General features: G+C 51.2%; 83 protein-coding genes and 5 non-coding genes across 88 annotated transcripts; 40 read left to right on the plus strand and 48 right to left on the minus strand.

The window, feature by feature from the left end:
* Positions 1-6749: 6749 nt before the first annotated feature.
* AKAW2_21353S (uncharacterized protein) lies at positions 6750-7070 on the plus strand (the record flags this gene model as incomplete). The annotated part of the gene is made up of 1 exon (XM_041686167.1): positions 6750-7070. One exon carries the CDS (start codon positions 6750-6752, stop codon positions 7068-7070), a length of 321 nt encoding a protein of 106 aa, XP_041540179.1.
* Positions 7071-9189: 2119 nt separating this feature from the next.
* AKAW2_21354A (origin recognition complex subunit 4) lies at positions 9190-11474 on the minus strand (the record flags this gene model as incomplete). The annotated part of the gene is made up of 2 exons (XM_041686169.1): positions 9190-9831; positions 9903-11474. 2 exons carry the CDS (start codon positions 11472-11474, stop codon positions 9190-9192), a joined length of 2214 nt encoding a protein of 737 aa, XP_041540180.1.
* Positions 11475-12518: 1044 nt separating this feature from the next.
* On the plus strand, positions 12519-13120 carry AKAW2_21355S (PaaI family thioesterase; the record flags this gene model as incomplete). The annotated part of the gene is made up of 2 exons (XM_041686170.1): positions 12519-12653; positions 12713-13120. 2 exons carry the CDS (start codon positions 12519-12521, stop codon positions 13118-13120), a joined length of 543 nt encoding a protein of 180 aa, XP_041540181.1.
* A 290-nt stretch (positions 13121-13410) lies between these two features.
* On the minus strand, positions 13411-15247 carry GDI1 (secretory pathway gdp dissociation inhibitor; the record flags this gene model as incomplete). The annotated part of the gene is made up of 8 exons (XM_041686171.1): positions 13411-13499; positions 13552-13809; positions 13863-14417; positions 14469-14814; positions 14911-14938; positions 15001-15060; positions 15122-15146; positions 15202-15247. 8 exons carry the CDS (start codon positions 15245-15247, stop codon positions 13411-13413), a joined length of 1407 nt encoding a protein of 468 aa, XP_041540182.1.
* An 837-nt stretch (positions 15248-16084) lies between these two features.
* Positions 16085-16932, minus strand: mrpl4 (mitochondrial 54S ribosomal protein uL29m; the record flags this gene model as incomplete). Its single annotated transcript, XM_041686172.1, has 3 exons — positions 16085-16201; positions 16339-16505; positions 16566-16932. The coding sequence occupies 3 exons, from the start codon at positions 16930-16932 to the stop codon at positions 16085-16087; spliced, it is 651 nt and encodes a 216-aa protein (XP_041540183.1).
* Positions 16933-17656: 724 nt separating this feature from the next.
* On the plus strand, positions 17657-19966 carry AKAW2_21358S (uncharacterized protein; the record flags this gene model as incomplete). The annotated part of the gene is made up of 9 exons (XM_041686173.1): positions 17657-17669; positions 18009-18116; positions 18188-18329; positions 18432-18766; positions 18824-18958; positions 19012-19076; positions 19129-19391; positions 19446-19800; positions 19877-19966. The coding sequence occupies 9 exons, from the start codon at positions 17657-17659 to the stop codon at positions 19964-19966; spliced, it is 1506 nt and encodes a 501-aa protein (XP_041540184.1).
* Positions 19967-20261: 295 nt separating this feature from the next.
* On the minus strand, positions 20262-21401 carry gtmA (gliotoxin thiomethyltransferase; the record flags this gene model as incomplete). Its single annotated transcript, XM_041686174.1, has 4 exons — positions 20262-20647; positions 20729-20785; positions 20889-20927; positions 21023-21401. The coding sequence occupies 4 exons, from the start codon at positions 21399-21401 to the stop codon at positions 20262-20264; spliced, it is 861 nt and encodes a 286-aa protein (XP_041540185.1).
* Positions 21402-21964: 563 nt separating this feature from the next.
* Positions 21965-22038, minus strand: AKAW2_t20028A. The gene has a single exon. It is a non-coding gene; the product is annotated as a tRNA-Asn (tRNA).
* Positions 22039-22942: 904 nt separating this feature from the next.
* AKAW2_t20029A lies at positions 22943-23073 on the minus strand. The gene has a single exon. It is a non-coding gene; the product is annotated as a tRNA-Asn (tRNA).
* A 1433-nt stretch (positions 23074-24506) lies between these two features.
* On the plus strand, positions 24507-24580 carry AKAW2_t20030S. The gene has a single exon. It is a non-coding gene; the product is annotated as a tRNA-Asn (tRNA).
* Positions 24581-26846: 2266 nt separating this feature from the next.
* On the plus strand, positions 26847-28064 carry AKAW2_21360S (alpha/beta hydrolase; the record flags this gene model as incomplete). Its single annotated transcript, XM_041686175.1, has 1 exon — positions 26847-28064. The coding sequence occupies one exon, from the start codon at positions 26847-26849 to the stop codon at positions 28062-28064; it is 1218 nt and encodes a 405-aa protein (XP_041540186.1).
* Positions 28065-28975: 911 nt separating this feature from the next.
* On the minus strand, positions 28976-29049 carry AKAW2_t20031A. The gene has a single exon. It is a non-coding gene; the product is annotated as a tRNA-Asn (tRNA).
* Positions 29050-29331: 282 nt separating this feature from the next.
* SMC2 (condensin subunit SMC2) lies at positions 29332-33152 on the plus strand (the record flags this gene model as incomplete). Its single annotated transcript, XM_041686176.1, has 6 exons — positions 29332-29358; positions 29417-29457; positions 29530-31687; positions 31735-32109; positions 32158-32831; positions 32888-33152. 6 exons carry the CDS (start codon positions 29332-29334, stop codon positions 33150-33152), a joined length of 3540 nt encoding a protein of 1179 aa, XP_041540187.1.
* A 757-nt stretch (positions 33153-33909) lies between these two features.
* AKAW2_21362S (CUE domain-containing protein) lies at positions 33910-34633 on the plus strand (the record flags this gene model as incomplete). The annotated part of the gene is made up of 2 exons (XM_041686177.1): positions 33910-34191; positions 34337-34633. The coding sequence occupies 2 exons, from the start codon at positions 33910-33912 to the stop codon at positions 34631-34633; spliced, it is 579 nt and encodes a 192-aa protein (XP_041540188.1).
* Positions 34634-35463: 830 nt separating this feature from the next.
* psf2 (DNA replication protein PSF2) lies at positions 35464-36226 on the minus strand (the record flags this gene model as incomplete). Its single annotated transcript, XM_041686178.1, has 2 exons — positions 35464-36054; positions 36113-36226. The coding sequence occupies 2 exons, from the start codon at positions 36224-36226 to the stop codon at positions 35464-35466; spliced, it is 705 nt and encodes a 234-aa protein (XP_041540189.1).
* A 309-nt stretch (positions 36227-36535) lies between these two features.
* On the plus strand, positions 36536-38455 carry alg10 (dolichyl-P-Glc:Glc(2)Man(9)GlcNAc(2)-PP-dolichol alpha-1,2- glucosyltransferase; the record flags this gene model as incomplete). The annotated part of the gene is made up of 3 exons (XM_041686180.1): positions 36536-37292; positions 37341-37478; positions 37524-38455. 3 exons carry the CDS (start codon positions 36536-36538, stop codon positions 38453-38455), a joined length of 1827 nt encoding a protein of 608 aa, XP_041540190.1.
* A 189-nt stretch (positions 38456-38644) lies between these two features.
* On the plus strand, positions 38645-40602 carry AKAW2_21365S (tyrosyl-DNA phosphodiesterase 1; the record flags this gene model as incomplete). The annotated part of the gene is made up of 4 exons (XM_041686181.1): positions 38645-39178; positions 39269-39381; positions 39437-39821; positions 39877-40602. The coding sequence occupies 4 exons, from the start codon at positions 38645-38647 to the stop codon at positions 40600-40602; spliced, it is 1758 nt and encodes a 585-aa protein (XP_041540191.1).
* Positions 40603-40807: 205 nt separating this feature from the next.
* AKAW2_21366A (uncharacterized protein) lies at positions 40808-41441 on the minus strand (the record flags this gene model as incomplete). The annotated part of the gene is made up of 3 exons (XM_041686182.1): positions 40808-40924; positions 41000-41065; positions 41190-41441. 3 exons carry the CDS (start codon positions 41439-41441, stop codon positions 40808-40810), a joined length of 435 nt encoding a protein of 144 aa, XP_041540192.1.
* Positions 41442-42293: 852 nt separating this feature from the next.
* On the plus strand, positions 42294-44033 carry AKAW2_21367S (uncharacterized protein; the record flags this gene model as incomplete). Its single annotated transcript, XM_041686183.1, has 5 exons — positions 42294-42338; positions 42390-42545; positions 42596-43497; positions 43574-43740; positions 43798-44033. 5 exons carry the CDS (start codon positions 42294-42296, stop codon positions 44031-44033), a joined length of 1506 nt encoding a protein of 501 aa, XP_041540193.1.
* Positions 44034-44387: 354 nt separating this feature from the next.
* On the minus strand, positions 44388-45411 carry AKAW2_21368A (putative U-box domain protein; the record flags this gene model as incomplete). Its single annotated transcript, XM_041686184.1, has 3 exons — positions 44388-44621; positions 44685-45222; positions 45329-45411. The coding sequence occupies 3 exons, from the start codon at positions 45409-45411 to the stop codon at positions 44388-44390; spliced, it is 855 nt and encodes a 284-aa protein (XP_041540194.1).
* A 1086-nt stretch (positions 45412-46497) lies between these two features.
* AKAW2_21369A (RpiB/LacA/LacB family sugar-phosphate isomerase) lies at positions 46498-46986 on the minus strand (the record flags this gene model as incomplete). Its single annotated transcript, XM_041686185.1, has 1 exon — positions 46498-46986. One exon carries the CDS (start codon positions 46984-46986, stop codon positions 46498-46500), a length of 489 nt encoding a protein of 162 aa, XP_041540195.1.
* Positions 46987-49831: 2845 nt separating this feature from the next.
* Positions 49832-50680, plus strand: AKAW2_21370S (triose-phosphate isomerase; the record flags this gene model as incomplete). The annotated part of the gene is made up of 1 exon (XM_041686186.1): positions 49832-50680. One exon carries the CDS (start codon positions 49832-49834, stop codon positions 50678-50680), a length of 849 nt encoding a protein of 282 aa, XP_041540196.1.
* A 273-nt stretch (positions 50681-50953) lies between these two features.
* AKAW2_21371S (uncharacterized protein) lies at positions 50954-51268 on the plus strand (the record flags this gene model as incomplete). The annotated part of the gene is made up of 1 exon (XM_041686187.1): positions 50954-51268. The coding sequence occupies one exon, from the start codon at positions 50954-50956 to the stop codon at positions 51266-51268; it is 315 nt and encodes a 104-aa protein (XP_041540197.1).
* Positions 51269-51955: 687 nt separating this feature from the next.
* On the minus strand, positions 51956-53595 carry URA9 (dihydroorotate dehydrogenase 2; the record flags this gene model as incomplete). The annotated part of the gene is made up of 2 exons (XM_041686188.1): positions 51956-53068; positions 53128-53595. 2 exons carry the CDS (start codon positions 53593-53595, stop codon positions 51956-51958), a joined length of 1581 nt encoding a protein of 526 aa, XP_041540198.1.
* Positions 53596-54440: 845 nt separating this feature from the next.
* On the minus strand, positions 54441-56019 carry AKAW2_21373A (uncharacterized protein; the record flags this gene model as incomplete). Its single annotated transcript, XM_041686189.1, has 2 exons — positions 54441-55687; positions 55755-56019. 2 exons carry the CDS (start codon positions 56017-56019, stop codon positions 54441-54443), a joined length of 1512 nt encoding a protein of 503 aa, XP_041540199.1.
* A 648-nt stretch (positions 56020-56667) lies between these two features.
* On the minus strand, positions 56668-59038 carry ARP8 (putative chromatin remodeling complex subunit (Arp8); the record flags this gene model as incomplete). Its single annotated transcript, XM_041686191.1, has 4 exons — positions 56668-58299; positions 58352-58757; positions 58859-58937; positions 58996-59038. 4 exons carry the CDS (start codon positions 59036-59038, stop codon positions 56668-56670), a joined length of 2160 nt encoding a protein of 719 aa, XP_041540200.1.
* Positions 59039-59712: 674 nt separating this feature from the next.
* Positions 59713-60549, plus strand: ARL1 (ADP-ribosylation factor family protein; the record flags this gene model as incomplete). The annotated part of the gene is made up of 5 exons (XM_041686192.1): positions 59713-59787; positions 59864-59902; positions 59969-60052; positions 60137-60460; positions 60523-60549. 5 exons carry the CDS (start codon positions 59713-59715, stop codon positions 60547-60549), a joined length of 549 nt encoding a protein of 182 aa, XP_041540201.1.
* Positions 60550-61480: 931 nt separating this feature from the next.
* Positions 61481-62985, plus strand: AKAW2_21376S (zinc-dependent alcohol dehydrogenase; the record flags this gene model as incomplete). Its single annotated transcript, XM_041686193.1, has 9 exons — positions 61481-61712; positions 61775-61826; positions 61880-61961; positions 62014-62035; positions 62095-62175; positions 62231-62324; positions 62379-62429; positions 62477-62733; positions 62801-62985. 9 exons carry the CDS (start codon positions 61481-61483, stop codon positions 62983-62985), a joined length of 1056 nt encoding a protein of 351 aa, XP_041540202.1.
* Positions 62986-63495: 510 nt separating this feature from the next.
* AKAW2_21377S (uncharacterized protein) lies at positions 63496-64906 on the plus strand (the record flags this gene model as incomplete). Its single annotated transcript, XM_041686194.1, has 4 exons — positions 63496-63785; positions 63837-64092; positions 64143-64712; positions 64757-64906. The coding sequence occupies 4 exons, from the start codon at positions 63496-63498 to the stop codon at positions 64904-64906; spliced, it is 1266 nt and encodes a 421-aa protein (XP_041540203.1).
* Positions 64907-65674: 768 nt separating this feature from the next.
* AKAW2_21378A (uncharacterized protein) lies at positions 65675-67192 on the minus strand (the record flags this gene model as incomplete). Its single annotated transcript, XM_041686195.1, has 1 exon — positions 65675-67192. One exon carries the CDS (start codon positions 67190-67192, stop codon positions 65675-65677), a length of 1518 nt encoding a protein of 505 aa, XP_041540204.1.
* Positions 67193-67626: 434 nt separating this feature from the next.
* On the minus strand, positions 67627-68502 carry AKAW2_21379A (uncharacterized protein; the record flags this gene model as incomplete). The annotated part of the gene is made up of 1 exon (XM_041686196.1): positions 67627-68502. The coding sequence occupies one exon, from the start codon at positions 68500-68502 to the stop codon at positions 67627-67629; it is 876 nt and encodes a 291-aa protein (XP_041540205.1).
* Positions 68503-71452: 2950 nt separating this feature from the next.
* AKAW2_21380S (class I SAM-dependent methyltransferase) lies at positions 71453-74364 on the plus strand (the record flags this gene model as incomplete). Its single annotated transcript, XM_041686197.1, has 9 exons — positions 71453-71704; positions 71765-71896; positions 71951-71967; positions 72018-72274; positions 72323-72397; positions 72445-73723; positions 73773-73911; positions 73965-74167; positions 74226-74364. 9 exons carry the CDS (start codon positions 71453-71455, stop codon positions 74362-74364), a joined length of 2493 nt encoding a protein of 830 aa, XP_041540206.1.
* Positions 74365-75544: 1180 nt separating this feature from the next.
* AKAW2_21381A (Rer1 family protein) lies at positions 75545-76343 on the minus strand (the record flags this gene model as incomplete). The annotated part of the gene is made up of 3 exons (XM_041686198.1): positions 75545-75624; positions 75702-76122; positions 76275-76343. The coding sequence occupies 3 exons, from the start codon at positions 76341-76343 to the stop codon at positions 75545-75547; spliced, it is 570 nt and encodes a 189-aa protein (XP_041540207.1).
* Positions 76344-76860: 517 nt separating this feature from the next.
* On the plus strand, positions 76861-77960 carry echA (enoyl-CoA hydratase echA; the record flags this gene model as incomplete). Its single annotated transcript, XM_041686199.1, has 4 exons — positions 76861-77011; positions 77107-77244; positions 77312-77857; positions 77911-77960. 4 exons carry the CDS (start codon positions 76861-76863, stop codon positions 77958-77960), a joined length of 885 nt encoding a protein of 294 aa, XP_041540208.1.
* Positions 77961-78151: 191 nt separating this feature from the next.
* AKAW2_21383A (putative MFS alpha-glucoside transporter) lies at positions 78152-80007 on the minus strand (the record flags this gene model as incomplete). Its single annotated transcript, XM_041686200.1, has 2 exons — positions 78152-79570; positions 79687-80007. 2 exons carry the CDS (start codon positions 80005-80007, stop codon positions 78152-78154), a joined length of 1740 nt encoding a protein of 579 aa, XP_041540209.1.
* Positions 80008-82736: 2729 nt separating this feature from the next.
* On the plus strand, positions 82737-85344 carry CAP2_2 (glycosyltransferase family 90 protein; the record flags this gene model as incomplete). The annotated part of the gene is made up of 3 exons (XM_041686202.1): positions 82737-83051; positions 83102-83524; positions 83575-85344. 3 exons carry the CDS (start codon positions 82737-82739, stop codon positions 85342-85344), a joined length of 2508 nt encoding a protein of 835 aa, XP_041540210.1.
* Positions 85345-85393: 49 nt separating this feature from the next.
* Positions 85394-86878, minus strand: AKAW2_21385A (MDR family MFS transporter; the record flags this gene model as incomplete). The annotated part of the gene is made up of 1 exon (XM_041686203.1): positions 85394-86878. One exon carries the CDS (start codon positions 86876-86878, stop codon positions 85394-85396), a length of 1485 nt encoding a protein of 494 aa, XP_041540211.1.
* A 1399-nt stretch (positions 86879-88277) lies between these two features.
* On the plus strand, positions 88278-88754 carry AKAW2_21386S (uncharacterized protein; the record flags this gene model as incomplete). Its single annotated transcript, XM_041686204.1, has 2 exons — positions 88278-88308; positions 88477-88754. The coding sequence occupies 2 exons, from the start codon at positions 88278-88280 to the stop codon at positions 88752-88754; spliced, it is 309 nt and encodes a 102-aa protein (XP_041540212.1).
* A 1932-nt stretch (positions 88755-90686) lies between these two features.
* On the plus strand, positions 90687-92322 carry fgaCat (catalase easC; the record flags this gene model as incomplete). The annotated part of the gene is made up of 3 exons (XM_041686205.1): positions 90687-90708; positions 90782-90834; positions 90892-92322. 3 exons carry the CDS (start codon positions 90687-90689, stop codon positions 92320-92322), a joined length of 1506 nt encoding a protein of 501 aa, XP_041540213.1.
* A 695-nt stretch (positions 92323-93017) lies between these two features.
* Positions 93018-95282, plus strand: AKAW2_21388S (VPS9 domain-containing protein; the record flags this gene model as incomplete). Its single annotated transcript, XM_041686206.1, has 2 exons — positions 93018-93364; positions 93425-95282. The coding sequence occupies 2 exons, from the start codon at positions 93018-93020 to the stop codon at positions 95280-95282; spliced, it is 2205 nt and encodes a 734-aa protein (XP_041540214.1).
* A 659-nt stretch (positions 95283-95941) lies between these two features.
* Positions 95942-97567, minus strand: AKAW2_21389A (uncharacterized protein; the record flags this gene model as incomplete). The annotated part of the gene is made up of 1 exon (XM_041686207.1): positions 95942-97567. The coding sequence occupies one exon, from the start codon at positions 97565-97567 to the stop codon at positions 95942-95944; it is 1626 nt and encodes a 541-aa protein (XP_041540215.1).
* Positions 97568-97984: 417 nt separating this feature from the next.
* Positions 97985-99319, minus strand: AKAW2_21390A (uncharacterized protein; the record flags this gene model as incomplete). The annotated part of the gene is made up of 1 exon (XM_041686208.1): positions 97985-99319. One exon carries the CDS (start codon positions 99317-99319, stop codon positions 97985-97987), a length of 1335 nt encoding a protein of 444 aa, XP_041540216.1.
* A 1517-nt stretch (positions 99320-100836) lies between these two features.
* AKAW2_21391S (RING-H2 finger protein) lies at positions 100837-103512 on the plus strand (the record flags this gene model as incomplete). Its single annotated transcript, XM_041686209.1, has 3 exons — positions 100837-102993; positions 103076-103351; positions 103405-103512. 3 exons carry the CDS (start codon positions 100837-100839, stop codon positions 103510-103512), a joined length of 2541 nt encoding a protein of 846 aa, XP_041540217.1.
* Positions 103513-104505: 993 nt separating this feature from the next.
* AKAW2_21392S (phosphoribosylglycinamide formyltransferase) lies at positions 104506-105291 on the plus strand (the record flags this gene model as incomplete). The annotated part of the gene is made up of 2 exons (XM_041686210.1): positions 104506-104925; positions 105049-105291. The coding sequence occupies 2 exons, from the start codon at positions 104506-104508 to the stop codon at positions 105289-105291; spliced, it is 663 nt and encodes a 220-aa protein (XP_041540218.1).
* A 5261-nt stretch (positions 105292-110552) lies between these two features.
* On the plus strand, positions 110553-112827 carry AKAW2_21394S (Zn(II)2Cys6 transcription factor; the record flags this gene model as incomplete). Its single annotated transcript, XM_041686211.1, has 3 exons — positions 110553-111659; positions 111712-112508; positions 112563-112827. 3 exons carry the CDS (start codon positions 110553-110555, stop codon positions 112825-112827), a joined length of 2169 nt encoding a protein of 722 aa, XP_041540219.1.
* Positions 112828-113253: 426 nt separating this feature from the next.
* AKAW2_21393A (ATP-dependent 3'-5' DNA helicase) lies at positions 113254-116865 on the minus strand (the record flags this gene model as incomplete). The annotated part of the gene is made up of 1 exon (XM_041686214.1): positions 113254-116865. One exon carries the CDS (start codon positions 116863-116865, stop codon positions 113254-113256), a length of 3612 nt encoding a protein of 1203 aa, XP_041540220.1.
* A 185-nt stretch (positions 116866-117050) lies between these two features.
* Positions 117051-117122, plus strand: AKAW2_t20032S. Its single transcript has one exon. It is a non-coding gene; the product is annotated as a tRNA-Arg (tRNA).
* Positions 117123-117922: 800 nt separating this feature from the next.
* On the plus strand, positions 117923-119521 carry AKAW2_21395S (glycoside hydrolase family 76 protein; the record flags this gene model as incomplete). The annotated part of the gene is made up of 4 exons (XM_041686215.1): positions 117923-118013; positions 118073-118320; positions 118403-118858; positions 118928-119521. 4 exons carry the CDS (start codon positions 117923-117925, stop codon positions 119519-119521), a joined length of 1389 nt encoding a protein of 462 aa, XP_041540221.1.
* A 1150-nt stretch (positions 119522-120671) lies between these two features.
* On the minus strand, positions 120672-122467 carry AKAW2_21396A (uncharacterized protein; the record flags this gene model as incomplete). The annotated part of the gene is made up of 6 exons (XM_041686216.1): positions 120672-120737; positions 120798-121105; positions 121157-121667; positions 121730-122238; positions 122303-122338; positions 122431-122467. The coding sequence occupies 6 exons, from the start codon at positions 122465-122467 to the stop codon at positions 120672-120674; spliced, it is 1467 nt and encodes a 488-aa protein (XP_041540222.1).
* A 1041-nt stretch (positions 122468-123508) lies between these two features.
* Positions 123509-124695, minus strand: AKAW2_21397A (Yip1 domain protein; the record flags this gene model as incomplete). Its single annotated transcript, XM_041686217.1, has 4 exons — positions 123509-123758; positions 123835-123987; positions 124058-124481; positions 124608-124695. The coding sequence occupies 4 exons, from the start codon at positions 124693-124695 to the stop codon at positions 123509-123511; spliced, it is 915 nt and encodes a 304-aa protein (XP_041540223.1).
* A 632-nt stretch (positions 124696-125327) lies between these two features.
* Positions 125328-127759, minus strand: AKAW2_21398A (pentatricopeptide repeat-containing protein; the record flags this gene model as incomplete). The annotated part of the gene is made up of 2 exons (XM_041686218.1): positions 125328-127040; positions 127124-127759. 2 exons carry the CDS (start codon positions 127757-127759, stop codon positions 125328-125330), a joined length of 2349 nt encoding a protein of 782 aa, XP_041540224.1.
* A 2401-nt stretch (positions 127760-130160) lies between these two features.
* Positions 130161-132183, minus strand: AKAW2_21399A (putative C2H2 transcription factor (Con7); the record flags this gene model as incomplete). The annotated part of the gene is made up of 5 exons (XM_041686219.1): positions 130161-130189; positions 130415-130762; positions 131124-131304; positions 131503-131744; positions 131832-132183. The coding sequence occupies 5 exons, from the start codon at positions 132181-132183 to the stop codon at positions 130161-130163; spliced, it is 1152 nt and encodes a 383-aa protein (XP_041540225.1).
* Positions 132184-142389: 10206 nt separating this feature from the next.
* On the plus strand, positions 142390-143619 carry AKAW2_21400S (SGNH/GDSL hydrolase family protein; the record flags this gene model as incomplete). Its single annotated transcript, XM_041686220.1, has 4 exons — positions 142390-142499; positions 142573-142705; positions 142785-142924; positions 142983-143619. The coding sequence occupies 4 exons, from the start codon at positions 142390-142392 to the stop codon at positions 143617-143619; spliced, it is 1020 nt and encodes a 339-aa protein (XP_041540226.1).
* A 1554-nt stretch (positions 143620-145173) lies between these two features.
* Positions 145174-147782, minus strand: DBP2 (DEAD-box ATP-dependent RNA helicase DBP2; the record flags this gene model as incomplete). Its single annotated transcript, XM_041686221.1, has 6 exons — position 145174; positions 145239-145446; positions 145513-145641; positions 146150-146257; positions 146312-147492; positions 147736-147782. Coding segments are annotated over 6 exons (1674 nt in total).
* A 616-nt stretch (positions 147783-148398) lies between these two features.
* Positions 148399-150428, minus strand: AKAW2_21402A (putative thiamine biosynthesis protein (Thi-4); the record flags this gene model as incomplete). Its single annotated transcript, XM_041686222.1, has 9 exons — positions 148399-148526; positions 148591-148806; positions 148882-148990; positions 149055-149120; positions 149174-149324; positions 149378-149922; positions 149992-150074; positions 150128-150309; positions 150376-150428. 9 exons carry the CDS (start codon positions 150426-150428, stop codon positions 148399-148401), a joined length of 1533 nt encoding a protein of 510 aa, XP_041540228.1.
* A 352-nt stretch (positions 150429-150780) lies between these two features.
* Positions 150781-155394, minus strand: POL1 (DNA-directed DNA polymerase alpha catalytic subunit POL1; the record flags this gene model as incomplete). The annotated part of the gene is made up of 5 exons (XM_041686223.1): positions 150781-151764; positions 151817-152557; positions 152609-153166; positions 153225-154949; positions 155005-155394. 5 exons carry the CDS (start codon positions 155392-155394, stop codon positions 150781-150783), a joined length of 4398 nt encoding a protein of 1465 aa, XP_041540229.1.
* Positions 155395-155843: 449 nt separating this feature from the next.
* AKAW2_21404A (uncharacterized protein) lies at positions 155844-157866 on the minus strand (the record flags this gene model as incomplete). The annotated part of the gene is made up of 7 exons (XM_041686225.1): positions 155844-155884; positions 155936-156864; positions 156914-157061; positions 157126-157170; positions 157244-157368; positions 157418-157672; positions 157730-157866. 7 exons carry the CDS (start codon positions 157864-157866, stop codon positions 155844-155846), a joined length of 1680 nt encoding a protein of 559 aa, XP_041540230.1.
* A 348-nt stretch (positions 157867-158214) lies between these two features.
* On the plus strand, positions 158215-159853 carry AKAW2_21405S (putative DNA repair protein rad9; the record flags this gene model as incomplete). The annotated part of the gene is made up of 7 exons (XM_041686226.1): positions 158215-158328; positions 158383-158541; positions 158592-158727; positions 158788-159003; positions 159057-159625; positions 159678-159779; positions 159827-159853. 7 exons carry the CDS (start codon positions 158215-158217, stop codon positions 159851-159853), a joined length of 1323 nt encoding a protein of 440 aa, XP_041540231.1.
* A 1986-nt stretch (positions 159854-161839) lies between these two features.
* Positions 161840-163952, minus strand: AKAW2_21406A (putative MFS phosphate transporter; the record flags this gene model as incomplete). Its single annotated transcript, XM_041686227.1, has 3 exons — positions 161840-163352; positions 163408-163575; positions 163636-163952. The coding sequence occupies 3 exons, from the start codon at positions 163950-163952 to the stop codon at positions 161840-161842; spliced, it is 1998 nt and encodes a 665-aa protein (XP_041540232.1).
* A 3570-nt stretch (positions 163953-167522) lies between these two features.
* AKAW2_21407A (uncharacterized protein) lies at positions 167523-168440 on the minus strand (the record flags this gene model as incomplete). The annotated part of the gene is made up of 1 exon (XM_041686228.1): positions 167523-168440. The coding sequence occupies one exon, from the start codon at positions 168438-168440 to the stop codon at positions 167523-167525; it is 918 nt and encodes a 305-aa protein (XP_041540233.1).
* Positions 168441-170972: 2532 nt separating this feature from the next.
* AKAW2_21408A (uncharacterized protein) lies at positions 170973-171131 on the minus strand (the record flags this gene model as incomplete). Its single annotated transcript, XM_041686229.1, has 1 exon — positions 170973-171131. The coding sequence occupies one exon, from the start codon at positions 171129-171131 to the stop codon at positions 170973-170975; it is 159 nt and encodes a 52-aa protein (XP_041540234.1).
* Positions 171132-173693: 2562 nt separating this feature from the next.
* Positions 173694-173894, plus strand: AKAW2_21409S (uncharacterized protein; the record flags this gene model as incomplete). The annotated part of the gene is made up of 1 exon (XM_041686230.1): positions 173694-173894. The coding sequence occupies one exon, from the start codon at positions 173694-173696 to the stop codon at positions 173892-173894; it is 201 nt and encodes a 66-aa protein (XP_041540235.1).
* Positions 173895-174037: 143 nt separating this feature from the next.
* On the plus strand, positions 174038-174496 carry AKAW2_21410S (uncharacterized protein; the record flags this gene model as incomplete). Its single annotated transcript, XM_041686231.1, has 2 exons — positions 174038-174366; positions 174430-174496. The coding sequence occupies 2 exons, from the start codon at positions 174038-174040 to the stop codon at positions 174494-174496; spliced, it is 396 nt and encodes a 131-aa protein (XP_041540236.1).
* A 4068-nt stretch (positions 174497-178564) lies between these two features.
* Positions 178565-181905, minus strand: AKAW2_21411A (KH domain protein; the record flags this gene model as incomplete). The annotated part of the gene is made up of 7 exons (XM_041686232.1): positions 178565-179425; positions 179473-179670; positions 179716-180080; positions 180128-180452; positions 180508-180969; positions 181023-181304; positions 181378-181905. The coding sequence occupies 7 exons, from the start codon at positions 181903-181905 to the stop codon at positions 178565-178567; spliced, it is 3021 nt and encodes a 1006-aa protein (XP_041540237.1).
* Positions 181906-184025: 2120 nt separating this feature from the next.
* Positions 184026-184412, minus strand: AKAW2_21412A (uncharacterized protein; the record flags this gene model as incomplete). Its single annotated transcript, XM_041686233.1, has 1 exon — positions 184026-184412. One exon carries the CDS (start codon positions 184410-184412, stop codon positions 184026-184028), a length of 387 nt encoding a protein of 128 aa, XP_041540238.1.
* Positions 184413-187026: 2614 nt separating this feature from the next.
* On the minus strand, positions 187027-189543 carry AKAW2_21413A (uncharacterized protein; the record flags this gene model as incomplete). Its single annotated transcript, XM_041686234.1, has 1 exon — positions 187027-189543. The coding sequence occupies one exon, from the start codon at positions 189541-189543 to the stop codon at positions 187027-187029; it is 2517 nt and encodes an 838-aa protein (XP_041540239.1).
* Positions 189544-189691: 148 nt separating this feature from the next.
* On the minus strand, positions 189692-189994 carry AKAW2_21414A (uncharacterized protein; the record flags this gene model as incomplete). Its single annotated transcript, XM_041686236.1, has 1 exon — positions 189692-189994. The coding sequence occupies one exon, from the start codon at positions 189992-189994 to the stop codon at positions 189692-189694; it is 303 nt and encodes a 100-aa protein (XP_041540240.1).
* Positions 189995-190373: 379 nt separating this feature from the next.
* Positions 190374-191516, plus strand: AKAW2_21415S (putative pyrimidine 5'-nucleotidase; the record flags this gene model as incomplete). The annotated part of the gene is made up of 5 exons (XM_041686237.1): positions 190374-190610; positions 190674-190686; positions 190749-190784; positions 190849-191274; positions 191344-191516. 5 exons carry the CDS (start codon positions 190374-190376, stop codon positions 191514-191516), a joined length of 885 nt encoding a protein of 294 aa, XP_041540241.1.
* A 458-nt stretch (positions 191517-191974) lies between these two features.
* Positions 191975-196233, plus strand: AKAW2_21416S (putative dynactin; the record flags this gene model as incomplete). Its single annotated transcript, XM_041686238.1, has 2 exons — positions 191975-192412; positions 192478-196233. The coding sequence occupies 2 exons, from the start codon at positions 191975-191977 to the stop codon at positions 196231-196233; spliced, it is 4194 nt and encodes a 1397-aa protein (XP_041540242.1).
* A 928-nt stretch (positions 196234-197161) lies between these two features.
* chsE (chitin synthase class Va) lies at positions 197162-202833 on the minus strand (the record flags this gene model as incomplete). The annotated part of the gene is made up of 3 exons (XM_041686239.1): positions 197162-202421; positions 202474-202662; positions 202721-202833. 3 exons carry the CDS (start codon positions 202831-202833, stop codon positions 197162-197164), a joined length of 5562 nt encoding a protein of 1853 aa, XP_041540243.1.
* Positions 202834-206960: 4127 nt separating this feature from the next.
* Positions 206961-212389, plus strand: csmB (putative chitin synthase; the record flags this gene model as incomplete). The annotated part of the gene is made up of 4 exons (XM_041686240.1): positions 206961-207253; positions 207303-210926; positions 210974-212238; positions 212292-212389. 4 exons carry the CDS (start codon positions 206961-206963, stop codon positions 212387-212389), a joined length of 5280 nt encoding a protein of 1759 aa, XP_041540244.1.
* A 509-nt stretch (positions 212390-212898) lies between these two features.
* Positions 212899-213447, plus strand: AKAW2_21419S (uncharacterized protein; the record flags this gene model as incomplete). The annotated part of the gene is made up of 1 exon (XM_041686241.1): positions 212899-213447. The coding sequence occupies one exon, from the start codon at positions 212899-212901 to the stop codon at positions 213445-213447; it is 549 nt and encodes a 182-aa protein (XP_041540245.1).
* Positions 213448-214311: 864 nt separating this feature from the next.
* On the minus strand, positions 214312-217308 carry AKAW2_21420A (non-ribosomal peptide synthetase; the record flags this gene model as incomplete). The annotated part of the gene is made up of 1 exon (XM_041686242.1): positions 214312-217308. The coding sequence occupies one exon, from the start codon at positions 217306-217308 to the stop codon at positions 214312-214314; it is 2997 nt and encodes a 998-aa protein (XP_041540246.1).
* A 15832-nt stretch (positions 217309-233140) lies between these two features.
* AKAW2_21421A (L-glutamate gamma-semialdehyde dehydrogenase) lies at positions 233141-234946 on the minus strand (the record flags this gene model as incomplete). Its single annotated transcript, XM_041686243.1, has 3 exons — positions 233141-234625; positions 234672-234779; positions 234824-234946. The coding sequence occupies 3 exons, from the start codon at positions 234944-234946 to the stop codon at positions 233141-233143; spliced, it is 1716 nt and encodes a 571-aa protein (XP_041540247.1).
* Positions 234947-235522: 576 nt separating this feature from the next.
* On the minus strand, positions 235523-237835 carry AKAW2_21422A (ATP-binding mismatch repair protein PMS1; the record flags this gene model as incomplete). Its single annotated transcript, XM_041686244.1, has 1 exon — positions 235523-237835. The coding sequence occupies one exon, from the start codon at positions 237833-237835 to the stop codon at positions 235523-235525; it is 2313 nt and encodes a 770-aa protein (XP_041540248.1).
* A 1339-nt stretch (positions 237836-239174) lies between these two features.
* AKAW2_21423A (serine incorporator domain-containing protein) lies at positions 239175-240809 on the minus strand (the record flags this gene model as incomplete). The annotated part of the gene is made up of 4 exons (XM_041686245.1): positions 239175-239891; positions 239961-240549; positions 240627-240706; positions 240759-240809. 4 exons carry the CDS (start codon positions 240807-240809, stop codon positions 239175-239177), a joined length of 1437 nt encoding a protein of 478 aa, XP_041540249.1.
* Positions 240810-241875: 1066 nt separating this feature from the next.
* AKAW2_21424S (putative MFS transporter) lies at positions 241876-243910 on the plus strand (the record flags this gene model as incomplete). The annotated part of the gene is made up of 9 exons (XM_041686247.1): positions 241876-241959; positions 242029-242100; positions 242159-242291; positions 242349-242453; positions 242511-242822; positions 242952-243135; positions 243189-243204; positions 243257-243374; positions 243423-243910. 9 exons carry the CDS (start codon positions 241876-241878, stop codon positions 243908-243910), a joined length of 1512 nt encoding a protein of 503 aa, XP_041540250.1.
* Positions 243911-244319: 409 nt separating this feature from the next.
* AKAW2_21425A (uncharacterized protein) lies at positions 244320-246005 on the minus strand (the record flags this gene model as incomplete). Its single annotated transcript, XM_041686248.1, has 5 exons — positions 244320-244507; positions 244593-244761; positions 244837-245150; positions 245225-245565; positions 245674-246005. 5 exons carry the CDS (start codon positions 246003-246005, stop codon positions 244320-244322), a joined length of 1344 nt encoding a protein of 447 aa, XP_041540251.1.
* A 1422-nt stretch (positions 246006-247427) lies between these two features.
* Positions 247428-248470, minus strand: AKAW2_21426A (putative GATA transcription factor (AreB); the record flags this gene model as incomplete). Its single annotated transcript, XM_041686249.1, has 2 exons — positions 247428-248144; positions 248240-248470. The coding sequence occupies 2 exons, from the start codon at positions 248468-248470 to the stop codon at positions 247428-247430; spliced, it is 948 nt and encodes a 315-aa protein (XP_041540252.1).
* A 3009-nt stretch (positions 248471-251479) lies between these two features.
* LSB6 (1-phosphatidylinositol 4-kinase LSB6) lies at positions 251480-253900 on the plus strand (the record flags this gene model as incomplete). The annotated part of the gene is made up of 2 exons (XM_041686250.1): positions 251480-252976; positions 253034-253900. The coding sequence occupies 2 exons, from the start codon at positions 251480-251482 to the stop codon at positions 253898-253900; spliced, it is 2364 nt and encodes a 787-aa protein (XP_041540253.1).
* A 953-nt stretch (positions 253901-254853) lies between these two features.
* Positions 254854-258463, plus strand: AKAW2_21428S (uncharacterized protein; the record flags this gene model as incomplete). Its single annotated transcript, XM_041686251.1, has 3 exons — positions 254854-254932; positions 255113-255637; positions 255687-258463. The coding sequence occupies 3 exons, from the start codon at positions 254854-254856 to the stop codon at positions 258461-258463; spliced, it is 3381 nt and encodes a 1126-aa protein (XP_041540254.1).
* Positions 258464-258874: 411 nt separating this feature from the next.
* SRB7 (med21 domain-containing protein) lies at positions 258875-259539 on the minus strand (the record flags this gene model as incomplete). Its single annotated transcript, XM_041686252.1, has 2 exons — positions 258875-259432; positions 259498-259539. The coding sequence occupies 2 exons, from the start codon at positions 259537-259539 to the stop codon at positions 258875-258877; spliced, it is 600 nt and encodes a 199-aa protein (XP_041540255.1).
* Positions 259540-259886: 347 nt separating this feature from the next.
* AKAW2_21430S (uncharacterized protein) lies at positions 259887-260744 on the plus strand (the record flags this gene model as incomplete). Its single annotated transcript, XM_041686253.1, has 1 exon — positions 259887-260744. The coding sequence occupies one exon, from the start codon at positions 259887-259889 to the stop codon at positions 260742-260744; it is 858 nt and encodes a 285-aa protein (XP_041540256.1).
* A 339-nt stretch (positions 260745-261083) lies between these two features.
* SPC24 (kinetochore Spc24 family protein) lies at positions 261084-261559 on the minus strand (the record flags this gene model as incomplete). The annotated part of the gene is made up of 2 exons (XM_041686254.1): positions 261084-261485; positions 261533-261559. The coding sequence occupies 2 exons, from the start codon at positions 261557-261559 to the stop codon at positions 261084-261086; spliced, it is 429 nt and encodes a 142-aa protein (XP_041540257.1).
* A 246-nt stretch (positions 261560-261805) lies between these two features.
* On the plus strand, positions 261806-262452 carry FIS1 (mitochondrial fission 1 protein; the record flags this gene model as incomplete). Its single annotated transcript, XM_041686255.1, has 4 exons — positions 261806-261824; positions 261886-261904; positions 261975-262068; positions 262123-262452. 4 exons carry the CDS (start codon positions 261806-261808, stop codon positions 262450-262452), a joined length of 462 nt encoding a protein of 153 aa, XP_041540258.1.
* A 573-nt stretch (positions 262453-263025) lies between these two features.
* AKAW2_21433S (putative RING finger domain protein) lies at positions 263026-264223 on the plus strand (the record flags this gene model as incomplete). The annotated part of the gene is made up of 3 exons (XM_041686256.1): positions 263026-263133; positions 263186-263727; positions 263782-264223. The coding sequence occupies 3 exons, from the start codon at positions 263026-263028 to the stop codon at positions 264221-264223; spliced, it is 1092 nt and encodes a 363-aa protein (XP_041540259.1).
* Positions 264224-265277: 1054 nt separating this feature from the next.
* Positions 265278-267580, minus strand: trpB (tryptophan synthase TRP5; the record flags this gene model as incomplete). The annotated part of the gene is made up of 3 exons (XM_041686258.1): positions 265278-267006; positions 267066-267369; positions 267445-267580. The coding sequence occupies 3 exons, from the start codon at positions 267578-267580 to the stop codon at positions 265278-265280; spliced, it is 2169 nt and encodes a 722-aa protein (XP_041540260.1).
* A 1217-nt stretch (positions 267581-268797) lies between these two features.
* On the minus strand, positions 268798-270968 carry medA (transcriptional regulator medA; the record flags this gene model as incomplete). Its single annotated transcript, XM_041686259.1, has 3 exons — positions 268798-269250; positions 269309-270792; positions 270929-270968. The coding sequence occupies 3 exons, from the start codon at positions 270966-270968 to the stop codon at positions 268798-268800; spliced, it is 1977 nt and encodes a 658-aa protein (XP_041540261.1).
* Between the last annotated feature and the right edge of the window lie 522 nt (positions 270969-271490).

The raw sequence follows: 271490 nt of genomic DNA on the forward strand, positions 1-271490 counted from the left end.
GCCTTGAAAATAGAACAGAGGGGGCCGGGTCGCCAAATCGGGAAATCTCCATACATATCAGTAGACGGATAGCTTCAAATCCTGCTGCATGACAGTATGTACGGAGTCTTCTGGAGCCTCTCTCTCTATCACCCAGGAGACAAACCGAACCAATCCACACGGCCCCAACAAGAACAACAGTCCTTAGCAACAGCGCTACTAGCCGCGACATGCGAAACTCACTATCCAGTTCACGCAGATGGATGATCCCTGTCAGCCGCGTTACTCCTCGCGTGGCGGTCAGGGATCATCCCGTCGGAACGCAAGACAAGGCTGCGTCTAGGCTACTGCTGGGGTCCTTTACTTACTCTACTGGCGAGAATCTTGGTGACATTTCTCCTGCCTACAAAGAAAAGTACCAACTTAGCGGACCTATATTTGCTGATGTTGTAGTCTCCTGCACGGCGCCAATCGTACTATCTACCACGCCATCCATCCTTGGCTTCCCGTCCATGCGTCCTTTCGCTATAATCGATCAACATTAGTGAGGCGAAATAATCCAGAAGAGTCAGTCGCATTTGGCATGTGGCTTGCGACCGAGTCAGACATCCCTAAGGGCTAGAACCTCAGCTATCGGTGCGCCTCATTCAGCCACATATCAACTTTGTTTTTCTTATCCCTTTCAAATTATACTTTTTGACCTTTTTTCATGGCGTCGTTATGGACCTGTCTAGGTTCATGGTATGTGTCTATCATAATCTCAGTATGATATAAGGGGTGGTTGGTGAATAAACCATCGTCCGTGCTATTCGAAATTAACTTTGGGTCATCCATTATATCCGTCTCTAACCTTGCCATGTATCTACTGTAGATGGGTTATTTTCCAATCAGCCCAGCCAAGCAAACAAAACAGGCAACCTGCCTAACCCGGTCGGATTTTAAATTCTATTTCCTACTGGCAGTTCTTCAGCAATCTGCCACAAACCCTTGGCGCGATATTGACATGACAGCTGAAACATACCAGTCGGTATTCGTATATCTCTCTCTTGGCACAAGATGTTCATCCAAGTATACTTGGATGGAAGTTAACTACGCTAGAATCCATACAGGCAACACCCCGATAATAGCCGAAACCAACGCACGGCAGTTGGACGATCAACCTACCTGCCTAGCTCCAGACTTCTATTCTATCTATCAGGTTATCAACAACCACACAGTACTCAGACAAATACGAGCAACGCCTCCATCATTTCCATATCTGCTGATTCGCCACTTAATCTATTCAGCCTAAATCAGCAGGCTTGTGCTCAGTCCGCTTTCTTTTTGATCCATCTCCATCCGTTCTACTGCAGAATAGGTAGCAGCTACTAACTAGCTACGGAGTATAGTTAGTTAGTGAGTTAATATGGATCTATCTAACCGTAGCTAGTACGTAAAGTCTGCAAAGCACCTACCCTCCTACCTAATAGAGTGACCTGCAGACTAGTGGAGCGATAGCTATCTTTAATATAGGTTGTAGTTAGATACTCCATAGCAGCAGAGCAGCTATCACTACTATATACAGTATGTTAATAGACAAATAACTTGCTACTTTATCATACCCCATCACTAAGCTACTTAACTACATACTGAAGTACTCCGATTGTTGAGTTGACCGGAGAACCAGATACCCGGTCTACTACTATCCTACCCGGTCTATGGATCTACAATTACATAACAAACAAGTTCTCTCTTTCTCTTTCCACTCTCTATCACTCAATATAACGAAACATAACACAAGTAACAAAACACATACCCTCAAAACCAAATCCATACACCTATCAGCCACCGAACAAACCCCCCATCTACACGAACGAAGGAAAAAGTTCCAGAATGTGACTCATACGTCATTCCCGAACATTCATACCCATACCTCGGCTGAAACTCAACACCATTACCTAGTTCTCCATCCTGAAATCACCCGAACCAAGGTACGACCTCTCCCTCAACCCTGATCCATACATAGAAAATTCCCAATACCGAAACAACCCGGAAACACAAAAACCAGAGAGAAAAGAGAAAAGCGGTCAGAGAGTTCACGCGGTTCCAGCGCGGTGGAGTAAGTAAAGTCTTGGCAGCGGGTTGAAGACAGAGAAGAAAAAAAAGGGTGGGGGTTATATTACAGTGTAATTATTTCGCTGATTCAGTTGATTTGTTGTATTTTGGTATGTTTCGGATTTCAAGGATGTGGAATCAATGGAACCAACGGGAGAATGAGCTCTTCTCTTTTTTCCCTTTCTTTTTTTCCCACTTGCTGGTGGATAGGTAGTAGGTATCCATCCCACATGGAAGAAAAGAGTAAATGGTAGGCACTCCGTACACGGTTTTATTATGGAGTATTCTCGGGCGCGGGTGTGTACGCCACGTGGGTTTTTTGTGGTGATACACATCCATACTTTAACATACTTCCAGAATTATTATTTTATTTTATTTTTTTTCCTTTTTGTTTTCTCTTTTGGTTTCCACTCTTACGAGACGAGCGGAGAGGTCATATGACGAAGATTAAGTTACAGTAGGTAGGTAACTAAGTATGGAAGGGCGCAAGTGTCGTCATTATGGGGCATGGAAAAATTTTCCCTCATATGCGGTTCTATTATTCTTCTGTTGGTGGGTTTTCGGGTTTGGAGGTTAGGGTTGGACTCTGGTCTGTCTGTCTACACAATCTATCTAATATCTATCTGCCTATTAGTTCGTTAATAGTAGTACTATCTAGTCTTGTGTTTGTGCGCCGCTTAGGAGACAGCGTTAACTTCCTTAGTGTAAGTTCAAGATAGTGTCTGGGCAATATGTAGGGGGCGGGATATTCCGCTGCCGGGGGGTTTAAAGTTCGCACTTAGAGTTCGCTTGATATGAGCATGTCTTAATTCTACGGAGTATCTAGTACAGTGATAGTCTAGCCTGGACACCTTGATGAACTGTATCTTGATGGCTGGAAGCCCCTGGAATTTCTCGACCTTGGTTTGTGGCTGAAGTTTGAAAATAGTAGCAATTGGCGACGGACCCCTGAACCAACATCAGGGTATTTCGTAAGTTTGATGTTTTATTGGATTACGGGAGTATCGGCTGAGAAAGACCTGTTTGTTTCAGCTGCTAGAGCTGAAAGTAATGGTTGGGAAGGCATCTTTTCGGCTTCCGGCATTTGTGATCCTTCTAGAATAATTTCTCCAGGGGAAGGGGGCGGTTGGGATGAACTATTTTAGGAGGATAGTTTATCTGGTGCAATGGAATGGGATGGGATGTGAATCCTGTCGGGCACAGGGAGACACGATACATTGTACTACTGTGCTGTTAGTATCGGCTGCGCCAGATATCTGGAACGATAGTAAGCGCTTGGGAGGGTTTCTAGAAGGAAGTTGTTGGAAGGGCTAAAATCCAGCAGGATTGCATGTCTAATCCAACTTACCATCACGGCGGGAAATGATATTAACTTACGTAGCAAGTACGCGCTGTTCCTGCATCGTGCAGTAGTTCGGTGGCGAAAAAAGCCCAGCTGAAGCTTCTAGAGCGGTCACTAGTCTTGTATACTACTACAGTTTACCAGGATCGGATGACGCCGATGTCCATTCAGTTCACCAAGCTTTTTTTTTCGAATTTTTTTACTTGATTTTCGACGATTTTCCCCTTTATTTCCAATCGCACCATATTACCTACCTGAGTAATTGAGATGCTTTCGCCCCTACGTCGCAATTTTTGATCGGCTGGGGATCTACAAGTCCGCAAAAACTCAAAGACCCATCCGTCAACAACGTGTTCCTTCCCAAGCAAGTATATCCTCCATCCAGGACGGGAAGCGTATGTGGTTCGCAGGCAGTCCAATTTTTCCGACTGTTGGTCCTCCGATCTGCCGATCAATGGAAACCATAGAAGGAATATGAGATCACAAGAAAATCATACGGTGTTCCCCGTTGGAGAAAGAGAAACTAGTGAGGCTGCATCCACGGTTGAGTTAATTGAGTTAATCTACTCCTGGGGCGCTATTGCTTGGTGGTTCTTTGTTTCGGGGCTGGTGGGACGCCGATGGATGCGCTAGAAGGATTCTGGAAGACTTCTGGAAAACGCTAGAAGGAGTCGGTCGGTTGGGGGTTGCTGGTCACCCCCACTCTTTACCATGTGTAAGACTTTTCCCTGTCCTTTTTTCCTTTTTTTCTTTTTCTCTTGTGTAAGTTGTTGGGTGAGGCTAGGGATTCGTACCTATCTGAGGTAAGTTAGCGACGGATCACACGGTGTACATCGGGCTTTCCGGCGTTTGTCTTGGGGGCGTGGTTGATTCACCGTATTTGTATGATGAATCCACAGGCGCCGGGAGATGATGGGGGTGACGGGCTAAGGATTTACGGGAATACGGATTGGGTAAGCTGGGCGCTGGGGGCGGCCGGGCTCAAGGTTTACCGCTTAAGTGAGGAAGGGGACGGAGATAAGTTAAACCGCATACATGTCACTTTTCTAGTTTTGTCTTGTCTTGGAACTTTGTTAGATTGTCTTCAGGCTATTCTATTCTTTTCTAAGCAGGGTCCCGGGGAAATTGTCCGACTCCGGCGTCCAGCTACTAAAGGGCGTGAATTGGGGCCATGGCGGCCGATATCGTCGCGCGAAAATTGCTTAGTCAGAAGCAAAACTCTCCGAGGGTCAACAGGCTTCTCTGCCTGAGTCGGTCAGTTCCAGGAGACGAGACGCACGTGGAGGATCTTCCGGGAGGCGGCCAATCGAACCTTGAGCGTTACATTGCGTATGGGAGGGAAACGGTATGGACTAGTCTCGTACAGACAATTACTTACCGCCTAAAGCGGCCAAGTCACTTACCGAAAACTGAAAATAAGGCGAGAAAAAGGCCCCAAAAGGATGTCGGAGTCGGAGGCGGAAAGAGCCGGAGTCGGAGCCGGAGCGGGGGGCCCTGCTTCAGGCCAACTTCAGGCCATATTCCTTCGGACCAACCTAATGCGCTGCTACTGCTGTCAGCCTGCGCGGCGATTGGCTGGCTCGTTGTTCTATCTCGTCCTGCTGCTGCTCCTCATCACCATGGCCATCATCATCGTCGCTCATGCTGTCTCCATTCCCGTGCAGGACTACTTCCAGTGCTTCTTCTGCTGAAGAATTGGGATACGCCCGATATGAAATAGGCACACTATACATACCCCTGCCTGTCCTGCCTCAAAACGCAGTTTGGCCCACCATCGGCACAAGTATGTACTATGGCTTCTGCCTCGGCCTCAACCACGCCTTCCTTTCTGCCGCTGCAGAAGCAAGGGGTTACCAGCATGCATGATAACTACACTGGTTCCTATTTGATGCTTTTCTGTGGCAGACGCTGATCCTTGCTCTCCACGCGAAAACTAAACCCAAGGCTTTTTTCCTTGTCGTGGCCCCACCTGACCAGCTTCCAGGGGGGTGTCCCTTCAGCTGTTTCTATGGGCAAATCGTGAATTATGATGCTGATTGCTGACTGGGTGATATGGGGAAGGATAGCCTGTTGTTCCCTTTTCCCACCATCCCGCAGTCGGGTCTTCTATGCTGTGCGACCTGATCGAAAATGGCTCGGATCACCGTCCATCTGCTCACGCTGCCATGCGAAGGGCCAGCCGGTTTGATTTCCCACGCGCACACACGCGAGAGACGGATCCGGTCTGCCCCGGATGCTGACTGGGTGCGGCGCGATGATGGAACTGGCGCGACAGGGATCTGTTCGGTTGATTGCATCGTCGGTGCATGGGCCAATGATGCCCATCCCCGACAATTGGGCAATCTCCAGCCGACGAAGTACGAGGCTGGCCTTTAGGTCAACTCTGAACAGTGTGTTACTCCTGTCTACGGAGCTTACGAAATAGCCTGCTAGGATGTCTACATGTGTATGTGGTTAGCGACTGGAGGTCGCTATTCGGGTCCCCTTAGTGTCCGGTTAGCCCAAGCGTGGCTTGGCTTGGACCGGATCATCATCAGCAGCATCAGCAACATACTTTGGGGCGCGGAATATCCCGTCCAGATTACGGAAGCCCATCAATGACATCTTTCTCCGGGGCGCATTACATTAATCTATCTTCTGCCCAAAACATTCAATAATCCCCAGACGAACACCTTACGACCGGCAAAACAGGCAGCCTCTCTTCCCGGCTAACCCCGCCGCCGATTCCACTTTGGTCCTGCGCCAGCTCAAGACGGTCATTTCATGCATTAGTGTGCAAGAGACGTGGCCCCGATTCGTCTTAGTTCCCCAGTCGACAGGCGATGGAGATGAGCCAGGATCGCACCAGGATTCGGTTTAGAGCTACGCAGTTGCATCGCCCATACGTACATAATCAATAACGGTGCATTTCGCCCCCATTATTAAGTCTATAGCGTGGTTATATCACAGTCATTTATGCGTGGGCATATACCAGCTATGTGATATGAACGGGGTGCAAGTGCGGAGTAGCGGTCCAGTCCTCCCTCCATAAGACCTACTGTGTCCAATATCACCACTCAAACCCAGAGTGACCAAAGGAACCTAATCTCAACCGAAAATTGCCTCTGTCACGCTGATCGACCAGACTACCGCCCATTATTGGCCGGACTTCCGTTCGAACTAGTCCGGCAGCCTCCCTTGCTCACGGCCTGGCGTGGCTAGGGTTGCACAAGGCTGGTCGAGACCACTGGGGAGGGATGATGGCTCATTTCAGCCCAGGCTGCTGGCCAATCTTTGGTCATCCGCGGAGCACTGCATGGGCAATGGTGCGTGAATCCCTCCCCTCAGCGTGTCCATGTACCTTGCCTGCCATGAGGAGACGGTGCAGCAGCAGCAGGAGCATTCCGGACGCGGGCTGGTTACCCTGCTTTACCATGAGGTGGTACGTACTAGGCAGTTTGAGCTAAGGCAGCTCTGCCGATTCCCCTCTTTTTCTGCCACACAGCCTTCAGCCCCGTCTGACACCATCGCGACAATCATTATAACCGTCCGTCACCGCGATCTCACCTACACAGACCACCACAACCCACATACACATCATCTCCATCCCGTCCAACTACCTTTCCCTCCCCCACAGTTGACCCTAGCAGTAGGTACATACCTAGACAGCGACTAGATATGCAGCGGTAGGTCCAGAGCATACTCAGCCCCATCTCATATGCGTATCCTTGGCTACCTCACCACTAAAGTTGGTCAACCTAAGTATGACCCCTGTAGACCATCTATCACATCGCAACCCCTCCCAACGGTATCACCCAACCCACCGCACCATTTAGTAGTTACCCCATTAGCACGAATCACATCTCCCATCACCGTTTAGACTGCAGAGTCTACACTAGTTACTACGCATCTTAGCAAGGTCAAGAATGTCAGGCACATCCACCCATCCACACAGCACATCCAGTCATCGAGTCATTCATTTACTGTACAAGGTCGATCACTTTTATTACTTATCCATCCACGCGACCGATCATTCTGCGAATTACAAACGTATCTCGTACAGCCAACCTACTGTATTAATCGACGATCTTATTGTTTACTAGCTATCGACTACTTGCCTAAATAGTACCTATTTTCCATTGCATAACCATATGCACATAATCAAACCATTGGTGTGGTTTTATGATAGTGGACTTATTGACTTTACAATGGTCATTACACGGTAGAATATGCAGATAATGAGGCTGCTAGCGACTTGACATAGCACTCGCAATGGTGGACTACTACGGAGTAGTAGTAACTGAAATATATGTTTTCAATTATACTCTATACTATCACATACACGCAGATTATTCCGATCTTCTATGTAAAACCTACGCTATGATACAGCTACCACGATTATCATTCATTCAGTTCATATCACTAACTATCAATGATTGCGCAACAACCCTCATACATAAATAAACAATACTAATACCCCTCAACGAACAAAAGAAAGAGGACCTTCGTAGTAAGTACTGACTTCTGTCAACTCCGTTATATCCGACCAGCTCAACCACATGTCGTCAATCATTCTACAGTACTATGTATGGATGTTTTGTCAATTCCCTCGGCCAATTCATCGTACCATATAGCACAATAACCATACGCAGTCAGACTTACCTCTTGACTTCATTCGATACTATTCGAATATGTATAGATCTTCGTACTTGTAAATTATATATTTCGTGCATATACTATCATCCACATTGTACCACTCATCCCACAACAAAAGACACAAACAAATCTAGCTTCACCTTACGTTAATACTTACTACTACTATTTAGTAGTAGTTAACACCAAACCCAGCAGGAGAAATTTATCCCACTCGCAACTTCTGATACTAACTAATAAGTAATGAGGGGTAAAAATTCTCAAATCCACTGATTATCATCACTACTGCAACTACTACTTATTTAGCCCAAACATCACTCACTAACTTACCCACCTAGTTAGTTAGTAACAACAAATCACACAGTAATTAATTAATATGTTCGTACTTAAGTTAATAAAGTAATATTATATACCAACCACCTACCTACCTACCTACTACTCAAACAAGTTAACACAGCCGCTTAATACTCACGGCTCATGCATATTACCCAGATACTACTACTACATAATCTGATTATTTCTATTGTGGGGAAAAAAATATTTTAGTTATAGTAAACTTATTCGTCTAGACTGGACTACTAGACTAGACTACACTAGACTATGTCTGTCTAGGTATTCGCTAGGCTAGGCTTTCTGCAAGGTAGATTTTCCCCCTCCTCCATCTTGTTCTTTTCTTGTTTTGGTTGTTGGTTGTTGGTTCTCTCTGCGCGCGCAAGCCTAGGCAGACGTCTATGTAACTGCTGTCTAGGCAGCTATCTTCTGTCTAAAGATAGACGGTATGGATAGGTAGCTACTGCTGCTGCTGCTGCTGCTGCTGCCTAGTATAAGGAATAGGCAGATAGAATATTTGTTACAAACGATGAGCAAAGTAAGTAAGTACCTTCGACCCGTCCGTCCCACCACCCCCTCAACCCTTTATGTGGAGTAACGGAATGTGCAACATGCAACGTGTGTGTGTGTGTGTGTGTGTGTGTGTGTGTGTGTGTGTAAGATTCCTCATCATGCAATGCAACATAGTACCAAGTAAGTTTAGTCTAGACACCCACATAATCCCGTTGTTGAACACAAGCAAGGCTGAGTTCCCCCCCTCACCTCACACGGGCAATTCCCTGCACCGTGCAGGCAACATTCCCTTTTCCTGCTCAGCCATCCCGCCACCACCGTCCTAATGATCCTCCCGTACCGGCCATCTCGACTACTTCGTCGAAGCTGATTTCCACCCGGAACATCCGTCCGTCTGCTGTGCCACTGCCCCCGCCGACGGGGCTGATCAGCCCCCAGCTGACGAGCTTCTCCCATGCCTCGCGCGCCACGTCCCGACCCCAGACCCGTCCCGGAGTGACCGCGGCTCCGGACACTGAGGCTGATGTCTTGGCCGTCGTCAGCAGTCGCACGTACTCTGCGTACGCTGCGGGGAAGGAGAGCGCCAGTGGCGCAGCGCTCTGGAGCTGCGTTGTCTCGACGCCGGGTTCGTATAGAGCTGCTAGGCGGGTCGCTGCGAGGAGGAGCGAGAGCGGGAGGGATGAGGGACTTGCGGAGGCGGTGGTCGACGCGGAGAATGGGAGAGGGGCAGGGTCCGGGCAGGATAGAAGGTGACTGGTGAAGGTGGTAGCGGTGGGTATCTCCAGGGAAGATGTTCCTTCAGGAGTAGTAGTGAGAGAGTGGGTGCTGTGGTAGAGGTCGCTCAGTCCAATCAATGCGCTCGTGAAGAATTCCTTCACGGATTTAGTTTGATGGTATATCCTTTGTAGATGGGATGCGAACGCCTCGTCGATCCATAGGCCCTGGAATTACCCACTAGGGTCAGCAAAACGTGGTCTGTGTGGTTATTTGTCGCGCAATGAGGCGCACTTACCTGCAGATAAGCTCTCCATCCTTCCAGTAAACGTCTCCAGCTGCCAGATTGGAGGATGGCTTGCTCTTCACCATCAGCCAATTCTAGCAGTTCCGAGACTTCCTCGTCTTCCAGGTTGAGTCCGGCGAAGCAGATGTCAGAAAAGGTTTCTAGGGATCGTGGCAGTGGAACGTAGACGTAGCGGTGGCTGAAGCGACTTTTGACTCGCTTCTCCAACATCTCCGTCACATCCACCTTGGTGGTGAGTCCAATCACTGCAATTGGGGCCTTGCGCGCCTGCGCGATATCAAACAAGTTGTACAGCAGTGTTTGGCGAGGGTGTGTGACGAACAAATCAAACTCGTCCAGGACAATGACGATGGACTTTGCTGCGGTCGCAGTACCTGATTCATTGGACGGACCGTAGAGATCCTCTGGGTGCGACAGAAGAGCAAGGAGTGTAGCCATGGTATCAGCGTAGCTGCTAACCTTGCCAGCTTCATCTTCAGTGTTTGTCTCACGGCCAAGCTGACGCCACATTTCGCGGAGCGCCAATCGGTCGTCCGTATGCAGGAAGCCATTAAGACGGACAACGTGGAAGTCATTCTTGTGCGACTTTCCCAACGTCGAGATGATCGTCTCAACGATCGCGGTTTTCCCGCTTCCACGAGATCCGAGAAGTAGCATCGAGTTACCTTCACCGACAGCAACAGTTTGTTCAATCAAATGGTTGACCTTGTGATACTCAGTCTCGAGCCCTTTCAGTGGCACCCGTCGTTTTCCGTTCAGCTTTTGCGTAACATATCCTGTCAGTAACCGCAGCTCCTCCGTCAGACCTTCTTGCACAAGCGCTTGGAGCTTCGCAGCATATTCTGGAAGCGGCTCCCCATTGGCGGCAACGGTCTGCTCGGTGCTGGTCAAGTCATTGTTGACAAGATCCTGCTGTAACTGCATGGACACGAGGTCTTCCAGCCCATCCTGATAATCATCCGGTGTAGGAGACATCTGCGACTTGTCTCGTTTCTTAGACGCATCATCTTTATCCGTCTCGAACCGAACCGTAGCTTTCTTCGACCGCGTCCGTGTCGGCCGTCTTTTCGGTTGCGGAGACGGTTCGTCCTCGTCGTCGTCGTCGTCATCGTCGACGACCTCTGCTTCGTCCTCTTCCTCATCGCCCTCGGTTTCCGAAACATATTTGGCCCTGCGAGCGCTCCTCGTCGTTGACCCATTCGCGCCTGGGGTAGAAGCATTTCTCCTGCGCGATGGCGTATTCACGACCTCGTCTCCGTACCTCTGCGGCGCTTTTCGCTGTCGTCCACTTGATCGTACTCCACCCCTCGTAGGTGTATCTGTAGTTTGTACTTCATCCTCCTTTCCAGTTACAGTGGCGCCCTGCGAAGATCGCCGCCGCTTTGACCTCGATGTAGCTGGCGTTTCTGGCTCTTCGGCTGCGGGAGACGCAGCTTTCGTCTGTTCGATTTCTGGCGATGCGGGTGCATCTTGAGCTCCCTCGCCCATGGTGGTATCTCCATCTTCGTCAACCACTTGTGCGTCCGACACCCTTCTCCTCTTGCTGGCGCGCGGGTCCTTCATTGTGTTGAACTGGGTATTGCGTCGTCGGGGGAGGTCTAGCTGCACCACTCGCGGGTGCAGCTTCGTAATAGTCGTCTTTTATATCCGGGTATATAACGAAGATAGGTCAATGGCGCGCATAGAAAACATCAGAGGGTGCGGCACTGGAGCGGAGGGATAGATGCGGAGAAGGAAATATTTTTGGACTGCGACAGGGAGTTTTGATGAGATTGGTGGTCGGGATGAGGGGACAGAATGTTATGATATTAATTAGACAAAAGCATATAGCTTATATAGATCTGATTATGACCACTGCCAGCTATTCTCATAGACAGGGGTGGGCTCAATGGAAGGATTGTATTGATTGTTGACGGAGAGTCTGGATGGAGTCGGGCCAGGCACGGGTGCCTTTCATGCCTGAGGCAGAAGACATGACGCCAGGTCAGGTGCATGTTCTTGACAGACAAGTTGGAAAGAACATAATGACAATACATACTAGCAACATCTTTTCAGACTCACCACAAGACTGTATAGACTGTCATCTTTACCATCTCCCAGGATATCCTATCCTTGTGAAAGTGGCTAAGAATAGGTCCATGACGAACGGAGCCCACTGGCTAGAATCACAAGCATCATGGCATAACTTGTATATATCACGGCCCGAATGCCGGGACAAATAACCACGGTTGAATGTCCCACCCAAACTATACAATGAAGTTAAAAAGGCAAGAAAGTGTTACCAAGAAGGGAACTGACAAGTCATGGACCTGAGCAGCTATCGTATACTTCCAGGGCAAGTAAGAGGTCCGTACGGACAAGCAGGTTTACGATGTGCCGGCAACCTCGGTTGTTTGGACCCTTATCCAAGGACTTCGGACTATGAAGAGATCACCCATGCAACAGAGTAAGTAGTATCCTCTTTTCTCGCTCAATGAGCTATAAAAGTAGATTTCCCCTAGCCCCTTTACATAATTCTCAATAATAACAACCTGACCAAAAAAGAAAACCACGTGCTCATAATATTAGTCACATACATATTCATCCATCACCCAGACATCCGCAGCCATGGCTCCGACAACTCCCCTCCGAACATCCAAGATGCCAGCACCGAGTGTTCGTCCGCTATCCCAACTGACCCCGTTTGAGCAGACCGTGCACAGCTACTCTACGGGGCCTCCTACATTGGATAAGAACGACGAGGCACGTGCTATATACATTTATTGTCCCATCCGCAAACAGCATCCTAACGATCCGCGCAGGCCTGGGACTTCTTCCCGCACGAATGCAACCTTCGGTTCGAGTCCGCCACGGAGGGTCCCCCGGCTCGCGTCTCGTATCTCCTGAAAGTCATCCCAAAGCAATGCAATTACCTCCAGAACCTGCATGGCGGCTGTGCGGCCACCATGGTTGATGTCCTTTCTTCGACGTTACTCATGGCACTATCCAAACCGGGCTTGTACTCTTATGGTGGTGTGAGTCGGAACTTAAAGACTACGTATATCCGGCCAGTGCCGGTGGGGATGGAGATCCGGCTGGTGTGTGAGCTGGTGCATATGGGGAAGCGCATGGCGCTGCTACGGGCCGAGATTCAGAAGTTGGATGGGAGTGTTTGTGTCGTGGCTGAACATGATAAGGCGAATACGGATCCTGCGGACACCAAGATTTGAATTGGCCTTGGCGCATAATGATAGAAAACAAGTTCTACACTGCAGATGTTTGTTAAGATAGAATTATTCACACGTCAGGTGCACCAGACACCAACTTATCAGGTCAACTGATGTATATGCAGGCCCGACTACTACTTCAAGACGCAAAACCCAAATGAGTGTGCGAGTCCAATAGTGGTATGATTCATGAGCGTAGAGAAAGTCCAAAAGAAATTAGGATGACTCGATTCAAAAGCGCCCGTAGCGTCAAGATATTACCTTACCCCAATATGCATTCCACGGAGATTTCCTTACTCCTCCGCAAGCTTCTGGCCCTCCCGGAGACCCTCAACAACCAACTCCTCGCCCGTCGCGCGACGGTAGATGTCCCGCACATCGTCTATAGAACGTCAGCTATCATCCTGCAGCAAGGCTACGCGCTGGGGGCTTACCGGTTGTGGTCTCAAAGTGGGACGAAGGGTCGTAGCTCTTGGAGATGAAGATGTTGTCCTTCTCACCGCTCTCGATAGGCTCATACAGAGGAATAGGAGCACCCATGAACTTCTCCTCAATCTTACCCAGGCGCTCGAACCCAGGCTCCAGCTCCAGGTGGTGGTTGGCATCCGTCTCGGCAATGGTGGAGACGATGGCAATGTAGTAGCCCTTGGGGCAGACGTTGTGAGCCGACGACACCATGGCGATGTAGATATCTGGCGAGAGTCAGCGCAAATTCAGTTTCGAGGCACCTCATTCAAAAGCTTACCGTGCTTTCTGCCGACCTGCGACTGGGGGATGATCAGCTGCAGCGAGTCGCTGCTGTCGGTCTTGTCGATGGGGTGGTTCAGGATGCAAATGGCCTTCAGCAGGTAGCCGGTGACTCTGGCCTTTCCGGGGAAGTATGAGGGGTCTGCGAGAATCTTCTTGGTCTTGGTGGAGAAAGTCATGGACTCGGCCTCGTTGTCACGGTCCTTCATGGTAGCCTTGATGCCGGAAACCTTGCCGCTCTCGTCGTAGAGAACGTCGTCAACAGAGGTGTTGAGCATGTAGGTACCTCCGTAGATAGCGGACAGACGAGCGAAACCCTGGGGAAGCTCGCCCAGACCGTAGAGAGGGTAGATGTAGGGGGACTTTCCGTAGCGTGCCATCGAGTTCACGTACAGACGGATGCGGTTGATGGTCTCGACAGCCATACCCGGCTTGTGGATGTACTCATCGGATGAGTACAGGGCCATGGAGTGACCAACAAAGTCACAGGTGTTGGCCTCCAGTCCGAACTTGTCGTACACTTCCTTCATTGTGCAGTTGTGGATGTTCAGACCTATATTGCATTAGCGCCGGCGCTACAACGATCAAGCGTCCTTGGACCAACCCTGGTGGGTGGAGGGGTCATCCTCCTTGAATTCACCAACCCATTCCAGGAACTTCTTAGCTCTCCGCTTCTCAAACATGCCCATGAGAGATGAGCGCAGAGCTTCACCAGCATCAGAGGGCACCTTGGCAACGGTGGCCTTGGGACCCTTGCCTTGCTGGACGTAGCTGCCAGCAATCTGCTTGAACTCGAGGTATCTCGTAACATCGGTGGAAACCAGAATGTTGGTCAACTCTCCGTTGGCCATGAGCAACTTGGGGACCAAGTCGATGTTCCAGTCGTTGACGCGACCATACTTCTTCCAGGGCTCGTCGCCGGGCTGGACGTTGCCGTACTTCTTGAACAGCTAGAGTGTTGAGAATGGGTTAGCAAGCCATATTCCGAGAGAGTAAGCTATTTTCAAGCTGAATCCAGCTTGTGGGAGTTATGTATGAGCACTTACAGTTTCAATGTTCACCGAGGCAGCCTCACTGGAGTCACGGTTAGTGGCGGGTGGGATGACGGATAGCTACCAAGAAGCTGCCCAACTCACCCTCCATAGTGATCATTGCGATCGATGTGAAGCACCTTGTTTCCCTTGACACTGAGAACACTGTAAAACAAACTGTCAGTAAACTGCTGCAGTAAAAATGCAAGCAGCAAGGAGTTCCTACCCCGAGAGGACACACTCGGTCAACCCTGTAGGAGGGGCGTCAGTACAGCTGTCGTCGAGCGGCGGCGGGGTAGCACATACCAGTGCCGAGCACCACAACATCATACTCGGGGGCAATCTCCTCCATGGTGTGTAAAGTTTGCAGGTGGGAGACTATGAAGAAAGAATATACAGAAAAGAGATCTTAGAATGGGTCAAAGAGGCACGCGGATGAGTAGTAGAGAGGATGTGCAGGAAAGAGTGAAGAGAAGGGGAAGAGAGAAGATGCGGAGACGGCAGCGGTGAAGTTGAAGGGGAGGAGGGCGAAACTGAAAGGAGGTCGCCAGGGTAGATTTGGCACCCCCCGCGGATCATCGATCAGGAAATATTGATTCGTTATTTGTCTTAACGCCCGCCAGCCTGGCTCCACCAGTCCAAATAACGTTGTCATTTCAGGGTGATTTGCTCCTTACGACCAGGCAATTAATTTGATGGAGCATTCCCATCTTCAGTTTCGCCTCCTGAGTGCTCCTCCTGCCCCTTTTTTCCCATCGGTCGTGCCGCAGTGGATCGATCATGTCTTCCGCTTTCGACGTAACGATTAGCTGGTCAGCTCCCTGACTATTGGACACACTATCTGCTCTCATCTCCCGTATGGCTCTATAATGCACTAGTTATGAGAATTGACAGTCTAGATCTGGCATCCTTTCCGCCACCACCAGATACAGTAGGTAGGGTTCTCAACGGAACTACAGAACACCGGTTCTCGATAATCAGGTCGCCAAAATCAAAACCACCTGAGATCTCGACATGGAGAAACAAAGAAAATAATGGAAAAAAGAAACCAAAGAAAAAACGTTGCCAATAATAAGAGAACATATACTACATACTACTACATACAAAAGTACAGACCAATAGTTTCTATCGGAGCTCCCAGATTCAAACCCCGGTTCCTTTTGTGATATCTCTCGTGGAGCTGATGCCCTTACTCCTGGCTATCCTCCTGGGGCCGGTAGCCCTTTCTGTAGAGACGCTGGGCCTCCTCCCAGGCGTACCATCTTTCCCGAAGTACGTGCTTGATGCCGTTTTGCGTGACGCGGATCTAGGACAGCCATTCGTTAGCACATTGAGCATCAAAGTGAGTAGCAGCCAATTGCATATCATCGACTAATTGCGATGGTGAAAGACTTATAGCTTTCGTAATTCTGAAACAGGGACCAGCAACAGAACTGGACTTACCACACGATCCCGCTCAGTGGATTCCCACTCTCCATAACCAGCCTTCAGTCTCTTCCTTTCCATATCGCTCGTAGCTATGCGATTGCGCTCCTTGACGCAGACCCACCACAGGGAATGGAGATCGTCCCATGACTTCTCACGGAGTTCCTGAATCGACCACGAGCGGCCTAAACGATCGATAGTAAGCATCACAGCGTCACCACAGCCTTATAAGTTCCAAAACTAACCGCATTCAATGTCGTATGTCGGCGTGCTCAAAGCGGTCCGGTCCGTGGGGAAGAAACCCCAGAGTCCATGGTCTGGTGTGGCATTGCGCTTCGGGAGAGCGTCTGGGGAAACTGGCTTAGGCAATGGGTATTTGGACACGCCCAATCGGTACTTGGGGCCAGTGCGGTGAATAGCGGACACGGCGCGGACTTTGTTGAGATCACCACGGCCAGCGGCGACAGCGGCGGTGGAAGAAAAGTTCGAGCACTGAACGGTCGACCGGTTCATGGAGAAATGGAGAGACGGGGCGAGGTAAGGAGGGGGCAATTCGGCCAGCGGGAAAGCCCCGGACTGGCGAGCCAGTCGTAAAACAGACTGACGATGCATTGTGACTGTGAAGCAGCCCAGTGACGGCGAAGGGACTCAGTGGAGGATGTCCTTGCGGCCTCCGGATCAAAAGCGAACGGAACGGACTTTTGGGCGCCTAGATCACGTGTGCGGCTGCGGCTGGTAACACAGTGCGACCAGCTGGGAACAACTTCCTACTTTGCACATCGTGGGGAGGACGCTCGGGGCCGGGAATGAGTATGAATGAGATATTTTACTGCCAATAAGATCGGGTGTATCGATCTTGGTCGGGTCAGATAAGACTAATGTATGTTGACAAGGTGAAAGAGGATGCCGATAATGATGCTATTGATTACATAGATAGCTGGGAAGAAGGTGATGCACATGATCTGTCATCCCCACGTCTTGAGCGCTATATATTCCCTATAATGTGTAGTAATATTGTCGTAAAGGAAAGATAACGCAGTAATCCATGACCAAACTTCCCATCACCCACCCGATCCAGTGCGTGGTCGTGTGCTCATGGTTACCAAGAAAGCGAGGATGACCGTGAATGGGCGGCTAATGGAGGTCCGTGCAGGAACCCAGAAGCGCGCGTCTGCAGCCACTCCACCTCCCAGAGCCGGCGCAACACTGTGTGGGCAGAGATCCTGGCTGCACATTGGTTTCTTATCGCTCACATGCTGTACCACTGTTTTTCTCTAAATCACACGGCAGAGTCTTATTCCTTTCATCTGTACTGCTCAAACGACTATCCTGCATTATGAATAGGCCAGGTTTGTGATTTTCACGTTCTTCCCTTTGTCCTCCCGATCGGGCTTGCTACGGCAACCCCAGCAGTCTCCGATCAATGCTTTCTCTCATGCCCATTCATTCTCTTTGAGCTTCATCGTGCCGTGTGGAGGGTGGCTGGTGCTTGGATCCGCGTCTCGCTATCCATCGGGCTTCAATTGCAAGCTCTCTACCAGATGGATCTTCCTTTGCGACCGCAATAGCCTTCCTCGTCACCATGCCAAGCCCCTCCCCCGGCTTTGGTGAAGCAGTCCAAGAGTCCACCCCCCCGAATTTGGCACGTTCACCTGGGCTATGTCGCTGATCACTGTTATGGCTTCCAGGACCCGGCCCCCAGCCCTTGCGAGGCATGTCCGGCTTCCCCGCCCAACAACAAGCACAAGCTCGAAATGCGGCATTAGCATCGGCGCGCCTGCCAAACGGTAAACTTGGTGCGACTCATTGTCTGGTCTCGACCTGGTAGATCCGCCTTGAAAGCTAACAGTGTCGGACCCCCAAACAGGTAGCGGAGCGAATTGGAACTTCAACCTACCCGTCAGCGGAACGCCGGGGATACAAGGCAACCAGCAGCGCAATATTGGAACGATGGGAACGTTTGCACAGAGCTTAAGCGGTTCTCAACCTGCTACTCCTCTTGACTTATCGTGAGTGTGGCTTGCTCTCTCTTTTTGATTGGGTCTATGGATAGGCCTCCTCCTGAAGGACACGTCGAACTTATTGCTGAGAAACCTGGCTGTTTCTTCCAGAGACTTCCCTTCGTTATCTGGAGCGCCTCCGCAATCGCAAACGCAAAATCCGAGCCATCTAGTATGGGCAAACGCCAGCCAACGTGCGATGCAGCAGACCCCTGTGCAAAGGCCGCAGCATGCTACCTCCCAAGCACCCTCACGAGCTCCGCAGACACAGACCCACCACCCGCAACAGCAATCGCAACCCTCGCATGACGACGTATTTCCCTCGGGCGCTCAGTTCGCAAACCGTTTGGACGATTTCCGGAATGGTGGACAGGGTATCAGTGGTCAGTTAGGTGCCGGGGGGCAACCTCAAACCGGCAACATTGAAGAATTCCCCCCGCTCGGACGTAATATCACCACGGACCTCGGTCAAGATCGGAGAGGATCATTGATACAAAGTACAGGGCTTGGCAACTACAACGGTGGCCTTCCGTTTACGGGCGTGAGCCAGGCTCAGTCTGCCCAGGCTCGCAACATGGTCGCTGCGTCGGTAAACGGACAGGAGCGGATAATGTCGCCTGCCACTGCAGGATCAGGGGGTAGGTGTCAGTGACTTGGTCAACCCGATCTCAAACTAATAGGGTCTATTCAGGTATCGAAACGTCCCGATCGCCGGTGAATCAGGGGTCAAGCAGGGTCCCGGGGCAAGAAAAGGAGGTCAGGGTCGCGACCAGACACGCTTATCGCTTCGATGCTGACATGGCTTTAGGAGTTAAACAACAGTGTAATATCGAACCAGAGTGCTTACACCGAGCAACACATTATGCGGCCGCCTGGGTTTCCCGCTACTGGGAAGGAAGCTTCGGGGGCTGCGCAAAGTTCTGATCAACTACCACTGGCCGAAATGAACGAGCTCGACAAGTTTGGGCTGGCAGGCCTGCTGCGCATGATTCACAGCGATAACGCTGATGTCTCCAGTCTCGCCGTAGGACAGGATCTCATGACATTAGGCCTGGACTTGAATCAACCAGAGTATGTTTTGGCAGCTTCTTGAGCTTCGAAGGCTTTTCTCTCACACCGTCCTAGACCCTTACATACGTCATTCGCCTCGCCGTTCGTTGCCTCCATGCCAGGAGTTCCTTTGGAGCAAGATTTCGCTCTCCCAGCGTGCTACAACGTCGCCAACGTCCAACCTCTCCAGACACGTATCCCGAGTTTCAGCGACGAGACCTTGTTCTACATATTCTACAGTCAGCCTAGAGATCTACTGCAGGAAGTCGTTGCGGAAGAGCTCATGGGTCGGAAATGGAGATACCACAAGATCGAACGGTGCTGGCTTACGCGCGACGAGACGTACCCCGGTCCTGTTGACGTCGATCGCGGCGTGAGTGAAAGGGGAGTCTACCTATTGTGGGATCCCGCCAGTTGGAAGAAGGTTCGGGTATGTCTACCGTCGTCTCTGCTTGATGTCGTCTCTCAATGACTCGCGTCACGCATATACTGACCAGATGCTACAGCGCGAGTTTATTCTTCGCTACGAGGATTTGGATAACCGGATGGATCCGAACCGGAGTCTTGCACGGGTCGGATTTCCGCATAGTTCATGAATGTCTGAGAGCACAGGGGGGGAAGGGGATAGGATCAAATGGCGTTAGGTTCACTACCAGTTTTCAGGTGACTGTTTCAGGTGTTGCAGTTTTGCCGAGCAACAGGTGTTTCTCTAAGCTTCAGTGGTCTATCCGGGACAAGGACATTCATGCGAATTCAATGACTTCTATGACCTCACTTTCTGGTGCTTCAAACTAGCTGATAAAGACGTAAAAGAGCATTTCCATTAGCACTAACACTACAGATGAATCAATAACATTCTCATAAGTATACCAGCACCCATCTCATTATCGACTATGGCTTCCTCCCCACCGCAAGAACAGCCACCGGATCCATTCGAACCACGCCCTCAGCTCCAAACCTCTCCTCCAAATACTCTCTAATCACCACCGGCGCCTTCGCCTCATACATTTCCCGCTGCTCGGGTGTCCAAAAGGCCCCAGTCACAATAGGGATCATCCCCTCACCGATCTCCATAAACTCGGATACAATCAACGAGGTCTCCCTCTGCACAGCAATAACTTCCACATCTTCGAACCCTTCCTCTTCGAACCGGGCTTTCACGAAAGCCTCGTCGTCCCAGCCTTCGTTATGCAAGGCCAGGAACTCTTTCATGGTGGGAAACTTGACGTTCCAGGGCGTGGCTTCGATGGCCTCTTTCATGATGACGAGCCAAGATGCTGATATACCTTGGTTAGAGATTGATCAAGACATCGATTCAACCAAAGGAGAAGGAGGGGGCAAGTAAGAAATGAACATACAGGTCCTCCACGTCGAAGTCGCCAGCACACCCCCGGACTGGAGGATACGGAAACATTCTACCATCAACAAACACACACACATTGTCAGCTTCTTCACCTCGAACCGATCACCTATCCAAACAATATCACCGAAACATCAATAAGAATACTTAGTACTCACCTCTCATCGCAGCCCTCGCATCAGGTATCATCATGAACGCTACCAACCCACATCATCATCAATCAGCCAACCATCCATGCATTCCTCCACAAATACACCACCATCCCCACCACCACCAATATGTTCGCACTCACCAAAAGCCGACACCACATGCGTATACCTATCCCCGGGCAACCCCGTACACTGAGCATCCACGACCTTCGCCTCAGCATTCACCCACCCTTCCCTCTCGCTCCGCAACTTGGTATACTCCACCATCAGCTCCGTGACATCTCCGCAGGTCAGCGTCCAGTTTCTCTTGACCTCTTCAGGCAGCGTGCTGTTCAGGTAGCTAGATACAATACCCAGTCCGCAGGCGTTGTCGAAGACGACCAGGGGCTGCTTGTTATTATCACTGGCAGTTGAGAGGATGCCGGAGAGCTGGACGAGAGGGGCCACGAACACACCGGTGAGTTTCTCGGCGAGGTGGTAGCGGGATACGAAGGCTGGGGTGAGGTATGAGGAGGGAGACATTTTGGGGGGCATTTTGAGGGATGGGTGGTGGGTGTTGGGTGTTATGTTTATAATGTGCGAAGAGATGAGTGTTGGTTTGAGTGATTGATGGGGACGGAGAGTTACTTGAGATATGGCAGCTTTTTATATCTTTTTGGCTGCTTGTTGTTGCTCGTTCTACTGCTTGGCTGGGTGGCTGACGCGCGAAGGATGGGAGGGAGTATGTCTCCGATATGTCTCCGCGAGCAACCTTGGTGACTGTTTCTCGGGGATTTGGGTTGTATGGATGTATTATCAGCTGAAACTTTATGTTCTAGACCAGTCGTAGGCAGGTATTATAGCGCAGGGAAGATACCCATTGTATGGTTAGTCTGACTAGTAGGTAGAAGTCTCCAGGGTCTGTTCGTATACTTCCATCCCATCTTTCATGGTGGCACACCACACATTTCGGAGACCAAAGATTCAAATTAGTTCCCATAGTGCACCTGGGGAATGGCAGAAAGAACAAGATTAGAATGGGAAAATCGAAAATGCAATGTCAATTTGATGGGACCAAAAAAAATAAAAAAAAAAAAAAAAAGAGACGTCCCGGGAGAGGATCGAACTCTCAACCTCACGATTAACAGTCGTACGCGCTAACCAATTGCGCCACCGAGACGATTTGTTGCACTACCAAGATTTCTTATGTTATATAAGCCATGCTATTATTCTTTGTAACCTCAAGATAACAGATATAGTTTGTGTAGAGTCGTATGTAGTACATGCCGTGAAGCCATGACTGCTCGCGGTGATTGGGTAATATTATCGAGGCCAACGGATGGAATTTATCTGCAGTCTCTAGCATGCCTAGGTCTACACAGTCCCTCGAATCAACTACACTGACAAAGAGAAATGGACTGGGTTGTACTATACTCTGAAATTGGCACTCCATCCTATGCGGCCAGCAGACTAACCTATAACGCGAGGGATGACACAAGTAGCCGTACGACTTCACTGTGTCATCAATAATTAGCTGTGTAGTTGATATTGACATTGATTCCTGCAAGCTGTCGTGGTGGGTGCCAGCAAGCGAAGTAATCATACTGATTACATATTACTCTCAGCAACCCTTTCGGGTGTGGGTGATGGTAGGCTGCGTGGGGTACAAGAGCCGGATGATAGATTGTTAGAGTCAACTACTGATAACAGCAGCATGGCAACGCAGTGAGGATGGTGTTTATTGGGTAGGGTAACCGTCTTCTGTATTTGCATCGGAGTGGGTACAACGATTTTTGTCGGCTTTCGTATACGATGGTCTGTTAATGACCTGCTATCGTCACCGCATATGCCTTTTGCAGTCGCTATCCAACGCGACCCTGGCTTCTGCCGGTGTGGCACGATACCACCTTCCGATGGCCAAATTCCTCGGGGTATCAAACGGTACTTGGTGTCATGGTTGTTGCCCCGGGCGTCTAGGGTTTTCGGGGCTTTCAATCGGTAATTAATGAGCAGACAATGCTATCCAAGAGAAGGGGGCAAAAATCAAGGCCGACGACAACACCAAATAGTATACAAAAAGTGGACGTCCCGGGAGAGGATCGAACTCTCAACCTCACGATTAACAGTCGTACGCGCTAACCTTTATATTGAATTAGTAACTGATTGATCGAATGGATTTGATGAAGGACAAGCTTACCAATTGCGCCACCGAGACGACTTGTTGGTCCCGGCGACGAGATCGGGCATTGTCAATGCTCTATTCCAAAGGGCGATGAATATTGGACTACGCACACCCATTCCCTAGAGTCCAACCCATGGTCTGAATACAATGCAAACTGCGTGTTAATGTGGTATATATATACTCAATTTTACACACAACAATTGATATGACACTATGTTATTTCTGTATCTATATGCTGTGGCCGACATTTCTCAGGACTATCAGAACTCATACATTGTGTTGATTCTATATATCCGTCGCTGCGGTGTGACAATATACTTCCCGGAAGTACGAACGCTACCTAAGCCAGTCATGTAAATGAGCTAAGAGACGCAGACAACTGCAGACTGACACACACCCCGGCACTCAAGGGACCGTGACGTATACCAGTGATATTTCAATTACCGCCGCTAAGAAGTGAAGCGCATCCGACCAAAAGAATGCCATGTCGCGCTTATCAGCACCGCAGATGAGTAAGCTATATAGAAGAACACCGAGGCTGAGAGTATCTTTCTGGCAGGATCGGACACCAAGGGTGATAAGGTGAGAATACTTAGACATATGGCACCAATATACCGTGGCTATTATGCCATTTAGCCCGTCAACACCTCCCAAACTGCAACAGACGAACTGCACAATGGCTACAGCCGAGGGACTACCAGCCCCAACGAAATTCGACGTGCACTCCTAGTTTCCAAGGATCGCCATGTTAAGCAGAGCACTGCCTCTGTGAGAGCCGCCCAGCCCGACACCAACTTACTTTAGTAAGACATCGCGAGAAAGATGGCGGCTGTTGAGCCCGGTGCCGAGTTACGCATGGTATATATACTGATGCTTGGTGATTAAGAGAATCCCGCCGTCAGGATGATACCGCCTGGTGCGCTCTAGGTAGTGATTCCTCCAGATTTAAATCGCTAACTAGATGAACTAATAGTATTCCGAGTAAACAGACTCAGTTTGCACATACCTTATAAGCTCAGTTGAATGCGAGATCAACGGGATCCTCACGCCCACACCAGATAAATTGACAGAGAATTGTCACTGGATTTCACTAAACATTGACTGCACCGGAATTACATCCAAACAAACCAGAAGGAGTGATGTTCCCATGACGCCAACTCTATTGCTCCAAAATTAATTTTTTTTTTTTTTTTTAACTTTTTTTTTTAACTTTTTTTTTCCTACGTATTGGGCCTGCTAGAGCAAAACTTTCATTGATAATGTAGTGTGAATGAACACAAATTGAGGCATTAACTGGCCAAATATGTGTGAATGGCTGATGGATCTTAGACTCCACACCTAGCAAGCCTTACAATACACATTTCGATAGATGCCTGTGCGGTGCACTGTTCGGTAGGATGAGAGAAAGCTTGTGAAATTATGCATCCCGTCACATACGCAACAAAATCGCAAATAAACAACAAGTCGTCTCGGTGGCGCAATTGGTTAGCGCGTACGACTGTTAATCGTGAGGTTGAGAGTTCGATCCTCTCCCGGGACGCATATTTTTCCTTTTCTCTTTTTGCTTGGACCATGCCCCAAAGTCCAATGGAACTATGGCTTGTCCTGCTCTTTCTTTTCGTTCTACACGTCTGGACAAAGAGTCATTACCAATTTTATAGCAAAATTGTACATGGAACTCCTCAGTATTAGTGGGCTTCTGTTTTTCTGGACATGGGCGTTGTGGTATACATCGTGATTGTAAGGCAGTTCGCCATCCGCAGATGCGGCGGAGAAATCGTATACAGTGTTTACACTGAAAGTGCGTATTTGTATTAGATGGGTGTACACCTACTGGGTATACTTTCATTAGTGGTTCTCATGGTAACACGTAGCGTACAGGGCCTGTCAATATGGCGCCCATGACAGGCTTAGTATTATGGATCTGCCTTGCACAAATTACAATCGACTAAAGGGCTCATGGTTGAATTGCAGGGCGTTCTTTATGGAATTTAACGGTGCGCTGCGACAACAGGTTCTATGAATGTCCCAAGAAGTAGTAAAGCGAGATCAAGTTGTTGGAAAACGCGATATTGAACATCAAGAAGCGATCATCACCCTCTAGGTGGATATGAGAGCGATTAAGAGCCAATTAAACATTACTCGGAAAGTCACAGGAATTACGTCGGAGGATCACCAACCAAGCCAGCAACAAAACGGACAGAATCCCTCAATCTTTGGAAATCCAGGAACTGCGAAAGGAAGTATCAGAATCACCGCGATAGGTCGCGATCCCCGCAACGACATGTCTACAACCCAGACGTCACAAGTCATCGCCTGCGCGGGAAGAACTTAGGCATCACTTGCAACATCATCGGTGGTAACTTCTTCAACGAGGGCAACCCGGGCGGATCTGGGTCTATCAGTCACAAGACTAGACACCAACCTAGCGTCCCCAAATGCTATTAAACTTCCACAATATCAAATCCAGCTCCAGCAAATTGTCGACAACTGCCTTGGGACTCCAGGGCGAGACGGAGAACATCCGATTTGAAGTAAATAAAATAGCACCGCACAACATTGTCACAGCTATTGTGGAGCGAGACCAAAATGTGAAGCTACTCCGGGAACCATCAGAATCGCTGCAGGCTCTCCCGGGAGTGAAGCTTCAGTGAGAACATCGGTATCCTATCAGATTAGATGCAGTCCAGAGAACCGACACCTTTGATGGTCTGGGAAAGGAGAAGAACCACTCCTAGAAAAACATAGCTGCAAAGAACAGAGGTCTTCAGATTATATCTAGGAGTAGTCCAGTGGCTGACAGGTCGGAGGTCTCAAGACCAGCTCTGACTAGTCCGCCGCCACGACTGCCAACAGTATGGACATCAAGAAGCCAGCATACTGCACGCAGTTCCGCTTCTCCGTACACTCCGGGCCCCTCCGGATACCGCCAACAAAGCACCCTTTTCCTTCCTGGTAACCATGATTTGTCATTTCGTGCATACTCCAGCGCTGATAATACGGATACGCGAGCAATTGGTAATATGGAGCTTCTGGAACGGCTCCAACTTACAACCTACAGTCAAACCACATAGCTAATCGAGTTAGATTAGCCCTATACAGGAATAGCGCATAAGAAGGGCTCCAATGTCTCGCTATACCTAACGCGTGCTTCCAAACCTTTGTCGATTTGGCCTCGTCGAGAGCGTCAATTCTTGTTGGTTCAATCGTGGAGTGTTCAAAGCATTACGAATTGCTGATTCCTATAGTGCCATCTTTCATGATCTATTTGAGGACCCGCTAATCAATTCGCCATAGAGATTAATCGGTTTTGATAGTCAATTCGCTCAGGAGTTCTAGGCTCATGACAAATATACGATCGATGTTCTACGACCTCGCTATCTTTTCTAATTTGGGGTTGAAAATGTGGGGAATATGCTTTTAAACAGTTGAGAGTTGAAGGCTGCCGAAACTTTCTAATGACAAAGCATCATTACACTCGTTCCAGTGGCCAGTTAGATCGATATCAGCATGCAGCTCCTGTCAGGCCGGCAAATGCCCGGACATGCGGCCCTCGGCTGCCCATGTTTTTTTGGGTATTTGGAATTGTCCCGATACTGTTCGACTCCAGAGAGCTGGACTCCCTCCAGAAATAACCAGAATTGGGAGTTCTTGCGATATTCGATGCCATAATTATTCGCTCACGACGATGTGGGTCAGGTAGTATATAAGATTGGAAAACGCATTCCTTGAAAGACAATTCAAAAGGAATCCAAATCAGCTCATATCCTCGCTCCTCGCCTTTATCGATTAGCCCAACAATAACCATGAAAGCCCTCACTTCTGCCTTGATCGGTGCTGCTGCATTGGTACAGACCGTCAATTCCTCTCCTCTTTTTGGTGCTGCTGGACTGGATTTCCCCAATGTGACCGGGTTGGCGAATCCTACCGTTCACATTTCCAACGGCGGGTCAGCCCATTGCGTCTCCGGCACCGTTAAAGTCAACGCAACAACCGACAAAAACCTCAAGTTCGCGTACAACTTGCCCTCTAATCAGTCGCAAGTAACCCAGACACTCGTCAGCCTGTGGTCGTCAGGCGGGGATGGCTACCTGAAATCACTCACGAGCGGCACCCAACGGGTCAGCGGCAGCTACGATATCGAGGCGACATATTGTCTGCCTGCAGGTAAAACCTCAAAGTCAACCAAGGTTCAAATCCTCACGCACGGTATTGGCGTGGACCGCCACTACTGGGACTTTGCCTCGGGATACAGCTACGTCGACACCGCCGCGGCCGCAGGGTATGCCACATTCCTGTATAACCGTCTCGGCGTTGGCGCATCGTCAAAGGAAGACCCATTGAATGTCGTGCAATCACCACTCGAGCTGGAGATTCTCAAGACGCTGGCAAGCAAACTTCGCCAAGGTACCCTTGGTGACCGCGCCTTTTCGACTGTCGTGGGTGTAGGCCACTCGTTTGGGAGCATCCTGACCCAGGGTGTCACTGCAGCTTACCCCAAGACCCTCGACGCCGCAGTGCTGACGGGATTTGCACTCGATTCGAACGGACTGCCTGGTTTTGGCCTGGGCCTTAATGCAGCAATTGCCTCGGAGACCCAGCCGTACCGCTTCAGTGGACTCTCTGCTGGATACCTTGTCGCTGGGACGTCCGTGTCGAATCAGATTGCGTTTTTCTACGACCCGGGTTTTGACCCCGAAATCCTATCGCTGGCAGATGCCACCAAGGGAAGCTTCACGCTGGGTGAACTTTTCACATTAACCCACGTTGTCAATGCAACAAGCGAATTCCAAGGTCCCGTTGCGGTCGTTGCTGGAAATGAAGATTTGCCTTTTTGTAACGGAAACTGCAGTTCTCCGACCAATATCTTGGCTGGTCTTGTGCCTGCGCTGTATCCGGAAGTATCAGAGGCAAAGACTGCTACCTATGTGGCTCCAGCTGTAGGTCACGCCTTGAACTTGCATTATGCCGCACCGGGTGCTTTTGATTTTATTCAGGACTTTCTCAAAAAGCACAATGTGTAAGAGTCGAAAATCGAGGTTTCATACAACTATATAGATTTTCAGGTTGCGACTTTAATTACTCATTCACCCTCCTTGTCAAACTTGATGTACATTATCGCAGTGCGGCCGACATCACACATGCATTGCATATCAAGTCACATACATGTACCAGACAATGCCATTCAATCCAATTATCACTAAACTTACTTCATACTCTATGTCTTAAAAAAGAATCATTTAGTAAACCACGATGGATTATATAGGTATAGTAGAGATGTTTGAACTAACCAATTGATCGAAGGACTTGACACGTAAATACATAGCTAACTCCACTTCTGTGAACATCTGGAACGTTGAAGCTGTGCAGCACCCACTACATGCCTTAGGCAATTGAGATATCTGGAAATCACGAGCGAATGCCACGACATAGAAACACGAAATGAGATAAATAAAAAAACTAAAATAAATTATCTGTACACAAAAGATAAATTTATTGTGAGGTGCTTATCAAACAGTCTTGCATGTATCAAGCGAAAGAACTCGGGGTGTTGTTTTAGGGTACTCAAGTTAGTTGTCTGAAGAAACACTATAACACACAGCCAATCGATAAGTAGCATCCGCTATTTGTGCAACTAAGTAGTATCATGTCAACCTTCGGCCTGTGGGGAATTGTTACTACGCACACCACCAAGATATACTGATGCAAGCCTACCAAATCCACTCATTGGGTACAAATAGTGTTCAGGTCCACAGTTTGTGTTGGATATCGCAACAGCATATAAATGAAACGACATGGGTAAATGTCTTCTCGATGCAAGACTTGTGTACTTGCCGCTGTGGGTTCTGAAAACCATTTCCTGGATTTGTTCATAAAAATGAAAAACAAATTGTGTGTGTGTGCTGGGTAGTAACGGTTACTAACAAAAAAGTGGCGTCCCGGGAGAGGATCGAACTCTCAACCTCACGATTAACAGTCGTACGCGCTAACCAATTGCGCCACCGAGACGACTTGTTGAAAAATATCCTACTATTAGAGCTACATAAGCTAAAGATATTCTTTGACAGACAACCATCCCTCTTATCACGTGCAACCCCTCTATGATTACATTATCACGATAGCGCGCACCAACCCCGAAAGAGCAAACCGTAAACAGCGCTGGGCCCCGACGGCAAAACACCGCCCGTAAAATCGCTCCCCAGACGTCAAACAATCCCGCAACTGTTCTCTCGATCCCCCCTCCCATGCACCTGATCATCTAGTTCATGGGGTTGGATCAGAGTCGCAACGATGCGGATTACGGAGATTATTATTGACGTAGGTTCATGTTTGCCGTTGCCCGGAGAATGTGCGATCGCTGACTGTCAACACACAGGGCTTCAAATCGTACGCCGTGCGTACGGTGATCTCAGGATGGTATGCGCGGATTGAGGCGCCGTTCACTGCAAAATTTGCTCGATGATGACAGACCTAACATTTCTTACATAGGGACGAATCCTTCAACTCCATCACCGGTCTCAACGGTAGTGGTAAATCAAACATTCTCGATGCCATCTGTTTCGTCCTCGGTATCACGAACATGTCCACTGTTCGCGCGCAGAACCTGCAGGATCTCATCTACAAACGTGGTCAAGCTGGTGTAACCAAGGCCAGTGTGACGATTGTCTTCGATAACCGCGACACCGCGAAATCGCCGATCGGATTTGAGGAATATGCGACCATCTCGGTGACTCGGCAGATTGTTCTTGGAGGAACGAGCAAGTACCTCATCAATGGACACCGCGCGCAGCAACAGACTGTGCAAAACCTCTTCCAGAGTGTGCAGCTGAACATCAACAATCCCAATTTCTTGATTATGCAGGGTCGGATCACGAAAGTCCTGAATATGAAACCTGTTGAAATCCTGTCCATGATCGAGGAAGCGGCCGGTACACGGATGTTTGAGGATAGGAGGGAAAAGGCTGTGAAGACAATGGGCAAAAAAGAGCTCAAGTTGCGCGAAATTGAAGAGCTTCTTAAAGAAGAAATCGAGCCCAAGCTGGAGAAGCTGCGATCCGAAAAGCGCGCTTTCCTCGACTTCCAACAGACCCAGAACGACTTGGAGCGCTTGACTCGCTTGGTGGTTGCCCACGACTACCTCAGGGGCAACGAGAGGTTACGGATTTCCGGAGAAGAATGCGAGCAAAAGAGGAACAAGGTGCAGGCGCTGGAAGACAATGCGGCCAAGCTGAAGAGCGAAATTGCTCACCTTGAGGAGGATATGAAGCGGGTCAGAGCAGCCCGCGATAAGGAACTACGGAAGGGTGGTAAATTTCAGGCTCTGGAGGATGAGGTCAAGTCCCACTCGCATGAGCTTGTTCGTTTGACCACCGTTTTCGATCTCAAGAATGCCAGCATTGCTGAAGAGAAAGATAAGAGGAAGGAAGTTCAGCGAACCGTGACGGACCTGGAGAAGGTACTCAAGGAGAAGCAGAAGGTCTACGATAAGCTTCAGGCACAGTATGATGCCGCTAAAGCAGAGCTTGACGCCCAGACAGCTGAAGTGGAGCAGAAGGAAGAATTGCTCCAGACCCTGCAGACTGGTGTCGCTTCAAAGGAAGGCCAGGAAAGTGGTTACCAGGGCCAGCTTCAGGACGCTCGTAACCGTGCAAACACGGCTGCCACTGAACAAGAGCAGGCCAAACTCAAGATCGCGAACTTGGAGAAGAGGATCAAGGAAGAGGAGCCGCGCGCGAAGAAGGCCAAGGAACAGAACTCCGGTCTCCTGAAAGAATTAGAGGGACTGAAGTCGCAAGCTAAGAAGCTTGATTCAGAACTTTCTAGGCTAGGATTTGAGCCGGGTCGCGAGGAGGAGCTTTACCAGCAGCAGACTGAACTTCAAAAAGAGATCCGTGAGCTGCGTCAGAGAGCAGACGGCCTCCAGAGGAAGGTTGCAAATGTCGATTTCAACTACAGTGACCCCCATCCTCACTTCGATCGTTCTAAAGTCAAGGGTCTGGTTGCGCAGCTCTTTAGTCTTGACAAAGAGAAGCTTCAAGCCGCTACAGCACTGGAGATCTGCGCGGGTGGCCGTCTGTACAACGTTGTTGTCGACACCGCCGAAACCGGTACCCAGCTGCTTCAGAACGGAAGACTGAAGAAGCGTGTGACCATTATCCCCCTGAATAAGATATCCTCATTTGTTGCCTCGGCAGAGAAAATTGGGGCGGCGCAGAGGATTGCTCCCGGAAAGGTTGATCTTGCCTTGTCGCTCATCGGCTACGACGAGGAAGTCACTTCGGCGATGAACTACGTCTTCGGTAACACACTGATTTGCAATGATGCCGATACAGCTAAGCGGGTCACATTTGATCCTTCCGTTCGGATCAAGAGTGTAACGCTCGAGGGTGATGTCTACGACCCATCAGGTACTCTGTCCGGAGGTAGCGCTCCTAACACGAGCGGTGTGCTTGTCACCCTGCAGAAGTTCAATGAGATTACTCGGGAGATCCGGAGCAAGGAGCGACAGCTGGCTACTGTGGAGGAAACAATGAGGAAGGAGAAGAAGAAGCTGGATGCTGCTCGTACAATCAAGCAAGAGCTGGACCTTAAGACCCACGAGATCAAGCTTACGGAGGAGCAGATCAGCAGCAACTCGTCTTCCTCGGTAAGTCCCACTTCTATGTTTTCTGGATGTATAACTGACGGAAACAGATCATTCACGCCGTAGAAGAGATGAAAGCGAACATCGAGCAGCTGAAGAAGGACATCTCTGACGCGAAGACTCGCCAGAGCGAAGCATCCAAGGATATCAAGCGCATCGAGAAGGATATGAGTGAGTTCAACGACAACAAGGACAGCAAACTTGCGGAACTGCAGTCTTCCCTGGACTCCCTGAAGAAGAGCCTGGCCAAGAACTCCAACTCGGTCAAGACCCTGCAGAAAGAGCTTCAGAACTCCCGATTAGAGCTGGAGCAAGTTGGCGGTGATCTGTCGGCGGCCGAGGAACAAAACGCCGAGGCCGAAAACACCCTCAACGCTCAGATGGAAGAAATCCAGTCGCTGAAGAGAGAACAGGCTCGGATCAAGGTAGGAATATCAAGTCACGGCTTAAGACCATCTGCTAATGATCTATAGGACGCCCATGATATTGCCCAGGCTCACCTGGAGGACGAAAGGGCTAAGCTGACCGGTTTTGATGATGAGCTGCGTGAACTCGAGCGGACGAAGCAGTCGAAGAACTCCCAAATTACGGAGGAGGGCTTGGAAGTCCAGAAGCTGGGACATCAGCTCGAGAAATTGCAGAAGGAGCAACAAGCCGCGGCGCAGACGGTGGCTCATATGGAGGAGGAGCATGAATGGATCGCTGATGAGAAGGATAACTTCGGACGGTCCAACACGGCATACGATTTCAAGAACCAGAATATCGCCGAGTGCAAGTCGACACTGCGCAACCTGACGGAGCGATTCCAGGGCATGAAGAAGAAGATCAACCCCAAGGTGATGAACATGATCGACAGCGTCGAGAAGAAGGAGGCTGCCCTGAAGAACATGATGAAGACCGTCATTCGTGACAAGAGCAAGATCGAGGAGACCATCATCAACTTGAACGAGTACAAGAAGGAGGCCCTCCACAAAACATGGACCAAGGTCACAGCCGACTTTGGACAGATCTTCAACGACCTGCTACCCGGCAGTTTTGCCAAGCTAGAACCTCCTGAGGGCAAGGATATCACTGAAGGTCTGGAAGTCAAGGTGTCTCTGGGCAAGGTCTGGAAGCAGAGTTTAACCGAGCTGAGTGGTGGACAACGGTACGTGAATTTCCGATGAGTTACTCTTTCCTGGCTACGAGCTAACATTTGTCTAGGTCTCTCATTGCGCTTTCACTCATTATGGCGCTACTACAATTCAAGCCGGCGCCAATGTACATTCTGGACGAGGTTGATGCCGCTTTGGATCTGTCGCATACCCAGAACATTGGTCGGTTGATCAAGACGCGATTCAAGGGATCGCAGTTCATCGTTGTGTCGCTGAAGGACGGCATGTTCCAGAATGCCAACCGGATCTTCCGCACAAGGTTCAGCGAGGGAACCAGTGTGGTCCAGGCCTTGACTCCTGCCGACATGAAGTAGACCTCAAGCTGGGATTGTTATTCTTCATTTGTCGATATTGCGTTGGTGCATATGGGTCTTTTGGTTTGGACATTGGACATGGCGCGTTACGTGACAGGCCAGGAGGTTGGGACGGGGTGTTTTCGGATGATGTATATGATTCTGGATGATTCTGCAGTTCTACACCGTACTCTTATGAGATATGTTAATGACGGACGCAAGGAGATCTCCGTAGAGACAGCGGTAGCATGCAATAAGTGGTTGGAGGCTGGAGTGCTGGTAACTTGCTATAAGAGGCGACCGACTGCTCGCATCATCTGCCACAGCATTAGTTGACTGCCAGCAAGACACGGCCTTACTCGGTTCTCTGCCACCCTGTCCAGTTGAGTCAATCGCCGTTCTTCTTCCCCTTTTCCTGGTGGGGGGAGTTTATTTGCTTTTTTCCTCACCTTTTTCCCCTGGCCAAATCGCCCCGAAACTCAAGCACCGCCGCAGTCGGTGGTCAACGTGCCCGCCCCGATCCGGCCGGGATCCGATTGTCCCACCGCCACCTCGCCGCTTTCCCCCCAAACGAACTGCCGCGGCATCACTCCTCCATCATCCCCAGCATTCTATTCAACGCCGCCTTGTTTTGGGCTTCGAGCTAAAACTCTCCTCCTCCGTTGACTCCAAGGCGGTCGCATACTCCAGTTTCGAGTCGCGACTCCCCATCTGACTCAATCAAGAGTCCACGTTTCGTCCTATACCCACTACCTCGTCCAGAGAGACCCTCACAACAATGCCAGAAGAAGAGCCGTCCCTGAATATCCCCTCTCTCCTCACCCTCGCCGTGGTGTCATTCTTCGTGCTTCGATGGTTCCTTAACCGCGATGGGGGAGAGGCCGGGCCAGGCAGCAGTCGCAGTCGGCCGCGAGGCACCGTCGACCCAGCCCAAGTCGAGCAAATATCCCAGATGTTCCCTCAGCTCAGCGCCCGTGAGATCATGTGGGATTTACAGCGCAACGGGGGTAGTGTTGCGGCGACGACGGAGAGAATCCTGACCGGTCGGGGGCTGGAAGTGGTGAGTCATTCCCCTCATTCCTATCTCACTTTGATGCATATAGACCCGCGCCGCTGGTCGTTCATCATCATCTCTTCTCTCCTCTCCTTTCTCGTTCCCCGCATTGAGTCAGATGCATGGCCAGCTAACCGAACCTACCATGTAGCCGCCCCCATCCTTCCAACCCCAGATTGCGATCCCCAATACAGCACCCGTGCAGTCACAACCTACCCAAACGGCAACCTCCAAGGCCGATGCCCAGGACCTGATCTCCCGATACAACCTCCGCGCGAAACTTGAGGCCGAGAACAGCGCCGCTGAGTCCGCACCGTCGCAGGCTTCTTCCACGACGGGCTGGTCGCAGAGCAAGGAGGAGCGCCAGCGCTTGCTGCAGAAGCGCAGGGACGAGATGATTCTGGCGGCGCGGAGGAAGATGATGCAGAAGGATCAGGCTGCTCAATGAAGCTAGTCATGCTATATCGTTCGTGGGGACTGGAAATGAAATTTGGAACTAACTCTCTGGGGTCCCGGTATTGCGCGTCATAGGGGCACGCAGAATGACGGCTTACTCGAACGGGGAATTTCATCTATGCCTTTCATTCTGTATTCAGTTGGATCACTTTTGTGTGCTTCTTCGATCTCCTTCGGGTTGTTATATACCTCTTGTTGCTGGCGTTGTGGATGTGTAAGATTCAATCCATTGTTATTGGCATATCTGTTGTTGTTTTCATTCGTCTTTCGGAGATTGACTTGTCATGTCTTTTTACTACTTTCTTCCCTCTCTCTCCTCTCCCATCTTAAGCTGAGCGTTGCATGCATCTGGTGTTTTTGATAGGGGTTATGATCAGGACTACTTATTACCTATCTACTACCTGCTTACTAGCATGACACCCGGCCCATCAACCAAGTAACTTCCAATCAATGATTTAGGGTATATATAACATACATGCGTCTGATGTATGTGCGATGCCAATATGATCATGTCCTGCCATGTCCCATACATATATAGACTTGACCCCGATAACTCCCATCATGAAATAAACACTGAACAATGAACCAGCCCACGCATTGCAGATATAAAAACGAGGGGAAAGAATGAGCAGAAACATCTAAAACTCCATTTCATCATCATCGTCCTGCGTCCCATCATACCCTCCATTTGCCATTTCCTCCGCCATCTCTTCTCTCCTTGCCTGTTCCTTCGATGCCCCGATGCGCCTATCAACATGACTCGTTAGCAATCCACGCACGACTCAACAACACAAGAAAAGAATGGACGAAGCACTAGGAACGTTACCTCAGTTCATCCACCACCCCCGCGATGAATCTCCTCCCCTCTCCCAACTCCATAGCTCCCACACCCGTCAACGCAACACCCCCACCACCCATAGCCGCCGCATCCAAAACATCCACACCAGCCCTAACCTTCGCCATCCGTACCTCTCTCAGCTCCTTCAGCAGTCGTCTCGTCTGATCCGGGTCCACTAGATCATCGCTCGCCGCCTCCAGCAACATCGTCCCTACCTCCAACCAATGGAACGGTAGTGCCGGCGGCTCCCCCGGCGGGATATGATCGCGTGCTGTATTTTGAGGCAAGAAAGGCGGCGCAGGGTAGTATTTCTCGCCGGAGGGGGTGTAGCGCGGTGTCGCGAGCGGAGCGCGACGGTGATCGCCTGGGGCGGGCTGGCCGGGCAGTGGAGGCGGCGGGGAGAAAGCGTGCTGGTATTCGTCGTTTTGGGTCTCGATCTCAAGGATGAGTTCGAGAGATTCGGGGTGGAGCCAGGGCGGGGGGAGGATGTTGGCGCGGCGTTGGCGTTTGAGGAGGAGGGCGAGCCAGAGTGGGAGGGAGGTGCGTCGGGGTGGGAGGAGGGGGGAGACGGGGCCCTATTTGAGGAGGAGTTATTAGTTGATTAGTAGGGTAGGATAATTGTATAAGTCATACTCCTAGTAATTCAAGCCCCTCGAGTCGCTGACGAGGCAAAATAGTGACCATCTCCATCTCCGCGAGGAAGGAGATCTCCGGGGGCGTGATGCCCCGCGGGAGGGGAAAGGCCATTGACCCTCGCGTTTGCGCGTGGATTGGCCGGGGTAAAAGGAGTTAGGGACGTGTCGGGGCAGTCGGAGGAGAGTATTCCATGCCCCGGAGTTACTTTGCAATCGAATGAAAGAAGGGGAGCTTGAAGTTGTTCATTCAAATTTAATCGCGATGGGCGTCGATTGCCCGATGCGGTGTGTTTGTTCGGTTTGCATTGCAAGCTTGCATTTCCGCTCGTGTCTTTTAGATTAATTGATCTATTCTTCTTCTCCTCTTTCACACTTTAACTGTCGAGAGCATGGTTGACCTCCTGCCTAAGCATTGACCGACATGAATGCGCAACCCAAGTCGGGCGTGGCTTTGGCCGCCCGCTACGCCATTCCTTTTGTTCTGCTGTTGATCCCCTTTTGGATGATGAGGATCAATGCCGTCGTTCCCGAACCGTATCTGGATGAGGCCTTCCATGTCCCCCAGGCTCAGGCCTACTGGGCTCATAAGTGGACGCATTGGGATCCCAAGATCACCACGCCTCCAGGCCTTTATCTCTGGTCCTATGTGCTGTGCGCGATCGCGCTCTTCCTGCGCGGTTCCCCCACACAGCTTACCCCGGAAGCTCTGCGTGCGACCAACGTGGCAGCCACCGCCGTAGCTCTGCCGTTGCGTTTGCAGACATTGTTGGATCGGCTGCGTAGGGTGCGCAACACACGTCCCTCTGGGGCATGGCTGAGCCATACGGTTTTGAACATCTGCCTCTTCCCGCCGCTGTTCTTCTTCTCCGGCCTATACTACACCGATATTCTTGCGCTGCTGGTTGTCATTGAGGCGTACAACTGGGACCTGAAACGCTCGTCGGAGGGTGGGTTTGCGCCGCTCTCGACGTTGGTGTTTGTCGTGCTGGGGCTGGTGGCGCTGGTCTTCAGACAGACGAACATCTTCTGGGTGGCGATCTTCCTCGGTGGACTGCAGGTCGTGCGGCGGTTGAGGTTATCCTCTAAGAGATGCGAGGCGTCGGGATTCGCGGATATTGCTCGGGCGGGGTGGAAGAATGAGCTGTATGATCCATTTGTTTCGGACGCTTCGATTGCAGGTTAGTATGGTCTCTGTGGTGTGTTGATGGTATTGCTGATTGGAGTAGACTACTTCAAGGCGTCTATTTCGCTGGTGGTTGTTGCCTTGAACAACCTCGGCTCGGTGATTAGCTCTGCTATTCCGTACCTGCTCATACTTGCCGGGTTTGGTGGCTTCGTGCTCTGGAATGATGGTGTCGTTCTCGGTAGGTCTATTAGTCGTGTTGTAAGTGCTAGGCTGACAGCTGCAGGACACAAGGAGTACCATACTGCTGGGCTGCATCTGCCCCAGATGCTCTACATCTGGCCCTACTTCGTCTTCTTTTCGTGGCCTCTTCTGCTCTCGCCGGTCGTCAACTTGGTTTTCCCGAAGTCGCTTCTGCCCAAGTTCATCGACTTTGGCTTCCCGAAGAAGCAAAAGGGCCTCCCTAAGCTGTTGACGGCTCTTGTTGCTATCCCCATTATGCTGGCTGTGGTCCACTTCAACACCATTGTCCATCCTTTCACCCTTGCTGACAACCGTCACTATGTCTTTTACGTCTTCCGTATTTTGCTGCGCATTCACCCTGCTATCAAGTATGCTGCTGTCGCGGTGTACTTCCTCTGTGCGTGGATGGTCATCTCCGCCTTTGGATTCACAACGATTTCTACGCCTCCCCAGTTGATGCGTGTCCCGCAGACAGCAGCCCGCCAGCCGGAGCCAGTGCCAGTACCCCAGAAAGAGCCCAGCCAGAAGAAGGCCGAACGTCGGAAGGCAGCAAAGAAGCCCGCACAGTCGCCCAAGCCGGAGCCGATATCATTCGATGCGTACGCCAAGATCCAGGAGCACATTGCGCACCGGCAGAAGCAGCATCAGGGTACGCCGCAGGTGAGCTTTGTGCTTGTCTGGCTGGCGGCCACGGCACTGTCACTCATTACGGCGCCGCTCGTCGAGCCGCGCTACTTTATCATTCCGTGGGTGATGTGGCGGCTGCATCTGCCACCGCAGCCGACGCCTCTCGTGCACCGGCAGCGGGCGCGCGATGCGACCGAGGAGCTGAATGCGAAGGTCGCCACGAATATGGCACTGTTCCTGGAGACGTATTGGTTCTTGGTGATCAACGCGGTGACGGGATACATCTTCCTGTACTGCGGGTTTGAATGGCCTCAGGAGCCGGGAAAGATCCAGCGGTTCATGTGGTAGACATGTAAAAGTGTATAGTTGTATAATAGTGTAGTAATAGTTATATATAGATCTCAATATTTTCGTGGTTGTGAAGCAAACTTTCTACGTATGATGTTTAGCGATATCCAGATGTAACCGGTATGCTATCCGCTACCACCGCATCTCCCTCACCACTCTCTCACCAGTGTACCACACCTCAACCGCAACATGGAAGAACCAGACCGGCCAGCCAAGAGGGCCAAGCTGTCCCCCAACATAGACCATGCAGACAATGACTCTACCCAAAGAACCAACAGCAGCAGCAATGACAGTAACAACCACCCCCTAGCATCCCTGCACCGCTCCATAACACCCCCAATACTCTCCCGCTCCAAGGGACCAAAACCACCGCCACAACCACAACCACAACCACAACACAATGCCACCCACCCAGCATCACCCAGCACGCAGACCACGAAAAAGGAGAATGATGCTGAATTAATAAAGGACAATATAATCCCCTCTCCCATCCAACTAACCCACATCCGGGACCTCCCCGCCTCCTCAGGCCACAACACCGACACTGTCCGACTGCGCGACATTCTCGGCGATCCATTGATCCGCGAATGCTGGCAATTCAATTACCTCTTTGATGTGGACTTTTTGATGAGCCAGTTTGATGAGGATGTGAGACGGCTTGTCAAGGTGAAGGTTGTGCATGGCTCGTGGAAGAGAGATGCCCCGAATCGTCAGAGGATTGATGTAGGTCCACTGTCTTCATTGTTTTCTTTTCATCTTGACTTATATGATCTGAATACATGTGTGATGAGACGATTCTAATAATATGGATAGGAAGCATGTACGCGCCACCCAAACGTCGAGGCAATAACCGCCTACATGCCCGAAGCGTTCGGGACGCATCATTCCAAGATGATGATCTTGTTGAGACATGATGATTTGGCTCAGTATGTATCTCCAATCTCCACCTATGAGTCTAACGAAGCTAATGCATGAGTACAGAGTGGTCATCCACACGGCAAACATGATCGCAGGCGACTGGGCAAATATGTGCCAGGCCGTGTGGCGATCTCCTCTTCTCCCATTATGTTCCAATAGCAGTGGGAGTGAGAGTATAGCTACCCCCGGGACACGATTCAAACGTGACCTTCTCTCTTATTTAAGAGAATACGGACCGAAGAAAACCGGCCCGCTTGTCGCGCAGCTAGAGAAACACGACTTCAGCACTGTCCGCGCAGCACTTGTCGCTAGTGTACCCTCGAAACAGAAGATTCGGGAGTCGACTGATTCGACACGGAAGACGCTGTGGGGATGGCTAGCTCTGAGGGATGTTTTGCGGTCGGTTCCTATCGATCGTTCAGAGGATAGACCGCATATTGTAACTCAGGTAGGTTGATTCTATCATTGGGACTGCCTATGGGATCTCTACTAACGAGGTGTAGATATCCTCCGTCGCCTCTCTCGGCCAAACAGACAAATGGCTCAAAGACGTCTTCTTCACGTCCCTATCACCCTCATCAAATACCCCCAAACCCAGGTTCTCCATCATATTCCCCACACCTGACGAAATCCGCCGCTCCCTGAACGGCTACGGCTCCGGCGGCTCCATCCACATGAAGCTGCAAAGCGCAGCGCAACAGAAACAGCTGCAGTACATGCGGTCCTATTTGTGTCATTGGGCTGGGGATGGTGCCGAGGACGAGGTGAAGGTGAAAAGAGAAGCAGGACGTCGTCGCGCAGCACCGCATATCAAGACGTATATCCGGTACTCGTCGTCGGAGATGGACCGGATTGATTGGGCGATGGTGACGTCGGCGAATCTATCGACGCAGGCGTGGGGAGCGGCGGTGAATGCTAACGGGGAGGTAAGGATATGTAGTTGGGAGATAGGGGTTGTGGTTTGGCCAGAGTTAGTCACCGGTGCTGGTGCTGAAGGGAGGAGTGTGATGGTGCCTTGCTTCCGGAGGGATGTGCCCGATGCAGATGCGGTTGCGGCTGCAGGTGCGGCTGCAAATGCAAATGTAAAGGAAATACCTACTACGACTACAGTTGGCTTTCGAATGCCCTACGACCTACCCTTGACGAGGTACAGCGAGACGGATATACCCTGGTGCGCGACGGCCAGTCATAGCGAGCCGGACTGGCTGGGTCAAACGTGGGAGGCTTAACCGATCCTATCCCCATCCTTTCCATATACCATCCATACCAATAATGAGGTGTCAAGAATCAACAATGACCATGCAAGCAGCTCAATAGCCAGTAAGTTGGTTGAGTAGTAAGTAGCTCATAACTCATCTCATCTTGCTAATAGACAATGCATCCACCACATGATACCCCTTTCATATATGATCTTGTAGGTTTAGGTGTTATAATCTACTCCCTCGTTCCAATCTTCTCAATCAGAGCGTCAACCTGCTTGATGTACTCGGCCTGGGCCTTGGCCTCGCTGATGTGCTTGATTTCATTCCATGCGTTGTACTTGTACTTGCCCTATACCATCATACCAGATATATTAGTCTCACACTTATGCAGAGGAGCGGAGAGAAAATAGAAGGAAATCCATACCTGGATATCGAACATGCCAGGAGAAGCAGGGGTCTGGTTGTTGCCGCGCTTGAAGTACTTGTAGAGCTACACACAGAACAGACACATTAGTATATATACTCTCAACTTCATCTTTCTCAGATTCATTCCCCTCCCTCCAGAGATATCGATCCATAGATGGAGGGGGAGGAGGGGGAGGGGGAATACTCACCGCCAACTTATCCTCATTACCAGGCTCCGACTTCAGCATCTTGACAACAGCAACAGCAAACTCGAAAGCGTTCTTCAGGGCAACAGCCTGCTCGCCCTCAACGGTGGCGGTGTCATCACCACCAAGGACGGCCTTGATGGCGTCGGAGAAGGCGGAGCTGTCGACCTTGGCAGCGGCGGCCTGGACCTCGGGGGTGAACTTCTCCTTCTTGATGGAGGCGTCGAGGGCGGCGGAGAAGTTGGGGACGGACATTTTGGCTGTGTGGGTTTGTTTGGTGGGAGGAGTTGATGGAGTTTGGTTTGGAGTTGGGGTTGGAGGGGTAGTAGGTAAATATGGCGGATGAAGAGGGGAAGAATGAGTTGAGTTGAGGGAAAGTGGGGGGATTTGTTGATTTGGTGGGGGAGCTGTGCTCGGCGGGTTATTGGTTAGACTATCTTTCTCAGGTGACTACTTACTACTAGTTATCCAACTTATACTGCCGAGTATTATTTGACTATTTGCTGATCATTGCAATAGTATGGGATTTTGTTTTTATGTGGTTATTGTCTGATTTGTTGTTTCATGTTTTGGTGGTTACTTGATGGGATGTTGTTGGCTCAACTGTTGAGTGCTAGGGTTTCTGGATGTTATGGATGGGAGCTTTGGTGCATATCAGCTACGTAGCTTAGCATTGAAGGTCTTTCTTGTTGTCAATAATTAATTTATGCTGATTTATAGCAGGGTCTGCAATTCTATACAATCCCTTTTGTTTATTTAGTCATTATTCTGTTCGTCTTCATGCTGAAATGCCATCTCGATGCACTCCAGCCAGATCACCAGGAGTCATGGAGCATTATGCCAACTGCGGTTTAGGTAAGAGATCCTTCATTCAATGCTTAGAGCTTTACTCATTATTAACTAGATGTACTTGTGAAGTCCCGGACAAAGCTCCTTTATCATGACCAATTGCTCAATGAATACCTCCGCGGACTCGCCTTGTCTGGATGCAACGTCACCCTGGATAACCCCCAGCAGTCTTTGGATGACTTCATGAATCAGCAAACTCAGACATATGCTCGACATAGTCAAAGAACAGCCCCCAGTGACTGAGAGAAGTACACTTCAATGTTGGCTGTCGATTCCAAGAACCAAATCACTCGTACTTACGAGGTATGCTCTCTACCATCTATAAATCATTGACTGCTTCTAACCTCGTAGCAGAATGCCCTCAGTCTCCTGGAAACGCGCAGACGTCGCGCCCGACCCAGGACCAATCCTGTACAGACAGAGCAAATTCCAGCAAATGTCACTCCAACCGTGCGAGGTATTCCATGTCTGTATGGAATGAGCGAGTGGCTACAGACTCTCGGGCATTCGGTAGGTTCTCTACTTATTACAGAGAGAATGAGTTTACTTAATAGACACAGGACACAGATATATCTCGTCTAAACATCATCCACATCACCGGAACAAAAGGTAAAGGCAGCACATGCGAGTTCACCCGTTCTATTCTCCATGCACATGGGTTGAGAACCGGCTTCCCCAGTAAGATCGGTCTCTACACATCGCCTCACATACAATGCATCCGAGAAAGAATCCAAATCAACAGCAGCCCCGTAACGGAGAACCTATTCACAAAATACTTCTTCGAAGTATGGGACACGCTTATGGAGACCAACATGGGAAAAGCAGACAAAACACAGCGACCACCTCGCTACCTGCAATTTCTCGCCCTGCTCGCTTTTCACACCTTCATCCGAGAGAACGTCGACGCTGCAATAATCGAAGTCCACCAGGGTGGTGAATTCGACGCTACGAACTTCATCCAGAACCCCGTGGTCACCGGTATCACTTCCCTAGGACTGGACCATCTTGACCAGCTCGGCCCTACCGTCGAATCCATTGCATGGCATAAATCGGGAATATTCAAACCCGGTGCACCTGCATTATCTGTTCCACAGGAAGATAGTCCTTCGGAGGTATTGCACGCTCGTGCCGCGGAGAAAAATACTTCATTGACTATCGTCCCGCTAAATCCTGATCTCCCCACTGACAGTAGTGCATTGGGGATCCCCGTCCAGCGACTAAACTGTTCCCTCGCCCTCGAACTAGCCAGGACATTCCTGAAAGCCAAAGCACCCGACCAAGCAATCAAGCCCGCGGACATATCCACTGCCCTGAGAAATATCTTCCTAATCGGAAGATTCGAGATCATCAATGACCCAGACGGACAATCACAATGGTTCGTAGACGGCGCACACAACACGCTTAGTCTTGAGAAAACGGCGGAGTGGTTCTCGGATATTACCAAGAGGTCTGCGGAGCAAACGTCAGTATATTTCCTATCCCCTAATAAAGTAAAGTAAAGTAACCAATCAACTTACCCAACTGAACTAATTATACAGACACCGAATCCTAATATTCAGCCACTTCTCCAAAGACCGAGACGGCCTAGCGCTTCTAGAATGCTTAGCAGAATCTCTCACCGAGCAAGACGCACTGCCAGATCATGTTATCTTCACTACTTACGTTGAACGAGCAGACAAGTCTCAATTTGAAAAGATGGATAAAGGTGAGGATCAGATTAACTTCTCTATCTCATTACTCACTAACTAGTAATGCAATGAAGTGAAAGATATACTCCCCACCACCCTCCCAGATCTTAGCGTGCTATCTTTATTCGCTGAGAAATGGAAAGCTACCGTTCCTCAAGGCACAACTTCAGTCTCGACTAAGGAGACCATTGAAGAAGCGATTGACACAGCAAGGGGCATTAGTGCACAGCAGGATGGTAAAGCGCAGGTCTTGATTACGGGGTGTTTCTTGTTGGTTGGCGGGGCGCTGAATATATTGCGTCGTTCGTGAGAGATATATTTCCAATGTCAATGTCAAAGTAGTTCGTTATGTGGGTGTTGATAACCTCGAGTAGTGGTTATGAGAAGTTCAAGGAAGAGGTACAAATAATAGTGACTACTGCCTGTCTGGAGTTAACACATCATGTTAGGTCTGAAAACAGATAATTTGGTAATCAAGATGGATGAATGGAAGGTGACCTTCTAAGTAGAAAGACGTACAGTAATTCATCATCTGTCAATTAAATATGGAATAACTAGTATACACTGTATTACTCTAAAACATAGTATACAAGCATATGTCCTGTTAATGGTATCAAGTAGTCTACTACCAACGCCATGCTAATCATACTATTTGTGCAAGCAATCACCAATCCACCGCCCACCCATTCTTATCCAAGAACTCCTCACACGCTGCCTTCAACGCATAATTCGGCCGAAGATCGTTCACCGTCATCGGCACCCGCGTGATAGGATCAACCTTGGCCTGCTCCACGTACTTGGTGATGCCGACCCGGTCAAAGCTGGTCCCAGAAGGTGTAATAACAGGGTCATGCATAATCTCAAACGTAATTCCATCCACCAGATAATCAGGCACAACCTACACCATATCATCAGCACAACCCACCAGCAACTCACAAAAGGAACTTTCAGATGAACTCACCCTCTCAGCCACCTTCCCCTCCGACGCAATTCCAAACACCTCCCTCACCCTCTGCACCTTCCGTTCAGCATCCTCTCTAATCTCCCTCTCATCCTCCCTAAACCCAATTTCCCCAATCTCACCCTTCTCCAACCGCGCCTTCAACTCCGACACCCCCCTCTCCACCTCCGCCTCAATCAGCCCTTCCACACTCGCCAACGTCTCATCCAACTCCCTTATCCGCGCCGTCTCCTTGGCCGCCCAAATCGCCTGCTTAGCGCGCAACACCGTCCGCGACAAATTCTCCGTCTGGATGTTCTTCGCCGCCAGACTCGCCTTATACGCCTCAATGGCTACGTCGTATGCTTCCTGAGGCCGTTGCAGGCCCAACAGCGCTTGTGCCAGGTACCAGGAGGATTTCAGACTGGTGGGGGATTTGGCGCCGTAGAGATCGATGGCGGCGCGGGCGTCGTGCTCGACTCCGGCCCAGTTTTCGAGTCGGATGCGGGTCAGGGCGCGGTTGGAGAAGAAGGTGGGTTCTTTGGGGTTCTTGAGAATTCTATTTATTGTAGATATCCAATTGGTTTTTAGTAGGAGTTCTTAGATTTATTTCAATTTGGGGGGTGGTGGATGTGTATAGCGGGGTAAGTGGGATATATGCTCACGCTTGTGAATACATCTCCTCGGCGCCATTGTAATCGCCTTCTTTAAAGAGCTGGTTGCCCTTTTCTTTTAGTTCGAGTGCCATGTTTGCTGTGCTGTGGTATAAGGTGTTGTGTGCGCTGATGTGTTGTGCACACACTGATTTGTGCTGTAAATGACAACGGGATTCTCCCCTTTTTTTGTTTCCGTGACGATTGTGTTTTGTCAGCTGGAAAGAACGAACGAAGGAACGAACGAAGAAACAACGCTTCGGATGTCGGATGTGTGGGGCTGCGCAGTGATCTCCACTGTTGTTGAGGGAAGTAGATGGTGACTGGATGTGCTAGGGATTCTATCCGTTCTGTCTAGCGGATAGTGGATGTGGAGTGGATTTCAATGCAGTGGGATGATTGATGATAGTCGCAATGGAGGATTGATGCTGCGAGAGCATGGAGATTCTGGTCAATCCACCAGTATAAGTATCCAGGTAAGTAGTACTGTTGTTCAGCTACCCCTCTTGGGACCGGAGATCCTTGTTGGAGGTTCAGTCAGGAATGAAATTGATGAACTCGGGTGAGCTTTCAGTCGTGATCCACACAGCCCTGGTGTCGGGACGGCACGTTGGGTTCTCCATCTTTATCAATTGATGTTTCGATTTTATGCCTGTTCCTGTGCAGTGGAAAAAGACGTGGGTTGAGCAATCGAAGGTGATCGATCCCCGCAGAATCCAGATGAGTCAGCAGTTGTGAGTGGGCAGCAAATGTTGGGGAGAGAGAGAGTTAGCAATTGCATTGCATTGCCATACTGGATTTGTGGTAGAGTTACTCGATTGACTACAATGATTCTTGTGATGATATAGACGATCGTCTACAAAATAGAAGACAATTCGAGCAATGTAGTATATTTTTCTACCTACTGCTCTAATGAAAGATTGGCCGGCCAAATCATTCCGTACACTCGTGGTATCGTTGACTCGTCGGATATTAGAAGGGAAAGGCCCGGATCCAGCCGTACCAGATTGCTTCGCTCAAAATAAAGTGGTGAAAGGAAGCTATAGTTTATAGTAACACGCCGGAGATTATGGCGCTGCCGCTGCCACTTCGGTGTGGCTGGTGTTCATGTCATGCCGCACGGACAAGGAACATCGTAGTACTAGATTGACTGGGTTGACTGACTGACAGACGATCCAATCTTAAGCAGTACCGGCGAGTTCCTTCTCGTAGTCGGAGATGGCCTGCACCTTGGCGGCAGAGGCACTCTTGGGGTCGAAGCGGTAGGTCACCCACTCGTTGGCGAGCTTCTTCGCAAGCTCAATGCCAATAACGCGCTGGCCAAAGCAGAGCACCTGGGCGTCGTTGCTAAGGATGGAGCGCTCGACGGAGAAGGAGTCGTGTGCTGTCACGGCGCGAATGCCGGGCACCTTGTTGGCGGAGATAGCGACACCGAGACCAGTACCGCAAATGAAGAGACCACGGTCTGCCTTGCCCTCCTTGATGAGTTTGGCACCAGCGACAGCCGGGTGAGGGTAAGCAGTCTTGTCGGAGGTGGAGTTGACGCCCACATCTTGGATGGACTCAACCAGAGGGTTCTTCTCAAGAGCAGCCTTCAGGGTCTCCTTGTAGGGCTGGCCAGCCTCATCGCAGGCCATGACGATGCGGAGGGGCTTCAGATCGGCAGACATGGTGAAAAGTGTGGAAGGAAGTAGATGGATTCAAGGAAGTATTGGTAGTAAGTGGAGCGTGAAGTCCCAGACAAGTGACTGTGGCTTGAAGTAGATAGAAATGATGATGGAATAGTGATGAAAGAGAGGGTTGAAGATGGAAGACAAGGACCTTTTTATACCTTTTTGTCCAGCTCACCTTTCTCCCTCTCCCCTCCTATTGTTCCCCTCCATTCTCCAAAGTACTTTCCGATCGAAAGGTCCGATGCAGTGGGGAGAGAAAGGCCGTGCCGTGCCTCCTGGACCCAAAGTTCGGTGGTAGACGCCAATTCGGTTTTGGAGACACGCATGTCCCAATGGCCGTTACGAACCAGCACTGATTATCCCTCATGCTTTTTTTTTTTTTCTCGTGCTTCATGCGCGACAGCAGCGATAGACACTAGTTTGCGCACCCCCCACAGCTAGAGGCGATCCAGAGAAGCCGGTTTTGGGCCGGACCATGTTTGGTTCTGGCAGATCCACTCATGGCGTCATGCATTCTTACACTTCTCAAAGGTTGTTTTGCTGCGACTGCCTGCAAGCGGAACCAATAGCATTGAGCCCGGATTGGTGAACCCTTTCGGACAGATTAGGAGGATATTCAGCCAGTGACAGCCATACTGGCATGACTGTCTACGGTACGGGACTATCATCTACTGAATACTTGTTACTGTGATATCTTCTCTTCCGACTTAATCTCTACGGTGAAGTTCACCGGGAATAGTTCCATCCCGCTCAGCCGAATGATGTCAGCCCGCCCTTTGTTCTCCTCCTTTTTCTTCTTCCCTTTCGGTTCTGTTGCATCACCATTCGGAACCGACTCCAGATTGCCCCGGGATTCTCCTCCATCCTTCTTCCCCCCTTGTTGGATGTCTTGGAAGTTTGGTAACTGGTCAGGTCCGCGGCCAAGCTAACCGGGTTGGGGGAGAGGGGGAACTGCATGCCCGCGCACTATTATCGGCCTACTTGGCCTATTCAGGAAGCCTATACAGGCATTCTTTGGCGCGGATTCAGAATTCTCTGGGCAACTGCCCAATACATAGAAGTATACCGAGATGAAGAAGAGGGGGCGGGAACGAGTGTGGGCTCATCCGGGATAGCATCGGTGTTGTATTAGTTCCGAGGCACCTTAGCTCGGAGTGAGTTGCAATCGTTTCTGTGATAGACGTGGGATTGACAGTAGACTATCTTAGACGAAGATAGGATACTAAACACACAGCAACAGCAACGGCATGCATAGTCCCGTTGTCACCAGAATAACAAGTCAAAGGATAAGTCCGTTGGTCTGATAATGGCTCATGTGGCATGCCCGTAGGAGGCTCAATCTCAGCCATTCTACCATCTTGTATACTAACCCTGCCGTTGTTGTCGCAGGATTATTCTGGGGTCGACGGGCCACGGCAGGCAGCGAACAGCAAGTGGAGGATCCAATCCGTATCAAAGCGCATGGGCTTTTAGCCCGTTACAGATAGTCTAATCCCAAACCAGTCAGTTCACGGGAAGAAAGTAGAACTAACTCCCCCCAAGTAAGTAAGTGGAATTAGGCTGGTTTACTTTCAAATGGTGGTAGTTCAGTTCACGCCATTGACGCGTTCCAACGTCCAAACTTGAGATTCACCAATATTTGGCTGTTGCTCTGCCTTGTTCTCTCACCATCCACGCACCAATCAACCCCAAAGATTGTCTCTTTTGAGCGATTAATACAGACCATACATACCTCGAGTAATGTTGTTCTTTGCAAGATACTCAAAACAGTCCAGGCTGGGCTCTCGGAATTCCAAACGAGGTTACAACTGCAAGCCCCACCACTTCCCACCATCCCCACTCGACTAGTGTTTTACTGGCTTCTGATAGGACTTTAGTTACTATTGGTGGCCCGCTGACGTCCGATCGATGGGAAGTGACAAGTCATACTGTTTCCAGGGGATCCAGAAACCCCCGGGTAACTTACTGTATCACGGAAAACCGATGAGGTCTAAGCGGACCAGTCGGAAGCTGTCTTTGGGGACAAACTTCATTTCCGGTCGATTCTGTATCTTTCCATTCTATGTCTCAATCAGGCAGGCTCTGCTGTCCTGCAAGCCGAGATTCTTGCGTGTGTTTTGGTTCCCTCGCCCGACTCGCGTTATTCCCACCTTCTCATTCAAGCCTTCTCTCTAATGTGCAGAGTGTGGCTTGTACCCCTCGTACTTTTTTCTGCTCCCCTACTGTTAATTCATCCCTTCCCGACAACATCTGATAGAGTATCAAGGTTCTTAAAATACCACACTAATCACCCACCATTTCCCCAGGTTTCCCACGGCGGTGCTGACCTCAGCGGATGGAGATGGCAGATGCACCTCGCGTGGGCCGATCATCGTGTCTCCTCTTTTTCCCTCCTAACACTAAACTGTGAAGGGGATACCGGTTGCATGCTAAACTAGGCCCCAATGAAATCGTCCGCGGCACAGCATGGCTACTAACTCCGTGGTCGACTGATTGGCACCGCCCCTCTTTACCTTCCCTTGTCTCCTCCCTGAGCTATTTCCGTTACGCTAATCCAGCCTCTCTCGATTCTAACGCTTTCGATCGAATCTCAGACCCAGCAGCCATCACACAATATCCTTCCACATCAGGTTCATCAACACACTACTCTACGCTCGAGTGGGTGCCCTCATTATCACAGTGGAGTTTTAATAGTCTCAGGTTTCAGACAACTAACCTCGTTGGCCAGTCTATACCAGTGGAGACCGGTTGATCGTGTTCTGATTGCTACGGAAATCACTTTCGAGGACCGTCATTCACCGGTCCCATCCCTTCATTACACCGGTGCCTCAAGTCGCCCAACATGGCGTCCCAGCAAGCCTATCCGGTTCTCCCAAAGAACCTGCTCATCATCTCGTTGAAGATGTACTTCACACCCACCCGTACGCTCGACTACTGCCGGGCCCTGCTCGACCCGAAAAATGATATTGTCCGCCCGGAGAACCGCTCCAAGCTGCTGCTGGCCCTCATCCCCGACTTTCTGACTGTCTACCCCTGTGCGGAAATTATCAAGGCATGGGAGTCCACTCTACCGAAGGATGACACCCCTTCACTGCCGGCTCCATTCCTGCTTGGGGCTCAGGATTGCTTCTGGGAGCCCCTCGGCGCCTACACCGGAGAAGTCTCGCCGCTGGCGCTCCGCTCGATGGGGGTGTCCATTGTCGAACTTGGCCATGCAGAACGCCGCGCCATCTTTGGTGAGACAGATGACCAGACTGGCCTCAAAGCTGCCGCCGCATGTGCACAAGGTATGGTTCCGCTGGTTTGCATTGGAGAGGTCACCGCTCCCGGCCCCGTAGCCTCGCAAGCCATTGGGCAGGCCGTCAGCGAATGCGAGGTCCAGATCCGGGCTGTCCTCCAGGCCATCCCGGCGGAGGCACCAGTCATCTTTGCATACGAACCAGTATGGGCAATTGGGAAGCCCGCTCCGGCGGGTGTAGATCACATATCGGCGGTGGTCGAGGGCATCAAGGCGGTGATTGGCACCCGCGTGGGGGACGTCCGGATCTTGTACGGGGGAAGTGCCGGACCGGGGCTGTGGGGCCCGGGCGGTCTGGGGAAGGCCGTCGACGGTATGTTCCTGGGCCGATTCGCCCACGAAGTCGACGGGGTCCGCAAGGTGGTCAGGGAGGTTGAAGAGACGTTGGCCTGATCGTCGGCCTGCTGCTCCGGCAGATGCAGACTCGGGGGTTACGCTCTCGGACGATACCAAAACACAAGACCAAACATAGTACATCATGAACCACACTACTAGTGTTTACTACTGCTAGATGTGGGGGAAGAATGGGCATCACGCGGAAGAACAGAAAATTTTAGACTGCTAGCAGCCCCTTTCCAAAGACCTTTGTGTGATATCCACCATCGTCGGGTATCCTGTTCAGGCAACCCCGAGCAGTATCCATCGTTTAAGCCTTCATTTCCTTCCATGGAGGAATGGGATCTCGAAACAGGCAATGCCGACTTGATTTATCTCCCGGGTGGGATGGATTCATGGATGACTGTGGATCACAACCGAGTCGGTGAAGAGCTTCTCGAAGCTTGCGGGATCTCCGCTCCCAGCGATCTGGGCCCAGATGGATTCCTGCCCGCTCGAGTCCGCGTGAGGTTGAAGAAACTTTCGGCGGGCTGCATGACCAGCTTGTCTTGCCCTCCATTCCGCTGCACGTGTGACATTTGCGGCCACCTGACCCGACCAGGGGGCCCACTTTATCTGATCGCTTCCTGCCAACCCGGTCGGTAGTTTAAATCTAATTTTATTTGGGAAGCTTGAATTGGCAAGCAACGTGTGCGAGCTTGGTCTAGATCCTGGAAGGGGCTAAGGTGGTCTATTTTCGGTGAGGGTTTAGGGGTCAGGGGTTTGCTGTGTTGTTCATGGCTGCTGGATTAGAATGAAGAGGAGGATGATGATGTGGCACTGATGTGCCTCAGGGTAGAGGCACTAATTGCTGCCAGATTATCGAGGCACAGGGTCGTTCACGTCATCCGCTGCATAGCTACCTGGTCAGGGAACTAGCTTGATGCAGCAGCTGCTGCTAGGTATTTGCTCAGAAACATTAACTATAGTGACTAACCCTTATCGACAGTTGAAGCTATCGTTCCTCTGGAGGATTCACCCTACCCTTACTGACTTGCAACATTGATGGACTAACAGAAACAGCTACGGCAAACCAGCTAACATCTGTCTTAGCCTTACCTATTTACAGTATACTTCGATACTCTGCCATAATTACTCAATACTATATAGGCCCCATGAAATTATATCGTGTCAATAGCAATAAAAAGATAAACAACTCTTATTCTTCTATTTACAATATCACATCCTCTCTAATCTACGTGTACCTACTAAACCACCACCCATCCCAATCAACCCGGTCGCTCCTTTTTGAAATCCACAGATCTAGTACTTAGCTATCCACTTACCTCTTCTCTACTTCTTCTCCTTCATCTCCTCCTTCACCCTCGTCACTGTCCCCAACCCCCCATACGTAATAGCCGTATACATCATCGCAACCGAAGCTCCCGCATCAAGGACCTTCCTCGCCTGCGCCCCATTCGTCACACCCCCCGACGCAAAGATAACCTTCCTAGCAGGCAATCCCTCGACAGCCTCACTCACAGTAGGAGGCACATTCTCCACATCCGGCTCCGCCGCCTCAATCGCCTTAGGCACAGCAGCAGCAGCAGGGGCACTAGCATCCAACAAACTCTTATACTTCGCCACCAGCTTCACCGTACGATCAAACAACTGCGGCCCAGAGAACCCACCCGTCTCCTTCAAGACATCCTGCTCCTTGGGCGGAAGAGTGAACCCCTTCGGCAACGGCTCCGGACGACGATTCGTGGTGTTACCCACGATCACACCATCAACGCCGGACCCCCACACCGCGTCACAAATACCGGAGACTTGCTCGTCTGCGTCCTCGTCCGGACTAACCTTGACCATGACGAAGGGCTTGGTCTTGCGATCGATGCTCTTCGCTGCGCCGACAACGGCCTTCAAGATAGCAGTGAGGGGCGCCGTGGCTTGCAAGTCGCGAAGACCAGGGGTGTTAGGGCTGGAGACGTTGACGACCAGGATATCGGCGTACTTGGCGAGACGGTCAACGCAGTAGACGTAGTCGCGCTTGATGGCTTCGATGTCGTTGTCCGGCGTGAGCTTGTTCTTGGCGACTTGCACGGCGAGCAGCTTGCCTTCGCGGAGACTTCCCGGGGGCACGCCGGCTTCGCCGTTCAGGACCCGTTGTTCGGCCAATTCGTGCTCGCCGAACCCGTGCGCGTAGGCGTAGTCGCGCACGCGCTGTTCAAGGACGGCGGCCATGTGGTCGGCGCCCTTGGAGTTGAGGCCGTAGCGGTTGATCATGGCGTTCTGGGACGGGAGGCGGAAGACTCGTGGGCGGGGATTGCCTTCTTGGGGGAGGGGAGTGGTGCCGCCGACTTCGACGATGGCGGGGCCGAGTTCGAATAGAGGGTCGGGGATGTCGGCGTGCTTGTCGAGGCCGCCGGAGATGCCGATCGGGTTGGAGAGGGTGTAGCCGAAGACCTGAGGTGGTGGGTGAGTATGGGGGTGAGGTTGGGGAGGGGAGGGGAGGAAGTGTATACCTCAGTTAGGAGAGCGCCATCGCTGTCGGGGTCGCCACGCTCGCGCGGGTTCAGACCGTACTTGTAGAGGGTCTTCAGGATGTCCACGCCGAAGTGGTGCGCATCTTCGGCGTCGGGGAAGAGCAGGCGAACAAGAGGGACCACGCCGTACCGGTGCACGCTGGCGCGGGTGTCCGTGCCGTAGACGTATCCGGCGAGGAGGGTCAGAGCCAGGGAGGTGCCCCAGACGGTGCGCTTGAGCTTGCGGCCGGTCTTCTTGGGGGCTTCCTTCACGGTTTCCGTGACCTGTGCGGTGGTCTCCTTGGCTGCTTCTTTGGTCTGGGATGCTGCGTCCGAGGAGTAGCGGACTTGACGGAGGAGAGTCTCCCGGTGGAGGATTGAGGGCCGCTGAGTAGCGCGGAGAGAGTGAAGAGCAGGTGCTCTGCGGCCTGCGGATCTCCAGGCCAGAGCCACAGCGTTGGTAGCCATTGTGGTGGGGTGGAGTCTAGTGATGGGGTGACTGTGAGGGGTAGGGCGATTGACCTAGAAAGGTGTTAGTTTAAGTGTGTTAGAAAGAATGCAAAGTATGTAGGTAGTCAATCGCAATTGGGTCTTGAAGCACTAGCATATGCTCGTCAAGACTATGTCTTGATATAATTGCTATGCCGAAGAACAGCCGATTCGATCGATCATGGCAGCGACTCACCATTCAATGTCAGTCAATTGCAGGTCAATTCCACCGAACTAGCGAATTAGCAGCCACAGATGCCGCAATTACGCCGCCAGGTCGAGCAAAGACAAAGCTGCCGGAGTGGATGGACGTTGCTGCGAGCGTCTTGAATATCCGGTTCTTTTGCGTCAACGTCCCGAGGCGGTCAAGTGTTTATCCGGCAGAACCAACAAACCGGGCGGTGTAGCGTAGAAACTTAAGACAGACAAACGGAGGGTGTTTCTTCGTGCGGGATCATAGATTGTTGACTAGTATTTACGGGATGTACATCAATCGCCGGGGCAGCCTGTTTCTGTGCATTTGCACGGCCGCAACAATGAAAAAGAACCAAACTCTCGCTACGTAACTCCAGATGATCATGCCACACAACGCCTTTTGCTGCCTCGACTCCGATACCTGCCAACCAGCCCATCAATACGACTGGCAGCGCGGACCCCTTTCGGAGACGGCCATGCAATGTGAACAAGTCCAAGGAACATTAGCATAATGACAAATGAAAGGGTATGTAAACTGTAATGCATAGCAAAAGTTACACTCAGGAAGGCATGCCTGCCGCCGTCATAGCGCCTAGAGGATGCAATATGATAGAAGTAGGCCGAGCCAGTTACTCGTCGCTATCATTGCCAGCATCGTCGTGCGCGTCTTCAGGCGAGGCCTGACGGTCGGCGTCGTGCTCACCCTCGTCTTCCTCTTGCTTGGCAGGTTCAGCATCGTTCTCCGGATTCTCGGGGGGTGGAGGCATCGACTCGGCAAACTTCGGGTCAATGGCGGCCCTGTGCAGAGAGCGCTTGTAGACTTCTGCCTCGTCGGGATCGCGCACCACCACTTGGATCTGATCGACCTGATCCTCCTTGGTCTTCGGACGGGTAGGTGCCAGACCAGCCTGAGCGATGGTGCGGGCTCTCTCAGGCTTGAGACGGGTCTTTCCGAGAATGGGGTAGTAGTACGCGGCCCTTTGCCTTGAGTCGAGACCGTCGCGCTTTCCATCCTTCACTTCCTCCGGGTCAAAGAGCGTCAATGCAATGTCCTTCTGCTTCTGGTCGTTGCCCAAAGTCTGAGCGCTCGTAGCGTAGGTGCGGACACGGTCGAAGCGGTGGAACTTAGTATTGTCGGCTCCGTCGTGAGTGTACAGCGCTTCATTATCGCGGTCCGGGTTGGTGATGCGCAGACTTGCCGAAACATTCTTGGCCGCATCCTTCTTCTCAGGCAGATAGAGATCGTAATCCCATGGGATAGGACCTGGGTCAGGGTACAGGTTGGGGTTCGTCTTATACAAGGCCGCCTTCGTGTTGTGCTCTTGGCAAACGCGTTCCTCTGGTGCCGATGGAAGCAGTATAGCCACATCCATGCGCTTGTCTCTCTTGCCTGAAACATCCTGAACAGGCGCCTTGTCAAACTTGAATTGGACAAAACCACCCGGGTCCGGGAATCCTTCCAGATCGGGGAGGAGCGGATAGAATCCGACAGGCTTCAGCTTAGGGTTATCAGGATGCACTGGGTGGGCCCATGCATCGTGTTCAAGCTTCGTAGGAGTGTGGCCTTTAATCTTGCTAGCTGTATCTTCACCGACGTGCTTGCTGTGAGGATACGCAATATCGAAACCTTTCTGGAGGTATTTCTTGATGTAGGTCGGGTCATCCTGCGACTTGGTCTTGTCCATCCCGCGCTTCGTCCGGATGGGAGCGACCTTGGGGCCATCAGGCGCCCGAAGACCGGCGGAAATATACTGCGTACGGCGAAGGAAACTGACGTTGGTATTCTTCGGTGCCGGGTTCTTCAGCTGCTCCGGCGTCATCAGAAGCGCCAAATCAGCCTGGTCAATGGGTTCCGGGTTCTCAGGGGCCATAATCGCTGGATTTCCACCAATTGTCAGCCGCCAATTTAATAAAGATCAGATCATGCAAGCCGAAATACATACCGCTCTCATCGCCCAAGTGAAGCCCGGGAATACCGACCAAGTCGATTGGCATACCACCTTCCGCGTCAACATCAATGTTAGGTTCCTCGCGACGAGCCAAATTGGAGGCAAATCCCGGGGTCAAAAAACGGTCCAAGCCCTCATGTGGGATATCGAGGAACTTCGGGGGCATATCCGGAGGCGGCAGGTCATTTCGGTAGCGGAGAGAAGCAATGTACTCCTGGTGAAAGCCCCCGGAGGAGCTGCTGTCCTTGGATTTCGACATGCTCGCTCGGAACTCGGAGAGCACCAATTCCTTTGGTTCAGCGTCGTCAGAGGAAGGTGAACTGTACACTGTAACACACTTTAGTGGAGCTCCCAACTTGCGCGCGCGGCGACAGCTCGTTGAAACTTACGTGGCTCTGGGAGGGTAAGCGGGGGAATCTCAGAGGTGGGCACAAGATAACCAGGAGTTCTCCGGGGCCGACGAGTCACTATAAACTCCCTGGGAGCTTAAGGAGGCGATAACGTAGTCAGTGAGCACCGACAAACAGTATGCACGGTTGCGAGCATCGAGATGCAGGATAAACTTACATGGGGGTGGCCGGCTCATTTCTGCAGTATTTCACCGCCTGACTAGCAAAGTTAGCGTGAGTCAACGTGAATGAAGGTTCGGAGAAAGGATGCTCCGAGCATGCAGGCAGTTATAGTTGGATTGCAGTCTAAAAGGAAGTTGGCGTGAATCTTGTATCATACTACAGAATGTTCCATTCACTTGTCATTATTCGTATTTGATGCCTGTAACTCTAGGCTGCAGGATATGTGTGGATCAAACAGAAAGCTAGCTTGAAATTCAATAGAGTTACAAAATTGTGTCAGTCAACACCACCTTTCAGATCAGGAATAGCCAGAGCCCTCTGGGAAAGGCAGAAGATCAGTAAGCCCACATGCACTTGTATGCCATGAGCCTATGCCCCAGTCGGTCGTATTCCAGCTGGCCGATCCAGCTATCATTCGTTCCGCTTAACTTGCCGAAGACACTCGCTCCCTTCCAGACAACAACTTGCGGATCAAGGTCTCGCGGCGGTGTGCCAATCATGATCTCCTTAGCGAAAGCTGGTCGCAGAGCCTGTAGACGCTCCTCTAGGAACGAGTGGAATCCATTGACCAAGCTTCCACCTCCAACCACCATGATACCGCCGAGGAAGTCTCGCATTTTACGCTCATCCGATCGAGCTGCCTGAGCGATAGAGGTCAAGATCGCATTGTCCAGAGGGTATACGGGGAGAATGTCGTCCCTCTCTTCAACAGTGGGCCCACGAGGCTGCGACGTGCTCTGGCCTTGCCCGCTCGGGGCAGGGGTAGCAGCGCCGGCCTGAGGTGTACCGACTGCTTCCGGCGCAGGGGAGCCAGCGACTGAAGACCGTGGAGTTGCTTCAAGCTCTTGCACGCGACTAAGGGCATTGAACTGCTGGGCCCGGCTGGGGGTAGCCTGAACGTCCACGTTGTTCGACTGCGCATCGCCGTTCACCTGGCCGTTAGTGGGAGGGGGAGCGATGCTGGAAAGAATAAGTGATTGGGCGGCCGATGTCGGGTCATTAGGCTGTCCGTCGTAGATATCCACCGAGCGGGCAATCAGCTTTCTGCGTCCCTTGAGCTTCTGCGAGTGATCGAAAATGGTCGGCTGGAAGTAGCCCATCGGCGCCAGATGAACCTCGTCGTAAGCCTTAAAAGAGTACTTCCGGGTATCTTGACCAGCAACGCGGAGATGGAAATCGAAAACTTGCACCGATACACTCGCTTCATTCATGGTGCAAACGTTCCTTTTCAGCTCTTCTGCCAACAGGTAGTCGTATCGGCGCCAGAGGTTGATATCTGAGTAGGGGAAGTTGTCGTAAAGCATCATTTTTATGAACACTTCAGTGATATCCAACCCGCCATACTTCAGGTTCACGCGAGAGTTCTCAACGCACATGCCTTCCTCGACACAGCATATGGATGTCTTCTGGGCGCCAATGTCGACGACGCAAGCCGATGTGAATCCGGCGCCGAACGTAGCTGCAAGACTTTCCTGGATGAAGCAGACTCGTGCAAAGGCGAACTCTCTCATGAGCAACTCGAGTACTTGGGTGACATAAGACTTTTCGTAGATATCAGGGATAACGAAGACGCAGGAGTACTGAGGCCAATCCTTCTTGCTGGTGAGTCCCAGTTGGGTCTTGAAAGCATCCTCCAAGATGAGGGAGATGTCAAGAAAGAGAAGCCGCTTATTATCATAATCTCGCTCATTGCACCAGCCATGCCTTATTGGCCAGTAAAGCTTATAGCGAGGCTTCGAATCATCGGGTATCCTCAGGGCCGCTTGTCCCACGATGTATTCGGGTGCCGGGTCAGGGATCTCGGTCCATTCCACGCGCATGGGATCGTTGTGTTCTGAAATAGTCTCTGGCACGGTCCTCCGGTTGAAGTTGACGACCATTTCCTTGGAGTTTGGCAGCGTTCGACGCTTGTTCTGTCGCATGTGGGTTTTGAGCTCCGCTGACATCGTCGTATACTGGGAAGCAAACTGTGACGGGTTAGGAGCCAAGACAATGAGCTAAAGTAGGCGAGGAACAAACCTCAGGGCCAAACATCTTCTCCGGGTCCATGGGTGAGCCATCGTCCAGTTTCAGCCGCTTGGGACAAGGTTCCTCTTGGTCTTCGGACTCGCTGGAAGCAGCCTTCCGCGCAATCACCATTGGCACAGTCTTAGGCAAAGCATCACTGGCCAATCCAATTCGCAGGTTTTGACTACCCACGTGGATAACAATAACCTTTGAGCCTACTGTTTCCGTAGCGGTGTCCTCCGCATCTTCCATGTTGGTATCGCCATCTTCCGCATCTGCTTCTGGCAGCCCTAGGTCGTTGGCCTTTGCCATGGCTAGGGCACGATCGCGGTCCTTGGCCGTTTTTGCCATCCGATTTCGATTCTCCTCATTCTGTAGTCTGAACGCCAGATACTGGTCATCGCGCTTCAGATAGTCTCTAGGAAGGAAATGATTGTCAGCGTTGAAGGTGGGGGGATAAAGGACGCAAGCAGAGTAGTCACAAAACTGCGTATCGAAGATGGAGGTATAGCGACGTACGTGTAGTAGTTCTTCTGGTTGATAGGAGGAATCTGCGGCCAGCTGGAAAGTTCCATATTGTTATCGGTCCGCTCCAGGCCTGGGCAGGTGTGTTAGCAGAGAAGGTATAATCGATAATTGGACCGCTGAACACGTACCTTCATCCCGAAGGAGAGCCTTTCCCGACTTCTTGCCGACCATGATGTTTTGCTAGACCGGCAGCCGGGTAATCTCTGAGTAGGGTGTGAGTGAGAGAAAGTTGACTGGGTCAAATCGCGAGCGGATCGCGAAGGATGTCGGAAGGAGTCGATTCGGATTCAGATCAGGTGCATCCCAACGGTGAGGTGGCGCGTGGGGGGAAGAGGTGAAGAGGGATGATGGAGCGAAAGGTGTCGTGGCTGGGAGAAGGGGAAGGAGAGGCAGGAATCCGACGACAATGTGAATGATGGGAAACCAACACCGGCGAGCGAGCGGTAGTGAACCGCATCCCCATCCAAGCCCATCCTTAGTTGATTTGAGCTTGGGCCAGGCCGATCGGCAGGAGACCGCGGGCCAATGATGGCCTCCTACCATCCCTCCATGCCATTTAGTCAGCTCTTGATCGTGGCCTTGTCTCGTGTCAAGCTGTGTTTTATTCAGTTCCGTTAAATCGACCCTTCGTTGACCTGCTACATCTCCTCACATCCCCTTGGCTGGTGCTTCTCTGCTCGGAGCGAGTCCTTTTCGTGTTCGCCGCATCCTCTCCGCCACCGCTCGACGCCCGACCCTCCCTCCGCAATATCTCTCGCTAGTCCGTCATTCTCTTGTCCAACTCCGCGGTCCCCCCCTCTGTCCAAGTGTTACTCTGCTCCTGTCGCTGTCTAAAAATTGTCAACATGGGAGGCTCCTTGTCTCGTATGTGGTCCTTCCTCTGGACGAAGAAGGAGATTCGCATCCTCATCCTCGGTTTGGTAGGTATATCCATGTTTTGGCACTAGGCATCCAGCTACTAGCGAGCTTCATACTAACCCGCGCTTCCATCTCTAGGATAACGCCGGAAAAACAACCCTTCTATACAGACTCAAGGTGCGTATAGTCTTGCAGAGCTGCTCGACTCTCAGCTAGAGGCCGTTATTGATGTGCCAGGAATAGATTGGTGAAGTTGTTACTACGATACCAACCATTGGTTTCAACGTGGAATCGGTGACGTATCGCAACCTGAATTTCAATGTCTGGGTGAGTAAACGCTGCAACTTTATTATGGACGCCCCTTGACAAATACAGAGTAACTGAGGTTACTGACGTACCGCTGTCGTCCAGGATCTCGGAGGTCAAACGTCCATTCGGCCCTACTGGCGCTGCTACTATGCGAACACCGCTGCTGTCATATTCGTCATTGATTCCACAGATATTGAACGTCTCAGTACGGCTGCCGATGAACTAGCGGCCATGCTGAATGAGGAGGAGCTTAGTGATGCGGCGCTGTTGGTATTTGCCAATAAGCAGGACCAGCCTGGCGCCAAAGGTGCCGGCGAGATATCAGAGGCTCTCAAGCTGGGAGAGCTACGGGATAGAAACTGGAGCATCGTCGCATGCTCTGCTATCGACGGTAAAGGTCTTAACGAAGGCATGGATTGGCTGGTGGTATGTGCAACCTCAAGCTCCTTTTACTTCACTTTGGATAAATGCTGACCAATTATCTACAGCAAACTCTACAGTCTGAAAATGCATGAGCGACGGTGTTATTGTACCATCTTATAGATTTCTTCGGATATATGTTCTCGCTTCCAGGTGGTAGGGATCGGCTGCTTACTGAACGCTTTCTCGTTCTTCCTTGGTGTCTTTCACTTATCCCCACTTTTACATCCTCTTTTCTCTTGCAACTCTGTTCAGGGCTCATGTCGTTTATACAGTATACCTTTTTGATATCGAACCCTTCACACTTAGTATAATATCATAATTATTTGAAATGACTGGATGTATTCTACAGCAATGATTTACGCCGCTCTTATGTTATGATTAGGTTGAAGTTGCAGGATCCCCCAACTTCAGTGCAGAGATGTGAAGACTTTAGCCAAGGATATTAAGAGATGTTCCCAGGTGTATATCGAAAGTATCATTTAAGCGGAATTCAAAACAGAAGAAGTTTAAATATATTTTGGTCTCTTTTCAATCATATGGGCACTTTGATCTGTCTCCATGATTAGCTCGTAGACATGATTTTCACGACTAGCCCGTTTGGACAGAAGGATGAGCCATCAAGAACGCTCAGCAAAGCAGAGTTTGATCATATCGCAAAGCGATTGACGGAGAGTAGATAACAACTCTCCAATCTCTAAGCTCCTTATCATCTCCGAGCCTATCACTCACAAGGCACGTATCAGTCCCGATAGTAGTTAACTATAGGTTCGGACTAGCCTCCGGATAGATAATCTTGCACGATGAGGAGATAAACATTCATACTACCTGTGAGTCCTGTCTGATTTGCACAAGAGGTAAGTCAGACTCCTCGGATGCGAACCAGCACCACCTCTTCAGTGTCTTGGTCTATAACGGTCACTTGAGGGTTAATCTTGTGTATCCAAAGCAGTATATTTACCCCGCAACATCCCACCAGCCTTGCTCCGCATCTCCGCAACCACTTCACTTACTACTACATACAACATGGCTATTCCTCAAACCCAAATCGCAGCTGTTCTCCCACCTTCTGGGGCAAATGCCACTTCCAGATTACAGATCATAAATGACCGTTCGATTCCTGTACCTACTGAGGGAGAGGTCCTAGTCAAGCTCGAGTACTCCGGAGTATGCCATTCGGATGTCCACAGCGTGCGCGGGGAAACCCCCATGTTGACGGATGTAGCGGGTCATGAAGGAGTGGGAAAGGTGGTGAGAGGTAAGTGTCTCATGCAACTGCCTTGGTAGCATTTGTCCATACCTGACCTTTTATGCGCATAGTGGGCAGTGGTCTCGACGAGCAAACGTGGATGGGACGACGAGTTGGTATACGGTTCGTACGGCGATTGATATACAGAGACGGATCTTAATTGACGCTTTATGCAGATGGCTCTATAGCTCCTGTTTGGAGTGTGAGATTTGCGCTATCAATAATACGGCGTGTCCGTATCAGAAGAATGCCGGAGCGGTAGGAAGATACTGTTAGGCCTTATTAGTGTGGTTATGCTAATTAGGTGCAGAATGTCCCAGGAACATTTCAACGTGAGTGTCCTTAATGTTTCGGTTCTGGACCTATTTACTAACCAGTGTTTGGATTTCAGAATACGTCGTCAGTCCTGCGATTCATGCAACTATAATCCCTCCTGAGCTAGCACCGGACGTAGCTGCACCACTCTTGTGCGGTGTGTACAACTGGTCGCCCGGTATCTCGAAGTATCTAAGCTAATCTCACCGCAGCGGGCATCGCCATGTACTCCTCGATCATGAAGACCAAAACTCGACCCGGAGATTGGATTGTGCTTCCTGGAGCAGGTGGAGGCCTAGGACATATGTATGTGCATCTGCAGGTGTTTCTTCCCGGCAGATAAAGCTGACGGCATATAAGGGGTGTTCAGATTGCTGCTAAGAAGGGACTCAAAGTCATTGCAATTGACAGGTATGGTGCTACTATTATCGCATTGTCTTGTAGCTTACCCAGCATAGCGGCGAGAAGAAAAAGCAGCTGTGCCTCTCCCTAGGAGCCCACGCCTTCCTAGACTACAAAACAGACGACGTAGAGCATGAGGTAAAGGCTCTGACCTCAGGGCTAGGTGCGCATGCTGTCATCTGCACAGCCAATAACGAGCCAGCATACACGCAGAGTATGAAAATGCTTCGCAGCTTGGGTGTTTTGGTATGCGTCGGTATACCAAGTGTGCCGTTTAGGCTACCGGCGACGCCATTTGGGATGATTGTGAAAGGTGGGCTATCTTCGTCACTGTCTTCTTCCAGCTCGAATAATCACGATCAGATGCTGACATGAAACAGGACTAACAATTGTTGGCAACTCTGCCGGAACCGCCAAGGAGATGGAAGAGTTGATGGAGATGGCTGTAAGAGGCGATGTGACAGCACATATTGAGTGCTTTGAATTCGACTGCATTGATGATGTCCTGCAGCGACTGGGGAGATCTGAGATCGAGGGACGGGCTGTTGTGCGCATTCCTGAGTAAACCGGAGTCTTTGCTCATTATCATCACATGCAGATAATATGATGACAAGCCACGTTCAGTACGACGTACAGTACAGTACATAGATATGCTTATATCCGAGCCATAGCAACAAACTGTCGGCCCTGACGATGATTATTAGCCGTTGATTTTGTGAGCTATTGACTCAGGTGATGTGTTGCGTGGTGATGTACGGAGGAATCAGGGCAGTTTGAGATGGGGCCAAATAGCCAACAGGGGGCGACTCATAACGTTCTAAACATTTCATTTCTGCTATTTCTGTCGGAAATCACGAGACGGTCTTTGAGCTTTTAAATAGGTGTCCAGAATTATTCTTGACAATACCATACACATATCCCCAAGAATACGAGCACAAATACGAGGCATCCTAATGCCCCTCGCTGATAAAGTCGCCACCAGCACCTACACTATTTGAAACTCACCTTCAGGAAGATAGGACTTAAGTGAAGGAACCCCTTAGCTTGTATATTTCAGATCATACTCATCGACATAATGAGTTCGATATTTTGTTGCCCCTCTATCAATCCGTACCGCCCACGGAAGCTCGATCACGAGGACAAATTCGAGGCATTCATGCAGTGGACCAAGCTTGAATCCTCCCCCACTCTGGACTTGGCCTCAGTAGGGGCTGACACCGTTCCTTATGCAGTTCAGCTTGTGAAGCAGGTCAACTTTGGGCCACAGGAGTCCATCAGATATTTCGCGCCAGCGGGGACTGGCTCCCAGTTCGTGGAAGTTGCCGAAGGAGATTTAATTGATTGGAACTTCGAAAAACTGAATTCGTACGTGATGACGATCAAAAGTTCAAACAAGATGTCGTTAAGATCATGAAGGTACAAGAACTTCAGATGTGAAAAACACAACAAGTTTTATGAAGTCAATCTTTACCAGAGGAATCCTACTATTTCGCATCATTGGCGGGTCAACCTCGCACGACCATCCCGAGATATCGATCTAGCCCTTCGAACGGAAGAGCATCAAATGAAGGAAATAAGGGTAGGGATCGAGAGCTCGGAATATAAGGCCGATTTAAGCCAAGGCGAAGCATCTGTTCGGAAACAACATGACCCTATAGCAAGATCACTTGAGGTCAGCCATCTCAGCTAACAGGGCATATCAGTTCATTGAAACAGTTTTAGGATATCCCTGCAAAGGGAACGGATTCAAAGTCTCCTGAAATGATTCCTCCAGCTGCCGATCCAGACAATTTGGCCTTGAAGAGTGTGCTGAGGTTCCTACTTCCGCCAGACCGGATATCCCTTAGGTCGAACCATCTCCTATCCCTACTATGCCTTGACTGGCTCAATCAGAAGTTTGATCTTGGGCTTAAGCTTGAACCCTCTTGGACATCTGGACTTACCAGTTCCAACATGATCGTATTCCTCTGTGGTTGTTTCGACTCTTCTGTCGACGATGAAGTCGATGTCGCGGAAGTAGAAGCCTTAGTTATACCTGCAATGAAAGAAAGTAAGCTAACTACGAGACAAAGGGTTTCAGGTCGGGACAGGTTGAAGCAGATTGTGACCAGGGTTCTTGATTATGGCATTGGGGTTGATTGGGTATCTAAGCATGGTGGTCATGTCCGGAGAGTCTTGGATTCTTTCCCCAGTGCGGACTTTCTTGAAGAATCATTGCGTGCGAATGAGAAATATGAAGGTGGCTGGAGTCATCAGGATGCTAGCGTGATCCAGAGTGCCCCTAATGAAGAGGTAGTACACCTAGATTGTTATATGACACCTGCTAACTAAGACAGCTTGACGAGGAGTCTTCGGTATGGTCAAGTCCTAGTGACAATTATTACCCGCAGCATGAGATTTACGATTATGGATATGGCTCCGAGTCCCCAAAAGACTTCACAGCTTGCGATAAAGAATGCGGGTACTGTGGCCATTGCGACTATTGAGCATGGATAGTTGCAGTAATATTCCCTTGATACAAAACATTGCCGTGAGATTGTGAGGGCGTGAGAGCAAATAGGGAGAATCTTTGGGCGTACTGAAAAAGTTCTTGTTGGAAGGAATTTGCAACCCTCAAAGTTGGTAAATGTTTAACAATCGGACAGTATGGTTGCAAGAAAAGCTTGATCATCGAGAATGCTACACCCAAAGGGCAATTATCGCTAATCTACTAATGCATTTTTCCTAGTATGTGCCTTGTCTCCTTCAAGCCCAGACCTACTTGCTTTTAGTATATGTCATTTCATTCGTCAATATCATAGCGGGTTCTCATGGTTTAGTATTTTGCTGGCTGGAAGATGTTTTGTTAAGTTTTCAACACTCTATTTTTCGACAATTGAAGCGCATCTACTGTATCTGCCACAAGGTAGTAAGTGGGAGTTAGACCAGGAAAAGTGGGTGATTGGTGTTCGTCTATACAGTCACGCAGCATCAATTCAGCCCGTTGCGATTGAGCACTATATACTGCTCATAAGTTTGGAGTCCAGTCGTGATCATCTAATAGGGAAATTCCTCGCAGGAAGATGGATATGTTGCTTTAGTGGGTGCTAGTGCATTGCGGAATTTCGGCTTGGTGACCGGTGCAGAAAATACTCTTGATACTCTATGAGCTTTTCAAGACATCGACGTCCAAATCATCAACCAGGAAGCAGACTGATCCGATCAGGATACTTGCCGTATTAGGCAGGTGTGCATTTAGCGACGATAGCTGTGGCTTAATGTCCTTTATTATGTACTTCACTCTCGTCTTCACTCTCGTCTTCGCTGTCCGACATACCTTCCATGAACCATTGCATGTCGATACCTCTAGCCTCACATTCCCGCCTCAACCTTTCTGTATCCGCATATTCTCTGTCGGCTTCTTCTTCTAGGAGAGCCATATTCAATCCCGCTGCTGCCCCACCCACTGTTGTTCCATCCGGTATCGTTTCATCATCTGATACAGGCGAATCCAGAGGATTGTCCCTGAGTTCCAAACTCTTCAAGTCAGGAAACAAACTTCGATCTTGAGCAACCATTAAGAGTTCCGCCAATAGACCACTATTATCGGGGAGAACATCGTGGACGGAAAGAGTTTGCAGGGAGCTCGGAAGCCTGTCAACAAGCCGACCAATGCTGGGTTTCTTGACAGCAGCGTGCGAAAAGATCGATACGAGGTGGGCATGCCGAACAGTCAAATGCTCAAGGGCAGAGAATTCTCGAAAGGATTCAAACGGGATGTTATCCTCACAAACCCTGATTCCCCCGTCCATGTAAAGACAAGTGCTGTATTTCTTATCATATGTCACGCTGAGAGATTTGAGGGTATCTTTGAACGGAAGAAGTGCCTGATAAAGTTTTCGAGTATCAAGGAGTTTTTCAATGTCCTCCAAGTCTGGGCGAAGTGAGGCCTCGATTGAGAAATGTTCCAATTCTTTGCATACTTTGAGCCACTTGAGCATCCCGGTGCACCCCCAGACATCGTCTAATGAGATCTGTTTAACAGGGCCAGCTGAGAGGCGAAACTCGTGAGTGCCAGAATCAATTTCCTCTTCATCACTGCTATCATCTGCACAGATTGCATAGCCTGTGATGGACTGGACACTCGGGAAATAGAGAAACGGTGTTAGGAAATGCTCGTCGACCCCGTCACCTTCATCTCGACAGTAGGCGATGACTTCTCGGAGGAAGGGAAATGGTGGGGCTTCATGAAAAGGCTGCTCCCTCTTCGCAGCTTTGTATAGAAGGTTGGTAAACAGAGGTGAGTTTCCTTGGTCAAATTCAATGCGCTCCAGGTGCGTCAAGCTGGCAAACAGGAGTCCTTTCCAAGCCTCCGTCTTGAAACCATATAGGGCGTCCTTCCACTTTCCTTGAAACTGCTCGATTGGCGTAAATATCTTGTTTAGTGCTAGATCTGCCAAGAATACAAATCTCTCAATATCCTCATGACTGGCCTCATAAATAGGGATAGGTTCGTTACTATCCCAGTAAAGTCTGAGGCTGCGAACCCAATCTGCCACCACGGGGTATCTCCAGAAGCGAATAATCAGATGGATATGAGCGCCGGTGATGGAGTGGGCGTAGCCCAGGTCGAGATGGTAATAGAGTAATGGTTCGAATATCCTGTGGAATTTCCGACAGCACCGAGTCAAAGCAAGCAAGGTCGATCTCCGTATATTTTCGCAATCCTCATCTATGTCCAAGGCAATGAACTTCCCTATCATTCCGAGAATCTCTGTTGGTAGGTTCTGCATGGTGTTTCAGTTGTTGCTGTTATCAATGCTGACTCTAGTATATAGCTTGACTTTTACAGAAGCTGAGACAGTACCCTTTTTATATCCGCGCTTTAGTTTATACAGGTGATGCTTGTGGAAAAACAGTGCACATCCCCGATGCCCAGAAACAAATCCTGGTAATAACCCTCATTGCACTGTGACTCAAGATGTGACAAGCAGCAGTGCGGTAATTTCCAAGCGCATTCACTTTGAATATCGGAATTGCTCCAAGCAACAAGTCCAAAAGTATATATTCCGTCTGCTTATTCCAGCGCCTTAACTGGTTCTTATGGCTAAGTTGGAAAGACAGGTCAAAGAATATTATCATATATCGGATAATGGACAACTAACATCCCGAACATGGCATATAACAGCAGAAAAAAAGCATTATGACGTACAGCGACTTCCCAGATCTAGGCCATGGTCTTTCCACTTTCTACCACAATCTCCGAAATGCCGTTGAGATTAATATCACCCATCTTCAACTCCATATCATCGTACTTGTCACTAGTGGGACTCAAAGTAGGGTCAAACAGAACGGGATCATCTGCTCTTGTCGAACCCACCAGCCACTCCAGTTGCGTCTTCCAGTCCGCCTTTGCCCGAATGGAGACATTGGCCTGGAACTTTCCTTCGTCTTTTCTTTTCAGCAATATGGCTGCCCTCATGGCAGCGGGAACTCCCGTCTTCGTCGCGGGATTCTCAATCAACGTCCACGAGGCACAATTGGCCTTCCCGTAATTCCGGCCTCGCAGATCAATCGACCCAACGACTGTCGCAGCATAGCTCAACTCGCGGCTAATATCATGCCCGTACTTCACCGTACTGCTTGCATCGACAAAGTTGCTGACGACAGTTCCCGCACCAAAGGTCAGTGAGCCCTCAGTAGAGGTTGTTTCAGTCTGAGTAGTGCGGGAGACACTGAGGTGCTCATTGGGAGCAATGGCATAGACTTCTGGGTCTGCTGCACCGGGCTCAGAACCAGAGAATTGAAGCTCGACATCGACTTGGGAAATGCGACGGGCACGCTTGCGTGGGTCGAACCGGAACTGCAGAACGATGAGGGTTGCATACGAACTACCGTCTGGGCTGAGTAGCCCATGGACAACGTCGACGCAGGAGCAGCGAATGTCGACTGCGGTCTTGCGCTCAATGTAGTTTTCGCGCTGATAGGGGGCGGAGGGGTCGTTCTGGGTATGGAAGGCACTGCCAGCGTCCCCGGTTGGGCTGAGGCCGATGTCGAAGGTTTCGGGGTGCGAAACCCCGGTTGTAGTGACATCTGGCTTCATTGTGGAGGTAGGGTTATGTTCTGCCTGCAGAAATATGGAAGTGTAGATGATAATTGAGAAGACGGAGGTTTGAAGCTGTGTGAGTGCCAATGGATAACCCTCGAATCGGCCGGATGGTAGCTGACTTAAATAGCCAGATTCTGAGGACGATTTGCTTTCCCTTTCATGTTGTAGCGCCGTAGGTATTGTTCAAGGCCTGCAACCTTGAGAGGGTTGGCGCTGCACCGCGTCAGCTCAGTCTTCTCCCAAGACCAATGAAGCTTAAGACAACAATAAATCCTGTAAAGCACGCCAGCACGGCGCTTCAGCCCCGAGTCCAGCTCACGATGATCTAGACATAGAAGATATATTTCGTTGGTCCACAGCAATGCTCAGTTGCCGCCATAGGGCAGCGCATAGTCTGAACGAATCAACCGACGTGCGCATCGACTGATGCATACGCGCCGAGGCTAGCCATCGCCTGACATGTTACCAGCTGAATTGACAGACCCTTCCAGAGCTTCTGCATTTTGCGACTAACGACACCTGTCTACTGGCTCGTATCGATTGCCACTATGCATCGTTGCTATACATAGTTGGGATTACCAAGAAAGGACACTACTAAGTGGGCTGGATATGTTTACCGGCTGCTTCACCAACCCAATGGCATACATGAGATTCATATCAAGCGCTTGTCTCAGCGGATTTGTATGACAAGAGTGGGAACCGGCGCTTACGGTGGCCCACTATAAATGGAGCGGATCGTCTGTAGGCGCTAACCGTGAGTCTCCCATAGCCTACCAGTACATGTTGTCGATCTCCAAGGTAGCAAGGTAAACAAGATAGTGGTTCTAAAAGTTGTTTTCGCGGCGGTAACTGACACTCAGGTTCATGCAGGTTCGGGGGAAAGCCCTACATATTAAGAACTTAGGTTGAGGTATGCAGTGCCTCAGTGCGAAGAGTATATATTGGAAGGAGTTCAGCAAGTTGGCGCCGAGGATTACGAGCAATGTTGATTCTGGCGACGGCGATTTGAATCTGTGAAACATCCTGAGCTGATAGGAGGCTAATAATAACAACAGCGTTTATTAACCGCTCTCAGTTTTAGAAGGTTCAGCCTTAATCTAGTATCCTTGAGCAGTACTATTCGAGCGGACTTTCAAAATACATTCTTTGATCAGACACTCAACGAATGGATTAGCTCTGAAAAAAGACTTTATCGTTCGTTTACAGGGAACAATACGGTGTCTTGGATAATGTTATCTCCCCTTTTAGCTTCGGTAGACCAATGCGTATTCAGAATGTACACCATAATCAATGCCTGGGCATCAAGGCCAGGACTACCTTACCTTAAGGCCATATTACATAAGTCCTTTAATTGACCTTAGTCTTCGCACTCTCATCACATGTTAGTCTCTACCCATACCATTATGGCGACCATGCAGCGAATCTGCATACTTCCTCTGCTTTCGCACTAGTATTATCAACTGCGATTCATTCTCTACTGATTGTCGATGAACCTCCACTCATGCAGCAAATAGAAGACTTGAACGGCGAATCTTCCTTTACCCAGGTATATATGGACGTTCAACGACCTTTATTGAAGTGAAGGAAGGTCTTGTGGACCACTTGCACCTCAGGCAAGCTTTCAGAGAAGAAGATGGAAAGACACTGACACAACAAGTTTGGATGAGATGAAGTCCTCTGAGATACGCGGACGGTATGAAGATCTTCACTAAGAAGCTTTATCTTCTGATGGCTGGTTGTATACATTGTTCTCGACGATGTGCTTCTTTCCTACAATTGATGATGCAATCGATGAAAGAACGACGAGTCCAGGGTTGAACACATATCCATTTATGAATCTCACTCTGCTACGACTCGAGTATATCCTGAGAGACATAAAGTTGGAACATCCTTCGCGCGAGTGACGAACTGGGTTAAGTAATCCGATACAACAGAAATAAGTCTACCTGTCTAAGCTGAACGACATAAAGCACTCGGCTATCGCGGTTACAAGGAAGTATATAATGTACAGAAGCTTCAGTGGCGAGGAGCATGCGTGCATGCATGGACCGGGTGAATACGCAGCAGTGTGGAGAGCCACAGACCGGCCAGTAGGTCCTTTGTCAGGTCGGGTAGTTTTGGAGATTTATACTTTGATGCTACACTATATTTCACCAGCTGACCGTGGGTGTCGAAGTTTATCAGACCTGTGCCTCTCCCAGAATCCGAGATCGCTCTAGTACCTGGCCAGCGACGGAAAAGAGAGATGGAGGAATGAAGGGGAGGGGGGAATTGACGGCAGTGCATCTGCATCGAGGATCTACCCCCTACAACCTCTGATTATCACAGCTATTATTGGCAAGACGATGGATGAGCATTGACCGTTGATCGGGGCCTGTACCAATAAGTTGGAAGATCAGGGTGCCTGGGGCTGGCGTGCGGGATTGATTGGCGGCGAGTGGCTCCGGGAGCCCACGGCGTGCGGGCACATGCACCCTTGATTGGCCTACCCGAACTATACGCAGATGCATCCATACATTGAAGCTCTGCAACTCTCCTCTTCATCCTTTGCTAACGAGTGTCTCCTACTGCAATTCGGTGCCAGCTGGTCTCCAAGAACCACCCGGAGATCCTTCCTCCACCTCTTCCCGCGAGCCATTCACTCTTTCACCACGGACAGCCAATGCAGCTTATCATCCCCGGACCATGTGTCCCCCTGATAGGGCATCGCGCTGCGCTCATATCTTTTTTAAATTCAACTCGGACCAGGAGGGGCTGTCGCAAGTGGGGCGTGCATCCCAAAGATGTGGCCAACTTCTCCCGCATTGCTCTGTCGGTGCTGCAGAGCAATTGATTCAAGAAGCCGCCCGTCCTCGCAATACGCGAGGCAGGAGATCTGCCTCTCATCTGTCCTTCATTCGACAGGAGGCTTCAATTCTATCCCATTACACCCTTTTGTGCCCTCATGTCTTTCAGCAGCGTGACCGGTCCCTTCTGGGGCCAATTGAACTGGCTGCATGTCTACATTGCCGGCACCGCGTTCGCGGTCTGCGCGTTCGTCGCAGTGGTTATGATGCTGTCGTCACAGAAGCGCAAGATTGACTACAATAGTGGTATCTTCACCTATCTCAAGTTCGCATACGCGACATTCCTCAAACCCCACGAGAAGCACGGAAATGGCCAACAGGATGCTCTCGAGAGCTTCTACAAGACGCAGGTATGCCAGCTGACCGCCAATTGACTGCCTAGTTCCAGTTTCTGACAGGATCGGACATAGGCTGGCGTCTACGATGCCACTCGCAAGCGTTTGTTGCGTGGTCGAGAGGATATGCTGGGTCTAGTTGCAGCCCAGCTGAAGCACAAGGTCGAGAACAAGCAGCTTCAGTCTGGCAAGGCTGTCTGGGTTGATGTAAGTATCACCTATGAAGTCTTACCGAGTGATGAGTATTGACTAACAATGTAGATTGGCGGAGGCACTGGGTGAGCAATCTCGAGGACACAACATCCAACGGACCCCTAACCACTATTAGATACAACATTGAAGCCATGTCTGCCTTCCTACCCGTCAAGGATTTCTTCTCCCGCGTTTATCTGGTTGATCTATCACCCTCACTCTGTGAGGTGGCCCGCCAGCGCTTCGAAAGGCTGGGATGGAAGAACGTCCACGTTGTCTGCCAGGATGCTCGCTCCTTCCGTTTACCGGAGGATGACAAGTTCGACCCCTGTAACGAGAGCAGCGCCGGTGCCGACTTGGCAACAATGAGCTATAGCCTGTCTATGATTCCAGGTTGGTGCACTTAGTGACATATCAGAGAGTGGTGCTTATTTGATGCAGACTACTACAGTGTCATCGACGCCCTACCTGCACTCTTGAAGCCTACTGGCGTTCTCGGAGTTTGTGACTTCTATGGTAAGTCTGGTAACATCTGTCGACGCAATTTTCCTAACCCCCGATAGTCCAAAGCATTGTTGATGTCTCATCGCGTAACTACACTGGCGGTGCCTTCAACCGACATGTGAACTGGCTCGGTCGTGTCTTCTGGCGTGCCTGGTTTGACGTGGACCGGGTCAGCTTGGAAGCAGCCCGCCGCGACTACCTGGAGTACCGATTCGGAACCGTCATCTCTGCCAGCGAGAGAAACTACCTTTTGGGTGGTATCCCATACTATATTTTTGTCGGTTGCCAGAAAGATTCGACCACCCACTCAGGTCGCGAAGCCATCGAGAAGTTGAATGCTTCGTTCACAGAGTCGCCGTACCTCTCTCCCGCCAACCATCGCAAGGAGATGGAGACTGCTGTTGTGAATAGCACTCAGGAAATCAGATCCAAGGCCTATGAGTCGGCTGTGATCAATCTGAGCGCGAACCTGCCTCTCCCTTCGTCCTTTTACCAGAATCACCACCACCGTATCTTCTATAATGACCTCCTCCCAAAGCACACTCAGTTCGGAAACGAGTATATTTATGCTTTCAACTGGGAAGACCCCCGCGTTGACCACCGCCTGCTGGACATCAAGCGAGACGATGTCATTCTGGCCATCACCAGCGCCGGTGACAACATCCTCGACTACCTTCAGAAGAGCCCGCGTCGTGTCCATGCGGTTGACTTGAACCCAAATCAGAACCACCTTCTGGAACTCAAGGTGGCTAGCTTCATGGCTCTGGGCCACCGCGATGTGTGGAAGATCTTCGGTGAAGGAAAGCATCCAGAGTTCCGCAACCTACTCATCTCCCGACTGAGCCCACACTTGTCTAGTCAAGCCTTCCAGTACTGGCTGGAGCATACCCATATCTTCACTTCCTCTTCTGGTAAGGGACTCTACGAGACGGGTGGATCGCGCCACGCTATCAAGATGGTCCGCTACCTCTTCAAGGTCTTCGGCCTGGAAAGCCAGGTACGACAGCTCTGTGAAGCCCAGACCTTGGCAGAACAGCGCAAGATCTGGCCCCGAATCCGTTCCGTCCTGATGAGCAAGCCTCTTCACTGGGCGGTGGTGGGAACGGAATGGTTCGCATGGAAGGCCGCAGGCGTGCCTCGCAACCAGCGTAACATGATTATCGATGACTACTTCAAGAGAAACGGTTTGAACAAGGACATGAAGCAGGCGAAGGATGTCAGCGGGAAGTCGATCTGGGAGTACGTGGTGGACACCTTGGATCCGGTGGTCCAGGACACTCTGATCAGCAACGACAACTACTTTTACTTCCTCTGCTTGCAGGGACAGTTTTCACGGAGGTAAGTCTTACACAGCTGACCTGCCCCGAAAGCAAGTTAACAGTAAAAGGTGCCATCCCGCATACCTCTCCCCTAAAGCCCATGTGAAGCTCTCCTCGCCTGGCGCATTCGACGGTCTCCGCATCCACACAGACGAGATCAACGAGGTAATCAAGCGGATCAAGCCGCGCAGCCTGACTATCGCTGTGGTATGTTCCTACATCAACCCTCACAAATACATTCAAACTGACGGACCAAATAGGTCATGGACTCCATGGACTGGTTCGACCCGGAAGGCGAAGAAGCCTCCATCCAAGCACAGAAGCTCAACCACGCCTTGAAGATGGGTGGCCGGATACTACTCCGTTCCGCGAGCATCGAGCCATGGTATATCCAGCATTTTGAGCAGAACGGTTTCTCCGCACGCCGCGTTGGCGCCAGATTCCCGGGCACCTGCATTGATCGGTGAGCATCCTATTATTTGAAATCATACCACATCAGCAACTATACTAACGTGGAACAGTGTGAATATGTACGCCTCCACCTGGATCTGCACCAAGACGCAAGAACTCGAACGTCCAGCACCTAGTCGCGCCATGTCTGCTCTGTCATTGGACAACATCACCCCGAAGAGAAACAGCGTAGAGCATCTTGAGATATGATTTTGCTTTTTTTCCCTCAAATATTAATGTTGCTATGTTTTCTTCCCATACCTATTTTGATTGACACTTACTGCCTTGATGGCATTGTGAACATTGCTTTCCTCCATACCTCCTATTGCCTCTATCTTTTGCCCTTTGTTTTTTTTTTTTTTTTACTCTATGCACATAGTCAAAAGTCTAGAATAGACAATGAACTCTACCTGTATGCCACAAGTAACTACTACTTACTTCTTATCACACATTATATGACTCACTAGTAAAGACTATGGCCCTTCTGCAACATGAAGGACTACTAAGAGATAAGAGACGGAAACCTCAGGTTCTGCCTCCCTCTGCTACCATATAAGTAGTACTCACTTCCCCAACCAAGCAAACCTGACCAGTTACTACCACCGCCACCACCACCACCTCAGTATCAGTCAAATTTCCTATCTGGAAACATACATACATACTTACACCCTGGGATGCTGTTATCTATCCTAGAAGATACCAAAGTAGTAAACAGTTTTATCTATTCGTCATCCACAATACTAGTAAATCGACACACAATACATGGAAGATGAGCTAAAGTTCTAATATAGCACAGGGAAGTAGAAGCAGGTAAAAAGCAAGGGAAAATATAAGGGAGGCAATAGGAAGTAATAATAAGCATAAACGGCATTGACTTAATTCTGTACACATTGAATAGTAGGAAGAATACTAGTATAACATCCCGGCAGTAAAGTTTCATAAAGTCAGTTTCACACACACAGACACACATACACACAAGGGTCACACGAGGTCACACTCAAAAGATCATCATGAAGAGAAGGAAACAGCGAAAATTAAAGGGGGTGTAAGGTAGTTATTGTGCTTGTCTTGTTCCATTGTCCTCATGTGTCTACCAACAACCTGTTCTGGCATGAAGGAGAGTACATGGGGTAAGGCATAGACAGGAAAGGGGAGAAGTATCCCGGACGGCGACATCTAATTCATCAATGATATATAGACGTACTAGGGTGAGCCGTCAGAGAAGAGCACAAAGCCAAGCATCGCATAGCATGACATGACAAGTTTCATCATCGAATCACACCACATCATCGTCTCGTCTCATCACATCTCATTGCTATCTGCCGTGACTCATTTATCCAGGCAGACGAAAAGATATATCTATTTTTCTTTTTGTGTGTTCGTGTCGCTTTTATGACCGACCGTACCGCGTCTTACCGAACGAGAACGGCACATAGCGGTACTTGATCATGTGCTGGATCTGGCGGCGCACTAGTAAGATTGATTCGGGTTAGCCTTTCCACCAATTTCGCCTCCCACCAAAGATAAGCAGAATTTGGTATACTCACTGGTCAACACAAACAGAATAATCCAGTAAACCACCAAGACAGGCCAGAACACCGGGATATCGAAGACGGCGAACCACGAGCACACGAAGCCGATAGCAATGGCGCGAGTGGCCGAGTGCCAGAACTTGAATTCGGGGAGACGGCGGATGAAAGGACGGAACTCGTCGTCTTGCTTCATGGGCAGGCTGGGAGCGGCGGCGTCGCCGTCTTCCAGACCCTCATCCTGCGTCAGGGATGGGTCGAACTTGGGTTGCAGGAAGAGGAGGAAGAGGTTGAGCAGGTAGATGCCGAGGGTGTAGGCTACGATGTACCATCCCTGGGCGAGGACGATTCTCAGGAAGAAGATGAGGAGGAGGACGACGGTGCCGGTCCAGCGGTAGGCTGTGAATGGGGTGGAGGCGTCGAGGTAGGTTTGGTATTGCTGTGTGAGGTAGTAGTTAGCTTATCATGTCATGTCATGGTCCGTGGGTAGGAGTTGTTTGTTGGGGTAGCGGATGGGCATGTCGTCTGCGCTGGATGCAGGATTGCGACAGGTATTGCGAAAACCAGATCAGAGAGAGTGTATGCACATACCCTAGCCAGCTTCGAGGTTTGCGCCGTCACGGCCGTGAAAGGCGTCTGCTCAGGCTCAGGAACGTCCATGGTGGAAATGTGGATGTGGCTATCTATCGCGTAGCAAGAAGAAGAGAGGAGAGTGGAGAGAGAGTAAGAGGAGACGAAAAAGCGAACAAGAAGGCACCCAGCAGACTCAGCGCATAGGGCACAAAGACAGCACCGAGCACGGACAGAAAGCAATGGATTAGGAATGCGAAAGTGCTTCAGCTGATGAAGGTGAAGGACAGCAGCCCAGCCAGCCAGCAGCTGCTCGCGGGAAAACTGGCCACTGCCCGGCTGCTCCCGCTAAGCCCGTTTTGGGTGACACCAGCCACTGTCATGATGACTGCGCCTCAGGGGCCGCTGACTCAGCGATAGCTATCACGTGCAAAAGCTGTCACGGCTATTGCCGGGGTTAACTCGGCGGGATTTGCGGGGAGCTGCTACTATCATCATCATATCCCCCTTCCCTTTCCCCGAATGTTTCTCTCGACCACATCTGCAATTGATCTCTTCACACATCTCTCTCCTCTCATATACTAGATAATCAGTAATTGCTCTCAATATGTTCTCCCGCCAGTGCTCCCGTCTCGTCTCCTCCCGCACCGCCATCCCTCTGACTTCCTTTCTTGCCCGCGGCCGTCCGTTCTCCGCAACTGCAACCTCGGCATACGAGCACATTCTCACCTCGACTCCCAAGCCGGGAGTAGGACTGAGTATGCCCTTTCCCCAGTCCCCTTCAAACAATAGCAATAGCAACAAGCCTGAGTTTAATTCAATGCTAATCACAACCTCAACCGAAATGCAACAGTCACCCTCAACCGCCCCAAAGCCCTCAATGCGCTCTCCAGCCCACTCTTCGAAGAACTCAACGATGCCCTAACCACCTACGACACGGACAAAGACATCGGCGCAATCGTCATCACCGGCAGTGAGAAGGCCTTCGCAGGTGCGCCACTACCCTCCCAATAACATGACCAACACACCACTAACCCATGTATGATGTGATGATACAGCCGGCGCCGACATCAAAGAAATGGCCCCCCTAACATTCTCCTCCGCATACAGCAACAATTTCATTGCCCCATGGTCGCACCTCGCCAACGCAATCCGCAAGCCCGTCATCGCTGCCGTCTCCGGCTACGCCCTGGGCGGCGGATGCGAACTCGCCCTCATGTGCGACATCATCTACTGCACGTCGACCGCGACCTTCGGACAGCCTGAGATCAAGTTGGGGGTTATCCCTGGAGCGGGCGGGTCGCAGCGGCTCACCAAGGCCGTGGGGAAGAGTAAGGCCATGGAGTTGATTCTGACGGGGAAGAACTTCAGTGGAAAGGAGGCGGGTGAGTGGGGGGTTGCGGCGAGAGTGGTGGAGGGGGGTAAGGATGAGGTGGTGAATGTTGCGGTTGAGACGGCGGAGACGATTGCGGGTTATTCGAGGGTTGCGGTGGTGGCGGGTAAGGAGGTGGTGAATAAGGGATATGAGGTTGGGTTGAGGGAGGGGGTGGAGTTTGAGAGGAGGTTGTTTCATGGGTTGTTTGGGAGTAGGGATCAGAAGATTGGTGAGTTTGCTTCTTTCTTTTCTTTGGAAGGTGGTTGATGCTGACGGCGGTAGGCATGACGGCGTTTGCGGAGAAGAAGAAGCCGGAGTGGTCGAATGAGTAAATGGATTGGACTGTATGATGGGTTGGTCTTGGAGATGTCATGAGGAACCTGTCAATTGTCAAAGTAGTAACATCAAGCCCACCTAACGACTCAGTAAGCATGAGAATGAATCATTAATCGTCTATGTTCATTATTAGCTGTCTCTATGTACATTATTATATTAATTGTTATTACAAAAGGAGCGTCATTCATCATTGCGGTGAAGCTGAAGTCGGATTCGAATTCGAGTTCGAATTCTCCTTCCCAACGGCCGCCACATCGGCCGCCACTGTCTTCTCCGTCTGATAGTGATCGACCGTCCCATGCTCCATGGTCTCGTCAAACACATCGACCTGGGTCTGGGCGAACTTGCGCGCACTGACCCCCCGCTCGAAGAGGAGGTCGAGTTCGGCGAACGACCGTCCGTTAGGCTCCGGGACCCGGAAGAACGTGTACACGATGCAAAGAAAGCAGATACCGCCCCAGAAGAAGCCGGCATAGTTGCCCCAGTTCCATGCGCCGGGGTTCAGCATGTACGGGGTCAGGACACCGCAGACAATGGCGACAATGTTGTACAGGTTGCGGCCGAGCACGACCGTCTTGATCTGAAGGCGGCGGGTGGAGAGCTCGGCGACAAGGGAGTAGGCGACCGTGCCGACGGTCAACTGGTAGAAGAGCGCCCATACAATCATCATGGAGCCGGTTGCCAGGGCGGCCTGGCTTTTGTGCTCCTTGGGTACTAGGCCAAGGAATCCCATGACAAACAACATGACGCACAGCCCGCAGAGGCCGTACAGGTAGAGTGTTCTCCGGCCCAGGCCGATGGACATGAGGAACCAGGCTCCGAAGACGCCGACCATGTTGATTCCGTACTGGCCCATGGCGAATGCATAGGCATTGTCGGTGCTCAGGCCTGCCTGTTCAAGAAAGTAGGTCGAGTAGTTGGAGAAAGAGTTGCCGCTCAGGTTTTGAATCGCCCACACCATGCAGACAATCTCGGTCCGGCGCAGGTCGGTGCCTTTGAAGCAGTCCAGGTAGCTGGCCCCGGTGGTGATCTTGTTCTCCAGGGATGTGGTATGAACCATCATCGAGATGGTCTCGTCGGCGTCGAAGTTGGTCTCTCGCTTCACGCTCGTCAATCGCAGCAGGGCTTTCTTGGCTTGTTGGATCTTGCCCTTCCGGACCAACCACCATGGGGATTCTGGTGCGAGAGAAATCCCGATGAAGAGGGGCAATGGCCACATCCACTGCAGTCCATATGGAATCCGGTACGCCCATTGGTCATCCCGATTGATCATACCCTTGATCACACCGATACCGATCAGTTGTCCCAATCCCCAGCAGAAATTGACATAGGTCGTGAGGTATCCACGCAGCGCCACCGGACACACCTCCGACGCATAAGTGACGGTCAATGTCTGAAACACTCCCCAGGGAATACCGGCCAGAATTTCCGCAGCCAGCAGCGCCTGGACGTTCGGGGCGGTGAAGAAGATGGCAGTCCACGCCGTGATCAAAACGAGACAAGCCATGATAGTATAACGATATCCGAAGCGTTCCGAGGCCCAGCCATTGATGAAGAGGCCGATAATTTCTCCGACGTAGGCACCGTTACTCAAACCCGATTGCCACTGCATAGGAGACGTTTTGTTAGCCAATTGTGTCACGCGAGCACTGCATGGCGTGCGGGATGATGGTGCAATTGCATGGATGTCCCAGGAAAACAAGAGGGTAGGGAGTCAATTACCCGTGCTGGCACCTGATATGTTCCATCCGCCGACAACTCGCCGTATTTTCGGTTGAATTGAGGGAAAGCGTAGAAGTTGTTGACAAGACTGATATCGTAGCCTTCCATGACGATGCAGGTGGAGATAAGGATACTCCAGGCAACCGCCTTGGGATAGAGCTTGACACCCTGGAGCAGGGTCATCTTCTGCTCCTTGTCCGTGGCCGCTTTGGCATTCTGGATGATCTTGGCTGCGGAAGCCATGGAATCCTGGCGATCGGTGGAGGGCGACGGCGGCTGCTCTGCCGGGGCAATGGCATCCGGAACCTTGGGGGAAGCCATGCTGGCGAGCAATTGCAGGCAATCCCGGGGGAGGGAGAAAAGGGTGAAAGGGGGAGGGGAGGGAGAGAGGAGGTGAAGAGGACAGAGGAGGAAGGGAGGAGGGAGGAGACGGACAATCAATCGCTGGAGGGCAGCAGGAAAATCAGGGACGTTCCGGACCGGAGCGCATTAGTAGCGGGACGGCCATCGTTAGATTTTTATGCTGGCGGCGGGGCCGGCGGTGGTGAGCATACTCAGCATAGTGCGCCCCCCACCGACTGCAGGAACCGGTTTGGTGTCATTTGCTTGCGTGCAATAGTGTCTGACTCGTATTCTTGATTTCGAATCGAATCATTTGGTTTGCAATAGATATAGGTGACACAAACTCCCAGGCAAAATTTAAACTCCGACTAAAGCCAAGCCAAGTCTCATTTTACGCCGGGATCCGACACGAGGGGTTTGCGGGGAAAAATAAGGGACGGCATGCCCCTCCGCCAATTATTGTCCACAAGAAGCAGAAAAATACACACAAAGTTAATAGGATATCATGGTTCAACTCAACTCAAAAAAAGGAAGTCAACGTGTAGTTGATCGCTATACAAAAGTATAACCGATCGAAGTATGCACGCTAAGATGCATCGTCTGCAGGTTCCTCGTGGCAGAAAATGCAAGCCAAAAATCTCCGATAAGCTTGATCCCGTAGGATCCGCCTCGATCTCCGATTCTTCCTGTCCATTTCCAAATCCGGCATGTGGATGAAGCTTGGCCACGCTGACTATCTTCTTAATCTATGCGTATATGCATGAAATCACGCCACGAAGGATCAACACTTCTTGGTTTAACCCTGATCTAATATTTATCTAATGGCCAACAAATCCAGCCCCGTTGAGATAATGGCGTATATGTAAATACCCGATCATGACTCTACAGGATCACATGTTACCTGTGTAGTTTGATTAGTCCTCTTCCGGTTACCTACGCGTCCAATGGTCGGGGTTAACTGGCCAATGCGATATACGCGGCTCCATCTAGGTTCATATAGGCATGGAAAGAAACCACTTACTTGCTTTACCTACTGCTTAGATCGAAATTGGTTGTGCGAAGCAAGAACACTGCATTTGTCTGATCATGATCAAAAATTTGGATTCCCACGGACTATTGATTCGTTGTGAAATAATACATATCCTTTCAGACATACTAAGCCTGTGCATAGTGCGTGTCTTCTGGGTCATCTCATATGAGTTTAGAACGATGCGAGCTAAGTGATATGATGATACACAGTAGCTCTCAAATGTTACTACTATGTTTAGTCTGACGTTGCCTCCTTTTTCTTTTTCTCATACTCATACTATACTGCAACTATGTACTAGCTGAGTGATCAAATCCAACATGTCCGGTAGACTTAGTAGTAGATCATTGGTTCACAAGACATAAGAGTATCCGCAATATATAAATGAGTTTGGATATGTCCTCGGCTACTATCAAGCGTCACAGCTTACGCTCAGATACTAAATCAAATATTAATAAATAACAGTGCCTGGCTCGCCTGGACATCATACATTCTAAGCACCAATAAGTACTTCGACTAGATATTCATTCTAATTTAATAGTGGCTGATCGCATGCCATGTCTGCCCAGGGTAGAAATTTGTCGTCACAAAAGATGTGCCTCTCCGTGATCAAATTCCCATCCAAATGAGATCCCTTATTTACGGTTCTATATACACCTTGACTGTCTTCTTGTCCGAGATAGTCGAGATAGGGGGGGGGGGGGGATGAGTAGTCTTGGGCATCGGTGACGAGAAGGAAGGTGACTTAGCAGTAAGTTTTTGAATGAATAAACCTGAAAATAGAGCCGCATATAAGGCGCTTTGACAAGATCAGGTAATAAGTAGTACAGCGAATACTGTAATTAAGTAGAATTACTTTCTGATTTGCCATTCCTTCACAGCAAAGCTCTCTCAGATGACTGGCTCATTGTTGCATTTCCTTCAATCCTGCCGAGAGGCGCGATATAGACCAAGCCGCTTTTGATCGCTAGTACTTACTGACAGACCCCTGGGACTCCCATTCTGATCGTTAAGGATTAAACACACGGAGATACCTTCCATCCTATATGATACACCTGGTACGATCTGTTCCTCCCAGCAATTCGACTGGTCATTGAAAGGTTCACAAAATTCTATTAGTAACACTACGGCTAGCTGTTCTCAGCTGTCTCACTATAATCTTACTGTGGCTGTACATCCCGGACACCTGCATAACTTTTAGTAAAATCTAATGATGATCTGCAATCCCAAGACCCTGATTAACCGGATAAAGTTTGGATGACAAGAGCTCTCAGCCTTACCCCGCGTGTTAGCAGCCTTGTCGCGCCTATGAAACAGTGAGATTCAGCACAAAGGATCGGGCCTACTCGGTGCCCTAACTAGGCCACCTACTTTATCCTCTAGCACCAACATCCCTCGCGAGGCTACACGATTCAGATTGGACATGTGGGATGATCGACATGCGTGAGCTGACAGAAGTCCGTTACCCAGTACCCTCCTTTTCGGCCAGCCTGACCAGTGCTAGACGTATGCATGTGTCGGGTTTAATATCCCAGCGCTAAACACCTCGTAGCCAGCCTTGCCCATTTTTTAACAGATTAATGCTAAAATCTCTGCAAATACACCTTGTTTTTTCATCGATAGAAGCAAACAATAAAACTCACCTGTTCGAATGGATTTACCAGCATAGCGTAATTGCGTCATGTTCACAATTAATCCGTTTGTCCAGGTGGACAAGGCAGTTGTGATGGTTTCTCTTGCCCTTCTCACGCAACTATTGTCACACCACTCATTCACACAATGCGCTGAAATAGGCTCCGAAATGGTGGCATGGGCAACATTGCCCATATTATTTAGACTGAGTTCTATATATCACCAATTTTCAATATATACCATTAACCAGGACCCTAATCAGGCGAGAGCTGGATCTTTGCTTTCAACACACCTCTGGTTAATTTCAGTCGGTGTATGCATATATTCTTGGTTCAAGTCAGAAATTGGGGTCCTACAAAGTTTCGTGCGTCAGGCAAGCACTCTCGACGAGAAACATTACTGATGTGACACCAGCCGATTTTATTTCCAGTACTGCTCATATCAGGAAAAATGTTCAAGTTCCGCACACACAGTTCGATAGGAAGGAGCTCTTTCTCCTTTCTGACGGAAACCCTCCACGGGCCCTGCATCATCTCATTGCTGGGAACATTCAGTCTCGCATCCTCAGCGAACCTTGTTGAATGGGGCCTCTCATTAATCCCCTTAGCCTGTGTCCTAGGCATTTCCATCCTTATCCTGTCACAGCATGGACTAGACCTGCCTGGTTGCATTAATGTCGAGTTGACATCATTCCACCTCACTGCCAGAATTCTACCAATGTTGGCAGCGACAGTCGTGGCGGAAATAATCATATTCGGCTATTCCTGGGGACATCCCCTTAGCATACTTGCATCAGGCGCATTTAAGGCCCTTGCTTATTTCTTCACAATTCAGACAGTAAGCCCCAACGCTTCACAGTATACAGTACTCTGCTGACGGCTTCGAAGATATACCATTCTTCTTGGAGTGCAGCTATCTTGATCGAAATCTTCAGCACTCTGTCCGCCAATAGCCCGGTCAGCCAGTCATCAGACCTCAGAGCGTTTTTGAACGTTGTCACCTCATTACTAGTACTTGCACAACTTACCCAAGTGCTTCCAGGTTATCTAAAGGGGCGATGGATTGTGTGGATATTTGGTCTCGTAGCGATTATTCCATACATCGCAAACATATGGACTATATATGCCATAAACAACACAATAGTCGAAGACCACCCCATCGCAGCATTGATGGATAAAGCCAGACTCGACTTCGAAGAGACTCTCCACAAGCAATCCCGCACATACGCAGCTGCATGCGACGAGTATCGCCTACGTTATAAGATCGAGCCACCACCTGGATTCAAGGATTGGTTCCTATATGCGTCTGCTCATCAGTCGCCGATAATTGACGATTACGATGCTATATACGACAGTATACTACCGTTATTGAAGTTAAGCGGAAAAGAGATCAACGATGACATTGTAAATGTGCGAAATCTGCCCGGTAATGAGCTTTGGACCTGTACGTTTTCCGGCAGCTCACGCAAAACAAAATGCTCGCATGATTTCCGCGTGCTTGATCGGGATATTCAACATACATTTGATACCTTACTTGAAAATATACCCGCTACTCTCCCTGACGTTACCTTCCTGGTCAATCATCTCGATGAGCCAAGGGTGATACCCCCACCACCGAACAATATCCATACCAGTCCGAGCTTAAAGGATCAGTCCAGGCAATCAACATGGGATACTATATCAGCTCCCTGCGCCTACCAACCCAACAGTACCCAGACCCAAGACCATCAACCCCCAGCCCAACCCCCAAACCTCCCATTCATCACCGATCCAAACCAAGCCAAAAACCTCTGCCTCCACCCAGAATACAGCACAAAGCACGGCATCTTCCTCAGCCCAACCTCCTTTCGCCCCATAACAGGCCTCCTCCCAATCCTCTCCACAGGCTCCCTCTCCACCATGGCCGACATCCTCTACCCCAGTCCGGCCTACCTAGCACCGGACTTCCAATACACCCCCGAAAAAGACATCCCATGGCATCAAAAACAAAACACCCTCTACTGGGCCGGTTCTACAACCGGCGCCTTCGCCACAGGCACCAACGATTGGCACAATTTCCACCGCCAACGCTTTGTTAGCCTAGTCACAAATCCAGATCACCATCACAACAGCTACAGCTACCTCCACCAAACCCCAACCTCAATCTCCACACAAAAATCCACCTTCCTCAACACCCGCCTCTACACCATCTCATTCACCCGCATCTTCAACTGCTCGCCCGCCTCCTGCCGCGCCCAACGCCGCTTCTTCCACCCGCACACTTGGGCCGATAAAGACCAGGGTCTACAATCAAAACTTGTATTTGACCTAGATGGGAACGGAATTAGCGGGAGGTTTTATAGTCTGTTAGCGTCGAATTCAGCACCCCTGAAACAGACCCTGTTTAGAGAGTGGCATGACGAGAGGCTGTGGCCGTGGGTACATTACATCCCGGTTAGTTTGGGGATGGAGGAGGTACCGGAGGTGGTGAGGTATTTTACGTCGAGTAGGGAGGGGAGGGAGAGGGCGGAGGAGATTGCGAAGAATGGGAAGGAGTGGTTTGGGAGGGCTTTTCGGGAGGTGGATTTGGGGGTTTGGGTTTGGAGGGTGTTGTTGGAGGTGGGGAGGGTGGGCGATCCGGGGAGGGCTGCATTCAATTTTCATGAGGAGGGAGTGTAAGGTTATCCTTTTATACAAAGTGTTGTGTAGGGTATTGCTGAAATGATATCTAATCGCGTCTCGATTTCACCGACCGCCACTCAATCATCAAACTCCCCACCATCGTGGCACATGCGAGTCCAATCACCAAATACCAGGTCTGTATAAGACTTCTATCAATCGCCACGAGAACATCCCTCGTCTTAGCCGGCGACATATCTGCCACAAGTTGTGATAAACCACTATTCTCGATACCCACCCCATCAATGTCAGACACAAGCCCCCTCAGATTCACCGAGAGCTGATCCACAAACAAGACCTGCGCAACAGCAATCGCCACAGCGGGGCCAAACGACTGAGCGAAAAGCATGATTGACGTACCCAGCGGCACGTCCTCCACGGGCAACACCGTCTGGACAGCGTTCTGCGGACCGGAGAAACCAATCCCGTAGGCCAAGCCAGAGAAGGCAGTGTATATGATCAATTCCGCGAAGCTAGTATTGATCTTGAAGGTGGTGATGAGGCCCGCGGCGGCGGGCATCATGAGCGACGCGAAAAGCATGAACGGGGCGTAGTAGCCGATAGCGCTGGTTCCGAAGCCGTGGATGAGTGCGCCGACGGTGCCGGCGATGATGATCGGGAGCATCATGTAGCCGCTTTTGGCGGGAGTGTATCCGCGTACGACTTGGTAGTAGGTGGGCAGGTAGTATTCGAGGACGTTGCCGGTGCTGTTGCCGCACATGATGAAGATGCAGCCGGCGATGACGCTGCGGCGTTTCATGATGCGGAGGGGGAGGGCGGAGGCGTCTCCGAGGCGTTTTTGGTTGTAGATGAAGGCGGCCATAAGGATGGTGAAGGTGATCAGAGGGGCTATTACTGGGCCGCTGGTCCAGGAGTACTTGGTGCCGGCCCAGGAAACGGCTAGGAAGATGGATGTTAGTGCTGGGATGAATAGGAGGTTGCTTGTCAGGTCGAGTTGCGTGATCTTTTGTTTGAGGCCCATCCGGGCGATGGCGCTGGGTTTTGGCGGGTCTGAGAAACAACATATGGTCAGTGCTAGGGTAGCGGCACCGAGAGGTGCGTTGATGTAGAAACACCATCGCCAGTCAATGGACTGCACGATGGCTCCGCCGAGAAGTGGTGCGGATAGTGTAGCTAGGCCTTCGACGGCGCCCATCATGCCGGTGAACATGGGTCGTTTGTGTAAGGGAGTTGATTGTACGAGGATAACGAAGCACCCGGAGAGAAGGCCTGCGGATCCTAGGCCAGCTATAGCCCGACCTACGACCAGCATGGTCGAGGTACTGGCGGCGCCGCAGAGTAGCGAACCTGCTATGGAGATGGAATTGGCAAGTAAGAAGACGGACTTGATAGAGAAGAGCTTGTACGCCTTGCCGAAAACAAACTGGAAGGAACACTGGCAGAGTCTGAATGCAGAGGAATACCATCCGACGTCTGTAACAGTGTGAAAGTAGTCTGTTATGCTAGGTACGGCTGTGGCGACGATGTTCATGTCTATGCTGCTTAAGATTAGAACGGCAGCTAGGGTGAGCATGAGGAGCCAGAACTTCGTGCCCCTGGGATACTCGGCTTATCCATGCAGGCTGGCATGATCGGTTATCGCGTCGAAGGCGGTTGCCGACCTGCTTGTAGGACCGGAAAATTCATGATTGTCTGTATTGCCTGAAACGCTTGCCGCGTGTTGTTGGTTGGTTCTGACTTCTGTCACTGTTGATGCCATGGTTGTGGGTGAGATCCCCTAGACTACTAGGATCGCGTGCCAATTCATGGGAGTTGGCAATGATAGGTTGCTACAGCCCCTGCTGACTGGACTGGCGCTTGGATTGGCCATAGATAAATCACGTGGGTAAGGGTTGAAGTACCCTCTCGAGGATATATGCACCTATACAGACCCAATCTGACATTTTCTGATCAGTTATGTAGTATTGACTATGTACAATACCGGGGGGAATCTGACAAATGCTGGATCACTCTTGAGGTTGCCCCGGTATCTTGCTTGAAGCACCATGGGCCTGGGTCCTAGTTTCCCATGTCCCAAGTCGGAACAGGCTTTGGAGGGTGGTGTTAAAGTTGGGGTGGGTGATGGATAGGAGGGATTCATTGTGAGCGGGGATACAAGAGTGTTATTTGATTCAAGTTGATATTGGGGGCAATTTTCTGTCTCGTCCCTGAGTTACAAGTGGTTGACGGCTATGTTGTGCAATGTGTTTCAGGCAGATCGTACTAGAACCTAAGCCCGTTCCTATCGATGATCTGACGGGCCATTTATGGTCATTACTGTAGTACTAGCCATCCCGACCGGGCGTGGACCAGTGGACCAGAGTGAAGGGACGAGTCCCAATACTGCAACTGCCCAAATCATTCCGCCTGGTCGATAGTTGTTGCGCAGATTAAGGCTAACAGTGCAGGTTGGTTAGGAAGATGGTTCCCATCGCTGCCTAAACCCTATATCTGGTTAGACGATATGGTCTCGTGCTGCTATAGTACCATATTTACTCGCATATTCCCTACGTATGCGGATGTTTGTGGGGACCAATGAGCACCATAACCAGCATCGCAGGTAGGGGTCGTCGCGCCACTGTCATAACGGCCAGGGCCTTATTTCATCATTTTGCGGACGAGCGTCATCAGGCGCTGCCATCAGATTTTCGATTGCCCGAATTTATTGGCTGCGGGTTGTGGTACCATCTTGGTTTCAGAACACGATGATATCATAGGGGGATGGAGCGTCCCGTGGCGACTTTCGATATTGGACACATGTGCCTATGTACCTTGGTATATAAAAAGAACAGATATCACAACATTTGGCGATGGATTCGATCTATACTGCATCATCAGTCTGGTTAAGAATCATACTTCCATTCAAGATACAAATTCCTTTCCTCCAAAAAACTTCCTCACTGAAATAGCTTTGCTGCCGCGATATCGACGTCATGTCTTCTGGCAACGATAACAACAACAACCGTAAGTGACCATCGACCCTCGCACCTACTGTTCCCATGTTATATTCTCCCTTGTTTGTGCCTTGACTTAACTAGTCGGTCGCGTTATGAAGTTCTCGCACCCCTGGGTACCAAATCCCATAATACCTCGATACCATTACACACCTGTTGCTAATGCGTAAGTATATAGCGAACCTCCTTGGAGGCGTCGGCGATACCCTAGGAAAGACCGTGGGCGGACTCGGTGACACTGTTGGAAGCACTGTGGGAGGACTCGGAGACACTGTGGGAAACACTGTGGGCGGACTCGGTCAGACTGCCGGCGGTGCGACTCAGGGTCTTGGAAAGACTGTTGGCGGTGCCACTGAAGGCCTGGGCAACACAACCCGGGGCGTCGGACAGTCGACTGGAGACATCCTTAGCAGCATCAATGGCGACAGATCCGGTGCGAATGCTGATCGGAAGTAAAGGTGACGGCGAGGTCCGATTGGATATGACATGACTTGATGAATCTGCTATGTAATGGGCTTGACGGATGTTAATTGCTTTCTCGCTCAAATGGGTATGGCTTAATAACTGATTTGATTGTATCTATATGAATTGCGTGTTTGCAGGACAAATTGACTTTCTGAGGATGAGTAAAACTCAAAGCATGAAGCGTAAACTAGAAACTCGCATGAACGCGATCGGAACCGAGCGGGCGGGTGTTCCGAGGCATCTGCTGCTCGGGTTCCTATTCCACTAGGAGGATCTCGCTCCGCTTCGGAGGGCGGAGCTTTCCGCGGGGAACTCTCCGTTGAATCTGACGTAGCTGTCGGTAGAGAAATAACTTTCGCAATAATTTCAAGGAATCGGGTGATCATTATTTTGACTTGACAAGCCGACAATCATAGCCGCAATTAGTGCTAAAGACAGACAATTGATTACCTCGGCCAATCGTATTCATGAATATCGCACAATAGCGAAAGGAAAGGTCCTGGGCGGAGAAAGTTATACAGAGATACTTGTGTTCCAAAGAATGTGGGGGGTATTTTTATCGCGATCGAGACATCATCACTTTACTCCCCTTGATCATATACCGTTCATCCAGCTAGCTATCTTTATCATGAAGATCTCATTTAATAACTATTTTAGGTAACAGCGAACGAACGAACAACAGCTCGAAGTATCACATCACCTGATTAGGAAGGTCAAAGAGGATTGCCTTCTCTTGCAGAGAATCAGCAAAGTCAGCCACTTTCCCAATGAGGCAAGAAATACGCCCGGATAGGATTTCTACGATGGAATCGCGGAAGGTCCAGGCGGCCAACCGGTAGTACTGAGTATTAGTGCCTGCAGGGCTGGCGGGCTGCAGAAAGGCAGGCAACTTCTGGCCAGGTCCATTGACTAAGATTGATTATCACTTTATCAGACCACAACAGCCAACTAAATCACTAGCGGATAAACTAACCTCGAATCTTAGCGCATTTTGTAGGCTTCCGGGATCTTTGCATGCCCACCTCGGGCCGTTTCAGTGCTCGTCTAGGTGGTTACGTGTTAGGGATCTCCGTCCACACCACACCACTTATATTAGTGAACTATCTAGAACAGAGTTATCCTCCACATCGTCCTCAATATAGTTAATATAGTCAATTTCCCTTCAGTGGAAATAGCGCGGGGAAATCTAGAATTAGTTGACATTCTGACATCGAGATGATGCTGATTGGTGGACACCCCTGACGGAATTGGCTGCAACTGTGCGGGGTAAATTAGCGTATCGGAAAGCTCCTTTTGGGTGATATTCTTTGTTTCGTGCTTCCGAGAAAAGTTAATGTGCAAATGAATCTTTGACTTTCTTTCATTGCTGCCCAGAAGCATTTGGATAGCTTCAGGCCAATAAAGAGTTCTATAAGTGAGCTCAACTATCAATTGATCTCAGGTCAATGGCATAAGTCATAGTACCTGAACCGGCGGGAAATCGGACGGGCAGCGGGACTGATCGAGGCAGGCGATTCCGTGGAACCACCGCGTTGACCTTCCCCGGCCTCATCATTGGCTGTTGCTGCACGGGGTTCCCCATCTGCCTCCCTCGGCGACGAGCCACCCGCCTTCAAATCTTTCAATGGATCGCCTGCTCTTTTCCTTATAATCTCTTCTTCCCTTGCCGCTGCTGCTTCAGTTCTTGCAAGTACTTCTTCCTTCATTGGGACCCCATTCCGTGGCCTTTTTTACTCCCCGCATTCCTCCCAAGGACTTCCTTGTCCCTATCAACGAACCACTGCTTAGCTCTCCAATCTACTTAAACCCCGCATTCAGCTATATTAGCCCGCCGGACCACATCTTCCTCTCCCCGGCTTGTCGCAATCTTCAATTCATTCCTCTTGCATTACTCTCAATTAGCTCACTTCACAAACCGTCACCATGGGCAAGGACGACCAACCCAGTAAGTTTATACTTTCCTGCCTTTTAATCCTTTTGAAGCGTAACAGAAGGACTAACTCAGGTCTGTCCTATAGAGACCTACCGCTACAATGAGAAGCCCATCTACACCACCTCCAATGGCTGTCCAGTATGCTGCGCCGACATCATATGGTCCACTTACGGATAACATACTGACACATCTCAGGTTATGGACCCCCAGGCTGCCCAGCGCGTTGGCCGCAACGGACCCCTTCTGCTTCAGGACTTCCACCTGATCGACCTCCTCGCACATTTCGACAGAGAGAGAATCCCAGAGCGTGTTGTCCACGCCAAGGGTGCTGGCGCCTTTGGTGAGTTCGAGGTCACCGATGACATCAGCGACATCACTGTCATCGACATGCTCAAGGGCATTGGCAAGAAGACCAAGCTGTTCACTCGCTTCTCAACCGTTGGTGGTGAGAAGGGCTCTGCGGACAGCGCGCGTGATCCCCGTGGCTTCGCTATCAAGTTCTATACTGAAGAGGGCAATTGGGACTGGGTCTTCAACAACACCCCTGTCTTCTTCCTCCGTGATCCCGCCAAGTTCCCCATCTTCATTCACACCCAGAAGCGCAACCCCCAGACCAACCTCAAGGATGCCACCATGTTCTGGGACTACCTTTCCACCCACCAAGAAGCTGTTCACCAGGTCATGCACCTCTTCAGTGACCGTGGCACGCCTTACTCTTACCGCCACATGAACGGCTACTCCGGCCATACTTACAAGTGGATCAAGCCCGACGGCACCTTCAACTACGTCCAGATCCACCTGAAGACCGACCAGGGCAACAAGACCTTCAACAACGAGGAGGCCACTCGCCTGGCGGCTGAAAACCCCGACTGGCACACCCAGGACCTGTTCGACGCCATCTCGCGTGGTGAGAACCCCTCATGGACTTGCTACGTCCAGGTCCTGAGCCCCGAGCAGGCCGAGAAGTTCCGCTGGAGCGTCTTTGACCTGACTAAGGTCTGGCCTCAGAGTGAGGTTCCTCTGCGCCGCTTCGGCAAGCTCACTCTGAACAAGAACCCCGAGAACTACTTCGCCGAGGTTGAGCAGGCCGCCTTCTCCCCCTCGCACATGGTGCCGGGCGTGGAGCCCTCTGCCGACCCTGTCTTGCAGTCCCGCCTCTTCTCCTACCCTGACACCCAGCGCCACCGTCTGAGCGGCAACTACGAGCAGATCCCCGTCAACTGCCCGCTCCGCTCGTTCAGCCCCTGGCACCGTGATGGGTACATGAACGTGCACGGCAACTACGGAGCCAACCCCAACTATCCCTCCACCTTCCGTCCTTACAACTACCAGCCCGTGAAGGCTAGTCAGGAGCACGAGAAGTGGGCCGGTTCCGTCGTTGTTGAGCAGCTGCCCGTCACCGATGAGGACTATGTGCAGGCCAACGGCCTTTGGCAGGTCTTGGGTCGCCAGCCCGGCCAGCAGGACAACTTTGTCCACAACGTTTCCTCTCACTTGTGCGCCGCCCACGAGCGTGTTCGCAAGGCCACCTACGGCATGTTCCATCGTGTCAACCCCGATCTGGGTGCCCGCATCGAGAAGGCTACCGAGGCCAAGGCTGACCACTCCAAGTCTTCCCGTCTGTAAATTATAGTATCTTACCCTTGTTCTGATTTAGCCTTGTTCTTTACTCCACGTGCATAGTCATCATAGAATGATGAATGTTAGATAGCTATGATACCTATTTACTCAATTGACGCTTCATTTGGTCATGCTTGTTTGATATAGCCACGAATATGAACGAATAGTAAGATAGTTGCGTAATTGACACATTTTCTCTTTGAATTGAACTCGAACTCTTTCGCATGTTCACTCGGTAGGTATGCATCAAAAACAGACTCCAAAGCTAGGCGAAGATCACTTATCGTGACAGGCCGCATCGGGAATCCCGATTGCGGAGAAAGCGTGACTGCCACACGTGATTGGCGCGTGACGTCCGCCGCTTTTGGGTTTCGCCGACGCTTACTCCGCCGCGCAATCATGAGCCACTATTGATTGTTGACTTTCCTCTCATCTTCTTGGAGGTCTGACGTCTTTTGAAACTGGCCTGCGAGGTAGTTTGCTCATGATGCGTGGTTTGGACAACTAATTCCACCCAGATCTAGTTCTTGCCCTCTCCCCCTGAACCCGTCCGTTCGGTTGGGGTTGCCAGATTAAAGTTCCAGGTGTCATCTATACGCACCGGCCCCAACTACTGCATTCGTATGAGCCGATCATATGAGCAGCTGAAAGCCCAACACTTGTCGGACTGATACCCCGTTGTCACTCTTTCAAAGATAACCATGTCTGCCAATTCTGCCGACGATGGCGCTGCAAAGCCGCGCCTACACACGGCCCGCTCGTTCCCAAGGATGGACGCTCCCGAGACGAGCCCTTTCGTTCGTTCCAGAGCCAAGACTGTTCAGTCCGTGGCAATACCAGAGTCGGTAGACGCCGAGGCGCTCCCGTTACCCTTGTCCACGGCCGAGGAGGACCGGAACAGCAGCCCAGACCTATTCGAGAAATCAGGCTCTGCCGACTTGGGCTACGGCGACGATGCACAGCAGAGTGAGGAGACCTCGGTGCTCTCTCGAGGTAGCTTGGGTCACACGGAGGAACTACCGATAGAGCTTGCAAGTATGACAGACAGGTACAGTCGGACCTCTACTATCACTACACGTTGATGTGATGCTGATGTTATTACTGGCAGATTTGTCCACTCTCTTACTGCCAAGGTACACTCCTCTCCTCCCACAATCGAGAAAGTATCGAGCCGGTTTCAAGAATTCTACGTCCGAGCCGAATCACACATAGCTACACATATCTCTGCTCTTGCTTCCCGGATAAACCGTGACCCTTCCCCGTACCGTGCCGCGCAGGGCAAGTCTAGTAATACAGGTTCAGATGGCCGCCAGATGTTGACAGCATCAGAAGTCACTGAAAGGAGGATTGCGCGAAAGCATCTTGCAACCAAGCGTGTTGCCTTGGAAGAAGCCGTGGAACGGAGAGCTTGTGAGACTATCTACGACAAGCTATGGAGACATAAAAGTACATTGGATGAAATCAGAGACGAGAAACTGCGCTCAAAAACAGCGGCTCTCTCTGTAGTTGGCATTAATCTGAAGGATCTCGGTGTCGAGATCGACGTGAGTGCTATCGATGAAGACAAGCAAAAAGAAGCGGATGAATGTCTTTCTGCTGCGCGAGACTGCTTGGCAAAGATGAACGATGACAAGTATCCTTTGGGCAAACTTCAACAACTTGCCGCCGCGCACAAGGCCATAGTTGATGCCTTGACTAAGCTCCTGCCATCATCCTCTTCTGCTGACGAGATATTACCTACCCTGATCTATTCCTTGATCACTTGCCCTCCTGAGGGGATTAACGTTATAAGCAACCTACAATTCATCCAGCGGTTTAGGTCGTCCAATAAGATAGACGGTGAAACCGCATATTGCTTGACTAACCTGGAAGCGGCCATTAGCTTTCTTGAAAATGTAGATCTGTCTGAATTGCGCGGCGAGGAGGCCTTTGAAGGCCAGACCAAGGCATCCAATGATGTTTCAACTGCGGCCGGAAAGGTCGACTCCCTCCCATCTCCTACTACCACCAAGGAAGCAGCAGTATCGTCGGTTACACCAGTGACAGCCTCACCTGAACTCTCCAAACCAGTTGGACAAGAAGCTTCGGATAGCTTGCCCAGACCTCAGTCATCGGCGAGCACCCAACAACGGCGGCTGAACAACCTTTTCCAGCCCCCTGCCAAGGTGCTCGGTGCTGCTAACGATGCTGTTCGTAACACTGCCGACCAGGGGCTCAAGAACATTGGAGCATCCTTGGACAGCAGCTTCAATTTCCTCTTTGGCCGCCTCAAAGAGTTGCAGTCCAATCAGTTCCCTGTCAAAGATGGGAACCCAGTACTGCCCAAGACCTTGGCAGATGCTCGACGTCTGGTCAACAACCCTATATCTACGGAGCATAGCCTGAACCAGGACGAAAATGCCGGAAGAGAGTCTCGTCCCGTTGACCGCCCACAATTAAGGCGCATCGGATCGAAGGCTGAGGATACATTCCTAGGGCTGGTCAGTGGCCAGAGAACACCACGTGACCGGAGTGTCGAGAGTGTTCGGACCCAGGGCAGCTCCAGAAAAGCAACCGTCTCTCAAGGCCCCCAGAAGGAAGAGCCCCAGGCTTCCCCAGCAAGCACGACCTCGCAAGCGCCTACACCGCTTGAATCTGTGCGAAACTTTGGAAACACCCTCAACCCACTCAACCACATCCCCGGTATGATCCGCAACTTTGGACGCGGTATCCCTGGAACTCCTGACACTCCTGGTTCGATGCCATCGCCCAACACACCCACTGAGAGAATCAGAGCCTCGATCCTCTCCCGAGAGACTTCCTCGTCGAGCGTGCACAGCGTCCCGCCCCGTGTAGAGCGGGTGGACCCGCCTATTCAACGTTTCCTCCAGATGCAAAACGCCAACGAGCTTACCATCGCCGATGTATCTGTTTTGCTGGATGACTACAAGCGCCTTGCAGCAGCGCTATCGAAACAGAACCACTGAACTTGACTGAATTCTTTCCTCTCCGATTTGTTTTCCTAAAGCATATGATTCCCACATGGTTGTTCATACTATCTCCCTCTTCGTTGTATCCTTTTTCTTTCTCCATGGCGATTCCGCGTTCTGTGTTTATGTGTGTGTTATATCATTGAGATTGTAGACCACTGCTGGTGTTCAGTGTTTTTAAGTGTCCAGGTTCAGTCAGGTCTTCCATTTGCAGCCATTTGGGTCGAAGGCATAGCTAGCAGTGCTAGTGTTTAATCAAATGCAGATTTTACTTTCAAGCTATGAGCTGGGGGAGTATAGGTGTGGGGTATTATGATATTGCTAAATGATGATGGTGATATAAGGATTGTTCAGCGAAAACCATACATAACAAAGCAGTAATTTGAAACATGGTATAGTAAGAAAGGTGGTCATCCTCACGTAAGCTCTATCATGAACCTTGAATATCCCGAGAAACAACAACAAGAAACAAATACAGTCTGAATCCTATAACAATAAAACGAAATCATGATCGAAATGTTGGTGATAAAGTGCCACAACCCCAATAAAAACATAGAAATAGAATCAACACAAGCGAGTACATCCTTCGCCGAGAAGACCATTAAGTATATATGCAAGTTAAACTCCTCTCACTTATATCATATATTAAAATAAAATCAAGGCGTCCTCCCCCTCAACACCTCCGCCCCCCCACTCCTCATCTCCTCCAACTTCCTCGTCAAATCAGCAGACTGCTCCTCCACCACTTCATTCCTCCTCGCAATTTCCGCCTCAAACAACGCCGCTGTTTTCCGTCTTGCATGGCGGAGATCTTTCATCTTGGAAAGTGCGTTGCTGAATTGGTCGATGAGGAGATCGCCGTAATCTTCCCATTCGTTCATCGTGAGCGTGGAGAAGAAGTCGCGGCGGTCTTTGTCTTCGGAGTTTAGTAGGAAGTCGATTTTCTCGTCTGAGGTGGCGTTGGGGCCTGGGTTGGGGGCTGGCGTGGTGGTGGTGGGGGTGGATTTGGCGGGTGCGATTGGGGTGTGGTCGAAGGGTTCGGATTGGAGGTCCTTGAAGGATTTTTGGCGCAGGATTTCCGGTGGGTAGTCGGATTCGAGGTTACGTTTCTTGTTTTTGGTACTGGTGCCGATGGTGATGGTGCTCTTGGTGGGTTGGAAGTCGGGGTCGTCTGAGACGATGCGTTGGACGGAGTTGCGGCGGGCGAATGGGTCGTTGATTGGGTCGTGGTCGTCGTCGTGGTCGACGTCTAGGTCGTCGATGTTGGTCATGTCAAAGGTGGTTAGGGGTGGTAGGCTGTCGCGGCTGGTGTCGAAGAGGTGGTTGTCGTCGGAGTTGTGGCGCTGGTGATGGTGGTGGTGGTGGTTGGTAGTGCTGGTGATACCTGGTTCTTTGCCGGGTTGGGGTCGAGGACCTGAGGTTCGACGAGTTGGGGTTATGTCCAGTTGTTCTAGGAGAGATGGCTTTGGTGGACTGAATCGTGTCCGTGGAGTTGCTGTCATACTGCGTGGCAGTGTGACTTTCCTGTTGGGTAGAGCCTGTTTCGATAATCTGGCGTCGGATGTGGATTGCCGCAGAGGAGGAGGAGCAGCAGTCTTTGATGGTTCGGGATATGCTTGTGGTTCTGGATTTTGATAAGATCTCCTGCTGGCGGTCCAAAAGCTCTGTAGTCGTTTGCTTAATGGTTCCTCGGTGGAGGATCTGTATCTGCGGGCGTAGTTCCCGTCCTCAGTTGTATCAGATCGTTCATCGTCTCCAGCCATGGAGGTCAATTGACTTGCATCATCGGCATCTTCTGAGTTGAAACCAGCTGATTTCATAGCGTTGTCTCCAAGATTCTCGTACCACTTGCCATCGTAAGCACGGCGTGGCAATCGAGACGGATGCAGTGGCCTCTCATCCGCTACTGGCGCTGCCTCCTGATATTGAGGAACTGTGGCGGGTCGTAATTGGAATTGAAGTGGAGCATCCTCTGCGCCCATAACACTCGTCGCAGCGATAGTCGATTCGTCGATGCCTTCCACATCGGTGTCAAACATGTCTCTATGCACGCCATTTTCCGCGGGCGCCTGAGGCATCTGCTCGCTAAATGCCGGTGTTGAATAATGCTCCAGGGGAATTGATTTGTTGATTGGCAGGGGCACTGGCGCCACCAGATTTGTTGGAGGGACGTCAACCCTTGCTTGTGCGGCTAGAGCCTGCCGTGACTGTTTTGAGGCTTCAGTTGTGCGTGGTCGAGGCTGGCCAGCCTCTTTTGAGTGCACATAATCGCCCACTCCCATGGTTACCCGAGTCTGAGCGGGGTGAGGAGAAGGAAGGGTAGTATTCAACAAAGAGCAAGTGGGGAAGGGGCTGATCAATATGCCGGAATGATTGTGGATGATTTGCAATTTACAATTGTTATCTAGAACGTGTGGGTCCGGTCATGGTTGTGAGGATATTGAATCGATGGCTCTGAGAGGAGGTCGAAAATGGCTAACGCGTTGATTCTTCAGGCACGCGCGAGGCATCCACACGAGGTCACGTGTGACCGATGGGCATCAATACTGCCAGTTTAATCCAGCTTCTTACAACTGAGCTGAGAGATGAGAGGGAAGTTTATAGATTATGTATACTTTGTGAATATCATTATCTGATTTTGCATTTATTTATATTTGTGTTGGTAAAATACATCCATACATATCTTTAATCATGTCTCGTTAATCCGCATACCCAAATGAAGCATCATCATCTATATGCAGATCTCCAAACGTAGAGGTGACCCCTTTGCCACGCTGTTTGGCCTTCGCAAAATAATCCTGCGACTTCTGTACCTCGTATTCCTTCCTCTCGACTGCAAGTCGGCGCTCTCGCCGCTCTTGAAGCGAGTCTTGAAGATCTTCGGCGGATGATGAACCGGTCTCATCGGAATCATAATCGTCCATATCTCCCTCTGCTCGCCCATAGGGCAGTGATGAGACAAATAGATCAGCAATCCAGAGAGAGATCATTCCGCGGAGCTCCAGTAACTCAGGAGAGTCGGAGTATGGGGGAGATCCGAGAATCTCGTCCATCCTGGCTGCAATCTTCTGAGCCTGTTCCAGCTCACTCTTCCTAACACTGGCAATCAGCGCATGCGTCTTCTGTCGGGTGTCATCATGGTGTTGCATATCGAGCGCAGAATCTTCTTCTTCCGAATCGTCAGGGGACGCACCATGGGCGTCCCAGATTTTCTGTCGAGAAACATTGCTCTCTTCTTGGGTGACATACACCCAAAGTCCAAACATGGCAGGATAGAAGTGTAGTGAGCTTATAGCATCAGGTGCCGCTTTTCGGTATGGGTGCTGAATGATGAGGGTTTCGTAATACTGCTTGGCCTTCTCAAAACCCTGCCTTGTGAATAAGAGTTTGGAAGGCGGTGCCTCAGACGGCTCTGCATCACGTTCCTGTGCATTATCAGGAGACGTGTCCGAGACCTGGCAGTCACGCCGGAGCAAAATTTCTGCACCAATGCCCCATCTCCCTTCAGTGCGGACGTCAATTGGGATGCCCCCAATTTCTTCACGGAGGATTAACCCCCACGCCCTGCCCGCTCGAACGAAGTCTTTCTGCAGGAGGCAACGGTGCAAAATGGAAGATAGCACGGCCAGATGCTGAAGACGTAGATTCCCTTGATGGGCTGCAGACTGAGGAGGATAGATTGGAGATGGCAACGAAGTCAACTCTTTCAGGACTTGGTTTCGTGTCTGCCGATGGGTAGGTTGATCTTTAACCGGGGCATGTGGGAAATTGCCCCCAGGTAATTCTTGGTCGAAAGCAAGGCCAGCAATGCGATATTGATGGGCTTCATCCGGGGAGAGGGTGAGTGATGGACCAGGAGCTGCCTCTGATGCCGCATCTGTTGTGTCGCCATCAACATCGTCATCATCGTCCCCCCAGTCGGAGAAATCCTTCTTGCGCTTCCTAGGCTCGTACTGAGCTACGCGTACACTGGCAGGTTGTTGCCATGGGGCGAGAGGCAAAGAAAAGACTGCTGCTGCAGGAACAGATGCCATAGAGACACGGATGATAATAATGCCGACGGCCTATTCCAGAAGAGGAGGGCTATTGAGGTACGGGGAGGTCCCGTGGGCCTTGACAGCAAGGATCACCGCATGAAAAGTGATGGGGACGAGTGGCTTGAGTGTATTCAATGTGTCTTGTTTATAGGATTGACATCCACAAATACCCCATCACTAGTCTGTATCACCGACGATCATCGATCGAAAAGAATGGATAGAATCGGAAGTAAAGAAGGTCCGCAGTACATGTTCAGAGAAGTCCAAAAATGGGAGCAGATGCAGAAAGACACCTGAGGCAATTGATTTCAGACTTCTTGTCCAATCAGCAGTGCCACAAATCATGCCGCCTTGAACACGTTGGGCGCTAGTCCATTAGTAGATAACACTAGATCGGATTCAGGAGGGCGAAACCGCCGAAACCGCCGGGCCACTAAACCGTTTCAGGGACAGTTGGAGTCACGGGCAAGATCGCCTTAAAGATTAAGACCAATCAGAAGCTACTATATAAGACCTCCCGCGAAGGGACTAGGCCGAGATGGGACGGACTGTAGGTCAAGTAAGCAAAACGAAGCCAAGCCGAAACCAAAACCAAAACCGCCCGACCAGCAGCCAAACCGAAACCAACTGTTATCATTCATCATCTCCTCTCCATCATCGTCATCCTCCTCATCCTCGGGGCGCTCCCTTCGTGCTCCATCATCTCTCAGAAGCCCCCAGGGCTTCTCGCACTTCTTGATCTTTCTTTCACCCTGGCATTCATGTTCACTGCTGGACAACTGTCTCGCCAACAACTCCCATACTTACCCGTCTCTAAGCTGCAACAACTACGGTAGCCTCCGGTTAAGTCGTGGGGTCGCTCCCCCCGAATGTCGTACGGCGTTTAATCCCACCACACGTCCTTCCCTTTGTGGCTCCCTTTAAAAGGAATCGGCACCTGCTGGCTGGCCTTCAGATAGTTTTCTACACCTTTTAGGATCTTCTTAGCTGGGGAACTTGCTTCTTCTTCACTCTGCCGACCTCCCAGTTTCCGCCTTTTGCCCAACGCTCGTTCGCAGCCGCCTGGACTCCGAACGGCCTACCACACGGTGCGATCAGGCACGTTCACTTCCCAACGCCCGCCTGCAGTAACACATCTGGACCTTGAATTGCAAATCGAGAACAATAATTTCGCACAAGAATTGAATTCATGTCATTTCACTGAAGACTGCCCAATGGTACGTTTTGCCTGAAACTATCAGGGCCAATTCCAGGGTCCTCAGGAGTCGGGACCCTTCTTAGTGGCGTTGTTTGAGTGTATTGTCTGCAAGAGCTGTCTTATCGGCCACCACTTCACCATCTGTTCTTGGTCGCGGTTTCCCTGCCTTCACTTGTGCCCATCGGACCGTGCCTGAAGTGAGTCACTGCTGTGTCTGCCATCTTACTAATGCTGGTTGCACCTTTAGTCATCCACCTTTCGATGGCAATAGGCGGCTTATAGACTCCCATCGCCACGTCCTTGCGTTATTGTTACTATGGGACAGTCTTCCTCTACACAACGAAATCGTCGTCACAGTACCCCTCCAGAACACTTTCCTACTTTCCACGCGATCCGTGTCCGCAGAAATAGGGATGAAGCAATGAATAACAGCTACAACACGGAGCAGACTGGGGACTACCAGCCCCGGTCGGGAACAGAGACAGACCATGACAACACTCCAACAACTTCAGGAGCCCCCGCTCATCCGGATCCTTCTGCCGAGATATGGCATCCCAACCTTTCAGGTGATGAACAACGACATATGAGAACAATACAAGAAGAGAACGACCCGCAATATGAGCCAGGCCAGCGGGAATATCGATCGGATATATTTGCCCGAATGGCTGCCAGAAGGCAGTCAACCATGTCGCGATTGGGTTCTAGGATCCTTCCTAATTCGGTGATCCGTGGATTGCTAAGCAGCGAAGAAGAAACACCCGCAGAAGGTCACGCCCATCGCCACGGTATCGTGTCAAGGACGATTCCAAGATCGGAAGCCACGCATAGCAGCGCCCGTTTTAGCCCGTTCAATTCCCTCAGCTCGAGAAGCGTCTCCAGGCGACGCTCCTTACGTGGGCCGTACTTCATCCCCCGCAATGATCCACCTCTCTCGTCAGATCCCGCTCGTTCCGGCTCATTCCTCGACCCTACCACAGAGATCACCCCAGAACCTACGCGAAGCTCATGGCGCCGCAGTGCTCGGCTGCATCGTGTCCGAAACTCACTCTCAGGACCAATTGGCCACATGTTCGGCCAATCTTTCCCGAACGCATCGGCCCAAGAATCAGGACCGATCCCACAACCACCCCTGGACCCAGTCTCTAGTGAGGACGCAGACGGATTCCTTCCTTATTCAAGGTCAATGGATAGCCAGATGGACTTTGATGAGCCCCATGAGCTTGATTCGGTAGAACCTGCTGTAGGAAGTACCCGTCCTACCTCGCCTATGTCATCGCAGTCTACACAAGGCCCACCTGGCTTACGGCAACTCCCGGGATTGCTGCGAGCAAGACCGTCTCGAGCCATGCGTCGAGAGGAACAGACTCCTTTGTCGCGTGTCCTTCAACTGGCCGCTGCCGCCATTGCCGCTCAGCTCTCTGGCACAGCTGGTCCAGTTATGCCCAACATTCAGGCTCTGGGTAATGATGGCCTTGATGGTTCGTTGGATAATTTCATACAGAGCTTACAGCACGCCACGTCCACTCAGACGGCCCCCAACGAAGGAGAGAGTGCGGCAGGCGACAACGGTCCTCCGACCCCGGTTAACTTCCTGAGAGTCTTCCGCTTTGCCAATTCAGATGGTACTCGACCCGGCGGTCCATTGAATCGTCCAACGGCAAACGCTGAGAACACCGATAACAACGGCGGCGGAATGGATGTGGACAACCCTACTGATGGACCTGAAGGACGTACTGTTACTCTCGTAGTGGTTGGTGTACGATCGGTCCCCTCTGGGAACGGGCCTAGCGGCGATCAGCCAGGTAATCCAGGAACTGGACTGGATGCCTTGCTCCGCTTGCCGTTCCTAACGCCTGGGAATCTAGCACGCAATCACGAGAACGGCTCTGGATTTCCGCCACGTCCAGATGGGCGGCCAAGGCTTCCACCTATCCGGCTCCAGGGCGAGCAGCATCCTACGGGACTTCCCACGGGCAGTGATATTTCTTCACAGGGAGGACCGACCCCACTGCGGCGGCTGTCTGACGCGGGCACCCGGGCCCCATTAGGCTCACTGTCTGCAGCCCCTTCGGTGCTTTCGGAAAGCCCTCCAGGTCCCCATCCTCCTCCTTCGACTCCAGCTGAACCGGGATTATCCGCCGTGTCATCCAGCGCGTCCACTCCTAGTCGGAGACCTTCGACTGCTTCGGCCATGTCACCAGGTACCCTGCCTCCGATTGACACCAACCGACCGATGCAACCCACGGTTGAGCCCGCTGAAGACGGTATTCCGCTGAATACGCGCCAGCGACGTCGAAGTGACTCAGAATATGCACGCCATCGTGACCTAGGGTCTGGTGCTGTCCGGCGTAATGGCGTCGTAGAACCTGACAATGCTACACCACCCACGGGAAGAAGCTGGCTGATCTACGTTGTCGGGACCAATCTTTCAGAGAATCACCCTGCTTTTGCAACGCCAAGTCTGTTTACTGACGTAAGAGATCTCAACTCTAACCCTTTTTCGCTCAACCTCTTCCTTCCCTGGTCGATGCGTTTTGTGGCTAACGCGTGTGTAGAATCCAACGTACGAAGACATGATCTTGCTCTCGTCTCTGCTTGGGCCTGTCAAGCCACCTGTTGCGACCCAGGAGGATCTCTCTACGGCCGGTGGACTGTTCCGCCTTGTGGAGTATGCCGGCTCGCTGGTTGCAGAAGGTCTGGAAGGCGCTGGCGCCATCCAACTTCCCGAAGGCGAGCGGTGCTTGATCTGTCTCAGTGACTACGAGGCGGCCGAGGAGCTTCGGCAACTGACCAAATGCAAACATCTTTTCCACCGGGATTGCATTGATCAGGTTCGTCCATTTCTTTCCTCGGAGGGTTCAAAGACTGACTGACTTTCTACCAGTGGTTGACCACGGGCCGTAATTCATGCCCACTTTGCCGAGGCCAAGGTGTAGCCGAGACGTCGAATAATCAACCCACGCCTGATGCACCTAGCGCAGCAGCAGCGTAAGTAGGAGGACATACGCTGCGTTGGTCATTTTCTTTCGATTCATCATTTCTCCACATAAACTTGACTTATTTGAAGCTTAGCATGAAGCGTCTTATCTCATACCCTAACGAATGTCTTTTACTGGTTTATTTTCCACTTCACGGAGGGCAGGCACACACTTTTCTTGATTTATTAAGCAAGTGGTCTTTTCTGGCCATGGACCGTGGGAGATGGGTTCTCAAGGAAGTGTGGCAGCTGACACGTGAGGCATGTCAGAGTGGTTGCAGTTTTGTGGCCCGCCGCAGTCTGCCATAAATACGGGACCTACTTGAGTGCATGATATCTGGCTCCTGTGACATAACTTCAGTCTTTGAGTTCTCGTTTACTGGTCTCTTCCCTTTTGTATTATTCCCCTCTCTGGTTGAGCTACGGCTCTTGGGCGATTGCGCATTGGTAGCAAGGGGTTTCTGCCCAGGGCAGTCACGGCAATAGCAGTTGACTTGGTACATATTAGTTGCATACAGCCTGTTATCTTGAGATTGAAACGCTATTCGTCGTTGTACTCTTGAGTAGAGACCAGCCATAAGCTTGGGCCAACCAGACACTTACTTGGGAGTGGCGGAGCGGAGCCCAACCCCGGCGAAAGTCCCGCATCTCCGCCCCTCGGCTGACTCAGCCCACCGCAGTTCACCACCCCGCGTCTGGCTGCCATCCACTGGCTCATTACGCAGTTGGATTGTGCCTTGGAAGTCCGACTCTCTTAGGCTTAAACTCCGCGCCATTGCTAAGACTCGCCGCGTGCCTGGTGCGCGAATATTACCCCTCACCGTGGGATCAATTGAGTGAAAGTTGCTGATCCTCTACAGCCAGGGAAAACGAAGAATAGAACCCACTCCAGAAAATTTCCGACCTACCCCGCTACGAGACCAAAACACCCCCGATCCTAGTCCCTCGATCCTTTCCCAAAACCACGTCTCCCTCTCCCAATCAACAGAAAGAACAAATATATTAGAGATGGCCAATATGGACACACCTGTGCGCCTTACCGTTCTCATATCCGGCAATGGCTCCAACCTCCAAGCAGTGATAGACAAGACACAGCAAGGACAACTCTCGACACAGATCGTGCGCGTCATCTCCAACCGCCAGAATGCGTATGGTCTCGAGCGGGCTCGACAGGCCAACATCCCCACGCAATACCACAACCTGGTGAAATACAAAAAACAGCACCCTGCTACACCAGAGGGTATTCAGGCGGCGCGGGAAGAGTACGACGCCGAATTGGCCCGATTGGTACTGGCTGACAAGCCGGAAATGGTGGCTTGTTTGGGATTCATGCATGTTCTGTCGCCGAGGTTCTTGGAGCCGTTGGAGGAAGCTAAGATTAATATCATCAATCTGCACCCGGCTCTGCCCGGGGCATTTAATGGGGCGGTATGTTTATTCTTTTTATTTGTCTCTTTTTCATTCGTCCCCCCTTATCTTGTGCACTCTAAAATTTATCCGTGGGAAGAAGAAATCATGCTGACGTAATTCTGGGATGGGTGGGTGGAATAGAACGCTATTGAGCGTGCGCATGCTGCTTGGTTGGAAGGGAAAATCGATAAGACGGGTGTTATGATCCATAGAGTCATTTCGGAGGTGGATATGGGGCAGCCCATCCTGGTCAGGGAAATTCCGTTTGTGAAGGGGGAGGATGAGGATCTGCATAAGTTTGAGCAGAAGGTGCATGAGGTTGAGTGGGGAGTGGTCATTGAGGGGGTGAAGCTTACGATCCAGGAGGTCAAGGAGAGCAGGTAGATCTTATTGCTCTTACGTGAGAGGGGTGTGGCTGGTGGATCAGTGTCTTTGGCTATGAGTGATGATTGTTACTAACTATAGGGGTCTAAGATACCATATACTACTACGAAATGGACTGAGAGGCATGTATAATGTCCGCTGGGTTAAATAAGTCGACTATTAAACGCTACTTCAGCGATGGACGCGCGCTCTTCATACGAGGGCGTTTGACATTCCTCATATGGTTGTTAGGTTGGGACGGAGTTTTAACCCTCTCTGGGAACTCCCTTGGATGGAGAGACTCACGATGAATGGCTAGAGCTTCCGGCGCCGTCTCTTCTTTTAATATAATGGCACTATAGTCACCGGATACTGGAGAGTCGTAATACGTATTGGACGCGCAGATACGAGATCAAGTGGCTCCCACATGGACCGGACTTCAGAATCTACTTTCCCCTCTTGCCAAGTGACTGCTGGCTGGTCAATCCCAGTCTAAACCGGTTGAAAGCACGGTCACAGCAATTTGCTAGGGTTATTTTAGCGTGATTTCTCCCTGGACAGTCACGTAGTACTTCTGCTGAGCCGGCATGGCTCCCTGCTAGTGCACCAAGGTTTAAGGCAGGAGCACGTTCGTACTTTCCTTACTGAAAGAGGCAGCTCAAATGGGCACTAATTACTTGCTTTCCCAAGGCACTCGGGCAGAAGGGACAGACAAGGCCTCAGGCTGCACACACACAAACAAAGCATGCGCTTGGACCCAGCAAGAAAACACACCGGCAGCTCCAATGCACTAAAACCAGAGTACTCCTGTCTGGTCATCCTCGAGATTGGCCCAACAAGTTGAAGATCGTCTGGTTGACGCCCCAGAAGAGATTAAATCCTTACTCTAAGGAAGGTCATGCCATGCCTGGTCTCCGCCTGGTTGCTCTCTCCCCACTTTCCGATCCCCTTCCCCTTCTCCTCCCTCAGGTTCCAGTGTCTACTACTGATGCTAGTTTCAGAGCTCAGTTTCTTGTTTCACAGGGATGCTTACTTGGCATGGCTGCTACTGTCCATATCTGAATGTTTTGCAGAGTTAGCCCTCTGGCCTGAACGACTCAGTAAAGCGGAGCTTAAACAGGTCCAGTAACTCTGAATGAGCCCTCTGGTCCACAGTTTCTACCCTCGACACGAATACATCACCTCCGATGGCACGTTACGACGGAGGCCTCCGACGGATGAAACCTTCCCCTCCCCTAATGCAGTTCTCAGTTAATTCAACGCATTGATAGGCCAGCGTGAGGATCCAACGGCTGATGTGCATCACGGCTTTTCCGTCCCCCCCGAAGACAAAGTGCTTTTGCTGTGGCCCTTGCTAGTTTGTACCCACGTACACTATCTATGCTAGGGTAACATCATAAGTGGGCTCAAGGAATAACGTCTAGTATCCTGCGTTGGGAAGGTATGCGCGCCGACTCCACCCGGACAACAATGATATGGTGATGGAACAACGCTGGACGGGTCGTGGCTCGGCACTTCTACTGGTGGCCACCGTACTAGCAGCACGGAACTCTTTCCCTTGCCCTTACTCGCTCCATTCGCAGCATAGCTTCACCGGAAACAAAATTAACTAGCGGTCCAATCCAGCTGGGTACTTGGTTGACTTCCGGCCTGCGGCCCGGATCATAGCACGTACTCGTATTCTTCTGTTGGCTCTTGCGTTTCTCCTTGCGCTGCCATGACTCTCGACCACTGGGAGAGCAACAATGGGGATTACGAGAAGGATAATATCAATGTGATGATCTGCAGAATCTAGATCTACCCCCCTAGCAGCAATCATCGAGTGGAAGCAACGCATTTTGAGGCCTTTCCGCCTGATCTGATATCCGCCATGCCCCATCAGAGACCCCGTTTGAAAACGTTCTCTGATCGATAAGTTGTGCGTGTGTGCTATAGTCTAGGTCCAGAAATTATTCAGCGGAAATCCCGAGGGTCATTTGTGGTGGAGCAGTCTGCTATTACAAAGTACTGGCTGATTGGGTCCCTGGGTGACTGGAGATCCCCGACTATGTTCCCCGAACACTAGTGAACCCGCGGCACATGCCATTTGCCATGCCTGGGGCTTCCTGCACACCTTTTACTCTCGATGACTCGTGCAGCCACAATGAGTGCAGGTCCAGACTGGCCAATGACTGCATATCATTCATGCATACAAGGCCGGATAAAAAGGAATACACAATAGCAAGGATGATCACTCTATTCATAGTTTATTGATCAACAAGAGCGTCCCAAATTATCCCAGGATGGAGAAAGAGCGTATTATTGCCTACTCTCCAGTTCAAAGAACTGCAAGGATCGTCCTGATGGACCAGGTGTCCCAGAAATCACCTAGTTTGCGCAGCCTATGAGCAGTCACTATATGGGCCTCATTTCCTTAATGCCAAGTTGTTGATTGACTAGCCACAAATCCCCTCCACGGACGGAGCAGTTGGTCCTCCGCATATCCGTTGTCCCAGCCGCCTGAGGCTCCGGGCTCTTCCAGAAAGGTACGGTTAATTTCCATAGTCTCCGTGATTGGTGGTGGAAGAAGAAATGTCAGGGCCAGATGCCTCATGCCGGGTCCGCATGGAAAGGGGAACCGTCCGTTTTTGGCACACTTTAAGAAGAAGCAAACATACTGTCCACATGGAGGCACCCACAGCTTCTCCGGACGCCTGCCTTCTTTGAGAGGGGTGAATTATTACCTATGGTCCACAGTTCGTGGTGGTTACCTGTTTAATCATGGATATGGTGGATAGGGACAACGTGCGACCGTCGGCACCAGTTCTCAGCAAACCTTACTTTTCTCTGCCACGTTTCCAGCGGCGAACCAAATTCAGGTGCCGACCGGCTGACAGTAGGTAAGCTCCTCTTCTCACTGTCTCTCTCTGAATATTTCATATTCTTCTTGGTCTCGTCGCAGACAAGGAATGGATGTAAAGAGTGGATTAGGGCAAATGTGGGCCGCAGCGATGCGTCGAAGTACGAGGCGATAAATTTGTTAGGGGACCTACGGCTGAGACTAGGGCCGTCAAGACTCGCCCAGTGCCGGTTAGATTGGTGGCCCCAGCTAGATCTGGGTGGACGGCGACCAGTCACCAGCGGAGGCCACTCAGCCTACTCAGCTGTCAAACCCTCAGTGTCGATCAGGAACATCCGACTGACCCGAATCCAATTTGCCTCCCTGCGAGGCCACGCCGTCGTGGTGGCCATTTCTTACGGCCGACGACGACGACGCAATGCGGCCCATCATATCACCTTGGCGCAGTTTAAATTCAATATTTCCCAGCTTGCCTGGCTGGCTGAGCGACCCCATCATGGATGTCGTCCAGTCGTCCCTGCTATAGTTCACAGCGGGTGCTATAACCCCATTTCCGGTGACAGACGGGGACCCCAGAGCTGGTTCAGAGCTTTTCCGAGTGCGTGGGCGAACGAACGTCTCGGCAAATGTTTCCCAGATCGGGTGGTGTCATTGGTTAGGGGCAGTTTCAGATTAGCCGAGGAGCATTTTGGCGGCTTCAAGTGGATCCCAGCTGGGGCTGGCGGAGTCGCCCGTGGCAATGGGACGGCGTTAGTGGTTGCTGGCCCTTCAAAGAAGGTTTGACCGCATCCACTGCAATTGCAATGACTCTTAAGGTGGAGGAGCAAGAATGCAATGTTATGAACACTAATACTTCACGAGTCCGTATAAGTCTAGGCTAGCTACAATGCCGTGGTTGTCGGCGTCTTCACGAGTCAAAACACCACAGAACATCCGGGATTTGCGCAGGGATCACCTTAGCAGCATCCGCAGGCACCGTATTCATGGATTGAACGATCAAGGCAAGCATGGCCACCCTGACTCGGAGATCGTTCACTCGGGTTTCTACAGTGTGAAGGATAGGTTTCTCGGAGCCGGGCGGATCCACCCACCCACGGCTCCGGTTGCACCCAGACTGCTGGCCTGATTCATGACGCTGTTACAGCCTCCGAGCAGAATGTCCGGACTAGCTTCTACTTTATTTGAGACAATGCCCTAGGCTTTGTGATTGAGCGGACACCCACGGAACCATGGCTTGTACTGTCGTCGGGGAGAAGCCGTGGCTGAGAATGACGCCGTCCCCGCTTGGCGGGGAGGAAACTATTCCCTTGTCTTGTGCGCAAGCCTCTTGGCAGGAGGATGAACTTTTGCTGGCTGTAATCTGATCCGTGGATGGGTCTAGATAGGAGTGATAGTTAAAGTGACGACTGCGTGACATTGTGGCGGCAGGATAGAGTGAAGTGATCTCATGGGGGAGAGGGAGGGAGGCACTCAGCTAGCCACCACCGGCCGGCGTGTACAGTTGTATACTACGGAGTGGTAGTATCCAGCTTGTCGGCACCTTCCGAAACCTCCTCCGTGATGGGGATCGTAAACCTGGGCAGGGGCAAAGAACGGATTTTCCCAACAGACGTGGATAATCCATCGACAGGTCGTGCGTGAGAGGACGATCATCGAGATCCAACGCGGCCCACTGGAGCAAGTAGCAGTAGTAGTATCCATCTAGTAGTAGGACTAGCAGCAGCAAAAAGGTTCAGGTTGATACTCCAACCGCCAGGCCACTAGGGAGGCTTGACTCCAAACTAGGGCGGGCTTAATTAATGCCGGACAGACGAATGGGATAGAATTAAGGTGAGAACCACCATGTTCTAGCGCTGGCGGGTCATCCTGATAATAGAGGAGCAACGAGACTAAGGGGAAGGATGGGAAGTTAAAGTTGTGGTGCCCTTGATTGATTGCTTGGATTGCTTTTGGATGCATTGCCTCTTCCGGTCAGCCCCATCCCCAATCCTCTCTCTCTCTTTCTCTCTCTTCCCATTTCGCTTTCTTCTTTTTTTACATCCTATTCCTCTCCCACTATTTGACTTCTTTTATCCTCTTTTTCCATTTCTCTCTTCTGATTTATTTCCTATTGTTCTGCTCGGTGGTTGGTGGCTTTCACCCTCTAACTCTTACTCTTACCTTTGCCCTCCCCTCCCTTCCGCGTTCCTTCTCTTTGTTTCCTGCAATCACCCGGACACCGAACTGTTTGCTACCAACTTTCTCATCTTCCATCAGCGTTCCTCTGACTCAACCTCCTCCTCCTGTCATCTTTCTCCTCCCATCATCTCCCTTTCAGTGCGTGCTGGCTATGCGGATCGGGCCTCCCCGCCATCGGTGCCCATCTATCCGGTGCTGAACGACTGCAGTCGATGCCGGCCATCTCGACCCTCTTCCGCTTGGGTTCTTCGATGCGAATCACACCATGGCACCTCCATACTCCAGTTCCCAGGCCGCCTTGACTGGCTATACTCCTTCATTCCTGTCGCTGCAGGACCAGAACCCTCCTCTCTCCGCCTACTCCATTCTAGGGACCGGACAATACCCCGATAGTGTCGCATATTGGCACAATCCATCCGCGCAACCCCAACCGCCGCTACCTCCCACCGCCGTCGCCGCCTCCTATCCGTCCGTGCCCCCAAAGGCCCAGTCGCTCCTTCAGCCCACCTCCGATCAGAAGAAGCATAAGCGCACTCGCAGTGGCTGTTTCACCTGTCGATCCCGTCGCATCAAGTGCGACGAAGCACGTCCCGTCTGCGACAGATGTCGGAAGGGTAACCGCGACTGCGTCTATCCGTCAGCCACAGGTGCATCCAAGTCAGGGACCCGTAGTGTGTCCAAGCTCAGAGGATCATTGTTGCGTGGAAATGAGACTTCCGGTCACCCGGGATCCGAGGACTTCCGCGTCTTGGAGCCCATCGCCGACGAGGATGAAGATGGAACTAGTGTCGGGTCAAGTACCCGACTGTCCCCAACAGCCGCACCCACATGGTCCAAACCCAACCTCCCCCGAAGACAAAGTGGTCAGTCTTTGAAGCAGCAGAGCGGAAAGCATGCTATTGCGACCGACTCGGGTGGTGCACGCATTGAGCATAGTAATTCGCCGTCCCCGTCCTCGGATACGTCATCTAGATATGACTCGCTAAGCGCTCGGTCGGCCAGCGTCGGTGTCACCCTGCCCGAACCATATGGATCCACTCTGCCCAGTATAGCACATCTGCCCGACGACCTGCGATTTTATCTCAACTACCACCAGGAATTCATCACGTACCGTCATTATTTCTTAAAACCGGTCAATGACCGGTTTGTTCATCAGAGTATCATTGAGCTGGCGTTGCAGTATGATCCCTTGCTGTATGCCGTTGTGGGGTTTTCTGCATATCACCACTGTGTTCAAAATAACAGTGGGAAGCTTTACACCTTTTTGAAATATTACAACTTCGCGTTGAAGCTCCTGCGCAAGTCCCTAGGCTCAGGTGAGCCGCATAATGAGGCGACCCTGATCACGGTGCTTGTCCTCACCACTTTCGAGGTAAGACATTCAGCCTGTTTTTGTGCTTTCCAGAACCATACTGACTCGCCAGGAATCCGTCGGGGACTGGGTCAACCTTATTGGCCACCATCAGGCTGCTCATGCCTTGGTGCGGGAGATTCTAACGCCAGAGTCTGCCAACCTGAACGAGCTTCACAGCAACATCTTCGTCTGGTACGCCCGGTTCGACGTAGTAGCAGGAATCTTGGCCGGAAATGAGACGATACTAAGTCGTGACTGGTATATTGCGAAAGAGGAATTTGATGCTCAGGAGGCCGCCCGCCATCCAAACGATGCCACGAAGCAATTGGCGTTGGCAAATTCGATCAACCGCCGGTTTGGCTTGGAAATGGCGTCGCTGTATGCGAAGTTGTCGCGTGGACTGATTCCTGTGAATGAGTTTATCGTCCAGAACGAACTGTTGGGACAGACCTTGGAAAGGGTACGGACCATCCTGGAATCGTTCAACGACTCTGAATACACCGTGCAAGAGTACCCTAATCGCGTCCCCTTGACCTCGGACGATGTCGTGGATCCGTATGTTCCCGGGGGAATGCACCACGGGCCATTGTGGGAAGTCAACATGACGTGGGTTGACTACTACTCCACCAAGGCTATGTACAAGTATCAGTCACTTCTTTCGGTGAAGCAATCATCGGTGGAAGAACTGCAATCCCTCTCGGTAGAGCTGGTCCGGCTGATGGAGGCGGTTGATCGATGGCCGATGAAGGAAAGCGGATGCATCTTGGCGTTCAAGAACAGCATCGGAATGGCTGCCATGTTCTGTCCTCGCGACGAACGGTATATAATGTGGGCGCGGAGGAAGTTCGCTCAGCTGGAGCAAAGCGGGTAAGTATTGCGAATTAGGACGACACTAGATATCAGCTAACCGTGTTGGATTAGATACGTCGTTGCAGCCACATTCCGGGCGGCACTGGCAGCCTCGTGGCAAAAACCCGAAGTCAATCGCTGGTGGTTGCCAGACGATGAAGGATACCCGAGCATCATCCGTGAGGTGCGAGCGATGACGGAAGAACGCACGAGCCACCCTCGAGATAACTTCCGCGAGGATGTCAGCCATATGAAGACGCTGTTCTGGAACATCAGCCTGGACGACACCTCCAGCGAGGGGAGTCCCGCATCGGTGAACACGGAAGGTCGATCATGACAGCCTGCTGTACCACTGCAGCTGGTTGCACAACAGACGCAGCATGTTTCACTGTGCATAACGAACGAGTACATACAAACACCCAAGCACAGCATGGAATTCTACAGTAACGAATCCAACGATGATCCTTACCCTCCTCCACCCGGTCACGCATGGTCACCGCTACGCCCTAATGAATAATCACTGGTTGTCTGATGACCCAACCCACATTCGTTTGCTCTCGCAAGGTGACATGCAAGACTGGAACGAAATGATACCCGGATACCACACGAGGATTGGCCTGGAGCAAGACATTGGATAGGAATCTGTTTACCTATTTACATACCTACATACATACATACCCATTGGATCTTATACATGCGCTAGATACCCAATATACGGTCTACACACATACAGAACAATAAACACACTCTATACACATCCATCCTAAGAACCAGAACCAGCCTGACCTCTAGCTAATCCAATTCTCCCCGGCACCTCAACAGCAGGCACCACCGTCTCCAATCCCCCCCTCAACTCCCCAATATTATCCGCAACCCCCATCTCCTCCCCCCACGGCAACGCATCCACATCCACCTCCCACCCCAGCAAACACCTCAATACCACCCCCGCCCCAGCCTTACTCATCACCTCATTCATCTCCTTACACCTCTCATCACAACAACACTCCAAACACCCCTGCGGCATCACACACCCACACGCCTCAATCCGCCTCACAGCCCGTTCCAACAACACATCCACAAACTCAAACGCCTTCGCCGCAATCCCCGACCCACACGCTCCCCCCTTCGCATCATAAAACGTCAATCTTGCGGGCCTCTGTCTCGCAGGCGGATGCAAAATCTTCTGCAACTTCTGCTTATCCATCCCACCTGACCCTTTTGCATCCTGTACAGCCATCTGTAACTTCCTCCCCAACTCCTTCTTCGCAACCTTACATTCCGTCCGCACGTCCCCCGGCGAAGAGACCACGAAAGTAGGTAATAGCGACAGGATGGCGTGCTCGGCTGCGTGTATCGCCGCTGCGATGTTGAGGTTTCTTGATGAGAGGATTTCTAATGCGAGGGGCGGGATGTCGATCCACATTCCTTTCGTGTGGATGTCGATCGGGGGGTTGTTGTCCACGGGTACGGCGTCGAGGATGCGTCCTCGTTTGTCGATTTTGAAGAACCCGTAGACTACGGCGTGGATGAGGATCGAGCCGAAGTAGGCTTTACTTACTGTTACTGTTGTATTTGTGTTTGTGTTGGTGTTGGTATTAGTGGGTTGTGGAGTGGGCGTTGAGTTTGAAGATGAAGGTGTAGTGTGTGAGGGTGTAGGTGTAGAGAGAAGACGGATATTCTCCGTCTCGATGGGGTCGATATCGGTGTAATCGCGTTGCTGGGTGGTATAATCCACATGGACGCGCGAGACGCGGGCGAAGTACATCGATGTGTTGAGTTCGTGCACGAGATACGTCTGCCCCTGGTGGAGGAAGATACCCCCCTCGTAGATGGTGAAGAAGGCGCGGGAGGCTTCGACTTCTTCGAGGACGGCGTTGCGGGCGTTCGTCGTGTCTATGACGGCGAAGTGCTGGTCCTCGGTATCGCGGATGGCGATGGAGCGGGACGGGTTGGGAAGGAAGCGCGGGTGGGTGTGGTAGAGGGAGGGGATATATTTATCTTGGAGGAGGCGGGATTCGAGGAGGGTGTGGAGTTGAGGACCGAAGTATACTTCGTCGATAGCAGGGGAGAGGGGTTTTTCGTAAGCGGCGCATTGGAGATGCGCTTCGAGGATGAGGTCGTTCGACAGGTCGATTTGCAGCTCGGTGTTTGGTTTCGTGAACAGTTCGTCGGGATTGCGCATGTAATGCTGGTCTGTGGCGTAGCGGTCCCCGACTAGGATGGAGAGTGAGTCCTTGTTCCGGCGGCCGGCGCGGCCGCTTTGTTGGCGGAGGTTGGAGATGGAGTAGGGGAAGCCTAGGGTGATGACTGCGTCGAGGGAGCCGATGTCGACGCCTAGTTCGAGGGCATTGGTGGCTACGATGCCGAGGAGACGGCCCTCGAACATGTCCTTTTCGATATTGCGGCGGTCTTGTGGGCTGTAGCCGCCGCGGTAGCCCATGACCATGTTGGCGATTTCGGGACGGTCGAGGGCGGCGAGTTCGGTGCGCACGGCTTGGAGGAGGACTTCGCAGAGCTTGCGGATGCGGCAGAAGGCGATGACACGGGCGCCGCGGAGGATAAGTTGGGAGAAGAGACGGGCTGTTTCGGATACGCTGTCGGCGCGGCCGGAGGAGGGGTCGTTGGGGTCTTTGTAGGGGGTGTTCCAGCAGAGGAATTCCTTGCGGCCGGAGGGGGAGCCGTCGGAGTCGATGAGGTGGATGGATTGGGGGTCGACGCCGAAGATGGCGTGCATGTGTTGGGAAGGGTTGGCGACGGTGGCAGAGCAGGAGATGAATTGGACTGAGTGGTTGCCGACGGCGGCGCAGATGCGGCGGAGACGACGCATGATGAAGGCGACGTGGGTGCCGAAGAGGCCGTTGTAGACGTGGAGTTCGTCGACGACGACGAATTTGAGGTTCTGGAGGAAGGACCGCCAGGCGGCTTCTTGGGGGAGGATGGTGATGTGGAGCATATCCGGGTTAGTGAAGATGATGCGGGCTTCGTCGCGGATGAGGTTGCGGTTGGACATGGGTGTGTCGCCGTCGAAGGTCTCGACGAGGGTGCCCTGGAGCCCGTCTATGAATTGGAGAAGTTCTTGCATGCTGCGGCGTTGGTCTTGGGCTAGGGCTTTGGTTGGGAAGATGTATAGGCCGCGGGTGGAGGGGTTGTGTTCGAGTTCGTGTAGCATGGGGACTTGGTAGATGAGGGATTTGCCGGAGCTGGTGGAGGTGGATACGATGACGTGGTGGCCGGCGTGGAGGTGGTTGATAGCTTCGGCTTGGTGGGAGTAGAATTGAGTGATGTTCTTGGTGTTGTATAGGGCGTTGACGAGGTTCTGGGAGAGTGGAAAGGTGAGGTCGCCGTAAATGGCGGGCTGGGGGTCGAAGACTCGGTGGCCTTCGGGGACGATTTGTGCTGTGTACCAGTCCATTTGACGAATCTCTTCCACGATCTCTGACATGGATTTGCGTTCTTTGGGGATTTGCTGTGGGAGAGTGGAGGGTGCAGTGATGGGGGTATCGTCATGCGGCGGTTGAGGAATCCAGGAGTGCTTTTCCGTCTCCAGTTTCTCGACTGGGTCGACGGCTTCGTCTTCGCACTGGACGAGAAAGGCGTCAATTGCATCGGTGAATTTCTTGTTTCGCTTCTCGATCAAGTCTAGCATTTGCTTCTGGCTGTACACCGGCATCTTCAGATCCTCATTTTTCATGCGCCGCACGGGCTTGGTTGGCTCCCCGGTCTGCGGATGCCTCACTTGTCTCTTCAGATCTCCGTCCAGCAGCTCGAAGAGAAGTGTCTTTGTCGTCGGCATTCCCGCATCACCGAGTGCATCCCTTCCATAGCCTAGTTGTGTCCCTTCGCGTTCTCCAGTCGTCATGACCTCCAGCTTGGCCTCATCGACATACTCGAAGCGCACCGCGCGCGGCACGAGAACTTTCACCCGCGCAACATCCTCCACCGTCAGCTCCTGACCTTGCATTTGCGCCTGAACCGCATTCCTGATGTTGTCGAAAGTGGTGGCAAAGTGCTTTCGCGTGCAGCAGAAGGTGTACACGAGGTTTAGGGCGCGGTGTGTCCGGGAGAGGCTCTTGAATGGCTCCGGCCATGGGGCGGACGGAGTTCGCTTTGGTTGAGCGGGTTTGCGTTTGCCTTTGGAAGGCTTCTCTGCATTTGAGCTGGCACCTGTGCTGTCTTCTGTCTCCGGCGTCTCTGCTGGTGACTTCGAAGGGGGCTTGCGACGTTGCCTTTTCTTTGGCGCTGGGTCTGTCGACGCGCTGTTGGATACGGGGTCGGCACGCTCGGGGACATCTTGCTCTGGCTCTGGCTCATCTTGGGCTCGTTTCCGGCCCGATGAGGTATCTGCATTGTCCGCTTGTGCTTTCGAACCGGCCATGCTGACGCCACATTGTGGATGCGGTGGATGCGCGTTCTGATATCAATATTCGAGGTGACGCAGATTCGGATGCGCAGAAACGCGATGTCACGTGCATCCAATATTACCTAAATGGGACATCGGCCGATAGTCATTCATTTGGAGTACACAACAAGGCTAGTCGGGCATGGTTAGTCAGGAATACTGGCCGAATGGCGCAATGGTAGCGCGTTTGTTTTCGGCACAAAAGGTTGCGCGTTCGAATCGCGTTTCGGTCGGATATACTTTTGCTGATTGTTTTTGCTTTTTGGGGAGGGATCATTCTCCGAAAGATAATCTTGCAATAAAAACGCCATTATTGATGTGGTCATTGTTAGTGTGTAACCGTTTTCGTGAGTATGAATAACTAAGAGGCCACGACATCCGAGCGCATGGCCGGGTTTGCATGGGGACCAGGAATGGGCATCTGGACTGTCAGTATGCAATATGGTGACTAGCTTAGTGTTTCTCTAATTAGAACTGCTGGTCAGACAGCGAACCACAGTTCCTCGTAAAGGAGCTCTGATCAAGTGTCAAGTGTCAGGTCGGCGAGTCTCTGTTTCAGTTCCAGTTGGGGAACGGTTCGCGCGCGCTAAGAATAACCCGTTTAGGGCTGTCAGGCGGCGATCATAAGAGGTGTTGTTATGCGGAATCCGGGGAAAAAAGGGTCCTGTTCTTGAGACCCTGAATGCTCATCATCGCCTCCATCATCAGTATCCTTCTCGTCCATCTCTATCCAGATATTGTCCGCTATTTTGGCCATCCCTCAAGATCTCATCCGTTCCAACCACGACACTCCTTTGTCCCAAATATAGCATCCCAACAGCTTGTCTTCCTTTCCGCCCAAAATGTCGCTCTTGGCCAGGCGTGCCAAGGGTCTTTGCCTCCCTTGGCGTCTCAGTCTGACCCCCTGAAAAATTCCACCATTAATCCCATCATGGCTGCCTGGTCGTTTCTATCACTTCGGCTGCTTTACCTGTCGGCTTGGTTGTACTCTCCAACATAGCTGGATGGTCCTCCGTCAGACTCCCAATTCACCATGCGCAGTCACCACTTAACCGCCTCTTTGCTGCTCCTGTTACACAGTCAACGGGCCTACTCCGATCTGGGTATACAAGTCAACGATGCCGGTATGCCATTACCCACATCCAATGCCCAGCTACATGTCCTCTAACCATCATGTCCATAGACTCCCTCACAAAGGCCGGCTCCACCATCGCCGACCCCTTGATGGTCTTCTACAAACAGAACCAAACCGAAGGCATCCCCGGCAAGCTCACCGACACTTGGTACATCGCGGGGGCCATGTTCATGACCCTGATCCAATTCTGGCAGGCCTCGGGCGTCGACACCTACAACTCCGTCGTGCAGCATGACCTGATGTTCCAAGCGGGAGAAAACTACGACTATTTCTCCTCCAACTACAGTCAATGGCTGGTACAACCCCCACTCCCTCTTTCGATATCACCCAGTATAATCCCAGCTAGCAGCTCGACTAACGATATATCGTTATACACAGGGCAACGACGACCAAATGTTCTGGGGCCTCGCCGCCATCACCGCCTCCGAAACAGGCTTCCCCGAAGTCTCCGGCAAACCCTCATGGACGTCTCTCGCGCGCGCCGTCTTCAACATGCAAGTCAACCGCTGGGACGACACCACCTGCGATGGCGGCATGCGCTGGCAGATCTGGCCCTACCAGGCCGGATACACGATGAAGAACGCCATCTCGAACGGGGGCCTCTTTGAGCTGTCTGCCCGACTCGCCCGATTCACCAAGAACGATACGTATGCCGAATGGGCGGAGAAGATCTTCGACTGGTCGGAGACAACACCGCTCCTGAACACGAATGCCACGATCTGGAACGTGGCAGATAGTACCTCCAACGAAGCCAACTGCAAGGACATCGGGAATAACCAGTGGACGTATAACTACGGGACGTATCTATCTGGTGCGGCGTTCATGTATAACTACGTGCGTTCACATCCCACCTCATCCCCCCTTCTTCACAAACAGCTCTCTAACAAGCAAGGTATGGAATAGACGAACGGCTCCACCAAATGGGAAGAACGAGTAAACAACCTCCTCACCTCCATCACAACCAAATTCTTCCCCCAAGACTATTCCGACGGCACCGTCCTCTCGGAAGTAACCTGCGAACCCATCCTATCTTGCGACCGCAACCAGCTCGGCTTCAAGGGGTACGTGGCAATGTGGCTCGCATTCACGGCCCTCCTCGTCCCGTCTACACACGACATCATCCTCCCCAAACTGCAAGGCTCCGCGGCAGCCATCTCGAAACAGTGTTCAGGCACCGGCGACGGCCTGGAGAACCTGTGCGGCGTACGCTGGCACCAGGATACCTGGGACGGGAGCATGGGACTGGAAGTGCAGATGAGTGCGTTGGGCGGGGTGACGGGGGCGTTGATGATGTTGGGGGATGGGATGTCGGGACCGCAGACAATCGATGAGAATCCCGATGCGGCGGAACATCATATTGATACGAGTGAGGATGAGAAGGATCCGACGGCGAAGGAGAAGATTGAGACGGGGGATAGAGCTGGCGCATGGATTTTGACGGTGCTGTTGGCGGGGTTGATGTTGGGTGCTGTGGGGTGGTTGGTTAAGTCGCAGTGATATTCCCTCCCCCCCTCTCTTCCTTCCTTCTTTCTTTTTTTCGTGGGGATCATTAGGGTGTATCTGTTTATGGGATGGATTCGTGTGTATATGGGTTATGGACATATTGTACTGCTTGCTTGCTTCCTTTCCTTTGGCAATTGTTGATTATTTGGCGAGATACGTACTGCTTGTTTGCTTGCTTGCAGGACAGCCTTCTACTATTCACATCAGTTTTATACCATCGCAGGTCGATAGCACATATTCATCTATCATTTGATATCAGTATCTCAGAAATGGTACCTAGTAGTCATTAGGCACTGTATGCAGTACTAGATGGATAGTAGTAGCAGGGATATGAGCTATCATCCAACATGACACATCAAATCGATACGTAACATAACATAGTATTATCAAACTGACTCGTACCTGCTGCTACAACTGTACCAACTACCAAATAGTGTGAATGATAGACACTGCATACACACGCATGCAGACATCGTCCCACCTGATCAACTCTGCATGATGATTTCTCATCTGATCAGCGATAAGATTAGCTTAGCTTACTGTAGCTTCTCGTGAATGTCGATCCAAAACTATGTACGTACCTAAGTTACTACCAACGTAAGAAAGAACTAGGCTAGGCTAGATCAGTCTATAGGTAGTTATTGTGGATCACCCTCACTGCACCACCCACTATCTTACTCTCTAGTATCTACTTCTATCTACGTACTACTCTCTACCAGTATCAGCTGCAAACAGTATACAACTAAATATACTAGTAGTAATAAATACCTCCTAAACCCAAGGAAAACATACACGAAGAGAATGGCTGTGTATACTAATAAAAAAAAAAGTGATAAATGAAATAAACAAAAGAAAATAAAAAAGTAAAATAAATAGGTTGATGGTAATTCCCCCAAGCCACGCGCAAGACACAACCCCGGTTTCTTGACTCCTCGGCCCAAATGCAAAATGCCAACCCATTTGGTTAATTTTTTTCTTCTTTCCTATGTAGATGGTGTAGTAGTTCCTAGATTCTAGTCCGTTGATAGGGACTAGGACTGCTGCTGGCGGTGGTGGTAGTCGTATTTAATTACTGGCGCTTTTTTGAAGGTATCCAATAGACACGTTTGTGTGTGCTGCTGCTGCTGCTATTGCATGTTCATGCTCACTGGTATTCCTGGAGGTCGCGAACAACGCGGTATAATTCTTTGGCGAGGTCTTCGCTTCCGGTCTACGGGGATCGGTCAGCTTTGATTTAGCTGTTGTAGGTAGGTAACGATGAGTGACTTACTCTGAGCAAGATCGGAACAGAGCGGCCACTTTCCAAACTGGCTAGGTTGATCTGCTTCGACTTGGGCTCCTTGCCCTGTCCATCACCAACTGTCATTCCCTTGAAGATGGGCGTATTCAGCATCACGCGCAGCACACCGTCTGCACGCATGATCATGCGAGCTGCCTTCTTGTCCTCTACTCCGTCCGTGACACGGACGTTGACCTTGAAGGTCCCAATGCCACGCTCTCTCCACTCTTTGTTCGTGAAGTGGAAAAGCTTGGCTTTACATGAGAAGTATGTCTTCTCGTTCTCCTCGCCCGTCTCGACTGCGCTTCATTAGCTCGATCCAATGATTCGAAATTCGATAGACCACTTACTCGGACGTTCGAAAAATCTCTCGTCCGTCTTGTCTTGCTCGAACTCCCCCGGGCCGCTGTCACCGGCTTGTTCTTCATCTTCCTCCTTTTCTTCCTCGTCTTCGGGTGCTCCGAAAGCAGACGTCTTGGAGCCGCTCAGAACACTGGGAGCACTAGGGGAGGCAAAGCTCGTAAGTCCACCGGCGGGCTTGGCTGCCGCAAAGCCACCGCTGAACCCAGAGAAACCGGACCCCAGCGCAGCGAATCCCGATGTGCCGGCTGCAGAAGCAAATCCAGTAGCAGCCGGCTGAGGAGAGTCCGCCGATGCCGGCGACTTGAAGACAGAGGGTGTGGAGCTTCCGAGGGAGCCAAAGGGCGATTGTTCCGAGCTGGCGAACGCGGCCAGACTTGACGCAGCAAAGGCAGTTGATGATGTGGCGGCAGCGGGTTTTGCTTCTTCCTTGGCCTTCGCACCGATTGCCCCAAATGGCGAAACCGACGATGTATTCGCAAACGCACTGGTAATAGGAGCCTGTCAAGCACCGCAGCGCATCAGCTTTTATACTCAACACACCATACCCATATAGAACTCACCGATTCCTTCTCTCGCGCATCATCCGTATGTCTCTTCTTCTCGGGCTGTCCTTCGACTTCAGACTTTTCCGTGGAGGCCTCCTCCGCAGCATTCTGCTCCGCTTTCTCGCCCGAAGCACCGACTGTCGATTCATCCTTATCCAACTGATCCCTGCTTCTCTTCTTCTTCGGAACCGCAATATCCCGTGTCACTTCGTCTCCCTTCTGTGGCTGCGGGACTTCCACATCGACATCGGCATTTGCATTCTCCTCCTCGGAGTTCGAGTCGCGCGACCGCTTGCGACGGTGGCCTGCATCGTCTTCGTTCTTCTCCGGCTCATCCTCATCGAATGATCGCTTCCTGCCCCTGCTGCTGGCCCTGCTGGAGCTTCCTTCCTGCGTATTGCCGGTCATGTTGGCGTCGCCGTCCGTCGAAGTCTTGGGTGCCGAGGTGATCGAGGTTTCTTTTAATTTGTGGCGGACGGGGCGCTCACCGCCGTCGTTGTCGGATGCTTGCGAGTCGTCTGCAGCTGTAGGTAAGAGTAGACCAATCAGCTATCACATACATATCCGTCAAAACCATAGATAACATACCTTGACGCTCCAGCACGTCCCTCTTCGTCTCGTCTACTGATCCCACTCGTCAGTACAAACATCCAACCTAGAGCCTTCCGCGATCGCAAACGAAGAAAAATTCAGATCAAGAGACAAGTAATATGTACCTTCCACCCCACCATTCCGCTGAGGATCCGCAGCCATCTTAATATAAATCGGCCCAATAAACAACGCTTGCCAGTGATTATGTATCCGCGATATGACCGAAAGGGGAAAATGTAGCCAGAAATAGTGTGTTTGTTCTCACGCCGAGGACATGCGTTCTAGGCAAGCGATGGAAGCGAAACAATCGGGTCGAGTGTATCCGGTAAACGAACTCTGCAGGACAGGGTAAACAGAAGATGTTAGCCCATTGACATAAGTAGAAGCAGCTGCATAGGAATAGTAGCTCCCTTGCGATAACAGAAAGACAGGTCAGGTTGGTTGGTTGGTTGGCCGGCCCGCGGACGCAATGCGAGGTTGCAAGCTTGCAGGACCATGCGATGTGCTCAGAGGACGGGAGAAGGGAGGGGAAGGGCGATCCAGCAGATCTACTGGGGACAGTACGAACAGAGATGAATAGATATCGTACAAGTTTGACTGGAAGCAAGTCTGGTCGGACGAGCCCGCAGTGATAAATAGCTAGCAGGCTATCAAGCAAGCAAGCAAAGCACTGAGGCTGAGGGGAACGTCAGAGAACGGATGGGGCAGCGGAGGGACAGGCAGGACGAACGGCAGAGAGAAGTGGACGAAGGGAACAGATAGGTATCTGTATCTTAGATCCTTCTGCCTCTTTTATTTTTTCGTTTTCGCAAAGGAAAAGAGGGGAATGGAAAGGTGAAGGCGGCGTTGGGGGAACCCACGAAGTCGGAGGAACAGACAGACAGACGCAAGCGGGTGACGGAGTGCTTTGTTGTCTCGCTCGGGCGGACAAGCTCGGTTTGCTGGTCGCTCCGGTCACCGCTCGCTCTCCACCCCGCAGCTACTATCTATCTTCTACTATAGGGATATTGGAACAGGTTCTATTCGATCTGAACATACAAAACGCAAATGGGAAATCATCCGGAATTGATACAACACAGAAATCCACGCTGACTGACTGACTGACTGACTCACTCCTCCGTCTTCATCCTCATCTTCATCTTCACATCGTCCCACCGACACCATGCCTACGACATCATCATCATCATCTCCTCCTCATCCACCCTAACTGATAAAGCAGAGACACCCGATCGCAATATAAAACACAAACAGCGGGTATACCGCAATGCCGACCCGGTTGCGCAACACGCCCGATCCACCCAGGATACTCACGCCCGCCGCCAGCGACCACGCAATCAGGACAAGATACACCGGTATGCGCGCAATAGTCGGGAGGCCAAAGGCACTGAGCAGAGAGGCAATAACCAGAGGGAAGAGCGTGTATCCGATGATACAAACCGACTGGAAGAACGAGCTATCGAACGGAGAAGAGAAAAACATTAGCAATTGACCTCCATCCAACCACTTTCGGGGAAAAAAGAAGAACATACATATTTCCACCAAGCAACTTAATCTGCAACGTCACGACCGCCTCTCCAATCCACACGATAGAGAAGACGCCCGAGAACACCAGCGACGACTGCTCATCCTTGGCGCGCATTGACAAGAACATACTCAGCAGGAGGCAGAAGATCAAGGGACCCCTAGAACCATCACTGGTTAGCACACATCCCCTCCCCGAAAGTAGACAACGATAGGGAAGAATCAACCCACCAAAGATCCCAATCCCTCAACCCCTCACTCATCCCACCCTGCAACACAACATCGGCATCCGGCCAGCGTCCTACCATGTTCCTCAGCCCACCCCCAAAGCCCGTAGCCTCACCTCTCTCCGCAGCACCAATACCACCCCCGCCGCGCTGCAACATGCCCCCAATGAGGTACTTAGGCCACAACACCTGGCGCATCTTCTCCCAGACGGCCCGCAAGTCGCGCGACAGCGTCTCCCATACCGTCTCGTCGATGGTGCTTTGTGTCGCGCGGCGGTCCTCGCCGCCAATCGTGGACGTCAGGTAGTTGCTGGAGAAGTTACTCCGGCCGCCGCCGCGGGCGGAGCTCGACGAGGCTTCGGGTTGGATGTTTCCGCGGAGAGGGGCGGTGTCGGAGGTGTCATGGAGGGGGTCGTCGGCTTCGATGGCTGAAGTTTGAGACACATTATGTTAGTGAGGATGTATGTAGAGGTACATGGGGTGGATGGAGTGGATGGATCGGAGACAAAGGGAAGAAGGCAGCTAGGTAGCTAGGTCGGTAGTGGTTCACTCACCATCATCAGCTTCAATCACGTCGTCGTCGAGGATCGATTCATCGTCGCGAATGTCCCCGTGGGTGTAGTGTGGTTGTACGCTGGCCATGGTTGTTTGTACCTCTGGTTGGGTTTGGGGTGTCGCGGAAGTAGTTGTAGTTGGTTTAGTTGTGGTAGGTCACTGGGACATTGCCCGCTCCGGCTGACGTGGATTGCTTAGTGGGTTGCACTGGGCTGGACAGACCGGCTGTACCCAGAGGATAGAATAGTAATCACAGAGCGAGACAAGGGACCAGAACGTAGCAATGCAGCAAGCTGGAACTCGGATTTGGGGAAAGCTGGGCTGGCACGAGGCAGAGCAGCCCGTGTCGGAGAGGCTAGAGTGGCATTCCTTACGTACGCAAGCACGGGCTGAATCCGGCAGGCGGAAGAGCCCATCTGAAACATCAATTAACTGTCGATCGACACATCTATAACTGAACAATCAAATTGCTTGGAAAGGAATCTATGCCAGAGATAGTTGAGTACTATGTTCATATTTCAAGTGTATTATACAATATGCCCTTCATCCCCCTCATCATGTGCTAAGCTATGATACATCGACTTTTCTATAACGCCCGATTATGCTATAATTTGTACTGAATAGAGTGGAGACCATATTAGTTAGATCCACTTGGATGAAGCAGAAGGATCCCGGATGGCCCTCGGCAGATAGATAGGACTGAATCAATGAGGTGGAACTCAGGCGCTTGGGACTTCTCGCTCGGCGAGTCTGTTCATCTGCTCCGCCGTTGCTCCAACCAGAGTGTTCCGGAACTTCGGGATAATGCTCTTGTCAGAGTATTTCTTTAGAAGCTCGGCGTGGCGCTGCACCTCCTTAAAGGTCTCCGGGGGTACATGTTGCTTGACTTCCTTGACCGAGTCGAATAACCTTCGTGTCATGGTAAGCGCCTTAAGGGCATCTTCTCCTCTGATCGCGGCCGACGGGTTGGTCTTGGCTATCCGGGCCAGGTAGGACTGTCGAGATTTTTCTCCCAACAGCTCACTGGACACGGCTTCATCGAGGTCCCGAATTAGGGGACAGAGACGCTCTGCGGCAGAAGTAATAAGGCTGGCCTTCAGCTTCACTCCCAGAGCGCTGAGGTTGTTCGATTTAGCATCTGCCCCCGATTCAAGGCCAGCGAGGGACATCAGCAGATCCGGACTATCCTCCAGTGAATGGACCAAGTCGAGATATTGGGTTATTGACCGAGCATCGGGAAGCGCGGTGCCGTTGGCCATGAGATCCAGAAGCTCGTTGGCGTGTCTGAACACGTTGGGGTTTCTGCGATCCCGAGTACATGAGGCCATGGATATGCGGAAGGTCTTTCCTTCTGTAGGTCCGGTGGGGTCTCGAGTCATATTGCGTACTACCTCCACAGATTCACGACTAGCCCGTGCAGCACGGAGGATGCGTAGGTACGCGTGGTAGCTAACCGCGTCAGGTACGACCTTGGGCTCATCTCCTTGCGTAAGGTACCGCCAATATTCCTTTGCAGCGGCCGTCCCTTGGGTTATCGACAGGCAAGCTTTGAGAAGCATAGTCAGTTCCCTGTTTCCCACCTCAATATACCGCGGAAGAGTTGCCTCATCCCACATCGAAAGCCTTGTCTTCGCAGGCGGTTTCACCGTGCCAACAACGGGGTCAAAGAGATGATCAAAATTCTCCTCGGCCTCCACATCCTCGATCTCCTCGGGTTCGGTATCGTGTAATCTATCTCCCTCGTCAACGAACGGGATATCGTCTTCCAAGCCCGCATCACTGTGCGGAGAAGATACTCGCTTCTTTTCCGAAGTTGACTCTATCCTTTCCTTCGGGGGCTCTTCCGCGAAAATCGGAATACCGGCAGTTTGATTGTACAATGCGAACACGCACCAGACATCGTGGTCACAGCTTGAGTTCTCCTGCAACATGTGGGCCATGGCGTGAGCCAGGTAGTTGTCCATGGGCACCTGGCCCTTCTTCCATTGATAAATGATGTCGGCCCAGACCCGTTTGGCTTCCTGGATACCCTGAGCTCTCCTTTGCAGAAGCGGCTCGACTTCAACCTGCTTTCTTTCCGCCGTCTTGATATTTCCCTTATACAGTTCCGATGTTGCGGTCCTCGTACTGCCTGCGACAGCCCCTAATAGCGTGGTATAGGTCATAAGATCTGGAGCTAGTTTGCCGGACTCCGGCAGTGCGCCAGCAACCTCCCATAAAACTTCCATATCTCGGTGCCACCAGCAGACCTTGAGCATTGCATTGGCGTGAATAATATGGGGTTCGACGTGGGAACCCTCAGCGTAGAGCGACATGTAGACTTTAGAGGCCAATTTCACCGGCTTGAAGCCTCTAATATCGAAGTGCTGGCAGAGACCGTTCAGGAAGATAGTGTAAGATCTCGAGTTCAGTTCCATACCTCGCTTTTTCATCTGTTATGATTCGAAACGAGCATATCGTCAGCCACGAAATTAATAACAACAATAAAGACCAAGAAGAGGAAAGAAGAACATACGTCATTCCAAGCTTTAAAGGCAAGTTCCGGCTCCTTCTCACGCATGAGATACTCCAGCAGCCGATTGAAAGCCGGAATGGCTTTGAAACGTTTTTGATGAGCCACCTGAATGAGCTTCAGACCAAGCGCCAGGTGTCCGTCTGCCAGACAACGCCGGACGCGCTCAGCCAGCGCATGTGGGTCACGCAACCATTTCAACTCTGCATTCAACACGGTGCGAGGAACGAGGTACCTCTGCGGCACCCATTCCCTCCGAACAAGCCGTCGCAGTAGCGTCCGTTTATCAAGCACCTCGTTTTCGTCTGAGGTGGAACTGGGCTCAAAAGACTTTCGTTTTCCATGAGAGTCTGCAGGCTTGGTCTCTCTTGCTTCTTGTTCCTCCTTCTCACGAGGTGCAGTCTCCTCCCGTGAGGAACTGGCGGGTGAGCCCTCCGCGGCCACAGCCCCGTGCATCCGCCTCGCCTGCAGGCTCCCAATCCGTGCGAATTGTCTCCCTGGTGTCCCTATACGATGTCCAGATTCCGCGATGTGAAAGATAGATCGACTCGGGGTAGTCCGGAGCCATTGTGTGCGGAGAAGTGGTTTCATTGCCACGCTTCCGGACCGGAGAGCGGTGGCATTGCCGCAACGAAGCATCTAAGGCGGGGAACGAAAGACACGCCGTTCGATTGGTAGTGTAAAGTCTGGATGTCTTGATAGGAGGAATAGGCAAGGCAAAAGGTGTATTCCAACCCGGTTGCCACTAGAAATCGTGGGAGCGTGAAGCGCGTCAAGCGTAGGAAACTCGGAGGTCGGCGAAGAGAATTCTGGAGGGAGAGGCAACGGCTTGGTGAAACAACCCTGAAAGGCAATATGTATAATGCAGGTAAACTTCGGAAACGAGATGAAATTCTTTCCCCAATAATGTAAACGAACAAAGAAAAGAAAGAGGAATGCGATAGAGAAAGCAAGGCACCAAAACGAGCCCCAAAGCAAGCGTCGACCTCCGAACAATCGCAAACTCCGCCGTATCGCATATCTGCCCACTAGAGCCGATAAGGTTAGTGTACTCTATCCCCTCAAACTAGTAAGTAACTCCGCTCCGACCAGTCAAAACCACACTGTAAGCCTCAGGCATCAAATTGCGCATAACCGCCGCCAGCCTCAGGCAACATGCATGAACTAAAGTATGCACGCATCCATGACTAGACCCAACGCCTCTAGCTTAGCTAGCAACGTAGCTCAGAAGCTAGCTAGTCAGCCTAGATACCGACAGAATGGTCAGACTTACACCGCTAGAAATTTTCAGATCCTTAGCGGCCTGAGCTTAGGCATCCCATGAAGGAGGGGGAGGGTAAGAGAGGAAGGAGGAAGAGGAGGCTATTGTGCAGCGGGCAAGCATCTAATCAGTCCCTGCCTTCGCCCCCCGTCGCCTTCCCCCCCTCCCCCCATCCACCCTCCCCCAATAACGGCCGCTAAGGCAGCCAGGAACCAACAACAAGGCTAGTAACCTAACCTAAAGCTGGTCTGGGGTTCAGGTACAGCCTAGTACTTAGCCTCCCAGAAAGGGTTACAGGTACCAGGTACTACACTGGTACTCACTAGTAAACTTGCCGGGGAAGCCCGCGACTAGTTCAACCAGAACCAAAGTTATCCTCTCTCGCAGGTAAGAGGAGGGTATGTAAATTATTCGGATCTCGCCTAAGGCCTAGAATAGATAGCTCCAACTTTACTTTTCTAGTTTACCCTTCTCCCCGTGGTATGTATGTTTTGGATACTAACTTTAAACTCAACCGAAGTATGCGTCGAAGGTTCCATGCCCTGCTGATCCATCACCACAGGTTGATGGTCTAGAGCGAGTAATGTATCGACGGACAGACTACTGATTGAATCTCACCGACATTGCATGATTTCTAAAAGCCCTCCACGCAGACTCTGTTAGTCCCTTTCTGCGGCAATAGTCATTCCACTAGTTGGCTTATTGCCACCGTGCGGGATGCACGCTCGTCGATTAGAGTTAACGGATTGCTATTCATCCCAAAAAGATCTACCACATGCGAGTCAATATACAGAAAGAGGCCCCGGAGCCCTCTGCAGAGTCAGAACCGCTAATGCACGATCTGCATTGCAGATTGTCCGGCCGTCGAAGCAATGCCCACGTTTCCCGGGAATTACAAGAATAGTTTCCTCCATCATGCAGGGGCATGGAGCTATGCGCCCTTCTTCTCCGTCCACGCCGGCACCTTGCGGTACCCCCAATTCGGTCGAATTGCAGGCGTAGTTGCATACAACAAAGTATCCACAGAACAGTCGAACCATTGTCATTTCACTCGAAGTAATTTACCCACTATCTTCCCACCTGCAGCCACGAGACCGGCGGCGTTCGCCTTCCAATCAATCTCGCAGCTCCCAGGTGATCCGCTCGAAGATAGAGGGCGGGAGAAAGGAAAAGAACCATGTGCATCAGAATCCGAAGACTTCCGCCACCAGACCACAGACCCGGATCGGTCTGCAGAGCAAAAGAACATGGACAAGAATATTGCACAATTTCGGGGACCAAAAACCCAGGGTAACATAACTTGGTCGGAACACATCAGCAAAAGTGGAAAAGGACGCGGACACAGTGAATAGGAATCACAAAAGAGGAAGATCACAAGAATCATAGCAGTAAGCCACATACAACACAGGGGAACGTTTGGTAAAAACAGTTGCCGCATAATTCACAGGAAATGGTAGAAAAGCTAGTTAATGCAGACGGTCCCGCCAGATATCCCAAGTTGTAATCCCTTGGCCGGGAATGACGTAGGGAAGAAAGAAAAAAATAAAGACAACAACCCCCCTCGATTATCCTTTTTTCCCCATGCGATCTAATTCAAAAAAAACATAACTGGGACAAAGTGTAAGTCGCAAGGCCACTCTTTTGACTGGAGCAATCAAGGCCAAAAATTGGTATCATGTGCGCAGGAACTTAGAGAATTAGATCCGGGGATGGCGATACGGGATTAGGAGATATTGTATTAGAACATGCAACCTGAACGAAGTAAGGGAAGCTGGGCATCTATTGCGGGTAGCTGGTCGATTGGTTTTCTGCGAAGCCGTCATCGATCAGCTACAGACCTTATAGCAATAGATCCAAAGACCTCCTTCTCAACCTTTCTTGAGCTCTTGCAGCCGGGTATGGTGGTCGTGTGTCCCTTTTTGTTTCTTCTTTTCTTTCTTTTGTGTGGGGGGTGATTTCTTTCATGTCGCGTGCGAGACTTGCTCATGACCCGGTGCCGAGAAGGCAAACATAACAAAGGACTGACTACTTACGTGGCTGGTACACTTGACCGGTCTGTCCATAAGGGGAATGAGGGTAGTTTGGCGGGTATGCCATCTGCCCATTGCCCTGATACACCATACCTCCGGCTCCAGCTCCGTACTGCCCCGGTACCTGACCGTCGGCAGGTTGATATCCAATGGGAGGTAATTGAGGACGAACACCACCAGGGTAGGCAGGTGGTTGTCCAGCCTGGGCGGGATCCGCCGGGTTGGGTGCGTCGACCTGGTTGGCCTGGGCAGCTTGAGCAGCGGCAGCACGCTCGCGCTCCTCAGCAGCCTTGCGCTGGGCCTCTTCCTCCTTCTTCCGAGCCTTCCACTCTTTGCGGATCTCCTTGAACTCTGTACATTGGATCAGTTAGCATGATATGACGCAACGTATAGACAGTAGAAAGGAATATGTGTTGGAAGGGGGCAGAGTGGGTGTTTGAGAGTCATGGTGGGGATGGGACAGGAAGCAGCACGAGCCGATGGTCGGAACAAGTCAGGAGCGATAGACAGGAGCTACTGAGTCGTCGAAGACGCTTAACCTCCGCACCGGCTTGTCACGCTACTGCGATCCGCGGCGCTAAGGTAGTGTAACACGACTAGCGTGTGCCACCCGCACTAGCCCCATCCAGAGTTTCGCGACCAACAAAAACAACAGATGCGAGCTGGCGGACCAACTTGCAAAAACGCGCAAATGAACGACCAACAAACTCACCTTCGGGAGTGCGCTTGGCGCCATGGGACTGCATCGTGACGTGGGCGTTCAGATGGTTCAGCGTACCATACGCCTTCTCACATCCGTTCCACCCACACTTGTACATCCGCTCGATCTCCTCATACCGACGACGGGGCCGCTTGTGCTGCTGCGCGCCAGGGATGGGAACGAAGGAGTATACCTAGAGAAAGCATTTGGATGAGCCTGGGATCTTTTTATGCCAAAAACAGATGAAAAAGCGCGCCGCTTCCCACATCCCGCGAGGCAGCCTTCGTAGCTAGCAAGCCCCCTGACCTCCACCTCGCGGGACGTCCAAGACAACAAACCAACGCAAGTGCGCAGCCCTTGGAAACAGACGCCAAAATCATCAAAAACATACCTGGCCAGGGCGCGGCCCTGCGGTCGCAGCAGGGGAGGCGGGACCAACCGTTGTGGCAGGAGTGGTATAAGGTCCAGGCAGACCGTGTTGATGTTGTCCATACCCATGCGACCATTCCGGACGCGTATACATCTGAGGCGGCGGCGGGGGATGCCCCTGGTATTGTGCCATATCGTGACCCTGGGGCTGGTAGGGAGAGTAGGGAGGAGGATAGGTGGGGCTGGATGCCGCGATTGAGGGATCTATAGGAACGGCCGCGTCAGACTTCAGGTTCGTGTGATTGCGATGGTCATGGTGCTGCCCATCACTGAGGGTGTGCATGGACGGACTTGTTGCTTGAGCCATACCTGCCGCTCCACCGGCTTGGGTGTTGGGCGCGTGGTGGTATTGAGGCGGGCGGCCGATGTACTCGTGGTAAGCAGGAGAGCGCGCGGCGGGCGGCTGGTTCAGACCGTAGTCTGACTGCGGCGTGTTGGAGGACGAAATATTGGCGGCGGGGCGGACCTCGGGTTGAGGAGTGTACTGAGGAGTAGGGCGGACCTCAGTCTGAGGGGTGTATTGAGCAGTGGCAGCAGCAGAAGCCTGGTCTGCAACTGGGAGTTCAGAATGGGTCGCAGCAGACGGTGGATATGGATAATGCGAACCTGACTGCGCGTACTCCGAGGCAGGTCTGTTGTCCATATAATACAATTTTCGCCGCGAACGGGGGGGTTTGAGAGATCCCTGACAATCCTCCAAAAAGAAAAGAAAAGAAAACTAAACACGCGAGCCTATACAGACGCGTCGAGAGAACACAATGAGCTTGGTGATTTTCACAAGAAAGGAATGAAAAAGAGATGTTGTAGTGATGGAATGGGAGGGGAGAAGGAAGAGTTGCTTTCTAACAGCAGAGAAGATCAGGATGGGGGTGGTTAGATCCTCGTTCTTCTTTTTCTTCTTTTCTTTTTCTTTTCTCTTCCCTCCCTCTTCTCTTTTTCTTTTTTTCTTGTTGGAACGTACTATTTAGTGAATTCAGGATAAGAAGACCGAAGTGATTGATGGAAGTTTCCACACCAGGTCCTGCACGTCCTGAAATGGGCGCGTTGTGTTGTAAGGAAGACGGAAAGTGAAGTGGAACAGAGAAGAAAGAACCAACGCGTGATCTGGCGCGTATGGATTTTTGGACTCTCTTTTTTTTTTCAATACACTGACAAAGTGTGAAAGAGAGCGCGAGGCGGAGAAGAGTCGCAAGAGAAGAAGAAGAATAGTAGGTATAATGGAGAAAAGAAAATGATAAAAAGGGAAGAAAAAATAATGTATCGCAAATAAGGACCAGGAAAACCGAGACGAGGTATTTGGTCTTTCGGGGGAAAAAGTAGCGCTGGATCGTGATGCTTAATTGCCTTAGTCGCCTGTTAGGGTGACGGAGAATGGCCTTGCAGGTGGCGGTAAGCACGCACGACAGCACGAGGAACCCGCGGGAGGATGGAAAGGGACGGTCCTGTCTGCGCTCGGGCAAGCTTTGGGTTGGAGGGGAAAGGGAGGGGAGGGGGGGGGTGAGGGTTTAGAAAGCAGCCAGGGCAGGGCCAAAATAGTCTCTTTGGCCGGGACGAACAAAAACGAGTAATAATCAAATAAGATTCCACCAGGTCAAATCCGCGATAGCGCTAAGGAAAGCGATGCCTCGATCTAGGTGGCAACGCAAGTAGCACAGTCACCCTAAATTCAAGACGGAGGAAAAAAATGGTTCGATTACTACCCGGAAAAAGAGAGACCTGGGCAGAGGACGCGGCCTAAAAGGCTTCGGACAGACACAGCAAAGAGGCTTTTCGGCAGGAGGAAAAACGCAAGTTAGAGAGAAGCACCTCGTGGGATCCGAGGATACGGTGGAGCGCGCGTGGGCCCCGTAATTTTTCAACTCCCTTATGGAGTAGGGAATAGTAAAGTAAAGTAGGGAAGAACAAAAGAAATAAAATAAAATATAATAAAATAATAGTAAAAAGGGAGCTTGGAGGCAAAAAAAAAAAAAGAAAAAGAAAAAAAAAGAGATAAAAAAAAAGTTGTGGTGGTGGTGGTGGTGGTGCACTCACTGTAGGGGGAAGCCGGTACTCTTTGGTAACATGTAGGTAATAGAAAACCACCATGAAGGGAGGGGGCCGGTATTGGTAATGTAATGCTGGTGTTATTGGAGGGGCTTCCCGGAGCATTAATTCTGATTGGTTCTTCATTCTCGCCCTTGGAGCGGAGTGCTGCCGCTTTGTGGTGACGGGTCCGTTAGCCAGTAAGTACAGCTTGACCCACTCAACTTTTTTCGATGAATTATCAGGGCTCAAAAAGAGTGGTCGTTGTAATGCTTTCTCTTTCAATTAGTTATCTTTTTTCCCCATTGCTTCTGATTCCCTCTTTCTGTCTTTCCCTTTTGCTGGTGGTTGGCCTTTCTCTGGCCCCTTCCCCTCAGTTGTTCGGGTTGTCGACCGGAGTATTGTGGTTATTCTTTCGTAACCCGGCTAAGCTTTCCTTGTCTGAAGGTGCTTTTTTCTCCTGTTGTTGTCGTCCTAGTTTCTTTTTTATCGTTCTCTACTATTTTACCTTTCTGGCTTGCCTTCCTCGAGCGGAATACTCCGCCAACAGTTGTGGCGAATCCCAAAGGAGGGAAGATTTAATTATAATAATAATAAAAAGTAAGAGGAAAAAAAAAAAAAAAAAGTGTAATAAATAATATATGGTAAGAAGAAAAGAAAAGGCAAAAAAAAAAAAGAAAAAAAAGTAAAATTGAATCAAAACAGAAAAGAAGAAATAAGATAAAAAAATAAAAAAGATTGAAATTTTGGGAATTCAACAACCCCCTTTTCCAACTGTACCTCTACTAATCCTCCTATCTTTTTTCAAATACCTCCTGCCTACCTACCTATCAACCCCACCTTGAGTTATTCCGTTATGAAGTGCGCAAGTTTCTGCGTGGGAAGATGTGATGTTGATGTTGATAATCAGACCTAGAACATTTAAGATGTTGATATACTAGACTACTACTAGTAATTTATGATAGTGGTTTAGAGCTTGGATAGTCTACCCGCGATTCGGGACGGACGGTGCGCGTCTCGAGTTTGGTCGCAGGGAGACTGTCGTGAACCTAGCGTATGCGCCCGTGGATACCAACCAAGATCGTTGGTCAACGTCCCGGCTGCGGGAGTAGGTAATTCGGCCTTAGAGCCTTAGTGAGCCAAACGACGATGGGCTAGGGATGGCGTGCCCGAGGAACGGCTTGGAACGGTCTGCGAAAAGACTCAAAGCTAGTGAGAAAGTAGGCGTAGCGCAAATCGGGGGGAAGCGAAGGCCGCGTGCAGGGTCCGTACAGTAAAGTATAGTGGAGGCTCGACAAGAGGGCTGGGCTGTCTTGTCTGTCTGTCTGTCTGTCTGTCCAAAGTGACAAGAAAGGGGAATGAGTGGCGCGAGTTTAATGGGTAGTAAGCGGGTAAAGTCAATATCACCAATGTATTATAAATCCTCGATACTAACAATAGCAGCAATTTATATTAAAAAGAGAATATCGGTGGTAAGGGGACAGCGGTTGATGCCGGCGATGGTAGCTTCTGACACGGTCAGGTAAATAATATTAGAATAATATTAAATTAAAAAAAGATGAGTTACTTGATCGCGAAAGTCAGGTAGTAGAGTTGTGGAGGGGGGTGGGAAAAGAGGAAGAGGAGGAGGAGGGGAGGGATAGGAGAGAGAGGAAGAGGAGGGGGGGAAGTGGGTGGAACAGGCGCAGAATTGGCTGCTGCTACTGGTGGGAATAAGGGAGAGAGGGAAACGAAAAACATTACCAGCCGTATCCGCAGAGTTGCAAGTCGGTCACCTGTTGCGGTACGGCCGACCTTCAGGGGGAGAACAGGAACAACAAACCGAAGTATGCCCGTGGGCTCGCCAATCACAAGCACGTCTTGCAGTGGAGTCACTTCTTGACCTGAGATAACTACAGCTTCCTTCTCCATATTACTCCGTTCTGTCGCTTCAAATCGGAAGACTTCCTCTCACAGCACCAGAAACAATGGTACAAAGTACTTACTCCCCTGTATTGGGAACCAAGTCTCCGATGTGCCCTCCGACCTAGCCCAAAATCGAGAGGTTTTGCGCGTTCCTTAGCCCCCTTCAGACCTGCAACTACGGTAGAGCGGATCAGTCAGATGTATGCAGTATAAAGTGCCTAGTATCTAAGTAGGAGGATGGTGTAACCAGTCGAATCCTTATCTTTTGCGCAAGTCAGGAACGCGTCAGTGGGGAACACGAGGGTCTCAGTCCAATCGACATACGGAGGGTATCAGACCTTCAGGCTAATTAGGTTCGATGCCAAACAACCTTTAGACGTATAGGCAACGCTAGTAAGCATGTTAACCATAAGCCAAAGGGTATCTAGTTACTTCAGACTAGATCGTGAAGAAGGATGATGGTCAAGTATGCTATCAAAAGCGTTAGACGATCTTCCGATGCCCGTAGGAACAGGCATGTTGTAAGGCCAGAGGCCAGAGAAGAGAGAAGAGAGAGCAGAGAGACAAGCCAAGATCGTTCACTCAGCATTATCGGCTTGAGCGTTCCATTGACTGTTGTACTTTTGCTGGCTGCTAAAATTACTGAACCAGTAGGTAGGTGTTTACTAAGTGCCTTGGTATGTCTTTCAGGGGTACCACCCTCCAGGAGCACTACGATATTTCGCGAATGATATGTGCGGAGTCGAGACATGCTTCGAGGGATGCAAGTAATTCCTTCCCACGATGTAATGGCCATTGGCAATTAGAAATCAATGATATAACCCAGGTTCAGAAATATGATCATTATTATGATCGTACATATGATTGCATCTAGGGGTGCGACTCCTCGGCTCAGAACTGGGAAAATTACCCCCAAGACAGTCGCAAGTGTATTCCGAAGTATTATAAATACTGTCATGTCTTCCAGCACGTATTCATCGCCACAAACATGCAATCCTGAACAAGCACAAGGTTGAACATCGCAGGTAATGCATCGAAAACGTGATAAGAAGACCAAATCAACCGGCCGATGCAGAAGCGAGATGCCGGCACTAGTACTCCGGAAGCAACACAATCATAGCCAATGCTCAACGTTGGTTAATATTACTCTACCAACCCTACCAGGGCCATACAGAAAAGGGTGAGCTAGTGAGCTAGTTCTTGATAGGAAGGCCAGGCGTGAGGGAGGGGAGAAGGGGGACGTGAGAAAAATGCAAGGCTCCAATCTCGGAAGGATGCTGCTCCAGCCCACAAGTCTTGGGGTGGGCAGATGGACGGGTGGTGATTGGTATTCCGCCTGGTTCATACCCCGCGCAGGCGGAACCTACTAACACACCCACTGCCGGTGAAGGCATCCCGATGATACTTACTTACTACTTTACTCTCCATAATAATCAATTAAGTGGTTACCTACTATCTACCAGCCAGTGTCTTTATCATGGGCTCAGTCCATGCTGCCATTCCTATGGTCTAGTCGTGGGTCTTCGTTTGTACGGTTCACTACTTACTACTAGACTATTAGCCCACGCCCTGTCACGGCAGTACCTACCTTACTCGATATTCGCATTGAATATTATGGAGGAAGATGCTACTCCAACATTTCGATCACCATAGAGAAAGGTGCCTGCGAAAATCAGCTGGTCACAAGGCAACCATCATGCGATGTGCGTTGCGGGTGGATCGCAGGAATCAATAATAACATTTGGTATCAGTTTCATAATGAGTATTATACCATTACATCCATCCAACCATACGTCCAGAGTAACAACATCAAGTCATCTCGGAGGACTCTGGAAGAAAGGTCGTGATTGGCTCTGCTGAATTTGATATGATGACTTAGCGAGCATTCAATTGGAGCAATGATCAACCCGATGCAAATGTCACTTCTTGTCCTTTTAGCGAAGCCACTGCACCCTGCTGGCTTTCACATTCACGCCTCCAAAAGCTGGAACGCGACGTCCAGAGTCTCATCCGAGAGCGGAATCAAGCCTGCCATCCCCGGATGTATGGGGTAATACTACCAGCGATTCAGAATAGCCAAGGCCTTAGTAGAGGCCGCAGTCAACGCCTAGTACAATTTGGGACGGCGGCCGATTAGTTATGGGTTAAGACTTGGGTGATGGGCGTCGATCGGGACTTTTTGCTTTTCTAAGTATTACTGGTACGGAGACCGCCTCCACAGCTGCGCTTGGAGAAAGCTGATAAACAATGAATGGACCTTCCTCCAAGGGAGCAGTGACCACCCATAATCGACAATATTATACCAGGATATCCTGCTCGCTTCATCAGGTCATCAGCGCCACAATGGATAACTTGGAATTGAATGCACAATGCATCTGTCCTCAACCAATATCTTCTGCTTTCTTCCCCCTCCGAGGAGGTATCCAGATGACGGGCAAGTAAAATATTCGGAGTAGGAGCATGTATTGCATGTGTATCGAACCAGTAATGGTCGGGATCCACCTTGACAACACAGGAAGCTGGATCAATCCCAAACGATCAATTATTATTGTTCCCCATCGGGGAAGCCTAACTTATGCACATGAAAGGGGTAATTCACCAATTGTTGACGGAAAAATGATGTAGGCGTGCGTCTTTTTTTTCTCCTTTCTTTTTTTATTCTTTACTCTTTCTACTTCCCATACCGTTTCTTTTTTTTGCTCACTTCGACGTGACATGCAATTAAGGAATTACTGAGTCCGGTATCTCCTTCAGTATGTGGCATATGCAAGACTTTTATCCACACATGTATGGCATTGTCGCTAAGTCGTAGATTAATGGGCTTCACGGGCTGAGTGGTTTGCCTTATGCGGATAGCTCCGCTGTTAAATGTCACGTCCGTGACCAAGCTATTTTGGTGTGATCTCAGGTGTTAACCTGCTCCACGTGCGCATAGTGTTGTAGCTGGCTAGCTGGCAGCGCGTCTTAGTTGGATTGTTTTGGCCATGGCTCAAGTGGCGTCTGCTCAGGAGACGGCGAGACTACATTTCTATCTTCAAAGTAATAGATTGAAACCTATAGGAAAGACAAGAGGCAATGGAGTCAATTAGGAAGGTGAGGAGAGGGAGAGAGAGTGTGTGTGTATGTGTGAAGGCAATACGCGCCTCCTCTTTCATTTCTTTTTTTTTTCTCTGTTTCTTTTCTTCCCTTTTTGCCTCTTTAACGTTCTTGAGCCAACAGATCGAAGTCGCAGTCACCCTCGAATCATATAATGCGGAACGGCTACTCCGTACTCCGTAGCCAATCCCATTTCTGCAAATCATCTTCGTCTCGGGGATGTGTTGTGTAAGTGAAAACCCTCTCGCGCCATCGATGAAATATATGCGATGGCGGGTTTAATTATCCCAGGTTGGATAAAGAAGATTGGCCGCTAAATTATCATCTACAGGTATTGCGACATCACTCAGTTCAGCTCACCTTATTTTGCCGAGGAACTGCCCTTAGTGGCACACCACATCCCCCAGTGGTGAGTACTACTACTTTCTTTAATCCCCTACTGCGACTTCCCACTGGAAGGCGTATCGGAGAGATGGTAATGCTCGGTACTAGCATTGATACCTACCGTGGACCTGTCTTTGGACACCGTATGGAGCAGACACTCCCGTTCTTGACTGCATTGGGGATATGATTCCCACCACGGCTCTGCGGCTCACCCCTCCGTCCTTTGTTGTTGTGGAGCAAAGATGGAGCCATGGATATGGTTATTTGTTGTAAGTGAATTAGACGAAAATCAGGAAAGCGACCGACGTCGCCCCATCTCCAACAAACTCAAAATCCAAAAGAGAATGGCAGGGAAATCTCTCGAAGGGAGCCAATGGGGAGATCAGCAATTTTTCACGGCGCTTTAGGATTTTGATTAAGTCGGTAGACTAAGGCACCTTTAAGATGATGGGGACACTTTTAGTCGCAGGTCGGAAATCGGTACGCCAATCCGTGCCTGATGATTGACCGTGACGACTCTCTGGTAGCGAAAACCTTGTGCCTGCTGCGCTGCTTGCGATTTTTAGGGGGGAACGGACGAGATCAAGACGGCATATCGCGCGATTAACGAGATTGCGTCCTGACCGATTGACCATATGAGATTTTCGGCGCCGCCATACCAATAGGGAATTTGCGAGTATGGTGGAACGGAGGACTCCGCGCTCCGTCCGGTAGTCGGACTTGCGCATCTGAACCTCTTCTGGGCTTCGCTCTTAGATTCTCTTTTCCTCCCACCGGCCCACAACGGAAGATCAGACTGTCTGTCTACGCCGCCGATGCTTCCCCAACTAATATCGGCTACACTACTTGGTAGCTACCTTCCCTAGTGTTAACGATAAGGCCCAAGCTCCAAGAACAATGACTCAAATTGTTTCTAACGGGGGGAGGGGGGAGCTCGACGATAATCGTCGGCCGCAAGTCCACCTTTCGGGCCAACTGACTCTTTTGGTGACAGACAGACAGAGACACACAGACAGACACAAGACACAACAAACTCTTCCCCCCCAGGGTTTCCTTATGTAATCGCGTCTCCATATTTGGTCAGCGACTGCGGAACGAATCAATAGGCCGAGTTCCTCCGTCGGCCAAATTCCACTTATCGCGAAAGACGGAGTACAACGTGTCAGTCTTATTATTCATGGCGAGCGAGCGTTTTAATATGCGATAAATACTACCTATAGTTCCGAAGTTGCGGACCGCCAAGACCACACCCCTGCCTGGTTCAGGATAGAGAGAAAAAGAGGATGGGCCACCTTTGCGACCCCCTCGCCGACTTTAACCAGGATCACCCGGGCTCTACTTTACTCGCTGGTGTATATTGGTTAGCAGAACGGCAACTGCAGAGATAGACCCATGTTTTCTTTTTTTATTCTAGATTTCGATCAATTCTGATTTTTGGCCCCCTGTCTTCTCGTAAACATACGCGATCACGAGCTCACAGATTACATGTTCCATGCATGTTCTACGCCCGCTCGAACACAGAGAAAAGCCAGAGCATAATGATTACAGGCTACCAGGATGACTGATGAGGCTTGAAGGGCTGGTTGGCAGCGTCGGCGCCGGACCAAGCCATTCTTATTACGTTAGGCCTTACCGGAACCTACTCGACCGTGTCCAATCTTGACCCCCCGTGATACTATCTGCGGAATTCCCGACTTCCGCATATTGGACTAACGATTAGTTCCAAGGCTAGCCCGCTCACGGTCCTGGTCCTGGACCTTGACCCAAGCTTAGGGAGGAGTTGGGACTTGGGACTCATTGGGAGGGCTGACCTTAGTGGTTAGCGCACCCGAACTGGAACCACCCTCCTAGTTTAGTTTTCCCTCCCGCGACATCGGCCTAACTCCGTTCGGGGCTAGCGGTATATACCTAAACCTGCATTTGCTTTAGGAGCTGTGATTGGCGTTGGTCAACAAGTATATTACCTCACTAGTAACTGGTTGGTACCGGGGAGGACCAGTAGTGCGGCCCACCGGTACGGAGTACATACCGGTACCCTTTCCCCTGGAGGTACGTAAGATGGTACTTCCGGGTACATCAAACAAATTCCCCCCCAAGGTTGTTGTTGTTGTTTTTGTGCTAATCCTATCTGGACCAAGAAGGCAGGTACATAACAGCTGAGCTGCAGACACACCAGACTTGACAGTAGTGGATAGATACCGACTATACTACTATCACTCTCTATCTCTGATAATCAATTTTCCTCGGCGGGTTTATTTCCCCTCTCGAAAGAAAAAAAAAAGTAAAACAATACTACTCTCGCGACTCCTGTATTTAACATGGGGATTTCACACCTCAGCTGAGCAAGACATCCATTGTCAGAGTGCTCGTCCAGCTGGGAAAATACATCCACTCTCACCGTGACCCTTCAACCAGACTGGACTGGACAGGTCGGGAGTCCCCACTCCACCCTCCCGAACAGAGACAGAGAGAGAGAGAGAGACGCGGATGGATTGATTTCCTTGAATATTACGCGATATCTTACAGTAAGATAGTGAGGTAGCACTCGGCATCTCCTCGAGTCACCTGCGCTGTCAACAAACCAGCAAGATAACGCGATCCCCTTCAGTTTTCCCCTCATCTTTTCATCCATTCTGGTTGTTTGTTCTCCGTGGAAAAGCGACCACAGGAGGTCCCGCTGCCAATACCTTTCTCCTCTCCCAAGCGTATTTGTTCCATCCATGGATGGCGCTCTGAATCGCGTCGCCGCAAACCGGAGCTTTTGCAGGGCGCGCCATCTCGCTTGGCTGGACTAACTCCCCGCAGTCGATGATTGAGCCTCCCCTTGGGCTCTTCAACCCCGGATAATCTTGGCCCTCCTTGCGTGCCCGGATCGGCAAGGCTTGGTTCGCTACCTAGCTAGCTAGCTATCTGGAAAGCTCTGGAGCGAGATGAATTTCTGCTTTCTGGATGTCCCTTTTCCCGGGCGTCGGCAAGTAAAGAGAATGCCCAGGTAGCTCGGCAAGACAGCTTCCCCATGGTGCCCCCACGCACTACTACCAGATGGTGTGCTCTCTCCGGACCCGATTGATGGATGTGCCGAGGCTCACAAGTCGAGTCGAGTCAGTCCAGAACAGCGAAAGCTTCATCCACCTCGAAAGCATACCAGGAAGTATGATATATCTCAGATAGGCACCGCAGATCTGAAATCGCACCCGGAATTGCTTGTTTGCTATATGTCAGCCCCGCTGCAGCTAATGACAAGTGGAAGGAAAATTATCCTCCGTGGAAATGCACTTTATGCTGTCATTTCTCCGGACTTTAGATGCTTCTGCGGGGTTAATCTGGCAGTAGGAAAACAATGGCCTCTGATGCAATGCGTATAAATCAGCAGGCTGTCAGTTTTGACAGTATCTGGCAGTCAATCGCCCTCGATTAGAGGTAAATCAAGCAACCATCAATCATGTTCGTAAAATGGCAACTTCTGGCCCTCGCGGCCGTTCCGATGATTCCGGCATACCCTTCTGGTGCTGCTCATAAAGAAGATTTTGATTGGGACTCGACGAAATACCTGTTCGTGCCTTGCTATCATCTTCTTGCCGTATTCTAAGAGCCGGTGGAGAGAAGTTGCTGATTCATATGCCAGCATCGCCTTCGGTGACTCGTATACATATGTTCAAGGAACCGATGGGCTACAGAACTATAGTTTCATCGGGGATTTACAGCACTTTGCATATGACCCCCACACGCTGCTGACTGACAAAATCGTCCAGAACCAGGTGACAACCAATTCATTTCTCTTTGCAATAGACCAACACACCTCATTAAAACAATACTGATGCATCCACAAACCCGTAGACCGCCACCGCAGAAGGCGGTCCCAACTGGGTAGAATACCTAACAGGCTGTGGTCTGGACGAGGGCCTCACCTCGCCCTTCGACTGCGACCTACAACTATGGGATTTCGCATTCGCAGGATCAGACATCTCAGTTGAATAGTACGCCCGCACCTACAGGCCATACACACTTATCTCCCCAACTCTAACCCTACCCCAGCACCCCCCTTCACCACAACTTCACCGTCTCCCTCGTCAACCAAGTCAAACAATTCACCACCTACGCCCAACCCGTCCTCCAAAACATCAGCGATCCCTCGCACGCCCTAATCGCCATCTGGATCGGCATCAACGACATCGGCGACAGCTCCAAATACGACGTCGACTTCCCAACCTTCTACAACGACCTCATGGCCACCCTCTTCTCTTCCGTCCAATCCATCTACTCCCAGGGCTACCGCTCCTACCTCTTCATGAACCTGCCCCCGCTAGACCGCAGACCCGGAAACCTAGGTAGCACTGATCCCAGTCCCAACGCGACCCAGATTACCTGGTATAATGATGCGTTGGCGCAGCATGCCAGTGCGTTTGGGGCTCGCTACGCGGATACCAATGTCATGTTGTTTGATGCGCATAGCGAACTCAGCTATATTTTGGATCACCCGGCGCAATTTGGGATTGTGAATATCACGAACTTCTGTGCTGGTTATGATCAGCCCGATATTGCCTGGGATTATCGGAAATATGGATGTCCCACGCCCTTGGATACTTATTTTTGGTTTAATTCCGGTCATATGACCAGCCATGTTCATGAGATTTTGGCGGGGAAGGTAGGGAGGTTTTTGTTGGGGGAGTAAGTAGTCAGTAGTGGTCAGTTGGATATATTTTTCTAGGCTAGGAGGAGGAGCATTTTATATAGCCATTAGTAGTACTTACTGGCTGGCTGGCTGGCTCTTCAATGCTCGAGATATGATAGCTGAAAGTACCACTAGCATCATCCAAGATATATAGTAATCACATAAATAATTGACCAGTATCAATAGAAGTAAATAAGCTAACATCCCACATAGTAAGTAGTACTAGTAAAAACCTCCCACCCACTTATCAATCACCCGAAACGTAATAAACCAGGAGTACCAAATTGAAGAGTAGTGTGGTTAATATGATCATGATCTATATATTGCTAGTAGTATTCAACGTCATGATATAGGCAACGCGAAAGCAACCAGCTACTATTACTATTACTACTACTACTAGTACTATCACCTACCAGCCAGATATAAGTAAAAAAAAGAAGAGTAAGTAGAAAAGAAAAATATCGAAACGAGACTGTACCTACCCCTCACCCAACCCCCAATAAATAAAATGAAAGAAGTAAAGAAAGAAGGAAAGGGAAAAAGCCAGACGTTACATTGCAGAGGTGAAACTTTACCTACCTACCTACGTAGCCTACCTACTACTACTACTGGTATACTGATGGTCACTACCAAGCTACATACATGCATACATACTACATAGTAATCACGTCATTAGAAAGAGAAAAACCAGGATCAGATTCTTGTAAGTAGTAGTCATAATCCTAGTAATTATTATTACAATAGATCGATGCAATACATACATACATACAAATAAATAATTACCAGCAAATAGGTAATACGAATGTAGTACTATATATACACCCCCACTCCCCAAACAGGGGTCTATACAAGGATAATGCTTGTTGATTGGGGTCGCTACCTAACCAATTAGTACTAATACTACTGTGTACAAAGTGGTCAATCCGCTTACCCGATGCCTCTGCCTCTGCCTCTGTCTCCTGTGTGGCTGCTGCGGCGTTATGCAGCCACCGCCTGTTTCAATCTGGCGTGCTTTGTACGGCTGCTGTCGCTGTCGTATTCTTTGTTGCTTTTTCTGCTCTCGGGGATGGAGGGGGTGTTGCAGATCGAGGCTTGATAGCAGGGATCAAGCCTGTAATTTACTATCGAGATGCATTGACTTCATGTAGGTGACTTGAAAGGGTCATGTGATGGTATGAAGGCACCAGCAGTTTTGTCTACAGGAAGAAAATGTAATGACAGTTTCATAATGCTAAAACAGAAGCAGATAGGTACAGTTTCTCTCCAATTATCAGCATGCAAGTGAAAGCTACACACTATCTAGTCCCATCCGTTCCGGGAACAAGCCAACTGATACATAACTTTTTGTTTGATAAACCACAACAAAGAATGAGATAATTAACGTGTATCCATGAGAAATATCAGTGCACAATCGTGTAGGTTTCGAAGTCACCCATTGTCGGGGGAGCCTGTTGTTGTAAACTGAGCAAAACACGCGAATAGTCTATCGTGATATCGACGAACGCCGCCCGTACCGTGGTTACGAAAAAGGAATCATGCGAAGGAAAATGAACGTCTACCGATGTGAGAATGGAATACAAGCTCAGTGGATGAACTGAGCAGCGAGGTCAAAAGGTTACCAGCGACGGTTGCCACCAAGAGGAGCAGCATTGGAAGCAGTGAAGTGGTTGCCGCGGCCACGGCCACCACCACGGCCACCCCAGCGGCCATAGCCACCGTGGCCATGACCACCGCCGCCACTGTAGCGGACCATCTCGGCGAGACGGGGGTCAATCTGCTGCTTGGCCTCAGTGAGAATGGTGACCAAGTCACGAGCCTGCTTGGAGTCTGCAAAGGGTGACATGTTAGCATTATGCTTCGACCAGACCATCTGTGATGGAAGAGGTAACTTACTGTCAGTGGTAAAGAAGGTGATGGCGGTACCCTTGGCACCGGCACGACCAGTTCTACCAATACGGTGAACGTAGTCCTCCGAGTTGTTGGGGTAGTCATAGTTGAGAACGTGTGTGATGTCGCGCACATCTTCAAACACATGTAACGTTAGCAAACAGAGCATTAGTGAATTGAGCAACGTGGCTTAGGAGCCTTTCTCAGTCGTATGAGACTTGATGCATCTCTCTCTCTCGCTCGGACTTAAAAATCATCAAAAGATCCGTGACAGACGAGTCCGAGGGTGGCAAATATCGTGGTCCTAGAGCAACCTTGGAATGCAGCTTCAACGAGTCGGCAAGAGAGGAAGTTTCCCTCCCTCTACCGGCCAAGTTTTTAGTGGGTTGATATGGTGAATCAGAACAGAAGAGTAATACGTCTGCTACACTGCACTGTGAGTCCAAGGCCCTCCTGGCTTGAGAACCATTTCAGGAGACCCGACAAAGCCTGGAAGAGTCATACACACCAACAATTGGTGGAAGAGAGTTAAGCACCGTGCCATGGTCACGCAACCTCAATACGGGCGAGGGTGACTTGGCGGCAAGAAAGGAAGGGGGGAAGGGGGAAAGGGGGAAGGGGGGAGTTTGCGATTTATTCATACCGATACCACGGGAAGCCACATCAGTAGCCACCATGATTGGGCTCTTGCCCGTCTTGAATTCGTTCAAGACCCAATCTCTCTCTTGCTGTTGCTTATCACCGTGAATAGCTGGAATGCAGGTTAGCAAATGGCTCTTTCAGTGTCAGGATCAAGGGAGCTTACAAAGTGCCGGCCATCCGTCCTGGCGGAGGAAGCGTGTGATCTCGTCAGCGATGCGCTTGGTGCCGGTGAAGATAAGGCACTTGTTGCCGCGGTTCTCCATGATCTTCTCGAGGTGCTTGATCATCTTGTCGCGCTTCTCGAAGTCCGAGACGACCTCGACGATCTGAGTGATACGATGATTGGCCGACAGATCCATGGAGCCAATGTTGACCTGGATGTAGTCGTTGAGGAAGTCAGAGGCAAGCTGACGGACCTCCTTGGGCCATGTAGCGGACCACATGCAAGTTTGACGGTCAGGGCGAATCTGGGAGATGATCTTGCGGATCTGGGGCTCGAAACCCATGTCCAGCATGCGATCGGCCTCATCCAGAACGAGGTAGGTAACACGACGAAGGTTGGTGCGACCAGCCTCGAGCATGTCAATCAGACGACCGGGAGTCGCAATGCAAACTTCGACACCACGGCTCAGGTCACGGATCTGAGGACCCTTGGGGACACCACCGTAGACACAGGTGTTGCGAATACGAGAAGACTTTCCGAACTTGGAGATTTCGGCCTGAATCTGAACGGCCAATTCACGGGTGGGGGCGAGGATAAGGACAATGGGGCCGTCACCGGGGGCGAGAAGAGGCTGGGCGTTGATGTGAACGATGGCAGGAAGACAGTAGGTCAGGGTCTTTCCGGAACCCGTCTCAGCGATACCGACGACGTCGCGACCAGAGAGGGCCATGGGCCAACCCTGAGACTGGATAGCGGTGGGGCGGTCGAAGCCCTGGGCCTTGACCTCGCTGAGGACGTACTGAGGGAAACCGGCCTCGTCGAAGGTCTCGACGGGGCGAGGGACGTTTCTTCCCTGAACAGCCATCTCGTGCTTCTTACGGAACTCGTCGACATCACGCTGAGAGCGCTCGGCGACATCGGCGTGTTCCTTGTAGAAGGACTTCTCGAACTTGGGCAGGGAGTCAAGGTCCCATTCCTGCTTCTTCAGACCAGAGCCCAGGTTGGACATGCGGTCTCCGCCAGCACCGCCGGCACCACCTCCTCTGCCACCATAGCCGCCGCCGCCGTAGCCGCCGCCATAGCCACCACCGCCGTAACCACCACCACCACCGCCGCCGTAGCCTCCACCGTTGGAGTAACCGTTACCGTTACCGTAGCCGCCGCCGCCGCCGTTTCTGGAGCTATATGTCATGTTAGCAAGCATATTCGTTCGAGAAATACAGGTTCTCGACGTAATGTCGAGAAGAGCAGACAGGTCCAGAAGGGTTGACGGGTGACCGGATCGCGTGACAGACCGAACCACAAGCCAGGCTGGGATAGCCAGGAAGCGATCACAGTCGCGATCAGGTCGCACAGCCACAAGGCTGGCTTGCACTCGAGCAATCCATCTAGATCAGCGCTCTGATTGCAGAGGGATGACTTACCGGTAGGAGTCGCGCTGGTAGCCGCCGCCACCGCCGTAGGAAGACATAATGATGTTATGTGAAGGAAGAAAAAAACAAGTTTTTTTTTGAGGTTAGAAGAAACCGGGGGCGTCCAACAAGACCACGATGAGACGGGACTGGAGCGAGGGAATCAACAAAGAGTAGTCTGAAGGAAGTAACACAACCTTCGAAGACGAGGAGATAGAGGGAGGAGAAAGAGAGGAAGGAGAGAAAAAGACACAGAGAGAGAGTGAGGGAGAAAGGATGAAGCAGAAGATGGAAGGATGAAAGAAAAAGGGAAGCGACGGGCGGGAAGCAAGCGAAGAAAAGAAAAGAAAAGCAAAAACCGGCGGAGGCAAGCACTCGCCCGTTGCGGCTTAGCGCAGGGGATTTGGCGCAGAAAATGCGTTGAAGCTACATGCTGATTGGCCCCCGCCGCCACCGCTGATTAAGGCGGAAGGCGATGGTGTTTCCACTTTCGACTTTTGTTAGTCTAGATTGCAAAGAGAGAGCAGGACGGTCAGATCTTTTCATGGCCAGCTATAAGCATGTTGGGGTCATTTTATGCAGTCGATGTCATTGTACATAGTCTATAAATCCTATCTTAATTTGGCTTGCCCTGCATTTTCCCTCGTCTGAGTAGCTGCTCGGTTTCCCTTCTCCCTACAAATGTTTGCCACCCAGTCCCATGTCCCAGAAGCTAATCTCCAACTCCGTCGCTCGTATGAAGATCTTGATCAATTCTTCCACTCGACTGGGCGAAACCTGTCGCATATGCGTCTCAAGTAGTTCTAAGCCAATGTTAGCCATTTCCACTGCCGTCGTAGGCTGTCATCTGCTCAAACGGAGCCTCACCAGATCCTAAGCGCACGGCTTCTGTGTAGTCCTCCGCCACATAGTTCTCAATCCACTTCCAGTACCGGTTGCCCTCGCGGAGAGACTTCTTGTCGCTGTACAACCTTTGTGCAATTGCCCCGTACCCGAGTAAGCAAGGTGCAAGAGCCACCTGCAATGCAAGCCAATCCTGCGATTGTCCGATATCAAGGATATACCGGCCGTATGCGGTGCATGCTGTTTAAGGGACAATGGATTGTCAGCCAACCTGCCTATGTAATCACAGTGAACAACTCGAAAGCTGTCACTCACCAATGGTTTCCGGGGTGCTCTCCATTTGCTCTTTCGAAAGACCAAAGGACGCACAGTAATCGAGGTGCAACGCGGTCTCACGTTGGATGTGTAGAACAATCTTGGCTGACTATAATGAGATCACACCGTCAGCTCGTTGCATCGCATGTCAATTTCAGTAGAACTATACATACCGCAGCAATGGACTCCATGTCTCCAGCTTTGTATGAAGCTAGGGCGTTGCTCCGGGCAAATTGAACCTAGATTGAGAGTCAGCAAGCCACGTTTACAGAACTAATCACGAAAATCCTACCAAGTAAAGATAGTCTTGCACGAGATATGACTTGAATCTTTCCTCTGAAAGTGTGCCATCTCCCATCCTCTTGACAAACTCGTGCTCGGTGAAACGGTTCCACGCTGGTTGGACGTCAGGACGGTCTAGAACATATTCTACAAAATGTCCGCTGTACAACATTATTAGCAGAGCGAGCCATCCCTCGATCATCAAGACACTCACGGAGAAAATGGTAGACAGTAAAAGGAATGAAAGTGATTAATCGGCCCACTGCCCTTTCCGAGATCAATGCTAGTCTTGATACCTGCCTCAACAAAACGAACCGCGCTCTGAACTGCCCGCCTCATATCCTTACCATGGGCGAGATTGGCCGATATGGCCGAGGCAAGTGAGCAGCCAGTGCCGTGCGTATTCTTCGATATCAGATAGTCAGTCTCAAACAAGGTAGTGTCTTCTCCGTCGAAAAACACATCAATAACCTTGGAGGCCTCTTCATGATTCTGCGCAGTCCGGTTATCACCGGTGAGCGGCAAATGACCGCCCTTAAGCAGGACACCCCTGGAACCTAAGGAGCAGACCTGCTTTGCGAGCTGAATGAGGCCAGGGAGATCTGTTGGCTCTGGGACGTCCACACCGGCATCTTTCAGTAGCAACACAGCTTCGGGAATGTTGGGGGTGAGAACAGTTGTCAAGGGAAGAAGCTTTGTGCGCAGACCTTTAATGGCTGCTTCAGGTAATAGACGTGACCCGCTGGTAGAGACCATAACCTGTTAATTCTCGAGTCAGAAATAGAGGCTTTTTCAAATCAGTCACCACGTAACACAGGGCAAGGCTACCGGATCCAGCACCACCGCAGGCACTTGGTGCACGGTCAATGCTTCAGCAATGACATCAATGGTCTCTGCAGAAGAAAGCATCCCTATCACCCTGTCAGTCATCGAGAGGAAGGCTTAGAAGAATGAATGCTCATACCCAACTTAACAACATCCGCGCCAACATCTTCCAGGCCGGCATTAATCTGCTTTTTCACGAACTCTGCGGGGACAACAAAGATGTCTTGCACGCCCAAAGTGTTCTGGGCTGTGAGACCAGTTGTGGCCGTAAGAGCATAGCAGCCATGTGCAGCCAGGACCCTCTGGTCCGCTTCCAGACCCCTAAACCCCGCGCAAATGCATTAGCTTGACAGGTCTAAAACTGAAAGTGTCCATGCTCGAACATACGCGCCACCGGAGCTGTCTGATCCCGCAATGACCAATACCCGCGCGATTGACATGACGGCGGTCAATAGAGGACTTCCTGCAATGTCTAAAGGAATCAATTGAGGAAGACCAGGTCGCCAGAAGTCAGGGAAAACAAGGAGCGAGCATGTGATGGGCGAAGTTGATGGCGGGAGACAGCGGCGGGCAGAGAAAGTGCCGCGCTTGATTGGCGGGGGTGCGGGGCTTTCCCGATTAGGCAATCCATATCTCGAGAAAATTACAATACAATGTCATTCATGCCTATTAATTCTCATTCCATCATCTAGAACAAAACAATGCCCGCTATTCACATTGATGACCAAGCCCCAAATCCGAACCACCCAAATATAAGCTATATACAAAACAGAAGAACCCCATAATACTCAATCATGGCAGCATGAAGCGGAACAGACTGTCCATTTCAACCCATTGCCGGCCGCATTTCTTCAGATATGCGTCCACAACGCCTTTGATGGTTCCAAACCGTATGCGGTTGAACTCTGCCAGGGCCGTCACACTGTCCTTCTTTTCTCCAGTGGGCTCCTTCTCTGCCGCTTTACGAGCCTTGTCCACGTCCCAAAGTCCTGCGAAGTAGAGTAATTGGTTATACATCTGTTTCTCCGAGTACTCGTACGTCATCCGACCAAGGCAGCCCTCGGCGTGACCCCGGGGTCCAAGACACCGGTGTCCGTACACGCTGATCTGTCTAGTCCGGTTGCCGCAGGCCGTGTCGTCACAAACGAGCCAGCCCTCATAGTACTTCGATGTCTGGGCACGAATTTGTGACTCTAACTGGGCAACAATCGTCAAGACAGAGAATGTCTTCTGACAAGCCTGGTTGGGGCAAACGACACCATTGGCAGTGCACATGTGGGTGGACTGCGCGAGTCCTTCGAAAACCGACTTCTCCTTGCAGAACCGGCAGGTAAGCGTAAACCGGGTAGCGTTCTCGAACCGCACAGAGTCTGGAATCTGTGACTCGAGCGGGAAGATATCGGCATTCTGTTGGTTGCTCCCACTGGAGCTGTTGATCTGGTACTTGCGGACATCAAGCCCCAAGCACTCGGCTAGTCGAACGGCATCAGTGCCAGGAATAGGGGCACAGAGACGTTCGATCGGTGGGAAAATCTGCTTGAGAAGGTAGAATTCGATATCAGGCTTGAGTCCCGAATCCGGCTTCATCACATCCTGGGGTGTGTATGACCGCTTGGCTGGTGCGAGAGACGAGGTCTCGGCATCTCCGTTCGTTACAACATACGATATGACGTCGTTAGGGCGAACCGTTTTACCCCGGGCAAGCTCGCGCAAGGCAACCTGTACCGGGGGCATAGACTCCTTGTTAGGATATTCCTCGGGTCGCTTGGAAAGTTTCTAACCACGTGAGTTAGCGTGTGTCAACGAGTGTGCTTTGATTTAAACATACCGTGTAAATGACGTATTTTTGGACAGGGACGGAGTACTCGCGCATCTTCTCAGCCAACTCGCGTAGATAGTCATGAACTCTGTTGAGAACAACCTCCTGATCCTCACCGGATAGAACTTCATTCAGCAGCTTCTGAGAGACCTCCTTCGACAACGAGCAGTATTCACGCCTCTTCATGTCCAGACCCTTGACTTCGAGCTTATCCACGTACTTGCCATCGACCTCGGTCATGTTGATGGCGGCATATTTCTTCTTGGCGTGAAGAAGAAGACGACGGAACACATTGTCAATGTCGATCTCCAGCAACCGGTAACGTTCGTTTACGGATTTCTTGAACTCATCACCGACCTTTAGCGCATCGCTGATCGTGTCCATGTTCGTGTTGATCATGACCGAGTCAGTATCACCGTAGATGACTCTAAGCTGTTTGGACTCTGCCAGCTCCTTGGTGCTTCTGAGAATCTCACGACCCTTGAATGTGGTGAGCATGGCCAAGGGACGTGCGTAGAAGCGACTCTGCGTGTATCCCAAGCATCCGTACATGGAGTTAGCGGTCAGCTTGAAGGCCAGCTGTTTGGTGTCCCACAGAGCAAGCTGCTCAGGAGTGGCGCGTTTGTCCTTCATCAGCTTCTTAACTTCACGTCGACGACCGACTAAAGTAGCAATAAGCTTAGGCAGAATACCCTGCTCCTGATCGGAAGTAGGAACTTCGGGAACCTTTTCTTCCTTGTCATTATCCGCCTGGAGATGTCAGCTCATGTTCCATACAGTTTCCCTGGCATATGAACTCACAGTCGCTGTCCGCTCCACTGTTGTAAAGCAGATGTTGTACTCCTGGATGATACTGGGATACAAACTGTTGAAGTCCATCACTAGGATGAACTTGTCATAGAGACCCTTTTCGGGTTCAAAAACAAGACCACCCTTGTACTTGTCTTTCTTCTTCTTATCGGCCGAATCTTCATCATCACCTTCTTGCATCTTCTCTTCAGCTTTCAGTAGCTTAGAGGAGTACTTGTCGGGACAGATGTACTTGTTACGGTGGAATTCGTGTAGAAGAATGTACTCATTCCGCTCGGCACGCGTACCACTCAGCGTTCTTGCCCAAGAGTTACCAGCAATATTCGTGAGTACTTTGGTCAAGGGCAGCATCTGAAGCCGCAGCACCAACGCAGCAATGAAATAGGTATCCGCATCACAGTGATTGACAAAGTTCATGAGGCCGTCCTTGGTAGTAGCCCATGTCTTCAGTGCTGCCTCGCAATCCAGTTCTTGTCTGGAATTCTCTTTTCCGAGGTAGAGGTCGCACATCTCCGTCAAACTCCAAGATTGACATTTCATCATCAGAGACTTCCAATCATTAGTACGAGGTCGCCTTGAATCTGAAAAGTAAACCGGATAAACTTACCTTGCCCATATCATTAGCAACATCGCACATCAGTCTTCCAGCAATCAGATGCCTCTCGGCGAAGAAACCTCCACCTCTGTTAAAGTTTTTGGGCCAGTCGCCGCGCTTCAACCGTCCAAGGCGATGCCAGCCAGGGGTCTTCTTCTCCCTCAATCTGCTGAGCAGAATGCTGAGGTCAACCTCCTGAAGCTGATGTCCCATCAGAACATCGGGATCCATCTTCTCGAACAACGCCAGGAACTTGCTGAGCAGAAACTGTTCGCTCTTCTCCAGCATGAACGTGCCCCTCTGCTTCCGCGTTTCGGCTTCAAAGTGCATCGGGTATGAAGAGCCTGCAGGCCGCATGACCGTGAAACTCTTGCAGGGCAACCTCTCAGGCGGAGTGGTGTCCGTGAGGGAGACATTTTCATATACTCTTGCACTCGCCACGAGGATCTCCTGCTTGTTCTCTTTCACGTTGAGCTGGGTCCGGAAGGAGAGACTCATGAGCGTCAGAGGCGGCGCTTCCAGATTCTCAGAGTCAGGTACCGGAGAAATAAGCGCTGGCTTCGCTGCTTGGCATTCAAATTTGCACCAAGATGCATTGTTGACGGCAGTGAAATCGGCCTCTTCAATCTTGAGCCAACAAGGACCCATGATGTTTTTCCAGAGAACAAACTGCTCGAACAATGATGTGTTTGTGCCGAATACATGCGAAAAGGTCTCGCCCTTCACATCCATTGGCAACGGAGATTTGTCATAAGGATAAAACAGCTTCAGGTATTCGGTCTCTTTCGGGACACCAGGCAATTCGAAAGCGTATTTGCGTGTGCAAGGCTTCATCTTATGCATGCCTACCTTCAGCCTGGACATCATCCCGTCGACTTCATGATAGACATCTTCCATGTCTACCTCTTCATCCGTGTCTCGCCCATTCTTGTGCCGATACTCTCGAGGAAGGAAATAGAGCTTGCGTAGGATATTGTCGATCTTGACAAATGCACTGGCGTAAGAACCATTTTGCTTGTTCTTCACCTTTCCAAACAGGCAAAGACTGCCGTTGACTTCTGTAAAGTCCAGCCAGAACATGCGCAGACTTCCGTCATCCTCGACGACATCCTGGGCGCGAAGCTTACCGAAGCTACGCATTTCCGACGAAGCAGGGCTGCTGAGAACATTCAGCTTGCTCCTTACGTTATTCCAAGATGCGTCCACCTCTGGCATTGGCTTTGTAGGCGAGGAGCTAGCCAGAGGCGGAGTGCTCTCCCTCTTGAATTTGGGCGGAGGCCGGCTTCCGGCCATGTTGACGCTGGTCGCCTTAGCATCGTTCTGACCAGTGACTTGTGCAATCTCCATAATATCATTATCATCATCGTCAACCTCCTCGACCTTGACAGGTGTTGTGGTCGACTTCCTCTCTACCGCTTTGCTGATGGGAGACGATGGCATCGGGTCACTCATGGGAACGTCGTCATCATCCATGCCAGGAAGCGCGCCATCGTCGTCGTCGTCGAAATTGACCTCTGGTTGATCCTTGACCGGCGAAACAGGGTCACTGTTTTCGTCCCTCTTTATCGGCTTCTCTCTGCGTGTTCTATCGGCAAGCGGGGGTGACAAGATGCGAACTTTGCGACGAGCCTCAGTCTTGACTATATTCCTCGTAGGGACACGATGCGGGACCACGTTGGTATCGACTTCTCCGAGCAGATCGGCCATGAAAGCGTCATCTTCTGCAGTAGCGACCGGCTGAACAACATATTAGAGAGCCATTCGTGCTCAATGGATGACTTCGATAACTTACCTTGGGCTTGGGAGCAGAGGGCGCAGCCCCACTGCTGAAATACTTTGAGATGCCATTATTGATCTTCTCCTGTCGTTGCTTTTCCTCCTCACGCTTTCTCTTCGCAGCCTTGCCCCGGGCAGGTAATCCGTCGTCCTCGCTCTCGCTGTCGCCATAGTCTGCGGTGCGCTCGTTCCACACCTCGCGACCGTCGTCTGCATAACCTTCTCCATTATCGTCGACCACGAAGTCATCCTGATCAAGCCGGTTGCGGATAATCTTCTTATAGCCTTCATCGTCAACCTCCTCGTAGATGTCGCCTTGTTCCTCAACTTCATATGTCGACAGGCGTTTCTTTCCTGCGGCGCGAAGGGCGCGCAGCTCCGCCAATTTGGCGCGGGAAGCAGACATGGCGCACTGGTGGTCTTCTACCACAGATACTATGTGTCCATGAAAGTCTTCCTGTGGGTTGATCGGTTAAGGACCCGTAATGGGGTATAGGGAGTGTGAATTGGGGAAGGGGCTGATTGACGGTGCTGGTTGCTACTGTAACTCCGAAAGGCGGGAGTCGCGCGGAGGAGAAAGTAACGCGTGCGGGACGCGGTGAAGACGCGCCCTCCGCCAATCCCCGTTAAGTGGTTTGTTTGCCGATTTCAGTAAGCAGCCTAACACTACAGACGCATGAAAAGCCCTTGAGGTTCTACATGGAAGATATGATATGTTTCTGACTAGTTTCAACTTATCCAAGTTTTTTTTCTTAATGATAGCGTTGTTCGCATTTACAATCTCTCAAATCCCACACTGCCAGTGGTCCTCATGAAATTAGTTAGTAGTCCGGCGCCTAGATAGTACTCTGCCGTTCAGTCCGACATCTGATCTGAATCTAGATCGCTATCCTCCTCTACTGATCGTCAGCGCTTCCAATTGCGGTAATATCAGCCAGTCAACTTACCCTGAGCCAAACCATAGTCGAACGTCCCATCTAAACTCACTTTCAGAGTCTCGCGGATTACATTTTGCGCTTCTTCGGTAAGAGTGCTATCGACTGCGTTTAGGATAGCCAGGTTGAAGCCTCTGTTCTTTGGCCCCAATTGTGAAATGAAAGAGAGTATGCCATCGGCGGTGAAGTTGCTGAAGGCGTGGATGGAAAGGCTTTGGAGGCTTGGTAGATCCAGGAACGCAGATAGCGTTGTATCATCGAAGAATTCGCCGCTTATCCAAAGTCTCTCGAGATGAGGGAGCATATGTGCCATGTAAGCCACATGGTCTGTAGTAAAGCCGTCAGAAATATCCTTGAGTTCCAGCTCTCTAAGGTTGCTGAGCTGGCTAATCACATCTGCAAGTATTTCGTTGCCTGGTGGAAACTCGCTCCCTTCGCCGCGAAGGTAAAGATTTTCCAAGGTTCGCTGGCTAGCCAGAGCCTCGTGGAAAAGACGGCTGTCCGCCATTGCATATCCAGATAAAGACAGCGTTGTTAGACGGAGCCCTTCATGGGGTAGGACCTGCGATAGCAGGTAAGAGTCGTCGACAAATCGTCTGAGTTCCAAGCGTTGCAAGGCCTTGCAACTGCATATCCATTCAGCAACTCGAGTGACAACTGCGTAAAAGGTTTCGTCTCGCGTAGCCGGTATCGAGTCAGTCAGTACTAGTACTTTCAACGCTGGCGCTGCCGTTAGTGAGGGCAGTTCTGCGATTGTCTCGATGGTAAGACTCGTTAGCTTCAGCTCTGCTAAAGATTCCAAATGCAGCCCTAATGATTTGATAGAGCGAGGGCCCAGCTGAGAGTAGCTGAGGACTTCAAAGTACTCTAGAGTATTGGGGCGCAATTCAGTCAGGAATTGTTCAGAGTCAGCCTCCGCATTTCTCGGTGGATTATTCTTCCTGTTCTATCTATGAGCATCACAGGCTGGCACTCGTCACAGAGACATACCATCCGTATAATGTAAGCTGTTTGAAATCAGGAGAGTGGTGGCGGATCTTATCGCCAGCATGTTGGCTTAGTGCATCCCCAGACCATATTGTCAGGGACTTCAGCAAGGGTAACCCTTCGATCCATGCAGAGAGGGTCTCCGGTGGTACTAGAGAGCGATCAGACATCTCTGGACCGAATGAGGAAGTTCATGGAGCCTAGATGGAGACTACCGTTACAAGACATTCCTCGTATTGACCTAGTCTTCTGGATGATGGCTTTCAGATGTCAGCACCGAGAAACGCGACGATATAGTAACGCTTTATGTTAGCTGAGAAGGATAAGACCAACCTGTGCCAATCTTCACCATGACCCAATCGTTGTCAGGATAGGCTTTTGACGAGCGGAGTCGTTTGGAACCCTTGACTTCATAGTCGTGGGATACTAATTCCAACAGCTCTGGGGTAAAGAAATCACTAGAAATGTCAAACAGCGAATGACATGTAGTTGGTGGTGGGAACATACTCCTTCATCGTCTTCGTAAATCGCGGTTCCTTTAGGAGGTCCCCGAAGTCATCCAAATCAAGATAGCGGATATAGCTATAGTATGGGAGGTAAGTTTGGTCCAAAGTAGACAGGATAACAGAACGCCATAATAGGGCCCATTTTCGTATAACCGGATCCTGTTCGCCTCTGGTAGACCAAACGGTGGCTACTCTCCGAGACCTGAACTGCTCGTCTTCTGTACCTCCGCCCCTCACTGGCGAAGTATCACATAACCTGTCATCATCAGCATCCACCACCAACGCGCCATTGCATCAATATATGGAGACTTACTTGTATAAAACCGCCAAGGAATGCTCAGTAAAGCATTTGGAAGAAATAGCGCATTGAAAGAGGCTGTTGTAATCCTTCTCATCGCCCAGGATATCCAAGATCATATAGAGTACGTCACCGGCTAACGCGAAGGCCATCTTCACGAGACCAGGAAACTGACCACTCCAAAATAGATAGCACAACAACCGACCGGGGCAACTCTGTTCAATCTCTGCCTCTAGCGTCTCAAATACAGCATCACGAGGATCGATGCTCAGTGGTGTCCTGGGAGCTGACTGAGGAAGCAAGGCGCCTCCCGTACAGTCCCGCTTATGTAAGCTCGCGTCGTGTTTGCGATCTGCCGTGACCGAGTGACAGGATCCCAATAAGATCCAAGAGCCATATTGAGGGTTTAACGAGGGTGTCGCTGCAGATAAGCTTTATATTATTAGGAGTCTTCATAGAGTTGCTTGCAGCTGGATATGCTGTTCTTCACCTAAACAAGCATGACAACTCTCTCATTCTCGCTCGCCCCGAAGGCGATATACCAACTACATGATGCTTTGATGTGTTTAGCAAAATTCGACGATAGTGTGGCAATAGAAGCTGAGATCGATCTGGTAAGCTTATGTCTTAATTAAATAAGGCTGGAAATAAGCTAAAATGTTACCAAGCTCCGTTTAAGCGTGCTCAACTCAACCAAGACGGCCTACTCTGCGTTCGTCTTCGAGGCGGATGGCTTTTTCGAATCCTACTCTTTTGGTAGAGTGAGGAATGGCAGCTCATCTAGAACTGCTCATCCGGAAAAATTCAGCTGCCAGGTGTTGATCAAGGTGGGAACCTACGTACTATGTAGTTCCATCCCCTGGCTGACATACCATAGGCCCTCCTATCAGCCTTCAAAGGGAAGACGAGTGGACGTGATAAGGACACTTCTGTCGAACGGTGCGAGGTCGAGCTCCAAGAAGATCTAGATGAAAGCGAGTGCCGACTCGTCATCAGATTAGTATGTGGACTTGGTAAGGCTCCGACCAACCCAATCCAAGCTCATCTGTGGCTCCAGCTTACAGTCCTCTCAGGCGTCATCAAGCTCTACAAGCTAACATATGAACCTGTCCATGTACAACATGCCATATTCGACAGATCCAAAGCGACAAACGAATGGAGCATCGAACCGAAATATCTGAAGGAGATAACAGATCATTTCGGTCCCTCGGCAGAGCATCTGGATATCTACTCCGAGCAAGGCAAGGCCGTCTTCACCAGCTTTACCACGAAAAGCTCAGATGGGAAAGGTAATGCTACCCGCCCTTCTATGAGTTACCTCCATACTCACAGTCTGTTACAGAAATCCTTCGCCAGCCGGTGCACACCTCCGTAGCTATTGAGAAAAGGGACTTCGATTACTACTTAGCCGAAGACCATCTCCACGTGGCCATCCACATGAAGGACTTCAAGGCGGCAATAGCACATGCTGAGACAGCAAATGCAAAGATCACCGCCCGGTTCACCCGTCCATCTCGTCCCCTGCAATTCGCCTACGAATCCGAGGGCGTCAAAACCGAGTTCACGCTGATGACTAGAGGAGACTCACCCGGAGAGGACGCCCCAGGCTCCTCTCGAGCAGCGCCCCAATTATCCGCACGTCAAACTCCTGCTCCAGTGCAGATAAGCCAAAGAAATACGGCTCCAGAGACCGCACAAATGCCTCCTCCCCGCAGTCGGTCGATTCGGCCACTCACTGGGACTTCTACCCGGGCTTCGCAATCCAATACCGAGACCCAACAACCGCCGCCATCAATGGAGTTCGACAGTCTCTTCGTTCCAGCGGATGACGACAGGCAATGGGACGTGCCAAATGATGAGGATGAAGGTCCAGTCGAGGACGAGCTCGGCTGGGATGCAACTGGAGAGCAGGTATGGCTCAAACCATCATAGACTCAAAGCTATTACTGACAAGCCCCAACAGACAAGCACAGGCCCTGGGCTACGAGATATCGAACCCCGAATGGCACAGACGAGCCATGAGGAGGAAGAGATGGGCATTCCGCCTACTCAGCGCATGTCCCAGGTAAGTCGAGCGCGCTCGCATCTATTGATCGTGCTGACAACCCGTAGCTGCACGGCCTTGGTCTCTTCGACTGAACAGCCACCCTACACCAGACCATGAAGGGAACCTCCCTCAGCATGAGTACTTCTACCTCAATCCCGAGTAATTACCCAACTCGTGGCACAACCCGCACCGAGCCCGACAACTTCCCCCACCCCATCCGGCAAAGGTATCTGGCAACACACCCCCTTCACATTCCCCTGAGCATCCGTAACAGGACCACAATTACCATGCTCTCCCCAACCACAAGCCACGACCGTCCTCCCATCAACAAGACCAAGCACATGTTCACTCCCCACAGCCAACCCCTTCACCACGCCCATCTCCCGCGGCGGCAACTGCCCCCGATCATCCCTCCCCCAACTCACCACCCTCCCATCAGAACAATGTACATAAACCCCATGCCAACTCGTCTGTATACCCTGGAAACAACCCACAGGCTCCTTCCCCCCAGACATAACCCCCCACTTATCCCCAGGCGACCCCAGCACAACAAACTGCCCCTTCTCTTTATCCCCAACCACAACCGTAAACTCCCTCCCACACACTGCCCCCGTCGCCTGGAACCCTATCTCCGCCTCGTCAATCCTAACAGGTTCCCAAGCAATCTTGATTTCTTTCCCCTTAGCACCTAACTGGCCTTTCCTCCCCCCTCCCCACCCATACACCTGGCCTCCCTCCAGCACAACAACCGTATGTCCCATCCCACTCGCTATACTGATGACTTTATCTTCGAACTCAATGCACCCAACCCCTTCTTTCACACTGGTCTTCCCCTCCCCAACCCCCAATTCCCCCCTCCCCCCAGTTCCTAGGACATACACTTTCCTCCCGGATACCAGGAACGTCGCTTCCCATGTAGCTGACACGTCTGTAAACCTCTCCTCCTCTCCCACATCACCATCACCATCACCATCACCATCGGAAGTATTAACAACAACCCGCCGAAACCTCACCACCTCCCCATCTCCATCTCTACTCCCCGAAGGTAATCTACCCCCGCCGCACCGCCCATCCTCATCACACCCCGCCGCATATACCCTCCCATCAGAGAACAAAACAAGGGTGTGGTTCCCGCCAGCTGCGATACGGGATATCGTTGGTGTGTTTGAGGAGGAAGCGGTGGGGTGGTGTTGTTGTTGTTGTTGGTCATCATCGAAAAGACATTTCGTCGGGATAGAGACGTCTTCTGTGTGCGAGAGGCCGAGTTGGCCAGAGCCGTTGGAGCCAAAGGCGTAGAGGGGCATGATGATCCTCTTCTGTTTTTTCTCGGTGGAGGTGGGGTTTTCTGTGTCTGTGTCTGGGTCTGTGTTGTGGGGATCAATTGGTGGTGTCGAGATGGTTAGGTCTGGAGTGTTATAGGAGGAACAAAGTAGATTGAGTGATTATGATTTAAAGTAGGACATGTGGTAAGATTATGGAATATGGGAGAAATATGCGTTTAAGATGTGTTGATGTGAGGGGAAAAGGTCGCAAGTTACGACACCGCTTTTCTTATCGCCTGCCTATTTGGAGAATATGGTGGGATGCAACCCCCGGCAGAATGCATGTGTGCGGGGCGGGGCGCGTTGCGTTGCGTTGCGTTGCGCTGGCAGGGATCGGATGCATGGTTGGAGATCTTGGTAGGTGTCACGATCGTGATGTAGTACTAGTAATAGGCAGGTTACATGAGATACTACGCGTTGTACCATGGGAAACTCATGGGTGGGTGGATGAATATATGGATCATTGTTGTATGTGGAAAATCCCATATCATGAGCGAACCATCACTTCATGGGTATATATATTAATCAAGTCTATATACTAACGAGTACCATGTATGTACCTGGGTATTGAGTGCAAGACGAAAGGAATGAAGACATCTCTCGCTCGACAGCTGACAAGGAAAAAACAATGTACTAAGAATGCAAAAATGGAATGCGTGTCATCATCATCCAAAATCTGACGTGCCACATCCAATCAATCACACATGCTCGCTTTCCAAAATGAACACCCAAAACGAAAGAAAAGAAGAACGCCATTTATAGTTCGGACTTTTCGTTATATGACTCCGTAGACGAATCTTGCGCCGCGGGAGGCAGCGCGAAATTATCCGTCTTGGTGGCAGTCTGCTCCATCGGGCGGAACATGGGACTGGTGCGGTGGAAGTAGGCATGGACATGGCCCTCCAGGAGGGAGTCATCCGTGTCCTGCACGAAGTCCTCGCCCTTCTCGTTCTCGGAGATCTTGGCGGTCATGGCGGCCTCCCACTCAGCACGGTACTCCTCAACCTTGTGCTTGTAGTCGAGCTCAGCGTTGTAGTTCTTTCCGACGCCCGTCAAACGCTCCCAGAGGGAAAGGTGCTTGGAGTGAATAGCAGGGCCATGGTACTCCTGCTCGCGGCCGTCGCGGATGTACTGCCAGCGACGCTCCTGCTCCTTCAGATCAAGACCAGTGGTATCCGGCAGGAACAACAGAGTCAAGACCATACCACCAAGACCGAACCAAGGGACAACGTAGAACTTGGTCTGGGTGTCGATGTAGTTATACAAGACGGAAGCCAGGAGTGCACCGCTCTTACCGCAAGCGGCGGAGAGACCGTGGGCTGTCGCACGAATGGGAGTCGGGAACACCTCAGCAGCCACGAGGAAAGTGACAGAGTTGGGCCCAAACTGGTTGAAGAAAGAACTCAAGAAGTACATCGCCTGGAAAGCGTGGATGTTCTCAGGCCGGGTGTAGTACTCATAGTGGAAAGCAGGGACGACGAAGAGGATGAAGCACATGAGGAAACCGATCATCTGCATCCACTTACGACCGTAGAGCTTGTTGTCGACAAGGAAAGAAGCACAGTAGTAACCAGCCAATGACACACCGATGTTGCACAAACTCCAAAGCCATGTTGGCATGATAGAGTTGCTTCCAGGGCTAAGCACCTTGATAAACTCGGAACTGAAAAGCTTGTTGCCGTAGAAGAAGACGTCGTTGGCGAACCAGCCACCGGCAGTAGCGATAATGCGGAAACCGAAATAACGGAAAGTCAGCTTCAAGGAGTTGACATCGTATCCAGTAACAGAAGCCTTCTTCTTAGCCGCAGCAAGCTGCTTGCTAGCAGCCTTCATGTGGTAGGCACGGTAGTACACCAGCCACAAGGTGCCGACAGCGGGAATGGCGAAAGAAATGCGGTAGGTCCACTGGGTAGCTACTGAAGAGTAAGGCGGGTTACCGCTACCGTGGTGGAAGATGAGCAGCAGAATGATCAGGATGGCCTGGTTGAAGAATTGACCCCAACCCTGCATCAAGAAAGCACTGGTGACCTTGCGACCACGGTGGAGGCGGTCCTCCTTAGTCGAGACCTTTCCGGAGCCGACAGCGTTTTCCATACCGCTAGTGGCAGTCATGGGGTATTCACCACCAACACCAATGCCGTAGACGAACAATGACCAAGCGTAGCAAATGACCCAGCCGTTCTCGGTGACACCCCAAGCAGCGGTAAGCATCACCAAACCCAGCAACATGATTGCAGCGTCCTGAATAAGACCCCAGCGACGACCGAGCCTGATATCAATTAGCTATTATTGCCGCAATGCATTCTCTGGAATCGAGAACTTACCAGTCACCGACAATTCCGACCAAGATTTGGCCGAAAATGATACCGACAATCTCGAGATAGTCGACCGCGTTGATCCATTGTTTGTTGCAAATCGTATGATCATCCCAGCAGGACTTGAAAGAGGCCTCGAACAAGGGTTTGATGTTTCCGATGGAGAACAAAACGTAACTAAAGAGGGATAATGTGAGCACAACGCGTCTTCAGCCGGTAACTTAGACCAATACGTACCCCTCGAGACCCAGACCAGCACCAGGAAGAACCATATTTCGGAAATAGTACGAGATGGGCGAGAGAGGATCTTCCTTTGTCATCTGCCAAATCGAACTGAGCTCCCGCTTGGCTTCTGCGGCGTCGTAGGAACCGACGAACTTGATCCGCTTCAGAAGCGGCAAGTCGGCCCAATACGTGCCATCGGGAGTATAGCTGTCGTCGGGGCGGATGAGGGCGTCAAAAGCGCCCTTCTCGTGAATATCCATATCCTCAAGAGGGTTATGGGTTCCCGACATGTCGGGCCCATGAGGAGCGCGTAGGCCGAAGTCCGTCATGGTGGCGTCGTCGAAGGACCAGTCGAAAAGTGGTCCGACAGTCCGGGAAATTGACGACAAAGAGGGGTGGACGCGAGAAAGCTTGAGACGTCCGTTGAGGGTATTCTCCTAAGAGAGGAGAGGAGGAGGACGAGAGAGCAAGCTCGGATTGAACGTGATGAAGGCGTCACACACGATGCGGGCCAAGTCGGACAACGGCCAGCCGTCGAAACTTATATTCGGAGGGTGACGGCAAAAGGAAAATCTCTGGGCAGGCGTGGACCAGAACCAGCCCACCAGCGTGCTCCAGGCACATGTCCGAATGGTGGAACGTGATAAGCCAAAAGCAGGTCTGGGTAGCGGAGAAGATCCAACGTACTACTTAGTGTGGCGGGTTCCACTGGGCCTCCGGAGTCGAGGCTGCCGTGTCAGTGGTGAATGGCAGGCAACTCTGCCCCATTTTGCCCAGAACCACCTTCTGGTGCAGGGCCAAGCAACCCTAGAAGCGGGTGAAACTTCCCACGAGCCTCGAAAGCATAATTTTATTTTCGCTTTTTTTTTTTTTTTCTTTTCACTCTGTGTGTGCCGGGGTTCTGTTTAATCTCACAACAGCCCAACACAACAGCACACTGGGAGGGATGGTAACACTGCAGAACGCAGAGGTAAGCTTCTTTCTTCAGGGTCTGAACACCCACCACGAGCACAACATCAATCTGTCTCCCCTTACTTGCAGTATTGGAGATGGATCTCGTGGTTCATTGCCTAATTGACATTAGTCCATGACCGTATCTCCAATGGATACAGCACTTTTTTAAAGCAGCCCACATCGGGTCGAGTGGCGGCGGAACTAAAGTAGAAGAGATACTTTAGTTTTAGCGCGATGATTAATGGTTAAGAGGGCGGGGATCTTCCGGACGCGAACGTGTGCCGCCGGCCAATCAACGGCGCACGTGGTGGCAGAATCCCCTCGAATCCCGCCAGATCGTCTGATACCGCCTTCTAGAATGAAAGACCCTCATCCCCACCCGCACCAATCAGAGTACAGCTGGTCTGCATTCGGTTGACGGGGTGGCAGCAAACGCATAAGCGGGCATAAGCTGGTCTTTCTCTCCACGCTGGCTGGCTACCCGGAAGGGAAGGAGGCCAAGTGAGCATTGCGGTCACAGCCAACAACTCATTCAATTTCTACGCTACACACGGCTAATCCTGCGGAGAAACCGCTCTGCTTCATGATCATGCGGTGGGGGAAACTTTTTTTGGGCTGACATGGAGAAGGAGGGGTTCCTATCATTGACGGTTGTGAACCTCACACGACTACTAGCTACCACGCACGTCCCCATTTGGCCGCTTTCTCCCCATACTTACCACAAAGTTCGTTGACTTGTCAGCTTCTCCCTTGCATAATCTTGATGCTGACAGATCTCTCGAGTCAAAATTGCATAGTATCGCAAATCTTGTTCCACCCGTTTTCGAACTTACACTTAAGGGGGAAGGGATGCTCCAGTCGACACAGCCTCACCATGTATTATTGTGACGGACGGACGGTCGTCTGTCATGGCCGATCTAGATACCACCTACGTACCCTTGCTGGATGTTGGTGCGGCAGAGACATGGAGGATGCATATCGATTCCTAGTCTACTAGCCGATCTCCTAAGATTAGTTGCTTAAAACCGAGGGGATCTTGGCGCTTAGACGCAACCATCAGCCAGTGGGAGTGCGTCTAGCGATCACGTTGCGGGACACCGTGCTGTTGCTTGTCGATAACGACCGGCCCGGTGTTGCCAACCTACCACATCTCTTTGAAACTCTAATCAGCGCCTACTCTGGTACCCGGGCATACTCGTCACCAATCTGTCAACTTCCACTGTATGCCGGATAGTGGCTCCATATGGTCCAGGCGTGTCAGTGGTGGACGGACGTGTCGGATGGTATCCCACATGGTCGCTGAATATGCCGTATCTATCCCTTGCGGGAATGATCTCTGGTACGTGGCTGTATGTCGACCACGAGAAACGTGGGTCATTTTTGCTCCCGGACACTGACGGACTGCTATGGCTGACTGCTGGTCAGATCACCTCCTTTCATCTGCTGTGTTCCAGCGGACATATCCGATGCCAGCTCGTGTGTGGCTCCCAGGCAACGATGCTAGATACCACCGAGTCAAGGTGTCTGTCACTCGGCCCCGGACTTTCCTACTCGGGAGGCTGTTACTCTGTTCAGGGGAGCCAATGATATTCGAGCATCAAGCCCGTGCCTGCTTGGAGTCTTCTCGATGGCAGCAGCCTCCCCTCTACCATAGTCCTTCTACTATTACTCTTGTCTCGGCACGACATCACTGCATCGTATCCTGAGCCTTGCGAAATAGTTTTGCTGATCCAAATCAAACGCTGCCCCTGGTTCTATTGATCCTGCAATCTCTGCTCGTCTGGATAGCCTCTAGCTACTGCAGGGTCCGTCGGTGGCGCTCATGTTGACCGATTGCCGTGATCCTTCATCATCAAGCGTTGGCGAAGCAAGCTAGGAGCCACGGTTGGCCACGATGGTGCGCCGAGGCACCCAGGTTTGATTCAAGGCCTCATCCGGTTCGTCGACCCAATCTACCCATTGCGAGACCCCTTATCGAGGACGCGCGGAATGGTGGTCAGACACTGCCCCTTTTGTCAGAGCGGTCAATGTATTCCAGATGCCAGTCAAATGACGCAGCTCTTAGCCTTTCTCTTAGCGGATCTAGCCTGGAACACGAAAGCTTGAGCGAGTAGCTCATGGTATCCTGAACTGACTCCTCGCTGGATTTCAGTACTGAGGCATCAAGTAGATAGGTAGCATGAAGCAGTTACTGAAGGCACTTTGGCCTATCCCTAGCGACGATACCTGACATCAGACTCATGTTGGTCAGCCTGCATATGGATTGGATCCTTGCTAGCTTCTGGCTCATTCTACGGGTATTCTTACGCTCTTCCGAGAACCGCGTGTGCATAATGGGACCATGGATGCAGGTAAATATGCCAATGCTGCATCTACTACTGCGCACTTATCTTGCACTAAGCCTGGTGTCGGGCATTGCAAAGCAACCTACATTGGCCTCGAGCCCCTCGCCTAATGCAAGGTAGCCCTATCGGGCATCTCAGCTACGGACACGCTGTTTCCGGGTCTGGGTCTCTCTTACTGGCATCCCACGCCCGAATCAACCAGCTGACTCTGAAGGTTTGCCTTGATCCTGTCAATTGCCTTGTTCATCGCAATGTACCGAGCCAGCCGCTTCCGAATGGAGGTAGAATTTCTCTTACGTTAACAAGCATTGACAAGCACCAACAGAAACAGAGTAGAAGTGTCCCTTGCATGAGCGGCTCTGGTCGCTGTGTTTGGTCATTCGACTCGTGTCAAATTTGCCTATCTCTTACTGCGGCTTTTGCGAGATTTGTGTTTGCCAGAGTCAGGGCAATGCGCTCATGCAGAGTACAATCCTGCCGGCCAGCCGCACAGCTGCCTGAACGGGATTCCAGGTGCTTATGGCTGTGTTTAGTATCCAGTGCGATATGACTATCAATTTGCTTCTGATTATTGTCTAGGCTTACTGTGTAATTTATAATTCAGCAGACTAAACTAACAGAGCATTCCATCGCAAACCCGAAACAACGGGCGTACCACCCCTGCGACCAATAGCTCAATTCCATGCAGTGAGGTGCGCCTTTGACTAGACTGCCATCAACCCGGACGCTGTTTTCGAATGCTGCCGTGCAGCTTCTGATTTCCTCCTCATTTGCCTCGAAGAAGACATCGTTTTCCACGAGTGCGAACATAACGGGTGCTGCGACATGCTTCGCCCAACTGTCGCGCCATGTGGGAAGCCAAATAGTTGGATACTGCTGTAACTCCACCACCGGTGTTGCTGTATTCAGGCGGTCACTGTGAGCCAGAACCTCCGGGCTACAGGTCCCTGGCTTAAACATTATTTCATCCTTGACATCCACAGGCATCGCAACATGATCCGAGCCGACCTTCTCATACACTGGTGGAGGAGAATTGTTCGCCGATGGAGACGTCTTGTCACCCATTCCACTTACAATCAAACCTCCGAGCGGATATCGCGGCTTCTCATCCTGTGCATGCATCGCTGCGGCGACGATGCCTCCCATTACACCAAGGCTATGGCACAGAAGGACAATGCAATTGCACCCGTTGCCGAATTCAGACCATAATGCAGGGAGAATATGGCTATGCAACCAGCGCCCAGTTTCTTGATTGAAGTTCGATCCCTCCGGGACGGGCAGAAAGGAGCTAGTTCCACCAACGCAGGGTCGGTCAATAGATACGAACGGGATGCCGAAAGCAATACTTGCTCTGGAGGCGGAATAGTCTGGCGTGGCATCAAAATAATGGCAGTCGTAAGTCCCGCCGTGCAAGGCGACAATTAATGGACGATGGCGAGGAGATGCGGCTGGGTCTGGGATCGAGTGTATGCCCGCCACCGTGGCATTGTTCGGTAGGGCGATTGTGAACGACTGCATTGCAGGCTATACCGGTGGACTCGTAGACGACGCGTTATGTTGAATGCAAGAATGGCGAAATATACACAGGCTCAGGGTAGTGTGCCTAAACCAATATTGGGCCCGATCACAAGACCACAGTTCTGCGAGAAGTTTTCTTCCTAATATACCCAGGACTATGCACGCGCAACTTCCCTGATTTGCCTGGTCAACCTGATCAGGTGCCGCGGGACCCGACCGGGTGGGTCAGATCTTTTCTATTACAGGAACGGTATGCATACTACCAAGATATCATCCCTCCAATTGCCTCATCTACATCGGCAATCAAGGGTCTACAATGACTTGATCTCCCGTAAAGTGTATGCTCGAGTAGCCGAATTTGTGGCGAAGACCCACCCGATTCGGGTATAGGCCTTAACTCCGGGCGCGTCCGTCGGGTGATATCTTCGTTGCACGGAGATATGAATGGATGGATTACAGTGGGGATGGTAGGAAAATTCATTCTGTGGGCGAGATTAGGGGTCGTGGAGTCGATGCCGATATTCGTCTGGTAGCAGGGGTATTGGAAACGAGCGGAGTGCCATCATCTTTTTTGTATATTCCTATGGCCTGCAGGGAGCATTACCTACATAGCTGCTACTACACGCATTGAGGCGGCCGCTTTAGGTTTAAAGAATAGTATAGTCTAAACTAAACTATATATCTCTGTGCAGATGGATAATACGTACTACTATCACTGAGAAGGATGATTAATATGGTGATAACATGATGTCGGGTCATAGTTTCTATTTAGTACCCAGGCTGCATACAATAGGTTTCAGACATAATAGAATTAAAGTTCTTCAATCAACTAGATAGGAGCTAATGGGATAAGATAAGAGATTATCAGATGCCATACCCGGATCCTTTTCTGCAGTGCCCCAGCAATCACTTCAAATCTCTCGAAATGTCACTACACCCATTGAATACCCTCCTGCGCCTTCAATCTACACCCTTCCCCAAGCAATATACCCCTGCACCTACTCTTTGCTATTGAATTCATTGATTCACCCATGTATCTCTGATTCGGGCTATATAAACCCCACCTCTTCCTGTGGACCGCAACTTCTTTCCTTCCTCTTTACTCTTCCTTCTTCATCAGCGTTAGTCCTGGCTTTCTTATTATATCTTCTATCATATATAATAACTATCTCATGTAACGGGGTATTTCACCAATACCATCATAAACCACACATCGTACCATAAGAACATATAATATAACATCGATAAGATAAACCCTACCAGCTAAAAGCATGGTAGCCACACCAAAACCCCTAGTGGTACTCGGAATCTGAGTACTACAAGGACGAAACATTTAGAGTAATACTCCTCAAACCCACTACCATCGACATATATCTGGTAGATATGCCCGCTCAGAATGCATCAGCGCTCTTTTCTCCCAGCAATGTACAAACGAGGGCAACCATTCAGACAGATCGAAGCATAGCTCTAACCAAGTCTCATCTATCATCTACCTGGAGTGAGAGCGACCAGTGCCAAACTGGGCCATTTGGATAAAAGATGCAAGGGGTAAGTTTTAAGCAATATCAAAAGAGAAAGTCCCGCAATAGCAGAAGGTGCTAGATGTGGTTTACCCACAAAACATATCAGCTACAGAAGCAACGCTCTTTATCGGGCCGATGTCTTCGTTGAGAATCAGCGGCACAAGCTGCTCCGTATGAGATTCAGCATGGAGTGCCTTAGGCCCGGCTACACTTCTTACACCTCAGACTTCATTTGCAGAGGACGGAATAAGCCTTATGAGAGCCCGTACAAAGGCGATGATTCGAAATTGATATCCATAAGTGTACAGCTTTCCGAAATGGCTATCAAGAAGTTGCATTATCTGCTGATAAATGCAATGCTCGCCGTGTAGGCGAATAGCTTGATACGCTACGTCCTCCCATCGAAGACGGGAGCCACTATTTGCACTGATACAGTACGAATGGACGTAAAGTTACATGCTTATCGAATAAATTCTATGCTGAACAGTCGGAAGGAGTAATTCTCATACGAAAATGAAGCCTTGATTAGAACTTGTCTAGTCGCAACCCTAGTGAGACATATTGCTCGAATCACATACTAATGTATGAAAATGACACTACCAGTTCCAGCAAGTTTCAGTACATCGACTTCCCGGAGCAAAGCTAGCCTGTGTGTTCAGACCCGAGATGGAGTACAAAGTCTAAGTCTGGAAGTACGCACCGGAATTGTTCGACATAGAGACAAGAGAGGTGGTTGGTGACCTGTGTCGATCCAAACGGGGGATTAACAAACATCCCAAAAGTCTGCCGAAGCTGAGAGGGGGTTCAACAAACAGCTTTGAAAGTATACGGCTTCTACGTTTCCACCAACTGCCGATGTAACAATGATTGAAACCGGGAAGTATATACTAATTAAGAGGAATGCCTCGTGAAAACACAGGAAGCCTCCTTAAGGGAAGGAGACACAGTGTTGGTCCATGCACTAACCTCTCAAATACACCGAGTCATAATCTCACAGATCCTAACACCTTTACAGGATGCTGCAAGGAGTAAGAGCCTGCTCAATAGATGAGCTGCGATAGGCAAATAGCGAGAGGACGAATCCAACGGGACGGCTCTTAGAATACTGCCAGAAATTGGAGTCATGGCGGCCCTCGAGGTTCTTAACAATGCCATGCCACATCGCCATGGTTTTAGTTGGTGAGGTTTCAAGGAGAAATATGGCTTCACAAGCACAGTTGCGGTCTTGATCGAATATAGGGGCTTGAAAGCAGCTTACTTAGATACAATGGGGAGTCAACAGAAAGAAATCTTGGCGGTGGGAAAGCCTAATCGAAAGACGAACAGCCAGGAAGTGTCAATATGGACATTATTCTGATCCACAGACTGTCGATTTCTAAATGGGTCCGTTTGACCAGTGCATCTGCAATTTGAAAAATGGCTAAGACGCCCATGCAAAACCGACATATCGACGAAAACACAGGTTACGCATTCTGGCACAGAGAAGAGCCAGTATGTAACTGAGAAAATACAATGATTGTCGAAGCTCAAGCGGAAGACAGGCTAGGGAACAACCAAACTCTGGAATAAAGTAAAGAGGCAGACACTCATCCCATATCAGGTAGTGGAAAACATTCGTTTCTGAGCAAATGACGGAAAGCATGCAGTCAAGAAAGGCTTTCTCAGACTATATAAGTGAGTCGCGGCTTGCTATTGACTATCACTGGATATGACCAACAAAGTTATGAATGACAAGGACAAATCCTAGCTGACTTTTGAATTGCTGAGGACGATCCTGGCCAGAATGAAGCCCTAATTAGGTATCACCTGGATGCCATCTTTCTCACAATTCTAGCCGTCAATAAGTGGGTGGTACCTCGTCAGCTAGCCACAACTCTTCATCCTCTCTGCAAAGGTTGTCTAAGTCAGTACACCTTTCATTTGAGAAATTAAATAGATCTACGATGAGAGAAAATACTTCCTACAGGGCCACACCGACTACTCTCTCTGGCACAAAGATGCCAATTTAGCAGAAACTAATACCATCATTGTGGAAGCCAAGGCGGTTGGAAAAATGGACTAGCATCCGGCCTTGACATATGGGAAGTATCAATGTTATGGTGCAGATATACAATACTACTGACTTGAGTTATAGTCTTGTTACATAATGAGACTTATCAGTCAAGCATAATGAAACGCCATGCAAAGAGGCCAGACGAGCCTAGTTATGGTGTAGCAACTGACAGCAACGACTGGTTCTTTTTAAAGATAGACCAAGAGTGGATAGGATCTTCCATCGAGACTCTGCTGAATCTGAGCCCTGAGGCTGTCACTCGCCTCTGGGACCATCATGAACAAAAACGGTTGAATAACAGCGAATTTCAGGTTGATTATACAAACGAGGATCTCGCAATTATTACCATCACCAACCTAGATTATCCCCGCATCCCGAGGATGGTCCAGAGTTGCTCATTAAATTTCTGGCAAAGAACCGTCATTTGAACTTTGGCTGATCTGGACCGAGAAGAGGACAGAAGGCGCCATCCTAGCAGACTCCGTAGGCCTGGGCAAGACTATAGCAAGCCGGCGAGAAAGTCTGTACCAACCAACATTGATTGGGTCCTTCCACACCTTCTCAACCAAATAATGGTCCTCGGAACTGCAGAAGCTAAACAATAAGTTGGAAGCGTGTGCGTACTTTGGAGACAACCGTACGTTAGGAATGAATAATCCTTCTTATTTCTCTAGAGTGAAGTTAGACCAAGCCCAGGGATAGCAGCAAATAAAGATCTATTCCTTTGTGCATAGGTTTGTTGATTATGATCCATCGGCTGGAGACCGATGACTGGTCTGCCCTGGGAGAGCTAGGAGGGGAAAATTCGGTCGACAAATCAGACTGGGTTTGAAGATTCTCCGTTGATGCAACTCAATGTGTTATCCTCTCTTCAATAATCTATCTTCTTTCCCGGCTTGCTAAATAAAGAGACTACAGATGGCCGCAGATCCCTGCCACATCGCGCGTTGAGGACGCTCTAAGAGCTCAGTGACAGTGGACGAGAGGTGTACAGAAAAGCAACAAGAGCTATTTGCGAAGTAACCTGGATTCGTGAGCATACACTAGCCAAGTGCTGATTGTGATAAATGATACCACAGGCCTGAAACTGACATGATTGGCTCCAACGCGATAATTATGGGCAAGGCCGGTGGATGTAATCATCTTCTATTACCTACACTTATGTGTAGTATATACACGGAGATATACGCATACTAGCAGCCGAACTATGACCTAGCGGGGACTCTCCACCGTGTTCCACGTCCGCCAGCTAATCGTCCAATCCAATAGACACTCATGGCCATTCTGACCGTGCTGACCTCTAGATAGATTGAAATCGCCATGCAGCGAGCTTGCGCCAACACCCACACCGGGTCTGATGATACCCCCTGCGGACACGACACAGACCTCTCTATCTGATATCCCTGCCAACTGAGCGCGCCGAATTACGTACTCTCCAAAATCCGCCGGGGCGCCAACTATATCTTCGTGGAAGCCTCTCTCCTTAGAAACCTGATAAAGTGACGATACTTCAAACAGTCGCTGGCTATGAGTTACCTACAGGTGAGATTCACAGGGCTGAATACTTGACCTGGAACAGAGTACACAGCCCCAACCCTTTCCCTACCGGAGTGACCCACAGGTTGGATCAGGGAGTAGGAGTTGACTGTCGATCCCAACGACCCCCATATCCGCGCAATGGTCGTGCTCCAGAGATACACAAGGACTCGCCAATCGAATATTCCGACCTGGGAGGAATGGGTAGGACGCGGGAATCAGCCCCAGCAGTTCTACCCCCAGAATATTGAACAGTGGGAGACCCCCCTCGCCATCGCGAAGGCCACCCGTGAGCTCGACCGGATAGCCATGGGACCATTATTGGCCCGCAAGTCAACATAAAGGCAGAACTTTACACGTGCCATTATTTGAAGAGAGATAACGAAACTCACTGGTATCAATTAGAGAAGAGTAATGGACATAAGCAAAGATTACCAAAAACTTACTCTATAACTTGGGCTCCTCTTCCTTGTCCAGTGACCACGATGTCGTCCCCTGAGAATGTTACTGATACTCCCGATGCCAATGAGACCACTCCCGATACCAATGAGGCCACTAAGTCCCCCAGCACGACCTTTGCTGGCGTACAAGAAATTCTGGACAAATTCCGTCTTCTGTTGAGCATTGGGAAGGAAGATCTCCACTCTTGTCTGCCATGGACACTTGCCGACCTGCGCGACCACCTGCACCTAGAGTATGGTGCCCAGCGCGACCGTGTTGCTCCCGCTGCCCTCGCGAAACCGTTTGATGACTATATTCGTCGTCTTGTGCGCCTAATCGATGAAGTGCTCGATGAAGATGATGCTGATGCACGGTGAGTATATGTCCCCTGTTATGACAGACATTCCCAGCTGACATGGATTCTGTTTGATTATAGTTCAGCTTCCGCGTCCGGCAGCTCCATTTTTTATAACTTAATTGAAGGAATATGTCGCGCAAAGTAGTAGTATATAAGTGATTATAGTGCTCTAATACCACGGGATTGAAATATAATGAGAACTGATGTAGCTGATAATACGGCGTAGAAGTAGTAGGTAATTTGTCTGCTACTGGAAATAACTCCTACATTGAGCCCTGAAATTAGGGTTAATTACATCTGAATCCATTGAAGTACTGACTGTATACCACCAACTAACAATCACCATCTATTAGTCTTTCTCGATCAAAGACGTGCTTTGCTACCTGTTAAACAGACCAACAATACCATCCCCCCCAAGATACTCCGCTCCCTACAACACACCAGTCCACCTTCCATCCTTCGCCATGCAACTACCCATTGTTTTAAGAACTTAGCGAAACATACGGGATCACAGGTCAATTCGTCCTGATGGAAAAAAGTGACACAGTACCGAAAAAGATGCATCCATATAACCACGGATGTCCATAGTCGACCGGCTCGATTTTGCATTGGTATATGTCGTAGGTAGTGCATACAGGACAAGTACCAGTTGCTGATAGAGACACAACGAAAGCTTTCCATTACCGAATCTGGTACTTCCACTGGCTGCTACGAGCCTATCACGCAGGCATTATTCATGTATCGATAGTATGTAGATACGCTAAGCATGATCAGTTTGGTCGACTCGGATCCTATTAAAGTTGGTTTCCAAACACAATAATTTCTCAAGGATATTGTCACTTCGCCCGCAAGAACCAAAGATAGGGGTGGTGTCGAATCACAGGTATCAGATATAAATAAACTTTGAGTAACCCTTCCAAGTCAATCAAGCTGTGTAGACTCTGTTCCCTATAGCCAATGCATACAAGCACAACATCAAACGCAGGCTCCTGCAATATGATGCTATGGTCGATTTCTGGTAGTATGTCTCTTCCGCTTTTGAGGAACAATTCGAGCCCTCATGATTTCATGGAATATTTGCTACCATAGTAAAGCACGTCTTTCATTATGGGTATGTACTCTTTGACTGCATATTGAGTAGCTCTGTGCATAGACTGAAACGACACACTATTCCGGATCCTGTCGTTACCATCCATGCTTTCGGATGTGCGATTCTAATTAAATCAAGTGGCAGCGATTGTTTGGCTTCCATAAAGACCTGTAGGCTTATATGCGCGTTGCTGATAGGGTGAAATGCCACACGAGACTGCAGGAGGACAAGATACCTGCCACTAAGTAGGGGAGTGTTCTTATAAGTCTTGCGTTGCTAGACATCTAAAGCATCCACTATAGCTTTGCGGGCAGTGTCCCATTGTTCAGTTCTGAAAGACTTCATAATGTTCTTTTTTAAATTCTTTCAGTTGTGTTATTTCTTCTCTGAGTCCTTTTTCCCGCAACCTTTGCCCTTCGGTGAGATCTCTTGTGGGGGGTAAAACCCCCTCCGGGACTTGCCGTAAAATATTCCGTCTCTGTCATTCCTGGTGGTGATTCAGAAGACGAACATGCCTCGACCACTTCCTCAGAGAGTAGTATCGTTATTATCATGTAGACGCACATGAGGCATAGCGTAACCATCACTAGCTTTTACAAAGCAACCAAACCAATGATCATACTTGCGTGGGTTCGATCTGCTCAGCTTCTATATAGATAGATTGAGACAGAATAATGCCATATGCATGTAATCTCAGACTAATAGACTAATAACGCGCGGAACATCGAGACAACAGAATCTCTTGTTCGTTTCTTCTAGCCAGTCTCGATAACATGTCTTTGCGAATTATAGAGCTCGATTACGTCCTCGGCGCAAGTTCTCCTCCCTGAAAAAATCAAGACGTTCGGTCTCGTCCTGTCTCGCCTGATCCCTAAAGCTGCGAGTCTACTCATTCCATTGAAACGCTCCATGAGAATGGCTCTTCAACAGCACTTCTGAAGGTTCAAGCCAATTCCACCAGAATGTTAGCTGGTTATCAGACTCTCTAGCCTTGTTGGACGTCAACACGTGGTACCGGAAAGCAGGAGTAGCGAACAATAACAACCGATCACCCAATCATAAATAATCCTTTCCTGCCCCGACCATATACTCCAGTTCTTCACTTCTTTCTTTTGCGAGTGTACTCCCCCTTCTAGACCCAGGTGGGTATGTGATTTTCAGATGAGATATTTGGTTTAAGTTGGTATGATATCCAAAAGAAAAATCAACCTCTCTTTCGAAGTTGATCCATTGAATCTATGGAAAGAATTCAGACGAGCCATATATCGATAGACATCATCTGTTGAAGCATTCCGACAGCTTTTGCCTTCCCCCTTAATCAAGAGGTACTAACTGCTATTGTTCTTCAGTCAAAAGAGGTAATGCGTAAATTGTCCAATTCTTCAGACACACACTCAGCCTAGCAAAACTAGTACTTAGGTCTGGGGAGAGCTTGGCTCAAGACAGGAATTAAATTGCTGACTGCAGAGCATCAATTTTTCGTCCTCAGAACCAGCTGAGGCGTCCGCAAAAGTTTATGTCGAGACCTTGATCGCTTTCGATCAATATCTTCGGTAGTTATTTGCTAAAACCCCGTAGGAACCATTCGTTAGACCTCCCTTTAGAAAACCCGGAAAGACTTGTACGGATCGGACAGATTGGACTCTAGGCGCCCTCCCCCCTTTCCTCCTTTTCCTCCTATTCCTCCTTTTTTTCATTGCGTGATAGCCTCGGTATGACTTTAAATATAAACCTATCCGTGTGGAGGGCCATTCCACAGAACGATGCAATTTCATGCTCTTCTGGTACCACCGCCCTGAGGAAATCTACGTTTCCGTTCTTTGCTGTCGTATGTTCGGACAGACGTCTGATAGCGGCTCATTCTCGCTTTCAATGTCTGTGTATTGCACGGTGAGCAAGTTCAATATATGCTTGATTAGTTGAATATTCAATATTCTAGGCAGTGTAAAGAATATTATCTTGGCGTTGAATGGTAGAGTCAGATCTTGGAATGTAAATTGTGTATAAGTACTGATCATATTTCCATTATGTTCGATGAAGATGTACTTCTTCATGGGAATTTGTATAGATATTGAGGTATAGATATGATGGATTGAGAGAAAATAGAGAAGATGGAGGCTGGCTGACTGGCAGGAAGGGTGTCTTTATAGTAGAGGGAGATGGTTATCTCAGGTAATGATGGCAAGTGAGTGGGTGGCTATAGCGAATAGAATGGAATGAGGGTGGTGAAGAGGATTTGGTTGAATGTAGTAGTATTCGAGTGAAGGAGATGATACTATAGGGTATATGATGGTATTGACGTTAAGTATTCAATGAAGTGCTGGTATAGGGCTCCTTGTTTGCTCTAAAGACGTGGTGGACTTTCCTGTAGACCTGGCTGGTATCTGCACCACTATCGAATGCTGATGCACGCAAATCCTATTGTGACTTGTGTGTAGTCTATCAATCTACGTTACCTATAAGCAGCACGTTGCAACGAGACATCAACCCCATTCATGACTACGCGCTATAGATCTTGGATATCGTACGCATAGAGGTATATAATAAAGGCGCAAAAAGCATGACCAAAACGAAACAGGGCAGAGCCTAAATGGTTGGTTGGGAAGTATCCATCCCAGGCAAAAGGCAAATATGCGATTGCAATGATCACTTCAAAACCGACATCTGTAGCAAGAAAAACACCTTCGTACACCATCGTTTCACTTGGTATCATATCTGGAATGTATGAACGCAAAATTTCCCATCTTCCACGGTTTGGTATCTCATATAAAACCTTCCCAAGGGCACACACATATGGCACCTACACCCCCGGCTGAAAACGACCAAGCACAAAAAGATCACAACGAACATCTCGCAAGAATGAAAACCAGGGGTAGAGGGGAGAATATGGCAGGGAAGGAAAGGATCACAACGCTAATGCCTTTCTCGTATTCTTCTTCCCTCTATTGCTTTTTTTTGCATCTTTTCTTTCACTTCCTGACGTCTTATTTGACTTGCACTCTGTGGTATCAAAATAAATCCGAAACACGAATCGCTGACAACAAATCAAAACGAAAAACAGAAACTAAACGATGAAAAAAACAGAAGTCTCTTGGGGTATACTGCTGCAAATTGACATTGATTTTAACGCGGTGGCCCGATTGGGGCCGGGTATCCAGAAGTAGAATTGGAAGTACTAGGACGACCACTGTCAAAAGAAGCGCGCGGGTCATGCTTGGGAGTCATGTCCCCTGGCGCGGTACCGAATGGAAATTTGGTGTCAAAGCGCGCGGGCCAGCCATTGCTGCTGCTGTGGCTGTGAGAACTTCCGAGGACAGGCACGTCGTCCTCGGCAAGGTTCACGCCAGAATCATTCCATGGGTTGCGGTAGCCACTGTCTCGAGACTCCATGGAGACCAGTGACGCCTTCGAGGCGTTACTGGACGCATGCTTGAAGAAGGATCCGGGAGAGGCCGAGTGATTCTTGCGGCCAATGAACGAAGAAAAGGAAGAGATGCTGCCGGGCTTCCGCAGTCTCTCGAAGATGGACCCGCGCTCGCTGGTCTCATCCGAGAAACTGGGGCGAGTGGGGGAGTCGGTGACAATGGGAGCGGGCGCATGCTGCAGCAACTTGGAGTCGAAAAAGGGGAGAGACTCCTCGAAAGAGTCCGACTTGGGGCGAGGAATAGCTCCCTTGACCGTAGTCGCGTCGAGGCCGTGAGCGACCAATCGAGAGATCAGGAAGTCAATGGCATCCTTGAGTCCGCCGGCATTGTTGCGAGTATATCCGAGCACGACCCGGTCTTCCGGCCCGAAGACGGGAGAAGAGGAGCCACTCTCCGAAGCCGAGGCCGGAGGGTCCGAACTAGTATCGACGGTGGTATCGACCTCGTATTGGTCCTTGAGCTTGGCACACACGTCGTCGTGGAACTCGGTCGACTTGAAATACTCGCGCAGCTGGGCAGAGCTCTGGAAGAGTAGCTCGTGGCTCTCCGGAACCATTCCCTGCGAAGGTTAGAACTGTTGATATCCATCATGAGCAGTTTACTTACCAGTAGGGCGTCAACGGCCTGTGGGACCTGGTACTCGGGTCCGGAAATAGTCACGACGTCACTGGCAAGTTCGGTACTAGGGAACTCGATCTTGCAGTTCCACTTCTTCTCGAGCTCATCGATTTCAGAGATGCGCGCGAGTAGTTCACGGTGATACAACCGGTTGATGACGACACGTTCAGAGACATACTCGGCGTCCTATCCAATTAGCGACGAAATTCAACCCGGGAATGGCGAACTTACGACTTTCTCGACCATGTCCATGATCTCCTGCTTGACCAGGTCCAGGCTCTGGGCATTACGCGCAGGAGTCCGGCAAATGACATTGTCAACCTTGATGTCATCCTCCTCTTTGCCCATGCCGCCACGGTCCATGGCGTTGGAGAACTTGACAAACACCGAGTATTTCTTCATGATGCGCTGGATGTGCTGGCCGCCAATGCCGATGATGCGCTTGTGGTACTGGTCTGGCACGTGGAACGAGATCGACGCCGGCATTTCCTGTTCAACAAGATCCAAGCCATTCTTGGTAGACTCGTACTGGTTTCCACACACGTCAATGTAGAAGTTGTACTCGTTGAAACCATCGAAGATGATTTGCACGTTGCCTGCATCCGTTAGTACGTGACTCTCGTGGCGGTTACGGTAAACTCACTCTGGCCCATGATCTTGTTGATCTTGCCGTTCTTCTTGCCACTGACGAATTCCTTGTGCTCGTTGGCGAGTTCAATCTTCACGCGCATCTGGTATTGGCTGCGCTGCACAAACGGGATCTGGTTGATCACCATCATCGCTGCCTTAACCGCATCATCCGAGCCATTGATGGTGAACGTCAGATTGTCAAAGCTAACTTCAGCGCCCGAGTTGCTGCAGATGTCAGAGAGCATGGTGCGGACGTCTGCGGGAGACGGCGCCCGGAAACCCCCTTGCGACGGGTCGGGCATGATGATCCACCACGACGCGCTGTAGAATTGACCAGCCTGCAAACGTTAGTCAGACACGACGCCGCTTGGAATGAAGTACAGTGTCACATACCAAAGCCATGATCTCCCGCACGGTGCGCTCGACGTGCAACACTTCGGTGCCCTGAATACGAACCAGACCCCGCTGCGTACCGAGCTGAGGAAAGAGGACGTAGGAGCCGTTCATCTCCATCACCTTGCGGACCTTGTCCAGACGGTCAAGCAGAATGTTGTCGATCTTGTTCGAGTTGACAATGACATCCTTGACGTAGATCTTCACGCCCATCACAAGTTCCTGAAGCTTTTGCTTCGCACGTGCAATCTGCTCCTGCGTATCACCGGTGATGTAGACCTCGTTCTCGCTGCGACGGTGAGCACCCGGCGGCGTGTAGCCGAAGATGCGGGGGAACGGCGGCGGGAAGTAAATGGCCGTGCCAGTGGCAGCCTCGATCAGCTTGATGTTCTTGCGAGTACGGCCGCAGACCAAGGTGTGCATGGTCAGCTCCAGCTTCACGGCGTCCACGTGACGTTTGAGCTAGTAACAGTTAGTTTGCCGGACGTTGATCGGTCGGAAGAGAAAGAACCCACAATCTGATCGATCATAATCAAGACCCTGGTCTTGGCATGCTCAGCGCTCTCCATATCGCCGTAGATGGACACCCGGAAGCGTTGATCCAGCCCATTGTCTGAGGCGTATCCATAAGAAGACACCACCGCACTATCCGTGTCACGGATTTTGGGGCTCAGGAGGAAGATGTCCGTGCCCGTATAAGCCGCCAGCGTATCCAAATGCTCCAAGACGCTCGCTCGGATATTCTTGGTGGTTCCATCCACGATCAGGTGCATGTCCACGTCCACGGTCGCACATCGCTATAACATAACCCGTTAGCGGATGAAACGGATCCCAGGCACCAGAGTATGAAAAGTCGAGATATCAACATACCAACAAAATGGGGGTCTCGTTCAACACCCTAGCTCGCATCTTCCGTACCGTCTCTCCATCACCCGTGATGCAGACGTTGGTCGCCAAACCCTGAGGGCGCCGTTGTAGCGAAGGGACAGTCTTGGGCTCCGACGAGGTCACAGCCGCCTCGACCCTCCCGTTACTGCTTTCGGTGATTTGTCGACACAATCTCCGCAAGGCGTCGACATTGCTCGCGTGAACGGGAAGCTGGTGGACGGGGGTGCCTTCGGGAGTGCCCTCGGGGAAGGTCCAGCGTTGAAGGGCGCCAGGGCTCGCATGCAGGACATCGTCAACGTCGGGACCGGCGAGAGTCGAGGAGAAGGGCACGTTAAACGAGAGATTGACGGTCGGGTCGATTCCAGTCGGAGGAGTCATGGGCGGCGCGCCATGCGGTCGACGGAGGGAGTGAGAAGTCATGTCGGTATGCGGTCGAGACATGCCAAAAGTGGGCGTCATACGCTCCCAGCCATGACGGGCTTGGCCCGTGAAATTGGAAATCTTGTGCATGACAAGGGGAGGTCGAGTCTCTAGCCCCTTGAACAAGTCGAGGGGAGAGAAGGGTGTGGAAGACCGGAGGGGAGGGAATGGCGAACGGGTGGGCGAGGAGGGGGAGGAAGAAGCGGAGGATGAGAGTAGACGGACGGGATTGGAGAGAGAAAAGGTGACAATCGAGGGCTGCAGTCGCCGTTCCCGACAGGAAGTGGGCGCGCAGATGGAGAGGAGAAAGTGGCCGTTGGTGGAGGGTGACTGGCCACTGACGGGGGTGGGATCGGAATGGGAGGGAAAAGGATGAATCACAATTCAGGTTCTAACAACCAAAACGGGTATCAAGCAAGAAGGGAGGGGGAGGTGCACAGATGAAGAAAGAGAGAAAGCAGATTGGAAGGGAATGAAGAGGGGGAGGGCGCGGAAGTGGGAAAGAAAAAAAAGGCAGGACTAAGGAAGGAAAAAGGAAAAAGAAAAAAATAAGGGAAGAAGGAAATAAATCCAAGGCAAGAAAAAAAAAGGAAGAGGAAGAGGAAGTGGAAGGGGAAAACGAGAATGGGATGATGGATCAACAAAACGGCGTTGGGTCTGTTGGCAGCACCAGCAGCAAAAAGCTTTAGACTGGATTTGGGGGAGGGGAGGAGGAGAAGAGAAGGAAGAGAGGGAAAAGGAAGGGAAGAGCAAGAAAGAGAGATGATGGAAAGGGAATGGATGGAATTCCTCTGGCCGAATTCAGGCAAGCAACAGAGCCAGTCAGCGCCTCTTTTCAGCTGCTTTGGTGTGGATGGATGACTGACTTTTGGAGGGGCGGAGAGAAGAGCAGCAGAAGAGCTGAGCAACCAGTCAGTCAAGAGTCAAGCGTCAGAAGTGGGAATTTCCCTATTCTTCACACCTTCTTTTCTTTCTCTCTAATTTTCCCCAGGCACCGATCTCAAAGGGACTCGACCTCGAGGAGCTTACTACTAGTCAAGTTACCAGCTTATACTGACATACCGTTGGGGAAAGTCAAGTTACACATGAATTCTGTTCATATTTTTTACCAATTTAGATCCAGTTGAGCACTATTTGAATAATTACTATAGACATCAAATTTCTATCTATTCTTCTCACAATGTATCCCATCCCACCTTCTTCTCATCGTTCAATTTCCATGATGATGATGGTCACTCCCCTTCGAATCCTCAGGCGGGAAGGGCGGGTACTCAGCCCAGTGTCTAGGCCCAATGTTTGCATTGTCTGGGCCAAAGTACCACTCGAAACCTGGTGTGGCCATTCCTGCTGCTTGCTGCTGCTGCTGCCAGTGCCACAACTCTCTCCCTCTCCCCTCGCTCTGATCACTTGCTAACTAACTATTCTTATGATTTTCCCAGCTTACGCGATTTAGTTAGTTAACCACAAAGTAGTTAGGTTAGTTAGTTAGTTAGTTAGTAGTAGGCCGGGTTTATCGCCTGAATCTCGACCTCCTTAGGGTCCGTCCCTCCTCCCCCCCTCCAATCAACATTTCCAGAAAAGAATGACTCCTTTCATCATCCACCCGCCAACATACTTTTGGTAGCACTAGTCCTAGTATCTGAGGTGACCTGACTGACTGGCCTTGGAATTCCACTCGGAAACTCTCTTGACTGCCTTTACTACTGGACCTGTCGTCCATTTCTCGTCATCACCATGGGGAAAAAAGTGAACTCAATTCTGGCCCAGAAACTCTCTCTTTCTCACACACACTCTCTCTCTTTTTATCTCGAGTCAGATACTTTATAAAAATGATACATAAAGTTATCCATTCCTTTAATTACCTCTCTAATTCTTCCAAACACAGCAATCCCTACTAGCAGACGGAGGGAGGGAGGGATGAGGGAGGGGGGATATTCCACTCCTCAACCTCGATTGCGTTCATCCTAGTCGTCCCTGCACGGCTCCACCCGGCTTTGCCCGTTTCGGGTCTGCAAGCGAGAAATCCCGGTCCCGTCTTGTAGATCACGTGTGTGTTGTCATCACGCTGTATTCCTCTTACTGTATTTAGTTACACAGTACCCATGCCTCAGGCTCAATAATAGCCTCCCCAAGGAGATAACTTACGTAGCTACAACAATTCCACACATCAATGCAACTGCCGCTGCAGCTGCATCTGCATCTGCAAGTTATCAATCAATCATGTATCCCCGGTTTGTGTCGGACACACACACACACACCAGCTCGGAAGCTCCAGGAAAGCAAGCTGTTTGCCATCCACAGCTCGACACCTGTAGGTACCGGGGCAAAAGCAGCCAGCGCGCCATACCCATCCACTCATCATCATTGGTTGTGGCTATTTTGAAAGGGTATTGTTCCACCAGGTAAGGTACATCATCACTTTGTATTTTCTCCCGGGGAACTCGGGAGGGCAGGAAGAAGATAGTAAGGTAGGATGCCTGGGAATCGAGGGAGAGAGAGGGGGGGTGTGGCCCGGTTGGCTGGCTGGCTGGCTGGCTGGCTCCCCATTTGCCACTGGCGTCGTCCTTCGTTTGTTCTGTCTTGTCTATCCATACCATTCCAGTCAGACCGGCTTGGGGATACCTTATACCTTGATGGGTGCTATGGAGACGGATGGAATTTTACTACCTATTCCTACCCAGCTATAGCATACACGAGAAAACTAAGACAGATATACATAAACAGTAGGGATGAAAATAGATATAGCGATAGATAGATAGTAAGTAACTAGTCATGTGCCGACCTACCCAACCTGACATACAGACAACAGCCACCCAACACAGACCCCAAACTGAACTAACCAGTTAAGTCTGATAAACAGAACAGACATACACAAGTGAAACGAATCAAGTAAGACCCCGAAATCCTGAGACAAGTGATAAACCCACCTTGCGTCACCATGTATCATGACTTGGACCTTTTCCCTCTTTTTCTTTTTCTTTTCTCCGCCCGGGACTGAGTACTAAGTATCCCATCGATCGATTTCATCCATGGCAAGGGGAAAATCCCCTGTGTCACAGTCAAGCTTGGGCTGGTTATCGTGATTACCATCATTCTACTTTCACCTTTTACCACCATCTAAGGTAAGTAAGTATCTATCTAGTGTCTAGCCTACCCGGGGACACACCCAATGGTAGAATATTTCTGGATCCGTGGACCAACAGCCACTCTTCCATCGCTCCGTGTGTGTCGGAGGAATTGGGGATGATCAACGTTTGATGTTAAGGTTTTGGTTATACAATTGTATTACGGTTTGTCTTGAATTGCTTGCATCACTTTGTAATGGGCTCTGGGATATATAAGACTACAATATATGGAGTCGATGATAATCGTAGACAGAATAATGTATTATCCATCCCTCAGGTACTATTTACACAAGTACCTACAGTAAGTATCTATGATGCCAATAATAAAAAAAGTCCCAAGTAAGACAGATACCGGACGTAAGGATACATCCTTTTCTGTGCTGTTCTAACAACTGCCTGCAGCAACCCACCGTTGATCACTGATGTAACCACTTCACCATAACCCACACAGCCCACAACCCACCACAATAATGGCATGACAATGTACACTATATCTATCTCAATATGAAGATTAGCGCTAGTTGAAAAAAACATTATGGTGATGATCAAGTAAGGTGGAAGGTGATGTAAAAGAGAGTAAAAAGATCATCCAACGATCGAGGAGAGATATATTTCGTCGACGTCATCTATCGGCGACATGGGATGTGGGTCTGGATATCACCATCATTTCATGGTAAGTTTAGTACTTTGTAAGTTACTTTACATATCGGCACTGCATGTAGTACTTTTGGGTATGTATATGTGCTCTGAGAATAGGTACTAATAAGTGGTGTGTTGTTCATTCTATATTTCCATATTAAGGAGCTACTTACTAGGTAACATTACATACTAGATTACATATAATGCCATAGCCAACATCATCAGGATAATCAGCAGCAGCAGCAGGGATTAAAACCAAACAGACTAAACAAAACAAAAGCAAGCGCCAATAAGTACTTTAGACCTTTATCCATCTAACAACTGTACTCTGTATATACCTCCGTGCTGTTACTACTGCGTACTCTAGTCTAACGAAGAACTAATATAAAGACTAACACTTACCTTACACAGCATAGCATAGACTAACTCTACCCTACTTACTACCGATCGATCCCTTAACTCTTAAAGACTTAACTAAAACGAAACTACCTTAAAACTGGCAACTACTTTAGTCAACCTCTTAGTTAACACAGTTTCCACCTAACTAACTAACTAATATATTCTTTGCTGCCTGCAGAATTTTCTCGAATAGGTTTACCTACTTACTTACCCAACATATAAATGCCGCTGAGAAATCCACACTACATTAGATGAACCCCCCTTTCTTCCTTTCAAACCAACTAAAACCAAGTCAACTACTACTAAACTGTCCACACACGGCAGTCATACCATATCAAATCTTCTTCCAATAATGATCAATACATAACTTGACATTGGATGAAATGAATATACTTATCCATGAATCAAATTCGTTGTTTTATCCTCTCTTCTCCGTCCGTGGGGAGAAGATTCCCTAACATGACCGGAGGAGGCATGTCTGTTTCCCTATCTACCACCCAAGGAGTAAGGAGGTTACTATACACCTAACCTACCCCTTGTCTCACTTGTCTGTTCTATTCTCGGGTATCTCTGTCTGCTTGCTATCTCTAATTCGAATGCCGAAATTATGCCAGCGTAATGGCCACGGTAGGTTGATGATCTTGCATTTTTATATCGTGTTCATACTACACCTCCCTCGGAACCTGTCAACAGCCGTCTTGCGATGATGAAGCCATTGTGTTGTGGAATCAATCATGTCACCTGACACCCGAATTCTAAACGATTTGTAGTGGTATTTCTGATGCAAGAGATTATGCGGCTATTCATGCCTTTCTTATTCTTCCCCCCTCTCTCTCTCACCCCTCATAGTGATGTGCTGCTATACTATGGTACAGGATGCTCGACACATCCAAATACAAAACGCTTTTTAGATACAACAGAATTCAAATCAATCAAAGGCAATTGATATATCCGAGGCGAATGCACCAAATACAATCAATCAATCAATCAATCATTGTGGGCCATCATTCCATGTCCACGTGGTCATTATAGTATGATACGTCGTTCCTCAGTAGCGTTGAGGTACTCGGTGGACTACGTCCCTCCCCCCGTCGAGGATGACCCGCTCCGCTGGATTACTGCCATCGTAATAGCGCTCGTCCCGCACAGGGCGCGTAGCAACGTATACAGGCCGCTCAATGTATTCTCTCGGCTGCCGGGCAGCAGCGTCATCCATGTAGACGCTCACATCTCGACCGCTCGGGCGCACGCTCTCCACCCGCTGAATCATCGGCGGCTCCTCGTACCGACTAGTGGGCGGGCGCACACTCGGCATCCGGACGATCCGCTCCCGGGGAAGCTCGGCTTCGTCCAGGTAAGGGGGACGGCGAGTCCCGTATTCCGTCACTTGCACGCTGGCACTACGGGGAAACGGCTCTCGTTCATCCAAAGCTCCAGTGTACGGTCGCCGTTCGCTGGGAGCCGGACGAGCGTAGTCGGTGACTCGCCGGTAGGCAGTCGGTGGAGGTGGCATGTCCTGCACGTATCGCCGACCGCCATACGGATCCTCGAAAACAGACGCGGCTCGCACGCTTGCCGGGCGCAGTGGTGTACGGTCGTCGTAGACGTCACTTCTGGGGAGTCGAGTAGAGGGCGGAGGCATAGCCTGCAGTCTTGGAGCAGGCAACGTCTCATAGTACTGATTGCCATGCTCGTCAACCACTATCCGACGCGGTGGAGGTGCCATCACCCGTGCTGCAGGTTCCTCTTCATAGTAAGCATCATGATATCGTGGTGAGTTGGGCGATTCGCCAGCCGGAATATAGCGTCTCGTAGGAGGTGGCTGCGCCAGCTCATCATAGTATCGAATTCTCTCAGGTGGTGGACGCTCAACAATAGCATACGACCCGGCCCGCACGGACTGGGGACTGGCTTGGTCAACATATTCACGAGCATACTCGGGTTGCCGAGCCTGATGCAAGCTAGCAACTCTGCGCAAGTCTTGATCGTCCCGGACTGGCCGGCGAGCACTAAGTCTCGAAAGGGTGCGCTGAATACCCGGCTCAGCATGGGGCTCGTACACCTCGTACTCATATGCCGGTTCCCTAATCTGTGGTTCTCGCCGTTCTAATACGGGAGTATAGCGCGGGGAAGCAATGTCAATGTACACTGGTCTTTCTTGTGGCTGGCGGGTCCGGTAAGCGTGTTGAGTGTCTGTGAATGGCGGAGGTGAAACGGGCTCTTCCTTGATGAATGCTTCTTCAACATGGGCCGCTGCTGGCGCTCTAGTATACGATGGACGACCTCTGTCATCCTGCAACCTCCTACGTTTCCTAGACGTCAATGGCTGAGCAGGAACCTCAGGGCTAGCATGGCGCTCTGGACCGTAATCCGGACGCGAGTCTTTTAGTTGATGGACTGAGGGCACCTTGGCGATGGCTAAGGGGGAGACTCTGGACGGCTGCGGAGCAGCAGGGGAGGTTATGTGATTTCGCACAATTCTTACATCGCCTCCCCGTGAGAGTGATCTCCGAGACCGACGATGCCGCTCGGGCACTCGATCTTCCGGTGCTCGTCGTTTTGTCCCGTTCGCATAACCCCGTTGAGACCCATAATTATCATCCCTCTCCATAGGCGCTACCCCGGGGGCCGGTGGTGAATACTCTGGTTCTTCATACGCGTCGGTCGGCTGGTCCGGTTCGGGATATTTGCGGACGGCGACGTCCACCTCAGCATGGTGCGGCTGCCTCTGATCATAGGGTACTAGGTGGTCTGCCACGGGGTAAGTATCTTGCACATCCTGATCCGATCCAGTTCTGTTGAGGGCTTCAAGCCGTTGCAACTCATCTGAAAAGTTCTCTGCTGGAGCTTCAGTAGCCAGCTCCTCCGAATTAGACTGGGGAGCTGGAGACTGCCGCTGCGGCTCACCCTGCTGGGGAGAGTCAGGGGCTCTACTGGAGTAGAACGAGTTCTCGTCAAAAGAGTCACCGGGCTCTCCAGCACCAGGTGCATCCACGGACGGAGACGGTTTGACCATCTCAAAGGCCTTCACTAGCACATCAGAAACGTCAAAGTCTGGTTTTGTGTCTTGTAGAGAGGCCTTCTGCCTCGAATCCTGCCTTTTTTGTTCCAACTGTTCCCGCAGCACTCTCTCCACCCGCTGCCGCTGTAGTTGTATCTCAGCTCTGACTAGATCATCTGACTTGGTCAGAAATATGGGATCAATCTCCGAGGCAGGCTTAGGGACTAAACGCGACGGCCCGGTCGCGCCGGAAGGAGCACTTCCGGCACTGGGAGCCTGCGATGTCGCCGGCCTCTGAGCCAACGGAGCGGACGGAGGAAGCTGGGGTTTCGGGGGAGACTTGAGTTGGTCACCCGATTTTACCTGGGTGGGAGTCGAGACAGGGGGGCCTCGCGAGGCGGGCTTGCGCACGAACTGCTGGGGAACCTTCAACCTAGGGTGAGTTCCAGAAAAGATATCGTCACTTATTTTCAAAATCTTTTCATACTCCTGCATCTCCTCACTTGCAGGCAGCCTGGTAGGTATATTACTACCTGAGGCTGGCGAAATCTGGGCTGTTGCCATGGTCTAAAATAAGAAATAATACCCGGAGGACCGACAAAAAAAACTTAAGTTGCTCCGAGAAGAGCTGTTTTGTCACACCAGACACCAGTAGACCGAATCAGTTTCCTGCATCAGCTTTTCTTTCGGCTGTAGCACTTTAAAATCCAATTCACTGCCTCACTTGACTTGGCTGAGGGAGACTAGAATGGGTGGCCAAGAGTGAGGAGTGGATGATATTGAGTATGAGGGAGGGTGAGTGAGGGAGGGAGGGAAGGGAAGGGAAGGGAAGGGAAGGGAAAGGGAAATGGGAGGGAAGGACGGTGATGGCGGTGGATGGATGATGAGGTGCGGGAAGTACGTGGACGGGGGCGGTTTGCAGAGGAGAAAAGGCGAGGCCAGCTTCGTCGAGGCGGCCAGCTTGCAAAGGCACCGCGCGCACCGCTAGTTTCTTCTTAGTCACTTCCCAGCGCATTCACACACGGCTTGATTGGATGTACAAGTCTGTTTGATCCCCGAAAGAGAGGTAATCAAATCTCCTTGCTACTAGATATGGCCGTCTACCCAAGTCAGCCGACAGACAGCGGGTTCGGGTGAAGCAAACGCAAGAAAATGTTGACCCCGAGCCTAGTACCAATAAATGTAAAAGAACAGGTCCTGGTCGGGGAATGAAAAAGGAAAGAAGTAGTAGTAGCAGCAGCAGCAGCAGCAGCCGCAGTGTAAGTGGAAATGCCGCGCCGGCTGCTCCCGCCATCGCCGGAGGGAGTCATTCGGTTTCGCGGTTCCTGTTGCGCCGTATTGCCCCCCCTCCACTCTCTCGCTTTTCTTTCGTTGGTGGCATTCATGTGTCTGCGATGAATCATTCAACCCTGCGCTCTCTCTTGCGAATTCCTTTCGCTCCCAGAACATACCACGTTCCACCCTCCTCTTCATTCCTCCGCTGCAATCTCTCCTGCTACCGCCCGAGTTCCTTGTCTCCGCATCGCAACAGTATACCTTCATACCCCCGACGAACAATGGCTACCACCAGCAGTCCGGCCAGTGCGCCGCTGGACCCTCGTCCGGTCTTCTTCTTTGATATTGACAACTGCGTATGTTGACGCATTTCTCATCTTCCAATTTACCCTTTGTCACTGACCTGATTGTGTTCGCAGCTCTACTCCAAAGGTGGGAATTTCGCGAACCGAGGTATTGATCGCAGGACATACTGACACAACTACTCCGTGAAGGGTGCAACATCCACGATGAGATGCAGAAATTGATCAGTGAGCCACCGCGACCGCACTCTATCTTAGATATATGCGCTGACCCAACCATCGTCTATTCTAGACCAATTCTTCATCAAGCACCTGTCCCTGAATGCCGATGACGCACACATGCTCCACATGAAGTACTACAAGGAATACGGTCTCGCCATTGAAGGTCTTACGCGCCATCACAAGATCGACCCCCTGGAATTCAACCGCGAAGTGGATGATGCGCTGCCGCTCGACGATATCCTCAAACCAGATCCTAAGCTGCGCCAGCTGCTCGAAGACATTGACCGCAGCAAAGTGCGAATGTGGCTTCTCACAAACGCCTATGTGACCCATGCGAAACGGGTGGTGAAGTTGCTGCAGGTGGACGACATGTTTGAGGGCATCACATACTGCGACTATGGCAGTTTGCCGCTGGTGTGCAAACCCAGCCAGGCCATGTATGAGAGGGCGGAAAAGGAGGCGGGAGCTTCCAGCACGTCAGAGTGCTACTTTGTTGGTGAGTTGCCCCTCAAATATCTTGCCTCACTGTACAGGCCCAGATCAAGTTGCTGACCAGTATGCTTAGACGACTCCGGTCTGAATTGTACTCATGCTGCCGCCCGGGGTTGGGCCGTGGCTCATCTCGTTGAGCCTGGGATTCCCCTCCCCCACGTGCCGGCCTCGCAATATATGATTCGCAGCCTGGAGGAACTCAGGACCTGCTTCCCCAACTTGTTCAAGACCAAGCAGGAAGTATAGACTCAATCACATTTTGCGATAGATAGATATTATAGATGTGTACGGCCTCTTGTGTTTCAAGAGGTCACGAAGACTATGAGCGATATCATCATTCTGATTTTGACGGGTTCTTATCTTGGGTACAGGCACATACTCTAAAACTCATGAATGCACATATAGTGTAATTGATACTCACGAGAATATGACCATTTCAATAGCGCACACTGCAAATTCAAAAATAGTGTAGTCGAATGTAGTCAAAGAAAGCAGATCAGTCAAGGTGAAGATAGACGTAGGGCTACTGTATGCCTTTATGCCTCAGGCATAAACAACCGTGCACGAGTCGCGTCCTGAGGCTCCGAACGGGGGAGCTTCCCCGAATAGACACCATCAACAAGACAACAACATCCCATTCCCCTCCCTCTTCCACGACAGGACCATCCTGCACCGGGGCTTTCTATCGGCCTGAATGCTTCAATATGGCTGACCTATCTCCGGGCCATGTGGTCACTTTGACCGACGGTCGGCAGGCCACCGTTCGGTTTGTTGGCTCGACACAATTCGCTGCGGGAGACTGGATCGGCGTGGAATTGGACGAGCCCACGGGCAAGAACGATGGCTCAGTTCAAGGGGAACGATACTTCGACTGCGAGCCGGGATTTGGCATGTTCGTCCGGCCCACTGCCATCGCGGCAATTGTTGAACAGCCCGCTCGACCGATTAAGCCGGCCGCTCCTAAGGGGAATGCCACCACCACCCCGGCCAGCCGAAGTCGCGCTCAAAGTGGTGTCACTCCAGGAAACTCCGGACTCAAGAGACCGACGTCCCTGTCATCTGCGACGGCAAAGAGACATAGCGCCGGGGCTTCAAGTCCGACCTCGGCCCTGAGAGGAGCCGCTCAACGCTTGTCAACAAAGGTATTGTACCGTCCCTCTAGCACGCCAATAGTAATATCAAGAAGCTAATGCTGGTCGCACGATAGTCTCCTACAAAGTCACCGACGAAACCTGCCTCCACCCCCCTCTCGAACAGATCGTCTGCAAGCAGCACACCGCGGCCGTCTGCGGTGGCACCCAAGACTCGGACATCCATCAGCTCCAAGACGTCTATGGGCCCGCCCGCTCCTCCTTCGGCGACAACTCGCGCATCACGACCTTCGATATCTGCACCAGCGAGCAGGACAGGCAGACCCAGTGTCCAGGGTACAGCGTCGGCACCGTCAGGATTGACAAAGCGACCTGTGCTCCGACCCACGGGCTCAAACAAGGCATCGGAAGAAGCAGAAAGTGTAGCAAGCCCTCAGTCTGAGGAATTGGAGACAAGCTCCCATGATGTCGAAGAGGAGGGCGCAGATGACGCGGATCTGGCGCCTAAGGCTCCGAAGCCCACACCGAGTTCTTTGCGGACAGCCACCAGCCAAAGACCCCAACCCACTCCGTCTCATCGACAGTCGCTAAGTGGCAATGTTGTAGCAAGAGAGCTGGATGAGCTGAAAACAAAGCTCCGGGTCATGGAAAAGAAACGGGCTGACGATCGCGAGAAGCTGAAGACACTGGAACAACTTCAGTCGGAACGAGACAAGTTTGAAGGCATCATCCAGAAGCTGCAAGCGAAGTATCAGCCGCAGCAGCTTGAGATTAACGAGCTGCGGAAGAAGCTGAAAGATTCGGAAACGAGGCTCGAGGAAGTCGAGCGACTCCAGGCGGAACATGATTCGCTTATGGAAATGGCCACTCTGGACCGCGAAATGGCGGAAGAGACCGCGGATGCTTTCAAGCACGAAGTCGAGACTCTCAGGTTGAGGGTTGAGGAGCTCGAACTGGAAGCGGAGGTTCTACGCGAAGAAAATGAGGAACTTGGTCAGGTCATGAGCCCAGAGGAGAAGTCCAGCCATGGATGGTTGCAGATGGAGAAGACGAATGAGCGTCTTCGAGAGGCTCTTTTGCGTCTCCGTGATATGACCCAGCAGCAGGAAGCGGAACTCAGGGATCAAGTCAAGGAACTTCAGCAGGATTTGGAGGAATATACCTCCATCAAGTCTAAATACGAGAAGACAAAACAGAAGCTGCTCGTAGCGGAAAACAATGTGGAACACCTGAAGCAGCAATTGGAGACGGCCCTGGGTGCTGAAGAAATGATCGAGGAACTTGCCGACAAGAACATGCGTTATCAGGAGGATATCAACGAATTGAAAGCAGCCATTGAGGATCTGGAGGCTCTGAAAGAGATCAACGACGAACTCGAATACAACCACATCGAGACGGAGAAACAGTTGCAGGAGGAGATCGACTACAAGGATGGTCTGTTCACGGAACAAAGTCGCCGGCTCGCCCAGCAAGACGAAGTCATCGAGGATCTAGAATACACTCTTGTCCGCTTCCGAGAGCTGGTCTCTACTCTACAGGGAGACCTGGAAGATATGCGTGCATCCCAACAGATCTCCGAAGCAGAGGCTACTGACCTCTCCACGCGCTCCCGGGCCATGATGGACCTCAATCTTAAGCTTCAGGCCTCGGTTTCAAAGGCGCAAACGAAGACAATCGACATTGAACTCAACCGTATGGAAGCAGAGGAAGCGGCGCAGCATTTGTCCATTACCAAGCTGTATCTTCCCGAATACTACGAGAGTGAGCGGAATGCCGTTCTCGCGCTTCTGCGCTTCAAGCGCGTGAGCTTCAAGGCGACCTTGATGACCAGCACTTTCCGTGAGAAGGTTTCTGAACAAGCGTCTGTATCTACACCCCTCGAAGACCTTTTCATTGCTCACGAGGTCATGGAGAAGCTCTTGTATATTGCTTCTCTCTGTGATCGGTTTGTGAACTACATCACGAACTGTTCTTCCGAAGGGTTTGAGAGTATTAAAGGAGCCTTGTTCGAGATGGAGCCGGTTGAGCGCACCTTAAACTTCTGGCTAGAAGCTCTGAAGAAGAACGACGTGAACATGAAGAAGTGTGCCGTTGAGCTGCAGCGGTCTATTGCACTCTTGTCCCATCTCACCGAGACCCTCCTTCCCAGCTCCTTGGAAACGTTCGCCGACGAACTGTGCATGCGCTCCATGTTGGCCCAGGCCTACACCGACCACGCAGCCTCAGCAATCTCGCGTCTCAAGTCGCTGTTCCAATCGAAGCTTGTGGTGCCAGAAGGCGGCGACGAAGAGCACACCTTCCTGTACAACAAGATGGAAGGCCTTGTGTCTCAAGCTCGAGGTCTAAAGGTTGCCATGGGAAAGATCAACCGCTCCCTGGAAGATCTTCGCTCAAGGTCTCTTGCTCTCTCGCAGGACGTTGTCGGCCCTTTCAAACAGGCTGAAGAGGCCGCCAAAGACTTGTCGGATCTGACTCGCCAGATTGGAGAGAACATCGTCTTCCTCATCATCGACGAAAGCCGCACGCAGCCCCTAACCCTGGAAGAAGCCTTGAACACCATGTCTCAGATTTCCACCCTCTACGCCCAGCCCTCCGAAACAGGAAGCGAAAGCAGCGATACGATGTTCCTCATCGGCAACCGACTCCGCAGCCTCGGCGGCCTCCTCGAGGAGCTCGACTCCATCACGTCCGATCTCTCCATTACGACAGAATTCGAGCGGCGTCCCTCCCCATGGATCGTCCGATCCGCAGAGCTCAAATCCAACAAAACCATCTCCCCCGACGCCGACGAAGAGATCCGTCGCCTGAAGAACGAGATCCACGAAGCATCCACCGCCCTCGGCGTCAAAGACCAAGCCATCGAAGAGCAAGCCATCAAGGTCGAGCTCGTCGAGTCCCGGATGCGCGAAGCCAGCAAAAAGGCATCAATGGTGAAAGACCTAGAAGCCGAGCTGGAGAAGATCCGCACCCGAGAAACGGAACTCTCCTCCACTGTTGAAAAGCAACGCAAAGACCTCGAAGCCCTCGAAGCCGAGCGCGACGAGATCAAATCCCGCCTCGACAAAGTCAAACGCATCTCCGGCACCACCGGCGCCACCACAACCGAAGGCATTGCCGTCGACGCCGGCGTCTCCCTGGCCACCATGCGCGAGAACGAAGCCCTCCGCGCCGAAGTCGAAAGCCTCCAAGCCGCCGTTCGCTACCTCCGCGAAGAAAACCGACGCGCCAACATGCTGGACCCCTTCTCCATCCAACGCTCAGCAGACCTCTACTCCTGGCTCGACGTCCCCCTCACCTCTGCCCCAACTACAACCACAACCCCCACCACCGAAAAACTCCACCAAACCGCCCACGAAAGCAGAGAAGTCTTCACCCACCTCCTCAAACTCACCAAAGACTCCAACATCTGCGACCTCAAATCCACCCTCACCACCTCCAACTCCACCAATACCCGAACAGGCTGGCGCCCCTCCAAAACCAAACTCCGCTACCAAGTCCTCCGCCAGCGCGAAAACTTCTCCCGCTGGGCCGAATGGCGCGACGAAATCATCTCCCACGAGCGCGAACAAGACCGCGTCGCGGCCGCTAAGAAAGACCGGTTGGCTCGCGAGCAGGATCGTGATCGTGCGCGTGGCCATATGCCACGGAACTCGGCTTACGGGGCGAATTTCCCTCAAGGGTTAGGTCATGGCATGATGGGAAGGGCATGGCAGATCCTGGGCATGGAGCATGAGGGGAGGAAGGCCGCGGCTGGTGCTGTTTCTCCTTCGGCTATTGGGGTTGCTATTAGTGATGAGAATCTGGGAGGAGAGGGGGGTGTTGATGTTGATGTTGATGGCGATGGGGAAGCGGCGCTGGCGTCGTTTGATTAGAAAATTGTATCTATGCAGATACTATACTATTGAAGTAAATGTAACTAGTACTACTACTACTTAGTGGTTGATTGGCTGAATGATTGGCTGGTTGCGCTGCTTTTGGAGCGAGATGGAACGGGTGCGGATATACTAACGATACCTTTGTTGTTGTTTTGTATATGTTTTACTACTACCAGGCATAGAGTAGTACTATTTGTGCTTATTTTACTTGTTGTGGACATATTAGCTAGCATTATAGAAATTATATATTAGTTTGGGATGATATATTCGTTAAGCTAAGTTCTTATTGCAGTATAATCATGGATTTTACTCGGTTCTGAGTTGATCTGAACCTTTTGCAATTCAGATTGCGATTGATGAAGATTGATGAAGGTGACCATGATATGGGGGAGATCAGCTTATAGTGTGCATTATACATTGATTCTTTGTATATGTACTTGGCTGTGAAATGACTATCTAATCGACATGGTCTACCTTGCAAGAAACAAATCAACCGCTCAATATGCCTCATAATGACAAACAGACATATGCAGGCAAAGAACACACATTAGAAACAAGAAGGAAGACAAGAATAAAGGATAATGTACAGCGCCACGCCAGAGCTGTTTGTACAGCTAATGAAACAGAATGTAACAGGAACGACAACGACGTTCATTGATTAACCATGCGTTTTGGAGGGAGATTGTTTGCAGATAAAAAGATAACGATAACGATATAATGATGATGTTGATGCAATCGTCGTCAATGTCATGGACAGATGGAGGTTTTTTTGATCATGTCAGCTAGAATGAAGGACTAGCTGATTAATCGGCTATTGCGCATCCGGGTAGATGCCATGTTGGTAATCGAGAAACGATCGTTTTAGAGATTGCCGGCAAGAATGGCTTCGGTGGCTGTAGAGGAAATGATGTCAGTGAAATTCCGGTTAATAGATTTTTTTTCCAGCCTCACCTGAGTTGATGTAGGGACGTTTAGCGTCGAGGTTAACGCCGAATCGTCTCTCAAGTTCCAGCTTGATGCTCTTCTTGGTCACTGTCATCAAGTCTGCGGTGCGCAGGATCTCACGGATCTCCGACAAAAGGACATCGTCGGCTGGCAAGTGAGACAGATCTTCCATCTCCATCTCCATATTCCGACTCATCATCTCTGAAGGTGCCAAAGACATGCGAGACGAGTAGCGGGGAAGGTTGAACTGGGACACTGGTCTCGAAGCCGGGAACCCGTACTCAGACTGCATTGGGTGGTAGGACTTGGTGCCGTAAGAGAACCCAGAGACTTCTGAACGATCGTCCCGCGAAGTCTGAGCTTCCCACAGTTCGGCCTGATATTCCTCCCACGTCTTCTTAGGGATAGACGACGGGTCAAACTTTCCTTCATCGGAGATAACGACCTTGCGGCCCTTCTCTCCAGTAATGACACGTGTATTACCCCAGGAGAAATCATCCATATGCCAGAATGAGTACAGGGGCAGAGCCAGCGACGAAATAGGGATACCAAGGATGTAAATGAACATCCATCCAATCATGTCCCACTTACGCCGGAAGATGAAAATGAGTGCCTGCAGACCGTAGATGGCAGCCAGAAGCACGAATGCCGTCCATGGAATCGTGGATGTGTCATGAATGAGCCAGTAGATCAGGTAAACGATGTAAGCAACGGTGACAGGCTGAATGATTGTACTGATGAGATCCACAAACACAATGAAGCGCATACTGAAGCAACAGAAACCACAAAGCTGATTCAGTGGTATCAACTCAATTAGATTGTGGACCGTAGAATTAATCCACCGACGACGTTGCGACAAGAACACAGCGAAGCTCTCAGGGGCGATTGTGAAAGCTTTAGCGGCCGAGATATACTTCGTCTTGTACTTGGGATGGTGCTTGATGAGCAGTGTTGTCAGATAACGATCTTCACCCAAGTGCAGCAGATTCTTCATGTGGAGAGTGTCGACACGAATTTCCGCATAGGCTTCAACAATCTCTTTGCTCACGAACAGAGGCTTCCCACTTTCGGCTGAGCGGATGCGATACATGGTGAAGCAACCTGGCAAACAAGTAATGGATCCGAAAAGACTCTCAAAGGCTTTGACAAGGTTGTGGGAGATGTAGTATTCGTAGACTTGAATCATTGTCACCATTGACGTTTTGGCGTTCGAAAGAGCAGTTTCTCCACAGATACCCAAAATGCGGGTATCGGCCAGCAGAGTTGACACCATTCGTGTTGCAGCATCAGGAGCCACCACCGTATCGGCATCTACCTGTAGAATAAACTCATAGAACGTGGGATTGACACCGATGATGTTGCGTATCTGGTGATATATCTCCAGTTCCATAGGACTCATGGGAAGATTGTAATGGACGCGGTTGAGGAACCGCATGAGCACCATCTGGGAATCACGCTTTCCTCTGTTACCTGGCCGAGCGACCTCGGAGGGTTTACCGACCTTGACAACAACCAGGAAAGGAACGATGTGGCCCATGACCTCATAGAGACCCGAGTAAATCTTACCCATATTGTGCTGTTTCATACCTTCGCCCAAACTTTCGAAGCTTAGCGGCTCGGGGTCGACAGATTCGGGTACGCCTAGGATGTCTAAGACGATTCGAGGGGTAGGACGATCGTTTCCTTGTCCGATAATCATACCATCACAAATAACCACGAGAAGTTTGCGTTTGTCATCATAGCGCATGCGAGCCATAGAGTCGATAGCACGGCGGAGGGATTCCTCGTCTTCAGTGTAGGCTGGGACTTGACAAATGATGAACTTGTCGAGATTCTCTGGGAGATTCTTTCTCGAGAATTGCAAGGCCGCCAAGAACTTGAAGACGACAATCAAACAGATGAAGATTGATATGGCGAGGATGAAGTAACGGGCAAACTGACAACGAGGCGAATTACGTGTATCCACATGGCCGACAAAGAAAAGATTGTCTAAGCAGAGCTGCATGCGTTCGCGCATCACGTCGGATATTGCCAGGTCCTCCCAGTATTTTGTCAAATCTTGACCTGGCAGTCGTTGGAAAAGTTGCACGACAAGGTCATCCATGAAGTCGCGATCGACGTTAGCAGGGACCGATTCCCCTACAGGCGCTTGCACTCTTCGTCCTCCGGCCACATATGTCGTCAGGTCGTATACCCTCCCGTTGATACTTCCAATATACTGTGACTTGTCTCCCAAAGTTCTCAGGTATGTCGGGGTGTAGCCAACCCATCCCTTGAAGTAGTTCGCTTTGAGCATTATCATCTGCTCCTGAAACCAATCGGGGCGAGAGTCATTGGTGAAGTAACGGAAGTCATGGTATACCCAATTGGTATCACTAGTGCTGACGGTGGTGGCAGAGCCGGAGACGTTAGTGGAAGAGTAGTCCAGGAGCACTGTAGGGTCAATAGAGCCCGTTTTTCCTGGGCATAAAGCCGAGACCTGAACTGGGAAAAGACCGGTGGCATCGGTACCAGCATAGTTCTTGAGTTGTTTCTCCGGGACGATATCTGGGTAGTGAGACGGCATGAACTTGCCCAAATTGAAAACTATACCGCGAATCGCGACGAATGAATTATGCCCATCCTTGCCGTTGTGTGTGCTCAGCTCACCCGAGGAATACACATGCTGAGTGGGACAAATCAGACCAGGGAAAGCGACAATGAAGAAGATTGCAAAGGCACAACTGAACCAGATGATTAAGTTGATCGCAAGCTTCTCACGCCAGGCGGTTCTAACATCTTTCCGGGGCATGCGGCCAAACGTTTTGATCAAAAAGTCTGGGATATAGAAGGTGAGAAGGTACACAATTGCCATCCAGCGTTTGCGACTTCCGGAGACAGGCGCCTCATCCACTTCCTCCATCTTCTTTTCGTTGCCCTTTTCGAGCATTTGTTCTCTCGTATCCAAATTCCGGAACATGTCGCCCGAATTGAATGCAGAGGCGCCGGCATCTGAGCGCCCATCGAACTCACGACTACTGGAGTATCCCTGTTTTCCATCCTCCCCGTAGATGAAACCACCCGGAGACTGATCAGACGGGCCGAGGAGCCGGACTTTTGAATCAGCGTAGCCGCCAGCGCGCGCGTGAAGGAGGTTATCCCCGCCTTCATCAGAGCCTTCCGCAGGATATACAGGGACAACACGCTCGCCTAATTTGGCAAGATCGGCCCAGCAGCGCTCGCTGAGAAAGACACCCGTGCTGCCTACCCTAGCTTCGTTCCCTGGCCACCGCTTTTCATCCAAGACGACTTCGGACTTCTCTCTGTCGCTTCCCACAACGACGTTGCCAATCTCAGCCAGGCCTAGAAACTCGGCAAACGGGAGGAAGATGCTGAAGTCGGCGTTCCTGAGCCGCTGACTGATCTCCGCGATGCCAAAGGTCTGGACCTGTGCTCGCACGCACTTGCTATCGAATTGGTTCGCAATGCGGCGATCGTTGGGTTTCAGACAGAACACAAAGTAAGGGTTCAAATTGGCAGAATTCAAGCATTTACTAACGATATCCAATGAAGAGAGGAACTGGCCCGCAGCGCCTTGCATACCGCTAGCCAGCATCGTGCTCTTTCGGCGGCCGGAACTTTTTGACATGCTACCGGCTTGACTCTCGTATTCATCTTGATCGTCCGCTTCAGGTGCATCGAAGGCTAACCGAGATGGTCCACCCGCCTTCCGGCGAGCCATGCTGGGCATTCTCATAGGCTTGGAGCTCACCTGTGCCTGCATAATCGCGGTCCGCTCCTGAGGATGGGTGACTGTCTGCAAAGCTTCTTGACCAAATAGGTCTCGCACGAAGTCACTACTTGTCGACTTCATCAAGTTCATGAGATCTCCCGAAACAACATCGCCATTCTCCTCCAAAAGGCCATGCACGGGGTAGTCGACCTCTCCGGCGAAATGCTTCACCGTGAATGCGGACCGAGCACCTTGGGAGATTAGGGTAGTCCCTTGTCCCGTGCCGCCGACTGTAATGGCGGGGTTTTTGTTCTCGAACCGCTTTTTGACAGACTCGAGGAACTGAGAGTCGGTCCGGCCCCGCTTAGTCTGATCGTCGAGGATGCTCAGAAGGCCATTTCCAGATTTCAGTAAGCCACGAGTAGCATCGCTGTTGTCGAAGTAGCTTGTAGCAGGCACAGTAACTTCTTCACGATCCAGCATCTCAGCCTTCCGCTCGAAGAATGACTGCAAGCAGAAATTGTACAAAGACTCGGTGGCCGCATTGCTCAGGAGCTGATCGAGCGTAGAGCCAGTTGCGCTGGCCTGAGAGAATCCAGGAAAGTCGAGGATGGAGACAGTGTTCGCCACGCTGTCTTCAGCTGCACATATCCGCTGATTGATACCCTCAAAGATATAGGCCACTAGCAGCGAGTATAGGGTGCGCGCGAGACCATCAGCATTTTGCCGAGCACCCTTCGGATCAAGCATCACCGTCACCCGTTCCCGACGAATCGTCTTCGTCCGATATCCGAAGCTGGTCTCCAGCTCTTCCACCCCCAATCCCAAAAAGGCAGCGATAACAGAGAGGACATCCTTATTCTTGACGACGGTGACCGTTTCGCCACCCTCATGAGAGTAACCGCCCGATTCCTCCGCCGTAGTGGTAGTGGCTTGGCCACTAACAAAATCCAGCTGACCAAGGTGAAGAATGGTAGCAAGGATTTGACAGAATTCGGCGATCTCACTGCGAGGGAACTCCAATTTCCTGAGTGCGGTCTTGAAGTGTTGGAACCCATCGGCATCATTAATACCGACTTTTAGCTGGGTGGGGTGGCCGAGGTATCTCCATCTCTTGTGACCAATTGAGGCGCCTGAGAGCTTGCCACCACTCGTCGACACATGTATAGAACTGTCGAAGCCCAAGTGTTCCTTCTCCGCAGCACTGGTACCGGCTAAGAGATAGTAGAGCACGTGAAAACTACGTTCTCCCGTGGGCACTGAGGCAATGCGACTACGCTCCAGCCTGTGGTCGATGATCTTACCACCGATCAGGGTGGGATTGACCGAGGAAGACCCGTCGTATTGCAGTTCCAGGAACAGTCCAGCTTTGGACGCAGTTGGCGTAGTCACGGACTTGGTCGTAGTCAAGGTATCAAAAACGAACGCAGCGTAAGACAGCTTCGACGAGAGCGGGGTCGAGGAGAACGAGAGAAATGATGATAACAGATGTGAGCGAATGGTCGTCTTTCCAGAGCCACTTTCACCACTAGAATGACTGTCAGCTTTCCATATCAGCAGTTATCGATATGTATGCTCACAGGAAAACAATGGCCTGGTTTTCTCCACGGGCACCTAGCCGAGTAAATGCACGTTTGGCGAGGTCTTCCGCCTCTCCCATAGCACTTCCTTCCTTGTCGCCATCGGGACCGCGGGATGATGTTGTGTATGTGTTCAAGCTGATCAATGCCTGGGAGGAAAGACGGGCTGTCGGTAAGCCCACATGAAACCTTAAGAAGCTGCTGTCAGTGAAATGAGCTTTCATACTCAATGAAAGAGAAACCCTACCGGCTTGCAAGGTGCGCGGTCAAGTGAGTATCCGACTGTAAATGCGCTGGTAGGGATGGTAACGACGACTGGGCATGGGACGGTGTACGCCCGGAGGGTGCAGGTCCAGCCATGTTGCTGGTGAGGTTACCACCTCAAGGTTGAGGTTGTGGAAGTTGTCAGGCTTTCGCCGCAATCACCACAAGGGCACCTGCAACAAAATCTGTAAAGACTGTGGCCGACAGAAAGCGAGATCTTGTCTGGACCGTAATGGAACTCTTCAGGTATGCTTGGCCGAGGTGGGCTACTTCCAGCCGAGGAATGTTCGATTATCTTGGATGGGGAATTCCTAGTAGTCTAGGGAAGATAGGTGCATTGCTCGTATAAAAGGTAAATGCTAGCCGATCACAAGACAGAGGGCGATCGGGGACTATCCAAATCTCCAGTGTGGTGAATGTGAAATGGGAGCAGCCCTGCTGACGGAGGTAGCGAGAGAGGCAGGCGTGGCGCGATCCGGCCAAACGATCGTATATAGGCGGTTTGAGATGGATAAACGAGGGATGCTCAACGGAGAGCCTTGATTAGATTAGAATAACAGGGCCAAAAGAACCGAATGAAGAAGGAAGAGAGAAAAGTAAGGAAAAGAAACAAAAAAGAGGCAGTCAACAATACAAGTGCGACAGAGAGGAAGAGCACAAGTTGCTGCTGGGAAGCTGTCCGGGGTTAAGCAGCGGAACAATAATATGGACTACTGTTGATAAAGGGAAAAACTTACAGGCTTTGGGCTGTGGTTGGTCTAGCTGCGACTCGGCGCGCCAGCACTAACAGTCACTATGTTGCCCGACTGGGTAAGTCCGTATGGAACTGGTTACCAGACGGCGGGGGGGAGGGGAAGTTGCAAATTACTAGCGGGATGGTATTGAGGGGGTTTTACACGGTTTGGGGAGGGACCACAACAAAGTTAGGTCGGTGACGGAGAAATCAATTGATTCATGTGGAAGGGAAAAGAAAGAAAAATTTCACAAGCCAGAATGTTCATCCCGAGCGGCCAGAATCATGTAGGTCATCATCCACATCCCAGATAGTGCGGTGCTTGTTTCTTTCCCACTTCCCACCTTCCGTGTCTCCTGAGATTGGGGATTATTTTTGGGACGATGCATCCTGCGCTGACAGCCGAGGACCCGCGGATCCTCAGCCGGTGGGGATTTTCAGTCCGGTCGGTCGAACCGTCCCTTGATGGTCTGGTTACTGGTTAGGTTAAGACCCGAGCCAGTCCAGTCAATGAGGGGACCATATTTAGATTAATCCCACTGGCTGTGGGATGGTTGAGGAGGAAAAGAAGAAAAATAGAAAAGAGGGAAAAAGAAGAAAAAAGAAGAGACATCGGTCTCAGTTCCCGCCTCGAGATATTGTGTCAATCCTCGAGCTGAAACCACACTGATTTTCATAAATTACTCTTTCCCTCCTTCTGGGGTCTCAGATATACTACGCAATAACTTCCCAGATATTATAATTACTTCAATACTTTCATTACTTCATTATTCCGTACTGATGCGAAAAACAACAGGACTGGCGAGAATGTGAGACGAGGCTTCCCGGCCGCCCCAATCTATTCTGGCAACCGGATTCAATCTTATGTCAATCATTCAGCGCCACACGCAGGAAAAGGGGTCAAGTCTCCTGCCCTCTCCCTTTGACAGCAACTCACGCTTTGGTGACCGACAGGAACCGGGGGGCATGAGGCCTCAATATATGCACCCAGGCCTGCAGCGTCTCGAGTTGATACATATTACGAGTCAGTCGGCCGGTTAGCGATCTGCGGTTAATATCTAATAACTGTGTAGATAGATACTACGTAGATAGAGGATGGAGCCATGGGTGATTTTTTTTCTTTTTTGGCTCTGGCCTACTCGCATTTAAATTCCAAACAGTCAAGTGTCCGCCATCGACACTCACATCCTCGGTCGGGAGATCGTGAATGATCACCCACCACCACCACTCACAAGAGCAGGGGGGAAGAGAAAGAGAGATAGCCAAGAAGACCCTGAGGGGCCCGGGAAAACATAAAAGAAACAGGCTAAGCAGGTGGTCGGGGTGGACCGATTGGATCATTCGATCTGTTGATGAAACTAGGGGGTGGGTGGGATTTCCCTTGTGGTTGCTGGTCGGCGGTAAAGCACTTACTCCGTAGAACACACTGGAAGATCCAGTTTGCTACCATCCATATCCACCCACAGATAATTGTGTTTTTCTTACTCTAGAAGCCGTGTTGGATGGAGGCAGCCCAGAATCACAAATGACTGACCTTGTTAAAATGACTTTTGTGTCTTTGTTGAGAGAACGAAACGTCACCTGTAACAGTACGGCTTGAGGTTACCCAACTTTAAAGTTTCCCTTCATACCAGACCAGTCATTTATCTATTACTAAGTAAGTAGATAAATAGTCCTCACTAATGAGATACTCCTTCCCTATTCAACATGACTAGTCGGTCTCTACTATCAGCATCAGACAACCACCTTACCTATCTCGTAGACTACTACCGTGTCACACGGGCGGGTATTACGATTATGGATGCTGCAGAATAAAAACAATGGCCAAGTTTCTCGAAGAGGGGGGCGCGCACTCCTTTGGAACAAAAATAACAACAACTTCAAGGCGACCCGCCGGCACTGGGCGGCGCCATCGTAAATCATACATGATCTCTTGGGTTTTTTTTTCATCACAGCATATGACAGCTTTGCCCCTCCGCTCCCCAGTCGATGGATATCCAGAAATAGCAGAGACAAAGAGAACGGACCCAACGATGTTGTTGGCAAGGTTGATAAGGTGGTGGTGGCAAGATGGTCAGCAGCCATTGGCTTTGACTGAGACATTGATTGTTGTCCTGCCGGGTAGATCCAGTCGCACTGGCTGAATGCTGGATGGGAAGAAACCCTCAAAACCTCACTAGTACCGTACGATGAGATACGGCCTACCCGATTAGGTATCGAGCCCCAGTTCGGGTGAGACAAAGTGTGCCATTTATAGGGTCCTTAAGGGTCTAGGGCCATGGATCTGACCCTTTTAGCCCCCTCCATTGGTTGGCTGTAAAGTACTGATGCACGCCACATGACATTTTCAGGGAGTCTGGTGCTGACCCGGGAAATTTTCAATACTCCAGTGCAAGGGTTCTATTGCTGCTTACCTGCACCAGTAATGTACATAGTATGTATCTGTGTATCTCTGTATGCGTGCTGCAGGAGAACACCCTTTATTCTTTTTCTCTTTTTTCCCTTTCCTACTTTTTTCAAATTGGCTTTCTCGAAGCCCCTCGTCGCATTTCTCCGAACTGAACTAAACTCAGTAGTCGCAAAAAGTGTGCGAGGGGGAGGCGAAACGGTGTCCTCTTTCGGGAAGCTCCTAGTTCGGTTACTAAACGACCTATCTCCTTAGTTAGAGTTAGCTAGCGGATGGCTAGCAGCAACCATAGTGCTTTTCGCTCGGTTTTCTTTGCAATTGCAAGGCATCGGGAGGTCCAGGATTACCAATGAGAAACCCGGGCGACGGGGCAGAACCTCAATTGAAACAAGCAGCCCACCCACTCACTGCAGAGGTAATTTTCATCCTGCCATACCCGCCCATCCCCACTAGAGTTAAGCTGTTGGTGGTAAACTAAACCCAGAGATACCATACAAACAACAAATTGGGGTCAGCGGCCTCGCATCATGCTCTCGCTCTCTTTCTCTCTCTCTTCTCTTTCTGTTCTGTTGCTCGGTCTTCTGTCGGTTTAGTTCCCCTCTCGCTGCTGCTTCTTTGATGTTCATTGTTTTGTGTTTCTGTCAGTACTGGCTGTGATTCTTTGCCTTTTCATTCTCCGCTGCTTCTGCTGGTCTGTTGCCTCTGTGTTTGGAGCATAATCTTAATAATTTGCAGCCTTTCGTATGCCAACATTCGCTACGACCCATCGCTTCTAACGTTCGCTCCAAACGATACCTATCGCCTGATCGCTGATCTATACCTGCGAATCCATCTCGATCGTTGTTGACAGTCAACTCCAGTGAAGTCAGCTCTTATTTTAGAAACCCCAAAGCACTTCCGTCGTTTGAGTTTATTCACATGCGTCCATCGCCTGCCACCCGGTGAAGCTTGCGACACCCCATGCTTTGACCAGCGCTCGATATCCTTTCACTCGTTCAACCTGGTCTATAAGAGCGACCTCCGGATTGGCACTGCGCCTTATCACTATCGTTATACAAGTTCTGGGTCAAGCAGAAAATAGCCATGTCAACTCGTTTCTCGGTCTATTCTAGTCATTCCGCGGGCGTTTCCTCGTCCCGTCCAAGTGCTCCCTCAACTGTGACAACAACAACGCTGCTGAATGCGCTGCATGCACATTACAACTCGGGGCAACCCTATCAACTGGATGCAGGGACGAGCTTGGTGGTGAACACATGGGTTACCGCTACCCGGACAAATCCCAATGGTCAAGAAGGAGGGACGATAGATCGGGATTTGGCCCTCAGAGCTTGGGAACATGCACGAAGACGAGCAGAAGACGGTTGCATTGTGCTATGGTAAGCATCAAGTTTTTGAATCACATGGACTAAAGGCTAACCTGTTCAGCTCAACCCATCAATCAACCCCATCTATATTTGAACCTTTCCTGGCGGCGCTACCTCTCACCACTCCGAACATCGCATTCACCGCTCTTACAGCTCTCCGACCCTTCCTGTCCGCTGTAACCTCCTTCAACCCTTCTTACTCTCTGTACTCTGCTCTGTCTGCTCGCTACTCCATTAACCTGAAAGGGGATGTTGTAGGCCTCTCACTGGCACTGTCCACGTCTGGCATCAATGTGCGCAAAGGCCTTCTTGATATCCCTACAGAGGCCGGTTATCGAGCATTTGACGTGTTCTATTACCTTCTAGCTTCGATCTCAACCCCAGCAGAGCGAGAGTTTCTGAACCTGAAAGATGCCTCCTCGTACGCTCTGCTCAGCAAGTCAGGTACATATACGCCGCCTGCGTACCTTCCCACCGCCGACGACGCTGCTGCTGCGGAAGACTTCAGAGCTGCGCTCAAGTCGATCGGCATCAAGGGAGCGGCTCAGCGTGGTCTCCTGTCCACCCTTGCCGGTCTGCTAAAGCTTGGTAATGCCACTGGCTTTCTGGTTGACCAGGAAGATCTGGAGGAAGCATGTGATGAAGTGGGTGGTCTGCTCGGGTTGGATCCGGAAGTTCTGCTGCACAGTTGCTCCACTGATGATCGCGAGGTGCTGATCTCGGGGATTTACGAGGCACTGGTGGACTGGGTGATCGAAAAGGCCAACGAGGCCATTTCCAGCGAGCTTCAAGCGATTCTCGATAACGACCCCAGCACCAGTGGTGGCTCTGGTCCTGGCGGCCAGTGGACTGATGATGACACGGTCAGCATTTCTGTGGTGGATATTCCCAGACCTGCTCTAGGAAAAGCTGTGGCAGTTCGCAACGTGTTCGATGACAATACTGGTATCAACGCGGAAATGAAGGAGGATGGCGTCACTGTTCCTCCTGTGGGACATGCTATTGCAAACGATGTTTCCTCTGCGGTAGCCCAGGTCGAGGCGGACCTCGGAATCACCACGGGTTCTGCTTGGCACGAACGCGAGTATGAACTCGGCAAGCGACAAGAAGTGCTGGAGAAGGTTGGGCTGGAAGTCGACATGGACTCGTTCCTCCGAAAACTTTTGCTCCCTGTTGAATCCGAAGGTATTACGGTTGGGAAGCGGGGCCGTTTTGATCTACCCACCACGCTGGGAAGTAGCAGAGTCTGGCACCATATCTCCATCCACCCGACTGATGATCTGCCCGAGACACTCAACACCTTCTCGCCGACGGCCGCCTGGTCAGCCGGAGTCGTGTCCCGGCAATTGCGGGAATGGAGACTTGCTGAATGGGCCAACCGACGCCTCAGGCAGATTGACTTTACGGCCGACTTCGACATGGATGAGTTCGTCGGCCGTTATTGCCGTCTCGGATGCGCTGAAGGTCGGGATGGTGTTGAGAGCTGGTTAATGGAGAGAGGCTGGACCAACGGAGATGCCTTCGTGGGTCACCAGCGAATCTGGATGAGAGAAAGTGCATGGTGGGAAGCTGAAACAATGCTTGACATGAAACCAGACGAGCCCGCGACGGCCAACCCTTTCCTGTACGGCAACACCATGCTCGATGCTGGGATGCCCCATTATGCGGGCACTCCTATGGCAGAATCCACCAGCCTTCTGGGCAGTCGAGATGACCTTCTCAACCACCGCCAGAGCACGTTGGCACCCAGCTTCCATGGAGGCGCCAAATCAATCGCTCCAAGTGTTCCCCAGACTCTAAACATGGGTGGCGATTATGGTCTCGGCTCGAAGGGTGATACTAGGAAGTGGGACAATCCGTATTCTGACGAATACGCCCATTATAACAACGGCGAGCTCGATCCTGAAGTCGGCGACCCCAAACACATTGAAAAGAAGCCCATCACTCAAGGCCGACGCATCTGGGTCGGCTTTGTCTGGGCATTGACTTTCTGGATTCCATCGTTTGCTCTGCGCTGGTTTGGCCGGATGAAGCGTCCCGATGTCCGGATGGCCTGGCGCGAGAAGCTCGTTCTTATGCTTATCATTCTGCTGTTCAACGGTGTGGTTTGCTTTTACATTATTGCCTTTGGTGATCTGCTCTGCCCGAACAAGGACAAAGCTTGGAATGAGAAGCAACTTAGTTGGCATGCTCTCGACAACGATTTCTATGTCAGTATTCACGGAAACGTCTACGACATTACCAAGTTCTGGAGACTTCAGCACAGTGATTCTTCGATTGAAACAACAACGAGCAACATGAAGCCATTCGCGGGTGAGATTCTGGATCAGTATTTCACCCCTCCGTTGACTCGCTTCTGCTCGCCATACGTGACGGAGCAGTCAGTCACTCTGCAGTTTAACAACACCAATGCCCTCGAGTATCCCAATGCAGAGCACTACTGTGGATCTTATCACACCCCCAGTACCACCACCAAGCTGCACAACATTACTTGGTATGAGGACATCTTTTTGCCCAAGATCAAGACCTATTACAAGGGTCCCCTGGTTTGGTCGAAGAGCACCGTACAAAAACAAGCAACGGATAGTTCACGGTATTGGGTTATCGTTCACGATAAAATCTATGACCTCACGGACTACTTCTATACCGCCGAATTGTTCGATAATGACGACACTTACGCCTTCCTACCGTCGAGCGTAACCGACTTGTTCAAGAATTATGCGGGCGAGGATGTTACCGACAAATGGCAGAACACAACAGACTTCCAGCAGTCACAGACGTGTCTTGACTATGTCTTCTATAAAGGCAAAGTGGATTTCCGTGACAGCCCCCGCTGTACGGTTAACAACTGGATTCTTCTCTCGTTCACGGTTCTCATCTGCGCTGTTATTCTCGTTAAGTTTGTTAGTGCCCTTCAACTTGGCTCCAAGCGTCGACCTGCACCACAGGATAAGTTCGTTATCTGCCATGTGCCGGCGTACACAGAAGGTGAGGATGCGCTGCGTAAAGGTCTCGACTCCCTCACGGCTCTTCAGTACGACAACAAGAGGAAGCTCATCTTTGTCATTTGCGACGGTATGATTGTTGGTGGCGGAAATGATCGTCCTACGCCTAAGATTGTTCTCGATATTCTGGGAGTCGATCCCAAGGTTGATCCCCCGGCGTTGCCGTGCAAGTCCATTGGCCAGGGTAGCGAGCAGCTGAACTACGGCAAAGTGTATTCTGGTCTTTACGAGTATGAGGGTAACGTGGTCCCGTATATTGTCGTTGTCAAGGTCGGCAAAGAGTCGGAGCAGAGTCGGCCCAAACCTGGAAACAGGGGTAAGCGTGACTCACAGATCATGATGATGCAGTTCCTCAATCGGGTACACCATCGTTCACCTATGTCGCCGCTGGAGCTGGAGATCTTCCACCAAATCAACAATGTCATCGGTGTTGACCCTGAGCTCTACGAATACTGTCTGATGGTGGACGCCGATACCAGTGTCCGAGAAGATTCACTCAACCGTCTGGTTGCCGCTTGTGCCAACGATGCACGCATTGCCGGTATTTGTGGTGAGACCAGTCTGCAAAATGAAGAGCGAAGTTGGTGGACGATGATTCAGGTGTATGAGTACTATATTTCGCATCACCTGGCCAAGGCGTTCGAGTCGCTTTTCGGTAGTGTCACATGTCTTCCCGGATGGTAAGTTGAGTCAATCCCTCGACAAGTTCATTGACTAACAGGAACAGTTTCTGCATGTACCGTCTGCGGACGGCCGACAAGGGCAAGCCTCTGATCATCTCTGACAAGGTTATTGAGGAGTATGCAGACAATGATGTTGATACTCTTCATAAGAAGAACCTCCTGTCGCTTGGTGAGGATCGTTTCCTGACTACGCTTATGACGAAGCACTTCCCGGAGATGTCCTACAAGTTCATTCCGGATGCGTACGCCAGTACGGCCGCGCCAGAGACCTGGTCAGTCTTGCTGTCGCAGCGTCGGCGTTGGATCAACTCAACCGTGCACAACCTGGTGGAAGTGGCCATGCTGAAAGATATGTGCGGATTCTGCTTGTTCAGTATGCGATTCGTCGTGTTGGTTGATCTTCTCGGAACGGTCATCCTGCCTGCGACTTGTGTCTACCTGGGCTACCTGATCTACCGCGTTGCCAGTCATACCGGTCCCTTCCCTATGATTTCGATTGTCATCCTGGCAGGTGTGTATGGTCTCCAGGCGATCATCTTCCTTCTGAAACGGCAGTGGCAGCACATTGGCTGGATGATCATCTACATTTTAGCCTATCCTATCTACAACTTCATTCTCCCGCTCTATTCGTTCTGGAAACAGGACGACTTCAGTTGGGGTAGCACGCGTATTGTCATTGGAGAACAGGGCAACAAGCGCGTGGTGGCAGTGGACGATGAGGGCTTCGACCCGCGCAGTGTGCCGCTACAGCGCTGGGATGACTACGCGCTGGCCAACAACCTGCCGGGACGGCGCGGTGACTTTGGTATGAGCCATGAGAAGATGTACAGTGGCCGTTATGATGACATGGCGCTGGAGATGGATGACATGCACTCGAACTATTCCTCGGTGAAGCCGGCGTCGACGATCCTGACTGGGTTCCCGCATCACCAGGGCCGCCACGGCAGCCCGTACATGCCCCCGCAATCTCCAGCACCGTTTGCCAACACCCCGGGTAACCGCAACTCGCACATGTCGAGTCTTACGCGATACACAGATCAGCCGTTTGCCAGTGGACATATGGCGTCACGGTCGGTGGGCAATCTCAGTGTGCCGGATGGATTGACGAACCGCCACAGCGTGGGTCTGATGCAAAGCACGGAGAACCTGCTCGGACGGCCCAACTCGCGCAGTCCCGTAGGTGGGATATCGCGGCCTGTGAGTGCGTTTGACTTCCGGGGAAGCGGCGGGCCCGACGAGGGGTCGATCACCGAGGCGATCCGCGCCTGTTTGGCGGAGGTAGATCTGGACACGGTGACGAAGAAGCAGGGTTAGTCATTTTCCACTAAGTTGATCGGATGAGATGCTAACAACCCAAAACAGTGCGCGCATTAGTTGAGCAGCGACTACAAACGACGTTGATAGGCGACAAGCGGGCGTTCCTCGACCGACAAATTGACCACGAGCTGGCCAATATGTAAAAAGAAGTCGACGTGAGGAAGAGACGGGATGTAATGGATGTAATTGATTTTGTTTTCCAGTGTATACGCGAGCATACATAGCTATCATTTGGCAGTATATGAATTTCGGGCGGGCGTTAGCGTGGGCAACATTCATTGATGTGTAAAAATTGAATATGCATTATCAGCGTTATGTATACAATGTTAATTTGGTTGCATTTGTTGATGACAGACAGACAGATAGACAGATAAATAGATGCATTAGCGCCGTAACATGTTGCATGGAACAATTCCAGAGGAGGAAACCGGAGCTAAGTAATCCTCTTCCGCACCAAAGAACCATTCATAAGTAACCTTCCCCTTCCTTAACCCATGGGACCGACCCCCCCAAACCCACTCACCCCTCATCCATCCATCCCCCCTCTTATCTATCTATCTACTATCTATCTATCAGATAACCATAACCATCTCCACATCAACAACCTGCCCCTCCTCCTCAACCACAAAACACCCTCTTTAAATCATTAAATATGCCCCCCACCCCCGAGAAAAGCAAAGAAACCCTAGAAGCCAAATCGGCCTTCAGCGCGACGCTCCTCAACATCGGCGGCACACATGCCTCTCCGCTAGTGGAGCGCGCACACACCATCACAGAGAATGCCGCGGCGCTGGACAAGCAGCAAGCGGAGCTGGAAGCACATACGGCTGCGCTGGCGAAGCAGAATGAAAGCTGGGATAAGTTGGCGGGGGAGGCGCGGGATGGGTTGAAGGAGATTGGGGACGTGCAGAATTGGGCGGAGGTGGTGGAGAGGGAGTTGTTGGTGTTGGAGGAGATGATGGGGTATGTGGAGAGTAAGGGAGATCATGATCATGATGGTGGGGAGGGGGATGGGGATGGGATGAATGGGGGTATTGGTGATGATAGGAATGGGGTTGGGAAGGGGAAGGGGGTTAGTAGTGATACTGTTGATGGTGGTGGTGGTGGTGGTGGTGGTGGTGATGGAGGTACTACTAGTGGTAGTGGTAGTAGTGAAAGTAGGAGTGGAAGTGGATCATCATCGTGGTTCAAGTGGTGGTAGGAGGGGACTCAGTCATGTGTATACGGCAGATATTTACTTGGTTACTACTATTGAAGTTAGGACAAGGGAATTCTTCCATTGCCCGCAGAGATACTTTATAATTCAATATCCTTCAAGAAAGGCAAAAGATATACTCCCCATTTGAAAGGAGTATCAAGACATGATCTCTTATCAGCAGTACTACTGGAGACATGCTAGAATCATAGGATCGAACCGAAATAGTAGATACACACACATCTCTACCATTAACGTCCATACCCATTTAGAAAACGAAGAGAATTTACATCTATTTATCCAGAAGCTCCAATAAAACACCCCAATGACCCAAACCTCTATCCCATGATCAACTCGATTGAACGAGGTATACTTCTCCACCCCATCCAAAGCGGTCAACAAACATCCAGAATGCTGACTCAGTTTTTCGGGGCTGTATGAAACAGATATCCGTCTATATCCGCTTATATCCGTGTTTTTCGATGCGAGGTTCGCTAGGTTCTGCCTGTTTTGGCGGTCAGAAGGGCGGGAGGGGTCGGCAGTAAGTAAATACTATGTGCGTTCAGTGCTGGTTATTGATTGCCTCGATGCTTTGGGTTCTGGTGTACCGCGGTTATTAAGGCGGACTATCTGTCGATGGAAAGTCTTTCATATCAAGTTCTCATAACATGGCGTTTTCAATATTGGGGACATTTGGAGTTATATTTGCTTCTCAATATGGCGGTAGATGTACAAGATCTTCAGACTAAGAAAGGGAACTCAATCCTTGTATCATTATACTATATTCTTATCTACTTACTTCATGAACTAGGTCTACCTGACATCCTCATCGATCTGCCTTAGCATAAGATGGAAAAGAAAAAAAAATTATCAAAGAGGAATCACTCCACGGTCCAAATTCCCTATAGCCGAGCAGTATCGACCCAACAGATCCTCAATGTCTTCCAAACTCCCCAGTCGACTGGAGATAATAATGCTGACCTTCAATTGCCCCTGATCCTGCAAAGGGAACGTCGACACCGATAATAATGGCATGCCGCCTATTATACGATATCCCAAAGCACAGTCATGACCGTGGAATTTGAAACGTGTGCGCATGGCGGCGCCGTTCTGATGCGCTTGAACACTGTAGAAGGATGCATTCGCAGGCCACGACGTCGAGTGCTCGCGGATTGCCTCAAAATCTACTCCAGCATATGGCAAGGCTCGTGTGTATTGATCTTGCACGTGATGCAAAAGATCGAGGGCCGCGTTTTCGGAAGGCAAGCGAATGGAGATTCGAAGTGGGGAGATAGTCGTGCAGGGCCCAGAAATAGCATGGATGCCCTCAATGGGCGTGTCGCGCCCGTTTAGGACGTGGCCGAATACAACATCCCGTTGTCTGGTGACTTGAGCTAGAACTACGGCCCAGGCGGCCTTCACGAGGGATGATATGGTGATCCCACGGGGTGGTGTGGGAAGAGGAATGGTTCTGTTGACCTCGAGGGACAGATTGCTGTCTGATCCTGTGAGACTGAGGGCAGTCATTGTACTGTTCTGCAAATACTGCTTCCAGAACTCGTATGTCTGCGGATTCGCCTGCTTTTGGCGGTGCCGCAAGTACAGCGCAAATGAGGGAGGAGGGGCCTCGTCGAGTCCTCCTCTCTCATATGCCGAAATAAGGTCCTGGATTATCAAAGTCTGATATTCTCCGTCGTGTTGGGCATGGCTGCAGCGTATGAGTAGGACTGACTTCGACGGAGCTTTCGTTATGAGCAAAGCCTGGAAGTAAGGTGTTCCCCACGAAACTCCGGCTGAGGAGTTACTCAAGCAAATGCGATCAACAAATGCGTCAAGCTCCTCATCACACCTGATCTGTATGAGTTGGAACTGGAGACGCCGAAAGAGTACCTGCAAGTATCCGCCGCGATATGGCAGAAATACAGAGCGAAACAAGGGGTGCCGATCTACCAAAACATGGCACGCCTTCTCTAGGCGTGCAGAGTCAATCTCCATCGGCAGAGGAAGCTGCAACCACCGAATCTCGGATTGTTTCAGGAAATGACGTTGAAACTCTGTGGTAGGAAGGATGTCTTCTATATCCTCGACCTCTAAACCTGGACAGGCTGGAGCTAGTTCGCAGACAGCAAAGGCTCCAAGATCTTCAGGCTTGATATTGAGAAGCGACCCGGGATAGTACGGCTCCATCTCCGTTAGATTTGCATATTCCTGCGCACCGTGGGCCTGAGCTTCTAGCACTGGCCACGCAAAGATATCGGATACATCCAGTGTCAGCCCTTCTCTCCTTAACAAACTAATAATTCTCATGGCTTGGATGGAGTCACCGCCCAGTTCGAAAAAGTCGTCTTGGGTTCCAATCCTATCCACGGAGATGTTCAGAACTGTGGCCCAGAGCTGCTGGAATACGCGCTCCCGCGCTGACCGTGGAGGATGCAAGGTGCTTGATAGGAAACCTTCCGAACTCGCCGACAAGGCTTGGATCTGATCGTTAGAAAGGCGGGAGGCTTGGTCACGAAGATGTTGTCGGTCCAACTTATCGCTTCTTGTTCGTGGCACGTACGCGAGACGTAAGAATATGGTAGGAACCATATACACGGGCAATAGAGATTTTAGTTGTGCGGTCGCTGCCTGGACGTGCGCTCGAAACGATGTGCAGGTTTTCAGAAACAAGCTGCAGCCGTTACAAGCGTCGCCAGGATTATCAGCATCCTCACCACTATCAGACGGTATCTGGGCAATGAACGCGATCAGTGTAGGAATCCCCTCACGTAGAACGATATCGGTGATGATATCCGCTGCCTCCCTGAAGCACTGTCGTACGTGATGTTCGACGAGCGATAGCTCAATGCGCTGACCGCGCAATTTGATTTGTGTGTCTTTTCGACCCACGAATCGTATCCATCCGTTATCGGTATACTGTACTAAATCGCCGGTGCGATAGAGCCGACCTGGCTTTTCTTTCCCCCGAAATCCAATCAACCAATGCGGCGGACTTATATATGCTGCAGCCGTTCGTGCTGTGTCATGCAGATAGCCACGAGTGACAATCGGCCCTTCAATCACCAACTCCCCCACAGCACCTATGGGTGCAAGACGAGACACGTCCGATGGTACAGTAACCCATCCAACACCTCCGGTCACGGGCCCTATCATGCCAGCGGCCCAAGAGCTGGCATCGATAGTGCCAGCGGCAGCACAGACAGTTGCCTCTGCAGGTCCGTATCCAGTGACCAATCTGCAATGTGGTGACCAGACGTCGACAATATCTTGAGTAACTACCTCTCCCGCCAAGATAATTGTTTCAAGCTCTGGAACTTGCTCAGGCTGGAGCAGTCGATTGATGATTGATGGCGTGAAGGTGGCATGATTAACATGCGCCTCGCGCATAAACCCAGCCAAATTGCCGACACGGTCTGATTCGGAAGGAATGCAGACACAGCCCCCGTTGGCTAACACAGAGAACACTTCGTAGATACTAGCATCAAAGGAGTACGAGGCAAAATGTATAGCGCGGCTGGATGAGCTGATGCCCAACGGCAGGCTATGATCTCGGATGCTTGTACAGAGATTCACATGCTCCATGATGGTTCCTTTGGGCTCACCCGTACTGCCAGACGTGAACATGACAAATGCAGCATCGTGGTAGGAGGGCTCTGTCCAAGTTTTGGCGGTCGCGTGTGCTGCCAGCCCCTGTAAGGGTAGAGTTATCACCTCAGCACCACAGTCTGCATGGATAAGATAGCGGGTTCGGGGAGATGTCAAAACCAATTTAGCTCTTGTCCAGCGAACAATAGTCTGGATATGACTTGGGGGATGACCTGGATCTAAGGGCACGCACGTGCCGCCAGCTCGCAGAACAGCTAACATGGTGATCACAGCCCATTTGGACTTCTCCAAGCAGAGCGGCACCAAAGCGCCCCGATGCACACCAAGAAGGCACAACTGAGTAGCTAGCTGGTCTGAGTGAGCGAGCAGCTCTGCATACGTGAGATTGCCATCCCATGCACAGATAGCCGCTGAATTTGGGGCTGCACTGGCGTGGGCAAGCACGAGATCGTGCAGACAAACATCAAAAGATGATGGGAGTTCGCGATTCCAGATTAATAGTTCCTGCTTGTCGTCGGGACTGAGAATGTCAAGCTGGCTCAGCGGGGCTTGCAAGCTCTTGGGCAGCTGTTGAAGTAGGTGGGAGAATTGCCCTATGGTTCTCCTCACCATCGTAGACTGCACAACCTGCGGATCATAGTTCACGGTAATTTGTATGGAAGATGCATCGACGTCAGTCAGATGGCAGACAACCACAAAGGCATACTCGGCAAACGCGCCATAGTCCGCAGAGCCAGCACACAATTCTCCGAAGAGACTAGAAGAGGCGGTCTTCCCCGGAGAAGGAGCCTGGATAGTCAAGTGGGATTGAAATTGGCACGCGCGCGCGGCCTCGGGACTTATGTTTCGAATATTCTGTAGCCCGAACTGCTGAAATGGAATTCGATCTGCCGCTTGTCCTTGGATGGCAAGCAAAGCGGTCTCCACCGTGTCACAGTCAAGATCTAATCGAATACGCAGCGGGAAGCTGGTGAAGGTGGGCCCGGTCATATCCTCAATGCCCATCACCGGTGCACTACGCCCGTTCTGAGTGACCCCATAAACCAGGTCATTAGAGTCGGTCTGGTAGGACATGACCAAGGCCCAGGCCAAGTGGATGAACGTTGTAGTGGTAAATTCTGAGCCACTGCCGCAAAGGCCGGTGATAGTGTGATGGAAGGAGGCATCTGCCACGGGCGTGTGGCGTGGTGAGGGCAGTGGAGGCCAGACGGGGGCGGACAGGCCGGAAAATTCATTGCGCCAATATTTGGCCGCCCTGTTGGATTGGCGCTGGACATAATCAATGAATTGATTGAACGGAGGGGGCGACGGCGTGCTCTTAGGACTTTGGTAGTACGTCTCGACTTGCTTCCACAGGGATGGGAGTGACCACCCGTCATACACGGCATGATGCATGGTCAGACAAAAGTGCACGGCGGCAGATTCGCAAGGCCAGATGAAGGAGAGGTCGACTAATGCATCCCCAAGCCCCATTGGAGTAGATTGAATATGTTCATCGTACGCCGCCTGACTGTCGAACGTGTGGAAACGAGGCGACTCGCGAAGGACCACCTGGCACGTTCCAGGGTGACGATCTGATTGTATCATGCGCGTCCGAAGGATGGGATTGACCGCAGCAATGGCAAGCCAGGACCTTTGGAACTTGCCGAGATCAACCTGGTCATCTAGCTGGTACCGGAAAGTCACTTTGTAGCGGTTGGTGGACTTCTTAGTGGACAACGCAATGAGGCCTTCTTGCAGAGGTGTGGAGGGGTATATATCCTCGATCTGACGAGAAGAGACACCACAGCGCTTCGCTGCAATGCTTATCAGGTCGCCCAGATCTGCAACCAACGCAAACGGTGCCAGCTCCAACGACGCCACTGCTTCATCAGGGTTTGAGCTCATGGCCTGTGCCAAGTCGCGAAGCCTGGGGCTGTGAAATACATTGGCTATGGTGATACTGAGCCCCCCCTGCCGAGCTGCGGAGATCAGACTCATGGCGCGGAGCGAGTCTCCTCCCAAGCGGAAGAAGTTGTCCTCTACTCCAATCGTGCTCCTGGGGCGGCCCAGTACATCAGCCCAGATCTGCTGGAGGTGTTGTTCCTCCGGTGTGGACGGCATGATGCGCGCAGCTACCGGAGCAGAGTAGGCCTCCAAGTCCGCGAGGGACATTGCGCCGACAGCATCATGAAGTTGCTGACGGTCCAGCTTACCACTGGTAGTCAGAGGTACTCGCTGCAATGGCAAATATAAGCTTGGCACCATATATCCAGGCATGCGCATATGAAGCTGCGCCTTGGAAGCTTGGACACTTAAGCGGAAGGGATCAGTGGCCGATGCAATTAGCGAGTTCTCGTGATTATCAGCTGAGGTAGAGATATCTGGTAGATGAATCAATGCCACTAAGAGTTTGGTATCATCGCTTGTGGTAGCTACCTCTGCAACGATGTCCTTGGCTTGACCAAATACTTGGCGAAGATGATGTTCCACCTCGGCCAACTCAAACCGCTGCCCACGGAGCTTAACCTGACGATCCTTGCGGGCAACGTATTGCAGCGTACCATCCGCCCTATATCGAGCCGCATCTCCAGTTCTATATATCCGACTGGGTTTTCCGTCGAGCCAGGGTCGGAGGCCATTCAGGAACGCCGCCTGAGTGGTGCTAGGATCGTCCAGGTAGCCTCGGGCGATGTTGGGGCCTTCAACCACCAGCTCGCCCACGGCACCGATAGGAGAAAGAAGGTCCGGATTACCAGGATCGATGATCCACATGCGACAACCAAACGGTCGTCCCAGATTGCGTGGCTCGGAACCAGGGTGCAGTGTGTCCACTGTGCCGGAACACCACACAGCACATTCCGTTGGACCGTATGCAAGAATCAATCTCAACATGGGGGACCATGTCTGCACCTCCTTGCTGCTTACAGCTTCGCCCCCCACAACTAGGGTGCGCAACGTCGGGAAGGCAGCCGGTGTCAAAGCACGCGCCACTGACGGAGTCAGGGAGGCCCAATTTGCCCGCAAGTCGTATGTGGCTCGGGACAATGCCTGTTGACGCTGTTCTTCTGAGGGAATGCATATGCAGCCGCCCTGGACCAAAGTTGTGAGCATTTCACCAATTGAACCATCGAAGGCGAATGACGCAAATTGCAACACGCGGGACTGAGGGCCGATCTGCAACGTTCCAGCCTGACTGACGGCAGAGGTGGCAAAGGCACGATGTTGGATGATCACTCCTTTTGGCTGCCCCGTTGATCCGGAGGTGAAAATGCCATATAGTGCATTGTCTGGGGTCAGCTTCAAGTCCATCTCTTTCCCCCCATATACATCACCCCTACTGCCTTCCGCTCCCCCAACCTCTTCACCGAAGGTTACCACCCGGCTTACCAACTGGGCCGCTATTTCCTGACCTTGAGGGGGTGCTAATATCACAGTAGCCCGAGCCTTTATACAGATAGCACGTAGCCGGGCCAGTGGGTGGCTTGGGTCTAAGAGAATGAAGGCGCCGCCGGCTCGAATCACGGCTGTGATTGCTACGGTGACCCAGCGGGACTTGATGGCGTAGATTGGAACGAAGACCTCAGGGCCAACACCGTAACAGTCATGGAGTTGACGGCTTAACCAGGCTGATTGAGCCTCTAGATCTGTGTAGGTGAAACTGCCATCCCATGCGCAGACGGCTGGAGAGTCGGGCCGTGCGCGGCAGTTGTCGAGGATCATGTCGCCGACGCATCGCTCTACAGCCTGCGGGACCTGCTCGTTCCATCTTCGTATAGCCTGAAGAGAGCTTCCGCCTAGCAGAGGAACTGACCGAACTGGTTGGTCACTGAATTCCACGATACCCTTCATCGCTTGCTCAAAAGCATCGAGGACGAATGCGGCCTGATCATGGGTGAGCAGTTCACGCCGATAGTCCATGATTACCCCGACTTCCTCTTGGGCAATATTGATACGGACCATTAAATCGTACTATATGAGAACCATAATTCCATCAGCCTGCCTGTGTCCTATACAAAGAGTGAATAAGGAATACAGAATGAACACATACCTCTGTGGAATCATCCCCATTTTGTTCGTCGAGTGTCAGTGAAGAGTGTGGAAGTGCAAGTCGTGACATGACTCTTTGGACGGACATAATAGAGTTAAAAAGGGGACCCTGATGCTGGCGCATGACTTCGGCCAGCGGCCAATATTGAAAGTCCAGGGATTGAGCGAAGTCACTTTGGGTTTTGCGCAGCATCTCAAGAGTGCTGGCGTCATTTCTACGGAAATCCATCCGCCAGATAAGCGTATTGATAAAAGGCCCTACTGCATCCTCAATGCCACTGATGGGCATGTCGCGGCCGGCCGCCACATAGCCGTAGCATACGTTGTCAGTGCGCGCATATGCACGGAGGACCAGCCCCCAGGCCACTTCGAAGACTGAAGCCAATGTGAGTTCGTTGGTTCGGCAGAACTCACGCATAGCAGGAATCCCAAGCAACAGGCGGTCAACTCGGCCTATTCCTGCAGTCGACATGCCTTCACTCTCGTAACCTGCTAACTTGGGGAAAAGACACGCTTCGAGGTTCTCCGTGTACTTATCCCAGTAGGTGCGGACGGGGTCTGGTGGCTGTTTCTGTATATATGAAATGTAATCTCGGTATACGTGGTCTGGTCCTTGAGGCAGAATACCATCGTATGCTAGTTGGAGATCGCGGTAGATTATCTGGCGGGAGATTCCGTCCAGCAGGGCATGCTCGATCTCTAGAGCGCAGCTTACGGAGCCTGTGGAAGCCCGACAGACCGTTAACCGATGCGCTGGATGCAAGGCCGGTAGGGGCGAACGCTCCCAAGGGCTTGATCCTTTTACAGAACTCTCCGTCTGTGTAGCATCAAAGCTGACCATAGTCGGTCGCACATCATCTAGGACAACCTGGTCAATGCCGCCGTCCCCTCGCGGACTGTCCACAAATATGGTACGAAGTAGTGGATGTCTTTCCACAACCCGCTCCCACGCCCGCATGAGTCGGCCAGTGTCGATTGGACACTCATCTCGGGCCTTCACAGTCCATGCCAGCCGGGCTGTATAGCCTTTTGAATTCTTCGCTTGACTTATCAACATTCCAAGTTGGATGGGCGCACAGGGATACGCATCCGCCACGGTCTTGCCGGCGAGGCTGAGTCTGTCTGTCAGGGCCTCAAATTCGAAGAATTGCTCATCAGTCAATCGTAGTAGAGGCACATCGGATCGGGTCAGACGAGGAGGAATTGTGGGAAATCGCTGGGCCAGGGTTGACAGGGCCTCTCGGGATCTTTCCGCCCATCCGACAATCTCTTTTGTGTGCTTGATATGCCGATTGTATAGAAAGTCAATCGACAGTCTTCCTTCGGTCACATTGGCAAGGATATCAATCAGGGCAAAGCGACCCACATGCGATCCCTGGTTGACAAGAGTCGAAATCGATAAGGGTACCCGCTTGAAAAGGGAGTTAGGTGATTCTGCTGCCTCTGAAGTGCCGGCGTAATTGAGAGTGATCTCCATCGCCGTCATCCGACCCTGGCGTGCTGCCAAGTAGAATCGCCCAACGTCTTGGACGTCGCGTCGCCCATCCTTAGTTCGACGTACCGCCTCCATCAAATTACAGTCGGGGCCTAGAGGCACATAAGAGGGCCAGATATTTGTAAACCATCCAACGGTTCCGATCACGTCAATATCGTCCGCCCATGGATCGCGCCCATGGCCTTCGTTGTAGATGGCTGGAGTCGGTCTATCGCGGAATGTCTTCATGAACGCATGCATCAGCGCCGCCTGCAGCAGCTCGACTGGCCTGGTGTTAAAGGCTTTGTTGGCAGGCCCCAGAACCTGAGTAGTCTGTTGACGGTTGAGTGTTACTTGGTACTGATCTACGTCGGCATAATTATTGCTGGTCTCAGACAATCCCCAGTAATCCATCATTGCCGCCGGGGCAGCCTGGTCTCTTATCTCTGGGGTAGAGACAATGTGCTCCTCTTGGAGACGAGCCCATGTCACATAAGACATGGCGCTTGGTGGGCTTACAGGCTTCGATTCTAAAAGCCGCTCTAGTTGGTCCAGGATAGTCTGCCACGATACAATATCGACAACGAGGTGATGGACTATGAGGGACAGCCATTGTTTGCCGCCATGGATGCGCATCAGATCCACAGCAATCAAAGGCCCATATTCAATGTTCAAGTCTTGTTGACGATCCGTATAAAGGGCTTCGGCGTCCCTCTGTGACATGTTTTCATGTTGTTCGTATCGGTAAGAATTGTCTATATCCTTGCTGATTGTCTGATACCATGTCCCCTCCGCATTACGAGAGAACCGCGCCCGCAGCATAGAATGAGTACGTACAATCCATTGTACTGCCTGCTCTACCTTAGCAGCTTGGACGGGCCGCCGAAGCTCGAAGAAGAAGCTCTGATTGAAATGGTTGTAGTGCACCGGAACACGGTCCAGGAAGAGCTGTTGAATCGCCGATAGGCGGAACGGTGTATCATGGGCTCCATCTTGCAAGGGATCTGACGAACTAGAAATACTACTTGTGACTGTTGTAGCCAACTTGGCAATTGTGCTCTGTTGGAAAATGTGGTCGACTGTGGTGCGGATCCCGATACCTTTTAATTGAGAGACAATTTGCATAGCACTGATCGAATCGCCGCCGAGATGAAAGAAGCTGTCATCAACGCCTAGCATGTCAGGAGCCTTGTTCAAAGCCTGAACCCAGATACCATGAATCGCCTTCTCATTTGCTGTCGATGGCTGTCGGTGGCTGCGTTGCGCTGCGGTCATGTACCGCTGGATTTCCGAGGGCAGAAGAGCTTCGACAGACTTGCGAAGGGCTCTGCGGTCTACCTTCCCTCCAGTTGTCCGAGGGACCTTGGCAATAGGAAGGAATATAGAAGGAACCATGTATCTAGGGATGGCATCGCGAAGAGAGAGCTCGGCAACCTGCATGGACTTTTGGAAGGTGCTTGTGGCAGGAAGAAAGGGCGCGCCTTCCGCTTTTCCACCAGCCGTGTCCTGAAGAATAATACAAGCGAATAAGGTCGGTGAGCTGTCTATCGTTGCAATGTCGACAATCGAGTCTAAACCTCCAGTGCAGCTTCGCACTTGAAACTCGACTTCGGCTAACTCTATACGCTGTCCGCGCAGCTTCACCTGTGTGTCTTTGCGACCGATAAACCGAATTGTCCCTTCAGTAGTAAGCTCGACAAGGTCGCCCGAGCGATAGAGGCGGCCGGGGCGGCCATTTCGCCAACGGGTGAGCCACTCCGGAGGGTCAATATATCCTGCTTGCGTGAGCTCTGGGCTGTTGAGATACCCTCTTGTGACAATTGGCCCTTCGATGATGAGCTCGCCTATTGCACCAAGTGGAACCAATCGTGTGGGATCAGAGGGAGCAGTCACCCATGCTGCTCCGCCTAGAACAGGGCCAACGGTGCCTGGTGTCCAGGACCCCTCGACTACTGGCCCTGCTGCGCAAATTATGGTCTCAGCCGGACCATAAGCATTAATAAGTGTTACATGGGGTGCCCACCGACTGGCAACGTGCCGTGTCAGCGCTTCGCCTCCTGATATAACAGTCTCTAAACTGGGTACCCGATCAGGATCCAATATGGCAAGCATCGATGGGGTCAAGAGGGCCGCGTTGACTTGCTTGTCTGCAATGAATTGCTCAATTGCGTTCATCCGCTCAGACTCAGACGGTATACAGACACATCCTCCGGTGACGAGGGTCGTGAATATTTCATAAATGCTAGCATCGAAGGCATATGACGCAAAGTGAAGCATCCGACTACTCTTGGTTATGTTCAGTGCATCACTGTGATATCGAATGCTCGTCGACAGATTCCGATGCTCCATCACTATGCCCTTGGGTCGCCCGGTGGAGCCGGAGGTAAAGACAATAAAGGCCGGGGAGACGGGGCTCACCGAGGGCTGCTCGACAGAAGCTGAGCCAAGCCCATGCACTTGCATCTGGAAGGGTACAGTCAATATAGGGGCCGCAGAATGTCCTTCAAATTGAGCCTTCGTCTCTTCCGAGCAAATGACTGTTCCAGGCTGTGTCTGATCAAGTATACTCTGCAGCCGCTCAGTTGGAAGATTAGGGTCAATGCAAACAGCGGTTGCTCCAGCACGCAAAACGGCCATGATGCTGATGACCGACCACTTTGATCTCTTTAGACTGATAGGCACAACTGATCCCGCCTGAAGACCGCTGTTCCCAAGTACTTGTGCCAGCACAAGGGAGGACGAGGCTAGCTCTTCAAAAGTCAAGTCCCCATCCCAGGCACACACCGCTAAGGCAGACGGACGCGACATTACATGATCCAGAACGGAGTCATGCAAGCAGCGCTCTAATGGCGATGGTAGTGTAGCATTCCAGCGGGCCAATTTTTCCCGATCATGATCGCTAACTGCTGAGAGACTCCGTAGAGACATATCTGGGTGAAAGAGGACTTGGTCAAGAATGTGCTCAAATTGACTGACCATCCTCTGGGCCTGGTGTACATCCAACATGCTCGGGTCATACTGGGCCACGATATCCAGATAGCCATCCACCTCCACAACTTTATTACAAGCAAGAACAAAACCGTAGCTTGCAAAATCCCCTAGATCCAGATGCTCGCTCTGAACTTGGGCTATCAGAGCGCCGTGGCTGGACTCTGGAAGAGAATTAATCCCCACATGACTCTGAAACTTGCATGCCCTGGCTGCTTCACTGCTAAACGACCCAATCTTTCGCAACCCAGTCTGCTGATAGGCCGTCATGGCTGCTAGCTGCTGTTGAATCTGGCGCGCCTCATACTGTACAGATTTATCTAACTCTAATCTGACGCGAAATGGGACGGTTGTGACAGTCGGCCCCGTGAACTGGTCGATGCCAGACACGGCTGCGGTGCGCCCATTGAGGGTTAGTCCAAACACGACATCGACTGAGTCCGTATAATAGGACATAACGATTGCCCACGCCAATTGGATGGCTGTGGGAATAGTGAAATCTAGCTGAACATCGGCTCTCATGGAGTGTCGCCGATGAATGGCTTGATTCGGTACCGGTTCGTAAGTTGGATGTGGGAGAGCTGGGAATACAGCTGCTTTTAGGTCTTCAAATTGGAAGCGCCAAAAGGAAGCCGAAGCGGACTCGTCCTGTTGCTGGTGGAGGTAGCGAATGAACGGTGAGAATGGCCGAGGCTGAAGACTTTGTCCGCGGTAGGCAGCCTCGACCTGGTCCCAAATGAGAGACAGGGACCAGCCGTCGTAGAGGGCATGGTGGATAGTCATGACGAGACGAGGAGGACTAGCTATCAATGAAAGACAGAGCAAGCGTACATTGAGACCCATTGCTACAGGCACAGAGCGGCTTTGGTAATCCTGCTGTGTGCTATATTTCTCCCAGTATGGCGCCTCTCGCATAACGACCTGGAAGCTGCCTCCCGGGCCCTGTATCAGTCGTGTACGGAGAATAGGGTTTGCAACACAAGTTGCATTCCACGCCGCTTGGAAACGATCCAAATCGACATTTTCTACAAGGTCATAGACGAATGTTGCAACATATTTTCCGGGCGTCTTCAGAGTCAACGCCATAAGGCCTTCTTGCAACGGGGTGCATGGGTACAGGTCCTCAATCTGAACTCTGGCTACTCCAGCATCGGTCTGCAGCGCTGATATAATTTGCTCTTGTACCCGCAAATCTGAAATGAGAGTGAGTGGTGGCACTGTATCGTCGCTGTGCGTGACATTGGCCATGTTTTTCGTCGCTGCAAGGTCGGTTATACGCGGTGTGGTGAAGATGTCTCCCACGGTCAAAGAGTACCCCGACTTTCGTGCGAGCGTGACCAATTTCATGGCCGACAAGGAATCACCACCCCTTCGGAAGAAGTTATCCTCAATCCCGATCCGGTCCTCGGGAATCGAAAGAACGACCCCGTAAAGTTGCCGCAGTACCGCCTGGGTGTGAGTCTCTGGCCCTCGAATCGGAGCTTTCTCTGACATTCTGAACTCATCCAGCTGTTCGGAAGTCAATAGTGCCGCATGTGCTTGTAGGACGCGCCGATCCAGTTTTCCCGTTGCAGAAACAGGCAGACGGCTGAGGGGGATCAGAACCGCCGGGACCATGTATGATGGGAGGTGCTGTTTCATTCCAGCAAGGGCAATAGCTGCTGCTTTGGAGAAGCTCGCGTCACTCTCCACAATCAAACTGGAGTTGGATCCGATTGAGGGCGTGCGCACAACGAACCCGGCCAGAAGATCAGGTCGCCCGTCTTGTGAAGGAAGGATGTCAGCAACTACTCCCTGAGCTCCAGGAAAGCAGCGGTGTAGGTGATATTCCACCTCTCCCATCTCCATTCGCTGACCTCGCAGCTTGACCTGCGTGTCTTTGCGGCCGATGAATATAAATTCCCCTTCATCGTTATAATGCACGAGATCTCCGGTTCTATACAATCTGCACGGACTAGCCCGGAATGTGCGCAGCCAGGGGACGCTGTCTGGAAATGCCTCAGCCGTCTTTTTCGGTTGGTTTAGATACTCCCGTGCAACAGTTGGGCCTTCAACTATGAGCTCTCCAACGGCACCGATAGGGCATAGCTGATTGACATTCGACGGCTTGACAACCCATCCTACCGCCCCAGTAGCAAGGCCAATATTCGTTGACTGCTTCGGGTCTACCGCCTGCTGCACGGCCATCAGTATTGCACATTCAGTCGGACCATAACAATTCATGAGGTGCAAGTATGGAGACCACTGCTCAGCATCAGCTGGGGTCACGGGCTCTCCACCCAGCAAAAGGTGTTTCAACGTGGGGGATGTCTGAGCGTTCAAGGTACGTGCGACAGTAGGCGTCATCAAAGCCCAATTAGCCTTAAAGTCTGCAATAGCACCCGTAAGATTCGACAGACAGTCTTGTTGAGACGGAACACATATACAGCCACCAGCTACTAGGGTCGCGAGGTTGTCAAATATACTTGCGTCACACGCATAGGCCGAAAACTGCAGCACTCGGGACTCTGGGCTGAGACAAGACTTGGGGCATATTGCCTGCGCCATTGTGCACCAGCCACCATGCGTAATCACAGCCCCTTTTGGCTTGCCTGTTGACCCTGAGGTAAATACCAGATACATGGCATTACTTGGAGTGGCCGGACTAGTGTTCAGGGGGCCTTCGGCGGTCACCAGCTCGTTATAATGGGACCCGAGGATGACGGCTTGTAATGGCCCCAATTGACTAGCAGAACGGGCATTGGCTTCCGAGCAGAGCAGGATAGAAGCGCGCATCTCGTGACATAATTTTTGCAATCGATCCATGGGATTCGAGGGGTCGAGCAAGGCGAAAGCACCGCCGGCTTTCAAAACAGCCAGTATGGCGACAGTCGTCCACCGCGACTTCTCGAAATACAGGGGAACGAAGGTCTCAGGACCAACACCTATGGATACTAAGCGTCTTGCTAGCTTTTCTGCATGTGATTCGAGTTCCTGGTATGAGAACTCGCCATCCCACGCGCAGACGGCGGGCGCTTTAGGCTGAGCCAGCGTACGTTGATAGATCAGCTCGTGCGCACACTGTTCGACCAGTGCTGGGGGTTGGCCATTCCACTTCCGCAACTCGGCCATGTCGCATGTGCCGATGCTTTCGATATCTTCTAGCCGAGCGTTAGGTGTCTGCTGAATTTGCTGGTAGATATGCTCCAATTGATGAATTAGCCGCTTCATATGCACATCAGTGACCATCAGCGGGTCATAGGCGATCTCAAGCGCCACAGAGGTCGAGGATGGCTTAGCGACTATGGTAATACCAGAAGAAGTGGTCTCGGTCAACTCGGTGAGATCACGAAGTTTGGAAAACATGGCCGGGTGTCGGTGCTCCCCTTCATCGGCTTGGATGACTAGTTGGCTCTGAAACTGCGTGGCAGCGGCGGACTCGGCGCCCAGAAGGCTGAGGCGCTTAAGCCCGACCTGCTCTACAGACATGGTCCGGCGTGAGTGCGCCTGTACATTCTTCAAGGTTTCGATCACAGTCGCTTGGGGATCGAGAAGCAGTCGCATGGGAATGATGGCGAAGGTGGGTCCGATCATGGACTCAATGCCCTCAACCGGCGCACCACGGCCGGCAACTGTTAGCCCAAAAACTACATCCCAACTTTCTGTGTGGTGAGATACTAGGAGGCCCCACGCAAGTAGGAGCATAGTCGGCAGAGTTATTTGTTGCTCGGTATGCCAGGCCGCTGCAATGGGAATAACATATGCAATCGTTTTTGTAGGCTTCGCAACATGATCTGGGGACGGTAGTTTGGGGAAAGGGATCGCGTTCAGGTCCGATAGGGACTCGGTCCAATAACGGTCGATTTCGCTCTGGCTTTGGGATTTCAAGTATCGGATGAAAGGGCTAAAGGGCCTCGAGGGCAAGCTCTCCCCTCTGTAGGCCGCTTCCACTTGTTGCAGCAATAATGGAATTCCCCAGGCATCAAACAGTGCATGGTGCATAAGCAGTGTAAAATGGCGAGGCGTGTTTGGGGTTGTCGGATCACTCAACGCCAATCTAAATAACCGCTGTGCTGTCTTCCAGTCCTTCCACATTTTGGGGACATCCTCGCTCGGATTCCTCGTGTCCCATGGAATGACATCCCGGATTACGGCCTGCCAAAGTTCTGCTTCTTTCCCCGGCACGATGCGCGTTCGCAGGATCGGGTTGGCTTCAACTGTTGCTTGCCAAGCACGGCGGAATTTGTTGATATCGATGTTGATGGGTAGCTCGAATTCCATACACATGGTGTACGCGCCTGAATGTTTCAGGGCTACCGCGAATAGGCCCTCCTGTAGCGGAGTACAAGGGTAGATGTCCTCAATTTCGTCCTGCTTTACCTGAAACTTGCCCAGGGTGTGCGCCACCGCCATTTTCTCACTCTCACTCTTACAAAGCGAGAAGGCTGGTACTTCTTCTGATGGAAGATGATCCATGCTGGCACTCAATGCCATTTCCTCTAGCGTACCATCACCCCAAGCATCCTCGTCTTCCAGGATCATTCCGCACTTGCGCGCTAGCCCTGCTAGCTTCATAAACTGTAGGGAATCTCCACCTAGGTTCCAGAAGTTATCTTCGATGCCAATACGCTCGGTAGACATTTGTAGTACCTCTCCCAACAGTCGCTGCATCAATGTTTCCTTAGGGTTTCGCGGCGGTGTCTTCGCTGTTGTCTCCAGACCTAGCTTGAGCAAGTCGCGTTGAGTTTTGTAATTTCCAAGCTGACGTAGGCTTCGGCGATCCAGTTGGCCATTGGTACTCAATGGCATGGAAGATATCTCCAGGAAAACCGTGGGAACCATGTAGCCGGGGAGAACATGTCGCAGCTTGGATTTTACTTGCTGAACTAGTGTCTGGAAATCCCCATCTGGGACCACCAGCTCACTTTCGGAAGTGGTTGCTTGAGAAGCGCCGAGAGTCCTGGTCTGACGTACCACGAATGCGACCAAAAGGGAGGATTCGAGCGCATCCCTTGGTTGTATGACTTCCACTGCGGCATCAATGACCGAAGGATGTGAGCGTACATGGTATTCAATCTCGGCCGCTTCCATTTGGTGTCCAGCGATTTTTAGCTGGCTATCCCTGCAACCAAGACGCTCGATCGAGCCATCTACATGACAGCGCGCGAGCTCACCAGTCCTATAAACTTTGCCCTGCACGCTTGGCCATATCTTTCGCAGCCAGTCGGGGCGGTCGACGAAGCCGGCAGCTGTGTTGGCTCCGCATCCTATGTATCCTCGCCCAACAATCGGACCTTCGATCAAAAGCTCACCTACTTTGCCTACCTCACAAAGGCGCTGAACGTTCCTCTCATCCACAATCCAGCAGCTTCCGCCAACCGGAAGCCCTACTCGGATGGGCAAGTCCGCTGCCTCGGGAACGGCATGGACGCAGGCGAAGATACTGCACTCAGTGGGTCCATAGGCGTTGAATAAGTTCAAATGAGGAGCCCAATAATCTCTATCTTGTGCGGTCAGGGCTTCCCCAGCACATACCAAAGTCTCGAGCGTCGGCAGGGTCTTGGGATCCAATGAGCGAGCCATGGATGGCATGAGCAAAGCCCAATTGACTCGCAGACGTCGTATCACAGTGGCAAGGTCACCCCGTCGTTCCACTTCAGATGGAATACATACACACCCTCCGTGGACTAGCACGGCGAGCGTTTCAGTGAGGCAGACATCAAAAGCGTAAGAAGCAAAGTGCAGTGCTCGCGATGTCCGGGTGAGGTTTAATCGGTTACCGTGATCGACGATCGAAGATGAGATAGATCGATGTTCGATCACAGCGCCTGTAGGGGCACCTGTACTCCCGGAGGTAAACATGGCATAGGCGGCATGGCTTGGCTTAGAACGACTAGCTGCCCCTGGAGCCATACCCTGATTTCCCTGCCCTGTTTCTTTGTGCACGACCACCACATCGGGCGCAAGCTGGCCAGCTTGGGACGCATTCTGGGATGAGGCTACCACCAACGGCGCCTTGAATGTTTGGCAAATTTCCTTGAGCTACTGTAATGGTTGCGATGGATCGAGTAGTACAAAGGCGCCTCCAGCATACAAGACACCCAGGACCGCAATGATCGCCCACCGGGACTTCTCAAAGTAAATAGGCACAAAGTCTTCTGTGCCGACACCCCGAGCCGACAGCGACGTGCCGAGTGAATGAGCTAAGTTGCTGAGTTGCCGATAGGTGAACTCGCCATCCCATGCACACACTGCAGGTGCTTCTGGCTGTTCTTGACAGTGCTGTTCAATTAAGTCGTGTATGCAGGACTCAATTGCCACGGGTGGTTCCGCGAATATTTGCTCGGATTGTGAATCGTAAGCAGGCACTAGGCCTCCGTTCTGTGTAAGACGTGGTTTGTTGGACAGAAAAGACATTATGACTTGTTTCAATTGAGAGTATTCCTCTCCCAGGTCGTTTCCCGAATGTTATCGTTGTCAGTCGGGTCTTCATGTGTTTCCTGTCTGTGTGAAGCAAAAAGAAAGGGAAAGAGGAAAGGGAAAAAGGGAGATTAAGGAGAAGAGAATAGATGAGAATCTGGTAAGAGACTTCGAGCACCTAAGCTTATCTGAGAATCTCTTGACGCTCAGTATCCTTGATTTTAGTAAGGAATGACACCCAATACTGGGGTTGAGGATTCAAGATCTCTTACCACTTCGGACTGTTCTGTAAGAGCTGTGATCGAGGAAAGTATGCGTGAGTAGGGTTGACTTGCAACTGGCCGAATTCACCAAGATTGTAGACGATCTGGTTTCGTCGGTACCAACCAGTCTTGGTGATAATGTAGTAGGATCTAGGAAGCACAGGCATGTTTGTGTGACCTTTCTTAACCCTTTGGGGTGTGGGTGGATTGAACCGGAATCCTTCTCCTACAGTCAGATACCACCTCACATGTTGATGATGATGGAAGCGTTGGCGGTCTCATCATCATCATCATTGTGTCCGATGTAACGTAAGGCTATACAGTCAAGAGCTATTTGGCAACGTTGGAAGTACTTTGCAGATACGGGGAACCGAATACTTCTGGTTTTCGATATAGTATTTGCACTTCGTCAGCGAATTCCCCCTTGCCTGCAGGAATGCATCAAGTGAGCCAAGCTCGATCATCATTCACGAAACCGTTATTCGTTCCGGCTGCAGGAATGTGAGCCATATTACTGTGTAAATTGATTGGGTTTCACTAAAGTATGCTTATTCCACTGCATTCAATACGATGCCAGTGGAAGATAAAACCCTTAGGGCTCAGCTAACGGAATTTATTTCCCTAGTTGAGCAATTCCAGATAGTGGAAGACTGCATGACTTGCTTAGAACAGGCCTTTATCTAAAATATATGTTGACAGCTACGTAGAATAGAAAGTCACTGTTAAAACTCAATTTCACATTGAGGAACAGTTGGAAGTTTAAATTTATAATAAATATATATCTATATATTCAGCTCATTGTCAACACATGGTAGTATTGAAAAATTTCATGAATGATGCAATACTACCAGTACAGGCTACTGATACTTACTTAGTACTGCTAATTGAGAACATATAATAGATCTAGTTTACCTTAATCCACTATGAACACGCTGCAGCATCACACAACATTAGAAGGATACTCCACCTCCTCCAAGCTCCCAAACTCCTCCTTAATCGTCCTCACACTCACAAACCGCTGCAAATGGGCCATCGTGCCCGTCTTATCATTCGTCCCGGAGTCCCGACTACCCCCAAACGGCTGCTGTGCGACCGTCGACCCTGTACACTTCGTGTTCAGATACAGCATGCCCGCCGCATGACGCAGCGCCGTCTGTGCCTGTCGCGACGCATACGGGTCCTTCGCATAGATACTCCCCGTCAAGGCATAGCGCGATGTCCCGTCCACCAGCTTCAGCGTCTCTTCCCACTCGTTGTCCGGGTACACATATACGCCTAGGATCGGGCCAAACAGCTCCCGGGACATGATCTCATGCTTCGGGTTCGTGGTGCGATATACAGTCGGATGTACGTAGTATCCCTGACTCTTATCGGCGATACCGCCGGCAATGAGTTCGAGTTCGGGATCGTTGCGTGCGGAGTGAATGACCTCCGCAAGACGATCGAAGGCGCGTTCGTGGATGACGGGGTTAATGAAGTGGGCGTATTCGTCGACAGGGCCGACAGACAGGCGGGAGAGGTGATCTTTCAAGGTTTGCTGGAAAGCAGGCCAAACGGACTCGGCGACGTAGACGCGAGAATTGGCGGAGCATTTCTGGCCCTGGTATTCGAACGCCCCGCGGATGGTGTTTAGAGCTGCGTTGGTGATGTCCGCTGAGGGATGAACGAGGCCCCAGTTCTTGCCGCCGGTTTCGCCGATCACGCGTGGGTAGGAGTTGTAGATACCCTCCCCGATGGCATTGCCGATTTTCTTCTGCAGGCCTTTGAAGACTTGCGTGGAGCCGATGAAGGTGAGGGCGCCGAATTCGGGACGATGGAGAATCGTGTTGGTTACTTGTTCGGCGTCGCCTGGGAGGAATTGGATTACATCTTTGGGGAGACCGGCTTCGAGCAAGATTTGGTGCAAGAGCCAGCTTGCGTGTAGGGCAGAGTCGGATGGCTTCCAGATTACGACGTTGCCTAGAAGGGCAGCTGGGCCGATGAGGGTTGCGCCGAGTGCGGTGAAGTTGAAGGGGGCGATTGCGTAGACGAAGCCTTCTAGGGGTCGGTATTCAAGCTTGTTCCAGGTGCCGGGGAGGTGAACTTTGGGCTGCTGGGCGAAGAGTGACCAGCACTCTTGGATGTAGTGACGGAAGAAGTCGACTGTTTCTGCGGCGGCGTCGATCTCGGCTTGCCAGATGTTCTTGCCTTGGCCCAGCATGGTGGCGGCAACAATTTCAGAGCGGTATTTGCCTGCGATGAGCTCGGAGGCGCGCAGGAAGATGGCCGCGCGGTCTTCGAAGGGCATGGCCTCCCAAGCTGGTTTGGCTTTGAGGGCTGCGTCCACGGCGGTGTTAACCTGCTCGGGCGTAGCGGATGCATATTCGGCAACTACCTCGTTGTGGCGTGAAGGGTTCTTTTGGATTTGGGATTTGATAGTGTGTGTCTAACTGGTTAGTTGCGTGGGTTCGATCACAGGAGAGATGACTTACTGTGGAGCCATTGATGGTGAGTGGGATGTTGAAGGGCATCTCGCTCTTCAGTTTCTGTAGGGCTTGCGTCAACTCGGCCCTCTCGGGTGAGCCTTTTGCGTAATCGAGCTGGTGTTGTTAGTGAGTGTCATGGTATCGAAGGAGACACTTACTGGCTTCTCATTCTCGAACTTGGGAGGATGCCATAGACTGAGGGCTCGCAGTGGCTGACCTGCCCTCCGGCTGGTGTGCAGGCATGATACGCGTACGCGAGGTGAGAAGTAAAGTGTCCGCATGATGGTCTATTAGTCCTGTATATACTGAGTGTAAAGCGAGACTTTTCGGGCAAGGAAGGGTATTTGTAGAGCAGCTGTCGGGAGGAGTCCCGAGCGGGGAGTGTGGCATCCCCGCAATCCCAATTGCAACTGCAAGGAGACCTGCAGCTGCATCCAATCGTGACGTGTCGTACTACTTGATAAGTGGCCAAGAGATGGCCATGATGCACCAACCATTGAGATAGCTTCGGTGTATGGACCGACTGTTATCGTGCGTTTATCCTTTCGGATGCCGATCCCGAGGGTCCTTCATTCATGCATCCAGATACGCAGCAATCGGGCTCGCGTAGTCTCAGCAATTCATCGCATTGAAGTATGGTGTGATAGCTTATAACCCAGTCGTAATCTGTTCTCATTGACCGAACTCAGGCTTAGAATATTGAAGGGTGAAGCGTTATTCAAAGGGGGATAAACGCAAACGTAGATGAGATAAGATAGAATGTCGGTTAATCCTCAAAATATATATCCAATGACTCCGCTGGTCTATAATGTTATTCAAAAGTACTAAACCATAAACCCGAGCAATCAAGCTTAGATCTACTCAGCTTCCTCAGCTTCCTCCTCGCTCTGTGCAGCCATTTCCTGGTAGAACCCTCGCCATATATCCAATGAATCTACTGGTTCGTCTTCCTCATCGTCCAACTCATCCCATTCGTTCCATTGCCCCAAGCTCATCAGATGCCTCATAGTTGGCCGGCCATGGGGACAATTCCACGGCTTATCAATGGTGCCCATATTATGCACCACCTTCTGCATCTGCTTGACCGTCAAGGTCTTGCCGATCATGATGCTCGACCGACATGCCCGCATGGCGAACATCTTCCGCACTTTGCTCGGACGGGGTATATACATTCCTGATGCTGACCGTGCAGCGTTGGTAGGCGTCTCCGACAATAATACAATGAGCTCTTCCAAATCCCGAACCCCAAAGACCACTTCTTTGCTCAAGGGCAGCGAGACCAACTTGCAGCGGCGCCCGATAGGCTCGTCTCCGCTTTCGTCCACTTCTACAATGAAGCCGTTCTTTTCCAGCGCGGCTTGATTCTCAATGACAATTTCCTCCTCCACTGCAGTGAGATCGAGGCGCTTCGGTTGGACGAGGCGCTGATTCTGCACTACGGTTTCTGCCTGCAGTCGTTCGAAGTTGAACTTTTCATCAGAGGCATGCTGGTCTATGATGAAGAGTTCGTCTTTTGCTGATGATCCAGCACCCGTGTCATCGGCGGATGAGCGCGTAGCTAGGATGAACCCGAGATTGAACTGCCCGACTATCCGCATGTTGGTGAAGTCTTCTTTGCTGACCGTTAAAGATAGTCTCTCCTCAGCCGTTTCTTGTTGCGCTGCCATCTCATCTTCGCCCTGTGAAGGGCCGTGGTGCTCTTCCCAACGGCGGAGGCTTTCCTGTAGTTGCCCAAGCTGTGATTGTATCTTGGAAAGAGAACCATCGATAGTACTCATTAGCTGCACAGTAGAGTCACGGTGAGCAGCCCCCTTATTCATCTTGTTGGCGCGATGAATGTTGTTGTCTTGTGGCAATGCTGCTTTGTCCTCTGCTTCTTGGATGAGTCGTTGGACTTCTGCTTCTTCATGGCGCTTTTTCTCTTCCTCGCTTATGTTCTCCCTCGAGGAGCTGAGCTGTTGTGAGTTTTGAGAATCATTGCCATTGCTGGCTTCGTGGTTATGGTGGTCACTGCTAACATCTTCGGGAGGGTGATCCTCCTCATTGTCTGACGGAGCATAAGATTGAGATTCACCATCTTCCACTTCTTCCTCGACTTCTTCTTCTTCCTCTTCTTCCTCTACAGGCTCCTCACTTGCATCTTCGGCCTCGTCATCCAGAATTTCTTCGTCTTCACTTTCCGGCTCCATTTGTGATCCTGGAGCAGCAAAATCCCTCATATGCTTGCCGAATATGCTAGGACGCGAAGGGGTGTGTATCCGTCTTTTGCGGGTCGTAGGGCCAGCGGCATCACCAGCACCTACGGACCGCTTTCTGGGCAACCCACTCCCCACCATAGACGTAACGGTCCGGTTGCCGATAGTAATGGTAGCCATCTCAGGAGGCATTCGCCTTGGCCGCATCCGATCAAACGCGTTTTGGATAGTATTGGGTGTCTCCTCCAGGGAGTCGGCTATCTGCGTCGACGAAGGCTCCTCAGGAGCCATGTCTTGAGACGAGAGATTATCGTCACGCTGTTGGGGGACTTCGTCCGCGGTTTCCTCTTGTATGAGATGCTGTGGTTCACCAGGGGAGTCCTGCCTCACGAAGAGGTCATTGTCTTCTTCCATTGGTTTAGACTGGTCTTGAGGTGACGAAGGCATAGGCTTCTCTTGTACGCTTGATGCATCCCGGCCTGCAGGAGAGGACACTGCTGGACTACTGCCACGGGCACCAAGGCCGCTCAAGAAGCTCTTCATCCGGTCCTGCGAGCTCGACTGCACTTCCCCAGTCCCCTGGCTTCCTACTGGTTCCTGATCATCAGCCGCCGAGGAATTCACATCATCCACTGCAGGCCGGTTCGGACTCTGAGTCTGAGACTGCAAACTTCCCAAGCGTTGTTTGATAGTAGGAGTCGGCTTCGACCCAACAACCAACGACTGCGGCACCGTCTGATCCGACGACTCAAACAGTTGCACCAGCGACTCCTTCAGCGAATCAATCAGCGCTCCCGCATCATGCAACAGAATGGTCCGCTTATCCGGGGACACATTAACATCATAAGCGTTCGTATCCATATGGAAATCAGCAAACACAAAGGGCGACTGAGACACATTAAACGACTTATACACCTCATTAAACGCCTTTGCAATCTGCGGCAACCCACACGGGCGGGAATTCACAAAGAACATCTGGCGATCCGGAGTTTGTCTCCCCTCCCCAAACACCGGTTTCGAGACATGTCCGCGAACAGTGAGCTTATTCAACTCCCCAGACCCAGTAATTCTCCTCCCTGCCGCAGCAGACGGCTCGAACTCCAGCGCCAAATCGAGCGGAATCAGCGCCAGCAGCGTCTTCGCCCCATACACATTGGCAATATTCTCCTTAGTTGTCTGGTTTCCATTCGTGCTAAACACGACCACATTCTTCGTTTTGCCCACCGAATTTCGGACGCTGAAGCGCACCCCCGTGCTGACGCACGCATACGCATGTAACAGGTTCAAGACCTTGCCATACTCGCGCTTGATGTTCTTCTCCAGCTCTCGCCGCCGTACCGGTAACCCCTTGAAGATACTCTCCACTGAAGCTGTCGTGCCTTTTTGCCCCGCGACTATCTGCGTCTTTTTCAATTTCCCGGAGGGTTCGAAATCAAGTCGGGTGGCTTTTGGAGCTTGGTTCGCTTGCGCAGTGGTAATGCGGAAGTCGGATAATGCACATAGGGATGATAGCGCTTCACCGCGGAATCCAAAGGTGTGGAGAGTGGTGAGGTCTTCGTAGGAGGAGAGTTTGGAGGTGTAGTGCTTCAATGCGACGTTGGCGTAGTTATCGGGGGAAATTCCGCTGCCGTTGTCTTGGACTTCGATTAAGTCTAGGCCATTATTTTTGAAGCGAATTTCTAGAGTAGTTTGTATTAAGTTAGCGACACCGATCTATGGCATGCAATGTGGGCTGGATTTAGGTGGTTGCCGTTGTACCTATTGAGGTTGCTCCGGCATCGAGACTGTTTTCGACCAGTTCCTTTGCAACGGAGCACAAGTCAACGATGACTTGACCGGATTGGATTTGATGGATCTGTAGTGTACGGATTAGAAGATATTTTGGAAGAAATACCAGGCAGACGTACTGAGCGGGCCTCGATGGCCTTGATGGTCGCCATGTTCATGCCATGGTGAGAGTGAAACTTGAGAGGGCAGAAAACGCGGTGACACGCGCCCGCCGGCCACTTTACGCGGTGGCTGCGATAAGCGCATCTCCGGGCCGATACAAGAACAACCAGTTACACTATTCCAATAGCATCAATACCATTCTTGTGCACTCAACGGATTGTAATATTATACATGCAAATTCTTCAAAGACAACAGCAGCTGAGCATGGTATGTCGCAAAGTAACAATAGACGAATTCACTTGCAGAATGGCGGCACCCACTATGACGTAGAACGGCAGGAAACTGTACAACTACGAGAAAAAGAATTATCGCTGTTCAACGCCCAACTCCCGGTCATAAGTGAACTCTTAACTCAAATCCACGATCAGTAGGTGTCAAAGCGGTCCGGTAGAACCACCGGTGCGATGAGGGTCCACAGGTAGATTCCATAGCACACCCAGGCACTGATGATCTTCACCCAGCTGGCCCAGTAGGTGCGACCAACGGGCGCGAAGTCATCGACGGCCTCCGGGTCCAGGTTCTGAGTCAGCAAGGTGGCCACCCAGGTGGTGGCCAAGAAGAAGATGATGTGGAATAAAGAGTAATTATACTGCGTCGATCCCTTCTCGTCGTCCTTGGTGTCATACTCATCGTCTTCGTCGTCGCTGTCATCCAGCGCACTGGCGGGTAAAGCACCACTCTCGACCGCCGCCCGAAGAGCCTCGGCCCGCATCTCGCGACGAGTGGTTGGCTGCTGGGTCACAAGACCATGCTCGTTGTCATCCGATCCCAGCTGCGAGTAGTTGTGCCCCCCTTTCGAGCCTAGCGCAATGCCCTGGGTGGCCGCGCGGGTGGTCGTATACGCGATGGTAGCCATGGTGACAATCGCACCCAAAACGATACTAGCCGTTCGGGTGCCTCGGGCGCGAATCAGAGGGTTACAGTGACGGTCATCTGGCTCCATGGACACCGCGGACATGGTAAGATAGGTGCAATAAACTGTAACCATGGCGGCCTGGGCCAATCCTGCTCTGGGGTTGGATTCCTGCACCATGGGCTGCACCGATATGATCGAAATAATAAGGAAGACAACGAGGTTAATCTAGTATGGAAGTAAGCACGAGGCCTGAGACGGCAGATGACAAGACTGTAGGAGACGCAGAAAACTTACAGTAATCGCAGCCTGGTTCATGGCGCATCCGCTGTGGGCAAAGAAGACATACATCAAGACCGTCATGACGAGAGATGCAATGTACATGCCCACAGTAGAGCCGATCAGAAGGCCACGCCACGTGCGTGAATCGCTATCTTCGATCTTCTGCAGGCACAGTTCGGCCCATGAGTGCGCCAGATCCACCAAGAGGATGAGACCCAGCAGGAGGAACAACATGGCGCAGATAAAGGCGATATAATGGCCGTAGACGAAGAAAAACGACTCGGGGATGAAGAATGAAGCGACAACGAGCGCAAGCCACAGAATAATCTTGGGGCCCCAGAACCCATTCTGAAGGACCGCACGGCCATCCTTGGAGGACCTGACACCAAGCAGCATGAAGGCGAGGATCAAGTGGAAGAGCCCGAGACCGAAGTTGATTCGATGGACGGCCACCCAACCATAGCATTCTTTCCCATCGCATCTGATTTCCATGTAATCTAGTGTCATGTGTTGTAACTTTTTAAGCGCCCATGGCGTGAGCATTATCCAGGAGATGATCGAATTGAACAAGAGGATGAAGGCATAGGCGATTCTCGTAGCCATACTGTTCGTCGGTGCCTAATGTCAGCCAAATCCACCATCACGAAGCGCAAGGCTAATTTCTCCATGAATGTCGCTGACCTATTCTGAAACTTCCCGCATGCACTACATACTGCCGAGCAGGTTGCTGCGCCGCAGCACGATGTCGCGAGGGTGATGAGCTACATTGATGTCAGTGGGGGGAGTAGATGGCGGTGATGGAGGTGCACGTACCGTGCTGGCACTGGGGAGAGCCAGCAGAGGCAGAGATAAGAGGGCACCCATGATGGATGAAGAAGAGTGTCACTCCCTCTCACTAAAGACAATTGTTTGATCCAGATGCAGAGGCGGGACGATATTAACCAGCCTGGGGATACTGGAAAGATGAAGACGGAATGGCAGGAGGAGAAGACGCGGAGGTTCGCCGCCTTCGTCATGTGCCGGGGATCTTAGCGGATGGTTGGTTTCTTACGCGCGGCCAGCAAAGTCGGCTACATTTACAGCACCGTGAGGTGATTTCAATAGCATACTAGTTAGTCGCACTATACTACAATTCTAAGTAGCTGTTCGGAATGAGGCAGCACCTGCCAAACCTAGTAATTTCAGCAGTTATGCTTTCCCTCCACAATAATGTCTGGGGATGTTACTCCACGTGATGGAGCATGCATTAAAGTCACGTGCTTATGTATCCGGGGCAAGTGTGCCGGTAATGATGACCTTATCGGCGATAAGCGACTGGCTGTCAGGTCTGTCACACTCCTTTGAGGTGGTACTGCAGTTACCATACGATACCATACTACGTACTATGACTTCCCCTCCGATCTCGTCCGTCCGGGGAGACTAGCCTGAGTTGAGCTGACGAGTCCGACGGGACACATTTGGGGACACTTTGCTCCTTGACTACTAATTGATTGCGTGGGAGGGTGGAGTGGACTAAATTTCCATTGCTGCTGAAAAGGACATCCAAACACTAACTAACTAGTTACTCACGTCGCTCTTTTCTTTTTTCTGTTTCTTTCCCTTCTTCCTCTTCTTGCACTCTTTTCTGCCCTTCTTTTTTTCTTCTTGTGTTGTTCTGTCCTTCCTTAACTACCACCCCAACTACTACTACACCACTACTACTATCATCCGTGGTGCGGTTATCTATGGTCGAGGTCTAGCCGGCCGTCCTTACTTCGCTCTCCTCCGGTTATCGTGACGTGATAACGTTTATCCACTGCACCACCATCCCGGCCAACGAACTACAAATACTAGTCGTCCGGCCACTGCGACCCTCCCCCGCATAATTCGATGCGAAGAGTTCCCTACTGGCCTTCCCCCGGTGTCCTCGCCCTTCCCATCCCGCATCGCCATGGCCGCAGCCTCGCCCAATAAATCGAAGCGGATCGTTTCCGTCGTAGCGGCCACCCTGGTTGCTCTCGCGTGTGGTACCAACGTGCGCTTCTTCCCTTATCTAGATCCATATGAAGCTGGTTGTTGAGCACGAGTCTGATGTCCGTGACAGTATGCATACTCGGCATGGGCGCCCCAATTCGCGCAACAAATGAAGATCTCCTCCACCGAAAGCAACTTCATTGTAAGCCGCCCATTGCGCCCGTCACCCAGAGTTCAACGTTGATTGATAATACTTCCAGGGCGCGGCTGGGAATTTGGGCATGTATGCATCGGGAATCCCATTAGGTCTGTTGACAGATGCTCGAGGTCCGCGTCTGACGACCTTCTTGGGTGCAATCACGCTGGGAATTGGCTACTATCCCATCTATCTGGGTATGCCCTATATTGAACCCTGCGGACCTTGAAACTAGCTGACGTCTGCATGTACAGCATACGTCAAGGGCCCTGGGTCGATGGCCATTATCTTCCTGTCGTTTTTCGCTTTCTTGACTGGCTTCGGAAGTTGCTCGGCCTTCTCAGCGTCCATTAAGACATGTACGCCAAGCCTTTCCAATGGGTCTGTTATCCTGTATGGCTGACAACATCGTTTAGCGGCTTCCAACTTCCCCGATCACCGTGGAACAGCGACCGCTTTCCCCTTGGCCGCTTTTGGGCTGAGCGCGTTCTTCTGGTCGACCGTTTCCTCGGTTCTCTTCAAGGACGATACCGGCCGCTTCCTCCTTTTGCTGGCTCTGGGAACTTGTGCCCTAAACCTCGTTTCGATCCCGTTTCTTCGTATTTTGCCTCCTAGTGAGCCATATATGCCACTCGGACGGGGCAGGTCCCCTGGCGTAGAATCTCAACGACTGCGCACTACTAGATCTACCGAATTCCGGCACAGCCTGGAAGAATCTGATGAAGCAGGTACGCAGACCTTTATAACCTATGAATCCTGTCCCGCAGCGCGTGACACATCGCACTCGGTCGTGTCGAGTCCCCATCACCCCGGCCACAGCCCCGATATTGACGAAACATCCTCCTTGGTGTCCAAAGTTCCCTCACGCTCATCCCGAGACTTCCTCAACCAACACGAGGAGGATGACGATGCTCTCTCCGATGTTGCTCCCGAATCCCCGCATCCGGACGTTCGCGGCTTGGCGATGCTTCCGAAGATTGAGTTCTGGCAACTCTTTTTGACGATGGCGCTTCTTTCTGGAATCGGTTTGATGACTATCAAGTTAGCACCCATTATCTTATCTTTGCACAAAATTGACGCTAACCGTTCAATAGCAACATTGGCAACAGCGTAAGGCGACTCTGCACAGTCCCATTCATGTCAGCTGACTGTATGCTCGCAGGCCAAGGCACTTTGGCAGTACTACGACGACAGTGCAAGCCCGAAGTTTATTCAACAGCGCCAGGTTATGCATGTCTCGATTCTGTCTTTCGGAAACTTTATTGGTCGACTTTCTAGCGGTATGCCGGCACCTTCAATGTTCAGAATTGGCTGCTAACCTCCTATAGGTATTGGCTCCGACCTTTTGGTGAAGAAGCTGAACATGTCGCGATTCTGGTGCTTGTTCATCTCCGCCTTCGTCTTCACCGTCACCCAACTTGCAGGCTCCGCCATCTCCAACCCTCACCAATTAGCCATTGTATCCGGTTTTACCGGTATCGCATACGGCTTCCTTTTCGGCGTCTTCCCGTCGCTGGTCGCCCACACCTTCGGCATCGGCGGCCTCTCCCAGAATTGGGGTGTCATGACGCTTGCGCCCGTGTTCAGTGGCAACGTCTTCAACCTGCTCTACGGCAGCATCTACGACCGCCACTCGATTGTCGAGCCCAACGGAGACCGCGATTGCCCGGATGGTCTGGCTTGTTACCAGTCTGCGTACTACACGACGTTCTTGTCCGGTGTGGCCGGTGTGGTCGTCTGTCTGTGGAGTATCCTGCACGAGAGACGCATCCATGGTGCGATGCACAAGAAGGTCGAGCATGACCGACTTGCCTAGGATGGAAGAGTAGTTTCGAAGCCTTTTAGGAGTAAGAGGCTGAAAGCGGTGACTTTTATTTTGTCTTCCTCGTAAATATACCCAGGGGATATGTGCCAATTTAACAGGCAATTTGGTTGGGATTTTCAACATAGAGGGTTCACAATTTCATATAGACAATCATTGATTTTTCAAAGTGTTTCCGATAATCTTATCGTATGGGCAGTGCTGTCATGTAACTTCTCTGGGGAATTGAAACCTACCCACGTAGTTCCGGCCTAAGCAACTCCAACCATACACGAAGCTATACATACTCAATACTGTCCGAACTATAGTCTCCTCACATCTATAAATACACCTATTCCATTATTCCTACAGATACCCAAGGACTCTCTTACACGTCAATACTATCTATCTAGTAAATCATACATCAATAATCCTCCCCCCTCACCCACTCATCTTCCATTAACAACTCCCTCGCACTCGGCCTCTCCCCAGGAACCCAGCTCAACGTCTTCCGCAGGAACCGCAGAAACAGTCTTTTCCTGTCGCCCTCGAGTCGCGTCACTCGATCATCCAGACATCCTCCAGGAATTCCTACGTGACTCTTCCACTTACCTATAGATCCGCAATTGAACTAGTCAGCCAGGACTCAACCCCTTAAACTTACATAGATACTAGGGATAGGTAAAAAATACCATACCATCTCGATCCCAAAACCTCCAACTCTCTTCACTCCGACCACCCAGAAACTCAACAGGCGGATGCCCAAGCGGGGCTATCATCTCTGCGAAGCGACGAGCATGGTCATCCTGTGTAAGCAGGTGAGGGGTATTGGTGAAGAGGTGGTTCGATTGGAGTAGCGTCCATGCCTTAAGCATCATCATCCATAGTTAGTTTTACTTCACTTCAACGGAAGTTGGTTAGGTAGTTAAAGAAGCTGTTACCGTCTGCCCTAAAGCCCATATATCCACTTTCTCATCCCACTCCATATTAAGCATTACTTCCGGAGCTCTATATAAACCGGGCATGATAGAACCAGTCTGTGTGCCTGTATCAGGCGGGGGTAATAATCTCGCCTCCCCCAGATCAGTGAGCATAGGTTCCCCGGTTGTGAAGGGCATTCCGCGCGTAGCGTAGATCGTTCTATTATCCGGAAGGTGGGTTTTCCGCGGAGCAGGCTCGTTGAGTTCTTCCTCTTCTAGGTCGGTGAGGATTGAGGTGTCTTCGATGCCTAGGAGGATGTTGGTTGGTTGGATGTCTGTTGTTGTATCATACTTAGTAAACTATCTATGGATTAATGGGAGAAGGGGAGATTGGGGGTCTGTGGTTGACCTGTATGAACTACATTAGCCGAATGAAGATAATCTAGCGCAATGAGCAGAAACCGGATGGTAACGCGGAGGAGATCCTCCGGTAATGCGTTGCCTTCGAGACACTGGATGTAATCGCAGATGTCCATTCCGGATGGCTGGTAGAGAATACATGGGTGGATTCCGTGGGGACCTTGGATCTCGAAGGAGTCGTAGACGAGGCGGGTGTATTTCTGGCCTACATGTTTACTATGGTCGGCTTTGGTGTGGAAGGCTTGTAGGTGTTTGGATATGCGGATCTCCAGGAGGTGGGTGTGTTGGGTGCTGCGGATGTGGAGTTTTAGGGTTAGGTAGTTGTTGGTTCTGGAGTACGTAGTTAGAGTGGTTGATGGGGCTGGTGAGGAGTAACTAGATATGTGTGTGTGTGTGTGTGTGTGTGTGTGTGTGTGTGTGTGAAGGTAGTATGCATACTGTAGATCACGACATAGCCAGACGGTGGATGAGGATCCGAAGCCGAGTTTGGTGATGACTTGGTATCGGGAATTGAAGACTTCACCGAGGTGGACGGGGTAGAATCGCTCGGCTCGGTAGTCGGGTAGAGATTCTTCTTCTAGTTTGGGGATGTGATTGAGGAGTTCGTACCCTGTTGTGGGGAATGTGCGTGGTGGTGATGGGGATGAGAGGGAGCTTGTATGTCTGTGTTGATAGGGGTGCAGGGGGCAGGAGGTAATGGGCCGTCGCGATGGTTTGGAGCGGCTGATAATGCCATTGATAGGGCTACAGAGACGCATTACTGTCTTCATAGCTGCGTGAGCTATCTGAGTGGTGATGTTTGAAGAAGCTAAATCCATAGAAAGAGAGACACGTGCTCTATGTCATGTGTCTAGTCCTATCGACATGCATCCCTGTTCTGCCTATTCGAGATAATTCCGATTATTATCCGTTCTCATCACTGACACCTCAATTCTATCCCAGCCATGACTGCTCTACAAAGGAGGGTTTCCTCATGCCAGCATCATGAATGCGCCCTTACATCTGATACATAGATAGGAAGAGGCAGCCAGATGCCTATCCATCTACCTCCGATAAGTACTAGAGCCAACGAGCATTGCGCTCCAAATGGCGACATTCCCCCTACATGCACTAAGTCATTACCTACCATTACCCCCTCACCTACCAATATGCTCTATGTAAACATGAACCCAGATAACATTAGTCTCACCAAACCAACAATAGGTTAGTGTAACTGCATCCCTCTCCTTCAAAAGCGGGGAACTCTCCAATCAGCACATCCCCGACCGTCGGGAATATAGATAGTATATAGATAGATCATAGATAGGATGAAAATCTGCTTATGGTTATAAACAAGCAAATTTGAGTGAGGAGATGCCGATCAACGTCGTATCCCCGACGGACAACAAATCAGGTTGGGCCAATAATAAAGGGAGGATTTGCGTGATGGGCATTGATAAGGGCAGATTGCAGATTGCATTGTAAGGAGGTCGGGTACAATTCCGGGTACTCCGGACTCGTGACCAGTGCACTTCATCCATCGCACTGATAAGGAAGGAATCGGATCGACGGAGTGGAGTAGATGCGAGTGGTGAGATGAGATGGGATGCCCAGGTTTGGGGGTTTCATCATTAAAGTGGGATGATATAGGGTCGGTGGTCTTCAGGATTAGGTTAGGTTGGGTTACAATGGGGATACTGTGAAGGCTTCCTTCCGCCTTCGGAAGTATAGGATGTGGTCACTGGATACTGTTGCATCGGATAATTGGTATTACGCCAGATAATATTGGAAGGAAGACAGTAGTTAGATTCAGGGAGTTAATAATAACACGAATTACATTGAACACATGTAAACCCTTTACAGGTCCTTTGCTTTTTTTGCTCTTTCTGAGGGGGTTTTTGTGCGGTCGGGCTGGGATGAGGGGGGTTGGTGCAGGCGCAGAATAATCTCTCCCCGAACTCATATCGGAACAAATAGGATGAGTAGAAGAAGAGAAGGGGAAAGTGGCTCGAAAAAGAAGGTTGTGTGATATAATTAGGTAGTTAATCCGATATACAGCCAGCCAATGACAAGACTCGTAAAGGGTATCAAAGAGACCGGGGAAGATCAGAGAACGCAGCACCACAGACTGTGTGCGCATTTGTTTACGTCGGTGCTGCCCGACGCACGTATGCGCGTCCATCGTCCGAGCAAAGCCCCCCTCCCGTGAGGCCTTAGACACTCTTGGGGGATTTTGTCGGCGATTCCGCAGGTTGCTCCACGACGTCGGACAGCCGCATCCGCTTGGCCAGCGGCTCGCCGGGACTGTCATTGCCCGCCGGGTTGGCAGAGGTCTGTTCGCTAAGCTGTCGCTCCAGCTCAGATATCCGCCGTTTCAGATCGTCTTCGCGCCGTTGGGCCTCCTCCAGAGACCGCCGGAGTCGTACCTCGGAGTCCCGGACGATCATCTCCGATCGGCGCGCAGTCGCGCCGCTCTGCTCCAGTTCCGTCACCCGGCCCCGGAAGAGTTCATTGATAAACTCCAATTCGCTCACGCGAGTCTTCAAAGAGGTATTGGCTGCAAGCAGTCCATCGTAGGTCTGTGGTGACTCGAGATGGCGGTCCACAGCCGCCGAGGTCGCCGTGGGCGAGGGTTGGCGCGGCTGCACCGAGGGTAGCGCATTCGGCTGACTGAGACCATGGTCGCCGATTGTGACACTATCGAACATGTGCTGGGGCGCAATGTTGGCATTGTGTTGCGACTGCGGGTGTGGTTGTTGCATGGAAGGGATACCAGGCGTTTCGGTTCGGGAGACGGGTGAGTTGGATCGGTCGGAATGGCCCGGTGATGCCTTCCGCGACGCGCGACGGTATCCTTGGGACCCCATGGGCGGCGTCCCTGCTTCGGACCTCGAGGTAGACAAGCCATTTGTATCGATAGCACCGCCGGACTGATAAGAGATTGATATGGATGTTAGCGACCGTTATCTCAGGTGAACGACGACAGTATACAGGCAGGGAAAAATTTTCTAGACGACCGACTCACCTTACGCTTGGGGCCCTGACCAGCAGTCTTGACCCGGTTGCGACTCTTGATGACATCGGTCTTTAAGCTTATCGGACGGGGTCTGCCATGTAGTTTGAGGAACAAGCCACAGGCGTTGCAAAGGACGGAGCCGAGTTCGTCTCTGCGCCAGAGAGGTGTCGTAGAAGTGCCGCAATTCTGGCACACAGGCTGTAATTGAGGACGTTTGTGATCAGCCAACGTAGTCGCCATTGTTTTTGGAACAGTAGGATTGCGCGAAGGAGAGGGGAGGGAAAGACAGAAGATGGGGAAGCGGACTGATAGTGGATGGAGGAGGAAGAGCGCTGGGTTGATAAGATCGGGAGAGATTTGATGGGCTGGCGCGATAAGGAGCAGGTGGTGCGGCGCCAAGCCCCCAGCGGCTGCTGATAACAGCAGATTGGATTGGCACAGAAAAAGAAACCCAGGAAATTAAGGGTCACCATGAACACCAAAAATTTCACCCCAAAGCAAGAAGGAAAAAGCAACAAAACCAGCGTAGCTCGATAAAAACCATCGTCCTCCGATGATAAGATCGTTCCAGTAACTTACAGGATTATTGCCTTGCCCACCAGTAGTGGCAGCCGGAGAAGATGTCGCGTATGTCATATTGGCCATACTGGGCTGCGCATTGCTACTCGAGGCTCTGTACACGTAAGACTCGTCAGCATAACCAGAGATACGGGCGCATTGGGCGTGTGAGCATTCAAAGTTATCATATCGCCCCTTCGGATATGGCAGGGGAATCACGTATGATCTTCACTGCGATTCCCCTCTCATTCCGTTACCTGGTCTCGTCTATGCAACATCGCATAGGGAAAGGTTCTTGCTAGGTACACATACCGCAGATTGGAAGTGGGCGCGGATGCGACCGAGGCCAAAGCAGAGAGTCCAGGCAGAGATGGGCCCAGAGAGCTGGGAAAGGCACTACCGTTGCTGCTACTGCTCGGGCTGTGGGTGTATTTATCTAGAGAACTCGCCTCGGGAAGCGTTCCAGAATACTGCGATGACGCTGATGATGCTCCCGCGCCAGTATCCGTGGTCGATTGACGCGATCCCGGTTGACTGTCAGTCGAGGAGGAAGTATGTTTGTAGTTCGAGTCTTGAGACTGGGAATTCGACGGCGACGGCGGACGAAGGGCTGGGTCGATGGGCGACGCCCGGAACAGAAGTGAAGCCACCGTGGAGGTTGTCGGAGGGAACTAGCTAGAAATCCGGCCCCAAAATGACCGAATTATAGACAATTCGAGGAGAGGTTTTCCGTCGTTCCGGGAGTGGTATACGACGACGGTTTGGGAGGAAAGATTCGTGCCGTTGGAGAGGACCAGCCACGTCTGAAAGGGAGGAATGATATGGAATGTCGTTCGACTTTTTTTGGTTGACCAGTTGTGATCAAACAATCAATAAACTTTTTCCAAGCCCGAAATGATTTTCTTTTTGTTCTTGATAATTGCTTTTGTCCGGCCCAAGGGACATCAGAGATTATACTCCAGGAGTAAAAGATCTCAACACAAGGCTATCTCGGGGACAAGTTGCTGCAAGTCGACCCAAGGAGCGATTGCTGAAAGGAGCGACAAGAAGGTAAAAAAACAGAAGAATCCAAGCTGGTTAACCGGAAAGGAACCATGCGAAAGACGATAATGGGGTTTGGGGAAGGGGATTCGAGACAAATCTGGAGGGGAACAGGATGGTCGGGAGGGAGAAGGAAGATCGAGGGTTGATTATCGGGGCTGCTATCGCGCGTCGGAGGCTATCGATTATTTATCGAAATGGCTCTGCGGAACCGCCGCTTGGCTGGGCCCAGCCGAGTCTTGGATACTCAGATTAAATCTTGGATAGGGATCCGTCACCCGTAGGAATTCCTCCTTATCACCTCCTCCCCAGTCAGTCCCGGGCTGTTGCTATGCTATGCTTCTGCTCTCCAAGGTTTATGCGCCTATCTAATAGTATGCGCGGGACGGGCCCGGAATGAATCTTCGCAATGTTGTTGTCGCGCCCCTGCATGCCCCTTTCCCACCAGCCTAGTATTTACTGTGATCGCCCCTGTGTTCTTTTGTCTTTCAAGCTTGTCCTCCACCGGCCAGAGACCATCATCACTCACGACTTCTCTATAGTGGAGTGGAGGCTGAGGTGGAGCTGAGCGTCAATAGCAGACGATAGTTGACCGGCAGAGTGGCTGACCAGGACTCATGCTTGCTGTGATCGGAATCAGTCATGGTATTGCTGATTGGTGCGCAACCATTCGACTGTTGATGTTTTCCATTATAGCAATTCTTCATACATCATGCTACTGCACCTCGTTTCACTTTATCGGTCCATGTCTTAGATCGTAGCATAATCTCGTTGGAGAGACGAAGCCATGGCGCGCATATCGCGTGGAGAGGAAATGCTGGAAAACGGCTGCCAGTGTCTGCACGGGGTCAATGGCAGTAGCTGTTGTCGATGAACTGGACGACAAGTATCAACCATAAGACCCTGAAATATCTGGCTCAAAATTGAAGAACAGATCATGGCTGTTACTATTTGTAGAAACAGACACTGCGGAGTGAAGTCGTAGTTTGTGTGCTTTCTCACTCAATCCACTGACAATCTGGATCAGAGGGGAATTGATAGCTCAGACTGAGCAGCAACCTTCTTGATATCTCTCCCCTTCCCCAGAAATCGTCTATTCCTTCTCCGGGGAAAAGCATCGCGTTGCGAGCCATCGATAATTCAGGGGCTTCCGTGAAGCTCGAGTGGATCCCAGCGGCACGATACGACCAGAGGTGGCGGTGCGGTATGGTATGGTATCCGGGGTGTGGCTGATTTGGACCCTGACTGCCATGTGCTTGACTAAGCCGCCGTAATTGGTGGTACGGTGACGGTACGAGTGGTAATTGCGGCGAGCGGCCACTTCTTCAAGATGACAGCGGCGCTGCCTCGAACTCTCTCTCCGGCTCTGGATTCTTGGAATCTGCTCTCTCCCTCCCTCCCTCCCTCTCTCTGTCGCTCTCCCTACCTCTCCGTGGTCGGGGACTATCGCTTCTACTTCGTCTTTACTCGTCTTAATCCAGTAATGGCTTGAGTTTTGTTCATCAATCATCCTTCCCTTTCTCGCCGTTCATTATCCACCTCCTACCTTAATTCTTTCCCTTGCCCCGTCGCCTTCATATGGTCCGAAAGCGGTTGCCTCCCGACTCGACTTGTCCCATTATTTCATAAAGTATCCCGCTTCCATTCACTATGCCCAAAAGTAATCGGCCAGCGACCTCGGGTTACGCCCGCTTGGCTCAAGAGGAGGAGGATAGAGCCAACGACTTGTACGATTATTCCGACGATGACGACCTACACGCCCCCAACACGATTTCCCAGTCCGCCCCCCGATATGCTCCCATCTCCTCCCGAGCCCAAATGCAGGCCGCCGGCCTGTCCACGCCCCCCGAACACCGTCGACGACTGAGTGGCCACTATCGCCGAGGACGGAGGAATTCCGGGGTCGACATCAAGGCCATCAATGCCCGTCTCGAACGGTGGGCGGAGGAGATCGCCTCGAAGTTTAAGATCAACCGTGTTAAGGGCAAGACCTTCGAAGAGGAGAAGCTGGAGATCTATCACTCTGTTTTCCAGGCTCCCGACGGCGTTCGGCCCATCTCTGCGGAAGCCCTCGAGTCAGATGAGATCGAGGGGGCTGCGCGCAGAGCCCGGGACGAGTTCGAGGAAGTCGTGGAGAGTGTCCGGATAGCCATTGAGATGGGTGTCCATCCGAGGATGATCTCTCAAGGAAGCTCTGGTAGTTACTTTGCGCGCAATGCCGAGGGTAAAGTTGTGGGAGTATTCAAGCCCAAGGATGAGGAACCATATGCATCCCGCAACCCGAAGTGGACCAAATGGATCCACCGAAACTTGTTCCCCTGCTTCTTTGGCCGGGCATGCCTGATTCCTAACCTGTCGTATGTCTCGGAAGCTGCGGCGTACGTTCTCGACTCGCGTCTTCACACGAACCTCGTCCCCTACACCGACATTGTTTGGCTGTCTTCGAAATCCTTCTTCTACGATTTCTGGGACCGCAGGAAGGCTTGGATGGGCAAGAGGCCGCTTCCTCCAAAAGCAGGCAGTTTCCAGGTCTTTCTGAAGGGCTACAAGGATGCGAACCTCTTCCTGCGAGACCACCCTTGGCCAGATCAGACTAACACTGGTTTCCGAGCGGAGGATGCCCCGAAGCGCAAGAAGCGGCCGTGGAGTGAAGCTTGCCGTCCCTCCGGCGTCCATTCCGATGACGAGGACGAAGAAGAATATGAAGACGGTCAGGCGCGCACGCCATCCCCCCGCGAGGAAAGCCGAGAACGGCGGTTCTACTGGACGGAAGGGTTGAAGCAGTCGTTCCGGGAAGAATTGGAGAAACTTGTGATTCTCGACTATATCATGCGGAACACAGATCGTGGATTGGATAATTGGATGATCAAGATCGATTGGAAGACTGAAGAGGTTTCCATTGTCGCTGACCCGCCCAAGCCCAATGGAGTTCAAACACAAGAGGATGATGAAGACATGCCGCCTGCTCGTCCCGTTTCTGTCAACTCCAACGGAACGAGTGCAGCTCAGCATCCTTATCGGCGACGTGAAGCAATGGTAGCCGTTAGCCGTACTGGGACCCCATTGAACGCAACCGACCCCCAGGTGACCGTTCAGATCGGAGCCATTGACAACAGCTTGTCGTGGCCGTGGAAGCATCCCGATGCCGTAAGTCCACCGTCCTGAACTCAACGCGATGTCGCAAACCTTGCTAACCTGTCATAGTGGCGAAGCTTCCCGTTCGGCTGGCTGTTCCTGCCGGTTTCTTTGATCGGTCAGCCGTTCTCGCAGAAAACTCGCGACCATTTTCTGCCCCTTCTTACCTCGACGGCCTGGTGGAGCGGGACTCAAATGGCCCTCCGGCGGGTATTTTCGCAGGATTCCGATTTCAAAGAGAGCATGTTTGCTCGACAGATTGCAGTCATGAAGGGACAAGCCTGGAACGTAGTGGAAACGCTGAAGCACCCCGATCATGGTCCGCTGGAGTTGACACGACGGACGCGTGTGTGCGTCTGGGATGACTTGGTGGATGTTCCAGTCGCGATCCCCCTCCGCGGGCCGTCCACTGATGCGCAGAAACGGAAGGTGAAGAGCTATGAACATTACGATAAACACGCCAGCTACGATCCCGACAACGAGGAGATGGACATTGGCGCCGCTATGTCCTTTGGTACTGGCCCTGATGTCGACCTGCTGGGGTTGAGTTCTCCTCCAAATGAGCTACCTAATCCGAACCGATTCGAGCTCTCCCGCGGGCGCGGGTCCAGTTCGGGTCATGCCCGGGCCCAGTCCGGCAGCCCTGCTACGATGGGCGACTACCGATTTGGGCGCGACAGCATTGACGAGCTGAGCCAGGGACAAGGCCTGGACCGAAGCTGGGCGACACTCCCTCCCCGCCCGGGCCACCGGCACCAGAAGCACAGTTCGGTGTCCAGTGCGCGCGGGCAGGCGCATTTGATCTGGAGTAGCGACGACCTGGAAGGCGACCTGGGATATGCCGCCGCAGAGGGAATGGAAGGCAACCAGCGCAAGGTGATTGTTGAGCGACTAGAAGCAGTTAAGAGCAAGAACCCGGTGTTTACCTGGTGTTAACCCGGTTGGTTTGCTTGCGATCAGTCAGGATCTGCTCTCTATCGGCGCAGATCCCATCTCATCTTTCCATTCTTCTTCACATTCTTCTTCTCTTCTTTTATTTAGCGTGTATCATGATAACCTGGCATGAGGAGTTCTTTTGCAGGGTCTGGTCCTTGTTGGAAAAATCTTGATGGTTTAGTCATAGAAATGGAAGTTGATCTTCGCGAGGGATTTTTGGGCGGTTGCCTCCTTGTCTGTCTACCTTATACATAATACACCAGTATATAGTTTTTGGAAGTACATTTAGAATTCTAATACAAAGTCAGCGATGATGTAAGAGTGTTTTAATTTTCGGGAGAGTCAAACCTCTTATTACACTAGTAGTTATATAGAGACCTAGATATTGATATGAGACGGATATCAGCAGGTGAAAAGTGGGCACTGAAACAGCGCCGACCGAGGAAGACCCGCAATCTTATCATGTATCGGTGGTTCCTCGTCACGGTCAAGCAACTAGATTGATACTTCCTGCTAATTATCTCGTTACTCTCTCTTCTTTCCTCCGTCATCACTCATTCTACCGTCATAACTAGCTTTCTTCTTTCGGCGCTTCCTCTTGCCCGGCCGATCATTTCATCCTGGCCGTAAGATGGAAGAGATCTGAGCTCCCCCTCACACACTCTCTCACTTGACGCTCATCCCTACGCCGCCACCACCAAGGCTACCACCACTACCACCACCAACTAACCGGACTGCCGCCCTCCGAGTAACTCTCTCTCTCTCTCTCTCTGTTGGATGCTCAGCCCAGCCTCTCCCTCCACCTGCAGCAGGCAATCCCGACTTTCTTTCGAACCGATCTAGATGTCCCTCCCAGTCTCCCCGCCATCGTCTCATCCGATCCGTGATCAATCACTGGGCCTAACACTCTACGTCGCACGCGTGTCTCGGGCACCTGCATCCAGTATCGAATCATGGCTTCCCACGCCGCCATGCTCCTGGACCCGCGGGCCTACAAGAAACAGCTTCAACAGCAGCAGCAGAAAAACAATGGTAACTCCCCGGATCCCACTCGAACCCCATCGGATCGCTGGAGCGATGGACCCAGTGACCATCACCAAGAGGACCATCACCACAACCGTCAATACTCCTTGCCTGCCTCGCTGCGTTGCCCCTCCCCTCCAGATGACCCCATCGACTTAGACACCAACGAAAACTCACTTTCTCTTCTAGTAGGAACAAGCGCCCAACAGGATCCGTCGTCCTCGCCTCAGCGCACTGTCGTTGCGCCGCCCGCGGGAACCGCCTCCGCAGCGCAGCGGCTTCTAAGTCCCCGGCGCCGTCAGCCGTCGCAACGGGCGAGCCCCAGGTCAAAGTCCAGATCGCAGTCACTATCTACGAGGTCGCCGAGTACCCGCGATACGGGGAGTTCGTCGCCGCAGCAGCAGGAGGCGAGTTTGGAACCCGCGCTGGATGTGGAGTTTGCTAGTGCTCAGTTCGAAGAGCGGACGGACGGGAAACGGTCTTCGGAACAGATGGATGAAACGCGCCACGGGAGTTTAATTGAGAATATGTACGGGGTGGAGGGGCGTTCGAGCCAGCTATATAAGAGGGTCAAAGTAGAAGAGAATGGGCCACGGTCTGTGAACCACAAGTTCACAGGCGTGGGAAATACGGGCTTGGGCAATTGGATGAAGGATGGTCGTTCAAATTCGAATTCCCCGGCCGTGCTGCCTGATGTTGTTGACTTGACTACTGGTAGGATGATGGATATGTGGGTTGAAATAATATGCTGACTCTATATTAGATGCGTCAGGGCCAGCGACGGATGACGACGATGTGCAGGTCACCGGCTCAAATGACCTCAGTCTTCAGCGGGTCTGCTATGGAAAGATTGAGAATGCTACGATTCAGGCGCAGTTGGTCCCTAAGCCTTCGTCACAGACTATCTTTGGCGACTCCACGCATGACTGGCCTTCCATGAAGCTAGGCGTGCATCGACAACCGGGCCAGAACAACCGGATCGAAGTGTCAGACCCCAACGGAAAGATATTCGGGACGGTTGATGCGAAAACAGCGTCGGTCGTCGTTCCGCTCCTCGATTCGCCGGCTCTGAAGGTAAATATCACCGCCCGTTTGGACGTCCGGAGGAGAAAGGACGACGAGTGGCCCTGGGCGCCTTGTTCATATGCATACCGAGCGTCCGTCAATCTGTATGGTCTGAGGAAGGATGCGGAGCTTGTGGGGAAACATCTGGGTCAGCATAATGTCTGGCTGGGGACGCCATTTTCGGTGGAACAGGGCGTTCCTGTGCACAATCCACATGCAGAGAGGCGACGGGCTCAAGCGGCGATGCTGCCTGCGGCAGCTGCGAGGGGCCGGGTGGGAGTCAACTATGAAGTGCGAACAGCCGAAGAAGTAAACGACGCCGTGATGAAAATGTTCGATCAGCTGCAGAGCGCCGACAATTTGCCCGAAATGGACCCTCCGTCTTCTTTGAACACGCCGTTGCTTCGGCATCAGAAGCAGGCACTTTGGTTCATGACAGAGAAGGAAAAGCCACGCAGGTTTGGGCCCAAGGAGGCGGACAATAACTCGCTCTGGCGGGTGGTTTATCGCCAGAATGGCAAGAGGCGGTACCGTGAAATCATAAGCGGGATGGTGCTAGATGAAGAGCCTCCACAGAGTCTGGGAGGACTGCTGGCGGACATGATGGGGCTGGGTAAGACCCTGAGCATTCTCTCCCTAGTTCTGTCTTCCCTGGAGGAGGCCAACCAGTGGGCGGATCTAATCCCAGATCCCGAGCTTGTCCGCAGCTTGCCGGGCATCCGCAATACCAAGACGACGCTGCTGGTGGCACCTCTCAGCGCTGTCAACAACTGGTCCAATCAGATCAAGGAGCATCTGAAGGAAAATGCGCTTTCGTCCTATGTTTTCCATGGACCGACCCGGACCAATGACGTGGAAGAATTGTCCAAATATGACCTTGTGATCACCACGTACAGCATCGTCCTTAGTGAGCTGTCTGGACGAGGAGCAAAGCGGGGCGTCAGCCCTTTGACCAAGATGAACATGTTCCGCATTGTGTTGGATGAAGCGCACACGATCCGCGAACAGAGTGCAGCGCAGACTCAGGCCATCTTCAAGCTCAATTCCCAGCGGCGATGGTCCGTGACCGGAACGCCCATCCAGAATCGCCTCGAAGATCTCCTCTCGGTCACCAAGTTCCTGGGGCTCTTCCCTTATGACGACCGAGGGCGGTTCGGAATACACATCCTCAGTCGGTTCAAAACGGGCGATGCATCAGTGCTGGCCAGCTTGCGGGTGCTGGTAGATTCGTTCACGCTCCGCCGGGTGAAGGACAAAATTGATCTTCCGGCACGGCACGATAAGATCATCGTGCTCAACTTTACAGAGAAGGAACAACAGCTGCACGAGTTCTTCCGCAAGGAGTCCAACGTCATGATGCGGGTGATTGCCGGTGAAGAGCAGTCCAAGATGAAAGGTCGCATGTACCACCACATCCTCAAGGCGATGATGATCCTCCGACAGATCAGCGCGCACGGCAAGGAACTGCTCGAGCCAGACGACCGCAAGCGCATCACGGGCATGAGCGTGCACGACGCAATCGATCTCGAAGAAGGCGCAGGCGACGCTGCCGGAGCCACCGACAAAAAGGCTTACGAAATGTTTACACTCATGCAGGAGACTTCCGCAGACACATGCGCTGTATGCGGGAAGCGCCTGGAGGAGCCAAGCTCCGATAATGGCACGACCGACAGGCAAACAGCCATGGCGATTCTGCTGCCGTGCTTCGATGTCCTGTGTCCAGACTGTTTTTCGGGGTGGAAACCCGCTTTCGACCGTCCGGTGGGCTCGGCGCACGATATCAAATGCCAGGTGTGTGATGGCTGGATGCCAGCCTCGTATTCCACGATCACGGTAGGTGGACTGCAGGACTACCTGGTGGATCAGGCGCAAGCCAAACAGAGCCGACGACACGGCAAGACGTTAGGGGAGTACGAGGGTCCACACACGAAGACCAAGGCGCTGGTGGCGCAGCTCCTGGAAACAGCCGAGGAGAGTAAGAGCCAAGGGCCCGGGGAGCGGCCGATCAAAAGCGTGGTGTTCTCGGCGTGGACGTCGCACCTGGACTTGATTGAGATTGCGCTGCGCGACAACGACATCAACGGGTTCACACGGCTCGATGGGACGATGAGTCTGGCAGCGCGAAGCAAGGCGCTGGAGGAGTTTCACAGTAACCCGGACATCACGGTGCTCCTGGCGACGATCGGGGCCGGCGGCGTGGGTCTGAACTTGACAGCGGCGTCCAAGGTGTATATTATGGAGCCGCAGTACAATCCAGCGGCAGTGGCGCAGGCCGTGGACCGCGTACATCGTATCGGGCAGACGCGCGAAGTGACGACCGTACAGTTCTTGATGAAGGGCAGTATTGAGGAAAAGATCTTCGAGCTAGCGAAGAAGAAGCAGCAGCTGGCAGATTTGAGTTTGAACAGGGGGAAGCTGGACAAGAAGGAGGTGCAAGAGCGTCGCATGCGCGAATACCGGAGTTTATTCAAGTGATGGTGATATACCGATGATTCCTTTATTTCCTAGTGAAGCACCAGATTCACTAGAAGGAGATGCTGCGCTCATACTGATAATACTGGTTTGATACCCGAGAGGCGTTTGGTTGATTTATTGCATTCCTGGATTTTTTTCACCCTCATTTCATGCATCTGGATTTGTTTTCCACCCATCATTCATTTGATCCCATTGATTTATCTCCTTTTTGCTATGTGATTAATTCCGTGATACACGATAGAGGAGAACGGAGGAAAGGAAAGGAAAGGAAAGGAAGAGAGAAAGACAAAGAAAGCTAAGCTAGCTAAGCTAAGCTAATTAGAAGACGCAAGTCAACTCCATACTCCATCATATCCAGCCAACAAAACAAGACATCAGTTACTTAGTAGTATCATATATCATAGTATAAATCTAACCCCTAGAATAAATCCCCCTCTCCACCACCCCCAAAACCCCCTCCAACCTCTTCCTCAACACCCCCAACTCCCTCCTCCTCTCCTCCCTCACCCCCTCCACAACCCTCAACTCCCCCTCCAGTTCCCGAATCCTTCTCTCCTGCTCCGCCTCACTACTATCTATCCCGGGCAACACACTAATCAAGTATTCGATCTGCTGCTCCTTAATCACCAGGTCCCGCGCCAACTCCCTCTGCCGCGCAGCAAACGTAGCGGGACTATCCGGCGCAGGTAACCCTTCTGCTGTCCCATCTGCGTTTTGTTGCTGTTGGTTGTCTGCATTCGGTCCCTGGCCCGGGGGGTTGGTGCTGTCGGGTGGTGGCGGCGACGCTTGCGATTGGGATTGTGCTGCTTGGGGCGCGGACGCGGGCACCGGGGGTGTTGATGCGTTCTTGGGGATTTTTGCGAGGAGGGGTGCGGCGCTCGGCGTTGTGGTTGTCGGGGGTGGCGTCGCGGGGATGTTGTCGTGGTAGGTTGTGAGGTAGCAGAGGGTTGCGTAGAATTGGGTTGCGAGCTGTGTTGTTGGGTTGTTAGTTTGGTGTGGATGGTGGGATGGGGATGGGAATGGGGTGGTTGTACCTGGTCCAGGCAGGTTTGGAGTTGCGTGAGGATGTCTGCCATTATGTTTTTTTATTCCCCCTCGTCTATTTCTTTTTGGTTTGTTGTGGGTGTAGTGTAGTTAGAGTAGTGTAGTTGATGAAAATTGTAGAGGTAGTGACGATGGGTAATGGTGGAGTGTGAAGTGAATTGAGAGAGCTAAGCTAATCTCCGCTCCCCGATAAGTTTGATTCCGCCCGATAAACCCCAAAATTAAAGTATTTCTCCAACTTCTATTCTTCTCCTCTCCAGGTACGTCTATCCCCATCTACTCCGCCATATATTTCGGTAAGTAGTAACACTAATTTAAACCACAGTATACACACACACACACATTCAATGCATATCTACAGACTCTTATCATAAGAATAATGACAACACTCTCCCCCCTAACCCGCCGTCTCTACAAACTCCCCCACCCCCCAATCCCCCCATCCTCATCATCCCACACCACACTCCCCTCCTTTCTCGCCCACGCCTCACGCACCTCCCTCCCTCCCACAAGCACAACCTACATCGGCACCCACTACGAATACACCATCCAATCCACCCTCCGCTCCTCCGCGCTCCTCCTCCACCGCACCGGCGGCCGCTCCGACGCCGGCACAGACCTCGTCGGAACCTGGCACCTCCCCGCACACGAACACCCGCCGCGCGTGCTCGTACAATGCAAAGCGCTCAAGACGAAACTCGGGCCTAATATCGTTCGCGAACTCGAGGGCACGTTCGCATCGGCGCCGGTGGGATGGCGCGGGACCGGCGTCATCGGGATGCTGGTTAGTCCGAGGGAGGCGACGAGGGGCGTGCGGGAAGCGCTGAGTAGGAGTCGGTTTCCGTTGGTTTGGTGTCTTGTTGGGCTGGAGGGGAGGGTGAGGCAGGTACTTTGGAATGAGAGGGTCGAGGGGGTGGTTGGGGATGGGTTAGGGGTTGGGGTTGTTTATCGTGCTGATGCTGGTGAGCAGGATGCGGAGGCGAGGGTGACGTGGGATGGGGAGGATGTTCCGGGGGTGGATGCGGTGGTGGAGAGGATGGAGGTTATGCAGAGGAGGTGGTTTGAGTTGTGGGGTGTTGGGGAAGAGAGATGGGAGGAGGTGCTGGGGGTCGTGGAACGGTTGTTTCCGTTTGAGAAGCCGTTGTTGTATGCTAGGGATGGGAGGGTGAGTGGGTTGAGTGAGGAGGAGAGGGAGGTTGTGAGGGGGGAGTTGAGGAGATGTCAGTCTACTACATAAGTATAGAGCATAGTTTAATGTATAGAATGTAATAGTAGTTATAGAATTGTCATATCAAGCCAGGGTATATCCGTAAACGCCGTCCAAACTGTCCATCTCACCAAGCACATCTATCCCTGCATCGTCGACCAGAAGTAGTTCGAGTAGAAGAACCGTGAGAACTTCGGGTCAATGTTCACCACATGCACATCGCCCTTGCGACTATTGCGGATCACCGCCTTGGTGAAGTTGCCCGCGTCGTCGGCCTCGATGTCCACTCCTAGGGACCGGTAGATTTTTAATCGCAGCCTAGGAGAGAGTCAGTCGCCGTATACTCCGTATGAGACAGGTGGAAAGTACTCACAGCGTCGCATCATCCATCTCACGCTCCCGGCGCGTCGGTTCATCACCTTCCAACCCCTGCGCCTCCAGATCGGCCAGGCGCTCCTTCAACATCTCCAGCTCGCCCTCTAGCCGCTCACTCTCAATCTCCAGCTCGGTAGCTGACTTGGCAATACGGAATTTCTTCGTGTCCAGCTCGACCATCTCCGCGGCGTGCTTGCCGGAGTCATGCGCCATCACGGCCTCCTCATGTTGGGCCGTCAGGGCGGACAGGTGCCGGGAGAGCTTGCGCAGAGCTGATTCAGCTTCGCGCGTGCGCAGCTCACGCGATTGCTGTAGCGCGGCGAGCGAGTCATTGATGCGGGTGACGGCTTGTTTATCGGGGTGGATGTTGAAGTTGCCGATGGTGTGGTTGATGAGCTGGAGAGTCAGCAATAAGCATAATTAAGGGGGTGAAAGGGACTTACACCAGCGGGATTCTCGTCGAGGAGCATGATGACGGTAAATTCAGGGCTATATACGTTGTAATGTTAAATATCAACCTCGTAGTTCTGATAGCAATGGCAGCAATTACACTCCGGAAGTGGAGAGATTGTTTGTTGTTGGAGCAACCGCCACCGCCGCACGCACCGCCACAGCGCGTGACGCCAGGCAGCCCCGGCCATGATTCCGAATCTTCTCTTGTCGTTGTCGGCCAAAAGTCTTCGTCTTCCCACCAGATACATCGAGATACCTTCAGAATGGGCTCTAATCTTCCTTGTGAGTATTTCTCTCCCCGTTGGTGCTGGTCCCTCCCCCTCCGCTAACTGCCTGCTTGCAGATGCCGCCGATGCTGAGAGGTCAGCGCTTTCCCCCCATCGAATCACTCTACCAATATTCCAGAACCCAGCGAAGCTAACCGGTGCACAGTCCGCTAAAGCCAGCGGAACTTCAGGTGCTCCGCGCCCAGTATGAGAAGGAAGGTGACTACGTGGGCATTCAGACGAAGTTCAACTACGCCTGGGTAGGGACCGGCAGATTACCCGATGCTGGCTCATTCAGCTGACGACATGTATAGGGTCTGATTAAATCTAATGCTCGGGTCGAACAACAAGAGGGTGTCCGTCTGCTGTCGGAGATCTTCCGCGCTGCGCCTGAACGACGTCGCGAATGTCTGTACTACCTCGCGCTGGGTAACTACAAGCTCGGTAACTACGGCGAAGCCCGTCGGTACAACGATCTACTACGTGATAAGGAACCCGGGAACCTGCAGGCCGCTAGTCTAGGCCAGCTCATCGATGAAAAGGTGTCCAAGGAGGGCCTGATGGGTATTGCCATCGTGGGTGGGCTGGCGCTGGCGGCCGGCGTGGTGGGTGGATTGGTGATGCGGGGGGCAAAGAGACGCTGAGGAATGGCAGAGACTGTGAATTGATTGTTCTGGGTGCATGAGTGTAAATAAGGCTGTTCGGGTGTTTTTATTCTTGCATTGGGGCGTTCTGACAAGCAAGATTGGATGCGTGATTAATGTTAATGGATGCTATCACTACTACTGCTTTATCTTCAGCTGCGCCACAGGTGGCTAACGTCATCCCGAGTCGCTTCTTCTTTCCTGCTTTTCTCTTTCTTTCCTCCATCTTCTCTCCAATCTTTCTCTTGCTGTCATCTGATGTCGGTATCTTTCTGATATCTAACATATCTACCCGTCGGATGATTCCCATGCTTTAAGTCTTTGTCCCCGTCACGCCCGTGGCCCTTGTGGATGAACGAATGCGTGCCCAACGAGCCATGAATGACGCTGCATTGCGCTGCTCTCGATCTATCAACCACTATCACCCCAACATCCCTTCTGCTTGATTGATTCGTCAGATCTTGTCTCCTGCACCACCATCTGACTAGTGTCTACGGTGACAACCTTCCACCCCACCTTTCTATTGTCCCCCTCTCATCCACGCCTCGTTTCGCCGTTGGATTCCGGATCGCCATGGCCGACGTGGGGGACCGCATGTTCTGCCATGCTTGTGGCGGCGTCTGGCTGCGCGAAGCTCAGGGCATGATCTGTCCGCACTGCGAGTCAGACTTTACTGAAATTGTACGATCTCTTCCGCCATCATTTCCATTCAACCCTATCTGACCATCCCCAGATCGAAATCCCGCCAGATCCCGACGCCGAGCCCCCGCCCTCATTCCACCGACCCCCCTCGCCCCCCGCCGCGGCCAACGCCCGCTCCCCGAATCCATGGGCAGACCACAACCCCTGGGCTCACCAGGAGGAAGATGATGATCTTGATCAAGGCTGGGGTCCCGGACATGGGAACGGATTCACCCATCGCACATATCGGTCTCCGGACGGCCGTTTCACCTTCTCCACCACAACCTATACCCATGGTCTCCGAGGGGGGTCACCTCCGACCCAACAGCGACAGGCAAATCCCGACCCACTAATGCCGATGGTGCAGGGTCTAGATAGCATCTTTCATGGTCTCGCAAGCACCTACCGGCAGCAAAATCGCCCAGGTGGCCAAGCCCAAGCTTCAGGCACAGATCGCGACCGCGGGAGGACACTGGGATCTTTTGCATTTGACATCGAGGCGGAGGGCCGGACCGGCACGCAGGACGGCGGTCTGCACCCGCGAGATGCGGATGGTCCGCAACCGGTGAATAATCCTCTGCGGACTCTGGGCGAGTAAGTGCTGCCGATGACGTCGTTGCTTCACATTGCAGGGCTAATGATTATCAGTATCTTGGAGCTGTTCCGCTCGGATTTCGGCACAAACACACAGGCAGGTGGCACTGGCGGCGTCCGGGTGATGACGGGGCCGAATCCCCTCGCCATGCTGTCCACGTTGCTAAACTTCGATCGTCATGGGGACGCAGTATACTCGCAGGAGGAACTGGACCGCGTGATCTCTCAGCTGATGGAACAGAATGCCAACCGCGGAGCGCCACCACCAGCCCCGCCCAGTGCAATCCAATCGCTGCCGAAGAAGAAGGTCGATGAGGAGATGCTGGGGAGCGAAGGTCGAGCGGAATGCTCGATTTGCATGGACACGGTGGAGCTAGGGACCGAGGTCACGGTGCTACCTTGCAGCCACTGGTTTCACTACAGCTGCATCGAGCTGTGGCTGAACCAGCACAACACGTGTCCGCACTGTCGACGAAGCATTGATGCGCCTCAGTAAGATCCCTTCCCTATGTTGCTTCATCACGCAGACCCTTTCTAACGGCATGCAGAACTGAAGGCGCTAGCAGTCCTCCCGGAAACAGACCGGCAGCAGAGGGCACAAGCGGCAACCCAGTCGTTATCCCCGACAGTCCAGAGCGTGAACGGACGCAGCCGTCAGCAGCGCGAGACGCTGCATCGCCATCGGGTTGGAGCTCACAGTCATTCTCTTCATGGTCATCCCCATGGTCGGGCTCAGAGGGCCCAGAACAACAGCAACAACGCCGGAGTAGTCGAGGTGAGGGCTCCGGAGGGTTTACGGGGTGGGTACGCAGTCGATTAGGCGGAGGGAGTGGCTGATGGACGAGATGGGAGCGAAGCATACAAATTTTACATTTGGGAGATTGACGATTGATGAGGTGTATGTAGTAATGACTTGACTTGACTTCGCGGAGTTTGCCTGCTTTTTTTTTATTGACATGACATGACATGACACGACACGATGAAGATAACTATGCACACACGCATGCACACACAGACAGCATTGATACCTTATCTATACTATCTATCCATCTATAGCTTTTTCTACAACTTACCGTTTGTTCGTTCATAACTAGTTCAATACGATTAGTAACGATCTAACTTGACCCCATACTTGAATTAAAGAACCCCAATGGCATTCGATACTGGTATATGTACTAAAACTCTCACTTTCTCTCTAGAACAAGCCAAAAAGATAAACCGAAAACGATCAAAGCGAAAATCTCGACCCAACTCACAAGTAAAAGTCGGTAGTAATGGATGAGACGACAAAAAAAATGACGAAACTTGAGACCGAAAAGACTTTTCCTCTTTCCTTCTTTTCCTTTTAATTTAAATTGTCACTTTTTGGGGTGCAGGATTCCTTCATCGCTCTGATATCGTTAAGGGGGAAATGCAAGGGGGTTGTTGTAGAGAGTCTAAGCGGAAAAATCTACAGGAAATTAAATGAAATGGAGGAAAGTAGAAGGTGGTAGTAGATGTCAAGAGGTATGATGGAGGACAAAGGATGAGGAGGAAGGAAGGGTGGTGATTTAGAAGCGCAGGTCCCAGCCGATCTTAGGACCCAGACGAGGCAGCTCATCAGCCACGCTCTGGACATCCTTGTCACCTCTTCCACTGAGGTTGAGGACGATGTCGCCTGTCTTCATGGACTTGGCGAGCTCCATGGCGCCGAAGACGGCGTGGGAGGACTCCAGAGCGGGGATGATACCCTCGGTTTGAGCAAGGGCACGGAAGCCAGTAAGGGCTTCGGCGTCGGTGGCGGCAATGAACTTGGCGCGGTCGCTGTCCTTCCAGTTGGAGAGCTCGGGGCCGACACCGGGGTAGTCAAGACCGGCGGAGATGGAGTGGGTTTCGGAGATCTGACCGTGCTTGTCCTGGAGGACGTAGGTGCGGACACCGTGGAAGACACCCTTGCTGCCGCCGGAGAGGGTGGCGGAGTGGCGGTCGGTGTCAACACCGTCACCACCGGCTTCGACACCCAGGAGCTTGACGCTGGGGTCGTTCGAGAAGGGGTAGAACATACCCACGGCGTTACTGCCACCACCAACGCAGGCAACGACAGCATCGGGCAGCTTGCCGATGAGTGCCTTCATCTGTTCCTTGGTTTCGTCACCGATGACAGACTGGAAGGTACGCACGATGGTCGGGAAGGGGTGAGGGCCGATGGCGGAACCGATGATGTAGTGGGTGGTGTCGAGGTGGACAACCCAGGCGCGGAGAGCCTCGTTGACAGCATCACGAAGAGTGCGGCTGCCGGCGTCGACGGCAACGACGGAAGCACCCAAAAGTCTCATACGGAAGACGTTGAGGGCCTGACGGCGGACATCCTCGGCACCCATGTACACGACACACTCCATGCCGAACTTGGCACAGACGGTGGCCGTGGCGACACCGTGCTGGCCAGCACCAGTCTCGGCAATAATTCTCTTCTTGCCCAGGCGGCGGGCAAGCAGGATCTGACCGAGAGCATTGTTGATCTTGTGACTTCCGGTGTGGTTAAGATCCTCACGCTTCAACCAGATGTTGGCACCACCGACATGCTCCGTCAAGCGGTCAGCGAGATGGAGGCTGCTGGGGCGGCCCATGTAGGGGTAGTAGGAGCGGTATTCCTCCCAGAACTTAGGGTCGTTGCGCGCCTGATCGAAGCCACGCTCGAGTTCGGCCAAGCAGTCCATGAGGGACTCGGGCACGTACTGGCCACCGAACTCACCGAAACGGGAGGGAATGAGAGCAGGGTCACCAGAGCCGTTCAGAGCTTCAATCTGGTCGACCAGGCCCGGACCAGCCGGGGTGTCGTCGTTGGTAATGACATCGGTGGGCTGAGAGAGGGCAGGGGGAGCCTCCTTCAGGACGGGGTCAAGCACGTTGACGGAGCCAGTCACCTTGCCCTGAGCATCTCTCTCAAGGCGACGACCGGTCACGCTGGAGAGGTAGTCCTGGGCATGCTTAGCCGCCTGACCGGCAGGGGCGTCACCCAAGACGGTGATGATCTGGCTACCAATAACGACACCCTCGGAGATGTTTTGCACGGAGAGGAAGTGCTCGCGGGTGCTAACACCGAATCCCAGCGCCGTGGGCACGTTTCCGGACCAGGTGTGAACGCGAGACAAGAGATCGGGCAAGTTCGAGCTGAGCTTTCCGGTAGCACCGGTGACACCCATTCTGGAAACGACGTAGATAAAGGAATCGGCGATCTTGCAGAGAAGCTTCATACGGGACTCGGAGGTGGCGGGGGCAATGAGGGGGACGTAAGAGAGACTGCAGAAAATGTTAGACCTGCTTCCCAAATTTGCGCACACGATGCAGTCGAAACATACCCGGCACTGGCGCAAAGATCTCTGAAGCGAACAGCCTCCTCCGGGGGCAGATCGACCATGATGAAACCATTGACACCGGCGTCCTTGCAGTGTTGGAGCATGAGCTCCTCACCATACTGCATCAAAGGGTTGTAGTAGCCCATCAGAAGAACGGGTGCTCTCAGACCGCGGCTTCTGGCGGTGCGGACCTGGTCCAGGACAAGGGGGATTGTCACACCATTGGCCAAAGCCTGGGTGTTGGCCTTCTGGATAGTAGGTCCATCTGCGATAGGGTCCGTAAAAGGGACACCCATTTCGATAATGTCTGTTGCAGATCACCGAAGTCAATTAGTTCCCCTCCATATCTGAGATGTTGCAAAAGGCGGGGTCAACAACATACCAGCACCACCATTTTCCAAGCCCATCAGAACATCTACGGTCTCCTCAACAGTGGGATATCCTGCAGTGAAGTAGGCGACCAAAGCGGCGCGCTTCTCCTGCTTGGCTCTGGCGAATGCATTCTTGATTCCGTCCATGGTGGCGGGAGGTGGGGGTGACACCCGGCGAGTGGTGGTGAAAGAGTAAGGAACGGGGAAAGAGTAGCGGAGGAAAAGGGAGATAGAATCAAGGTAAGGGACGAGAAGAAAGAAAAAGAGACCAAAAACGGTCAATTGGATAAGGACGTGGAGGGAAAAGCTGGGGGAAGGAAGAGAGAGTCGAGCAGGAGGAGAAGCGGAAGAAAGTGGGTTTGAGTCACCGCGATTACTGAGTAATTACGGTGAGTGACGGCTGGCTGGTATTTTCCCCGCCCCGGTCAGGTGATGGTGGCGATAAGATAAAAATGAAAAATTACGAACAGGTACCGCTGGGTATGAAAATGTCGGATTTACGGAATTGTATCTGTCTTCTGGATTGGGGATCGATTATTAGATTACTTATGTAGTTGTGCACTCTGCCTCCTCCAAATGTCAAAGGGAAAGAAAAACAAGTCAGAAGAAGTAAGAAATAAAACAGGATTTTTCACAGACGCCGCAAGCTATGCATATATAGATCCGCCCCAACAAGACCAGTCACCAAAAACTGGTGGCAACAGGGTCCTGTGAATATACCGGTGACCATCTCTCCAAATAGGAGCAGAGGAACCCAGCAGCGGACGACAACAGTGATAACAACAACACAATAACACAAGGTGCACAAATCTGATCCCAAATCCCATTTCACACTTTTGATCCTTCGCCAATCCAGATGTCTGGTACATCAATCCCAAGTGTTATCCCAAACCTGCAACCTAGAAGGAACGACGGCAGCGCCATGCTATGCCAGATAGTTGTACAGCTTCGTAAAGGAGTGAAAGCCTCATGCCCACATGAAAATGCAACATTAACCCAAGAAGAAAAAAGGAAGAAAACATGGTTTAAATGGTGAAGAACGGGAAAAGTTCGTCTATAATGCATCAAAGCAAAAAAGGATATCGGGCATCAAGGCATGAAGAAGGGTAATAGTATAAGGAGAGACATAAGATCATTGACAGTGATCATAAAAAAAAGAATAAGTGGCGAAGTCCAGGAGCCCCGGGACTGAACTATCCTGGGCGAGAAGATCCCACAGGGCTCAGCGCCGAAGTCTCATGGCAAAGGAGTGACGATAATCAAAGAGGTATCAATGAGGTATGCAAGAAACACAACGCAAGAAAGCGGAAAAGCCAAACGCCAGTTGATGCAGATTACCAAAGAGGAACCGAAACGCGGGTGATTCAAGACCCGTGGGCCTGGCCATGCACGGAATACGGCATGGGAGCAAGGTAGTTGTAGCACGCGCTGCTGCTGGGGTTTCCAGTGGCTGTGGCAGAGTTGAGAACAGGATTCAGCTCCCAAGTTCTGCTGTTCACAGTGGCTGTGAGCCCAAGTTGACTCTGCTGCTGACAGACAGAAGGGTACGAGTAGGGCGTAGCCAAGGCGGAAGAATAGGGCTGATTGACACTAGCCAGTCCGCCTCGCAGTTCAGAACCGCCCGTCATAGAAGGGGGTGTATATGTCGAGGCAGCTAGGCTGGCTCCGTAGTTGGCTGGCGCAGCAGTATCAGACACGGACTGGGGCGACGCTGCATTCTGAGGCTCAGTGCCAGAGTCAGAGGCAGCGCCGTTGCTGGTGTAGTTCGATCCAATCGGGGTGGCCAGGGTTCCAGAAATCGAAGAGTAACTAGCAGACTAGATCGCCAACGGTTAGCCTTGTTTGGTATGGCTATGAAACGAACGAGTCACTTACGTATTTACCAATTATCTTCTTGAGGGCATGGCTGAGGATCTTCCATGGGAAAACCTTCACGTCCTTCTCGATATTCCTGGGCTTTGGTGCGGGAAACCCCATGATGACTTTGAAAAAGTCCTCACTGTCAGCCTTGGCCTTCGACACTGTAAGTGGTCGGAAGCCTTCCAGGTTTCTGCGGATGCGGTTCTTCTCTTCCACCGTGAAACGGACTCCCACCAAGGACTCGAGCAAGTAGATGGTGTCAACGCTGGTAACAAAGCATTCGTCTTTCCCATCCCAGTAGATGCAACTGATGCAGATACTATTAGGAGCACGGTCTTCAGGCGCCACAGGCTTGAAGTCTGCGTGGATTGTGCTGCCACTCTGCATCCGTGTAAATTGAACCAACCGACGCTTTGCCTCCCGCTCTTCCCTGGACCAGCTTTCCGTCATTGAATCGAGGTCACCATTCAACTTCAACACTGCCTTCGTCGGGCACATAGCATAGGGATTGAATGACTGCGTTTGGCCATATGCGCCCGACTGTTGCAATGTCGACGTGCGAATGAGGGTGGGATTTCCGAACCTGCCTGGCGATGCTTGGCTTTGCTGACGCAGAGGATGGCCGATAGTGTAAGTAGTGCTTCGTGCATCGTTGCTGACCGCGAGGAACGACGGGCTGTATGATGGGGTGATAGGTGATGGCGCCCGGATAGACGCTTGAGACGTGTTAGATAGGCCAGGATACTGGGTCGAAGGAACTCGCGGCGATGCCGCCGTGTGGTGTGGGCTGACGAAGCTATTCATTGCCGGCAGGGACTGCAGATACGGTGAATAGGTCGCGGAGGATACGCTGGGCGATTCCTTTGCATGCATTGGTGGGCCGGTGACTCGTTTGGGTGCCCTGGAGAGGGGTTCGTCCGCGTATGGAGGCACCCTCCGCTTGCGAGACTCGTCGGAAGGCGACTGCATCGAAGCATGTTCATAGGTATAAACTCCCACTTGTAGGGTGATTGCATGGCAGTCATTATGGTCCATGGACACTTGCAAGGGAACTGCGAACGACGGGGAGCCCGTGGAGCTGAAAGGAGGTGTGTCGACGGAAAGTGCATATTGAAACGAGGCACCCTGGAAGCCGAGGAAGTGAGGAACACATTCGCACTTTTTCGAGCCGAAGACCAGGTAAAGAGTCGCATAGGATGATGAGTGGAGGTCATATGGCGATTGAATCTGGACGAAGACCCTGGTGCCTTCGGAGCCTCTCTGGGGCGAGTAGGAGACAACTTCCGGTATTTGGCGATTCTCAGCGGCCAGCATTGGTGAACGACCCTCTTCGTAGGAACTCGCATACTCTCCGTTCGCCATGTAGGGCACACAGTCCGATATCTGGCTTGCGTGATCGGGCATGGGGGAAGGAACCAGCGTGGTGGCCGTCACATAAGGTGCCTGGCCATAGCCTTGGTACGGAATGCCATCATGCAGAGATCGAGCTGAGTCGTAGTCTAATCAGGTTTAGTTAGTGTCAGCGTCTCACAACGTTCAAACGCGGTGGGTGTTCCCTAGGGAACCCTGGACCAGCCATGCCATGTCCACGAGGGGGAAAGGGGGGGAGGGAGGAGTGGATGTATCAGTGCTTACCGATCAACGCCGTGTGCGGGGGCTTCTGGAAAGTAGACATAGACAAAATGGGCTCAGACTTGGCCAGAAGGCCGTCTGAAAAAGCACCGAGAAACTGTGACTCTTCAGGGTCCGAAAAATCCAACGACTCGTCTAGAATTAACGGTGTTTGTAACTCGGGATTGAACTGTAAAACGCCCCCGGGTCAGTTCAAGGTCTAGGGTGTGGGAGATGGTGGGTGTGACTGCAGGAAAAACAAGGCTGAGGCACTCGGCAAGACAGTGGATGAATCAAATATTCTGATTCAGTCAAAAAGCAAGAGAAAACTGGGAGCAAGCCGAAAAGCAATTGGGCAGCGAGCAGGAAAACCGGACTCACCAAAACACCGTGCGTCTTCGAGTAAGCCAGTTTGAAGGTGTTGCAGAAACTGCAACGAAGCACAACAGCTTAAAAAAAGCGAATGACAGCGAATTTATCCTGGGAAAACGATAGGATGTCGGAAAGTCTCTAGCGAGCTCTCCGAGACAAAACGAATGACGACACGAAGTGGCTGTCAGCCCGGACGAGGAAGATGGCACGAAAA

Source organism: Aspergillus luchuensis, chromosome 2 (assembly GCF_016861625.1).
Source record: "Aspergillus luchuensis IFO 4308 DNA, chromosome 2, nearly complete sequence".
In the NCBI taxonomy this organism is placed as follows: domain Eukaryota; kingdom Fungi; phylum Ascomycota; class Eurotiomycetes; order Eurotiales; family Aspergillaceae; genus Aspergillus; species Aspergillus luchuensis.